The following is a 288,358-nucleotide window of genomic DNA, read 5'->3' as shown; positions in this document are numbered from 1 at the left end:
AATGAAGAAGGAGATGTTGCGACAGTGCCTAAGAGAATTCACAAAGAGCCAAACAATTTAGAATTGGGTTCACAAGAGAAGCCATTGGAATTCAAGTAAGTTCTTCTCCTTTAGAAACCTGTAATTAAAATGAAGTCATCATCTTCGAAAGCCAGTAAGGTTAGGAAAGCAAAAGAAACCCAATGTATAGATGATAAACCTAAGAAACAAAAGAGGGAAGGGCATTCACTGGCCCAAGATTTGATTGATCAGTGTCCCTTGTGAAGCCTCGGGTCTAAAAAGGTTAAGACTGATGAGAAGGGTTTAGAAGATAGATTTGAGTATTTTGGAGATATATGGATGGAGATAAGAGGCCATGAGTTGTTTATTTTGGGGTATATCAGAAGGAATGCAGTTGAACCCGTAAGCAATTTATGGGGACTTAATTTGGGAAAACTAGAAGTAGCTAATGTCTTTGTTAATGTTGAACTTATGAAATCCCTAGCCAACAAATATGACCCCAAGACTAAAACTATATATGACTACATGGGGGAACCAATACTATCGATTACTAGGGAGATTGTTGATAGTGTGTTTAATCTAGATTGGGGGTTCGAAGAGCAAATTGATACCAAGAAATTGGCACAAGATTAATTCAACATGGAGGAAATATATAAGAGGTGGAGACTCCCCATCCATAGACCCAAGGTTGTAGGATTGACAGTACCATTGGGCAAAGATGAAAAATCTCCCTATGATGTCAGTTCATTCCATCCTTACTTCAAGTATACATACTAATGCACTACTCAGGTTCTAGGAATAGAGGCTCATCCCTTGATGGATATAGCGGCTATGGTCATCTATGCAGATTTGCAATCTAAAGATCCCCAGTTATTTGATTTTTCTACTTATCTTGTTGATGCCATCAATCATGGACTAGAAAAATTGAAAGGATATGTGATTAATGTGCATTTCAAGTACTATTTTGTTCTTATGCACATGTTGTTGTACGTTGGGCAAGACAAAGGGCTAAGGCTAGATTAGTTGTGTATTAGGGCATATGATAAGGTTGGGAAAGGAAGCTTGTGCAACTATAGATATCTTCATGGGACCAAAGATACAACAACAACCAGTACTGGCATTTCGAGGAGTGCTTTGTTAAGACACTACACAAATTATTCGGATACCCATGTGATCATGCTTTGTCTCTTGAAATTCAGAGATTCTTAAGGCCAAAGGATTATGGCGAAGACACTGCAATTGAGCACAACTGGGGAGATTTTTACTGCTTTTTGGATTGCACTCAAATAAGAGTGTGTGGGTTTGAGGGAAAACCATATGTATTGCCTATCACCGTGCCTAATAGAGTGGCATGCCTAGAGATTGTCAGGTAGTTGTGAATAGTAAGTGCCCAACACTTAACTGATCATGGAAAACTATCCATTGTGCCTGGATTACTGGTGTTTTCAGATTTTATTGTCAAAAGTTCAAAGAGTTATGGTTTTCTGCAAAATAAATTGGATTATTATAAGATAGTGGAAGGTGACCCTAGGCCAAACTTTGATCCGAAGGGATACATAGGGGCAGAAAGGTCATCCCAGAAACTTAAGGCTGGAGAGCATGTATCATTCATACCTGATGATTTAATAGGAAACATGGGAAGGGAAGAAGCTAATGAAATAAGGGCTAAGTATGATCAAGTGTTACAAGCCTACAAATGGAAACTCTTCTGAGGGAGCATAAACGAGGACATGCTTCAAAACATTGAAGATCCCTTAGATGCAACAAACAAAGTTATGGAGCATGAGCTAGAGTTGCTTGAGGGAGTGTTTTCCTATGTCTATGGGAAGCACATCAAAATTGTCAAGGATATAGAGCCCAAGAATATAGAGCTCAAGGATGTAAGGATATTTGAACATGAAGATTTCATTGCTGACAATGATTTCATTTCCTCTAGAGATTTCAATACATTTTTATGCCAGCATAAACGAATACCAGTTAGGAATGTTATGAAAGAGGAAAAAAAGGAAGAACAAGTCCAAAGGTTACAAGAAGAGGTGGACCTTGCTATGAGGGAATGACACCTAAGAAAGGGAGGTGGATACTCAAGGATGTTAGTGTGCTAATCTACTCAGGGTGGGACATAAGGTGTGCATTACTGATTGACAATTTCCTTAATAAGAAAGACCCCAACAAGCAGATCAAGCCAAATGAGATTGACAAGATCTTTATGGGCTTAGGCTATGATCCAGATCAAAAGGCTCTCATGATGTAGGCCTTGCATTCAAAGGAGAAGAGACCCATACTTGTTGATACAGAGCAATATTTTGGCCACCTGATGATCCAGCAACTTGGGAAAAATGATCCCAGAATCATAGCCAAGTTAAACTTGGATGTAGCAGAACTGAATCAGGAATAGATAGAGTTTTTGGACAAGGAGAATAGCACTTACAAAGGCTTATATCAGAAGGCTATTGAAGAAATCTAGAGGCTACAAGGACAATTGTCATAAAGGACTCCTATTATGGGGGGATATGAACCAAATATGGGTTTTCAACCTGACCTAAGGGTCTTAGATGCTATATTCGATGCTACCTACTATAGGATAAAGGCTAAAAAGTTATCAAAGCAATTGACCAATACCCAAAAGAATATTGGATGAGGACTGTGTTGCAACAATACCGGATGTCTACAAGGAAGGTTAACCAACTCCATTAGAGGAATGGCAAAAAGAATTTACACGAATTAAGGAGAAAGTCATGGCTAGATTTAACCAAGATGAAGATGTAGCCCCACATGTCGGTAGTGTTTGATCTCTTTTCATTGGAGACAGATATGAAGAGGAAGAGTGTAGCCGCTAGATGCTATAAGAATGACAATTATATTAATCATCTTGGCATGCTTAATCTTTTTATTTTTCACTTTGTTAAGAAATTGTAATCAGATTGTAATGATGAAGGGACATAACTTCTCATAGAATAGGTGTTTCTCACATACTTATATGAGCAAATTTGGTAAAATGAAGACATTATAAAATATAAGATATTGGATAGATACTATAGCCTCTGGCATACTATTGTACCATTTTGAAGTTTTAATAGAACTAGTCATTTTTCTTCTGCATATGTGCAGTGGATTATCTCATTTTCTATAAGCAGTTATTTGTGATATTATCTAAAGGAGATAAGGTTATTTGTATTCTTATAGTTAAGTCTATGTTCCTATGTTATAAATTTTGATTAAAAGGATCTACTTGTGGATTGTAATTGTTCCTTGTAGTTCTTCCTTGAATGGTCCCTTAAGGTTAAGGTTAAATTCATTCAAGTTGTTTATGATATAAACATTTAGCAGATCTAATAAGAAATAATAACTGACAGATTTACCAAAGGGGTGGCTTTCAAAATTGTCTCACAAATCATACATTAAGTCCTAAAGAAATATAAGACTTTGTAGCCCAAATAACAGATAAGACATTGGTCATTCACAAATCACAACCGTTACCATATTAATTACCTTTGCATTAAAATTATAGGATAAGTCAGTAGGATTCATAGAACCAATTTGCAATAGTATACATACATATAAATTTCAAGTACAAATAGCATAGCTTCCACAACAACAATCTTGAACTCATCTAAAATCGCCTCTCCCGGGAAACCATGCCATTCTGAGGCGAGGAAGAATTTAGACCAAGATACTCAATCTGCTATAAAAAGCATTAGTCATCGAAAGCTACTAGTGAATATGTATACCCGCCTAGGTCTTCCAGAGCCTAAAGTGAGGGAGTTAGTAACCAAATAGGTTCACTCTATAAGTTGGCCAAGTCAATTGGAGGGTTTGATCATAGGAGTTGACATTTCCTTAGAACCTATCCAATTTGCTGATTTGAGATCCAACAGGGTGTCAACTTCCTTAAAATGAATCATGTTGATGTGATCATCAGCTTAAGAAATATATCCTATGGTGGGACCATAATCAAATGATACATTGTTAATGTAGTCACACAAATCTGTCCAGCTTAATTAAATAAATATTCGCTATTTATTTGATTAAAAATCCACTAGCCACTAGTTAATTAAATTAATATTTAATTAATTCATCCCCAAACATTCTTCTATTAATTAAATAAATTATTCAATTTATTTTAATTAATTCATTAAATCAAATTCCAATCAATTAAATAAATAAAATCTATTTATTTAATTAAATGCCTTTTTCCTCTTTTAAATAAATTAAATAAAACATTTATTTAAATCATTATCCCCCCCCCCCCACTTGCATTTTCCTACAAATGCAACTTGCACACATTTATTGAAATAAATGAATTTTTATTTTAATAAAATCCTATTTTCCCTCACCCACCAAATCCACTTGCAAAATCTAATCCCCTTCTAGATTCTTCTCACCCCTTCCTAATTAGCCTAATCCATCCCCTAATTATTGTCACATTCCTAAGCAAAATGGAGTCACTTCTCGAAGACTCCAAAGTCTTTGAAAAGCATTTAATGCTTTGTGTGTTCAACAAATTAACCCCCAAAGTCTTCCAAAACCACTAATGGCTCTTACATGACCATTTATGGCTCTTACATAACCATTTATGGTTATTTCAAACTTGTCTCCCCAAACATTTATTGTTTTGACCATATTCCTCCATTTCACATTTGCACAAGAGTTTATCAATTGGATAAAAGTTTTATTCTTTGAATAAAGAGTTGATTCATTCAACTAACCTTGACTTTAAATCCCAAGGTTATATCAAGCATTTAATGCTTATTCCCTCTCCTCTCAACCTATCTCACATTGACACTTGTCATCCTAGGATTGGGTTGAAAGCCCTCACATGGATTTGAAATCATTCAATCCTGACCCTTGTTGAGATTGCTCAATCTCAACCATCCATTGCTCCATTTTTCCTATAAATAGAGCCCATTTCTTCATAATCCAGATCCTGAAAACTTGTATGCATTTAAGCTATAGGCATTTTAAAAGAGCATTTTAGCATAATTAACTCATATATTGTCATTTTAGATAAAATCAATCATTCTAGTATCAATAGCTTAATATTTGCTTCTTTATTTACATTTAGAGCAACATTTCAATCTCAATCCTCCATAAGCATCCATAGTGCAAAAAGCTGCTGAGAGCTACACTATTTTGGAACTTGGAGAGGAAAGAAACAAGGGAGAAGGAGCTAAGAGCATGCTAAGAGGCATTTGGAGATGCCTCATTATCTTTATTTCATTAGTTAGATATATTAGCATGATTTTAGTGTCTCTCTTGATATGTCTGTTTAGATTAGTTTTTGATTGAATAACACTAATGGTTTCTTGTGTGTTTTGTGTTGTTTCTCTTAGACTAACCTTGTCCATTTTGCAGGGCATCATTTGGTGAACCCGACGTGAATCCAAGCACCTAAAAAATAATTTTTTTAACCCAACTAACATGTTTGAATGTTGAACTTGACACACAGGTCGCGCTTTGGCGCTTTTGTCGCGTTTTAGCACTATTGTTTTTTGTCTTTTAGCACTTTTGTTCTTACAATAGCACTATTGTCAAAGAATTAGCGCTTTTGCCAGTATTTTGGTGCTTTTGTTCATGAATTAGAGCTTTTGTATTTATATTAGCGCTTTTGTATTGTTGTAAAAATCTTTTCTTTTAGCGCTTTTGTAATATTTTAGCGCGTTTGTGTTAAAGTAGCGCTTCTATTTTCACACAAACTAGCGCTATTGTAACATAACGTTGTAAAAAAAGGCCTTGTAATTGATAAAATTATTTTTCTTAGGCTTGTGGGAGGCAGAATATATATGGAATATAACATTTAAGTACAAGTGACATTTCCTCTTCTCTTTTCTCTTTCTTATACTATAAGTTATATTCCATATATATTGTCAGGATGTTTGAGAGGGGTTTCAGACCTCTAGGAGTTGTAATGCAAAATCTAGTTTTTGGAAGATCCTCCAAATTTCAGACTTAGTCAAATTTCAGGGCATTTCAGGATCAGGATTTGTAAAATTTGTAACCAAAATCAGAATTTAGGCTTGTGTAAGCCCACACTAACATTTGATCACTGATTGTGTGCAGGTTCTAATCTGTGTTGTGTAGGGGAAGGAGTTAGTTTAGAGGCTTTAAGTTTCTTTTTTTTTACTTTCTTTCAACAAAAGTTGGTTAAAAAGAATCGATTCCCCTTTCTTGTACAAGTTAAAATAAACCTCACATTTTATTTTGGAGTGCATAAAATGAACCTCAAACTTGTTTTTGGTGCTTAAAAGAAAATTCATGTTTCTTTATTGCAAGGTAAAAAGAACAACAACTTCAAATTTGCTTTCATTGCAAGTTAGGACTCATTTTCTTTTGGTGCTTAAAATCAACAACACAAATTTGATTTCCTTGCATCAATTCGGACCTAGAATTTACAATCCACACTTCAAAATTTTGGTGCAAATAAAATTCACAATCAACTTGTCTCAAATTTTGCACAAGCCATTTACTTTATGCAAAACGTGTTTTTTTTTTGTTAAGTTGACCAGGACTTCCCATTCCTAGTTTACAAAACAATTGCCTTTAAAGCTAAAAAGAACATCATGATTTTTGGAGCAACATCTCCAAATAGTTAGACCACATTGCGATGATGGATTAAAAAGAACAAAGTGTTTTTTTGTGTTTGGCATGCTTGTGCAAAAAGTCGATCGAGTGGTCCTACCTCTAACACACACTATCCTCTCCATTGGCTTTTGTGGTCCTAGGTGCAAGAGAAAAGTGTTAGTAACACTCAAATTTTATCTTTTTAAGAGAGGCCTGCCAAGGGATCGATACTCTTGGGAACGACCTCAAGCGGTAAATCCTTCAAGCCACTATAGAAATTAGGTGAGAGCGAAAGCTGTAGCCTTGGGTATAGTTGTTCCTACAGTGTAACTGGCTAAAAGGACAAATGGGCCCCACCACTAGTTACAAGGCTCTTAAGTGAGTCACTGCAGAATGAACTTATGTCCAAAAACATCGAACATGACTAAACACCTTTAAGTAGTATCCCACCCATTCTATTGATTGAGGATATTTGCGATATAATCTAGTGCAAGAGCATAGATGGTTTTTCTCCCAAGATACTCACCATACATATTTCCTTGAGTAGAAACATAGCTTTTTGAAAAGTCACTTGTGGCTTGATAAAAGTGGTGACTCCCCCATCATAGGGATCATCTATTTGTTATGCTCGTGCAAGACTTAGTATATCACATCCTTACCTGCCACGGCGGGATTCATAAGGTATGTAGTACCAAAGTCGAAGAAATATCAAGATGTGGGCTAAATTTGTCACAACTAGCCATTTGACCTTAGGGATAAAAAAGTGTTTGAAGTGTATTCGTTTTAGTCAAGACCAAGTGCAAATTGAGCCGACTTCAGGCTTTGGAAATACACCTTAAAATACATCTAAAGGAAGGGTCATATACAAGTCCAAGGATTGGGTTGATCTAGACCCATACTCATTTGTGCCTTTGAGGCTACATTCTTGTGTTTGTGTGTTTGCTTTGTTTTCTTGTCAAAGGAAAAATCAAAAAAATCACGTCCCAAAAGAAAAACAAAAGTATTCATCCAACCAAACATTTTTTCAAAACAAACAAACACATCAAAAACAAAGTGCAAACAACAAAGAGACAAATTTTATGACCATTCTTCACATCTTGCAAAAGAAGAAGCATCATCAGAATATCAACTTGAAAAGAAGACCATTAAGCTCAAAGGCTTTGATCAAAAGGAGGAAATTCTTCTATATCAATAGACAAATCTTTTTCTCCCATAGAGTTTTTCTGCGACACATGTGTCTCTACCTTCAAGGCAAAACAAACGAATTTGATTCAGAATCATTGAACCGCAGAGCTTTTATGCAATATAGAGCTCTGAGTTATCACAAAAACCAAGGAGGTAAGATTAATCCCAACTTTTTCCCAAACGTCTATATCACATACAACATAGCTCGAGAAGTGCCACCAACGCTCGAAAGGGAAGAGGTAGAATTTGTTCCATTCGTGACACAAAGCTTTTATTGAAGTTAAAACATTTCATCCATTATCTTATTCATACATCATCAATTCATTCCAAACTCTCAAAACATTAAGAGGTTCTTGTCCCAAAGTTCTCTTTTAGATATTGCTTGAATCAAACACTTCACATCACTTTTTAGATTGTTTCTACATCTAGGATAAGCTCATCCTAAGAGACACATCTACACAGGTTAAAACTAGTTCATGAGTGAATCCTCTAATTACTAGGTAGTTAAATCTGTAACACATCTCAGATTTCTCTACACCTTATCACATCCAACCTTATCAAAACAAACAAGCAATTCAAAGAAGGAATTTTGGTTACATCTACCTTAAAAGTGCTAGAGATCTACATGCAACACAATTCACCAACCATCAATCTTTCATTTTCATCAAAAACTCATCATCATTTTCACACAACTTCAACAAAAGCTTGTAAGCAAAATGGCTCAAACCCGATCACAATCAAGGCAACGAGAAATAGAAATGGAAGAAGAAGAAGAAGAAAATCTCAATGAATTTCAAGAAGCACTTGGAGGAAATGCGAATGACGAAAACCCAAGTACTCCTACTCCTGCAACAATAGAAAGGGCTCAGCATAACCCTCTCTTTAATAGACTGTTTGACAAAATACTCAGGAGCAATGCGGATGCTCACTTTTTAAAGCTCGCTCAAGAAGGAGCAAAACTCCCCTCTGACTTTGATATTGCCCAATTAAGACAAGCATTAGAAAGACAAAGTCGCCATGAAGCGGAAAGAGGTAGAGATCCCATCAGATATAACATTCCTCAAGGTAACCCACCACCTCCTCCTCCAAATGAAATGGAGATGTTACGGCAACAAGTCGAGAATCTCGCCCAACAACTTCATAGTGGTGTCAAGACTAACCAATTCTCACTCAATGACATTTGTCCTTATCCTTTTGATAGGAATCTGTATATGCCACCCTTTCCACAAGGATTCAAAACACCCAAATTTGAAAAATATAGAGGAAAGGGAGATCCCCGTGATCATGTCAGAGAATTTCATTCCGCTTGCCTCGAAGTGGCATATGAAGACACATACCTAATGCGCCTTTTTCCTCAAAGCTTGGGAGGAACAACCACATCATGGTTTTCCCGACTACCAGGTGGCATTAGAACATTTGAGGAACTCATCCAGAAGTTCCTAGCTCATTACTCTCATAACATTGAACGCGACATTACCATGGCTGATCTGTGCAACACCAAACAAAAACCAGGTGAACTATTCTCAGTATTCTTGCAACGATGGCACCAAATGTCTAGCAGATGTTCTCTTCAGTTACCTGAATGAGAACTCATGGAAATGTTCATTTCCAACTTAAACGAAGAAATGGAATTTTACCTGGATGTCAAAGACACAGACTCTTTTAATGATATGATCACGAAGGGTTTGAAATGTGAAAGGGCACTTATCAAGAAAGGACTCATCAAAATCTTTAATGAACCAAAAGATGGTCCTCACCCACGCTTCAATAGCGATAAACCAAACTTCTGGAATAAAAACAAGAATATCGTCAATGATGGGGTTGTGGATGCCCGGACTATCCAAAATGAACAACATGTGGTTCGGTTTGCAGGACAAAATCCTCCACCTCAGAATAACACAAATGTTCCTTCCAATCAAGGTCACATCACATCTCATGATGAACCTAGACCTCGTCAGCAAAAATAGAAACGAACATACACTCCCTTAGGGGAACCCATTGAAAAAGAATTGTGACAACTCATTTCTCAGAATTTGGTCACTCTACCTAAACTATCAAACTATGAGCCTCAGATCAAACTGGCATGGTGGAGAGATACTGAACACTGTGAATTCCATCAAGGAAGAGGACACAAGACAAGTAATTGTCACCGATTAAAAGATCTTATTCAGGATCTTATTGATCGAGGAGAAATTGAAATTGAAGGACATGACCCAAAAACAACAAATAATGATCATCTAATGTTCAAAAATCCACTTCCATCACAAGATCAAAGGGGTCCTTCCACTTCCAGGCGAGGCACTAATACCACAGATTATACGTAGGTTGTGTATAATTACACTGTAAATCATCTGTATGATGCCAGTGAACAAGTTGCAACCATAACCTTCAAAAATCCTAACTCAAATTGCAATGTTGTTACATGTCGCGGTAAGGTTACCATAAAGGCAGCTCCACAAGGCACCACCTCCATCCCAAAGCAGTACAACCTTGTGGAACAATTAGATAAAATGCCTGTGCTTATATCCATTTTAGAGCTACTGCGCCTATCGCCATCTCAAAAAACTATCTTGGATCAAGCACTCCAAGAGGCGTCAGTCCCTGCAAATCTGAATACAGACCAATTTCAAGCCATGGTTGGAAGTCTAAAGTCGTCACCTTGTCTCACTTTTTCCGAAAGTGACAACTCTTCCTTCCAGCAACCTCATAACGCCTCACTCCACATCAAAGGATTTATTAACCAGCATAGGATCAAGCGAGTCTTGATCGATAATGGAGCAGGCCTAAATATTTGTACACTACAATTGGTCACAACATTCGGATATGCGATAGAATCAGTGGATCCTCGTAAGAAGATCACAATCAAAGCCTATGATGATGCAGAGCGTTCATCCAAAGGAGCTATGGTACTACCAATCCAAGTAGGCCCCATGGTAAAGCACATCATCTGTCAGGTTCTGGACCTTCCTCTGCCATACAATCTATTGTTAGGAAGACCTTGGATACATGCCATGCAAGCCATTCCATCTACCTACCATCAATGTATCAAGTTCCCACATAATGGTGTAGAGATCACAATTTTGGGAGATGCAAATCCCTTTGCGTACTGTCATAATATCCACCATCAACCAGAGATTACCGTTCCCAATAATAGAGAAGCCATTTCCTCCACATCATATATAAGTCCCGCCTCTCTTGCCAGTTCGAACACCACTATACCAAAGCAAGAAAAGCTTAAGATGAAGATAGCAGAGGAAGGTCCTGGGGAATACAACTTGAGTCAACTCTTTTGTGTGGGACAAATGCCCACTTCTCCTAGAATACATGGTAAACCACAGCAGTTACTCCAACAACCACTGATCACGCCAGCATGTGCTTCGACACCTTTCATCCTTGGAAAGAGTCAAGAAGAAGAAACCCAAGATGAGGATTTAGCAGAATGGATCTATAAAGATCCCATCACCACTGATATACCGAAAGTTAAACTTCCTACAGAGCAGTATGGCAAAGGCCTCCTCATTATGCAAAGAATGGGGTATGATGGTTAGAGTGCTTTGGGATGTTGCAAACAAGGACGACATGAACCTCTGCTGCCGGAATTAAAGCCCAAAGGTAATACAGGCCTAGCTTTTGAAAAAGAGATCTTTCCTAAACTCAAATTCAAAGGAAAACCCAGCAAACCATTATGTCAGCCTACTGCAAAGAGGACACCTTTCATTATCAAAGCAACATCGAGCACCATCACAACTACCCCACCGAGGCTCACAATCCCAACACAACCATCACCAATGCCACTCATCCCACCAATCAAACCTGTAATCCCATCTGCAACAACAACAACATCCATAACACCATTAGCAGCAGCAATTGTATCAGAACCCGCAACAGCATCTATGGCACAAGTAGTTCCAGCAGAAGCCACGGAGTCAATATTACTGATACTCCCTGTACCAAATCCTTTAATCCCCATCAACCTTCCTGCAACACCGATCACTACAAAGGTACATCAACCAATCACACCTGCAGTATTTAACTCCAAAGACATCCTAGTATGGTATAGTAATCAGATGCTGGAAAGTGACTCAGAGACCGACTCACATGAGTGGGAATTTGATTCTGTATAGCTTAACACTTTAGATGAGGAAGACACATCACTAGCTCCACCACGCAAAGACATCCTTGTTTACGGAGAAGCACAGATAAAGACTTCTTGCGTTCCTGAGCTGGAAACATCTTCCACAAACCCTACGTCTCATCCTACGCCTGATTCTGACAAGGAGAGTACCATCAACGACCTTTACCATAATGTCTTAAACCTCACTGATACATCTAGCGCACTTAACCTAATCGATGAAGTAATGCCCATTATCCACCCTGAACTCATCAAATGGAACCAACCAAATCCCCCATGTCTTGATTTCTTCCAAAACGATGAGGCCATCATTGACTTTTTGGAATTAAGGGATAACCTACCAAGCGGGGATCACAAAGCTGGATTCGCCATTGAACTTAAAAGCGCAACATACTTCGGGGCGAATGCCAAACCTTTCAGCTGCAAAAATATAACAATAAAACATGGATCTTCCAGTGAAAACCACACTGTGGCACTGTTTGATCTGACAAAAGCAAAAAGAAAGAGAGTATCCAATGGTGAAAACCTCTATGAGGCGCCTGAGGATGAAGGGTTTAACGTTCTCCTTGCTAATGCACAATAGGAACGATCAACAATTCTCATCAAGGAAACCAAAGAATACAATGTGGGGACTCCTGAAAATCCTCATCTCATACATCTAGCATCTCTTCTCACTCTAAAGGAACAGCCTAAATTTATAGAGTTCTTTCAACAGCATCAGATCAACTTTGCATGGTCATATGCAGACATGCTTGGGCTTGATCCTGATTTAGTCATGCATCACCTCACCGTAGCAGAAGGAGCCAAACCTGTCAAGCAGAAGCTTCGTAAGATGCATCCTCAAATTGCAGTACTAGTCAAAACAGAACTCAAGAAACTCCTAGATGTTGGTTTCATTAGACTAATTGATTATGCAGAATGGATCTCCAATATTGTGCCTATCGGCAAACCAAAAGGGGGCATCCGCATTTGTATTGACTTTAGAGATCTGAATAAAGCCTGTCCTAAGGATGACTTCGCCCTACCAAATATCGACATCATAGTGAATCTGACAGCGGGACATGCCATGCTTTCACTCATGGATGGCTTTTCAGGATACAATCAGATAAAGATCGCACCAGAAGATCAACATAAGATAGCCTTCACCTGTCCATGGGGCACATATTGCTAGAATGTAATGCGTTTCGGTCTCAAGAATGTAGGAGCAACCTATCAAAGAGAAATGACCACCATCTTCCATGACATGATGCATACTATGATGGAAGATTATGTTGATGACTTACTAGAAAAATCACTCACCAGAGAAGGGCATCTCCACATCTTAGATAAAATCTTTGATAGACTGGAACAATACCGTGTTCACCTCAACCCAAAGAAATGTGTCCTTGGAGTAACCTCTGGTAAACTTCTAGGATACATTGTCTAAAGAAAAGGCATTGAGGTCAATCTAGCAAAGGTTAAGGCAATCATGGAGATGCCACCACCAAAGAATATCAGTCAGCTAAGGACATTACAAGGGCGACTTCAATCCATCCAAAGATTCATTGCACAATTGGCTGATAAGTGTCACCCATTTACACACCTGCTACACAAGAACATCCACTTTCAGTGGGATGCCCGATGCCAACAAGCATTTCAGATGCTTAAAGACTATCTCATGAATCCACCATTGCTGATGCCACCAGATCCAAGTAGACCGTTGTTACTCTATATCTCAGCAACAAGTACAGCATTGGGTGTACTACTGGCACAACATAATGTACAAGGAAAAGAGTGTGTTGTTTACTACATCTCTCACACACTGGTGGGCTATGAACTCAATTACACCCCTATTGAGCGAGCTTGCCTAGCAGTAATCTTAGCAGCCACTAAACTGAGGCACTATCTGTTAACCCACAAAGTACAACTCATTGTAAAAATTGATCCACTCAAGTATTTACTCAGCAAAGCAGCATTGACAGGCTGCTTGGCCAAATGGGTGATGATTTTAAGTGAATTTGACATCGAGTATGTAGACCGTAAAGCTATCAAAGGGTAGGTTATTGCAAATCAGTTGGTTGATGCACCTCTCATAGGTGATCATCCTCTCATTTCCAATTTTCCAGACGAAGAGATATTCATGATCGCAACAACACAACCATGGAAACTTTACTTTGTTGGTTCATACACTAGGCATGGCTCAGGGGCAGGTGTTCTGTTTATCACACCCTAAGGTGACAGCATCCCGAAGTCTTATAGGCTCACATTTCCATGCACCAACAACATCACAGAGTATGAGGCCTTGATCACAGGACTTAGGTTAGTCGTACAATGGAAATTACAAGAACTACAAGTATATGGCGACTCCCAATTGGTCATTCGACAAGCAATCGATGAATATCAAGCCAAAGATGATAAACTCATGCCATATAAGCAAATGGTGGACACTCTAAAGACATCATTTACTACTCTCACTTTTGAGCAGATACCAAGAGATCAAAATCAAGCTACTGACACCATGGCTACCATCGCATCTCTACTAGATCTTCCACAAAATTCAACACACTATGAGTTCTTGGTCGAACAGCTTTGGATTCCCGCTTATGATATCCCCGAATCCGAAATGATATGTCACCTTGATGGTTCTAAATCCCCATGGTATGGTGAATTCTACACCTATCTCCACGATCACACCCTTCCTCCCAACCAATCCAATAACCAACATAAAACCTTCATTTGCCAAACTGCTCGATATACCATTATTGCTGAAACCTTATACTGCCGCAGTCTTGATCGTACTCTCCTTCGATGTCTGGAACAAGATGAGATAACAAAGGCTTTATAAGAAGTCCATGAAGGCATTTGTGGGACTCATTCAAGTGGTCCATCACTCGCCAAGAAACTCCTATGCAATGGATACTATTGGCCATCTATGGAAAAGGATTCCTACTACTTTGTCAAAAAATGCAAGAAATGTCAAGTTCATGGCAACCTGTTACATGCACCAACACAGGAACTACAACCAATCATGACACCATGGCCTTTTTGTCAATGGGGTCTTGACCTTGTGGGTAAGATCATCCATCTTCATCCAATGGCCATAAATTCATTATTACCGCCATCGAATATTTCACAAAGTGGATCGAAGTTGTTCCACTTACCCAAGTCACCGGCAAGCAGATTGCCTCATTCATCCTCAACTACCTCATCTACCAGTATGGTGTACCCATGTCCATCATCACAGATAACGGTCTTCCTTTCAAAAATCAGGATGTCCGTAAACTTTGTGAAAAATTTCATATCCAACACCGCTTTTCCACTCCCTATTACCCACAAGGCAATGGTCAAGCTGAAGCATCCAATAAAAACATATTGAGGATCCTAAAGAAGACAGTCAATGATGCTGGTCGTGATTGGCATGTTCAACTAAATCCAGCGCTATGGGCATATCGAACTAGCATTCGAACCCCTACATGTGCAACTCCTTATTCGTTGGTCTATGGTGCAGAAGCTATCTTGCCTATTGAGGTCGAGATACCATCATTACGGGTTTCCTTGCACAATCTCATTGATGATGAAGCATACAGAGTCTCATGCCTCCAAGACTTAGAATTACTTGATGAGAAGCAACAAGTTGCATACAATCATCTCAAAGCCTATCAACAGCGCATGAGTAGAAGCTACAATCACCGAGTTAGACCTCATACATTTGAGGTAGGTGATCTTGTTCTATGAGAGAATCCTCACAACCAAGCAAACAGAGAACATCAGGGCAAGTTTGAATCAAACTGGTTGGGCCCATATGTTGTCATTGCTGTGTTCTTGTCTGGGGCATATCAGTTGGCTACATCAGAAGGAGAACCACTTGTAGATCCAATCAATAGCATGCACCTAAAACGATTTTATACCTAAGGTGTACAGAGCATCAGGCTCCCCTACATACCAGAAAATACCAAAAACATTCAGAAAAATGTCCTGAAGAAAATACAAAAACATTCAAAAAAAGTAAAGAAAAATCATGCATCCAAATGGTGAACAACCACTCCGGTGGCACCTTGGGTAAGTACAATGGTGAAAACTTGGCAAACAGATGCCACTCGTAAAGGTTATGGCTCCATTGTCTTTCAGACTTGTTGCGATCACATCTACTTCATACATACATCCATCCATCCAAAACCATGGCTTGTTATTCCTCTGCAATTATTATAGTACTCCATACATCTTGCATCCCACTTTTTCATAGTCATGTCTAAAACTGGGGGCAATGCCTTTAACCTATTGATGGAAGTGGATTCTACATTGTCTTATGATTCATTAAGTTCTTCATTCAAGCAATCATCAAAATACCAAAAACATTCAAAACAATTCAAAATCCAAAAACATCGACAAACCATTGAAAAATCCAACAAAAACATGGCAACACTTTGTACATACTCATCCATGCAGATACCAAAACAAGCATAGACAAAATACTCACACGATGACCATTTACCAATCGACCACACAATCCACATCAACACTCAAAAACTATCTTCAACAAGGATGCATCCTTCCTTACCAAAACAAAGACAAAAGTGACGTTTTCTTTGACAAGAAAATTATGTTAAGCTATCAAATACTTGGTTGATTTGTGAGTACAATCATTCGTTTATCTGTATTGGGATCTTTCAGCATTGTTTTGTATTGTTTGCGCATTATTTTTGATGAAGTTCTAGGGCATGTACTAATGGTGTCTATGTGGGAAATTCACCAAGCTACGTGATCTTATGCCAAATACAATCATAGATCACTACGGCTTGCTGACTACAGCGTATACCTTGACCATATGAGCATGAACCATTACCAAGGATCCTTATTCTTTATTCTTTATGTATATACTATTTGTTTGCAGGTACAATGCTCATTCTTTGGTTCCTCCTCCTCCAAATTGGATAAAGGTTTTATCTCTTAGTACGGTATGCACTTGTCTTAGGATATGATCAGCCTAAGATCAAGGAGGACGATCCAAGTCATGCATGAATGGCGATAATCCTTGTCTGTTTCGCAAGCAATACTCTGGTTGACTTGACCCTTATATCAAGTCGTTTGTATTAACTTGCTATATAAAATCCATGAAAGGAATACTCAGGTCATCTTGAATCATTATGTCAAGATGCTTGTATTCTCTTCCAACATTTTAAAGCTCAATGATGAAAATAGAGCACTATGGATCGTCATTTCATCTCATCTATTTATACCTTGCATTCCATTGCATATCACCCATTCATTCATTCATATGTAGGTTTTATATTCAAAAGTGACCATTAAAACGGGTCTTGGATACAATCACGACCGAGTACTATGATACATCATCAATGCATCATGCAAAGTCTCAAAAACCTTGCATTCCTCATGCTCATCTCATCATCGCATTTAGTTGCATCTTGCATTAAGAACATTCATGTCATTTTTTAAAAAAAACTTAACATTGCATATAGTTCATTTTGGACATTAGTTTTCATTAAAACATTGGCATCATTGCATCAATCATAAATAATTAGATCCATTCATGGGATTAAATTGTCTTTGATTATATTAAGCCATTTACTATGCATTCCTTTAGTGTTAGTTATCCATTATTATTTTATTATCCTTTATCATTTATTATTGTATACATTCATTTCTCCATTTAGTGAAAAAGTGCATTCATTCATCCATTAACTAAGTATCTTATTATGCTCATTTTAGGATTCATTCACATTGCATTCATTATCCTCTTTTTAATTGCATTAAGGTGCAATTATTAAATCATTAGTTATAGTATCATCACATTATCATTTGTACTTAAATCATATTTACGCATTTAGAATCATCAATCCACTTGTTTATAAAACATTGGTTCATAACATTTTATATCCATTATATATATGCATTCATTTAAACATTATCATATAAACATTTGTACTTTACATTTTGTTTATCCATATTACATTCCTCTAAAAACATCTAGATGCATATCCATACATAACATCATTCATTCGACCATTGCATTAACATCATCACATAAATCATCTCATCATTATATCAAAATAGGAAACACCAAAATCCTGTTCATAAATTATCATAAGCATACATCATCATCATGGCATTACATACATAAAAGTATTACATCAAAAATAAAAACAAATCATACATATATAAACCTATATTCATATGTCAGTATCGTCATAAAAACATGCATATAAGAAACATCTCATCAAATGCATACATGTACACATATCCATCTAAGCCATAAGTCATCATCCTGCATAAACATCCATACATAATCAATTGCATATCATCAAAATATGGGATCTCCATATATATCTCATCTCATTTATCAGAGTGCAATGAAGTCTACAAAATCGGCTACCAAGAGCCATCCAAGATACAGTCCAAAAAATAGACAATGATACAATACATAAATGCAAAAAATGCTCTCTCAAATGCCACTTTGGCCAAATACTATACCACCACCACCATCTCCACCTACTCTCCCACTGGTGCCTGCACCACCTGATCCATCTCTCCGTGGAGGCCTCATCGAACCACCACTCACTCCTACATCCCCTGATCTCTCCCTCCGCAGCGGACCCATCACACCCCCAATGCTCTACACCCTCTACGATCGCTCTGATCTGGCCTGCAACATCTGTGAATAGCTAAGAGCTCGCTGACTAACTGGCACCACCTGCTCATATAAACCCTGCCAGTAGTCTATCTCCGCCTGTGCTCATCGCATCTCCCTCATCACCTCCCCCGTAGGCCCCTGTGCTCCTACTCCAACCTGCACTCTCTCTTGCAGCTCTGCCAATCTCTCCACTGCACTATCCCTCTCCCACAGCACCACCGCTAGCTCTGACTCCCGTACAAATAGCTACACATCTCTAGCTGCCACCTCCACCTCCAAATCCTCTATTCGAGTCTACAAACGTACTACCATATGATCTCACAGATCTCCAGTGGCTCTCTCCCCGGTATCCATAGCCGCCTCACCTGCACCACCCTCTCCAATAGTCCCCTCCCCTCTATCCATCAGGATCTCCCTCTCCATCCCCCTCCCACTTAGTTGAACTCCTCCCTGTATCAATGGTCCCTGTGATATCTGTAGCGGCAGTCCACCTCTCCCTCTCCGCTAACTCTGCATCAACAATCTCCACCCTCCACCTCCACCTCCACCTCCTCCTCCTCCTCCACCTCCTCCATCTCCACCTCCTCCATCTCCTCCACCTACCCTCGGTCCTCGACCTCCTGCCCTCCTCCATCTCCATCCCTTCTCATCCTCAAAATCTGGGATCGGCTCTGCTGGATCAGATATCCGTAAGATCGGGTGCGTTGCCTGGTACTGCGTGTACTCGTCTATAACACCTGCATCCACAACCCTCGGTTGTCTGTCCAATGGTCTCGCCTGCAGTGTCCGGAACTCTGCCAGTGCCTGATCATATGGTAGCACTGGCCCCCATGCGTACCTCTCCCGAATAACTTAAGCATACTCTCCTAATCCACTGGGCAGTCCCTGCTGCCGCCCAAACTGTCTCAGCACTCTCCCAGGCACCTGTCTCTCCACATGGTATGTGGTCCTCCCAATGAGGAATCGGGTCATAAAAACGTAAGGCAATGCCTCTGCATCATCATCCCATGGCTCACACTCCAAGTATGGCCGCCATATAACTGCATCCAGATCATCTAATGCCCACCGCCACCACTCTAACTTCCCCAGGTGGGGCTGACTCATCATGCCGCTATACATAAACATGTACGGCTGATCTACTGCCTGGAATCTCAGACTTACTAGTCGAGTCACTGGTAGGTGCTCCCAAACCCAAATATGCAGTAGTGTCATGCCCACTGCTAAGGAACCCCTCCCCCGGTAAACCACCTCATGGAGCTCCTAGTACAGGTGCGCTAGCACGCACGGCCCCCATGCAAATCAGGTCCCCTCAGTCATCATCATCTCGATAACCTATCCCCATTCGATGGCCAAACCATGTGATCGCCTGTCTAGACAAAGAAGACCTCCCACGATACCTAATAAAACTGCTGGAAGAGGCTCATATAACGCTGCTATCTCCTCCCAGGCAATAGAACCATCATCAATAAAAATGTCCTCATCAAAAATCCTCTGCACTGCAAGAGTCCCCCAGGATCTGTCATATGTGACCAGCTCCCCTCGAATCAGAATCTCTAGGATGCGCCACACATCCTCTAGGGTCACTGTCATCTCCCCCTGTGCCAGATAGAAGGTGCACGTCTCGTTGTGCCACCGCTCTGCTAATGCTATGATCAATCTATGATTCATACGAATCACGAGCATGTGCATCACCTCATATAGTCCCGTCGCAGCAATACAGTCTATCTCCACCTATGTCAATCGATCCTGCAACCCCTATGTCGCAGGATGTCGCTCATGTAACTGCAACACGCGCAGCTCCTCCTGCACATGGACATTCATCAATCACCATCAGTTGTTTTGTTTTCAAACTTTCTTATGTTTAAACCTAGACTATCAACAAATACTTTGATCAAGTATCTTCGGGTCTCAACAAGTAAGCAATCATGGCTACCTAGACTTCAACGGGCATTTGTCCTAACAAATGACCTAATTCTCATCAGGCTGCTATGGTTCAAAACAACTCCCACTTCACCTCGCCATCCATCAATCATTGGCATCGGGAGATTTTTTTCATCCAAACTAGAGCATCTCTTTATCCTAAAGCAAAAGCGCTATTTTACCATCACAAGCGCTAGTTTCCCACCAATAGCGCTACAACCCTAACAAAAGCGATCAATTAGCTATCCCATGGCAGTCAAACTACAAATGCTCTCAAACAACTACACAGTAGTGCTAATAAAGTTTCATAGCGCTCACACATGCCCTCAATAGTGCTTATTAATCAACAGCGCTTAAACTTGCATACAATAGTGCTACAACAAAACAAACACGCTCAAACAATGGGGCAATAGCGCCATTACGACGCAGTAGTGCTAGTTCATAAAGCAAAAGCACCAAAATCATAGTTCCAGCGCTCTTGCTCCGACTTGACTTGGCTTCAGCTAAAAACCTATCAAAAATGCATAAAAATTAACTTTTTGAATTTGCGTACCACTGGTCCATAGTTGTCTGGGCACTGGAACCATCAAACTCGCTCAAATCTATGCTCGGTAATCGGTATCGGCATCCTAACTGCTGCTTGCTCCTCCAAAATGTCACTCTTAGAGCTCTGGTTTCACACTGGTCGCGGTCATAAATGATCCTGTTTTCATCCCTTTCACCCCATTTATACCCTTCGCCGTCACCGTAACTTCTCCCTGCTCACTGCCGTGGTCCCCGTGAACTTCCCGAGCCCCCCATTTCTCCATTTTTTTCCCTCGTTTTCTTCTATTTTTCACCCGTATGGCTAACTTCTTCCCTTCTACCACCTCGCCAATTTTCATTCTTTTTTGAGAGATCGCCTGATTTTTTGAAATTTTTCGGCCCATCTCTCAAGGGGGCATACCACCCATTAAATTTACATTTTATGGGGCATTTTCTTCACATCAGTTTTTCTTTCTTTGAAACAACGCGATAAACCGCACCGTCTCAAAGAGGGGCAAATGTAGTCACACAAATCTGTCCAGATTAATTAAATAAATATTCGCTATTTATTTGATTAAAAATCCACTAGCCACTAGTTAATTAAATTAATATTTAATTAATTCATCCCCAAACATTCTTCTATTAATTAAATAAATTATTCAATTTATTTTAATTAATTCATTAAATCAAATTCCAATCAATTAAATAAATAAAATCTATTTATTTAATTAAATCCCTTTTTCCTCTTTTAAATAAATTTAATAAAACATTTATTTAAATCATTATCCCCCCCAACTTGCATTTTCCTACAAATGCAACTTGCACACATTTATTGAAATAAATGAATTTTTATTTTAATAAAATCCTATTTTCCCTCACCCACCAAATCCACTTGCAAAATCTAATCCCCTTCTAGATTCTTCTCACCCCTCCCTAATTAGCCTAATCCATCCCCTAATTATTGTCACATTCCTAAGCAAAATGGAGTCACTTCTCGAAAAACTCCAAAGTCTTTGAAAAGCATTTAATGTTTTGTGTGTTCAACAAATTAACCCCCAAAGTCTTCCAAAACCACTAATGGCTCTTACATGACCATTTATGGCTCTTACATAACCATTTATGGTTATTTCAAACTTGTCTCCCCAAACATTTATTGTTTTGACCATATTCCTCCATTTCACATTTGCACAAGAGTTTATCCACTGGATAAAAGTTTTATTCTTTGAATAAAGAGTTGATTCATTCAACTAACCTTGACTTTAAATCCCAAGGTCATATCAAGCATTTAATGCTTATTCCCTCTCCTCTCAACCTATCTCACATTGACACTTGTCATCCTAGGATTGGGTTGAAATCCCTCACATGGATTTGAAATCATTCAATCCTGACCCTTGTTGAGATTGCTCAATCTCAACCATCCATTGCTCCATTTTTCCTATAAATAGAGCCCATTTCTTCATAATCCAGATCCTGAAAACTTGTATGCATTTAAGCTATATGCATTTTAAGAGAGCATTTTAGCATAATTAACTCATATATTGTCATTTTGGATAAAATCAATCATTCTAGTATCAATAGCTTAATATTTGCTTTTTTATTTACATTTGGAGCAACATTTCAATCTCAATCCTCCATAAGCATCCATAGTGCAAAAAGCTGTTGAGAGCTACACTATTTTGGAACTTGGAGAGGAGAGGAACAAGGGAGAAGGAGCTAAGAGCATGCTAAGAGGCATTTGGAGATGTCTCATTATCTTTATTTCATTAGTTAGATATATTAGCATGATTTTAGTGTCTCTCTTGATATGCCTGTTTAGATTAGTTTTTGATTGAATAACACTAACGGTTTCTTGTGTGTTTTGTGTTGTTTCTCTTAGACTAACCTTGTCCATTTTGTAGGGCATCAGTTATAGTTGATGTTATTGGTTGTAGGACTCTCATTCATGTTAGACGTACTCGCTTCCCCCTGATGCTTGGGAAGATGATTTTTATACATGCCTAGATTAGCATTGGGTGACTTTCTCGTGGTAGGGTCGAGAACAATCTTACCCTGGTCAATGAGGTCCTAAACTAGGTGTTTTAATTTCATGCATTTGTTTTTATTGTAACCCTTGATACAGTGGTATGCACAATACTCATTTTCCTTGTACCAATCAAGTTTAGGCTTGGATTCATCAAATGGTTTGTATGAGGATATACAATCATATTATGTTATTCTATACGTTTAAAGATGACATGTAATGGTTCAACCATGGTAATGCACTGGCATTGAGGACCATTAGCACTTGTTTGGCGCAAAGGAGCTCGAGATACCATGATTGTATTAGTCCTATTGGCCTACACATTTGGCGTTTGCACTGGTGGAGGATTGACATATGCCAATGGTGATGGGTTATTATATATTGGCGAGGGTGGTGGTTTTGCTGCCACGGTCATTTTTATTGTCTTGGAATAAGTGACCCCATTGTAACAAATTTTGTGTCCTTGTTCCAATACCATTGTCTATCATTACCATGCTTTTTAGGATACTCTTTATAGTTTGATGATTCCTTCATCAATCAGAGCTTGCTTGATAGATAGTCCTTTGGACATGATATCTTTAAATGTACTTGCACAATTCAGTCAAATATGATATGTAAGCTTTGGTGGAGATTGCTGATGAAAATTGAGACCAATTGAGTATCTAGCATGGTACATGGGAGATGACCGGTAAGGTCTCTCCATCTTTGGACATAATCAAGCAAGCTCTTGCCACCTTAATTCTTAGCCTAACATAGGTCGAGCATAGATATGTCATTCTATATGTTATAACAATATTGGGCTATAAAACACTCATATAAGTTGGCAAAGGTTGTGATGACATCAAATGGCAATTTGGAGAACCATTCCAACACGGAACCACTAAGACTCTTGGGGAACAACCATAGGAGATAATTATTACACCATGATACCTCATCATAAGCCATCAAAAAATATTGAGCATGATGATGTGGATCTCCTTTCCCTTTATATTTTTTGAATTTTGGCATTTCAAACTGTTTTGGGAAAGGTGCAGCTATGTTGGACTTGTTGAACGGCTAAGGACAAAGTTCTTAAAACTTCAAGACCCATTCAGAGCTACTTTCTTGAAATGTTTTAAGAGTGGCTTTCATTTCTTCCCACTCAGTATTGACTGGGAAATAATGTGGAGATGGTGTAACTAATTAATATCATGGTACCTGATATGACATTTATTGAGAATGTAGATACCCCTATTGATGTGGTGTGTCCTGATAATTCACTATATTCTGATAGCTAGGAATTTGTTATTGACCAAACAATTGTTGTTGGTATTGGGGTTGTAGACACCTAAAAGTTGCACAATAGATTAAGTGAATTTATTCATTTAATTATCTGTAATTCTTCCAATTAATTAAATTAAGATTTAATTAATATCCCTATTCTTCTAATTATCCTATTAATCAAATTAAATATTTGATTAAACCTCTTTCTTCTAAAACCTAATCCATTAATTAAACTAAGGTTTGATTAAATGCCCTAAGCCATCTAATTAAATAAATCTTTTTTATTTAATTAAAATTCCCCCTTTAGCCATTTTAATTAGATCTACATTTAATTAAAACCCCTTTTACATTTAAAAAAATCTAAATTTATTTAAAAATCCCCCCTTGCAAAATCCTACAAATACAAGTTGCAACCAAAATTAAAATAAATTAATTTTATTTAAATTAAATTATTTTTCCCTCACCCACTTGCAAAATCCTACATCTCCCACTTGCCTCCTAAACCTCTTTTAGAGCCTTATAGATTCTTCTAAACCCTTTTAATTAGCCTAATCCTCCTAATCATGTCCTTTCCCTAAATTTGAGGAGGTCACTTCTCAAATTTGGAGGAAAGTCTTCTAAAAGAAATAAAGGCTTTATCCATTCAACAAGCTAACTTGTTGAGTTCCCCCAAATTTGGAAAGACTCTTACAAATTTGTCCCCAAAGTCTTCTTAACCATTAATGGTTAACTCAACCTTCCCCTCATGGTTAGAGAATTTCTCTCTAACTTAACCCTCAGTTAACCCAAGGGTCTCATCAAGCACTTATGGCTTTGACCATAGTTATCCTATTAACCCTTGTACAAGAGTTTACCCCTTGGGTAAAGGCTTAATCCATTGTTTATCCACTGACCTAACCTTAACCCTTACCTCCTAAGGTAGCCTTCATGTCTTCTCGGGCATTTAATGCTTATTACATCTCCTCTCCAGCCCTCTCAAGGTGACATTTGTCAACTTGAGATTGGATTTAATCCCTCACATGGATTGAGTAACTTTCAATCCTAGCCCTTGTTGATATTATTCAATCTCAACCCTTAATTTATCTATTTTCCCTATAAATAGAGGTATCATTCTTCAATCTTGATATCCAAGTCTTTTGTGAATCAAACTTATAGTCTCATTTCATCAATCATTGTTAAAATCTCTTTAATAATAGTAATTAGATCATTTAGTTTTACATATCATGTTATCAATATCATGTTAGCTTCATCTATATGCTAGTTTAATGTCATTTTAATACCATTTTCATGCTAGTTTTAGCTTCATATCAATATCTTGCATCATATAATTATCTAGATTATTCACTAGGTTCATAGTTGTATCCATTTTGATCTTAGAATCATCACATATCCCTCGTTCTTTCGGTTGTCATCCTATAGGTCAATTGCCCTTCCAAGCTGAGAGCCACCTTGATTTGAAGGATCCTTGGATATAGAGAACAATGAGACGCTCTTAATATCTTTACTTCATTTGTCATCCTAATGATTTTTATCTCTAACATAATGTCTCATTTGTGTGTTTGATTTGTTTGCCTCTCTCATGCGGGTACCACAATTTGAGCATACAGGGGTACCTGCGAGTAAGTCACTAAGTTTTGTTGTGGGGCACTAAGTGGTTGTTGATATTGTAGATTTTGAAATCATTGAATCTATGGTATGCTACCCTCTGGATAACTACCCCTTGTGTATTTAGGATATACATTAGATTGGGTGTTACTTGCTGGGGGATTTTGACCCATGCCACTATGTACTTGATGAACATTTGTGACTATGTAGGATGTAGGTGGCACTTGCAAGTAACTGAATCGCGATTGTGGTATAATAGGTTGGGATGTAACTTGGGGTTGATATTGGGGAGCACTGACAACTTGTGGTATTGATTGAATAGGAGGAGGCACAAATGGAAATGACATTGATTGGAATAGTGGGGGCAGCAATGATAATGACATTGTGTAGGTCATGCCCCCATCTATAGCCTATGTACTAGATGGTGGTGGATAATCAGGCATTCTGGTAGTCCAATTTTGTGCTTGTGTAGAAAACATATTGATTGGTCGAGATACCAGATTAGTGAAACATGTGACCTGCATCACATTGGATTTCATGGGCATATGAACCATCAGTAGTAGTGAGGTGGGGAGTTGTGTGGACAACACATTAACTGGAGCATTGTAAACACAACCTCTTGAAGATGAGGGACCTTGCCACCTGTCATAAAATTGTTGATAATGTCATGCGAGGGCATCCATACGTACTTGTCGAACTAGTGTGGAAATGTCAATTTGTGACGACATTGGCATGGGTAATTGGGCTTGTTGTTGAGGTAATTCTTGTTGACTTGTAGTTACAGATGCATCAGGTGATGCGATAGTCATGCCACTGGCGACCATATTGGAAAAATTAATATTTTTGCGAGCTTCAATGATTTCATCAACCATTTGGGCATTATATGTGTTAGCTAAGAATCGATCAAACGGGTTGATTTGGGAATCTGTTTCATCTGGTTGATTGACCATGATGTCATCCGAGACAATAGAAGGAAAAGTACCGTAAGTGTCAAGAACATTTCCTATCATGATGGGATTGACACCAAACTTAGGGTTTTGTTGCGGATATGAAAATCCTAATCCTAACTAAGATGATTTTTCCATTGCCTATCTAGATCTACATCAATTAGTAATGGGCATAAACCACACAAGACAAATATATCATGAATGATGAGATCAAGAGACTAGATTGAGTGAATGATTTGATCAGGTGGAGAAAAAATGACGACCTAGAAAATGACCGAATATTGTCTGATGAGGAACAATGTGACACTAGGATAGTTTAGGAGGTGTAGTGTCATAAAATTGTGCCCCTACAATTTGTGACCATATTAGGTTCTTCACGTTGGCGATTTGAATCCTCAAGCTTAATCGAAGACCCGAGACTTTCTCATCCCCAGAAACTGCACTTTTTCTTCCCTCTGCACTGCCTAAACCTACTTCATGTCCTGAGATAAGGGCAGGAAAGGGGCATGGAACCCCTTTCCTCCTAGGATAGGGGTGTGGCACCCCTATCCTTGCCCTATTTTGGGGCCCCCTCTGTCATATCTTTGCATTGGACTTTGCACTTAAAGCGGTAAAATTTTCCATGTGTCGGTCTATGATAAACAAAACAGTCAATTAACCCTAATTGATGAAAATATAAGTCGCATTTGTCCTTCTCATTTGCATAAGTTCAATAGGTCGAAAGTGGGAATACATGAGATCACACATTCAAGAGCATTCAAGCATTAAAACATCCCTTTCTAGCATTGAGCATTCTCAAGTCTCCCTTCAAGGCTAGGTGTTGCATTCAAGTCACAGATTCAACCATTGAAGAGGAGATCCCTTTCAACATTCAATTTCATACAAGAAAATCTACCTACATTTCTATCTACAACCTCTCTTGAGGTGAATTGCATTTCAGTCTTTCATTTACATTTACTTGCAAGTACTTTCTTTCATCATTTGGTTAATTCCAAAACTGGGGTTTCACCTGGAGGCAAACCCCCAATCCCAACCCCTTTTCCTCTCTTTTTTGTGTGTAGGTTGCAGGTGCACAAGTATGTTTGCATATTCGGACTCCATTTGCAGAGGCAGAAAAACCCTTTTCGTTTCGTAGATTTTTCGGAGGACCATGTGCACTTTCAGCACAACCCCGACAACTTTTTCTCAAATTCATAGGGCAACTTTGTCTCGACATATCATAGTCAAATCCAAGTGCACAACTTCATCCCATACTTCTATTTCAAGTTATTATCAATTCTTTGCTACTTTTACATTTAGTCTCAAAACACATAATTCAACCATTTTCCATTCTAAAAGAGGGGTTATCTTGTCATTTTAACACCACTATCAATTCATTTAGTATTCAATCTCTTTCCTAAGAGATTGGATCTAGTGAATTTCCCCCCTTTTTTAAATGTAATGTGGATAAAGTGTTTGAAAGGAAATCCATAGTGAAACTTCCATCTCTCCTGGGAGGGAAGAAAAGATTTCCTCTTGATCTCTCCATCGTTCACTTTTCCCCACATCACATTTTGGTGAACCTGACATCTTGCATGCTTTATCCTGAAAATCATTGCATATTTCTCATTTACAAGTTTAATTTTTCTGCAAAATTAGTGGTTAATTCATTCAAAATCCTATTTTTTTAAATTGAAATTGAACTTGTGTCTTGTAAAAATTTCTTGGTATTGTCTTAGATCTGAAAATTGCTTTGTTTGTCAAATTCAATTTCTTCATTATCCAAATCAAATTCACAAAATTAAGAGGTTAATTTTCAAAACCTTAATTTTCAAAAATCATCTTGAAATTGTGCAAAAATTGAATTTCCATTTAATTTTTCAGATTTATGACTGTTTTCAAACGTATCCTCTTTCCTAAAATTCAAAATTTCAATTTCCCTCCTTTTTCAAAATTCAAAATTTCAAAAATTAAGTGGTTAGGTCCTAAAATCCTAATTTTCAAATTTAATTGGATTTTGTACAAATTTCAATCAATTTCAGTCAATTTCAGTTTTCTAAACATTTTTCAAGGTGTCCCTATCCATTAGGTTTGACCCTTTTCAAATTTGCAATTCAATTATTTTTCTCTCAAAACCCTAATAGGGTCTTATTTTCACATTCAACCTTCATTTTGCCTACCTAGAGATTGTAAAATACACCAATTTTGGGGGATTAGCTTTAAAATCATCGTAACTTTCATCCCCGAAAATTTTGAAAAAAGTTGGTCAGATCGTGTGCACTTTCAACAAGGTCCCCGTCTTTTTCGCGAAATTTCGGGAGACTGTTATGACCGTATTTAATAGCTTAAATCCAGAAAATTGGCTAATGTTGTTGATTTTTTATCCCTCTTAAATTAAAAATACCTTCAAAATTCAACATTTCAAATTTCAAGAAAAAATTTAAAGTTAAGTGGTTAATTATAATCTACCCTAATTTTAAAAATTTTGATTTTAAAGTTAAGAGGTATCCCATTGGCCCTAATTTTAAATTCCAATTTCCTTTCATTTATCATAAAATTATTTTTGGAAATCATCATTTTCTTCTTTCAACAAAGTTCAAATTTTTTAATCATTATTTTCCCAAATTTTGCATTATTCAATTTTTGTGCACTTTGTTCCTATAATTCAAAATTCACATTCAAATTTTCAAATTTTCCCTTAGTGCATGAGTTTCACCACTATTAGTCCTACCTACACTATCCTCGTTAGACGAAGCATTACAATTAAGGATTCCCAAGGTTTAATTACTGAGGAGATGGAGCCTAATTTGGGTGCTTTCTTTAATGAGGATAATGTTAATTCTTCCCATCCTAATCATGTCCCTATCTATCCAATTGATGAATCCCATGATGAACACGAAGAAGGTTTTGACTAGAGTTTCCATAGATCAACTTTTAAATTAGACAATCAGTTTGATAACTTTCAACAATGGATGTCCCAAGAGTACCCTAATAGTGAAACTCTTCCATTAATTGAAGGTCTTAAACACATAATTCAAAATGATAAGAATGGAATTGATATATTGCATGTAATTGCTCATATTGTTGATTCCAATGTCGTTCCTATAAAGAGTTGTGTTGAGAACTTAGGTTATCCACAACCTTCTACACAAATCAATCGTTCTATTCTTTTGACCACTCCAATGGCTAGTATTCCTACTTTTACCTCAAACATCATGGCTACATCAACTCAAAATGTCATTCCCACAACAATTAGTCATGGGTCCAATCCCTCTTCTTCATTTAATCCTCCATCTTTACCTATGTCTTCAATAAGTATTCCTATTATCCCTCAACCAATCAATGTGACACAAGGGGGAAATTCATTCATCAATTTTATTCCTCCTTTAAGTGTCCCATTTCCTACTCAATCATCACCTATGCCTACTTATAATAATCTCCCACCACCTTATTCTCAATCAATTCCTTCCTTCAATAACATCACACCACCTTATCAAGCAACCATGTCTAACATCAATTCTTCTACCAAAGAGACCATTAACAATCTTGATCAAACTGTGTCTTCCTTACAACAACAAATTGCTTCCATTAGTCAATCCAAGTTTAGTGTGCCCACATTTGATGTTGCAAGCCCACTGTCCCTTTATATTGTTAAAGTCGTGCCACCTAAGCATGTTGAGGTCCCTCAATTGGAACTCTATATGGAAAAGGTGATCCTCTCATGCATGTTAAAACATTTCAAACCTTGTGTACTAATTTTGTTTATGATCAAGATTTCTTACAAAACTGTTTACAAGAACACTAAGAGATAAGGTTGTACAATGGTATTTCTCTTTGCCTTCTTATTCTATCATTTCTTTTCAACAATTAGCAAATGCTTTCATTCAACAATTTCAAAACAACATTGTTCCTACAGTCACTTTGACTAATTTAATGCATTGTAAATAAGGTGTTAAAGAAAAAGTGGTTGATTTCATTGGTAGATACAAGCATTTGTGTGCTCAAATTTCTTTTCCTGTACCTGATAATGATATTCAAAGAATTTTCATTTCTAATTTACAAAATGATATTAGGGAAAAGCTTCTTTTGTCTGAGTTTACTTACTTTCCACAATTGTGCACAACACTCAACAATCATCAACTAGTTGTGAGTCAAATGGAGTAATCTACCCTTATGGCTCTGAGTGATAAGGGGGAGAGTGTTCAACAACCATTTACAAAGTTTAAACTAATAAAAATATTCATCAAGTTCAATGATACAATCAACAAACACAATATTAATTCTACAATAGGCGTACCTCCTATTTCTAAATTCTTTAAAAGAGAAAGACAATTTACTCCTTTCAATGAATCTTTGCATAGTATCATGTCTCAGTTGTTACAAAGAAATGTTATCAAACATCCTCCTATCAAACCAGCTGACCCATCTAATCTTATGTCCCCTTATTTTGATAGCAATTCCTTTTGTCAATTTTATCATCTGCCTGGTCATGATACTGAGAAATGTTTTGCATTGAAAATTAAGAATCAAGATTTGATTGATAATAATACTATATCCATGGCAGGTGTGAATGATAAGGGAAACAAATTAGTAGCTCCTCCTAATCAAAATCTTAAGACTTTTACTGATCCTTTGCCTTCTCATACCTCTAACGTGATTGACACTGAACATACCTCTTTCTCTCCCTCTGATCTTACTACCACAGCTCTAAATTTAGTGAATATGGTAGAGAAACAAGCGATACCTAAGGACCCTTGTATTACATTTGACCCTAGTCAGACCATCAAAGCACCTGATGGCCCTTTATACATAGTTGCAAAGGTTAAGGACATACCTTGTCATGGTGCTCGTGTTGATAACTCTTGCATGGTTAATGTCATCACTGAGCAGTTTCTTTTCACTTTACTGTTGCACAAACCAATCTATGATGACATTATGTGGTTGTGAAGTTATTTGATGGATTCTCTTGTCCTACCATTGGTTCTATCACCCTTCCTATTAAAGTTCACACTAAATCTATGGATGTCAACTTTGTTATCGATCCTTCTTCTGAGCAATTATGTGTGAAGTTGGGCTACCCTTGGATATCTTCCATGAAGGATATTGCTTCTCTAATTCATAAGTGTTTGAAATTTCCCCACAAAAAAGAAAGTCGCAACTGTTAATCATAGCTTATTTTGACCATCTGAAAGAAGCCCAAGTGTTCCTATTGATCTCTTTTGGTCTAAGTAATTTCAATCTCTTCCACAAAGGAGCGATGTTATTTTCCAATCTTATCAAAAATGGAAGAAAGATATAATCTTATCCTTAAGTCAACCTAGATCCCCAAAAATTGATATCCCCATCCTTCTTGAAGATGAAATCCTTCCCCTAACGGATAGGACTAATCTTCCTCCTAAGGAAGATCCTCAACCTATTCCTATGAATGTGATTATGACTTCTCCTAAGAAGAACAACAATATTCCCCCTAATTTTAGACCTGTACCTCCTCCTCATGATGGACCCGGTCTCCTTCCTACACCTAATATTCCTCCTTTATATGGCACAATTTCACCTCCTTGTTCTTATAGAGAGAAGAGGCCCACCTCTCCTCTTGTCCAACCTAAAAGACCTCAACCTCAACCTTCAACTATCAAAGAGGATACTATTGCTCCTCCAACAAATGTTCCTCCTTCTTCTCAGTCTTCCGCTAAGACTCAACAAAATCATTGTGCAAGAGACCGCTGACAAAGGCGTTGTGCTTGAGCTAGTGAAGATGTTCCTCAAACTATTCAATCTACCAAGACTCCAACAGTTGGCATGATTCCATTTTCTCCTAAGCAAGATGTTGAACCTACATCTCCAAATCATAAATTGCAAAAAACATGTGATGGTTTTACTCCTATTCGTGTTCGCACTCATCTATCTATAAATCTAGATGAAGAAATGAGTGAAAATTTTATTCATGATTTCAATACAACTCCTAATGCTTCTGATAGTGACTATAAATATGTTGATGTGGACAAGCATTTATCAACTGAATTTTCAAAAACCCTAATCCTAGCTCCTAGAATTGAACAAAGTCACTTAGCCCATGAGCATAGTCCTTATTTGGATCTAGTGTTAGCTCCATCTGTTGTGTTCGATGTCGCTCCCCTGGCATGTTGCTCGCCTTCCCGAAATAGTGATCAGCAAGATTGGGAGGTGGATGTCGTGCTATATTAGCAACATTAGCACTGTAGATCTTCTCCTTCTCTCCTCTCTTGCTCTTTGTGACTATTCTTCTATGTGTATCCCTATTCTTCTATTTTCCCTTAATGTCTACTTGAGGATGATGCAAGGCATTAAGATCTCTTTTGGTCTCTTTCATGTTGACTCAAAAGACACTTGTATTCCCCTTCTTCTAAGGTAGTGTCCTTTCTTTGGGGAATGATTATTATTATAAGCACATATACATATATGATATACATGAGTTATCAAACAGCATACTGACCTCAAGGAAAGCGAAACCGCCTCGTGTTTTGTGTTCATTATCCTTTGGTTTATTCCTTGAATGGGGGCTAAATCCTTGCAATAACATGCTCCCTTTCTTTTCTCTCTCTTGGGTGTATCCTATCTTAAATAAATTGTTCCTGATAAGGTGTGTGCGATCGCTTTAACATGGGGTCATACGCTCTGCTCATATTTTCCTTCTTGATACTTAAAGTTACTTAGTGAATTGGGCTTTGCTTTGTAATTTTTTGTATCCTTCTTGTCATGACGCATAGTGAGGGGAACCTTACTACTTGCAGTCATGGTTTCCCCTCCTTGATCTTCCCCTTTACTTTGTCAATTGATGTCGTAAGATCCACTAGGGGCTTGGTGCATCTTGCCTCCTTGACATGGTAGAAGTCTTTTAATCTTGTTTCCTTGTACTTTACCAACAGTATTGGCGTACGCTTATACTCTCGCTAAGGTCTAGGCTAAATGTAGTGTCATAAAATTGCGACCCCTGCAATTTGCGACCACATTAGGGTCTTCACATTGGCGATTTGAATCCCCAAGATTGATCATAGACCCAAGACTTGCTCATCCCCAAAAACTGCAACTTTTCTGCCCTCCGCACTACTTGAACCAGCTTCATGTCCTTAGATAAGGGCAGGATAGGGGCGTGGCACCCCTATTCCTGCCCTATTTTGGGGCCCCCTCTTTCCTATCTTTGCATTGGACTTTGCACTTAAAGCAGGAAAACTTTCCCTGTGTCGGCTTATGACAAAAAATCAGTCAATTAACCCTAATTGATGAATATATAAGTCGCATTTGTCCTTCTCATTTGCATAAATTTAATAGGTCAAAATTGGGAATACATGAGATCACACATTCAAGCATTCAAGAGCATTCAATCATTCAAGTATCCCTTTCCAGCATTGAGCATTCTCGAGTCTCCCTTAAAGGCTAGGTTTTGCATTCAAGTCAAGGATTCAACCATTGAAGAGGAGATCCCTTTAAACATTCAATTTCATACAAGCAAATCTACCTCTACAACCTCTCTTGAGGTGAATTACATTTCAATCTTTCATTTAAATTTAATTGCAAGTACTTTCTTTCATCATTTGGTTAATTCCAAAATTGGGGTTTTACCTAAAGGAAAACCCCCAATCCCAACCCATTTTCCTCTCTTTTATATGTATAGGTTGTAGGTGCGTAGTTGTGTTTGCAGATTTAGACTCCAGTTGCAAAGGCGAAAAAACCCTTTTTCTTTCGTAGATTTTTCGGAGGACCGTGTGCACTTTCAACATGGTCCCAACAATATTTTCTCAAATTCGCAGGGTGGCTTCATCTCAACATATCATAGCCAGATCCAAGTGCACAGTTTCATCCCATACTTCTATTTCAAGTTATTATTAGTTCTTTTCTACTTTTACACTTAGTCTCAAAACACATAATTCAACCTTTTTCCATTCTCAAAGAGGGGTTAGCTTGTCATTTTAACACCATTATCAATTCATTTAGTATTCAATCTCTTCCCTAAGAGATTGGATCTAGTGAATTTCCCCCTCTTTTAAATGTAATGTGGATAACATGTTTGAAGGAAAATCTGCAGTGAAACTTTCATCTCTCCTTAGAGGGAAGAAAAGATTTCCTCTTGATCTATCCATCGTTCACTTTTCCCCACATCATAGGAGGATACACAAAAAAAAAGACCCTGTAAGGTAAGGAACTGTGGATCAAACCTCTAGCTCGAGGTGATAAAATCACAACGAATTATGAGATGACAACCTTGGGACATGATATAGTCCAAAAAAAGATGATAACTGTCATGAAAGGGATGGAGACTATCTGATCAGGACCAAGTTTGACAAAAACCCCAAGGGGATGGAAAGACCTAGATCAATGAATGGAAGATGAATGAAACAAAAGAACGATATGATGCAAGATCAGTTCAAATGGGACAACTAAGAACTTGATGATGCAAGTCAACAAACAAAATGAATCAAACGTGCTAACGAGAGGACTATCTTGACAACCAAACAATCCTGTGATAAGCCAAGTAGAGTTTTGACAACGTGACAACACTTGAGAGACCAAACTCATTGAAATAAGTACAAAAATCCAAAAGGTCTAACAAATTTTGACGTGATGCTAACACAATTTTGGTAGCGAGACAACACTCGAAAATCAATAAATCACTAGGAACGAGTACGTAACACTAAAAGGTCTAACAAATTCTAACATGATGCTGATAAAATTTTGGCGATGTGAAAACACTCAAAAACTAAAATATCACTATCCAAAGCTAGAGATCTAATAATTCTAATTTGATGTGGACAGAATTTCGACAGCGCGACAATACGCAAAAGCCAAAATATCACTAGGACTAGTAACCAATGTTGAAGATCTAAGAATTCTAACACGATGTGGACAGAATTTCAACAACATGAAAACACTCAAAAATCAAAAAACTGCTAGCCAAAGGTGTCAAACATAAAATATTAAGAAATGCAATGAGGTGCGACGCAATTTTGATAGCGTAACTAGACTAAAACAACAAACCTGCCATACCAGAACATGAACCTGCTAGAATAGACTAGAAGATTAACTTGACTGAAGTTTTTGATAGCATAATAGTGGTAAAAAGAAAAGTCATTGAAATAAGAAAGGAACCCGCTATACTAGACTACGAACCTACTAGACTAAATGACAAACTTGCTAAAACTGACCTGCAAAGATAGGAGTAAAACTGACAATGCAAACCCACCACAATGGAGCGAAAACCCACGAGTCTGAGATGCAAACCTATGATATTATAGAATGACAGTGATTGTGCTAAGTATGTCACTCCTTGCTCACATTTGGCATCATTCCCACTATAAAAGACTACAAACCCAATAAACTAGACTGCAAACTCGCTAGACTGATGTTTTGACAAAAGTCTTTGACACCAAACACAACAAGCATGTAAGAATGACTCAAAATGCAATAAACAGTCAAGTATTTCCTAGGATAGTCAAATGACAGTATCTATCAAATCCTCTAGCTCAGAATACCACATTCAACTGGATACATAGAAGCTTGGTAGCATTGGCTCCACCCTTAGCACACACTTCTCGACCACACCAAGCTTTGAATTTAAAGGGTAATGACCTCCCAAGGAATCTATGTCTCAAGTTGTGGAGTACATGAGGGGTGTCTTCGGCATGCATGTTGTTGGTATTATGGATGACTTTGTCATGTGTTGCATTGGTTTTGTCATTGATGTCAACACTTATCTTCTTGGAGGTCTACATTGTTGATTTGGCACTATGGTTATATTGGTTTATTATTGAACCGGAATATTGTGTTCATTGGCATGGTTAGTGACTTATGCACAGTCACTAGTATATGTTCACCAGTAGGTTATATGGTTCACCGGCAGCGATGATGACTTGTTATCATCTGGAGATCATTTGGTTATGTCGAAGACATGGATTAGATGTTTGGATTTGGTGTTTTTCTTATTGGTCTAATCGAGTTGACAGATTTGCCTTTACCGACGGATAGGTCTGGCTTATGGACCGCTACATGATATCTATTCTACATCAGCATGGCACGTTACGAAGATGTTTTCTTGATTGGATAATATGGTAAATTTATTGAGCCGACATGTTGTATCATATCAAGACTTATTTGTAATTGATTTAATTGTAATATCTTTATTGAGCCGACCTCATGTATAGGTCTTAGGTTTTGTATATATGATTGTAAGATCTTATTGAAGATCATCATATGAGTGTGTGTGAATATTGAAGAGCGAAAATAAGTAGATCCTTGTGTGAAACACGCAGACATTATCCAAAGGTTGAAGGAAGGTTATGGAGATGTTTGGCACTCATGTTCATAGCTTAAATCGGTACTGAATCCAGCATTGCAAATGCTATTTTGAGTAGTACATTGTTATTGAATTTAACCATCCAATTATAGTCAGTTTGACTCCTATTTTGTGATTGAGCAATGAGCTCTAGGCAGTTGGCCTTTCTACATGTGCAGACCCCATTTGTATACACTTACTATCTATACTACTATCATATGATTGTGGATAAGGTTTCCCACCATGGTTTTTCCCCTTACCGAGTTCCCATGTCAAAATCTTTGTGTCATGTGTTGAGGATGTTGTTTCTCTTTATGTTTCATGTATTGAGTTAAACCAGTACTGCTATAACTGTTAATCTGTTTTACCAGCATTTAAGTTTGGTTTACCGGCACTAAGTTTAAGTTGGAATAATTTGCATTTGGATTATAATTTATTCACAACTGGCTGACAATTGATTCACCCCCCCCCTCTCAGTTGCCCTTCTCGGGTCCTAACACATGTATCACAATGCCTGAGTCAACAAATAGAAGGATTTAGGCTGCTAAAACAATTTGTTTCATAATGGGGGAAAATTTGGGGTATTCATGTGGTCATACATGCGGTAGCTAGCTCATTTAAGAGATATCCCAGCCTGTAGAACAGAAGTTTTTACGCATCTATCACACAAGCACCAGGGGATTTGACTTTCATCAAGACCATGAAGGTATTCGCATATCGATACTGAGGGAAACCATTGGTATAACACAACGTCACCGGTTGATTTATAGCTTTCACTAAAATCATGAATATTTATATAGCAGACTGAAAGAAACTACCGCTAGGGTCGTTCTCCCCTCACCCAACCTTATGGACTACTCAAGGGGATAGGGCCTCTTACTTATAGAAGAAAATCGAGAGTCGTTAACACTTTTCTCTTGCACCTAGGACCACGAGAGCCAAGGGAGAGGATGGTGTGTGTTAGTAGTAGGACCGCTCTAAACATGCACAAGAATACCAATCACAAAAATGCATGGGGTTCATTGCATTTATGAAATTGAAGTGTGCATAATTAACATAAGACATACATTTCATTTCCTTTATGAAATTGAAGTGTACCTAATTACCATAAGACACACATATGCAAATATAAAAGCAAAAAAGATAAGAAAACTTGTTTCAATGAAACCCCTCTTTGGTGATCCTGCAAAGAAAGTGTTAATTGTTTGCAAATTTTGGGGTCTTCTACTCACTCTATTGGTTGCACAATGTTAGCGAAATCACATCAAAACACAAAATGTTAGCACATTAGTCCAAATCAGATTAAATAATATTCTAGAATTTAACAGTAAAATTTTTCAGACTGCGAACCTGCTAATACATAGTACAAACTCGCTAGAACATGATTATAAAATGCAAACCTACCACTTCAAACATCAAACCCGCTACTTCAGATAGCGAACATGATTTTTTATACAACAAACACGCTATTTTTATGACTATTCAAATGCAAATTTAAAATGCAGAACTTTGACAGTATGTTATGATAGAGAACCCGCTATTTCACAGTACAAAGCCGCTAGAATAGGAATATGCAGAACTTTGACAACAAGAAACAAAGCACCTAAAAATATTTGAAAAAGGTATCAGTTCATTCTTGTCATTTTAAAAATGAATCCCATCGTTTCATGTGACAAACCTGCTATACTAGTTGAAAATTTTCAAAAAGCATTTACAGCAATCTTGAAAGTAAAATTCTAGAATTTTACCTTCCATACAATGTGAGGAATGTCAACCCTCTGTTTTTGAATACGAACTTGTCATTTTTGAGAGTGAATCCACCGTTTTAAAAAATGTCGAGATCGATGAAATAGACCCCCACTAAGGCGGAAATTTGTGTGTATTCCTACGTTTTTGCCTGCAAGTACTCAAAATATGTAAAAAAGACAAATAACAAAAACGTGATAAATGACCCGTGAAGTGGATCCCACCGAGCGTGCCAAAAAATGTGTGATGAAAAATGTGCGTGAAATACAAAGGGATTAAAAGCTATCTATAACACCCCACCAAGAACTCCTAAAGGATTAAATGAAAACACTTGAAAAAGAATGGAAATAATTTTTATTTTAAACATTAATAAACTAAAAGATGCATTAAGATAAACATTGCATTAAAATTGTACAAATGGAATACTTAACTTAAACTCCTAAAGGGTTTCCCAACATAGATTACTTAATTAAACTAAACATTACTTAAGGTCAATTAATCCACTTAAGATAAATTTAACCATTAGGAACTTAATTGCACTAAACAATGATAGATTCATACTAAGCATGTGATAACATTACATTTCTATGCTTTGTTCATTATAATATATTTATTTACATTACATCAATGTTTCTAAATTAAAGATATAAATCCTATCATTTGATTCTCATCATAATACATTGCATTTAACATTACAAGATCTTCGTAATATTAAATTGCACTTTAAACACCAAGTCTCAAAGAGTACATAATGATTACATCAAAATACAACTTGCCATGAAGGCATACATAACCAATTGATACAAATGACCATATAAGGTCCAAGAACTCCAAGAATGATCCAAGAAAAACAAATAGGATCCAACTGGAAAATACGAGATGCTCAAATCTAAAAGAGAAACTGGAACACCTATGAAGCCAATTCTCGCAAGAAGGAACAAACACCCGATGGAAATTGGCTCAAAAAGAACCACCCCACTGTACTAGGAGATAGCAATAAGACCCTCTAGCAAACTACAAGAATGCACACATGGTCTAAACATGACATCGGGTAACCTCATAAAGCATACACACACAAAGATGATTCTACAAGGAAACTCCAAATGACATCAACAAGTCTACACATCAGTGAACATAAGGGAAGAGTGTCATCGCATAGCTTGGAATGGTTATCCCAACAAGCCTCCATAGGCCCTGAACCCAACAAACCTTCGTGAGGACAAGTTTGTTCTTTCTTTCATTCCAGGGCTTCCGACTACATCCTGAGTCTGTACAAGCACTCAACCATGAGTGGGGTACAATTAATCTCAATTAATGTTTAAGCTACCCAAACCCCCTAATACATTATTAGGTTATCACTTAATTATCCAACTTTCGAGGGGTTATCCTGCTAGCCTCTTTGGGCCTGACCCCCACTCAAAAGTCACTCTTCCTTATGACACTACGCAAAATTCCCAAAAGAACTCCAAGGAAAAACACAAAATTCAATCAAACATAGGGAGTTCAAATACAAATGAAGATAAGCATTTGGTCATTCAAACCCTTTCATCTAGGTATAGCCAACTGGACAATACGGTCTACCCATGAGACATAGCCACAAAGGGGTAAAGCATGAAAAGGTCTAAATCAACATACACCAATTAATTTGCATGATGACTTAACTAGGAAGCCAAACAAACAAACACCATCAATTATTTCAAAATAATCAAAATAAAGATTTGTTCTTCATCAAGTTTGTTGGCCTAAGCAATTAGAACAATAACTAGGCTAAAAGTCCTAACTCAAGGATTGGTCATCCATTTTGAGTAGCTATAATTTTGATGACTGAGGTTCATTTAATTTTCAACCCAGGGACGTATTACTTAAAATGGGTCTGCATTGTATATGCACTAAGTTCCGGTAAGAGTCATTCTACACTACCTGCGGCAACTAAGTCTATATGAAATAACAAGATAAAATATAATAACTAAATGGCTATAGGAAATCTTAACATTAACAAAGGATTATAGCTAAACAACTGCTAACTAAGTTCAAAGATAACACACAGGAATTACTTTGTCTGCCTTGGTTGTAGGAATAGTCATAAGATCTAGTTCCAGTGGCTATAGGAGCAGTTAGTTGCTAGAACATCTACTACAGCAAAAGAAAACTTAAACTAATAATCACAAGGGAATACTCACCAAGTGGGCCCCCTTGGATGAGTGTATCCAAAATTCAAAGATGATTCTATATACTCGTAATAACATAGCTTTTATTTATTATTTCCAAAAGTCAATACAACACATGAAATGAGAGAAATGCTTCACGTTCAGGAAAAATGTTGTCTAACCCCTACAAAAAGGTGCAAGTCTTTATTTAGAAGAAAAATATAACAAACTTCCTACTATCTAGATCATGCCCATGAAATGAGGTGGAAAATATTTATTACAGTGAAGAGAAGAAGTTAATCCACAGAAAACGTGGAACTCAACTAAACTGCAGCCAAGAATATAGCATGACGGTGTTTACTAGATTGATGTTTGCTGGAGATGAACATAAATGAATCTAGTATCACCTCGCTATTCCTTTTTCGATTCTTATGCACACCATCTTCTTTGTTGTTTTGAATGTTTAACCACCCTTAAATGTCTCCAACTTCTTTCATGACATGATTCTCCATCTGGCCTAGCACAATCGCTTCTGCAACAACTTATTTACTCCTGCAATAATGGTTAGAACATACAAGCATGCATATATCCATTTCCATTAATTACAACATTTATACATCCATGCATGACATCACCATAAAAATTCGCATAACTATAGGAATACTAAGTCAAAACAATACAGAGTTCAGTGGGTTTGGCTAACATTCAGAATGCACATAATAAAAAATCTAATACATCACATGACCTAAACATTGTCCCAATATGCAACTTAAAACATAGGAAAAATTTATCAGTCGTAGAAATAAAAGAGCTATTATTTTAGCTCATCAAAGTTTATGTTGACCAAGGTTTTCTCTCATTTCTAAGTTTTGATTTAAAATAGTATCTCAATAGTTTTCAAAAATAATATATTTCTCCAATTTCATATTCACAAACTTCATTTAATAATTCCAATATATCAACAGTAGAAATTTTAGACTTAATTATGCATAAGTGACTTGGGAATGACAACTCCAAGAATGAGGGATGTTTGATTAATTTAGCATAAATGCATTCCTACATGTGTATGATATTGAAACTAGAATGATTTAAACTAGCATTAATATGATGTTATGATAAAGATTAGTAACCCTATCTTAACAATATATACTAGTCTAACATGGATATGCTTATGATATTTAAATTTACTTCTAGAAATCTTATTAAGATGATTTTACCAAAGAGAGGCTAAATGCTTAGTAAAATGACTATAGATTAGATGCATGAAACTTGGATATATGAAAATGAGAGAATGAGAGCTCTATTTATAGGAAAAATAGAGCAATGGATGGTCAGGATTGGATAATCTTAACAAGGGTCAGGATTGAAAGTTATCAATTCATGTTTATAATTCTAATCAATGAAATGGTGACAATTTTCAACAAGATACTGCTTGAGAGGAGACGAAAGACACATTAAATTCTTCAGAAGACATGAAGGTTACCCTAGGAGGTAAGGGTTAAGGTTAGGTTAGGGTCATCCATTGGATAAAGATTTTACCCAAAGGATAAACTCTTGTGCAAGGGTTAAAGAAATGATCAAGGTTAAAGCCATGAATGCTTGATGAGACCCTTGGGTTAGATGAGGGTTCAGTTAGAGAGAAAGTCTCTAATCATGCAAGAAGGTTGAGTTAACCATTAATGGTTAGGAAGACTTTGAGGGTTAAATTGTTGAAGACATGAAGCCTTTAATGGTTATTGAAGATTTTGAGGGTTTGAGAAGTTAATTTCCCTTGCTTAGGGATGTGACAATAATTAGGAGATGGATTAGGCTAAATTAGAAGTGATTAGAAGAATCTAGAAGGGGTTTAGAGAGGCAAGTGGGAGATGTAAGATTTTGCAAGTGGATGGAGAGGAATTTTAATTAAAATAAATTACTTTATTTCAACAAAAATAGATGCAACTTGCATAAGTACAAGTGGGGGATTAAAATAAATAAATTAGATTTATTTAATTGCAAGGATAAATTTAATTAAATGTAAATTTAATTAAAAGGGGAGAAAGGGAGTTTAATTAAATAAAGTGATTTATTTAATTAAAGGTTATGAAAGGCTTAGGTGAACTTAATTAAATAAATTAAATAACTTATTTAATCAAATAGATGATATAAAGAATTTAATTAAATGGAATTTAATTAAATAGAGGAATGAGGTTAAAATTAATATTAAATATTGACTTAGGAAAGTGGTCATTTTTTGTACATCTACATTTTGCCCCTCTTTGAAGTGACGTGTGTGCACATGCTGATTCAAAGAAAATTTGCCAGATATGCTGTGAAAATTTGTCGATATGATGTTGTGTGTCAAGATGTCGATATGATGCCCCAGACTTGATGAATGATATTGATGATGCCCCCTCGGGAGATGAATCAACAATTTTGAAAATTTTGTTGATTTGATGAGCGTTTTTGAATTAATTGCATTTTGATTATTTTGACTGTGTTGAATGCGTTTGAATTGATTCATCTCCCGAAAATGATGTTGGCAAGGTTAAAAGTGAGAAAAATAAGGAAAATACATGCCCCACTTACTAACCTTATTGACTTTTACCCTATAAAAAGGTAAAAAGTGGTTTTATTCTTATCATTTGCACATTTGTCTCCTTGTGATTGCGATACTTGAGCTCTGACCAAAATGTCGGTTCCCTATGCTTCGCATCGATTTGAGCGCATTCATTGATACCGGAGGCCCGCTGCGTGTGGCCCACCTATAAGTCATCTATTTTTTGCCACTTTTTTTTTTATTTTCCTTTTTTAGATCATGTTTTTCATTTTTTAGTTGAAAATTTGTCATTTTAGCACGTAGGGGTCTATGTTTAGTGCATACGATAAGAACAATAGTGCGTAGGGTTAACCTAGCTAGGTTAGCATTTAGGTTGCATTTTGCAGTGCGTGAGCAGGTTAGGGTAGCACATAGGATTTTTTAGCACATAGGACAGACAGGTCAGTGCACAGGGTAGATAGAGTAGCGCATCATCTAGATTAGCGCTTTGGGTGAACAGGGTAGTGCAATGGCAAAATCAGTTGGCGCATAGAGGATTTTAGCGTGTAGAGTAAACCTTCTAGTGCATTGGTGAAGAAATATAGTGCATAGTTAGCAGCTTAGCGCATGGGAGGTCTATTTTGGCGTGCGGGGTCAAAAATGGGTAGAAAAGACTTGGAAGAATGTGTCGCGAGGGGGAATAGATGAGGTAGATGGGTTAGAGGTGGATAGGTTCCTATTGAGTGTTTCAATATGGGTTATGAGCCAATGTTTTGCCTGCTATGATGATGTCCAATTTTTGACATGATGATTTGGAGTCTGTTGTTGAAATTGCTTTCGTTATGGAATGCCAAGATGATTGATTGTTTTGATGAGGATCCTGATTTGCTTTTGATGTAGATCTATGATTTTTGCCTTGCAATATGAATTTGATGTCTGATATGAGTTTCAATTCTTGATTTTTGATATGATTCCTGATGTAATGCTTGCGTTATGGATTTTGAATTGCTTGCAGTATGGATCTTTGATATGATTTCTCAATATGAGTCTGATTGTCGATATGGGTCTTTGATTGTCGATATGGATCTTTGATTTTTGATATGGGTCTTTGATTGTTGATATGGATCTTTGATTTTCGATATGGATCTTTGATTTTTCATATGGGTCTTGATTTGATGCTTCGTTGTTTCAAGTTGATGTTGTTTTGATTGGATATATCAGATAGATGTGGGAATTGATGATGGACACTTGTTGTTTTGTAGGCACAACTTGGTGTACTTTAGTCACGAGAACAATTTCCACGACCATGGTCATTGATTCCATGATTGTCACAGGTCGATAGGGATGTGATTGAGATATGTGGTTTATCATCCTTACTAGACATGCCTCGGTATATCATTAACCAGGGTTTGTTGATGGCGTTGCCGGAGAGGTGGCACAGTGACACGAACACCTTCCATTTGGCTACTAGCGAGATAACAGTCACACCTAAGGACTGTTATCATATTTTGCGGATTATGATCGTGGGGCCCTTATTACCATATGAGAAAACTAAGGAGGGTGGGACAGAGGCTCTCTGTTGCATCTTCTAGGATAATTAGATTTGTGAATATGAGATCCCATGGCAGGAGTTTGTGGATCTGGATTATGCTTTGTTGCCCTCTATTCTAGCAGATTTCATAGGTGGATTTTTGTGTCCCTACCGCAGGTTGAAGGGACTGGCTGTGGAATGGGGATTGGTTTTGGAGGATATGGTTACACAAGGATGAAGGTTTGCATGGGGGTCATGTATGTTATCCCACCTTTACAGAGAGCTTCACCGGGTGGTATATCTAGGATACAACAGTTTGTTAGCGGGGGTGACATTACTACAAGTGTGGGCCTAGGAGCACATTCCTATGTCAGAGACCACTTGCAGATAGGGATAGACCAGTGGGTTGAGCATATGCTTATGGGTATATAGGTATAGTTGTCCAGCCTAAGTTGGGAAAACTAGAGCATTGGCGGAGAGCATTGGATGATATTGATACAGTCATTTGGAGACAGTATATGGATTGTGAGGTGTGGGATGAGGACAGGCTAGGGACGCCCTATGTGTATATGTTGAGATATTTGATCGGGCAGATGCCCTTTATTATTGAGTGATTTTTGCATAGCCGTGTGCAACGACAGTATGGGAGACAGCAAGGGATACCACAGGGAGCATGCTTATATGATCGCCAGAGACAAGATGTGCCCGTGTAGGGACCCATGGTGGATAGCGTAGCAGCAGTAGAGGAGTATATGACATTGGTAAGCTAGATCTAGGATTATGAAGATGGGGTTGTTGATGCGGGGATGACAGAGGAGTTCTCTACCTACTTTGTGGCACATGCAGTGGCACGGATATCGGATCCAACAGAGATGTTACCATCTTTTGATGATGATGAGGATGAGTAGCCAGAGAGGTGAGGGGGAGTTAGACAAAGAGATGAGGAGGGAGAGGAGGTAGAGATGGAGGTGGGGATGATGGAGGAGGTGATGGAGGAAGAGGTGGAGGAGGTGATAAAGGAGGTAGAGCGAGAGATAGAGGAAGAGGGGGTGATGGTGGGAGAGATTGAGGATGAGGAGGGGATGGAGGGAGAGGAGGAGGACTTCTCCTTGGTGTTGGTGGTGTTGGTAGGGTAAGTGCAGTGTTAGCGGTGGTGGGGGGTATAGAGGATGCTAGGCGACCCGCCTAGAGGAGGAGATCGAATGTTCAACCTCCACTGGCACCTCAGACAGGGACAAGTATGGGCGGGACCATGACATAGGTACCCATTCAAATTAGGGTACCTACACATCAACATGAATCACATATTAGAGCCCTATAGGTCATAGGGAAGAAGCTACAGATACAGGTGCTAGCATAGCAGTGCCAGATTACACATATTATGGCAGAGCAGGATATGGAAAGAGAGCGTCGGGGCTGGGTAGAGGAGCTTGCAAATAGATTCGAGAGAGCGGCAGGCGGTGCCCTGATGCAGGATACACTAAGGGAGATACGGTACATGGCCAAGGAGGCTGATTACTATAGGCGGTTATATGAGGAGCTAGTCCCTAGAGAGCACAGAGCTCCTAGCTATACAGCCAGTCGATCGGCTCGTACTCAGACAAGGATAGAGAGCAGAGGTGTTACGGGGCCTCCCGACGTGATCCACTCGGTGGAGATCCAGAGGCTAGGACATCTGCTGCGAGACCGTCAGCCTTAGGAGATATTCATACCTGAGAGACGTGTCTCTATTGTACTTTGATCCTTTTGTTGTATTTTGATAGACATGATACCCCTTGTACATTTCGACCATTTTTGAGATATATATATATATATATGCACTGATTTCTCTGATTCACATGTGATGTGTTATGGATGATGATTTATGATATTTATTGATATGATGTTTCTATGATGATGATGTAATGCTTAGATAGTAATGCTTTTGATTTTGATTATGATGTATGAGCTATGAGGATGCTTTGTTATCTTGATTTCTTTGATGTATGACAATGATAATGATTTGAGATGTATCTTGAAAATGAGATGTATGATAATGATAATGATGTGAGATGTATCTTGAAAATGAGATGTATGATAATGATAATGATGAAATGATACTTTGATAATGATATGCAACTAAACATGCAAGATTAAAATGATATGCAACTAAATGCAAGATTAGAATGAGATGCAACTAAATGCAAGATTAAAATGAGATGCAACTAAATGCAAGATTAAAATGATATGGAACTCAACATGCAAGATTAAAATGAGATGCAACTAAATGCAAGATTAAAATGATATGCAACTAAATGCAAGATTAAAATGATATGCAACTAAATAATTAACCTCATTCTGTCGTTGTCATTCCTGTTTAGTCACGTGTTTTTGCTTTGTTTTGGTTTGTCATCATTGAGCTATTGATATGTTGGAATTTTATACAAGCATAATGGTATAATTGAACCATAATGACCTGCATAAAACATACATGGATTTTGATATTGCAAGACGGCACAAGCGTCGAGGTATAATTAAACCAAGACGACCTAAGTGTTGCTTGCATAAAATAGACAAGAGTTAACCATTTATATCCGCAAAGTGGAAAAATGTCTTCAATGAAATGCTTTTAATCATGTCATAAGACAAATTTGCATCGTACAAGTGATCGCCTCACAGACAAAAAACCAAGAAAAATATCAGATTCCCCCCGTTTGCGTTTTCTTTAGCTCGATGCATTGATGAGAAATTCAAGAGATCCAATGATTCAAAAATTTAGGATACAAAAATGGTCAAAACTTCATGCTCGATGTAAACAAATTATAATTCACAAAATCATCCATCACGTGTGTGTTGAAGTTGTATTTGGATAATGGTCTTGTTTTCTAGCATGATGAGCTGTTGTTGACAGGATTTCCTTAGCATGTTGTGATCCTTGTTTACTCGTTGTTGGAATGCTTGAATTGAGAGGAATGTTGACCCTACTTATAGATATCTATCGATGTGGATATACATAGTGATCACCAAGCCATGGTGGGATATGATGAACTGATCTTTAGATAATCGGGGACAGTGGCTACGCTAAGTATGTCCAGGATAATGTTGTGTAAAAAGTGTTGGGCGATGGCCATTAGCTTTGACTTTGGATGTAAAATATATGAGTAGTGATAGATAAAGGAGTTGTTCTCTCACAAATAGCTCCTGTTGCCAGGTTTTCACCACTTGTTTTTATTGCACTTTTTTGTTGTTTTTCTTATTTTTTTTGTATTTTTCTGATTTTTAATTTTTTTGTATTTTTTTGATTTTTTATTTTTTTATATTTTTCACTTTTTTTGTGCATTAGACCACTCAAGTATAGAATTTATTGAGATGTATGTTGTTGGTTGGTTCATCGAGCACATCTCCTTCTGAAGTTGTTAGCTGATACGTGCCTGATCCATAGGCTGATATAATGACATGGGGACCTAACCAATTAGGTTCAAACTTCCCCTTCTTTTCTCGATCCTGTTGATTTATAGTATTTTCTTTGAGTAAATGATCACCAATTTTAAAAATCCTAGGGATGACTTTGTGGTTATAGCTTTTGCACATGCATTGTTGGTATTATTTGAGATGATTATAGGCATGTTGTCATTTTTCATCCGGAAGTTCTAGTTCCTGCAATCTGTTTACCTGATACTCCTCATCTGGTATGAGGCCCTTCAAAGATACTCTGAGTGATGGAATTTCTACCTCAAGAGGTAGAATTGCCTCTGATCCGTACACCAATGAATATGGTGTAGCCCCTGTAGGTCTTGTATGCCCAAAGTGTCGGATTGAGTTCTACATTCCAATCCTTACCCGCATCATTGATTGTTTTCTTTAGGATTTTCAAGATTGTTTTATTTGATGCTTTTGCATGACCATTCCCCTATGGGTAGTAAGGTGTAGAGAAACAATGTTGGATTTTGAATTGCTCACATAGTTCTTGCACATCTTGATTTTTTAAGGGACACCCATTGTCTATGATGATGGAACTTGGAATGCCATATCTGCAAATGAGATAATTGAGAATAAATGAGGCAATCTGTTTTCCAGTTATTGTGGTCATTGGGACTACTTCAATCCATTTTGTAAAATACTATGTTGCAATGATAATGAACTTGTGTCTATTTGAAGAGGAAGGATGGATTTTCCCTACTAAATCAAGTCCCCACTGATAGAAAGGCCAAGATGTTGTAAATGGTTGTAACTTCTATGCTGGTGCATGGATAAGATTGCCATGAATTTGGCACTTAGGTCATTTCTTTTCAAATTGATAAGTCTTTCTCCATTGTCAACCAGTAATATCCCACTCTCATTAGCGAGAGTAGGACCAATTGAATGTGTGCCATAGATACCCTCGTGAAGCTCGTGTAAAGAAGAGTCAAGTTCATTATGATCAAGGCAAGGAAGAAGAGTACCATCTAGACCTCGATGGTAAAGTGTGTCAGCGGTTAAGGTATAACGGGCGACTGGTCGGATAAAGTTGCATTTTTGGTTATGAGATAGGTCGAGTGGCAGGGTATTGGTTTTAAGATATTCATAGATTGTCTCGTATAAAGGGGAGTCTGATCCAGTTAAGGCATAGATGACATGGGATGCAGAATTGTCATAGGTCGGGGAAAATAGTTGCTCTACCAAGAACTCATAATGACTTTGTTGCTCTAGAATTTGTAGCAGTGAAGCGATAGTGGCCATTGCATCAGCCACTCTATTCTCCAACCTTGGTATTTGCTCGAAGGTGATGTGTACAAAGTATTGTTTGAAGTCATCCACCATTATTTTATACGGCAACAGCTTGTCATCCTTTGTCTGATATTCATTGTTGATCTTATTTATAACCAGTTGGGAATCTCCATAAACTTTCAATTCTGTGATTCTCCATTCCACAGCCATTTTGATTCCTATGACCAGGGCTTCATACTCAATGATGTTATTGGTGCATGGAAACATGAGCCTATATGATCTTGGAATGGTGTGTCCTTCGGGGGTGATGAACAAGATGTCGGCACCTGATCCATGTTGGGTGTAGGAACCGTCAAAGTATAGGGTCCATTGCTTGAGTGTAATAGTAAGGACATCCTTGTCTTGAAATTCCACCTGCATTGGTTTTTTATATGGTAGTGGCACTTCAACTAATTGATCTACAATTACTTGTCCTTTGACAGCCTGACGCTTTGTGTATTGGATATCAAACTCACTGAGAATCATAACCCATTTAGCCAATCGGCCTATAAGAGCTACATTACTAAGTAAATACTTGAGAGGATCAATTTTTGCTACTAGCTTAATTGTGTGAGCTAGCATGTAATAGCAGAACTTTCGAGAGGCCAATACCACAACTAAATAGGCCTTCTCAATGAATGTATAATTTAGTTCATATCAGTTTCATATTTTGTTGATGTAATATATAGCTCGTTCTTTGCCTTCTTGATCTTCTTATGTTAATAATGCCCCTAATGATACTTTTGTTGTTGATATGTAGAGAATGAGCGGCTTCCCTTCTATTGGTGGTACCAGAACTGGTGGATTCATTAGATATTGCTTGAGTTGATAGAATGATTCTGCACACTTGGCTTCCCAACAAAATGATATGTTCTTATGTAGTAGATGATTGAATGGTAGACTTTTATCGGCTAGTTGGGCTATGAATCGCTTGATAGACTATAGTCGTCCTTATATAGATCCGATTTGACTAATGTTCTTGGGAGGTGGCATCTCATGATGGCTTGTACCTTTGTTGGATCTACTTCAATGCCTTTCGTAGACACAATGTAGCCTAATAGTTTACTTGATGTCACCCCGAAGACACACTTATTAGGGTTTATCCTGACTTGGAATTGCTCCAATCTTTGAAAGATTTTATCTAATATGTCCAGATGTTATGCTCCGGTGAATGACTTAGCTAGTAAATCATCCACATAGTCCTCTGTGAAGGTATGCATCATATCATGAAAGATTGTCATCAATGCTCTTTGATAAGTTGCCCCACCATTCTTCAAGCCAAAAGGCATGATGTTCCAACAATACGTTCCCCAAGGACAAGTGAATGCACTTTTATCTTGATCCTCTAGAGCTATCTTGATTTTATTATAGCCAGAGAAACCATCCATTAATGATAGCATTGCATGGCCTGTTGTTAGGTCCACAATTATGTCGATGTTGGGCAAAGGAAAGTCATCCTTTGGATAGGCTTTGTTGACATCTCTAAAATATGTGCATATTCTGATGCTTCCATCTAGTTTTGAAACTGGTACAATGTTTGAAAACCATTTAGCATAGTCTATAGGTTGAATGAATCTGACGTCTAATAACTTCTTTAGTTCAGCTTTGACCATTTATGCCACATGTGGATTCATCTTTCTTAACTACTGTTTGACTGGCTTAGCTCCTTGAGCAATAGATAAATGATGCACGATTAGGTTTGGATCTACCCCAAGCACATCAGCATAGAACCAAGAAAAAATGATTTGCTTTTTTTTTAAGAATCTGATAAACTCTAGTTGTTCCTAATCTATCAATGATTCTGGTAGCTGTATGTTTTTAGCTATATGGGTGATCTCTCTTGATAGTGTTTAGGAAGAGAGTCAAGTCTCCCATCTTTAGGTGCCTTACAAAGGTTTTCACCCTCAAATGCGTCCTTTGTTTTGACTTTTTTGTGATCTAGTGTTGTCATTGACTGGTTTTTAGCATTAGATCTTTTGTTTCTTTCATTTTTGCAACTGAGATACTTGGTACTTTCCCGATTGCAGATATTGTTATTTTGTTTCGCTAGTAGAGCATGTTTCCGGGTTGACTGTACATAGGTAATGGACAATGGATTCATCATCTAGGAAAATAGGTATATCAAGGTGGTCAGGTTCTTCTCAGTCTCTTAAATCAGGAAATACGAGCGGTAGAGAGTCATTTGGTGGGTCGAGATCGGTTGCAGTAAGTGTCATGATAGAGGTAGCGTTAAAGTTGTATGGGTTGTTGGTTAGGTTAATGATATTGTCAAGGTCTTCGATGGTATCATCTTTGGTGTAGACTTGTTCGTAGTGTCGCTGCTCATTTTCCTTAGCCTTGTAGCTAGTACCTTCTTCAACATCCTCAGGAATATCAATTTTAGAAGTACTATCCCAGAGTCTTGCAATGCTGCTAGCAGGTATGTTGTAGGGTGAGAAAAGATCTCTGATATTTGATACCAGTCTTGTAGTTTTTTCTAATTCAGAATCAGAGCCTTCTTGTACCCTTTGCATTTTTTCATATATTTTTTCTCCTTGGGGAGTAATGATCTCTTCAGGTGGTGACTCTACCTTGTTTTGAATAGGTTCTTGTACATGATGTACCTTTTCATAAGATTTTTCTTCCCTTTGAATGGCTAGTTCCTCTTGCTGTTTCTCTTTTTCCTGGTGTTCCCACTCTTTCCTTGTTGTTTTTGTTGCTTGGTGTAGTGCCTCTTGCCATGAGTTCTCATTGTATTTCTTCTTTTCTTTCCACTGAGGTTTTTGATATTTATTTTGTTTGTGCCTTGGTGGTATGTTGTGTCCATATCCCAATCATGTTTTGTCTCGAGAAAATTGTGAAGGAGGGTCTAGTGGTTCTGTAATGCCTCCTTGACGCTTGCCAATAGGTGCTTTGTTGTTGTATCCCATATGTTGCATGATCATGAATCATTTTCCATATTGTTGTGTTGGAATGGCCACTTCTAGAGTAGCAGCTCTGACTTCTTCCTCATCCTTGTATAGCCAACTAAGGATGTCTTTTTCTTCTGATTCATTTGCTAGTGTGCCCAATTATATAAATTTGCCATCAAACTTGGTGATGGGTTGTGTTGCTTGATGTGTTGATGCAGAAGGTTGTCCATGATATTTTGGTGATGTTTTGGTAATTTGGATAGACACATGGGTTCGAAAGAGTATTCGCCCATGTCTTTCTCTTTGATTTTCATCTTTTGTTTGAAATCCATGGATAAAGACTTGAGCTTTTCTTGATGATGATGCAATGCTAAGGAAGTTGGAGCTTCCCTGTTGTGTGGAACCAAGTTGTCTTGAGCTACCCCCATAGCATTGCAATATTGAAAAGGATTATTATCAACAGATATGGAAATTTACTATCCATTATATGGGAATTTGACACATTGATGGTATTTTGAAGGTATTGCTTGCATTTCATGTATCCAAGTACGACCCAATAAAATATTGTATGTTAAGTCTATGTCTCAGACTTGGCACATAGTGTCCCTTTGTATCGGTCCTACCTGAATAGGTAGTATTAGTGTTCATTTGGATGATCTTTCTTCATCATCGTACACCTTGATGGTGATCTTTTTGTGTGGATCAATAGATTGTTTAGAGAAGCCTAATGCACGGATAAATTTTTAAAGTACAGATATTGAGACCAACTCCTCCATCTATTAATACTCTTTTAACTTGATGTTTGTAGACTAAGACTTCAATATGAAGGGGAGTGTTATGCGGATGACTCAAAGAGATATTATTGTGTTCAAAAAAGGTGAGATTACGAGGCCCTGTCATATGAGCCACCATGGCTTTGAATTTATCAATGTCCAGATCTTGAGGAACATTTGTTTCAACTAGTGCTTGTTCTAAGATGTCCTTATGTTTCAGCGAGAGTTGGAGTAACTCGAGTATGGATATTTGAGCAGGAGTTCTTTGTAGTTGATTAACCAAACCATATTGAGTCTTGGGGATAGTGGTCGATGTTGATGTATGCCCTTTTAAGACATATTTTTGAGCTCTGGTTGTCACATTGATTGATGCATGGTCTTGTTTTTCCTTGATTTTTATGACATTTATTTGGTTGTCATCTGTCGATATGTGATTAATGGTGTTGTTGTGCATGTGATTTATATGAGCTCCCCTTGTATCATTTGATGATGAAGCTCCTTCCTTGTTATAATTAGACAGAGGATTTTTAAAGGCATCATGATCACCATTTGTTTTGAGACCATCAGCCATTAAATCACCTCTATCGATCATATCATGAACAATATTCTTAAGCCTCATGCAATCATTTATGTGATGTCCTTTGTTTCGATGAAAATCACAAAAATGCGAGTCATTCCACCAAGGTGGTTTGATCTGGGGTTCAAAGTTGTTTATGACCGACAATGTGATAATATTGTTTGCCAGGAGTTCTTGAAATTCTGATTCTAAGGTTTTCCCCAATGGTGTGTAGATGTGTCGATTTGGGAAAGTGTTGGTGTTGCCTCTTTGGTTTGTATTATTCCCTCGATTAGTATTGTTGCCTTGGTTATTGTTGTTGCCTTGGGTATTGTTATTGCCTTGGGTGTTGTTGTTGACGTTTGAAACTGAAGGTCATTGATTGGTATTTTGTGGATAAGTGTTAGGGCCTCGATTAACACCCTTTTGATTTTTGTTAGATTGTGGATTACCTGATAAAGTTGATACTGGTTGTTTGGACTTTATATCATTAGCATCGGCTTCTCCCTCATTAACAACGTTTTTTGTTTCTTGTCCAAAATCTAGATTTTTCTAAGGTGTTGTTGTTTTGGTTGTTAAAGGAGTGAGTGTTGGATGAGTTAGTTCCTTCTTTAAATAATTTTAATGTTCCTTTCTTGATGCAGGCTTCCTCTACTTGGATTCCATTTTCGATTAACTAGGCAAAAGATGGTATGCATTGGAGTTTGAGTTGATAACTCATCTCACTATTTATATTGTCAATAAAGATCTCCATCTTTTCTTTTGTAGGCACGTCTCAAGGATATCTCGAGACCATACGTCTCCAACGCTGAAGAAATACCATAAACATTTCATTGTTTTTTTGTTTGGTGTTGCATACATCCAACATGGTGATCGCATGTTGAATATTATAGGAGTAATGTGTGATAAATTTATTTACCAACTCATCAAATGATCTGATGGGAGGTGTAAGTTTAGACAACCCACTGTTTTCCCTCCCAAACTTCTTGGGAATAGTCTCATTAAGTAAGTGTCATCGTGAGCAAGCTCTAGGCTTATGGTACAAAATTCCCGAACATGATCACGAGGAACACATTTACCATCGTATTTGTCATATTTTGGTATATCTAAATTCGGGGGAAAAGGTATCATGTTTAATCTCCTGTCAAAGGGGTAAGGACAAATTTCATCCAAGGAGTATCGCATTGTGGTCCCTTGTTGCATGTAATGCATTTACCTTTGTAGCATTTAAATTTGTTGTGTAAGAGCGACCATGGGTGCATTTGTACGTCGAGGGAAAGCTTCTTCCCTTTCATTAAGATTATCTCGAGTTTGGGCATGGTTGTGTTCAGGTATGTTATGTTGTTCAGGTATGATTTTTGGGTCATGTGTTTCTTCTTCTCTTTTTTGGTCTTGATAGGCATAATTTTGAGTCCTTCTCCTAAAAATTTGTTCGTCTACATTCCTTAAGTTTTTGGTATCAAAATATTCAAGAAGTCTAACTCCTTTACTAGTTAGCATGAGCATATATTTTTCCTTGTCAGCCTCAATGAGTCTTTCCATGAGCCTTTGGAATGAGGGGTTTTCTTGACATTCTTGGAGAAGTTCCTCAATTATATTTGTATCTCCCAGATTAGTGTACTCCAAAGGGTTGGATAATCTACGACCTATACTTGACTCTAGTTGTGGTTCCCTTTGCTTGTTTCTTTGAGAGCGAGTGACAGTGGCCATTTATTTCTATCAGAGTTTTTGGTGGTGTTTGGTGGATAGAATATGTTCCTCAATAAAACAAATTGGTTACAAAGGGAGTTTCATCTTCTTCTTCTCTCTCAAGGGTTGGTGGTTCAAGTCGAGCTTCGTTATAAGTGATACAGAACTATGGGATAAAGCGGGGTTGATCCTTCCTCCACAATTTAAGCGTTGGTTGAATGTCGCTTTTTGAATATAAGATTTGCTTCTTAAAGGTTCTTTTTCAAACTCGTTTGATTTGCCTTGAATATACAATTGCATGTGACACAAGAATGTGTGATGTGATTTAAAAAGTTGGCGATTGATATAGAGAAACTTATTCCTTTTTGCAAGCTTTTTAGAACTTAGTTGTCTCTTCTTTAACTCAGTTTTGTGATGAAGACTTGTTCTTCTCAAAATATGAGGAGTGGTTATACACGAACGATCAAGGGTTTCCTTTGATGTTGGATTGTGATACTTTGTTTGAAAAACTCAAGCTTACTTCATCAAGTAGAGGTTTAGATTCGCCCCCACAACAAAGTGTGTCAAATGATATGGATAAGGGTCTCCTGATATGGAAACTCGATTTGACAGCTTAAGGTTTAAACTCGGTATTTTGTTTGTGATAGGATTTGTTAGATGGTAAAACTTTGATCAATGTGATGATACTGCTTGATTTTGGTTGGATGAAGTCTTATTGCGAGCTAGTTTAAGATTCGAAAAACTTGTTCTAAAGATGCTTGCTTGATTTTGGAATTGTTTTCTCAGATAATCTAGTTCGGATTTTGATTGGTGAGTTTGATAAAAGGCCCAAAAGGGTATTCAGGACTAGTGATAAAAAATTTCTGAAATGCCTGGTTTACTCTCTGTTTTTCTAGGTTTTTACCATGTGCTAAAATAGAGACTAAATGCGCTAACTAATGTCCTAGATGTGCCATAGAAAGTTCTCAATGTGCTAAGATACCTCTTTTATGCGTTGACTAAGATTTGTTTGAAACTATTTTGACTGGAATATTACGCGCTAATATGTTTATGAAAAAGCGCTACTATTTGGGCTAAAAGCGCTAGGAGATTCTTCTTACGTGCTAAACTAGTATCACAAACTGCTACTAAAAATTTTCTTAATCTGAAACTATTTATGTGCTAAAGTGAAAGTTGAAAGCCCTAAGTTTTGGTGCAGACGTTCTATAGAATGATTGATACGCGCTAGGAAGTTGCTCCTATGCATTAAGCTGCCCTGATTTCTTTGTTTTCTGCCATTTTATAATTTTAACTTGTGTTTTTGATGGATGATTTTCTGAAACATAAATTGCAAAACACAGCACACAAATGAGATAATAAATTTGCCTATGCTAGACAAATAGTGTATGTTCTGTGAGGATGTGTTCAAATCCCTGATATTTTCACAGGTTTAGATAACAAGTAAGACAAATCAGATAGACTCTTTATTCAAGGGTCATCAACAATATCATAGCCCACTAGTCTCGATACTCCGTCACCTCAAACAACCTTATCACCCCCTAGGGGGTGCTTATTTTTTTGCCTTTTGCCAGAAATTAACTCAAAGTGAATTGCTTCACAATTGAGTAGTTGTCTTGGGAGATATATGGTGAGTGATCTTGGGGGCAAATTCTTCCCCACCCTTGCACTATGATATTGAAGATGTCTGGATACTGACTCGGCTCAAAAAATTTAGTTCTAAGGTTCTTAATCAAGCTTTCGTTCAGTCTTCAATGATAAACTCTCTCGGGAGGCTTCCCAACCTTTAGAACAAAGGCTTTACGTATCTTAAAGATACTAGGGGAAGGCTAATCATTGAGAAAAACCATTGAAGGGACTTTTGTCATCCTTCACTTTTCATTATAGTGGGTTGGAACACTTGGCGATAAAGCAATTTCCCACTTAGATCGTTCCCCTCTCACCGACCATTTAAATGGTGCTCTAAGAGCAACTCAGGAGGGCAGGCCTGCTAAAGGATTTAAATGCTTGAAATGAAGAAAGAATAAGATTTGTTTGGCTTTTTGGTCACCCAATTAAAGGGAGAGCATATACCTTCCACTTTCAAGACAAGGTGAACAATATTATTTTTAGCCTTCAAGGCAATGATTTGCTAAAGTCTATTTGGAGATTTTGCTCTAAAAAAGCATGGTGTTCTTTTTAGATCCTCATAGCAATAATTTTCTATCTAAGAAAATGGAAATCCTGGTCAACAAAATGAATCACGATGTTTGGTCAACAAAATAAAAAATCATGAATTTAAAACTCCTTTGCTTTGCACAAAATAGAAAGTGAGGTTCTTTTTTACACTTTGCAAAATAAAGATGGATCCTTTTATGCACCAAAGGAAGGTGAAGTTCTTTTGCAAAAAGGAAACTTGTTCTTTTTAAACCCAAATTGAAAAGTTCTTCCTAACTTGCAAAGAAATAAAGAGTTTGGTTTTGTTGTTCTTTTTAGCTTGCAATGAAATTCTTTTTAGAACCCAAATGACAATGTACTAAATTTTAAGCCCAAAATGAAAACATGAGATTCTTTCCAAATTTATAGAAAAGTGAATTCTTTTTACTAGAAATTTGGAAAGAATCTCATGTTTTCATTTTGGGCTTAAAATTTTTAAAAGAATTAAAATTCCTATTTAACTTAATCTAAACCTGTACGAAATGGGTTAGCTACCTGCAAGAAGAAAGTCAGTAAAATCAAAATCTAATGGGGGCTTACACAAGCCTAAATTTTTTTTCCTTCGCTTACAAAATTTTGTCTTTTCTCTATCAGATCAATGTGCTATATTGTTGTACCTATGTGCTACAAAAAAATATAGATGCACTACAGAATGCTTCCTATGCGCTAAGTTGTTTACTGTATGTGCTACTCTATTTTTTGAAGGCGCTATGAATATACAAAAGGTAGTCAGACTGTTATGCACTAACTAAAATGCTAAACGCGCTAATGAAGAGGTCTAATGCGCTAAACAGTAAACCAGAAGCGCTAACTAAAGGTTTCTATGTGCTAAATAAAGGGTCCAACGCGCTAACTCATCTTTTCCGTGTGCTTGCAATGTTGCTCTTGCATTAAAAATGATAAGATTAATGGGGTTGATCCCCACGGTGGGTGCCAGAAATGTGTGCGGGAAAAGTGGTTAGTTGAAACGTAAAATTCGATTTCAAAAAGGTCCACACACCAATGGGATTCTTGGTGCAAGTTATGGAGCTATATTTAAATAGCTCAACTTCCCAAGGGATGATCGATTTTTCTCTATCTCACAGGATCCCTCAAGTCAATGCCTTTGCTCTCATATCACTGAGCAAAGTGACTTGGGAATGACAACTCCAAGAATGAGGGATGTTTGATTAATTTAACATGAATGCATTCCTAGATGTGTATGATATTGAAGCTAGAATGATTTAAACTAGCATGAATATGATGTTATGATAAATATTAGTAACCCTATCCTAACAATATATACTAGTTTAACATGGATATGCTTGTGATATTTAAATTTACTTCTAGAATGCTTATTAAGATGACTTTACCAAAGAGAGGCTAAATGCTTAGTAAAATGACTATAGATTAGATGCATGAAACTTGGATATATGAAAATGAGAGAATGAGAGCTCTATTTATAGGAAAAATAGGGCAATGGATGGTCAAGATTGGATAATCTTAACAAGGGCCAGGATTGAAAGTTATAAATCCATGTTTACAATTCTCACCAATGAAATGGTGATAATTGTCAACAAGAGACTGCTTGAGAGGAGATGAAAGAGGCATTAAATGCTTGAGAAGATATGAAGGTCACCTTAGGAGGTAAGGGTTAAGGTTAGGTTAGGGTCATCCATTGGATAAAGCTTTTACCCAAAGAGTAAACTCTTGTGCAAGGGTTAAATAAATAACCAAGGTTAAAGCCATGAATGATTGATGAGACCCTTGGGTTAGATGAGGGTTGAGTTAGAGAGAAAGCCTCTAATCATGCAAGAAGGTTGAGTTAACCATTAATGGTTAGGAAGACTTTGAGGGTTAAATTGTTGAAGACATGAAGCCTTTAATGGTTATTGAAGACTTTGAGGGTTTGAGAAGTGACTTTCATTTGCTTAGGGATGTGACAATATTTAGGAGATAAGGATAAATTAGAAGTGATTAGAAGAATCTAGAAGGGGTTTAGAGAGGCAAGTGGGAGATGTAGGATTTTGCAAGTGGATGGAGAGAAATTTTAATTAAAATATAATACTTTATTTCAACAAAAATAGATGCAACTTGCATAAGTACAAGTGGGGGATTGAAATAAATAAATTAGATTTATTTACTTGCAAGGATCAATTTAATTAAATGTAAATTTAATTAAAATTGGAGAAAGAGAATTTAATTAATTAAAGTGATTTATTTAATTAAAGGTTATGAAAGGCTTGTGTGAAGTTAATTAAATAAATTAGATAACTTATTTAATCAAATAGATGAATATAAAGAATTTAATTAAATAGAGGAATGAGGTTAAAATGAATATTAAATATTCACTTAGGAAAGTGGTCATTTTTATACGTCTACGATATATATATACGTGTGTGTGTGTGTACATATGTATATATACATATATATACATATATACATTTGTATATATACAAATGTATATACATATATATATACATATGTATATATGTATATATATATACATATATATGTATATATACATATATATGTATATATACATATATGTATATATATATACATCTATACATATATATAGATGTATATATACATACATATAGATATAGATATACATATACATGCATATATACATATGCATATACATACATATATACATATATATATACATATATATATGTATAACCCTGCAGGAAAGTTGCAAGTTGGTTGGTTCTTGTTATAGGTTGGCTCGTTGGAGTAGTTGATGTATGTATATATGTATATGTATATATTTATATCTATATGTATGTATATATACATATATACATACATCTATGCATTAATATATACATACATATATACATGCATATATACATATATGTATACATATATGTATACATATATGTATACATATATGTATATATGTATGTATATGCACGTATATATGTATATATACATACATATATGTATAGACATATATATATGTCTATATGTGTATATATGTATATATACATACATATATACACATATACATATACATATACATATATGTATACATATATGTATATATGTGTATATATGTATATACATATATATACATATATGTATATATACATATATGTATATATATATGTGTGTATACACATATATACATATATAAGTATACATATACATATATAAATATACATATACATATATATACATATACATATACATATATACATATATGTATACATACATATATATACACACATATACATGTATATATATAAATATATACATATATATACATGTGTATATATATACATATATATATATATATATATGTATGTATCATATATATACACACGTATATATATGATATATATACATATATATGTATATATATGATATATATACATACATATCTATACATGAGATATATATACACATGTATATATGATATATATACATATATATGTATATATATGATATATATACATACATATCTATACATGTATGCATATACATATATATATACATATATATATGTGTGTGTGTGTGTGTGTGTGTGTGTGTGTGTGTGTGTACATATATATATATACATACATATATATATGTGTGTACATATATATATATACATACATATATATATATGTGTACATATATATATATATATACATACATATATATATATGTATGTATATATATGTATATGTACATGCATACATGTATATATGTGTATATATATGTATATGTATATATATGTATACATGTATATATGTGTATATATATATATGTATACATGTATATATGTGTATATATGTATGTATATACATACATGTATATATATATATATATACATATACATGTATACATGTATATATATATATATATATCCTTGTATATATATATATATATATATAATCAAGCATGTATTTAATCTAATAATTAATAAAGCATAATTTATCTATTTCATTTTCCAAATATTCAAATATATTAATATATTTTAAAAATTTGAATCTAATTATTTAAAGCATAATTAACCAATAATTATATTTAAAACATATAATAAAAAAACATACTAATATATATGTATGTGTGTGTGAAAAAAAAAATTAAAACTAATTTAATTTTCTATGGGGCCCACAAAGTGGGAAGAGGAGGTAGTGAGGGGTGTGGGGCCCACGTTGTGGGGATGCCATGGCACCCACAACCGTGGGTTCCCACATGAGCACCCACAGTTGTGGGTTCCCACATGAGCCCCCATGCTGTGGAGTGCCCACAGCCCATGGGTTCCCCTTTGGGTGGCCATGTTGTGGCAATGTCATGGGTTCTCGCAGGGCGCCCACACTGTGGGGTGCCCACGGCACCCACAGTGTGGGTTCTTGTGGGGTTACCCACAGGGCAATAAAAATGCCCAAAAAATAAAATAATTGTTTTTTTTAAATAATTTAATTAAAAAAAAATTAAAAAATTAAAAACATAGCCCCCAACAGAATTTAATAAATCAATAAAATTTTATTTTCCCTTTTCTCTTTAATGCCAAAACAAAGAAATAACAAATTTTACCAGACAAAACACAGTTGCTTAAAAACAACAACAAACAAGAATTTTCAGGTAAATGAGTTTTTTTTCCATATTCCAGCCTTAGAATGGGCACCAAAATGTTGAAATTTAAAAATTCCCCAACCCAGATTTAACAAAAAAATTTACCCACCACGTGGATCGCAACTGGTCTATGTGAATAATAAATGGGTGGATATGGTGGACACAAGGAAGGAGAATGTAAGGGGTTTTAGGCCGGTTTCCAAGTATTTTGCGGTTTTTTTAGAGGCATGGATAAGGGAAATTGGAGGAGGTTGGATAAAAATGGAGCGGGTCAGAGAGCAATTTTTTATCATAGGCATCTCGGGTAGGGTCCAAATCAAGGGTTTTTCCGCAATCGGTCCTGGAAGTTTTAGGGACAATGATCTACAGATATGGGAGGCAAGGGTTCATTTGTTAAAGTTGTGAAAGCTTCAAGTGTGATGGAGACAGAGGGGGTTAAGGAGTCAGTACCTATGCAGCACGTCGGAGACAAATCGACGGAGCAATCAAAGAAGGGTATCTTGGCGGAGCCACCTTTGTCACAACAAAAGGGGGATAAGGTAAGTGAAAATACCATTGGTTCTATTTCGGCAGGTGGTTCTTCATCTTAGGTATGGGCTCCTATTCCCTGTATTGATATACTTGGCTCCTCTATGGATATGAAGGCACGCTACTTAAATGCAAATGCCATTGTTGGGGAAATATGGGGGGAGTACACTAGCTTGTCTAAATTTCATCATAAACTGCAGAAAACATGGTCGGATATGCGTTATTTTCAATTGCTTTCTGTGAATGTGTTTATTATTCTTTGATTCTTCTTCTGTTAGGGATGAAGTTTTAAAATCTTTGCATCACTGGTTTGGTAAAAATTTGGTGTCTATTTCGGCATGGAAGCCATTTTTTGTTCCTTCTTGGTCAAAGACAGAATTGGTTCCTTTCTGGTTCGGTTTGCCTAAATTACCGTTTGAATTTATGGATCCAAAGGTTTTAGAACAAATTGGTAATACTTGTGGGTCTTACTTAACATCTACATTTGATTTTGTGGAGGGGGAGGTTCTGGTAAAAATATGTGTTTTGATTAACCCTAATAAAGTTTGTCCACGTTCTTGTAATATCAAATCCCATGAGGGTATTTGGAGGCAACCAATTGATAAGTTACAAAACGGCCTTGTCAAAACTTCTTTGCTTTTGGATGCTCCTTTTCTTATGGATTTTTCTAAACATCCTGTTTTAGATGGGTCAAAACCTCATTTAGGTAGCAAGGATAATCCCTTATCTGCTAGAACGGTGCCTATGATAGTACCTGGGTCCACAGTAAAAGCTCCCACTATTTCTGAGGTTAACCAGGTTAAGAGGGTCGATGGGAGGCGAGAGGATCATGTTGTGTCTCATAATATGAAACCACGTTTTGATGGTAATAATCCTAAAATGTCTAATGGATATAATGTGGTTGAAAAAATAAACACTATTGTTTCAGAGGATAACATTGTGAACAATTGTCATCTGATTCCTTCTGCCTCAGAGGGTAATAGAGGGGTTTCTTATAATAATTTGGGTAGTCTTTCGGTAGAGGATTCTCTAATTTGGCAAGTTAGCGGCCTACTGTATAACAACATGGATGGCAAATATTTTTCTTTAAAGAGGAGTGTCTTTAATCATGAGTTTCCTGTCATCATACCTGAGGTCAATGTGGTCCAACAAGTTAATAATTTACTTAATGATAAATCCTGTCAGCTAGATGAGGGGATTACTGAAAGAGTCATGTGTTCAATTGAGAATGATCTGAGTGGTATTCAGAAAACCCTTCCAATCTCTGCCTCTAAGAATCCTTTTGAAATCCTGGCTACAGAGGAACTTGGATCAGATAAGATGACAAGAGTTTTGGCTTCTCCTAAGTCAATTATAGACTCTATCAAAGCCCAATCTAAGTCATTTGTGTCACCTTTTGTGAGTACCCCGAAATCTACCAGTGGGTTGCAAATTTTCCAAGTTAAGTCTACCTTGATCCCATCAGTTATTTTGCCTAAGAGGAGGGGAAGACCGCCTAGTAGTGTGAAGACCCAACAAGAGATTGATATGGAGATTCAGGGGATGATGTTACCCAGTTGTAAAAAGGGGACTCCTATATCTTCTCAAGGGAAGGCTCGGGGGAAGTTTCAAGCTGCTTCAAGCTCAATGAAGAAAAAAAATCCCTACTGACTAGTCTGCGGGTTACAAGGTCAGTAACAGTTAAGAGAAATTTGCAACAGTCTTTTGGAGAAAAGAAAGTTTCTCCATCCCAAGAGAAGAGGGGAGCTTCGATCTCCCCTCGAGGACAATGAGGGTTATATCTTGGAATGTTAGGGGTTTAAATGCCCCTAAAAAGCAATGCTTGATTAGATCCCAAATGGATTTAATCAAGGGTGATATCTTTAAGCTTCAGGAAACAAAGTTGTCTTTGGATGCAGCGTGTTCAATTTTTAATTCTTGGAAAAGGTGGAAGTTTGTGTCTTCTCCTGTTGTAGGTGCTTCAGGTGGTCTTGCGATTTTATGGAATGAATATAATATTGATTTGCAGCCTTTTGCCTCCTCGCTGAATTGGATGTTGGTTTTGATACATAGTAGGTCCTCTAGGGTTAAGTTTTGGCTTTTCAATATTTATGGGCCCTCAGGTATTCAGGATAAGTGTGTGTTGTGGAGTGAGCTCGTGAGGATTTCGGCTCCCTTAAGAAAGGATTCCTTCTTAATCTTTGGAGGTGATTTTAATGCCATAAGGGATATGGATGAAAAGAGTGGGGGTATATGCCCTAATAAAAGAATTATGGAGGATTTTGGAGCTTTTGTTGATAATATGAACCTTTATGACTGTCAAACTCAAAATGGACCTTCTACCTGGATCAATATGAGAAGGGATTTCTCTCAGATTGCAGAGAGACTTGATCAATTCTTGCTTTCTAAAAATTGGGTTTAATCGGATATTGATTTCTTTTCTATGGTGTTTCCCAATCTGGGGTCGGATAATTTTCCAATTTCATTGACTATTCTGGAAGACAAAGCCCCATAGATGACTTCTTTTAAATTTGAACCCATGTGGTTTAGGGACCCTTCTTTTTTGCCTCTTCTAAGAAAATGATGGTGTTCTTCCCCCTTCTATCCTGGTTCCCGCATGTTTCGGATTGTTAAAAAATTGCGGTTTCTCAAACAAAATATCAGAGTTTGGAATGCTTCACATTTTAAGAATATCTTCCTTGAAAAGGCAAGAATCCAGGGTTTGATTGAAGGTTTGAACAATCAGGTGCTTCACTGTGGTATGTTTCCTTTAGTATTTGATGAGCTTATGGATTTGAAATCACAACTTGAAGAGGTTCTTGCTAGGGAAGAGGTCTATTGGCGACATAAATCTAGAGAACTTTGGCTCTCTGATGGGGATAGGAACACAAAAAATTTCATACCTCTACCAAGATAAAAAGGCAGTGTAATAGGATTTCTTGTATTTATAAATCTAATGGGGATCTTCTTACAGAGGTAGAAGAGATATCTTCAGAAGCTGTGGGTTTTTTTAAATCATTGCTATCTTCAGAAAAAGAGGATTTTGAGGATGACTTTATTCCCCATATTCCTCCTTTAGTTTCTAAGATAGATAATAAGATGCTCATGTCTTTGTTTTCACTTGAGGAGTCAAGGTTGTCATTTTTTCTATGGATCCGGATAAGGCTCCCGGGTCAGATGGATTTACTACATTGTTTTTTTCAGAAATGTTGGAGTTTGTTGGTATGGATGTTCTATTGGCCCTGGAAGAAGCGAGAAGGAATAGAACAATTCTCAAAGAGTTAAATAATACTATGATTGCCATTATTCCTAAAATAGAGGTTACTAAGACTTTTGCAAATTTTCGTCCTATCTCCCTTTGTAATACTCTATACAAAAATTTTACCAAAGCAATTTCTATGAGATTGGCCAAACTTTGACCTAAAATAATTTCATTAGAACAAGGAGGTTTTGTCCCCAGGAAGGAGACTGTTGAGGGAGAAATTGTGGCCCATGAGGTTTTGCACTCGATTTCCTCCCAAGTGATACCTACTATGGTACTTAAGCTAGATATGATGAAAGTGTATGATAGAGTAGAATGGGGTGCATTAAAGAGTGTTTTAATCAAACTGGGTTTCTCTAGTGCATGGGTTAAGTGGATTTATGCATGTGTTTCCTCTGCATGTTTCTCTATCTTAATAAATGTTTCTACTTGCGGTTTCTTCTCTTCTTCTAGGAGTTTAAGGCAAGGGGACCCCTTGTCTCCTTTTCTTTTCATCCTGCTGGCTGAAGCATTTAGTTGGGCCATAAGGGCTGCTACTTTAAATGGGTCTTGGAGAGGGGTTAGGATTCCCAATGTGCCTCACCCTATCTCCCATTGTCTTTTTGCGGATGACACTTTGCTCTTTGGTCATGCTTCGTTGGCAGAAGCTAAGGTAATTAAGAAAATTATCGATAATTATTCAACCTTTTCTGGTCAGAAAGTGAATGGGGCTAAGTCTAAAATTTTATTTTTGAATACCTCCCTCTTGGTTCAATAAAGGTTACAGATTTTTTGGGGCTTTCAAGTGGGGGCTCTTGTAGTTATCTCAGGGTTCCCTTTTTTGTGGACCAGGCAAAATCGGGTTTTTGGGACAAAGTTGTATCTACAGTTTCTATAAGAATTATGTCTTGGAACCATAATTGGTTGACTTTGGTAGGGAAAATCCTTCTCATTAAATCAGTATTGAATGTTGTTCTTGTTGGGTCTCAAATCAACAGATTGGATAGGTTCTAAGGAAATGCCAACTCCTATGATCAAACCCTCCAATTGACTTGGCCAACTTATAGAGTGAACCTATTTGGTTACTAACTCTCTCACTTTAGGCTCTGCAAGACCTAGGTGGGTATACCTACTCACTAGTTCCTTCAACTAATGCTTTTTATAGCAGATTTAGTGTCTTAATCTGATATCTCCTAGTCTCAGAATGGCATAAGTTTCTTAAACAGACTGATTTCAGATGTGTGTATTGATCTATGTATCTTACAAAAGTATATATGTTACACTTTGGCTAAATTACCTACTATACCTACTCTACTAATCCTAATGCTTAAAGGTAAAGGGTAACTGGTATGGTTAAAGGGTTTGTTTACAAATGATCAGTGCCTTTCCTCCTATTTGGGCTACAGAGTCTTTTATTTCTTCAGGACTTATTGTGTAAACTTATGAGACAGTTTTTAATCCCACCACCTCTTGATGAGTCTGTCAGTTACTGTTTCTTATGAGCTCTACTTCAATGTCTATATTGTAAACTGCTTGAATGAATTTAACCCTAACTTTTAAGAGACCATCCAAGGAAGAAATACAAGGAACAATTACAATTCGCGAGTAAATCTTTTTGATCCAAATCTACAATATAAAACACAAAATTTTACTGGAAGAACACGAATAACCTTATCCACTTTTAGATAATATCATAAGCAACTGCCTTCTAAAAATATGCTAACTCTCAACACATATGAGAAAGAAAATGCAACTGGTTATTTTTGATAAAAAGTTTAAAAGTACAAAATTGCCTCCACCTCTTGTATCTCTCTATTCTCTCCTTCTTTACATTTTACATCACACATATATATGAGGTTGAATGGTTTTCATACCCCTTTGGGTGAAAAGACACTCCCCTTTTAAATAAAAATAATTCCAAATCCCGAAATTGCCTTAGTTTATGTAATTAATTGTCACTTTGCAAGTTGTTTAGGCATATTAGAGGTATTTTAAGGCTATTTTATGGGTATATAATGGATAAATGGTCTTTAAATGATGTAAATACCCCCTTTGGTGCTTCACAATCCATTTTTTATGCCCATTATTGTGTTTATGTTATGGTTTCATATTGTGCAACAAATATAAAACATATTACTTGTACCTATTCAATATATATATACATATTTAGAATTTTTCTCATTTCTTGTTTTGGAATTTGGAATTCTAAAAATTGCAAAATTTAGGGTTCCAACAGTTCCTATATATCTTATGTCGGTCCTAAAAACTCCTAGGGCAGCAATTGTTGATCTCCAATCCACCCTTAGAGATTTTCTCTGGGATGGTAACAAGGATGGGAAAAAGAAGATTCCTCTCTTGGCATGGGAGAATGTGTGTCAACCTAAAGAACTTAGTGGGGTAGGGATTCAAAATCTTGAGCATCAGAATTTAGCTCTAGGGGCTAAGCTAGTTTGGAAGCTATATGACAAGTAAATTTCTCTATGGGCCAGAATTATGTTTGCAAAATATTTGAATAATGGGCCTAGGGAAAGTACTTTTACTATTTCAAATTTGCCCTCGGGCTCCTCTATTTGGAATTTTCTTTTTAAATGTAGGAGTGTCATTTTGCCTCACCTTTCTTGGGTGGTTCATAATGGCAAGAAAGTGAGATTCTGGGAGGAGATGTGGAATGGTTATAGCCCTATGATTGATATAAGGGATTGGTCACCTCTGAGACCTCTCCTTATTTCTCTCTGGGGTGTGCATGTAGCTGATTATTTTGAAATTGTGTCAAATGGGCCCCTCAAGACTGCTAAATGGAAGTCTATTGATTTTTTGGATATTGACCAAGCTATTAAGAGGGAGTATGAGCTTTCTTTAAAAGATAGGGTTGTAATTTTCTCAAATCTGGAGGATGAGCTAATTTGGACTAAGAATTCCTCTGGGCAGTATATGGCTAAGGATGGGTATAATTCATTTAGGTCTGCTATTTTTGTCCCCTCTTGGCCATATAAACTATTTTGGCATGTTGCTTGTCTTCCCAAAGCTGGGACTTTTGCTTGGCTAGTTGTACAAGATAGGGTTCCCACAGGGTTAAGGCTAGATAGATTGGGGATTACTATGGCTTTTCCTTGTATCTTTTGCAACAATCACCTTGAGTCATCATCCCACCTTTTTTTGCATTGTGATTTTGCATCAGATTGTTGGTATTGGTTATTTGGTAAGTTGGGCATATCCTCGGTTATATGTAAAGACTTGAGTTCTCAGTTCAGCTCCTGGCCTCTCCTTTTCTCTTCATCCTTCTTTGTGTGCCTCTGGGTTATTGCCTAATCGATTGTTATTTGGAACATATGGTTATAAAGAAATAGGCAAATTTTTCAGAAGGAGAGTTGTTCTTGGTTGCAAATCGTGGAGAGGATTGAGTGTTCTATGGCTGAGGTAGCCTTGTCGTATATTTTTAAGAATTTGGATAATCTTAATTCCTTCTCTAACTAGGATAGTAAAATCTCTAAGTTTTGGAAGGGTTTGTTAGTAATACATTCTCAGGGTTGTGTCTCTCAGAAATATTCTACTGCAAACAAGAGAAGGGCGATTGTTTGGAAACCCCCTCCTTGTGGCCTTTTTAAACTTAATTATGATGGTGCTTCGAGAGGAAATCCTGGTCCAGCTAGAACTGGCATGGCAATTTTTTATCATGATGCTAATCTAGTCCTTGCACAAAGTCATGCTTTGGGTTTGAAAACTAACAATTATGCTGCGTTGCATGCATTATCCTTTGGCTTGGATATGGCTATTAGCCTGGGCATCAAGCGTTTAATCATTGAGGGGGATTCGATGGTTAGTTTCCAATGTGTCTCGAAGCAAAAATCACATTGTTGGCATTTACAATATGTTCTAGATCATATTTTAAAACAGTTAGAGTTCTTTGATTATTATCTGCTTTCTCATTGTTTTAGAGAAATCAATAAGGTGGCGGATTTTTTGGCTAATCTTGCTATTGATGTTAATGCTAATCATTTAAATGTTAATAAGGAGGAGTTGCCTTCTTTTGATAGTATGCTTAGATGAGTAATCTCTTCACTGGGGTGTGTGCTTATTCATTCTTTGGGCGAGTACCTTATATCTCTTGCATAAGAGGAAGAGATTTGTTTTGGCGATTTTCCTTGTGTTTGAAGTATACACTATAGGGTAAACATTTATTTCATCTCATTTCTTGGTGTACGTGGTGTCGTGATATTACATATCTATTGTGATCTATCTTAAGTTATCTGTCAAGGTACTTGTGTTTCAATCATGATTGGTTAAGCATTTTTTCTTTGCATCTGATGAGGTGTTTCATGCAATGTTCTTCTACCACCAGTACCGTGGAAGGTATTATTCTATTATTGTCTTAATTATGAAGATATCTCTTATGAGATTTAAAACTAATGTTGGCTTTGATTGTAATCATAAATTGTGTTGGCACTTTTTACTCACGTTTTTTTCTGAAGATGTCTTTAAAAGGTGACAACAATATTGTATTTTGCATAAGGTTTTTATTGGTTCTTTCTCGAGTGCACAAATGTCAAATGTTTCTAGTCTACTACGATACAGGGTTATAGTAGATTTTCGAGCCGTAGTCTCAAATAAGGATATGGGCGATAATTCTGAGATGCTTGGTAAAGTTTTAATTTGTTTTCTCCTCAAGTGGATTATGAGGTACATAGGTTGGTGGGAAGTCTCTGGTTGCAGACTGGTTCTAATTTTTCTAGCTTTGAGATTTGTCCCGATTTCTTACTACTTGTTATGACATTTTGTATGACGAGGATTTGCTCCAATTCTTGGTTTCCATGTTCATACTTCCTTCGGTATGCACTTGGGAGCTTGTTAGGCCTGCACTAGATAACTATCATTTTGAGTTGGGGTCTTTTTACTATGATGGCTTTCTTCCTCGTTCTAACCTACTAGGTAATGGGTGGTGTGGGGATTTATTGTTTGAAATGAGAATGGGTTTAATCTGTGATAGAATGGGAGATACTTTGCAATCATTCCAAATCTTGCTAGATTGGGTTTCACCTCAGATTATGGATAAGGCTTTGGATTCGTTTATGGCTTTACATTCGTTGCTCTCACTTTGTTTTTTGGTTTCAGCGCCTCCAAGATTGGAATTCCCCTTACAGATTGTCCCTCCTTTAAGAGAGGACAGGGAACCTCCAGATGAGAGCTCAAGCTCTTGGTTTTTTACTTGATTATATAATGCAGGTATTTTTTGGTTTCATCTCTCTTTTTGATGCAGATTACATCTCATGAACTGTTCAAATTTTTTGGGATCTTGAGAAGAATTGGTGTGGCCTGGTTATTCGTTATGAGGTGGCTCATCTGCAGTTTCAAATTCTATGGTATCTTTCCCTATGGGGTTGTTTGTATATCTCCAATTTTTGGAAGGAATCCGAACACATGATATGTACATCTCTAAAGCTATGTAACGGGTGGGTTTAGACTGATCTTGTATATGGGGTATTCAGGTTATTTTTGTTTCTGCTTTTTAGGGCTGCGATCAGAGGTTTTCTTGCAGGTTCTTTCTTGTCGGTATGCCCTTTGAACCCTTTATAAATCAAAATTTGATTATGTTAATAAAAATTAGTTTAGTGGCATGTCCACTTTTATTGAAAAAGAAAATTATTTTTTTTTGCTCTACAAATCTAAAATTCACATGAAGAATTAAAAAAAAATAACAAGGAATTCCAATTACCATAATAAAATTCAAACCCTTTCTTCTTTCTACAAAACTTTACAATAAATTTCCTCTACTAAACATAGCAGACAGAAAACACGGAGATTTCGTCAAATACACTAAAATTCTAAAACAAGGGTTTAAAATCCAACCTTAAAAGCTTTCCTAGATGAACAATTAGAGAAGGATCCAAATATTTCCACCAAACTGAAATCCCTTCAAAATTTCTTAACACCTCCAATAAATCCAATTTCAACCCCAGAGAGGAAAATTTTCCCAAAAAGCCAGAACTCCATAATCTAGAGAAATCTCCAAATATAAAGGATTTTCCACAAAATATCTTTTAGGGCAAAATTATTTTCCTCCAAAATTAAAACATATAAATTTTAATTTTAATTTTAATTCCTCACAAAAAATTCAACAAGTTATTTTAATTTTTAAAAGTAAAAAATGATTTTTTTTACAAATAAACAAGACACAAAATTAAATCTTCTAGATGATAATTTTTAAACAATTAATTTATTCAATCAACCAAGAATGCTTGATTTATCTATTTAACAATAAAAAGGTTCCTATAATTCTTTATTCTTAATTTAATTTATAAAAGCAATACACATTAATTATTAATAACCATACCTGTCCAAGGGGTTGAGCTTAACTGGTTAAACACTGGGATCTCACTATGGAGACCCAAGTTCAATTCCCAATAGGGACATCTGAAGTGGAATTCTAAGTTGTGACTCTTGGCCTTCCATAGGATGGGGAAGGTCTTGGGGTCAATCTAATCAAACAGAATAATAATAATAATTCAAAGATATGTAATGGGGATGGGGCCCCCTACTATGTCCCCACTGGTTCATAGCTCCAGTCAAAAGCTATTCAGGCTTCGGCCAATTACCGATCAAAATAAATAAATAAATAACCATACCATATTAATAATTAATTCCACATTAAATAATACTAGAAGAGAATTAATAAAGTCACAAGTGACAAAACGCGTAACACACAAACTCAACTGAACAAAGAAAAGACACGACCTGCATACCAACATAGGCAAGGTTGACAGACGACTGACAATGCTCACTATCGAGCAAGGCTAGGTATGATATCTAGGGCCTTAAGACTATCTCCTCCACTTTCATTAGATTAATTAGGTACGCTCAGACCTGTGGAACCACGTGAAGTCAGTACCTTGTACCTACAATTCATATATCACCGAACCACAAATACATACATATATATATATATATATATATATATATATATATATATATATATATATATATATATATATATATATATAAACATGGTAAACATACCAGTGAAGGAGAATCATGACTTTCTGTGTCTCACCGAAGTGAGTGACGGGAAATCATCTCCTCGCACCCCATACAAATTCCACACATACATGATGACATATACATAAAGCATCTCATACATAAGGTAAATGTGTTAGTCCATGGTCAATAACACATAAATAAAATTAACATCTAATCATCCATAAGGAAATAAAGCATAAACAACATTCACTAAATCTCAAATCAAAGCATAATCCAACATAGCATAATGTCTGAATAAAAACATCGTCATATAGTGTATCCACAATAACCACTGAAAAGTCAACCATGGTCAAAATAAGTATCAAAAAAGTTTGATTTAGGGAGGGGTACTACACTAGCTACTTAACCAAAATACACAAAACAACATACACCTCGATATTAGAATGATAAAATTAAAATGCAACTAAAATAACCATGCAATACAAACTAGAATGCCCTCTTTGATTTGATTATTCCTTGATTTTATGTGTGCTCGATGTCATCTTTGGATGCTCGATATTGCTCCATTATTATGGTTGCAAGTGATAATGGATGGTGATGAAATGGGAGTGAGTAATGATTTCTGTAGAGTAACAGTGCAATTGGATGAAGGTGGATGAAAAGCATAGAAAAGGGGAGGATTAAATAGGAGATGAGAGGAGAGGAAGAGGGTGGGAGGAGACAACATTTGTCCTCAAGGAGGACAACTGGCACTCCAAAGGGAGCCATGTGGAAGAAGGTTCCACACTTGTCCTCAAAGTGCTCAATGGGAAGAGACAAGTGTCCCAAGGGATGCACACATGTCTTGGGAACAGATGGTGTGTCCTCAAGGACACATGTCCTTTTGGGGAATAACCACACAAATAGGATATTTTCCAATATTTGGAAAATAAGGAGGAATATGCATACATGGAGGTTAGGAAGAGGGTTGGTTAGGAACTCAAGGGTAAGGATAGGGGGTAGGTTAGATAAGGGTTAGGGTAGGTTAGGTTAGGTAGTTAAGAGTTAGGAGCCATGTGCCCTGAATTTAATTAATTCAAATAAAGGGATTGAAAAGGGGGGAATTAACTAATTTATGGGAATGGGGAGGTGACTTTAATTAATTAGGAATTAATTGATGAGATAGGATAAAAGGCTAATGAATTAAATAAAATAAAGTAAATTTATTTATTTAATAGAAGAAGGGATAAAGGGGATTTAATTAATTAGATGGCCTTAGATTATCCGTTAATTAATCAAATAAGGAAATAGTGTAATAAACAAAATTAATTAGCTAGAAGGGGAAGAACATTTGATAATTATTTAATTTAAAAGCATTCGGGATAATAAAAATTAAATTAGTTTAGTGGCATGTCCACTTTTATTGAAAAATAATAATATTTTTTTTTTGCTCTACAAATCTGAAATTCACATTAAGAATTAAAAAAAACTAACAGGGAATTCCGATTACCACAATAAAATTCAAACCCTTTCTTCTTTCTACAAAACTTTACAATAAATTTCCTCCACTAAACATAGCAGACAGAAAACACAGAGATTTCTTCAATTACACTAAAATTCTAAAACAAGGGTTTAAAATCCAACCTTAAAAGCTTTCCTAGATGAACAATTAGAGAAGGATCCAAATATTTCCACCAAACTGAAACCCCTTCAGAATTTCTTAACACCTCCAATAAATCCACTTTCAACCCAAGAGAGGAAAATTTTCCCAAAAGCCAGAACTCCATAATCTAGAGAAATCCCCAAATATAAAGGATTCTCCCCAAAATATCTTTTAGAGCAAAATTATTTTCCTCCAAAATTAAAACATATAAATTTTAATTTTAATTTAAATTCCTCACAAAAAATTCAACAAGTTATTTTAATTTTTAAAAGTAAAAAATAACTTTTTTTACAAATAAACAAGACACAAAATTAAATATTCTAGATGATAATTTTTAAACAATTAATTTATTCAATCAACCAAGAATGCTTGATTTATCTATTTAACTATAAAAAGGTGCCTATAATACTTTATTCTTAATTTAATTTATAAAAGAAATACACACTAATTATTAATAACCATACCGTATTAATAATTAATTCCACATTAAATAACACTAGAAGAGAATTAATAAAGTCACAAAATGCATAACACACAAACTCAACTGAACAAAGAAAAGACACGACCCGCATACCAACATAGGAAAGGTTGACAGACGACTGACAATGCTCACTATCGAGCAAGGCTAGGGATGATATCTAGGGCCTTAAGGCTATCTCCTCCACTTCCATTAGATTAATTAGGTACGCTCAGACCTATGGAACCACGTGAAGCCAGTACCTTATACCTGCAATTCATGTATCACCGAACCACACACACACACACACACACACACACACACACACACACACACATATATACATATATATACATATATACATATACATACATATATACATATACATACATACATATATATATATACATACATATATACATATATATATATATGTATATATATATATATATGTATATATGTATGTATATATATATATGTATGTATGTATATGTATATATGTATGTATATATATATATATACAAACATGGTAAACATACCGGTGAAGGAGAATCCTAACTTTCTATGTCTCACCGAACTGAGTGACGAGAAATCATCTCCTCACACCCCATACAAATTCCACACATACATGATGACATATACATAAAGCATCTCATACATAAGGTAAATGTGTTAGTCCATGGTCAATAACACATAAATAAAATTAACATCTAATCATCCATAAGGAAATAAAGCATAAACAATATTCACTAAATCTCAAATCAAAGCATAATCCAACATAGCATAATGTCTGAATAAAAACATCATCACATAGTGTATCCACAATAACCACTGAAAAGTCAACCATGGTCAAAATAAGTATCACAAAAGTCTAATTCTGGGAGGGGTACTACACTAGCTACTTAACCAAAATACACAAAACATCATACACCTCGATATTAGAATGATAAAATTAAAATGCAATTAAAATAACCATGCAACACAAACTAGAATGTCCTCTTTGATTTGATTATTCCTTGATTTTATGTGTGCTCGATGATGTCTTCGGATGCTCGATATTGCTCCATTATTATGGTTGCAAGTGATAATGGATGGTGATGAAATGGGAGTGAGTAATGATTTCTGTAGAGTAACAGTGCAATTGGATGAAGGTGGATGAAAAGCATAGAAAAAGTGGGGATTAATTAGGAGAGGAGAGGAGAGGAAGAGGGTGGGAGGAGACAACATTTGTCCTCGAGGAGGACAACTGGCACTCCAAAGGGATCCATGTGGAAGAAGGTTCCACACTTGTCCTCAAAGTGCTCAATGGGAAGAGACAAGTGTCCCAAGGGATGCACACATGTCTTGGGAAGAGATGGTGTGTCCTCAAAGACACGTGTCCTTTTGGGGAATAACCACACAAATAGGATATTTTCCAATATTTGGAAAATAAGGAGGAATATGCACACATTGAGGTTAGGAAGGAGGGTTGGTTAGGAACTCAAGCGTAAGGATAGGAGGTAGGTTAGATAAGGGTTAGGCTAGGTTAGGTTAGGTGGTTAAGAGTTAGAAGCCATGTGCCCTAAATAGGAATAGTTGAATTTAATTAATTCAAATAAAGGGATTGAAAAGGGGGGAATTAATTAATTTATGGGAATGGGGAGGTGAATTTAATTAATTATGAATTAATTGATGAGATAGGATAAAAGGCTAATGAATTAAATAAAATAAAGTAAATTTATTTTATTTTATTTAATAGAAGAAGGGATAAAGGGGATTTAATTAATTAAATGGTCTTAGATTATCCGTTAATTAATCAAATAAGGAAATAGCGTAATAAACAAAATTAATTAGCTAGAAGGGGAAGAACATTTGATAATTATTTAATTTAAAAGCATTCAGGATAATAAAAATTAATTAATTAGATTAATCTAATTTTAGGTGTCTACAGAATCTATGCATCCACACACTTAGACTAATATAGGTAAGTTGCATGTACAAATAAAATTAAGAACTTCGAGTTTGAATATTAAATAATTATATTAATATATGAATGGTGCCTATATACAATTGTATAAGAAAACAACTTCTTTATGTAAATCTAGGCTAATTAATAATTGAGAGAGCCAAACTTTGCACAACAAGGTGTTGCTTGGTTGTTATGTAGTAGTATTTTGATATTCCATCAAATAGGCCCGAACTAATGGGAAACACCATGAGAGTGCAAATCACTTTTTTTCTTATTTTAATTTATTGCTAAATAAATAACATTAAATTCTAATATTAATACTAGTATAACAAATTAAAGATTAATACTAAAATTTATTATTACCTTTACATAATGGTATTGTAAATATGATTACTTTCTTTAGAAGTAAGAAAGAAATAAAAAATTAATAATCTAAAGTTGTTGTGCATAGCAATTTTTAAGTGATGTATTTATATTAAAATCACAAGGGATAAAATTTCAGAAAAGTTAAAACTCAAGTTATTTCCCCTCCATGTGCCTTGCTAACGCTTTCTCAATTTGAATGCTTGTCTTCATGGATAGAAGCTAGAAGGGTTGGGGGGAAATGGCTTTACACCTACTAGAGGCATTTGTTTAAAGGTGCAGGAAAAGAAGAATTTTGGTGGAGGTTGGGGGGTTGTTGTTGGAGGTACATTTTTTAGGAAGGAAAAGAGGTCATATTCCCTTACTCTCTTGGTCTATTCTTGGCTTATAAATGTATGACTCATTTGTTGGGAAAAATGGTGTCTCAACCTTGTATTTATGTTGACGAGGCTACTATTTATCGTAAGTTTTTATCTGAGCACGAAATGGTGCGAAATTCTCCTTGAAGTTTTTGGTTCACTATATAAGCATTCTGATAAAGTTATGTTGCAAGATCGCAACTAGTTTTGAAGATATTAAATTTTTCATTTTGGAGGGGCTCAATGAAAGGTTTAAATTTAATTTTGAGGAATTTAGAGGCCCCGAAATGCCTTGAAAAGTGGTCGTAAGCGGTGTAGTTGGCTATGAGACAATAGATCACTTTGCGAGCTTTCTTGGTGCTTCAAACAGTTCGTCAATAGGACATAGGTTCACAAGTTATGGCCTCCGGATGTTTGTACTCCTGAAATAGGAAATATATACATCGGACACGTAAATGAGTTTTAAAAGAGAGGGACACATGTTGATGTGTGTTTTAACACGTCATAGGGAATCTAGAAGGGAGATAAGGTCAACTCTACTTTATTGGGTGGTTTTAGCCCATGGTTTTGTAATACCATTTGACAGTTTCTTGTATTGTATCTCCTATATATGAGGTGTGTGAGATAGAGGTTGTGTGTAATAATCTTATGACTATTGACTTACCTCTGAGTCTTTGATTAGTAGTACTCCTGTAAAGATCTTGCTCTGCAAGTATATTGTAATTTGTTATTGACTGTTGAATAATATATTGAACTGCTTTTGGAGTGTAGGGTTTTTCTCCCGAAAGGGTTTTTCCCATGTAAATCATTGTGTTTTTGTGTTGTGGTATGCATGATATTTTGATTATTTATGTTAAGTTTCTATAACTGTTGTAATGATCTATAAATTTTTTTGCATTACCCACCTCTCAAGGTTAGTGGAGGAATTTGTTCTACTACTTAACTTTCTTACATCATTCACTCATTGTTGGGTGCTTCTGAAATGACAATGTTGGCTTGATGATGATTGTAATGAAATTGCACCTAGGAAATTGTGATATGATTTCTAGAGGCCGACATGAAATCTAAATGTCTATATATTGACATCACAATGTATTATTCTGTATGAGCGATGGAGATATGTTATGAGATGATTTGATGCAAAGGCAGAAGTGTTAAGTTGTAGAGTGTGTTGGTAATGAAGTGTTGAGTGCACAGAAGAGGATCTATTCAAGTAAGTTGTGCTACTACTAGATCACACCACCTATTATTTTCTAATCACTACAACAGTCAAATCCCCTAACTGGGTAAGCTCTAACAATCTTAATTGTACAAATCCTCTAATCAGGTGATCCATTAGTTTGGATTCATAAATCCTCCGCCAAGGTTACTCCTTACAGGGTACTACCTTTAACAGGGTATAGCTTTTAACTAAGCTTTGGGAGCTTTAACAGGATTTGCTCCTAGCAGAGCAACTTTTTGTAGACCTTAACCGGCCAGTTATCTATTACTACAGATAGTTAACTTGTGAGTCCCATCTCACCGTGGTTTTTCCCATTTGGGTTTTCCACGTATAAACACTTGTGTTATGGTGGATGTTTTACTTATCATGGATATTGTTATATCATTTTGGATTCCATGCATAGTGTTTAACAAACTTGTTAAGTATATCTATCGGTCAGTGTTTAAAGTAGTATTGTTTTTGGTGTCACTGATTCACCCCCCCCCCCTCTCTCAGTGCTTCACAAGTCCATAAATTGGTATCAGAGCCTAACTTATTTAAAGCCTAATCATTTGGAGGGAAACCCTAAAGTAACCATGGGGGATATGAGCTACTTTGAGATGGCTAGAGAGCTCGAAGCTAGTATAAATGAGCTTGAAGCTAGTAGAAATGAGCTTGAAACCCTAAGGGTCAAACTAAAAGCTTCTCAAGTCAAAAGGAGAGAGCTAATTGAACAATTTTTAGAAATATCTGATAATAGTTCTTCGGATGAGGATAATATTGATGCTTTAGCTGAGGAAGTTGAAAAACTAAACAGTGAAAACCTAAATTTGAGGAGAGAGCTAGAAGGCCTAACTATTCACATGAGTCGGGAACTAGAAGCCAGGAGGACTGCTGAAGATCTCATCAAAGAAAGAGATCATGAAATTTCCAAGATCAAGAGAGAGAATTCTACTTTGCATGAGCATTGGAATGCAAAGAAAGAAGAAAAAGAGAACTTACAACTAGATCTTGAATTGGCATCATCTTTAAGAGAGACTTTGTCAAAACATAATGAAGATCTTACCAGACAGCTCATTGAAGTGAATGGGAAACTGGAAAAGTTTAACAAAAGTTCTACCTTGCTAGATGAGCAAATTCAATCACAAAGGATGAAAGGTGATACCTCTGGACTTGGTTTTCACACATCTGAGAAAGGAGAATCTTCTGGTACCAAGAGCAACACTCATAAGGACAAAACTACTCCTAAGGCTAAAAATCCTATCGGTAAGAAGGTCTTTAAACCTATTTTTTTTGTTTGCCATAAACTTGGTCATACTACAAATGTGTGTAAAATTAACCCAATGGAAATACAAGCTACAATACAATTACTAGGTATATGTCCAAGAAATTCGAAGGTCATTGTTTCACATGCAAAATGTATGGACATAGATCAGTTGAATGTAGATATGGAGCAAATAATCTAGTATCGCATATGAATCCAAGACCAAATGGCAAGTGGATGAGAAACTATGATAACTGGGGTAACATGAACTGGCAAAGACCCTATGTCAACCGGTTTAGTCCATTTGAGATGGAAAAGGTAACAAATGTTATTTGTACTATCTGTAACAATTTTGGTCATGTGGCTATGAATTGCAAAAGGAGAATTGGAAGAGGCAATGCATGACCTTGGAGATCATCTGGAATGGCCTTCTATCATTTTCATAAACTGGGACACATGGAAAAGTTTTGTAGATCAAGAAAGAACAAACCAGTTAATCATTCTAAATATCAGAAAGGCAAGCAGAAGGTAAATATTGAAGAAACCGGAGAAGAAATGAATCGAATATGGAAAAAGAAGAGTGATGGTATACCTGGAGAAGAAACTAATCCTTCACCCAGTGTGGAGAATCGTGCACCGGTGAACTGAGCTTTTCAATATGGCTAAGGGTAGCTTAGCAGTAAATCTACTTCCAGACCCCTTGAAAAGAATTGGTGGTAAGAGAATGTGAATGTATGAAATTTTGATAACTTTTTTTTAATCGGTTATCAACTGGTTTTACATCTATCAATATTGTATGCATCATTAAGTGGTGCAATTAGGGTTTATAACCATAATGAGCGAGCATTTAATGCAGTAGGTAAAAAGGATAAAAGCGAGTTTTACTTTGTTATTTTTACCCTAATGCATTCGAGAGAGAATACTTGAGAACTTGCAGAGCTAAGAAAGGATTGCTAGCTGATTTTAGTTGAAGTTGTATCGTGATTTGCATGATCAAGCTGGCTTGAAGATTAGTGAAGACTCAACTGGTGTGCACTTGAGTAATCAACCGGTAAACAAGGAAGCACGTGTAAACTAAGGTATTTCTTTGTAAAATTATGCTTCGAATCTAGTCTATCTGAAATGGCATCATCTTCTAAACCAGTAGAGAAATTGATGATCACATCTAAACCTATGGAGGTTGTGAAGTCAGAATAAATTGTGTCTTATAATGTTTTATCTCAAGTTCCTAACGGCGTTGTAGTGAAAAGAGATTTGTCTAGCTACATTGATTGAAAAATTGAGGATTTAGGATCATTGTCGATATATTCTTAGTTGAAATCCCTTTGCGATGACAATGAAAAGATTCAACCTGAGTATATTAGGGTTTATGAGAAAGGTTTTCATAATGCAACTTATTTTTCTTGAAAATTTTGAAGAGGAATATATCCAAATTATTTTGATTCATGTTCATGGGGAAAACATGTATTTGGAAAGGACTCTCACTATAACCAAGGAGGCTATTCAAGCAGTAATTGGTTTTTGCTCAACCAGTGAAGTACCTAAGCTGAGGCGAATTTCAAAAGAGACAGTAAACACTTTAACCTCATCAACCTCTGATGGGCGTGCTTTTTCTATCAATAACATCAAGGACCCAACGGTTAAACTAGAAACTATCCTTATAGGCTACCAGATATTCTATTCCAGTAGAATGAATAGTGTACCATCTACAGTAGTGCATACTGCTTATAAAATGGTAGCTGAAAATGCTAATTATGACCTATTTGAGGCCATAAGGAGCCAATTAATGTTGAATATTCAGTCTATCAATAAGGACAACAGTCAAAATTTTAAAACTGGTCAATTATTGATTGGTTTATTCTTTTATTTCCAGAATTTCCTACCAGGAATTGGTGATCTTGAATGGTCTAAGGATCTACCGGTAACTGCCCAAATTAAGAACAACATTAAGGTTGTGAGGAACACCTTCTCTGTTGCAATGAATAAATATTTCAATGAGTTTCAGAAGAAAATGAGTATGTGGGTAAGGCTACCTAAGGATGTGGTGAAAAACTTTGCTAAGGACATCATTTTACAGTCACCATTGATTTCTGTCTGATGGAGTCTATTGAGCCTAGAGAGAAGAAATGGAAGACATGAGTTATGAAGTCAATTATGACTTATTGATCGGTTATGCCAATAACCTGTTGGCATCTCCAGTGGACAAAAAGAAGACAAGATTGGATACAATTGAAGTTCAAACTACAAAAGCTGAAACCAGTAGTGTTCCAACCATAAGTGGTAAAGGTAAGAGGAAGAAGGTTGAGCAAGAACCTCCAGTAATAAAAAGTACTACAGTGACATGAAGTGTCCAAACTAAAAAGGAACCGGAACCTAAAGTATATGTAAAGAAGGAGACTACATCAAAGAAAAGAGGTCGGAAACTAATTCTCCAAGCAGAATCTAAAAGTACTGATACTGAGGAGGAACCCAATAAAATGAAAGCAACTAGTAAAGCAACCAAACTAGTGAAAGAAGTGCCAAATGCAATTGTGCCTATCAATGTCTTAACTTACAAGCCTAAGACTAATTTTGAGAGAACGGTGAAGACATTAGGAAGAAACAGATTTGATAATGTCAAAGATCATTTTGATTCATTCAATGAAGATCGAAAGGAACAAATTGTTCAACATGTAATCAGTTATTTGTGCCATTACAATAGAATGCCTCATGATATTCAAAAGGATATTTCTAATTCCTTATATACTATTCTTTTGAATAAATGGGAGGAAGTTGTGAAGAAAGAAAAAGAAATTATAGATGATGTATTTGTGCAATATTTTTCTAATTTGTCAAAGGATGAGTTATTAGAATTGCTTGATAAGTACAAAGTCCAATTTGCTTTCAAGGCAAGAAGATTGAAGCTACTTAGTGGAAAGGTGCAACATGTTGAAACTGAGACTCGTTAGATTGCTCATAATATCCAATGAATGCAAGAGCTTATACATTCTTCTAAGGATGAGAAAGATAATGTTGATGTACCTGAAATGGATAAGGAAGAAATTATGCAAGCTGATGTTGTCTATCATGTCAAGAAGAAGGGTGGCATTATTTCCCAACGAGACATACTTGATGATATTCAGGAAGCAATAGATCTATCTAGAAACATTATTGCACCAGATATGCAGCCACCGACAATTTCAGACTCACAGGTTATTACAGTTGAGATACCGACAACTCAACCAGGAGTGGATATTCCATAGCCAAGGAACAACCAATGAAACCTCAACTCCCACCGGTTTCACAAGCCACTCAGAAGGAATCTGGTGAAAAAGTTGATAAACATATTTCTGAACAGGAAACGAAGAAAGAAAAAGAGAAAGAAAAGATTAATAAGGTAACATATGTTGAACCGGTAAAATCATTAGTCATACAACAAACTGATGAAGATGACGATGACTCATTAGGCATCTCGGGGCCTATAATTGTTGATAACATGAGTGCATCATAAATGTTGAAGATTGCAACTATCATGCAATCTAGGGCACATAAGAAGTGACTTAAAGAACAGAGAATGGAAGCAGAAACCATTCAGAATGTTGTGGATATTCTGACAAGTCTACTACCAGAAACTGCTACAAAGTGTTTGACAACTCCTATTTGCAAACTTCATCAATTGGTTGTTGATGCATCTAACCAACTCAAGTCCCTAGAAGAAGCGGCACAAACTTATGCTGAGAAGAGCTACAGGAAGAAGTGTGGAGAGTAGCTTATGAAAGAGATTGATACAGGAAAAATTGTTCTCTCTTAATTAAGATTTATTAAGAAAAGCTATTGAAACAGGAGGTAGATACTTCTAAAGGGTTGCTTGCTGATATTTTGCTCAATACTTCTAAGGGTTGTTGGGTTCAACCCTTAGACTATAAGGGGATCCCCTTCAGATGCAGGAGATGCTTCAAAACTGGTCATGTGACTTCTCACTATGGTTCTGAGAAGAAATATTTGGCGGCGGCATCGTGGAAAGGGTTTTCAGTTTAGCATTACATTGTCCATAAAAAAATTGAGCATCATTTGGTTTCTCAGGAGGCTTCACTGGATTCCCAACGTGATTCTCTGATTTTGCAGGAGCTTTATGCTGGGGTTGTTGGTGCTAATGGGATTTAGACAAAGACTTTGTCTGAGTCCCCTATTGATCAAGGGGAATGGGCCCCAGGCATCCACTCCCTATGTCAATGTCTTGGCTGATATTGGCTCGTCTGCAGGGAGAGATTATGTCAATGTGTTGGTGGGTGTTTCTCTTGCTGGTTTTTCCTCTTAGGTGGGGGTGGTTTTGTTGATTGGCATAGTAAGGTTGCACAAGTGGAGGAGGTTTGGGTCACTGTTCAAGGAAAGAAAGATAAGCATTCTTCACCCACTTTTGATATGACTCTTTGTTCCCACAAGAGAAAAGTTAAAGGTAATTCTTGATGGGCTAGCTTTTGGCTAGCTGTTGGTTCTTGTTTCTGGCTATGGGAGCCTCTTGTTTTTTGGTTGTCTATTTATCTAATGCTTCTTCTTTAAGACAACTTCTCTTTTGAGTTTTGCTGATTCTAATTCTTGTAGAATCTCCTTTGTAAAGGGTTTCAGCATCCCCTTCAAAACCTGTTTTTTCTCTTAATAAAAAACAAACCTAATGACTCAACTAATATTTCTTGATGTTGACCGTGATGATTATCAACCACCATGAAAACCTTGTGGAATCTCCCTATGTCCCCCATTGTAGGCTCTAAAGTGTCTTATCTCTGACTACCTCCCATAGTCAATCTCTAATGTTAATATACAAATAAGTGACAATGCTAATCACAATTATAACAACCTCCTCTACCAAATCCACATCCCGATAAAGGTGCATGATGCTAATGGAAATTGCCTCTACTCAAACTATGGTGACCACTCTGCAAAGGACAAATGTAATTGGGATATGACGATCATCCCTTCCTATAATGCTTGGGAAGATTGTTAGGGGTCCCACAGATACTGAGAGGGGGGGGTGAATCAGTATCTGATCGGTGATAGGATTTTCTTAACTTAAAACATGCAGAACATAATATAACAGTGTACCAGTATGCAAGAAATAATGCAATAAACAGAATCAAGAACATCCACAAGAAAAACACACCATAACACAAAGATGTTAACGAGGAAACCCGGTGTGGGAAAAACCTCGGTGGGATTTGTGACCTACAATATTCACTTACTGGCCAATAAGAGAATATTACTTACAATAGGGGCTTGCACATGCAGGAAGGCCAACTGCCTAGAGCTCACTGCTCAATGGGAAGTCACACTGACTTACAAATAAGGATTATACAAATCCAATAACTTGTACTGCTTTACAATAGCATCTTCAATGCCAGATTCAGTACCGGTTCCTGCTTTGTTCTTTACATATACCCCTTGACCTATATTTCGCACATTAGGTCTGCCTAATAATTTTCTTTTATGCTTCTATATCACTCCTACAAATGTCTATAACGATCTCCTTTATATATAAGAGTCATTTTACAATTTTGCCAAGTCAGCTTACAATAATAAACAAAATATTGTATAACAAAATCTTGTCGGCCTCTGTGCCGGTATACCTCTTTTCTTTTGTCCCGGTGTCGGTGTCTTGATGTTGGTGTAGAATGTGTTTTGCTGATGCCGGTAAAATGTCTTTGTCGGTGCCATAGGATTGCAAGGTTGCCATCAATGACAAAACCTTCAATCACATATAATGTCTCATTGGAGTGTGCATATGCCAACAATCTCCCCCTTTGGCATTGATGGCAACACTCATGAGAAATTTCAAAAAGTGTTCAAAAGTGTGCAGTTCGAAAATGTTACCAAAAATGTGAGAGCTCCCCCTGAGCATATGATTCCTGTGTTTTGAACTTTCTCACCCTACTACTCCCCCTTTGGCATCAATGAAAAAGGTTGTCAAGATGTCAGTAGAGTTTGTAGTTTCAGTTATCCATAAACTCAACCTTGTAGCTGGGTAGTTATAATCTAAAAAAGATCTCCCAAAATCAATTTTATACTATCCATAAACTTCTTACTATCTTGTATTGTTGTCTCAGTTCTCTTCACTGTACCAATGAGATGTTGCAAATGCTCTGCCGGTGTTTTGCTTCCCTGTATTAATGCCTTAGAAATTTCCTTCCACAGAGATGCTAAATAGTCCAATCTTGGACTTAGTTTAGATCTCAAATGTTTTGCCTTACTTATTATCCTTTCTTTTTCCCTTTCCAATTTGAGTAGTTCTTCATCAAAATTTGTTATCTTTTCCTCAAAAGCTAATAGTGTATCAGGTGAGTTGACAAAACTGTCTGCAAGTTTATTTATCTCATCCTGTACCTTGCTTATTTTCTTGTCAATATCTACAGTCAAAAAGGTTGTTTTACAGGTATCTTTGTACAAATTTTTGTATTCTTTCAACAAATTACATAGTTCCGGTAGAAGTGTGTCAAAATCTCTATTACACTTCTTTATTTCCTCATCAAAGAATTTCTGCTTCTCAATTTCTACCTTATCCTTTACTGAATCTTCCTTTATTTTCTCAATGTTCTCAGAGATATATTTACACAATATATTCAATTGTCCTAAAGAATCTTTGTTATCTATATTACAGTTGGGAGCCGTTACCTTCAAAATTGGTATGGTATCATCAATTGCTTTGTAAGCCTGTGAGCTGCAGTCAATTATTTTCTTGATAGAATCAAGTAATACCTCAGTCACATTTGTTGATTTGTATGTTGATGATGATCTAATAATCTGAGTACCGGTTGAAGTTACCAAGCTTGTATTGACCTCTGGTAGGTCAATTTGTGTCTGCATTTCTTTAAGCACTGGTTTTCCTACTTCATTGGTTGTCGGTGGCACTGTTTCCTTATGTACCTATTCCAGTGATTGTTGTGCTGGAGCCTTTTGCTCTGTTTGTTTCTCTGTAGGTTTCATTTCCTCAGTCTATGAATCAGTCTCTGCCTTTTTCTCTTTATCTTCTGCCAATTTCTCAGTTTCCCCTGCTACCAGAGGCTCACTAGCCATCTCTGACTTATCAGTTGAATCTTTGTCTACTACTATGTTGATCTTCTAGGTATCAACATTCACAGTATATAGGACTTCAAAATTAGGATTAGTATCCTCTGCATCCATACTCTCGGTTGCCGGTTGATCTTCAGTGGTTGTTGTTTTCACCGGTGGAGTATTTAAAGAAGGTGGGGGTAAGTTGTCTCTAACTTTGATGCTTGGTGGTCCACCAACTTTACCTTTATCTTTATCTCCATCTTTCTGATAGACTAAGATAGGCTTGGGATTCCTGTACTCTTCTTGTTTTTCTTTCTCAACCAGGAATATATCCCATCCATCTTTTGTTTCCTCTGTTACCTCATTAACTCTTCCTACCATTAGTGAAATATGTCGGTGTGCAGTAGAGAATACTGACCGGTTTGCTTGAGCAATCAAATCATCAATTTCTTTTGGAGAGTTTATTGGATATACAGCAAGTAGCTTCTCAATTTTTATTTTCTTATCCAGTTCTATCACTTCTTATCCAATTCTATCACTGCCCGTCTTCTTGCCTCAAGTCTTTTGAATAATTCATTAGGAATTTCATTTATTACTTCCATCAAAAAATTCTTGTACATGTCCATATGTAATATAACACTGTTCTCAACTTGCTCTTTCTCATCGGCTGTTAGAGTGTCATATATTTTCTCTATATTCTTGAGTTTACCTTCCTCTGTGATTTCATTTAATAGTATATCAAGAGGGGCTAAATCTTTGTTTGTCCTTTTCTTCTTCTTAGGTGTCAGTTTCTTCTTTGGTGTGGCCTTTCTAATTGAAGATCTCACAGCTTGTTGCTTTTGCCTTATCCTCCTAAATGAAGGTGTGGTTGCCAGTGAGGGATCTCTTTTCCTTACAACTCTTTTAAAAGTTGTAGGCATGTCACTTCCTGAAGAAGTACCTACCGGTGATAGGTGAGTTTCAGGTTGTGGAGTTGCCAACTCATCCTCTATTATGCCAGTTTTCTTCAATACATCTTCCTTAATGGCTTTTGCTTGTCTGGACCCTTTCCTTACAAATGCCTCAACCTTCTTTACTCTTTTCTTTGATTGAATTTGTCTTTCAATATTCTCTGCACTACCAAAAACTTCTTCCTTTATGTCTTTGGGGGCTTCTAGAAGTGCTTTGGCATATGTTTCAACTATGTGATCATCTGTTTCATATCCCATCTCAGTTACCCAGACTGTCCTTGGGATGACAACTTCCATCCAAATTTCATCTTTCTTGATGACAAAGCATATATCATCTTTGTATTTGTCTACAATTTTCTGAGATAACCTTACTCTTTTCTTCATTTTGGTTTTTAATGCTTGAAAGAAGTCATTAATATTGTTTTCCTTGTTCTCACCCATGTTATTGAATAGTTCAGTCAATTATTTTCCTACCGGTATGTCATATCCAAGTTCTTTGCAACCTATACCGGGAACCTGTTTTGTTATGTGTAGCATTAGGCATACTAACACATTTTCAAATCTGAAAGTTCCTTTCTTGTCCTTTTTGATCTTTCCAAGATTATCAATTAGTTCATCCTTTACAATCACATACAATGTCTCATTGGAGTGTGCATATGCCAACAAAGATGACATTCCCTAGACCCTTTCCCACTTAAAGGGGCCTATGAAGATCTTTGTCCCTCTTGTTGTTGACCTAATCTTGGAGGTGTTGTATGTGCCCTAGAAGATACTATGGGATAAGACTAAGTGCCTTGAGCACCTAATCCTTATGGAGGTGCATTCTCAATCTAAACTTATATCTGACCTCCATGCCCTTGGCCAAGTTTTTATCAATCAATCTCAACTTCTCTATGGCAACCTTAAAATTCTCGGGCTCAAACACTCATACGACACCATTTATATAGGCATTTAGGCCCCATACAAAATGACTAAATAAGATAGGCTTATTATCTATGATGATCACATATTTCTTGAACTCAAATAAGTGGTGCTCATATTGATCTATCATCATGGCCATTTGATGCGACTCATGAAACTCATCTGTACACCTCTAGCAATAATGCTCTAAAAGGAAACATGCTTAAAAAATATCTAAGAAGATATTTTAGTCCTATGAGGATCTGATTAATACTGAGAGGGGGGTGAATCGATATTAATAGCAATTGAAATTTTAAACCAAAAAAAAACTTATATCAGATCAAAAAAAAATCTCAGCTTCTTTTATCATATCTAAGAACCTCTTTATCAGATTTGCTAACACATTAATCAAATCATTTACCACATCTATCAAGTCTTTCACCACTTAAGAAGTCATATAAATTTGATCATTTACCAACTTATTATCCTTATCTATCAAATCAAACACTTTCTCTAGAAACTCTTATCAGTACCGGTAACCTTTGATAAACCTCTAATAAAACATCATAATCGGTGTACTCAGAAACAGTGCATGAAATGTAACATAAACAAGAACATCACATGAAAAGCATTCCACACATGAACACCATAATTTTTGACGTGGAAACCCAAATAGGGAAAAACCATGGTGGGATTTGGCACCCACAAATATTTGTACTCTTTTGAAGTACGCCCTGTTAGGAGCTTATAATACGCCTTGTTAGGAGTAGATCCTAGTAAGAGTCACCCGGTTAAGGGATTTACCTAGCAGCCCAGTTAGGAGCATGATGATCTGTTAGGATCAACCTCGTGAGATGATTTAATAATATTTTGAGAGTTTCCTATTAGGGGACTTAAATGTTTAAGGCCTGTTAGGACCTACCCGGTTAAGGGATTTAACCTGTTGCAACTATTAGGGAACAACAGTGAAAAAGTGGTATGTTACTTGCACTTCTTAGCTTGCTAAATTAGATCCAGTTATGCTCTACACTCTACAACTCTCAGGCAGATCTCACACTTCTCTTGGATGGCTCAAAGCATTCTATTAAGACCACCGACCCAATAAACATCAACTATGCCATCCTAAATAGCTATCTCAACTAGGTTGACCACTAAACCCTAATTACATCATAATTTAGAATACAAATCATAAGAGCACATCTCAAATCAATATACAGTTCATTACATCAAATTACAATGCAATATCAACCATTGGTTGATTGTAACCCATCATGAAAATTTGATTTGTACCAAAGTCAAAGCCTCAGAACACTCTAATAAGCATTTTGTTGCTTCCCAATAAATTCTTCCTTGAATCATGCCAAAACAGTAATTAAATCATTCACGTGGGTTATGTTGTGTTACCACCTTCATCTAGACTCGTCGTCAATCATCGTCATAACAAAAATCATTACCGGTTTGATGATATCTTCACCGGCCTTAAACCCTACTAAAACCTTAGCAAAACTTCATCAAAAGTTAGAAACAATCCTTCCGGTAGTATTCACAAGTTCTGGTTCCAGTCAGATACTCCTTTCCATGATACAAGCTCAAATTCCAAACTGCAAATTACCAATCATCACCGATCATCAGATTCAACCAAAACATATTTGCTTTATCGGTTAAAGTCTTATTTCACAGACTTCAGTTCTTTGTTGGTAAACTCTATCTTTTGGTAAACCAAATCACTTAGATGACAAAACAAAACATTAGGAACATCAATAATCATCATTTGACATCAATTGCCATCAATGACAACATAAATAACTGATCAAGTCATCTAATCACAAAATATCAATCTCTTCATCACAAATAGTCTTCTATCCTCTACCGGTGCAGCCATCAGACTTTAATTGCATCACCTCATCTTTATCAGTTATGCCAAATGCCAACATTCTCCCCCTTTAGCATTGATGGCAACACCAGTCAGATATACAATCGGAGTAACATCATCATCTACAACTTGCTTATTGATATCACATCATCTGTCGGTTCTCCTCCTTTTGTCTTCTCCCCCTTAACCAATGCTTCTCTCAATCTGATCTTTAGATCTTCAACTTCTCCCATATCTGATTTATTTTCTTCTCCCATATCTAATTTCTTTTCTTCTCCCCCTTTGATAGCAATGCCAAAGGTATAAATGCATCACTTTTCTTTAATTTTGTTGCTGCCTCTTCCATCATCTTTGCTAATCAAATCGGAAAAATTATATCAAAGCATTAAATCAAAGCTCTACATCAGACTTGCTCCCCCAAAGGAATGGCATGCACTTTCATCAATCATTAGTGAAAGATAAACATGAAATCCACAGGATTGATGGATCCTCATCATTCTAGTTCTTCCGGTGTAGGGGTTTAACCCCTAGTTTACCTCTAAGAAACTCAAAGGTAGCCTTCGATAAGGGCTTAATAAAGATATCGGCTAACTGATCTTTACTCTTCACATATTCCATCTTGATCTATTTTTCTTGAACTCATTCTCTTAGGAAATGATACTTCAATTCAATATGCTTGGTTCTAGCATGAAGTACTGGATTCTTAGAAATATTTATTGCACTTGTATTATCATAATAGATTGTCACCGGTTCAAACATATCTATCTTGAATCCTTATAGCACATGTCTCATCCATATTGCTTGCATGCAATTCATGGATGCAACTACATACTCTGCTAGATCTATAGATTGAGCAACATAGGTTTGTTTCTTGCTCATCCATGCCACTGATCTTCCACCAAGTAGAAAATCCCCACCAGTTGTGCTTTTCTGATCATCCACATTACCTGCCCAATCAACATTAATAAAGACATCCAAAGTAAAATCTCCTTTATAGGGATACCATAAACCATAGTCTACTATGCCTTTGAGATACCAAAAAATTCTCTTCACAGCCACCATGTGACTCTCCTTAGGCTCTTTTTGAAATCTAGCCACTAATCCAACAACATGAGCAATGTCCGGTCTTCTATGAACAACATAGTGTAGCTTTCCAGTCATAGATATGTGCCCTTTTTCACTAATAGCAGGGGAATCATCTTTCTTTGATAACTTGCAACCTGTCACCATCGATGTTCCTACCGATTTGCAGTCTTCCATACTGAATGTCTTCAACACCTCTTTGATATGCTTGGTCTGACAAATAAAAATACCACCATCTAGTTGTTGGACTTGTAATCCAATTAAGAACTTTATTTCACCGATTAGAGACATCTCAAATTCCTTTTTCATTATATCAGCAAAATCCATACACATATCATCATTTCCACCAAAAAGTATGTCATCTACAAACACTTATGCTATCAACATCTTGTCTCCATTGGTCTTCAAATAAATGTTGTTGTCCTTGCTGGTATGTTCAAATTCAATTTTGATCAAATGTGCATGCAATCTCTCATACCATTATCTTGGTGCCTGCTTAAGACCATATATTGCTTTATGCAATTTACACAACATGTCTTTATCATCAGTCGAGGAAAATCCACCTGGTTGTTCAATGTAGACTTCTTCTTCTAGAATTCCATTCAAAATGGCTAATTTGACATCCATTTGATAAAATTTGAATCCCTTATATGCAACAAATGCTAACAACATCCTTACTCCTTCTAATATAGCAGCCAGTGCAAATCTTTCACCATAATCCTCACCTTCTTCTTGAGTGTACCCTTTGCAAACTAACCTTGCCTTGTTTCTTACAATTTTTCCTTCTTAATCCAATTTATTCCTAAAGAACCATTTTGTTCCAATTGCATTCTTATCCTTCAGTCTAGGAACAAGTGACCATGTCTGATTCTTCTCAATTTGATCTAATTCTTCATTCATTGCATTCACCCAATCATCATCCTTTACTGTCTTGGGTTCAATTGTAGAAATCAAATATGAGTTTTCTCAGATCTTTCTCCTGGTTTACACACCTACATTCTTATCACCAATTATCTACTCTTGTGGGGTTCAATCTAACATATCTAGGTATTACCTATGTCGGTTCTATATCTTCTGCATCAGGTGCTTCATTTTCTTCCTCACTGTCATTGCTTATCAGTTGAACATCTAGTTCTGCATTTGCCGGTTATTCATTATTCTTTGCCTCTAGTTCAATGATCACAAATTTTTCCTCATTATCATCCTTTTCAGGTTCTAATCTTCTTGTACCTTCAGACTTATCAGATAGATCAAAAACTTTTACAGTAGCACTTTCAACAATTTTCTTAGTTCTCTTATTGTAACATTTATATGCCTTACTCTTAGAAGAGTAACCAAGAAAAATTCCTTCATCTGATTTTGCATCAAACTTATCAGTGTATTTATCTCTCTTAATAAAACATTGACTCCCAAAAAATTTAAAATAACTTACACAAGGTGGTTTTTCATACCATAGCTCATAGGTTGTCTTATTGTTACCTCTCTTCACTAGTACTCGGTTTAAAGTGTATACAATAGTACTGACCACTTCTCTCCAAAATATTTTGGATACATCACCCTATAATAACATGGTTCTTGCAGCTTCAACTATTGTTATGTTCATCCTTTCTGCTATGCCATTCTATTGTGGTGTCCTCAGAGCAGACATTTGTCTCTTGATACCCTGTTCATCACAATACTTAACAAATTCATCAGATGTGAATTCACCTCCTCAGTCTGATCTTAAACACTTCAAGTTCTTATTGGTTTCATTCTCAACTAGAGCTTTAAATGATTTAAATTTACTAAATGCTTCTGATTTCTCCTTCAAAAATGTCACCCACATCATTTTAGAATAATCATCAGTGAAAATCATGAAATACCTATCATCGTAATAACTCTTTGCTCTCATAGGGCCACAAAGATTAGTATGTACCAATTCTAAAATATTCTCAGAAATACAATTCTTGCTCTTGAGATTCCATCTTACCAATTTGAAAATCTTTGCATATCACACTATCCAGTTTGACAAGTTGGGGTAATCCTCTTACACCACTTGACTTGCTTATATTAACCAAATTATCAAAATTGACATGACAAAATATTTTATGCCATAACCAACTATCTTCCATTCTAGCAAGCAGCTAATTATTAACATTACTATTCAAATGGTATAAGTTACCTCTAGTTTGCTTCCTGGTAGCAATCAATTCACCATTACCTCCAAGAATTCTGCAGACTCCACTTTTAAACTCAAGCAAATAACCTTTATCATTGAGCTGACCAACACTTAAAAGATTATGCTTAAGACCATCAACCCAAAACATATCATCAACATTACTCTTCCCATTTAGAGAAACCGAACCTTTACCTTTCACCATGCAGGGAGAGTTATTTTCAAATCTAACAACACCTCCATCAAATTCATCAAGGGTTATGAACTTACTTTTGTCTCTGGTCATGTGGTGTGAGAAACCATTATCTATAGTCCATTCATCACTATTCTCCATATGAGATACCAGTGCCTTTTTATCTATCAGTTCCTCCTTCACGACTTCAAACACAATTTCCTCATTGTCATCTTCTTCTTCAGATTCCTCATCGGTCACACCTTCATCTACTACAACATCACAATGTTTCTTGCCATTTCCTTTGAATCTTCTAAACTTCTCATTCTTATCGGTGCTAGGGCAATTAGCAACAATATGACCAATTTTACTATAAGAGAAACACTTCAAAGGTAGTTCCTTTATACTTACCGGTGCCTCTTGGAAATATTTTTGCTAATAGTGCCTCAAGTTCCATCACTTGATCTTTATTTTCTTCATTTCCCCGATTACTTCCATGACTTGACCTGCACTCATGGATTTGACATATATCTTTTCCTTTTCTAGCAGATGAACCGGTAACATAATTTTTAAAGGAAGATTTAGTAGTTTTTGTCACACTACTATCAAAACTATTTAACTCAAAAGTTGTAAGCTTACCAATCAATGAATCAATAATTACCTTATCCTTTGAAATAGATCTAAGTTCTTGGATTGTAGATACTGTTATAGCACACTGAGGTTGAAGAGTTCTTAGCATTTTACTTACTATTGCATCATCTTCCATTTTACCTCCAACACTCTTTATGCTGCCAACAACTTCTTTGATTCTCTGACCATACTATGCAATATTTTCTCCTTCAAGCATTCTCATGTCATCAAACTTTCCTCTCAAGCTTTCCTCTTTGGCTCTTTGAACATGCTCATCTCCTCCATAGATTAAATCTAACTTTTCCCAAACCTCACCTGCAGTTTCCAATCCTTGAACATCAATATATTATGAATCAGATAAAGTACTTACAATAGCTTCTAGGGCTTGCATGGTATCTTGCTGCTCTTCGAGTTCATCCGGTGTCAAGGGAGTAGTAGTAGGAGCAACATATGTTATTTCAACTTGCTTCCAATACTGTGCACCAAGACCTTTGATGTAGATCTTCATTATGTCTTTCCAAATATTGTAGTTATCCTTGTTGAACTTAGGACCCTCTTTCTTCATCATCTTGACTTCCTCAAAATCTTTTCCTCAAGCGGTTAGGCTTTCTACACACAAAGGACCAAAGCTCTAATACCAATTGTTAATCCTATGAGGATCCAGTTAATACTAAGAGGGGGGATGAATCAGTATTAATAGCAATTGAAACTTTAAACCAAAAATAAATTTATATCAGATCTGAAAATATCTTAGCTTCTTTTATCAGATCTAACAACCTCTTTATCAAATTTGTTAACACATTAATCAAATCATTTACCACATCTATCAATTCTTTCACCACTTAAGCAGTCATATAAATTTGATCATTTACTAACTTATTATCCTTATCTATCAGATCAAACACTTTCTCTAACAATTCTTATTAGTACTAATAACCTTTGATAAACCTCTAATAAAATATCATAGCCGGTGTACTCAGAAATAGTGCACGAAATGTAACATAAACAAGAACATCACATGAAAAGCATTCCACACATGAACGCCATAATTTTTGCAATGGAAACCCAAATAGGGAAAAACCATAGTGGGAGTTGACATCCACAAATATTTGTACTCTTTTGAAGTATGCCCTGTTAGGAGATTACAATACGCCTTGTTGGGAGCAGACCCTGTTAGGAGTCACCCGATTAAGGGATTTGCCTAGCAACCCAGTTAGGAGCTTGATGATATGTTAGGATCAAACTTGTGAGAGGATTTAACACTCTTTTAAGAGCTTCCCTATTAGGGGACTTAAATGTTTAAGGCATGTTATGACCTACCTGGTTAAGGGATTTAACCTGCTGCAACTGTTAGGGAATAACAGTAAAAAAGTGATCTGTTACTTGCACTTCTCAGCTTGCTAAATCAGATCCAGTTATGTTCAACACTCTGCAACTCTTAGGCAGATCTCACACTTCTCTTAGATGACTCAACACATTCTCTTAAGACCACTGATCCAATAAACATCAATGGTGCCATCCTAAATAGCCATCTCAACTAGGTCGGCCACTAAACCCTAATTACATCATGAATTTACAATACAAATCATAAGAGATCATCTCAAATCAATATATAGATCATTACATTAAATTAAAATGCAATATCAACCGTTGGTTGATCGTAACCCATCACAAAAATTTGATCTGTACCAAAGTCAAAGCCTCAAAATGCTCTACTAAGCGTTTCGCTATTTCCCAAGAAGTTCTTCCTTGAATCATGCCAGAACAGTAATTAAATCATTCACGCAGGTTGTGTCATGTTACCACCTTCATGTAGACTCGTCGTTGATCACCGTCATAACAAAAATCATTACCGGTTTGATGATATCTTCACCGGTCTTAAACCCTACTAGAACCTTAGCAAAACTTCATCAAAAGTTAGAAACAATCCTACTGGTAATCTTCACAAGTTTCAATTCTGGTTAGATACTCCTTTCCATGGTACAAGCTCACATTCCAAACTGCAAATCACCAATCATCACCGATCGTTGGATTCAACCAAAACATCTCTACTTTATCGGTTAAAGTCTTATTTCATAGAGTTCAATTCTTTGCTAGTAAACCCTGTCTTCCGGTAAACCAAATCACTTAGATGACAAAAAAAAATATCAAGAGCATCAATAATCATCATTTGATATCAGTTGCCATGAATGACAACACAAATAACTGATCAAGTCATTTAATCACAAAATCTCAATCTCTTCATCACAAATAGTCTTCTATCCTCTACCGGTGGAGTCATCAGACTTCCTCATCTTTATCAGTTATGCCAAATTCCAACAAGATCTCCCATGACATCAAAGTAATCTCATGATAGAGATTTTTCTCCTCCAAATGCCACCATGTAGAAGCAAAGACCTTATCATGTATAGTAACATGATGGGCACTAGTATAACTATCATAAAGATGCATAGAAAAACACTGATCTAAGTCTATCAATTATGTCTCTACCTTAGTACCTCTAGATGTGCCCTCAAAGGTGGGTTGATGGGCTCAAAAAAGGTTTGTCATATGTCCTACAAGAATGTTATCCCCATCCACCACTAGTCGATTTATCCTATGAGGGGACTCTTGATCTCTCCCATGGTCAACCCTTGAATGACTTAGGCTCTGAGAATGCTCTTTCTTTCCTCCACCACCCTGGTTACCTTGACCAAATGACCAAGACTCCTCCTTGTCAAATACCTCTTATCAAGGCCCCAATTGGGATATTATCTCTTGAAGGATATTGATAACTTGAGGACCCCCAAATTCACTATCCTAATCTCCTCTTTGATTCTCTACATGATGTTCTTGATGATGGTCATTCTATTGCTCCTTCTAATTAGCTCTTCGATTACTTTTGAATCAAACACTCTATTGGGTATCACGAGCTTTATCTCTACCCTTAGGAGACATCCTTCATCACACAAGCACTGCATAGGTTAGAACAACATGATCATATCTATAAGCCATACTAAGGCATGATTTCACAATGATATACGTCACAAAATATAATGTAATGAGAACATGTCACTCACATCGAGCACAATAAGAACATATACACTAGATCTCCCAATGTATTAATATGGGCTTTGATACTAGATGTAATTCCCTGCTAAGGAACCCTCATGGATATGAACTATGCAAACATAGAATTTTTTTTGAAACATTTAAGTTTAACATGTGCAACACAAAAGCTCAATAGTCCAAACCTCTAAGTTACGACATCTTATCAACATGTGACAATGTACAAGTGGAAGAATTAGATCACAAAGTTTCTACCAAGCATAAGGGAGGACTTATTATACCTTAAGAAATGTCTAAAATATTTTTTGACTCACACAAGACCTCTTAAAAAGTTACAAGAATACACTTGAAAAACCAAGCCTTCTCCTAGGCCCTAGGTGCGATGATCGACCTCTTACGGACACCAACATGTAAAATGATGCAATTGACACAATAGTTAAAACTTACACAATATTGTTTGGGTCACCTTAGAGCTTCCCTTGAATTACCAAGCCCTAACAACAACTTCAATGCATTCAAATTGCCCCTCCAAGGCTCCAAAAACCCTATCATACACTTTCCTTGGACTAGGGTGCTCAAAGTGGACCTAGGTGCCAAGCTAGCACACAGGTGCACTAGAAGGACACTAGAACATCATTCCTTAGTCCTTTGGGAATTTTGGCATCCTTTGGGTGTGTAAGTGTCCATTATAGGTGCTAGTGTCCACGATAGCCCTATGTTGCACTCATACTCCACTTGCACATCTTTCTTGGGCAGTGAGTGAATAAAAGGTTTGGTATGCTCGCCTAGATGCCATATATGTGTTAGAGTAGAAAAAAAGACCCTAATAACACTTGAAGAACATACAAATGGCAAAAAGGACTAAGGGACAAAATATGCAAACTACTCCCCCAAACATTAAGCACCATCGACACATGAAAGGAGAGGATGAGGATGGAGAAAAAAACCTCCATGACAACCTAAACTCATAGCCTAAGCTAAAATACACAATAATTCAATAAATATAATAATTTAAAACTTTTACATGACTACAGATACTCCAAATTACCCTAAACAAACCTGAACTGACTTGACACTACTCAAATCACTATAAGATTACATGTTAACATTATGAGGGAAATATGACACCTTCTAAGATGACACAAGACACCATTAAGTTGATTTTAAACCAAAAGGAAATATTCCTACTTACATAACCATGATAGAACATTGAAAAGCAAGGAAATAATGCATGAGGCTCGTGCCTGGTATCAACACCAACAAATGGAAAACTACTCTAATCTATTCCAATATGGTTTTATTACATCATACTTCATGAGAAATATTCAATATACAATTTGCATTATTACATTGCTTTATTTCCAATATACATTAGTTTATATTTACATGAATTGAATGGAATTGAAAGTATAAGAGAGAGAGGGATGGAGTGAACTTGATGCGATACTTGAAGCCAAAATATTTGGTCTCCAATGGTGGTTATCCATGCCACCCAACCACGTGGAACCTGAAGGTCCACCCTACCATGCTCATGGAGATAGTCAAACAACCTATACACTAAAATAATGTATACACATGAGAATAGGTAGGCTTATATAAATGCCATAAATGAAGTATTCACATCATACATAATCATTAAATACCATTAAGATGGACACAAATACCATGTCTTTTGGGAACTACTCAATCTACGTTAGGACTTAGATGCTAGAGTGCAAGTATAGGGAGTGTCTTCACTTGTGCATGAAGGGATTGCACCATGCAAAAATATACATCCTCTCATACATATGGGAATGTGTGGTCTTACAATTCCAATGCTCCATAAGTAGGCAAGTCTTCTTAAGTCATCTTTAGCCTATATGAGTGATCAAGACATGCAAGGGGAATCCAATTATCTTTTTTAATGTTTTACCCAATGTTTTAAATTAGTTGTCACCTGGTTAAGGGAATCCCCACATTACAATCAACCCTACAAGCCACTTTGGGATGAGACACATTTAGAGCCACTTCGTAGACCCCCTCTAGTACCTAATCCTAGGGCTCATCATGTTCTATAAAAAAAGGAATCAAGCCAATACCTCATTTAAATATTACACAATCACCACTATTCACATTGTATACACAAAAGATCAATCATCCATAACATTTAATAATAGATATGAATTGATCCAATTTCAAAATTTTATATATGTTTTCTATCATTCCACATCATAATTTAACATCAAATATTCAAAATTCCACTTATTTCTCATTTTCAAACTTTTCCCAAGAATCGGGGAATATGTTTTCACCATTAAAATAGCTTGAAGAACACTAAAAATTCAAAGTGCAAATCTCAAATTTTCAAGGGCATCCTTTGGATTTCTAACCACCCAACACTATGTTTTCACATTTCATTTCACATCTTGCTCATTCAATTGAAATTTTGATTGGTAACAATGTTAAGATATGCAATTTTAACAAATTCTACTGATATATAAAGATTCAATCAACAAAATGAATTATTTTGAATAGAGGAAATATTCCTAATTGCAATCTAAATAATTTACAATCATTCATTTACCAAAAAAAAAGTAAAAAAGAAATAATGGAGTTCCTACCTCTCATATGCACTAAATTTGAAAAGTGAATATTATAAAACTTAAGACGAAGCTTCAAATCTAAAGAGTAGCATGATCATGAGCACATTCCTATTCCAATGCAAGATTTCCTACAAAAATTCCCCCATAATTTTCTCCTCAAATCTTCAATTGAAAATCTAGTGTAGTAGTGTTTTGAGCTCTCCACATTAAAATTATGTGTTGAAAATGAAGTATATCTCATATAAAAGCCCATTATATTTTTGCCTTTTAAAAATAATAATTAAAAATAATGAAATAAATCTTATTTATAATTTCCCCAATTACAAATTGCCCTAATTATGCAATTTTCATTAAAATGAATACACATAAGGCACATTTTTATTCTAGATCATTAAATTACAATAAAAAACATTAAATTCACTGCCATATTTAAAATTGACAACAATATGCAATTAAGCCAAATTACACAAATACTCTTTATTGGTCAATGGCAAGGGGATAATAAGATTTTTCAAACATTACCAACTATGGTAGTCAAGTTATAAATTGGTAAAGACGTGGTAAATTTCACTCAATAAGGGATGATGGGTAAGGTTTAGTGATAATTTGGACAATGTGCTATCTCCTATTAACCATTGTTAGGGAGGGTATGCTTAAACCTATGGAGTTAGGTGGAGTCGATACCTGGTACCTGCATCACTCAACAAACATCAAGGATACCTATGCATATATATCATAGCTAAAACAAATATAAATTTTCCTATTAGGGTCAACATCATAACCATAATCATAACATTGTAAACATAATCGGTCACATATTCATACATGTATAATGAGTTGAAATGATGAGCACATAATATCTATACAATCAAAATTCTATACCTGTAACAAAGGATGCATCACGTGGGTGCCAATACAAAATAATGGTGGTACGTGCAATCCAATATAACATATATAATATTGACAATGAATTAAAATAATGATGATAGAATACAAAAGTGAGAGGCATTACATTTGATATATATTATAATAGAAGGGGGCCCTAATCCCTCACTTGAATGATAAGAAAACATAAGGATTAAGGTAAAGATGCCTTTCATAACACATGTTGGGTAATGACCCAAGACTATATAGAACATATAAAATGGGCACATATAACTCGTAAACTTAGGAACATGACAATACTTATGTCGAGTAAACAATGAGTTGGGCGAATAAGTTACAAATTTAGGATGTATAATAGGCCAAACAACTCATGACATATCATTACACATATATTAGGGAAGAAAAGGTTAAAATGGTTGATTAGTAATGTACAGGAAATAAGCAATAACATAAGTAGAATCCATGTACTAAATGACTATTATAATTTTAAAACACAAAAGCAAGTAAATAAATGACTGGTTGATTTAGTAGCAATGCATTAAAGACATGCAATGTGGTTGAATATCTAATAATAAACAAAAGATAAAGGGCACAAATTAAAGCACTATAACTAGCAATAATAGGTCAACATAAGCACATAAGAAAATGGGAGAATGATAATATAAAACATTGTGAAAATGTATTTTAAGGGTTTTTATAGGTTGTAAAGGGATTTACATTTGAATTCTTTCGCAACATGTATTCACAATATTTTTTTTAGTGTAACCCCATAGGATGCTAATGTGATGAACATGGGAAGTATACATACAACATTGTGGAAAAAGAAGTAGGGACACGAGAAATCGATGGAACACTGGTAGTAGGTATAATATGTGAAGTAAGCACAAGAAGATGATAAATGTGAAGGGATCTTATGAAGGAACATGAGTATTCCCAAAGTAGAAGTGGAAGAACTAGGAGTAACACTAGAAGTAGAGGATTAAGAGGGAATCAAGGGAGACCACCACTCAAAATATTGGATGAGATTATCTTTTACTTATAACCTTAAGTATTTGTAAATTACATGGCTTGTTAATCAATAAATTTTTTGGGGCATTAACCAAAATGGAAGGATTAACACCACTAGCCAAATTATAGATTTGAAGAAAGTATTTGTGCAATTAAAGCTACGCCTTACTTATTTTTTTGCTTCGCATGGACATAATGATCAAAATTCTCATCCCCATTAAGTTAATTAAAAGTGTTTAGATCTTTAATGTGGACATATTTATTTTGAGTTGCAACCATAGTGGGATTCAATCTAAGACACACCTTGGTGGGAAATGAGGAGGATGGTGCAATCTTAATATATAAATAAAAGAAAAAACCTATAAGACAATGAATGTTTGATTCTATATAAAAAAATAAAATAATAAAACACTCAATTCTAAAAAGAAAATTAGAAAATCAATAGTCTAAAGCAAAAACGTAAGAGGTGTAAGATCAAATAGGTTCATCGAAATGAAATGAAACAATAATACTCTTTTTCTAACAATATTGTATCTTTTGAAATTAATCGTGTTTGTTATTTTTACATCAATAGAGTGTGATTTGAAGCATTGAGATAAAATATAAACACAACTGGATCAAGAAGCTAGAATATAGAACTATCTTCATGAACTATAGAAAATTCATGCATGCTAATCATTTTCTAATTATCTAGGTTAATCAATTGATGAAGAAACTAACACACAATCAACCTAGATAAAGTAGCTAAATGTGAAAATGCTACATATTTACATGGAATAGAAAACAACAAAGAGGATAAGGGTACTTAGCTTGGACACAATAAGAGGATGTTTTGTTGTAACTTACGCTTAATGATCTAATTCAATTTATTCTACTAGACTTGAGAATATGAAACTCAAACAAAATGTGAAATGATCCCACACTCAATTAAATTCTATATTTGCAAGTACAATTTTGATCCATTTTGTATAGTTTGCAACCTAAATTATGACCTTGATCTTACACTTGAAACTTTAGAAATATGTTTGACTTTACTATCTAAAGACATTGGTGCCTACTAACACTGTTATAACTTAATGTTCTAGGAAAGAAAAATAATTCTCTTCCAAAATTTTGTCTTAATCAATTCGTTGGATCAATTTAATGATTTGAAACAAATCTAAAAGATGACAAACAAAAATATAAATACATAATAAATGCATTAATGTTATGTAGATGATACACACAACCTAAATCACACATGAATACAAACAAAAAATCAATTATTATATCCTCGTGAAAAAATCAAAACTTATAAATAAATTAAAAAGTTCTTACAACAATAAAACCATAAAAAATAAAATAATACAAGTTAAAAAATAAAAAATCTCTAACTCTACATTGCAAATATTTTTTCAAATAAAAAAATGATGTAACCAATGCATCATACACCTTTAAATGACTGGTTAAAATTGAGGAGGGCTCAAACTTATCTCATAAGATTTTTCAAATTTGAATTGAAAGGCTGCCTAGGAAATAGTTGATACATATATATATATATATTTTGTGTGTGAAGATAAATGTCATGTGAATACGTTTCTTACAACCACCTAAAACCCTGGAAGACGAAAACGATGTTGATAGTACGAGGACAGCGACCAGACATGGCAAATGGACCTCAAAACTTTTGAGTGATTATTCTGTGATCGTACGAGGTCGCCTAGATCATGGATTATCTTGTATTTAAACTCGTATTAGGTTCTATGGCTTACCATGGAAGTAAGCGCCACCTTCAAATCAGCAATACACATTGTGTGAATTGTGAAGCTAGGAAATGGAAAGTACTGATTTTGAGAGCACATTAAATACGCCACTGCTTGAGAACAGCCCCAGCAGCCGCCGCCGCAGGAGCTTTATATTCCTTCTGCAATGGATTCTCTATATTCTGATGTGGGTATCGTTCGTATTGTGGATTGGTTTCATAGTTCTCATGCCTTCGCACTTGGTGAGCCAATTGCTGGAGAAGGCCAACTCTACAGCCCTTGGAATAACAGGTACTCTGCAATTTCAAGCAATCATGTCACATGATGTTTCGTGGGTCAAAATACTCATTTTCCCATTTTCAAAATTCTCTGCATTATGGCCGGTTCTGGTTAATTCTGGAGTTTTGTATGAAGGCTTTTATTTATATCAGCAATTCTGTCGAAGTTCGACTGATGTCTCTAGTTGTTTGTTCTGTTTCTTCCCGTTTAACAGTTTTTTCATGTATGTAAATCGATTACAATGGGGGAAGACGAGAACAAGTCGCAATAATTGTATATGGATTACAATTGGGGACGGCGAGAACAAGTTGCAATTATATTTCTATGCTTTGACCCTGCATATATCTCTTGTTTACAATACTGTATTTTTTTTCTATAATTGTATTTTAACATGAGTTTGAAAAATCTGAAATGAACATTTGTTCTTCCGCAGTCCCTACCGGTAGAGAATATTCGTTTGGTAATTGAATTGTCTTTTTAAAAATTTCACAAGTTTTCTCAGGTGGGCTTTCAGGTTCCACAATTATACAGGAAGTACACTTTATATCAGGCAAAACGGGCAAAGGGCTCCTTAAATAAGTAATCTTATTATTTTTTAAATTTTTTTTTTATTTAGCTGGGGGTATTGCGTTAGCGACAAGAGCGCAGAGGAATGGAGTATGTTCTAGAGTACGCAAAATCTGCTTTTAAAATTATAGAAATGTGTAGTGCTACATAAAACCAATAATCTCACAGACACCCTTATTTATAGTTCAATTGATGGATAAAACGTCAAACATAAGAGCAGAGAGTAGACTATATTTTAGCGTAATCAAGTCCTCTAATCAAATCGGAACCAGGAGTTTGTGACTTCCCAGATTTAAATTCCAAATAAAATTTAATATCTATGTGCACATTCCATAATATCCTTGACTGAGATCTCAATTCTAACATCTATAGTTGAACAGCCCCAAAGTAAGATATTCGTTTATATTAACATTTCTCGAGTTTAGTGAGTAGATATTATCTCATAATATATACATTATTTTAGAATGCAAGATGATCATAAGGGATGATTCTGCATGTAGACTAGCACTGATGTGACAGTTTTTGTTCTATTAGGTTAACATTTAAGTACATTTTTTATTTTAAAAACAATTGCTCCATGTTGTTGCAGGTGGCGTATTACTTCTATTTGGTCTTCCTCTGGTTATTATTGCGTCACTGGGAACTATTTACATTGAGATATCCTCCAATGAGTGGAACAAGTTTGCCCTCTATTCTTTCTCTTCAATGTTTGATGTAAAGGCATTTGTTTCCGGGCCTTATGACATCTTTAAAGTGTTTAGATGAGTTCTAATAATAGTCTATAGAGAGATCTATATTTAGTACATTCAGTTGACATTTTATTTGGCTACTTGTCTGTGGAAAGCAGATCTTAAGTAGAGATAGTGCAAGCTTTTCAGCTAAAGTTTAGTTGCAATACACCAGTTATCTTTATCTAAGATTCTAAACTGAAATTCTATGTAGCACATCAATAAATGGGATTATTGTTTTGATCTTTTTTGAATTTGAATGGTTGCTTGTTGTAACATTTTCAGGAAGAAGAAATTTAGGTCTCTTCGACCTCGTTTATGGACATTTCCAGCTCTCATAGATGGACCCTTTGGTGTTGTCTCTGCTGCTGAACTGGCTGTGATAGTATTGTTTGTGGTATACATATTGGGGACTATGGCTGCATATATCATAAGTGACAGCAAAATTATTGGAGAGTTACCGTGGGCTTCAACAGAAAAAAGGTATGTAGTATGGGGTTTTCCCTTTTAGCAGAATTGGAAATTCAGGTTAAGAAAAACATATTACTGATGAAGTTTTTCTTATTATAACCATTTTTTATTGAAAAGAGGTTGGAACATGGTGGCGAATGGGAGCCTATGCCTGTAACATCCATAAATATCTTTCTGAAAAATTCAAATGGAATGAAAAGAAAGTTCCCACTTTGTTCAAACTTAAAATGTATCCATTGACAAAATAAGGTATTTATTGCAATAGATTTAGATAAAAGAATCGACCCTTGAATGAAATTGCTTCATTTATTTTTCTATTTTGAAATTGTCCTAGTTATTTAACTTTTCTTAACGGAGCCTTTTTTCAAGGTTTAGGAACCATGGTGTACCCACACAGAAATTTCAATGAAAACAAATGCTTAGACTACAGATTTACTTAGCAGATCTTATTTAATAGCTAGGCTTTTGATGCCAATAGCTAACGCAGGGTCAAAGTCTGGGGTTTTGAAGAAAGTGCCATCTATAATTTTGGCATGTGCATTGCAAGTCACTGTCAAAGGTGTATAAGCAGAAATGGCAGTAAGATCACAGGTGTGCTTCAATGAAGAAGACCAAAATATTTTGATCACAAAGTGATCGCCAAAAAGACAGGGATTAGCTGAGTTTGAGGAAATCAAAAAACAAAAATGGACATCTGATGCAGAAGTACAAGTGATAACAATCTCTAGCTAGAAGTTGAAAAATCCAAAACTGTCCAGCTTGTTGTGACGTATTCACACATTGCCCCATTGCAAATCGGGACCCCCACTTTTTCGCTTTTTAGGTTAGTTGTCTTAGCTTAGCTGTTGTTAGTAGTAAGGTCTTTTGCTATTAGCCTTTCGTTTGAAGAAGTGCACTTTCTCGGGTGGCTAGGCAATGGTAGAGTCATTTCTCCCTCCTTAGGTTGGAAAGAGGTCGAGTGATGTCAATTTGAGCATAGTAGGTAAGGAAGGTTAGTTGCAGGTTGAAAGGGCAAAATTTGGCTAAGTACATGAAGATTTCCTTTGCTCCCTCTCAAGAGCAAATAAGTCTTCCATTGCTCCCTCTCAGAAGCGAATACGTCTTCCTTTGCTCCTTCATAGGAGCAAATACGTCTTCCTTTGCTCATTCATAGGAGTGAATACATCTTCCTTTTCTCATTCACAAGAGTGAATACATCTTCCTTTGCTCATTCACTATTGGTCATCGCTAATTGCAATTTGGAGCTTTTATCGAGCAACGAGTTTGATCTTTTAGCCTAGCCTAATGCAAAATTTGGCTAAGTACATGAAGATATCCTTTGCTCCCTCTCAAGGGCGAATACGTCTTCCTTTTCTCATTCACAGGAGTGAATACGTCTTCCTTTGCTCATTCACAGGAGCAAAATCATCTTCAAGACATTAGGTGAAGGTGATTTAATGACTTTTGCACATAAGGATAAAACCTTAAGGAATGAATTGATGAAATGGAGAGAGTTGATGAAAATTTGGAATGAATTGATGAAATGGAGAGAGTCAATGAAAATTTGGTTAAGTATGAAAAACATTTCCATATCTCCCTCTGTAATGGACACCCTAGAATGCCCCATAACTAAACAAACTGCTGATAGGAATTTAGTCAAACAGTTTGCATCCAACTCCTTATTTCTCTGTTTAATGTTTAAACCGCCTTATGGCTTTGTAAATGAAATGTTTGTTTGTTTTTAAGTCTTTGCATAGATTTGAAATCACATAACATGAACTAGAAGGAAATTACAATAATATGCAACATGAAGATTGAACTACTGCTGATATGATATTATTTCCAGAATTAATAAATTCAAATACATAGCAGATTTTTTCAACTCACTAAATACTCCAGCATTTTTGACATAATGTTCCAACAATGACTTCCCATCTTGCTGCTACAGTAACATGAATAGTGCCGTACTACAGTACCGTGAACAGTGTCGCACTACAGTGGCGTGAATAGTGTCATGCTACAGTAACGTGAATAGTGCTGCTACAGTATTAATTAGTCTTCAATCAGTCCAATATCTTCATAAAATCATCCCTTCAGAATGGCATAAGCATTGGACAAGAAGTGAAGAAGGTATGAGCAAAAACACCAAATCTGCCTGTAGCTGGAGATGCACCCAATTTGCCTGCTAATGAAGCTAATAGCAATGGATTCCAAAGGGCAAACCCCAAAGGAATGACGTCTAGAATGTCACAAGAGAGGATAGATGTCCCCTAATGCCAAGAACGGATGTGCAACTCACACATCAATTTCTTCTCATATTCAACATGTCGAGTGAAGCCACAAAAGCTTCCTTTTATTCTTTCTCCAAGGGTCGACCCAGCTCACTTGAGCAATGTGGGATAAAAGATGTGCAATATAAAACATATTAAAATATTCACTTATGTCTCCCTTGGATGCCCCTTTGATTTGCACACATCCCCATCAAATAAATATTGAAGTAACACTTTAATATTTTACAATTAAATTAAATGTTACTTTAATAACACTTCAGGCATTAAAATATATTAGCAATCGGACTTCGAATAGCGCGAGTGATAGCTCGTCGGAAAGCTCTTGCCGAGGAGTATCGAATCCAATCACCAAAGCTAGCCTCCGTTGTGTCCTGGTGACTAACTAAAAATAGTAAGTATGCCTGAAACTAAGTAAATCAACTCCGTTTTGGCCCAAACTGGAAATGACTAGTCCAAAACACTCCAGGATCCCCTTAAACCCTTCGTTAGCCCTCGGGACCATGTAGAGCTAGGCTAATGCACATACCCTTGGTCAACTGCTAAAGTGGGGACATTATAGTCCGCCCCCCTTGAAATTGCTTGTCCTCAAGCAATCTTAGTCCAGCCTGTTGTATCACCTGCTTATTCTCCCATGTAGCATCTTCCTCCGGTAGGTCTCTCCATCTGACCAAATACTCCTTCACTATCCTGTTTCTGAGTTTCCTCTTTGTGGTGTCCAGAATAGCCTCAGGTACTAACACGAGCTTCCCCTCCTCATCCAAAGGGGGTAAATCTGCAGAAGGTACTACACTCTGACCAATGGCTTTCTTAAGCCTAGACACATGAAATACATTGTGTACCCGACTGCCCTCTGGAAGCTCAAGCTCATAGGCGACTTCGCCCACCCTGCGAATCACCCTGTAGGGACCATAAAATCTAGGCTTCAGCTTCTCTGCTCTGCTCCTCTTGAGCGATGACTACCTATATGGCTGTAGCCTCAAATACACCATGTCCCCCACCTCGAAACTGCTCTCTACCCTATGTTGATCAGCATACAACTTCTGCTGATTTTGAGCCTGCTGTATATTCTCCTTGAGTGCTCTTAGGATATCCTGACTATCCTGCAACAGATCCTTGGCTTTGGGCACTCTGCTGTCCCCCAAAGCCAAATCCATGTAGCTTGGTGCTTCATACCCATACAATGCCATAAATGGAGTCATCCTGATGGTCATGTGATATGTGGTATTGTAACAATACTCCCCCATGTGTAACCACTTGACCCAAGCTCTCTGCTGCGCTGCTGCGTAGTCACATAGTTTCGTAACTAACCTTCCACCCATTTATTTACTATCTCCATCTGCCCATCTGTTTGAGGATGGTAGCTTGTACTAGGTATAAAATCTGTACTGCACAGCCTGAACAACTCTTGCAAAAAGCCGCTCATGAACTTGCTATCCCTGTCACTAACAATAAATCTCGGTAGCCCATGCAACCTAAAAATCTCTCTGAAGAACAAATCTGCCACCTGAGTTGCTATGTAAGTAGAATGAATAGCAAAGAAGTGAGCAAACTTTGTCAATCTGTCTACCACCACATAAATGCCATCTCTAGCTTGCACTCCTAGTAAACCAGTGATGAAGTCCATAGAAATGCTTTCCCATTTCCTGTCCGGAATGGGCAAGGGTTGTAGTAAACCTGCAGGAAACGTATGCTCTCCCTTATTCTGCTGACAAACTGCACACTCCCTGACATACCTTTGAACATCATCCTTGAGCCCTCTCCATGAGAACTGCTCTCGGATCTGCCTGTAGGTCTTGAAGACCCCCGGATGCCCAGCTGTAGGCGCATCATGAAATGCCCTCAGTATCGCCTCTCTCAACTGTGACGACGGAATCAAATAAACCCTGTCCTGAAATCTGATCAATCCATCCATCACCTCATAGCGATCATCCTGTATAGTACCTGAAATCAAACCAGAAGCCCAAGTATCTCCAACATATTCTGCTATAATCTTATCCCTCCAATCTCCTGCAATCTCTGCAAGAGAACAAATGTGAGGTCTTCTGGATAAGGCATCAGCTACTACATTCTTCTTCCCTTTGACAAACTCAATGTCAAAGTCATAAGCCTGCAATTTAGTGACCCACTTCTGCTGCCTGTCATTCAAGTCTCGCTACCTCATGAAATACTTTATGCTGTTGTGATCCGTCTTGATCACAAACTTCCCTCCAACCAAGTAGGATCGGAATTTGGCCAAGGCATGCACGATGGCCAACATCTCACGATCATAAATAGAATAGCTCCTCTCCACACCTCGAAGATTCCTACTCTCAAAAGCGATGGGGTGCTTCTCCTGCATCAATACTGCTCCAACCCCATCACCCGATGCATCACAATGAAGCTCAAAAGGCTTCATGAAGTCTGGTAGAGCTAGGACTGGACATGAAGACATCACCTGCTTGAAATGCTGAAAACACCTCTGTGCTGCCCCTGTCCACATGAAGGCCCCCTTCTTAGTAAGATTTGTCAAGGGAGCAGCTGTCTAAGAAAACCCCTTAACAAACCTCCTATAAAAACCACATAAGCCAAAGAACCCCTTAAGCTGAGTAAGGTTCGTAGGCGTGGGCCAATCAACAATAGCTCTAATATTTTCAGGATCCACCCGAACTCCCTTTGCACTGATAATATGACCAAGGTACAAAAGCTCTGTCATCTCGAACTCACACTTAGACTCCTTGGCATACAATGACTCTCTCTATAAAATAGATAGCACCTCCTCAAGATGCTGCAAATGCTCCTCCCATGTCTTCCTAAAGACCAAAATATCGTCATAGAAAATCAAAACGAATCTCCTCAATTGCCCCCTGAACACCTGGTTCATGCAACTTTGAAAAGTAGCAGGAGCATTGGTTAACCCAAATGGCATAACCAGAAACTCGAAATGACCATAGTGACACCGAAAAGCTATCTTCTCAATGTCCTCTGCCCTCATACTGATCTGATGATACCCTGATCTCAAATCTATCTTTGTGAAGAAGCATGCCCCATGTAGCTCATCTATTAGCTCATCTATCCTCAGAATGGGGTACCTGTTCTTAATGGTTTTCTTGTTCCAGGCCCTGTAGTCAATGCACATGCACATCGTTCCATATTTCTTCTTAACCAAAACAACTGCTGAAGCAAAAGGGCTTTTGCTTGGCCAATTGTGCCCCATCTCCAACAACTCCTTGATGGCTGTCTCTATCTCATCCTTGTGTTTCTTTGGATGACGCTAGGTCGTGATCGTAATGGGCTTAGCCCCCTCTTCTAACTCAATGACGTGCTCTATCCCCCTATCTGGAGGAACGCCATGTGGAATACTGCCAAATACCTTGGCGTGTCTATCAAGGATGTCCTGCATATCAGGCGGATGACTCTTAACCTGTGGCTCTGGTGATGCTGGCATAATCAAGCACTCCGTTGCCCACTCAACATCATCATGTCTGAACAACCTCTCCGTCCTCCTCAAAGAAACTACCCTACAACTGCCATCTGACAATCCTCTGAGTACCACGGTTCTGCCCTCATTCTGGAACCTCATCTCTACTCACTCCATGTTGAGAGTAAACTCTCTGAACGATGCCATCAAAGTCATCCCTAAGATAACGTCATAATCACCCATGTCCACAACATAGAACTCATCCTGGAGCTCATAACCATCTCCCAATCTGATGCGAAGATTTGTAATATTCTGTGTGCATAGTAACTTGTGACCACTAGCTACCATGACTCGGAATCCTGAATGTTCTTCAGTTTGCCACCCTCTCCTAGCCACTAACTGTGAATCTATGAAATTATGTGTGGCCCCAGTGTCGAACAAAGCAACCACCTTTTGTCCCTGTATGGTGCCATGCACCGTAAAAGTAATTGCCTTTTGAGCACCTGTCAATCTGGCTAGGGAGTTCTCATTCCTTGAACCCTCCTCAGTGGCACTGCTCTCACCATCAGACTCTGACTGCTGCTCCTCATCCTCTGACTGTGACTCGTCAGCTGAGAAGTACTCCATTTGGTTGGCCTTAGCCTTCAGAGGACACTTATGAGATAAATCCCATAGTTCCCTACACTGAAAACATAGTTTTTTCCGCCTCAACTTGTTTAGTGTCTCATCGTCTAACCTCTTTGATTCTTTTTTCTGAGGCTGAGAATCCTTATGTAGAGGTTTCTTATCCTTATCCTTCTTGAAGTGTGGATCCTTAGGAGTGAACTTACTCCTAGAAGCGGAAGGTGCAAGATCTCTTGCCTTCCGAATAGCATCCTGCAATGTGAGGGGATCATGTCCCTTCACCCAACCAGGAAGAGGCTTTGACAATCCATCCACAAACAGTACAATCAACCTCCTCTCCGAAATGTCTGTAACCAACATTGATAGACTCTGGAAATCTGAGATGTAACTGTCGATAGGACCGCACTGTCTGAATTGGGCTAACTCCTTGAAATGGAGTTCTGGATCCTTCGTATCAAACCTGTCAATCAACCTCTCAGTGAACTCTGCGTATGTGTCTATCTGGTTATGGCTCAATGTGACCATACCATGGTGCCACCACTCGTGTGCACTCCCATCCAAGTGCAATGCAACATATTTAATCGCATCCTCCTCAAGCATGGGATTAAGTTGGAAATAAGTATCTAATTTCTGGACCCATGTCCGTGCTCAAGCCTTCCCTGTAGCATCATAGTATGGAATAGACAACTTTCCCAACTTCTTCCTCATCTCATAATTCTGTTGTCGGTTTCCTCTCATGGGCATATTCTTGAGTCTAACATCCATATATTCCCTGAATGTCATCTCAACCTGTAACTCAGGGCTAGAGTTCCTCCAATCATCCATAATCATATCTTGAATCTCTTGCTGTGTAGGACCGACATTATTATGGTCATTCTGTCTCGGAGGAAACTGTGGCATGAGTGGTCTCGTAGTAGAAGAACCTGCTCTAGCATATGTCCTGGTTCCCCTATTAACCGATGCGTCTCCATTACCTCCATTACCCTGTCCACCTCACTGGTTAGCATTATTACCCTGATTGATATTATTACCTTGGTTGGCATTATTGCCTTGATCTGCTCTCGTCAAATGTTGTGTAATGGCTATAGCCATCTGTTGCAATGTAGCCTGGAGCTCCCTCTGACCCCTAGCAAGATCACTGAGCATCTCCCTAGTGCTAGGTTCTCCCCTTTCCCCATCTCTGTCACCCATGGCTGGTGCTGAAAAAGGGTCACCCTCCTCTTCAATCTCTGGTGAATTCTGTAAGTTTGGGTTTGACTTGTTTCTCCTCAAGTAATACTGATGTGCTGGACGCATGAAACCCTCACAGGATGGCAGGAAAAACAAGCTCTGATACCGCTATAATGGACACCCTAGAATGCCCAAAAACTAAACCAACTGCTGATAGGAATTTAGTCAAACAGTTTGCATCCAACTCCTTATTTCTCCGTTCAATGTTTAAACCCCCTTATGGCTTCGGAAATGAAGTGTTTGTTTGTTTTTAAGTCTTTGCATAGATTTGAAATCACATAACATGAACTAGAAGGAAATTACAATAATATGCAACATGAAGATTGAACTACTGCTGATATGATATTATTTCCAGAATTAATAAAATCAAATACATAGCAGATTTTTTCAACTCACTAAATACTCCAACATTTTTGACATAATGTTCGAACAATGACTTCCCATCTTGCTGCTACAGTAACATGAACAGTGCCGCGCTACAGTGGCATGAATAGTGTCGTGCTACAGTACGTGAATAGTGTTCCGCTACAGTGCTGCTACAGTATTAATTAGTCTTCAATCAGTCCAATATCTTCATAAAATCATCCCTTCAGAATGGCATAAGCATTGGACAAGAAGTGAAGAAGGTATGAGCAAAAACACCAAATCTGCTTGTAGCTGGAGATGCACTGAATCTGCCTACTAATGAAGCTGATAGCAATGGATTCCAAATGCCAAACCCCAAAGGAATGATGTCTAGAATGTCACAAGAGGGGATAGACGTCTCCTAATGCCAAGAACGGATGTGCAACTCACACATCAATTTCTTCTCATATTCAACATGCCTAGTGAAGCCACAAAAGCTTCCTTTTATTCTTTCTCCAAGGGTCGACCCAACTCACTTGAGCAATGTGGGATAAAAGATGTGCAATATAAAACATATTAAAAGATTCACTTATGTCTCCCTTTGGTGCCCCTTTGATTTGCACACATCCCCATAAAATAAATATTAAAGTAACACTTTAGTATTTTCCAATTAAATTAAATGTTACTTTAATAACACTTCAGGCATTAAAATATATTAGCAATCGGACTTTGAATAGCACGAGTGATAGCTCGTCGGAAAGCTCTTGCCGAGGAGTATCGAATCCAATCACCAAAGCTAGCCTCCGTTGTGTCCTGGTGACTAACTAAAAATAGTATGCCTGAAACTAAGTAAATCAACTCCGTTTTGGCCCAAACTGGAAATGACTAGTCCAAAACACTCCAGGATCCCCTTAAACCCTTCGTTAGCCCTCGGGACCATGTAGAGCTAGGCTAACGCACATACACTTGGTCAACTGCTAAAGTGGGGACATTACACCCTCCCAGGAGCGAAATACGTCTTCGTTTGCCTCCTCCTAGGAGCGGAATACATCTTACTTTGCTTCCTTCTGGGAGCGAAATACGTCTTCCTTTGCTCCCTCTTAGTAGCGAAATCCTCTTCCGTTGCCCTCATCTTGGAGCAATTTGAACTTCTTGAACATATTTGAGGGTAAGGAGCAAGTTTAAGTACCTTCAACATCATTTTGATCATTGAAAGAAGCAAATGCATGATAATTTTGACTAAGGAATGGAAAGAATATGTCAAATTTGAGACTACGTCCATTGCTCCTCTTCTAGGAGCGAATACGTCTTCCATTGCTCTCTTCTAGGAGCGAATACGTCTTCCTTTGCTCTCTCATGAGAGCGAATTTGCTTCCAAAGCCTACCTTAATGATAATTTGACATATCTACACACTAGGAGAGCGAAACTACAAGATTTAAGCTGATGAAAATAGGAGAATTGATGAAACCTAGCCGAGCGGTGAATTTGAGGTCACTTCCATTGCCTGAGTCTCAGAGCGAAAAACACTTCCTTTGCTCCCTCCCAGGGAGTGAAATACGTCTTCCTTTGCTCTTTCATGAGAGCGAATTTGCTCCTAAGGCCTCACATGAAGGTAATTTGATGCATTTGAGTGGATGGAATGGAGGGCAGATAGAGGAAATCAAGCTAAGTGTCTAAATTGTAATGATTTCCATTGCTCATCATTTGAAGCAAATGTCACTTCCTTTACATTTATGTTGGAGCGATTTCCATTGCCATCACATTGGAGTGAATTTCTCTTCCATTGCTCCCTTCTAGGAGCGAAAGTTACTTCCATTGCTTCCCTACATGAGCAAATTTCCTCCATTTGCACTCAAAAAGTCCGAAATTCTTCTTTTAGTGTGATAGGGAGTGTATTGATTCAGTTGATTTTGTTATTTCACGAATATGATTCAAAATGTCTTCTTTTCCAAGTCTGATTGAAGAATCAAAGCTGGAGTGAGGATGCACATTCAAGGTTACATCAAGATGGGACACAACACAAGGCAAGCATGACATTCAAGAGGAAGCATTTCACCGGCAAGCACAATGACTGCGCAAGAAGGATTGTAAATCTCTTTCTCAGAATTTTCAGAATAATGGCGAAAACTAGACTTACACAAACCAATATATATTCAGTATGCATTGGTCACTATCCTTGCAAAGGTGGTGACTCCTCATATCATGTCTTTATCTTAACTAATTAATCTGCTGCTGACTGTTGCACCTAGTCAAGGATTATTAATAATACTTGTTAATATAAACACAATTCTTATTGTTTCTTTAATTCAGTTGCTAACATGCTAATGCTGCATTGACGTATAATAAGCTCTCTGCCTAGATTGGTATCGCTGCTCTGCAATAATTAAATACGTCTTTTTTATAGTGCTTGTTGTTTTCAGATCATCCTATGTATTGGCCTTATATATGCCATTGTTTGAGTATGGAGACGGCCTGTAACTTCATAACAGTTCTGATCTGATCTGATCAATGGTGTTCTCACTGGATGCTTTGATTCATTTCCTTCATATTTCTCAATGAGAGGGAGGAGTCACACCTCTTCATCATGTATGCCCTTTGGCAAGAGACACACCCTTTCATCATTAGCACCCTTTGGAAGAGTGCAACGCTTAATTATTTCTGCCCTTTGAAAGGGACACAACTTTCCACAATCAGATCTGCACTTTATTTAAATCCGATCTGCACCTCTGATTCCCCAAATTCTCTCCCTCAAATGAGGTTCCCTTCTCCCTTTTATATCTCATGTTTGAGGGAGTCACAACTTTTCATTGTCATGTCTTTTGACCATTCATTAACTTAATTAAAATTTAATTATATTATTTTATATTTTAATTTTAATCTTATAATTAGTATTTACCATTAAATTCTATTTCAAAGTGGGGACATTACAGAAGACATACTAATCCTTTTTAGGCTGCTGATATAAATCAGATCAACACCAATCAAACTTGAAATCGTACCTATGATGGTGCAAAAGGTACTCCCAATGTCATATGATGATAGGATCTCATCATCATGCCAACCTCCAGCACTGAAGTAGTGATCCCAACCTCTCCAATCCATCCAGACAGCTGCTGTTGTCAGAGGATACCCTGAAAACTCCATGACCAACAAGGTAGGACAGCCATCTACCATCAAGGTATGGGGTAGAAACCAATGGATTAGGGCTAGAATACCTTTGCCCTCATGCTTGTCTCCGTACTAGAAACCATATTCCATCAAAACTCAAGCATATGCCACTCAAAATCGAGTACCTTTATGACAACATCTTCATACCTAGGATCATAGACCAGCTGCGACTCCACACTTCCACATACATACCAATCACCATGAAATGCCTCTATGACATGTGTCACAAGATCTGAAATTGGGGCAGCCTCATACTTCACCAAGGAATCTTCGTTATGACAGGGTTGTGTCTTACTCTTAACACAAGTCAATTCCTCGAGCTCCTCAAGGATGGCTAAATGCCCAACCAAATCTGAGTCACATATGTCTCTATCTTTGCATGCATGCATAGCTCTGTTAGCTGGTCGACCAGGTGTGTGCTCAACTATTTCACCCGTAACCATGACTTGAGCCTTCAAGGGGCTCTCCAAAAGAGGTGACTCATGATTCCCATGATGTGGACATAGATCAACATCAAGCTGGAACTCACACTCCAACTCAAGTCTAGGGTCCCATACCTCACTATTTCCAACAAGTGAAATGCTACAACCAGGAGTCCATCTCCCAACTTTAAAAGTGGATTGCCAATTAGCTGCTCAACACCCATCTCAAAAAATGGGTTATTAACAGAAACCACAAACTGATTTTGCAAAGAAAGTGGACTGCTGCTATGATGAATACCTGAATCAGAACTATCATACCTGTCATCAATAATTCCATACCTGTCCCAAACCTTCTGTGCATCCTCATTATCATTTTCAGCAGTATACTCTGGATCCAAATCATCGAAGTCCCTAAACTTCTGCTCAAACTCGGCCCCATGCGAAGATAAAAATTAGATTTTGTTTCAATATCATCATCAAATGGGGATTCATCCCATACAGGAAACTCATCATGCTTAGACGCTAAGACACTCGGATCCCAAGTATCAAGGAGCTTATCACTTTGTTCAGAAGAAATGTATTCACCGAATTCCTCATGAGTGGTAGACTCTATGAAAGAGTCACTCCCAAACTCACTAGCACTCATGTTATCATAAACACTCCTCTCCAAAGGCTGTGTATAACTATAACCATCCAACTTGTATCCAACTAGACAACATCATTGGAAATATCTAGATTCTAAACTCAAATGCAAGGCTATTGTTTTGTTCTTTTCTTCATGCAAAACCTCAAACATGGTAGCTGCATGCATGACCAAGGAGTTATTATGAAGCTCTGTCACAAAGTTATGTGTCAAAGCATCATCTTCATCATTTGTCTTGGGTTCTAACGTCTTATCTTCAGACTCTTCCTTATATTTGGATTTTATCACTTATTTTAGGTACTCTTTGATGTCCGAGTCTTCCATTAGATTAGAGAGTTCTCGCATCAACTCAAATATTGATTTATCACTTGTAGTCATCTTGTGAACTTTGTTATGCAACTGATGAAAAGCAACAAGTGATCACTACCCAACATGATGGCAAGAAAACTCTGCTTTGATACCATTAAAATATCCCACCCCTCTGCATATGTAATCTCCTGATTTTTTGTGATTTGATATATAAATACTGAAGTATAAATGCATGGAACTAAATGCTATAAATTAAAATAAGATTTCCGGACAATGTAACAACAATTACTTCAAACCCTTGCTTAAAATTGCATTATAATATTTTAATAAACATGCCCATATCAGCTACAGGCCAGAATATCAATTCTGAAAATGTTGATTAAATACCAAGTATGGCCTGAATAGAAGCTATAAATTGGTAAAGACATGGGAAATTTCACTCAATAAGATTTCCGGACAATTTAACACCAATTACTTCAAAGTTTCAAACCCTTGCTTAAAGTTGCATTATGATATTTTAATAAACATGCCCATATCAGCTACAGGCCAGAATATCAATTCTAAATTTTTTGATTAAATACCAAGTATGGCCTGAATAGAAGCTATAAATTGGTAAAGACGTGGGAAATTTCACTCAATAAGATTTCCGGACAATTTAACAACAATTACTTCAAACCCTTGCTTAAAATTGCATTATAATATTTTAATAAACATGCCCATATCAGCTACAGGCCAGAATATCAATTCTGAAAATGTTGATTAAATACCAAGTATGGCCTGAATAGATCGCATGTTGATCCATAGGCTGATTGCACCATTTTTTATTAGAGAAATCTATATGAGAAAACAGCCTTAAAATATTTTTTGCGTTGTCAGTAAATATGGAAAAGTTGCAGGCTAGATCCCATATTTCCAAGGGGAGGCATATAAATTTGCTTGTTAAGGCTTGGTTTTTACTTTAGCCATTACTTTCATCATCTATTGTCATGGCTTATATTGTTTAGGAGGAGTCTTTTGAATGCTTCCTTTATGCGATTTGTAGGATGCTCTAAAAGCTTCTTCAGAATTGGTTGCTATGGGACCTAGTGCTCTCCTATGTGTATTAGTCAAAGTTTCCACAAATGCTTCAATTGCAAGGGGAGATAATAGAGGATCAATTGAGTTAAATCCTTTTGACTAAGGTTTATGCTTGGTTGTTTTCTCTTTAGCAGAATCAAGTGGAACTTTTGATGGTTTGATTTACACATTTTAATAGATTGAATTCAAGTGATCTTTTTACCATTGTTTGTAAGGGTTCCTATGTAGATGAAATAGCTTTCACAAATGATTTAATTTTCATATTATGCCGAACAATCGGTTGCGTTAAAAAAGTTGATCTTTTTCATCTCTAACACGACTCGTACATTTGCTCAATTGGAGATTACTATCTTTAATTGACCATAGAGTCATTAGTTCTCAACATTGTCCTTAACAATGACACAAAAAATGTTTGGTCCCCTTTCTGTCTTTTCAAGATAATCCTAAGGCTTAATTGAACCTATGTCAACACCTGGTATGTAAACTTGTGACTTGTGTCCAAGCATGATATATGCCTACAACTTGTGAGGAGTGGTTTGAATATAGGAATGGGGGTGTTTTTTAATGAATAAAGAAAATACCCTTTTGCTGATATGAAACACATTAGCATAAAAGGAATACACTTCACTAAAAATGAAAGACACTTGCACGAAAGAAGCACATGTGCTGAAATGAAATGCACTTTTCTGAAAGGAGAAACTCTTGCATAAAGGAAACACAGTTTGCTTAGTAAATTGTAAGAAGAAAAGTAAAAGTGTTTTAGTTTCCCCTAAATCAATGATTTGCACATACTAATGATCACATAACTGAGTAAACTTCACAAAATGGTAAAACAACTGAAAAGATGAACACACAAAAGCAGGATGAAATATTACTAACAAATTTCTTGAGAACGACAGCAGAAAGATAACTATTGTTATGCTATTATCACCATCAACATGTCTTTTTGAAACTTACACACCCTTATATACTAGGTTACGTTACTAATTCTACATTGACATGGTCTAGAGTACTAGAAACTAAATATTTGTCCTTTTCTGCTATTGAAGCAGTTAAAACAAATAATTTGTCTTTTACAAGTATATAGGCGTATGCTATGTTGTTTCAAATAGTGCCAATTGGGTCAAGCAAGACATGCCTCTAGATTGTATTGACCTAACAACTCCATTTTATTCTCATGGAACTCTAGCTACTACGGTTGTGAAGCATTGATAAGTCTATCACAAGTTGCTGCATGTTTTCTGATTTTCTTCATATCCATGTTTCTAGCCTTTTTTAATCAAAATTAGACATCTACAACAGATTGGATGGCTCATCAGTACTTTTAATAACGTCATATGCTTAGTTTTCTGACATTTTTATGTGATTTTACATATTCTTTCTCTACCTATTTCAAATAGTTACAATACAATAGGAAATTATGATAAAAATATGGATAATGAAGGTAAAAATCGGTATAAAAGATTTGAGGAGATATGCTCAATTGTGTACCAGTTTGGCCTCATCAATCATGCAAATACAATAGCTAGTTGATAAAATATTATGAATTTATGATGATTGCCTTTGAAAATCATTATCATAAATTGCATTTAGGCAAGTTATGAATTACAAGATTTTTTTTATGATTTCTTTTCCCGAACTTAGTGAAAATTTGGGTAGAGGGTCTATAGCTTCTCACTCGGCCTAGAAAGTTGCATTTATGGATCTACCTTGCTACTTGATAGTAGTGACTCCTATTTTGCCTCATGTTCAACATCATCTACATTGATGCTATCCAATCCAATATCTCTTTTTTTTGCCGCATTTATATCTTTTATAGCCTACCTTTCAAAATCAACAATCTCATCTATTGTAAATAAGGAGGCTTCTCATCTTATGTATTCCAACCTCTACAGGGATTAGTCTTATCCAAATCAATAGGATCTTATGATTTGTTCTTCAACTTTCTTGAGCAAATTTGAAGCTTGTATTACACAAAAATTATCTCATTGAGGTGTTGAGTCAAACTGTTGTGCTTCTTCACATAAATGGCATCAAACAAGCTCTTTTTTTTTTGTCACAGCTAGAAATGCTAAGGCTGAGACAAAATTCAAAGGGTTACCTTTTGAAGATTTGGGATATCTCCACCCCAATCTCTTCACCAAGACCCCTGTAAATATGATATTTAAATTTTTTTATCCAAGGAATGTGTTGTGACCTAATCACACATCACCCAATTCCAAATGGGGACCCCCCTACTTTTTAGGTCCTCTTGGTCTTTTGGTTTTGGTTCTTTTGGTCTTTTCGCAACCGTCTCTTCGGTTTACAAGTGTTTTGGGTGAATATGATTGAGTCTACAAGTCGTTTGAGTAAATTTGGTCAAGTCTGGAGCTCGTTTGGTTTATTTTAGGGTTTTGCCCTTCAGACTTAGATTTAAGGTCTTTTCCTTAGGGTTTTGGAAAAACTGAGTGTTGCAATGAAATCAGAACCCTTCAAGGAAGCTACCAGTGAAATTTGAGCGAATTCTGAGCAACTTTTTATTTTTAGAAAGTTTCTTTTTTTAGAAAATTTCACTGCCTTCTAGATTGTCTTTATTTTGCCAAAAAACAAACTTACTGTTTTTAACAGTTTCTATTTTTAGTAAGTGTTATCTTGTCTCGGTTTGCCCTAATTTTGACGTTTTGAAGTACTTACTATTTTTAGTAAGTCTATTTTTGGTAGGTCCATCACAGGCAAAAGTCTCAACACTGAAGATAGAGCCTTCTTGAAAATCCATAGCTAAATCCAGAAAGTTGAAAAAGCAGACAAGTGGTCAAAGAAGTGGCTAAATGTGGATTTATTTTCTGAAGTGGAAAGGCATGAGAAATCTTCTAAGGCAAAAGAAATCCGCTTCAAAATCAAAAAATGGCATCCCAATCAAGAAAAGTGAAAAATGGCTGTCTGGAGGAAAATCAAGCAAGAATACTTCACCCCATGGAAAAGGCATTCTAGGAATAGGTTGGGTGCTAAAATGAGCTCATGAAGGAATTCCAAGAAATGTGAAAAATCCTCCACTACATGAAATCAACGCTCAAGTCCTGCTGGGAGCGCTAGAAAGGGGGTATGGAGGAATTTCTATCCATGGCCTATATTCCTCCTCAAGGTGATTTTGGCGCTCAAGGTGAGTGTTAGAGCGCTAAAACTGGGTGATGGAGGAATTATCCTCCAAATGTGTTTATCCTGCAAGGGGTGGATTCAACGCCCAAGTGGAAGGTAGAGCACTAGAAAGGGGTAAGGAAGGAATTTTCCTTCCAAGGTCTAAATCCTGCATCATATGATTCTAGTGCCAAAGTGGCCTTGTGGAGGAATTTTCCTCCAAAGGTCAAATTCCTACTCAAGGTGAAATTGGTGCCCAGTTTAGGAGAAGAGCGCTAGATTGGGGTGATGGAGGAATTCCATCCCTCAAGCAAAATTCTTGAAGCTTATGGTTTTAGCACCCAAGACTGGGAAGGAGCACTAGACAAGGGTCAAGAAGGAATTCCTTGATGTGTTAAAATCCTCCATAACATGTAATTAGAGCCCAAGTATGAAATTGAGAAAGGAATTCTTGGCTAAGGGAAAAAAACTTCAAGGATTCAAAACTCCTCTCTCAAGGATGGAAATATCGCCTAGGATGAAGAAATTTCAAGCCATAGGTAAAATTGACCAAGAGTTTTCTCTCCTGAATTTCAGAGCTCAAAATGGAAATAATTCCTCAAAAATAGGAAAAGTGACAAATTGATAAAAAATCTCCGTCCAAACAAGACGAATTCAAAAATCACAAAAATTCTTCACGGATAAATTTTTTTCTCCAAGAATTTTCTCTCTCCAAAATCTAGATGAACATGATTGCTTTGCAGATGGATAAAATCGTCAAAATTCTAAGTGGAAACGAAAATCTTTCAATATATCCTTCGAAATTCAAAATAGAAAGATTTTCACAATCAACGAGTTGGCAACATGCAAAATGGAATATTTTGAATTTATGATGCATGACTTGATGAATTATGGCCATTTCCATTTTTGAACTCAACGATAATGGCAAAACCCGTTTGCATGGCGATTTCTCAAGGAAAGCATGACACATTTTAAAATGCAGCTACTAAGTTTAATCTCTCGCCAACATAGCAATGTGGTAGAGAAATTCTATTTAAACGATGAATCACAATTCATTTCTCACACAAGTTTTGGAGAAATTTGAAGTTAGAGAGGTGGAGAAAGATCAGATTCGAAGAATTTATTTATTTTCCAGAAGTTCTTGTTCATGGAGGTTCTATTTTATTCCACATTGGGAATTTACGTTCTGGAATTTCTTCTCCATTATTTTATTTAAACGCCTACCATGATTTAAATGCCTATCATGATTTAAATGTTAATTTATTTTGTTTTGTAGAAATGGTAGAATCCAGCAAGGCTGCAGCTATTTCTCGATAGGCGCAGAGTAAGAACGAGATGAAAGGACTCCTTCCAAAATTGAAGATTATTTCAAGTGGAAGGAAATCAGCGATACCAACTTGGGAACTTTCCAATTGGGAGCTTTTAGGATTAGGATTTTTGGAACAATTGGACGTGCTCCATCACCCACTGCTGTCAAATTTGTTAAGAGCAGAATCATCTTAGTCAACGGTTTCCCTCCAACCGTCCAATGTCCAAAGCTGATCTTAGAATGTGCAAAGCATTATAATCTTGAAAGAAGGGCAATTTTAGCATCAAATGGCAAACTTCTAGCCAACTTGACCGTGGAGGCAATTGGTGAAATGTTTGGAATTCCGACATTCCATTCCACGACATATAAAACCAAAGATAGGGCGGTAACAATATATGAAGCGAGTGTTGAAAGATGTGTCGGGATTATTAACAAAACTTGGATGGTGAAGTTAAGGCCTCATATAACAAAAATGCCCGAGCACATCACCAGATTTGACTTCAAGCAAGAATATGCCGACCTCGTGATGATGCTGAGTAGGATTATGGGATGTCCGCATGTCTTCACATTTGAAACCTGGATGTTCTTCTTCATTGGCAAAGTTATGAATGCGAATGGGATAGTGGATTGGGCAAGATTGATCAGCTATTACTTGCACGAGCAATTGAAGAATTTAAAGTAGAAACAAACCCAATCCTTTTACATGAGCTTGTATGTGATTTATTCTCTAGCAAGGATGGGTAACTTTGATGGCTTGCCAGGAAAAGGGCCCATGGGATGTGGACAAGGACAGTTGAAGGTCCACGAATGCTCTCCCTAGTTGCACCTGTACAACATTGATTCTTTCAAGTTGGTGAATGATACTTTCTTGATGTACTTAACCAGATTATTGTAAGGTGAACTCCACATGAGGTTGTCGCCAGAAGCCAGAGCGTTAATACAAAAATTTGGAGCATGGTAACATTCAGTTTCCAAAGTTTACTTACACCTGGATCCAAGGGTAGTCCTTTCAGCCACACAAGCTACCAAGGTATCCACCGGACAAAATGGTGTTGCTGGAGCTCACCAGGCAGTTGATCGCCTATGACAAGATTCAAAAGAGAAAGGGGAAGCTGTCCATTGAATTCCCTGTTGTCCTAGGCAACTATGTGGAAATGTGTTCGACATTGGTGGCGGTTGAAAAGTCCATTGAAGAGTTGGCATTTTATCACTTGACATTCCATACGACCAAATCATACTTTGATCCATATAATAAAATTAGGATGGTCGCCGAAATGAAGTTCAAACACAAATTTCACCTGGAGGACTTTTGGGCTAATGCCAGGGATGACCTTGAAATCAGGAAAAGAATGTTTTCCAGATTGCCCGTTGACATGATCAGAATTGGTGAAATTATTAAAGTGCTAGATCAAGTTAAAGACGATTAGGATGTGATTTAGGTGGAATTTAAAAAGTTGAAGGATAGGCCTATGCAGGCTTTGGATTGGTCGGAACCAGAAATTGATGATCTGGATGTCTTGGCTAGACCAGTTTTAAAATTCACCAGGCATTGGATTGATCGACACATCAGGACGCTTGAGGAAGGAAATGTTCGCTTGAGCTACCAACTGATGGGAAACTTGGATTCCCATAGTGAAGCCACAGAGGGACATCACAAGCCCATGCCGAGCAAGGTGAAATCCAATAGGAAGGAGCTAAGCATAGTAAAGAAAAGAATGTTCCCAAGAAATCAAGAACAAGGAAGAGGAAAGAAGTTCAGCCGAAAGAGCCTCAACAGAAAAGGCCAAGAGTGGGAGAAGCACAATTGCCAGCCAGTTCATCCAGTGTACATGAAGTTGAGATGTTTGCACAAGAAGTTTCAAGAAGTCAGCCTCAGGATAATATTTTTGAATAAGGCACCAACACAAGATATGCTCAACGCCAGTGCTTCTCACAGACCAGTTTAGCCGACAGTTCAAAGGCAAGAACTCCCTCCTAGCCCTCCCAGCCCAAAAGAACAAGTCCAAGATGGTTTCATTAATACAATTCTCGAAGACATGTAGGAAGTTTCACAGGAGTAAGTGCACATATGGAATTTCAGGATCAATCAACGGTCACTCTTGATTGGCTTAGGGAAATAATGAGTAGAGAGCCAAAAGAGGAAATGGATCCCACACAAGAATTGGAAAGACTTCTGGGCAGAATTGACAAATCAGATGAGAAGAAGGCAGCTAGGAAGTTTTCCAAAGATTACAAGGAATGAGTTTGGATCTAGAATATTGCACTTGGCTGAGCCTATAGTAGACAAAGACAAAAGTGAGATCACGCCCGATGAATATGTGATCAGGGAAGTCAATTTGGGGCGTGCATCCACGACACAGGTAGTGGAAGATTTTGAAGAATCTTCCTTGGCCATGAAGTAGAAAATGAAGAAGATGAAAGAAAAGATTAATAGGCTGAAGGGTGAAAATGAGGTCTTATGTGAGTATGTGTGAAGTTTTAAACATCTACTTAGAGAGGAAGACCCATTTTTTGTCTTTCCCTCCGCTCTTCCTAAGGAATTTGTTGATGGTGCTGAAGAAGTAAGGAAAATAGCTCAATGCTCTAAGGAGTGGGTAGAAGATGTTTTCACTTCAGCTGGAAAGTTTATAGATGACTTGGCTCGTTCTCATTCTAGAATCCTTTCTATCTTGAACAAGTTAGAAGCTACAGATAATTCATGGGAGGATGTGCACATTTACTAGGTTTTAACTATTCTGCGACTCAGAGCATTAATGAGAATTCCTAGGAAGACGTTGATTGACGGGAAAGTTGTCAAAGAGATTGATGTTTATGACTTCCTGGGGTGGTTTTATGCCGATTGTAGTGGAAAGGGATCTTTTGAGAGATTTAGCAACGAGTCTGCTTCTTTGAAGGACTCAGTCAGGAAAGTACAAGGAGAAGTTCTTAATGTAGTTGAGGCGTTATTTGCTAGAAGATTGGTTGAGGGGGAATTGACGGTTGACTTCTCGAGGGACTAGTTACATGAATATTTCTTTGTGGAATCATTTTCCAAGGCACATTTGGAAAATGTTTCCTTGTTCTCCCGCATGATGCAGAGGATTCAGCAAGCGGCGGCAGATTGGGAGAAGGTTTTCTCCAAGTGCATAGAGGAAATTTCCTTGTTGGAATTTCAGATGGAGAATGTGCCAAGTGTCTTCGTAGGAGAATTGGAGGCCATCATCGCCAGATTCGTCGCATTTTCCATTAATGAGCGAGATAATGGTCGTCTATTTTTGGACGATAATCTTTTGACTACGTGACATGGTGGCGCATTCATGGCAGGGATATTTGACCAGGTGGTGGCTGAGTCAATGCATGCTGAAGTAGTGGAGCATCTTTTGCATGTAATTGTTGTATTTAGGAGATGATGGAGCATTTATGGCATTATGGGTGATTCTTGCATGGTGGAGCATTTATGACATCATGGGCGAACTTGATAGATAATGCTGCATTTAATGCATAGTGGACTCCATTTTTAGCAAGCAGGAATTTATTGTAAGTGGGCATGATGGGAATTTAATATTTATTCCCACCTTGTTGCATCATGTGTGTGGAATCATTTGGGTCAAACCCTAATTAGGGTTTGTATGTAATCAAGGTTGGAGCCCTATATAAAGGGGTGATCCCCTCATTTGTAAGGGGGAGGAGAGATTGTTTTGAGATTGTTGCGACAAGCTATTGGAGTGGTAAACTTAATACATTGTTCTTTGATGGTGTATACTTGTCCTATTTCATAGCTTGCATGGTCTTGCTTTCCTCACTTAGAGTAGATTTATTTCAAGCATTTAGATGTACAGGATTGGTGATATTGTTTAGAGTGAAATATTTTGCTCATACCTTTTGTTGCTAGCTGGTTGTTATCAATAGTGTACGGTTCGTCTAAGCCATTTTATGTGAAAATTGAACTTCGATCATCAGATGAACATTGTTCTTTGATGGTGTTCATTGGTGTTATGAAAATTTCTTGCACAACCTTTGAAGATTGCACTGCCTTTGCATAGTTGTACGAAGTTGGTGAAGCAAAGTCTGGTTGATTTCACTTAAGCAATCATTGTCTCCTTTGTTCTTAGATTTTAGCTTAGCTTTCCTAAATCCTTCCTCATTTACTTTTAGCACTATTCAACCGAAAATCCTAAAAAAAGATCCTTTCATAGCCAAACCATTCGAGAATATCCTTGAAAATTCAAAATCGCAAAATCTTCTTTAAGTGTGCGTAAGTCCCCTTGGATTACTGGCATATCACATCAAGCCAACCGAGTCACACCCATTGCATAATTGAAACCTTTGAGTCAATTGTTTGAACTTGTCCCAATCTTAGCATATAATTGAACTTTGATCAAGAGAGGGTATAGTGACCATTGGAAATCTTTATTTTGTGTTGCGCGTGGTCACAAAACGCACGTCGATAGAATGTTTAATTAATAATTGCAATTTATAGTGAGCAAAATATAAGTGAAGACTATAATTTTTGTTACTTGGTGTTTGGGTGGATCTCCCTCAAATACCTAGTGATGAAGAAAAGAGCATTTACTCAGCTTGCTTGTAATTCTACTATGAAATAATGAGGTCTCTCACCTTGACCTTGGATGTCATCCTCTCAATGCATGCCGAGAGGCCCTTCATAACCTCTGCATTAGCATATGTGAAGTTATTGGAGAATAAAAACTTGGGGTTGTGGTAGTACCTTTTTGTATGAATGAGTTGGTGAAGTTGATTTTTCCACCTATGATCAATGATCTCCTAGATGAGATCAAATCCACCTTTATACCCCTTGTAATAGTTTTGAATGGCTTCTTTGGTCCCATTTATGGCCTCAAAGATGTGTCCCACTGGGATTTGGTTCTCATCCACCAAGAATAAAACCTTTAGCAAAAGGTCTAACACCTACAAAGTACACAAATTAAAGTTACAAACTTACAAGTTACAATTAAATTAAACATTTTTAATAACTGAAAATGAAGAAATTTATTTGAAATTTAAATTGAAGTTTGATGTTATGCAACTCTCTTTACAAAAGCATCATATAATTTGTCTGTGGCCTTCTTTGTGTTAGCTTTCTTTGGATATGTTTATTCTAACCATATTTGAGTCACAAACATCTAGTTCAATGATGCCAATGAACTACAAATGCTTTGCAACATTAGAAAGTTAGTTGCTCCTTGCATATCTAACAACTAGTCTCACTCGATCAATTTTTGCTGTCCTCTAAAAGAAGGTCAAGGCAATGGATTTTGCAAGGAGTTCAAAAGTGACAAAAGATTCTCTAGAATTGTTCTCCTAATTGCCATCTATGCCATTGCATTGTTAGTGGATACTTGCACCACATTCAATGCCCACATCTAAGACAAACTTCTCTAACATTAGGCTTAAAGTTTTTACATTCTCTATTTTGTTAGAGGCATCAGCTAAATTCAAGAACTATTACAAGGGGTATAAGGTGGATTTGATCTCGAACTTTTGATCTCACAACTAAATTTTGTTAGAGGCATCAACTAAATTCAAGAACCATGAATCAAATTTTGATCTCGAACTTGCATGAGTACACGAATTTTGAACTTGGTCTTGTTGCATACTTGCAAGAACTCGCTTGAGTTTGAGTGCAAAACTTGCCATAAATACCACACTATCTAATGATTCAACTGTACAAAATTAACAACTCAAAAAATTGTGAGTACTTGATGAGTAGTTTAAACCTATGGTATCAGCTATAGGACTCTTATAACCTCATCCATTGTACATACCTTTGTTTCTACAAGGTCTTTAGATCTCTTTGTTTTTGTTTCCCCTGTTTCATATATCTTTGCATCATATCTAGTATTGGTGGGGTCATGTAGTACTTCGTGCGGTATATCATTTAAAGCTTATTTTGGCTTATCATTTGTAGTAGGATCTTGTAAGCATTTTGTAGTAGATGCTTGAGGAATGTCTTCTTGATAGAGAGGCATTCCATCGTCAATAAGGATGTCTGTAGGTTCTTGAAAGACTTGTTTTATGTGATGTATATCCTTTTCAAGTTTTTGAACATGCATTCAACATTTCTTTGGTTTTCTTTAATGCCTTTGGCCACTATTTTTACCAAAATTTCTACTTTAAAATTTGAATCATCTTTTGCCTTTTGTCCTTTAGCCAATACTTGCTATGGTAGCCAAGGTTTACAATCTTATTGAAGATTGAGGGGTTTGAGAGGAAGGAGAAGGGGATAGGTTGCTCCTCATCCGAAATAGCTTATTCTTCTAGCAGGATTGATTTCCTTCTAATTATCTTAGTGGCTGAAGGTCGATCTTCGTCAATTGCAGATGTTGTAGACCTCAAAACATTCTCTTATGAAGATCTTGCAAATGCAATAAGATGTGCTAGGGCTTTTACCTCAGTAGAAGATACATGTATCTACGTTTACATCGATTTCTACCTTTTCCTCCCTTGTAGCTTCTACATTTTCCTCTCCCTTATATACAATTTCAACTAAAACCTCCTATGTTATCTTGGGTTCTACTATTTTCAAAATCTTCATGGCAATTAATTTTATAGGCTTGTGATGGGCTAGTGAATTTGACTTGCCAATTGAAATTGACAATTTTCTTGGATTGAACAAGGAATTAAGGAATATTTGCAAGTTTTTGATGCCTCAAATGTACCAATAGTATGAAATGGTGAGTGTACACACACATACATATTTTCACATGTCAAATGTTGGATGACTACTAATGCAACAGTGGCCCATGGTTTTGGTAAAAGTTTCGTGATAGTATCATGCTTGGCTTCCATCAAAGCATGCTCGCCACACCTCAGAAATTTCTTCCTAATGATGTCTAGCTTTGTGAAAAAGTCTATGGGAAAATACAACTCACTAGTTTTTGGTAGACTTGCGGTTATAGCAACCAAATGAACATTTACGGGAATGAGAGGTTTGGCATTGAGGCTTGGTATTCTTGGCAGCCTTGGACAAAGTGTATGGCTATCATAAAATTTTCTTTTAGCTTTCAATGTCAAAATATCCATTGGATCTTTTTGGTTATGGGTTCCACCCTTTACTCAATTTAACTCAAAATGCTTGAAATAGCTTAGCACAACGATTTTAATTAGCTTTGCAAGGTTGCTTATCAAAACATGAAGTTGATGGGAAGTGAATGACAAGTTAAAAAAACAGTGGTAGGATCATTGAAAATTGATAGGCAACAAGGTAGTGTTAGTGATAAAGTAATAATGTTCAAGGCGGGTGAAATTTGAAATCTCGGCATTTGGGATGATTGTTAGTGAATATGGTATACTTCCCCCAACTTAAAGAGATTAATTGTCATCGGTTTATAGGGAAATGGGAATAAATTGTTTAATGATTGAAATATAAATAAAAAAGAATAATAAAGTTTGAAAGATAGAATAAGAAAATCATACCAACTGGTTTACCAATATCAAATGCGAAATGAGATGAACAATTCCCAAGATATATTAACTGTTTTAGCTTGGACAAGGTACACGTCAAAGGAATAAAGCTCTAGAAGTTGGGTAGAATGGATCAGTGTTATAGAAAGTATGAAAGGAACCCAGAGAGAAATATATAGTTACAACGGATAGGTGTAGGCACCGTGCAGCTTTGTGTATTGATCTTGCAACAAAACTGTTAGCTCATAGAGACAAAGGATTAGTATGTAATTGTAAATTTATTTTTCTTCTATTCTTCTTTTTCTTTCAATAATGACAAGTTGGTGTAGGAGAACCCCAACAATGAAGCCCCTTTTTCATGTTTGTTGTAATAAAGATCCATTTTTGTAAGACCAATTGTCAAGTTGGTACTCCTGTAAACCACTTGGTCAAACTTGGTCAACGGATCTAGGGTAGACTACCCCAACAATGAAGCTCCTTTTTCGTGTTTGTTGTAATAAAGATCCATTTTTGTAAGACCAATTGTCAAGTTGGTACTCCTATAAACCACTTGGTCAAACTTGGTCAACGGATCTAGGGTAGACTAGGAAGAGTCAATTTTTGTGTCTTGTGTGCTTAGGGTTCATTTGGAAACCTTTGGAGTGCAGGAAAATGCATAAATGGTCGATAGACCAAAAGTTGCAAAAGTTGCACTATCGGCGTAACTTATCCCGATAGAGTCGCCTTCTTGAAGAATTGTCATCGGGTATCAGTGTAACCCATTTTGAGTACGACTCGATAACCCGGTGGAGGGGCGACATTCTGAAGGAGTTTTCATCGGGTATCAGTGTAGCTGTTTTGCTCCACTCACGATGACCCGATAGAGTAGCAAACTGAAAAAGTCAGCATCGGGGATTAGAAGTCGAGGATCCCGACTTACCCTGACGGCCCGATAAGTCGGCACACTTGGAGTTTTGGCATCGACAATCGGAGAAGTTGTTTTGAAGTCATCCCGATGACCCGATGGAAAAGCGCACCACCTTGAGAACATTTCATCGGACATCGGATCGAGAGTTTTGAGCTACTCCGAAGACCCGATAGGAACGCACCACTGGCAGAGTTTGTGATCGGACATCGGGAGCCTTGTTTTTGAGTTAACCCAATGACCCGAGAGAACCGCGTGATTGTAAAACTGGCCATCGGGCATCGGAGGTCATGTTTTCGACCTATGCCGATGACCCGATGGAAGTTGCCAACTGCCAGAAAATGTAACCAAATAGGAATTCGATCTCCCAACTCCTCCCAACGGCTAGGTCGGTTTGGATTTCGGTTGAGGACGTTGGTGGAGACCTATTTGAACAAGTTTGAATCACTTCCAAGGGGAGCGGATTGATTCAACGAATGTAAATTGATCTTTTGGTGCAGACAGAAATATAGTTGCAGGTTTCATAGAACATCTTTTGTGTTGAAAAATCAATAAGTTGCATTGGTAGGACTTGGCATGGGCATGAAGGTTTAGAATTGTGTAATTCCATTTGTTTTCAATCGGCTTAGGGTTTGGGTGGACACATCTGAATCAGAAACTCTTCTGTTCTAGTCTGACAACCAGGGTGAAGTGCAATCAGGGTTTCATCCAACAATGGCTCTAACTTGAGATTCCTGCATTGGACCACAACGGCCATTAGAGGAGTTCAAGTTAGAGCAATGTACGTTAGGACTCTGGTAGTTGCAGCCTGGGAAGTGTCAGCACTTAGGTTCCACACCATACCCTAGGCCAAGCACGCCCATGTGCTTGGTCTCAGAATTTAGGAAGGAGGAGTGCAGAAGAACTCCGGGAGTGGACTGAACCAATCCAAGGTTGGGCTGTGTGTGCAGGGGCATCCTTAGACCTGAACCTAATGTTTATTTAGCCCTGTGAACTCATTTGCAGTTTGCTGCTTCAGAACCAGACCTAGTTACCCCTATTAGGCCTGTCTGGCCTAGAGGAATTCAGAGGTGTACAAAAGGAGTTGGAGCTTGTCCTTTTGGAATCTGAAAGTACTCAATAAAGGGTACTCAGATCTGAAGTTTGTTTTCTTCATCCATTGGAGAAGTTGAGGCTGTTTTGCAAAAAACAGTGTTTGGAGGGCTACAAGCTGAAATCAGTCTGGTATGACAGTACAGTAGCACTTGGGTGTTGTGGGTCTAGGAGCTGTTGGGGATCAACTTGGTTGATCAAAACAAGTCTGAAACAAGATAGGGGAACCCTGTCCACTCCCTAAACCGAAGGGTTCAAGGATTTTCATGTTTTGCTAAGTAGGCTAGTCAGTCATTAGCCTTAGCATGCTAAGTAAGGTGACATTGTTCACTGGGTCAGAGTGAACAAAAGGGATTGATCATCTCCAAAAGGTCGAAGTTAGGGCTTAATTGAGCTTCCCCTGCCGACCTTTGCATCACAAGTGAGTATTGACAAGATAACTTTTAGACACTTGCTGCTTTGTGATGTTGAAAAATGGTTTTATGAATAAGACTTATTCAGCTATAACTGCCAAAAATTGATTTTTAAATTGTAACTATCTAACAACACCCAAACATTTCATTGCTAGAATTTATTGCATTTTTCAAATATATATTTTTGTTTTTTAAAATATATATGCATAAAAAATTTAGAGAATAGGAGGTTCTCTCGTGCACATTGAATTGATGCCATATAAAAGTGTGGAGTTTCTTTCATAACCCTTCAATAAAGTTGTCTTTTGAAATTGGTTTCTAGTACAATTTGAAGTGGTGACCATTAACAAGCAAAGCCATTCAATTAAAGTCATTTGCAAATTTTACAACACTATTGTCATAGATAGTCTCGATTTCATATGTTCTTAACCAATGAGTATGAAATTTGCCTTTGAAATCCTGTAAAATGGAATCATACAAAAGTGCCCAATCACCTTGTTGAAATGATTTCTTATGGATGAGTGATCATGCCATTAAATATTTTGCTACTAAAGAACTTTTGTTTGAAATAGAGTCTACTAACACATTTCATCTGAGTGAAGTTGTTCATTCTGTGAGTTTTAGAAATTAGTGAGGTCATTTCAATTTCCACAAGTAAGACAACTTTCTTATTGTAGACAAGTCCTTATGGTGTAATTGAGATGTCCCTTCTCAGGTTTTTCAATTAAAACAACAATTCAGAACACAAACAACAATGCTCACTAAATAACATAAATACAATCTTCACCAAACTATATTCAAACAGCAATGGTTAGTTAGACAACACAAAGAAACTTGCACAAATGATTCAAACTCCAGTAGTAACTTATATTATTTATGATTTGATCTCTACAACAAGGGATTGTTATGATAGTCATTACACATCAACATACTACATTGACCAACAATGCACACATTGACTTGTTGGACTTTTTTTGCAAATTCTTGAAGCTCCAATGCAATCCCTGACTGAGAATGCTCTCAAAAAACCAAAAAGTTTTTGTCCTATGATTCCAGCAACCAATGGGATTTTGCCCACTGATCATAGTGTCCTATGAGGTCTTGTCCATAGAAGATAGCTTGAACATAGTGCCCAAGAAATATAATAACATACCTCGATGCCTACAAATGAAATGTTTTCCTATTTTAATATGCTACCGACCCAAAAGATCAAACGAGTCAACCTCTACTTGGAATGGCACCAAGGCCCATACATGCCACATCATAGGTTTGCCTTATATGCCTTAAAAAATATTCCATAGAAAGTTTGGAGTCTCTCTTGCCTTTCAACTTGGCATGAGTTAGGCAATAGATTTGACCCCCGATCCCCACTGTGTCGCTGAAATTGTGCTATACTTCCACTCTGGCACAAGTTAGGCGATATCCCCGAACTTTAATCCCTGCCAACACTTTGACATGTGTTGGTAGCAAGTCCGATCCCGACCTCAGATGATTCTTTGGCATGCAATTGGTAGAAGGTCCCATCCTCGATCTTTGACAACTCTTTGGCATGGGTCAAGTGGAAGCCCCAATTCTTGATCTCCATAAGGGGACATGATAGTAAGACCAATGGAGGTATTCCATGTTGTTTGATAAGCCTCAACAAATTCAAGAAAGCAATTGACAAATCCTTGTGATAAAGTTTTATAGTCATGGTGAAGATATTCTAGAGCTTCTTGTTTATTATATCAATTTGTCTATTAGCTTTTGGGTGATTAAGGGAAGATTCCTTATGTCGAATCTCATACACTTGAACCAAAGCAACAATAACATCAAAGGAGAATTGTGGCCCTTGATCTTTCACTCCATTGTTACACCAAAGCTTTTAAAATTTGTTGTATACAAGAATTCAGCTACCTTTGTATCATGAGCGTGCTTTAAAGTTGTTCCCTTGACCCACTATTGCAATAGTTTGTTCACACTAAGATGCATTCTTTGTTTTTAGATGGAGGATTAATAAGTCTGACAAAGTCCAACCTCCATTTCTCGAAGTGTTCAATTCATAATTGTGGATTAAGTGACATCTCTTTTAAATGCATGAGTTAGCCTATGCATTGACACTTGTCACAATGTTGAATAAAATTTTTGGATGGTAGTATTTCATAATGAGAATCTAATTGTTTTATATCGAGTTGCAAAATGTCCTCCACATGGTTGGACATTACTTGTTTGAAGTATGTCAAAGACATTGTGTTTGGCCACTTAACAATGTATGGCATTGTTGATGCTAGTGTGAAAGAACAATCCAGCTATCTAGGAAAATTGACCATTGAGCCTGAAAATGCGGAGGAAACTTGCATAACATCAATTAATTGAAAATATCGGCAAACCATAGAATTTTAGTGGAAATAGTAACTAAATGTTCATCTAGAAAAATATTATCAATTGATATTTGTCATCATTTTTACTAACCTCAATCAAAAGTTTATAACCACATTCTTATGACTAGGCTTATGAAGTATAGTAATGACACATTCTTGTAATAATAATAGCCATCCGATAATCCTACCAATCAAAATTGGTTTACTCGTAAATACTTGATATCATGTTATATAATGGTAGAGTTCATTAGTAGCATATACAGAAGCTAATAATTATTTCTTTGGGACAGCTCCCAATTTGGTACATGTGTAAAACATGTGTGGTTTTGAGCCTTCTCCTTTGTTGTATCAGTTTCTTGTTGACACTCATCAGTTCATCAGAATTTGACACGAAGTGTGAGGCTATCGTATTGAAATTTTGAATAAATGTTTGATTAATAACTTGCATGTCCTAAGAAACTTTGGACATCTTTTTGTTGTTTTTGAGTAAGAAGATTCTCAATATCTTGCACTTTCTTCCTTGATACTTTTTGGAGAAATATTGTCCTAATATAATTTCTTTAGTCATTAAAAAATGACACTTTTCATGATGAAGAGAAAGATCAATTTCTTCGGACCATTGAAGTAGCTTATGAAGATTGTCTTTTGCTTCTTCATAAATTTTCTTATGTAGATTTCAACACAATTATGAATTAAATCAACAAAAATACTGAAAACAACTCTTTGAAAGGTTGCAGGAACATTACACAGATTAAAAGGAAAAATATTATAAGAAATACTTACCGAGGGCAAGTAAATTTGTCTTGTCTTAATCTTCAAGAGTGATTTGAATCTAGTTGTATACACTGAATCCATCCAAGAAAGAGAATTATTACTGGCAAGAGTATCAAGAATCTGGTCAATAAAAGACAAAGGGAAACAATCTCGTCATATATCATTATTGAGAGCCCTTTAATCTACACAAATATGCTGCTTTCCTCCTTTCTTATGAACAACCATAACTGGTGCAACCCATTGACTATTCAAATGGGGTGAATTAAACTCATATTAAATATAACTTATGCAGCTTAATTTTCAACATTTTATTTAAGAATTAGATTCATTCTTTGTTGTGGTTGTCTTACTACTATACATCCGTCCTCCATATAAATATAGTGAGTACAAGTATTGAGATGGATGCCACAATATCTTGGTACTCCCATAAAAAATAACTTTATGCTTTAGCAATTGGGATAACAAATCTGCCAGTTGGGTCAAATCAAGTCGTGGGTTCACATTAAGGGTTTTACCCACTAAATTCTCCATTGCTTGAGATTTAGGTGGTATTGGTTAATTCTACAAACAATGTTTGAGATGTGAAGACCATTGATGATATAGACATTGTTTGTGATGTTGATGTGAGGGATGACTCTAGAAAAATTGGGCTATATAAACATTCATGTGGTGGTAATTGGTGAAAAGTTATTAAAATTTTGTAAGGAACCTGTTGTGACCTATTTCACACATTGCCTCATTGCAGATGGGGACCCCCTGTTTTTGCTTTTAGGGTTTTGTCCTAGCTTTGCAATTTCATAAATTCATTTTCTTTGAGAGTTTTGAGTCGGAGTTTCTGAAGTCATCCCAAGACAAATAGATAATTCATGCTCAGAATAATGTTTCAACGTTATCAAAGTGCTTAGAAGGTCTGAAGGACGAGGATCACAATTGCTTTGAGTCATTTATGATAACTTTCTATTTTTAGGAATTTCTGCTTTTCTGTTTTTTTTCGAAATTTAGAAAGTTTTGTTTTTGGCACTTTGGGCCCAATCCGGGAAGCAACTTTTTTGGCTTGCTTTTTGCTTTTTTGCTTTTTTTCTGCTTTTTCGAAAGTAGGATTAGGGTTTTGTTCCTCAAGCCATATGATCAGTGCCCATGTCTTCAGAATTGAAAAACTGTCTCCAAGTACAAAAAGCAAGGTAGAAACCCTAATTAGGGTTTTGTTCCAGATAAACATGGCATGGACATGGCTGATCAATCATAATGGTGATTATGGAAGTATGCACATGGCTGTCCAGAGCCAAAGTTCACCCAAATTGGAAGATATGAAGCAAGCATGGCAAGAAGAGGATGGATGTCCAAGCTTCCTTGAACTCCGCCCAACACTTGGAAGGTATGGCAAGAAGCAAAGATGGCAAGACTTCATCCAAGTCTGCCCAAGCAAGGATGACATGGCCAAGCATTTGCCAAGTCCGCCTTTGGTTGATGGCCTTTAAAGTCCGCCCATGTCCTAACATCATCCAAATTCGCCCAAGCAAAGATGGCATGGTATTCTTCAAGTCTGCCCAAGCACATGTAAAGTTGGGAAGCACATTATAAACTCCTATCTGCAGTTAAATAAGGGTGGCAAGAGTTAAGTTAACTCCTACTTGTGGTCAAAACATGGCTAGACTTCATCAAAGTCCGCCTAGAACATGTTGGCAAAGATAGGGATTAAAGCAAGGTGGCAAGACTTCAGCCAAGTCCGCGTTGGCACAAGGTTGTCTAAGTCTGCCAAGCATAAGCATGAAAGCATGCCATGAAGCAAGGATGGAATAAAGCAATCCAAGTTCACCAAAAAAGAAAGCAAGGAGTTTGGAATGGCAAGAAACATATCAAAGTCTGCCTTGATAAAGCAAGATGACTGTCCAACACATTCCAACTCCGCCCAGCCCTAGTAAGCAATGTCCAAACGCATGTGAACTCTGCCCAAAGAAGGAATAAAGCAAAGCATCCGCCTAGCATGAAGAAGTTGTGGCTAAGACCATCTAAACTCCACCCTAGGCATAAGGAGATAAAGATGAAAGCATTAAAGCATGGCAAAGAGCTTTCAAAGTCCGCCCAAGGTGAAATACTAAGTCATCTTGATCAACTTGAAATCCGTCATGTAGATGAAGGTAGACAAAGTTGCAAAATAAAAGCAAAACAAAGGATTAAAGCTATAACAAAGTCGGCAAACAAGACTTCAAGTCCGCCATAAAGACAAAGTTGGCAAGGTTACAAGAGATGAAGCAACATAAAACATTGTCCAATGCACTTCAAAGTATGCCCATGATGAGATAGGGTTGTGTTGTGACCATTTCACACATCGCCCCATTGCAAATGGGGACCCCCTCTTTTTGCTCGTTTTTTCGCTCGCTTTTCGCTTCGCTTTTAGGATTTTGTTAGTCAGTCAGTTGTTTGGATTTAGGGTCAACCCTTAGGGTTTTAATTAACGTCTTTTCAAGCCAGAATCCAGTCAGTTTTGAGAGCTTTTGAGCTTTCTTTCGTTGAATGCAAATTTTGAATGCAATGATTTCGCCAAAATGGTCTATTTTCAATTGGAATTTTGAATGCAGAGCTTAAATTTGTCTAAGTGTTGAAGGTGAAATGTGAATTTTTGTCCAATTGACTAATTTTGACCAAATTTTGACTTTTTTGATTTTTGATCCCGGATATTGAGAATGGTTTGTTTTTGCCTCGGGAATTGATTAAACTTGTAAAATCATGATATTTTGGCCTGTAGGAGCAAAATCGCTCCTGTCCCTCAGTGAAGGACCGGAGCTTGTTTTCGAATATCTTACTATCCTTGCAGGGTCAAGGTGAATTTCGAGTTGGAAATGATAGAGAAAGGCGTGATCTTTCCATTGAATATAAATTGAATATTTTCACAAACACAGAGGTGCCTCCAGGAATCAAAATCGCTCCTGTCCCTCAGTGAAGGACCGGAGCTACAAATCGAATACCTGCTTTGTCCTTGCAGGATTTTAATGACCTAACAATTTGAAGATGTCCAAGGGAATATGTTTTATCAAATGAATATAACTTGAAGTGCAAATATGAAGGAGAATGACCCAGAATGCTAAAATCGCTCCTGTCCCTCTCCAAGGGACCAGGGCGAAATATATTGTAGCTCCCGTCCCTCTCCCAGGGACTAGAGCGATGTTCTTCATAAGGCGAGATTCAGGCGAAGATCAAGTCAAGTTTGTGTTTGAAGGCAAGGACAGAGGTGAAATGAACTCATTGAAGATAAATTGAAGATTTTGAAACGTCAGCAAGGACCCTAAATGCTTAAGTTCGCTCCTGTCCCTCAGGAAGGGACCAGAGCGATTTTTGTTATAGATGATTTTCTTGCCAAGTTACAATCGATCTCAAGGCATGGATGAATGGAATGGAACATTGCGAATCCGTTGAATATAAACTTTGAAGGTGATAAAGTGAAGTGAAGCCCACAAGAGCAAGATCGCTCTTGTCCCTCTCCAAGGGACCAGGGCGATATAATGGTTATATTGTCGTCCCTTCAAAATTCAAGACACTCCAAGACAAGGAACGAGGTGGCGAGGGCATTTCAAGGCATTTCGATCAAGCACAAGGTTACAAAGGTCGCCACGTTGAGGGAATTTGCACTAAGACTCCTAGTTCGCTCCTGTCCCTCTCCAAGGGACCAGAGCGAAAGTTGCATAAAGGCATAGATTTCAAAAGTTAAGCAAGTTTCAAGCGACCAAGGAGGATCAAAGGACTTTATTCCACGCGTTGAAGATAATTGCAAGTTGATCAAAACAAGAACAAGCTCAAAATGTTGAACTTCGCTCCTGTCCCTCAGGAAGGGACTAGAGCGATATTGAATGTATTGACTAATTCATGCAAAAATCACGTTAAGGCTAGGTTTCACAAGGTCATACAAGGTTCAAGGCGTCTTTTGAAAGTGATATATCAAAGTTTGGAACGTCCAAATGTTATCAATCAAGCTAAGGAGTCTATATCGCTCCTGTCCTTTGGACAAGGACCAAAGCGATTTCATTAAAAACATTCATGCTCCTTCAAAATCAAGACAATGCAAGGATTGGTGAAGTTAAAGACGACCTTTGGAAGACAATGAACGAAGAACGAAGATCAAATATTTACGAATTTGAGCCAGGACATGGAGATCGCTCCTGTCCCTCTCCAAGGGACCAGGGCGATATTTGCCAAAACACATGATATCCTTTGAAGATCACGTTAAGATAAAGTCGCACATGGTTTTAAACATCATTTGGAAGGCGATGCAAAGGGAAATGGACGTTAAATATCACCGATTTGAGCTTAAAATGGAGAAAAGACAAGGATCGCTCCTGTCCCTCTCCAAGGGACAAGGGCGATGATCCTTTAAACATCGAAATGTCTTGTGAAAAGCAAGTGGGACGAGCATGGAATGAACAAGCAAAGTTATTATTCACCATACAAGGAAAAGTTGATGTCAAAATGGAGAATTTCAAGCGAAAACATTAGGATCGCTCCTGTCCCTCTCCAAGGGACAAGGGCGATATTACATCCAAGGGCATCCCTTCACACATGCAAGTCAATCAAGCTCGAAGGACCCGACAAAAATGATGATTTGAACGTCAAAAATGCAAAAATCGAGACCAACATGATGGATCGCTCCTGTCCCTCTCCAAGGGACCAGGGCGATGAGGTACGTATACTTCATTTTCAAAATATTTTGGCGCTCAAATAAACATTTTTGAATTTATTTAAATGCTAGCAAAATCGATATTTTAATTAAAAATGGCATTTAAATATTGCGCTTGGTATTAATTAATTATTTTTTTGCCTTGTAAAAAAATCGAAGTTTATTAATTAAAAACGATGGCATTTAATAATTGATTATTAAATTAATTAAAAAATTAAAAAGAGCGCTTGGTTTGGAGAGTCGGCCTTGTTATTTTATTAAAAAAATCGTTTTTAATTGCTATATTTTTTATAAAAGTCGGCCTTGGGGGTGAATGGTGAGGTGAGCACTATAAAGGGAGAGGTGAAAATCATTATTTTCACATTATCATTTTTCATCTCATATGCGATCAAAGGGAGAAGTGCGAATTTCATTCCAAGAGAGGTGGTGCGAACTATCATCCAAGGTGACGCTAACATCATCCAAAGGTGGTGCGAGACTTGGAGATTTATTTGTGCGAACTTGAAGATCACGTTAAAAGGGGAATTTGAAGATCACGTCAAGGACACAAAAGGTGGCGAAATTACTATCTTGAGGAGATCACGTTGAAGACCATCTATACCTCAATTTTGCCTAGGCAAATTTTGTTCTTTTGCATTCTAGAGTTAGCTCTCTATTGAGGTATGGCGATTTGATTTTATTGTTTTATTTATTCATCGTCATATTTTAAATTTTGATTTTGAATTTTGAATTTTGAATTCCTAGCTCAATCGTTTCATTTTAGGAAATGATAACTCAAAGACTTATCATGAAGTTTCCTAAAATTTATCCTCTAATCTATGTTATTTATTGCAAAATCTAGTTCTCATTATGAAATGTTGTGTAGGTATGGCGACCCCGAAGGCGGGAGCATCCACCAGTCGCTCAGCTCTCATGAAAGAAGATCAGAAGACCGAAGAAGTGGAGACCAAGATCGTGTCGAAGTGGAGCAACATTGGAGATACAAACTTGGGGAACTTCAGCACGAAGAAGTTTCGAGAGGTCCCTTACATTGGCAAGCCATCACCTGTCGCCCGGAGAATAATAGAGAGTGGCATCATTAAGGCGGACGGCTTTCCTCCAGCTGTTCAGTGCCACGAGTTGATGATCGAGTGTGCCCGACATTATGATCCACAGTCCAGGACGATCGTGTCCAATGAGGGAAACACTTTGGCGTACCTTTCGGAGGAAGCTATAAGTGAAGCTTTCCATCTTCCAGAGCACAGGGACATGATATACAAGAGCATAGAAGGAGCCAGATCAGTGTACGAAGATGATCCAGATGCTTGTCTAAGCATTATCAATAAGAACTGGCTACTTAAGAGCCGTCCCCGTCTGAGCAAGGTCCCGAACACACCGCACAGGATTGATTTCCAGGAGGAGTACAGAGATTTGATTACCATGCTCAACCGAGTTACAGGAGCCCCTCATGCCTTCTATTTTGAGAAGTGGATGTTTTACTTCATCCAGGTGATTGTTCAAGGGAAAGGTACGATACATTGGGCTAGGATAATTAGCCATTGTTTGGACGTACAGTTGGGGAAACTCAAGGCTACTAAGTCCTTCCACATGAGTTCATATGTCATTTATGCCTTGATCAGGAGTGTTGAATACGCAGGACTACCTCACCGAGGAGTGATTGGAAGAGGACCCGGCGAGGTCAGAGCTTGTGATTCCTATGCCTACTTGCATCATCCGCCAGGGAGCAACTATAAGTTGGTTAATGATACTTTCACGATGAACATCACAAGGACGTTGCAAGGTGGAATTCACAACAGGTTATCTCAGGATGCCCAGGAATTCATAAAGAGGTACGGTGCTTGGTTCATTCAGTTCCCAAGTTCACTTATATTAGAGTGCATGGATGTCCTTTACCACCATACATGTTGCCGAGATATCCGACAGACAGAATTGTGTTACTTGAAGTAACAAGACAGTTGGCAGCATATGTGAAGGCATTCAGACACAGACATCAGAATGGAGTTCCAGTACCTATCATTTTGGGTAATTCAGTTGAGGTATGTCCTAATGCTTTAGCTATGGATGACGCAGAGAAGGAGTTAGCCTTGTATTCTTTCTCATCTTTTGCTTTGAGAGAAAGCTTTGATCCACATGGACATTTAGAGGAGACAGTTGGCAGGAAGTTTAGACATGAGTATCAGATTGAAGATTTTATGATGAATCTCTTAGATGATCTTGAAGTGAAACGAAAAATGCATTCTAGATTGCCTTTGGATTTCATCAGGAAATGCAGGATATACAGAGTGGCCGACCAAGCTCAGGACAGTGGCAGACATATCCAGTCTTCCTATGATCGAGAAAGTAAAACAATAAGGTTAGATTGGAATGAGCCAGAGGTCGTGGATTTAGATACTTTGATGCAACCAGTCTTGTCTTGTACTCGTAGATGGGTTGACATACAACATCAGAAGTTGAGAGAACAAGGCATAGCCATGACTTTCACTTTGGAAGAGAAACCTGCTGAAGGTGGAGCTAGTGTGAGTGAAGGCAATCCCAATCCTAGAAATTCAGGTGAAGGAAACCTTCGATGTGCCAGTGAGGGCAATCTCCATTCAAGAGGTTTGAAGAGGAAAGAGAGACCTGGAAAGAGAGAATCTTCCAAGAAGAAACAAGAGGCTAACAAAGATCGATCATCCGGTACTTCTTCTAGACCTGAGAAAAGAACAATTCAAGTGGAAGAATCCATGGAGTCTATGGTACAGAACGATAGGCAGGAGGAAGGACAGGCACAACATGGGTCACCAGATGGATCTCTCCAAGACTATGAGTTAGATGAAGACAAAGCAGACAATGAAATAACATCTCCTCCCAGACAGGAAGAAATAGTGCATAAAGAGATTCAAGTTCAAGAAACAAGATCGATTATCCCAGATTGGTTGAAGGAAAGATTAACCAAGGTGATCGTAGTAGAGGACGAGGACAATGCAATTGATTTAGAGAGCCTTGTTGGACGTTCACATGAAGTAACAGAAAAGAAGAAGGCTACCAAGATGTCCAAGATGATTTGAGATGAGACTGGATCCAGGAAACTGCAGATAGCTACACCGGCGGCAGACAAATATGAAGGTGAGATCCTAGCAGAAGAATATGATATACATTAGGACCATCCACAGCAGAGCAGACTTTAGATGATGCTACCGATTCATTTGAAGCATTGAAGGACAAGCTTAGAGAAGAAATGGAGAAGAATAGAAAGCTTGAGAGAGAGGTCGGTGCATGGAGGACATATTTTAGTCACATCAATGAACCTTTGGGACGTCAGGATCCAGTTAGATCACCAGTACAAGCATTGTCGCTTCAATCAATCAATGAAGCAGAAAGATTCAGGAACATGGTCCAACGTACAAGTAATTGGATGGATAGATCTCATACAGTGGCTATAGAGTTTGTAACAAGGATGATGAAGATTATTCATCAAGCTATCCAGGTTCTTGAGATGATCCACAATTTGATGATAACAGTAGCTGCATTCGCCCATACCAAGGATGTTATCATTCCTGTCTTGAAAGTTATTAGACACACATCAAGGAAGATTTTAGCGCAAGAGAAGATCTTGGATGGAGAATCTCACAGTTTGTTTCATTGGTCAACCTTACTCCATATGAAGAGTGTTTTCTTTGAAGACATCAGTACTAGATGTGGCCAAGTTGAGGAGGTGATCAATCCGATCCAGGACAGAGTATTTGAGGTACTTCGTACCATTCTTGGCAGAAGGATCGAGGTCGAGACAGATGTGGATATGCAGGAACTAGAGGATAGAATCAAGATCATCTTTTGCAAGGACGCTAATGTTACAGATGAGCAGTATGATCAGATGTTTGCCACCATGCTCCTGATTGAAAGGACGAAGGAACTTGAACCTTCATGGGATGCAGCTCTTCTAGATGCATTCGATCAGGTCATCCACTTAGAAGAGAGTATGAAGAATCTTCCCGAGATTCCAATTGCAGAAATCGAAGGAATCGTGACAAGATTCATTGCATATGCCAAAAAAGAACATTGGAAAGGGAATAAGATTCTAGATGAAAGGTTGTTATAGATGACATGGCATCTTATTTGTCATTGGTTTATGTCTCCTAGGTTTTTGTGCCAAATTTAATATTTGGCTATGTATTTAATATTGTTCAGTAAAAAGGAGGCCATTTGTAACAAACCCTAATTAGGGTTTAGGTGTCATGATCTTGACCGTTGATCTACTTTCGATCTGGACCTTTCATTGTAATTGGGGATGCTATTTATACCCCCATTTTTCATTTCATTTAATAATAGTTAAGAGTGTAATAGTCAATAGTTGATGTAACAGAGAAAAGAGATTAGAGCTAGAAGCAATTTTATTTTGTAGCAAGATTGAGTTTTGAAGAGAGAAATTCAAGCAATTGTTGTACATGATGATTTGGAAATCAATGAAATATTGAAGTTATGGTGTTTTGTTGCAAATTTCTTGAGTTATCTTCATGGTTGTTTGATTTACTTGAATTGTGCTCAATCAAAGTAGCTTGTTAGTTTGAAGGACATTGTGTGAGACTTGATCTTTGGTAGGATTCGTAATCCAAACCACTAGCTTCTTGCTGATTGTAGGAACGCCTTGCGTGGTCGACTGGAGAATACTTTGAGTCCCTTAACCTTCAATCATTATTGTATCTTGGATATGTACCTTCGTGGTAGTGCCCATGACCTTTGATGCATTGAATATCATTTTATTACCTTAGAAGATCGCACTAATTTCAATTGAGTTGTTATCTTATGGCAAAATTGAAGTTGGTTGAATCTTGCCAAGTCTTGTCCACACTAAGTCATCCATAGGGTTAGATTAGATTAGACCTCTTTCAAACCCTACTCTTTTGTTATTTTTGAAAAAGTTTCTTAGTTTAGTAAAATCTTGAGCTTTCGGAATACGTAAGGCCCCTTGGAGGAAACAGCAAATCACATCATACCGCTGGAATCTTGTCCACATGTAGAGACCCTACTAAAAGAACCTTGGAGTCTACCTAACTGATCCTTTACGCGAATCTTCAGCAGTTAGAGACTATTTTCTCAAGAGAGGATAAGATGCCTATTGGTATTTTATTCTGTGTATGATGGTGTACAAAATACACGTCAACAGGTTGGAAAAAAACAAATTTGAAGGAAGATTGTCCAAGCAAAACAAGGTCCGCCAAAAGCAAGAAGACATTGGCAAAGACAAAGGTGTAAGAAATTTGCTTAGGCATTCTTGAAGTCCACCTTGTCCAAAAGACTCCAAGATTGCCTAAATAAAAGCAAAGGTTTTGGACACGTTAAGAAGAAAATAAAATTTGCCAATATAAATTGCACAAAGTTTGCCAAGATGGATAGACACAAACATTCAAAGTTTGCCTAGGCATAAAGGGAATATGTGAAGATGCCTAAGCAAGACATAAAAATTTGCCCATGGATCAAAGATTAGACATGAAGACGATCAACTTGCCATGACCAAGAGAGAAAAATGGCTTGAGGAAAAACAAATTTGACAAAGTAGCACATGAAATTTAGGGTCAATCAACCGAACGGGTTGGAAAAAAATAAATTTTGACACATGAATATTTTCCAACACTTGGAATTATTTTCAAATAGAAAATAATATCAATACTTAGAAAGATTTTCAAAAATCCAAGAATTTTTTGAATTTGAAAGAAAGATCTAGAAGATTCTTTGGCTAAGAAAGAATCCTTGAGAGAAAAATAAAACTTTACATTTTGGAAAGATTTAAACCATTAAAACACAAAAAAATAATAAAAATAAAAAAATAAAAAAAACAAACCAAAAAACATGGAGCTCCTAAAATTAAAATTCTTAACTCTATATATTTTCAACGAGTCACTTTCAAATTTATTATCAGGTTGGAAGATTGGAGTGCAATTGAGAAGAAGTTTTCTCTCTCTCAGATTGTGGAAAATTGTTTTTCAAGGGGGAATTTTGAAGAATTTAATTTTTTTCTAAGTGTTGGAAGGAAGAAAAGAAGTGCTTTTTTTGAGTTTTAGACAGAATTTTCAGAATTTAAAGCAAAATTTTATCAAAATCAGTCAAAGAAAACTCCAGAGGTTCAAGAATATCATATTCTTGACTGATTTCTTTTGTCTAAACCATTTATTTCTCATAATTTACTAAGTACTTGACCATTTTCATCCACTTTCAGTCTGATTTTTCACAGATATTTAGCTTTTTAACAAGCTGAAAGTTAAATTTTTAAGTAAAAGGGTCTAAAATCAGAGTTAAAATCTTCAAGTTTTCTTGAAAATAAAATTAAGTTTTCATGTGTTTTGTAGGTTAAAGACCACCAAAAGAGTTCCTTCCAGGAAAGCTCAAGATGAAGTTCGCTAGCAAAGGATTGCAGCTGGAGTCAAAGGTCAAATCCAAGTGGAAGAATGTCATAGATACTGACCTTGGGCCTGTGGATTTCGAAGACTTTAGAAAGAGAATGCATGGCTATGATTGATACCTGCCAACACCCATTGCTCGCCGGATGATGAGAAATGGCATCGTCCAAGCAACTGGATTTCCACCAACTAAAGAATGTGCTGAGCTGATGGTTGAATGTGCTATGCACTATGATGCACAAGAAAGAGCGATTATTGCACCTAATGGAAGGGTATTAGCTAATCTTTCAGAGTTAGCCATTTAGGAAGTGTTTGGAATACCAAAACTATAATAAAACCTCATATAAAACTAAAGAAGATACCGAAAAGATCTATGATGACCAGTTTGAACTCTATGCGACAAATTTCAACGTCATGGTTGGAAAAGACAAGACCTTCTCAAAAGAAAATGCCAAAGAAGCTGCTACGCCCATACTTCAAAGAGGAATATGGTGACATTATCCTATTGCTGAATAGAATAATGGGCAGCCCTCAGGGTGTGCCATTCGAAACATGGATGTACTACTTCATTGATGAAATCACCTCGAGTGTCAAGATGTTCAATTGGTCCCGCATAATCAGTAACAATCTTCACGAACAATTTACAAATTTAGAAAAGCAAAGTCATTTTACATGAGCTCTTACATTGTCTACCTGTTGGCCAGAAATTATAGATATTCCGAACTGATTTGCAGAGGCATAGTTGGCAACGATGAAAATGAATTCAGATCTTATGACTGTTACCCGCAGCTGCAACTTAGTGAGAAGAGCCAAGAAGAGCCATTTCAAGCGAGTGAATGATGCATTCCTGATGTATATCACAAGGACAGTACAAGGGGGAATTCATCAAAGGCTATCTCCTGAAGCTAAGAGTTTAATCAGCAAGTATGGATCCTGGTTTAACTAGTTTCCAAAATTCACATACATAAGAGTTCAAGGTTTTGCCGGTCGTCCTTACCGACTTCCAATCTATCCCACCAATAGAATGGTCCTACTAGAAGTTCTTAGACAACTAGAGACATATAAGGCTTCAAAAGAATAAGGTAGAAGGCAGCTATTTCCTTCCCATTCTTTATTGGAAATATGCTGGAGTCTTGTCCAACGGCACAGGCAACTGAAAGTGCCAGGCTAGAGATGTAATGGTATCCCTTCACATTCTATCGGTCCAAAGCTAACTATGATCCTCAGAACAATTTTGGGACAATAAATGGTGAGAGATACATGCATAGAGTGGACTTAGGAGATTTTTGGGTAGATGCTGTAGATGAATTTGACATCAGGAAGAGACTATGGTCCAAACTACCAGTAAGCCTGATTAGAATAACTAAACTTTTTTGTGTGCCTTATTAGTTGGAAGATAATATAGAATATACTCAACCACGCTTCGATGAGAATACACCTCTTCCACTTGTCTGATGGTCAGATTCTGAGCATGCAGACTTGGCTACTTTGATGCGACCAGTTGTGAAGTATTCTTGTTGGTGGGTCGATCAGAAAATTCATGGACTAAGATGGAGAAATCTAACCTTGACTTATGACTTGATGGGTGAAGCAAAAGAATGTTCTTAAAATGCAGAAGCATCTCAAAATGCCAGACTGATTGAAAGCACCAAAAAGAAAGGAGAAGTAGGAAGTTCTTCCAGGACAAAAGGGAAGACAGTTGTAAATGAAGGACCCGCTCAAAAGAAACAAAGGCTAGAACCATCTCGTTCTGCCGCATCAAGGAACATAATTGATACATTGGATATTGATGAGTCATTGGCAAAGATGGAGATTCCTTCTCTAGTTCATGGAGAAAATGTAGAGTCAATCCATTAGGAAGATGAAGAGCCTCCGTCTCCTACAGGTACAAAAATATTGGAGTCAGATGATGAAATGAATATTTTGGACAGTGAATTTCAAGAGGGAATGATTTTTGCTCTTTGAGGAGTTTGAAATATCCCATATGAGGAAGGCATTGAGTAGTTTGTTATTCCTGATTGGTTGAAAGAAAGATTGAAAGTAAAGACACAAGTAATGGAAGTTTAAGAAGACAATGATATGGTAGACTTCTTGGCCAGATTAGAACAAGTTGTTGTAAAGAAGCCAGCCAAAAGGTTTTCCACCATCCAGAGAGATGAGGCCGGCTGTCGCACGGTGCAAATTGTTGTGCCAAAAGTAGACAAGGCAAAAGAAGATATTGCTCCTCATGAATATGCAATCACCACAATCAATTTGGGACCAACTACTACGAGTCAGGAAGTTGAAGACTTGAATAATTCAGTCGCTTCCATGAATGGAAGACTGGACAAAGAAGTGGGAAAGAAAAAGGAATACAAAAGAGAAGTTGAGCGCCTGAGAGAATACATTTAACACTTGACTAAGCCGCTCAATCAAGCCAATCCAGAAGTTCCTTCACTTTTAAATTCACAAGAGAGTCAGATATTCTGAGGAAGAAGCAGTTACGGCGAGAGAAACTAAAGAATGGATGGAGAGCATAATTAAAGAAGCAACCACATTTGTGGAAGGGTTAGCATTGACATATGGGAAAACCTCCTCTTTACTCTCCAAGATTGCAAGTATGGCAGAAGCATGGGCTGACCTCCAGGACATCCAAGACAGAATTATTCCGTGCCTTAGAGATTTGAAAGGAGTTCCAAAACAAGAGTTAATTGATGGAAATATGATGGAAGCAGGAGTTGCATATGGCTTCAACAATTGGCACTGGACATTGGTTGCACAGAGTGAAGTCTTGGAGAAAGTGAAGGTTGATTCTGTCAAGCTGAAGAACAAATAAAAGAAATTCAGGATAAGATTTTCCTTGTAGCTGCAGAAGTGCTTGAGAAAGAAACTATTTGAGAGAAGGATATGCAGTTGGAGAATCTAAAGATCAAAACACATGAGATCTTCTTCACCATCATTGGACCAGTCTTGAAGCAAAATTTAGCTAAGGCATCAAACCTCTTGTCTATCCGAGATGCTTTCCAGAGACAGGAGCTGGAATGGGAGATTGCTTTTGCTGTATTTGCTGACGATCTGGATGGACTGGAATTTAGGGTCAATATGTTGCCACATGTCATGATAGAGGAAGTCAAAAAGATTGTCTCAAAGTTCATTGAACACTCTACTTCTCAACAGGAAGGGGGGCACAATCCTAAAAAATAGCACCTTGTGCCACTTGTCTTGCATGCATTGGATATTGATTTTAGTTTGGGAAACCCTAATTAGGGTTGTGATGTTTTAATCTTGACAGTTGATCTTAGATTGATCTCAGCCATTCATTTATTTTTCAGAACTCTATATAAACTCTCATTCTCTCATTTCATTGTTGTGGAGAGATTTATGAAATTGTTGCTTAGAGCTACTTGAATAATAAAAGTCCATTTGCAAGTATTTGCCTTGAAATCTTGTTGTTATTAAGTGGTTGCATGGTTGCGTATCTTTCTTCAACAGTATAATATAATAGAATAGATTTGCTTAAAGTAATTTGCTTTGAAGTTGTTAGATGAATGAAGGATTCATAGTTTAGATTGGTGAAACTTTTGCTCATACTTTCTTTGGATGGATGATTTTTGTTCAATGGGTAAAGTTAGCCTGAGTTTTTGCTGTGGATGGTTAACTTCTACTTTGAGTAATATTGTTCAATTGTTGGTATTATTCATAAGTATGAAAATCTTGAGCACAACCTTAGAAGATTGCACCCACTTTGTGTAGTTGTCCAAGAGTGGCGAAACAAAGTGTTGTTATTGGTTTCACCTAGTCTTTACCGTCTCTTGAGTTCATAGGAATAGCTTAGAAGTAGCATAGAACTCCTGAACTCTTATCCTTCTTTTTTTTTGTAGAAGTCTAAAATCAGAAAATCCAAGAGAAAAAAGAGAGTAGTTATTGTTAAATTCCTCTAAGTCTTAGCTTGTGAATGATCTTATTAAGCATAAGTCCCCCTTGTATTTCAGCACACATTACCAAGGAAGCTATCCACATAAACTTGCCTGTTCGCACATATAGACCTTGGAGTCGCCTTGTGGTCTTTCTTGCAATCTTGGCACAAGTAGTGATTTTTTTCAGAGAGGATAGAGTATCCTTGGATATTTTATTCTAATCTTCGGTATGTGATAAACACCTACAGAACCCAAATAACCAATCATGTATGTTTGTCTGGTCTACCATGATTGTTGCCATGGTTGAAATTGGGGCTACCATGGGTATTGGTTTTGTTAGTGTTGATGGTATGTGGGTTGTCACCATCTGCAATACCACCCAAGTGGAAAAGCATATTGTAGATGAGGATAGTGTCTACCAAGTCCCATGGAATTATAAGATGTATTAAAATCACTAGGCATGTTTCGGGGCGTTGTTTTAAGGTTTCCAAAGTCTATTTTAAGCCATGAAATATATTGGTTCTTCAGTGTACTCCATATCCATGGGTAGTGGTTGTAAAGTGTTGTTCTTGTTGACATATTTCAAAGATGAAATCACAAAACCTTTGTTCTGTGAAAAGTACATTCTTTATTAGGGCATCGTTTGCAACAAGTAGGATATAAAAGGACAAGCATTTTGTTATCTTCTTCCTGTTTTTTGTACGTGTATAAAATTTCTCTGTGTTCGGTCATATGACTCAAGATTTAAGCAAATTACCTTACACTTTGTAATACATGTAGCACCACCATGCAAAACATCCTCCAAATGTAAGATTTGCTACTGCGGATTGATGAGATCTTGAGTTGTTCTTGCAAATATCACAAACTTCTTCAAGTGAATAATATTGAAAGCTTGAATTCATTCATTGTGGATTCCTCATAGAAAGAGCATCTTAATGGTTTTTGGTACTATTCTTGTTTGCCTTGATCATTGGAGACTAAATACAAAATTCTTGAGAAAGTCTTCCAATGCTTCTTCCTTTCGTTGCAACATTTGAAAAATATCCTCCCAAACATCTTCTGTTTTGCAGGAGTCTTGACACATTGTAAATAAAATTCCTTCACATGTGAATGGTTTGCCATTGAAGTTCCATGAACCATTGTAATGCTGCATCTTTAAATGTGGCTGAGAACAACTTCAACTTTTGACTATCTCTTTGATAATCATAGCTGTGACACAAACCATCAAACTCAAATAAATAATATAAAGTTCTTCAATAGAAAAACCATGAAAAAGTGGTAAAATAGATTGAGGGATATGTTTTTGTAATGGACACCCTAGAATGCCCAAAAACTAAACCAACTGTTGATAGGAATTTAGTCAGACAGTTTGCATCCAACTCATTATTTCCCCGTTTAATGTTTGAACCCCCTTATGGCTTCGGAAATGAAATGTTTGTTTGTTTTTAAGTCTTTGCATAGATTTGAAATCATATAACATGAACTAGAAGAAAATTACAATAATATGCAACATGAAGATTGAACTACTAGTGATATGATATTATTTCCAGAATTAATAAAATCAAATACATAGCAGATTTTTTCAACTCACTAAATACTCCAGCATTTTTGACATAATGTTCCAACGATGACTTCCCATCTTGCTGCTACTGTAACATGAATAGTGCCGTGCTACAGTAACGTGAATAGTGCCACGCTACAGTGGTGTGAATAGTGTCATGCTACAGTAACGTGAATAGTGCTTCGCTATAGTGCCGCTACAGTATTAATTAGTCTTCAATTAGTCCAATATCTTCATAAAATCATCCCTTCAAAATGGCATAAGCATTGGACAAGAAGTGAAGAAGGTATGAGCAAAAACACCAAATCTGCCTGTAGCTGGAGATGCACCCAATTTGCTTGCTAATGAAGCTGATAGCAATGGATTCCAAATGCCAAACCCCAAAGGAATGATATCTAGAATGTCACAAGAGGGGATAGACGTCTCCTAATGCCAAGAACGGATGTGCAACTCATACATCAATTTCTTCTCATATTCAACATGCCTAGTGAAGCCACAAAAGCTTCCTTTTATTCTTTCTCCAAGGGTCGACCCAACTCACTTGAGCAATGTGGGATAAAAGATGTGCAATATAAAACATATTAAAAGATTCACTTATGTCTCCCTTTGGTGCCCCTTTGATTTGCACACATCCCCATAAAATAAATATTAAAGTAACACTTTAATATTTTACAATTAAATTAAATGTTACCTTAATAACACTTTAGGCATTAAAATATATTAGCAATCGGACTCCGAATAGCGCGAGTGATGGCTCGTCGGAAAGCTCTCGCCGAGGAGTATCGAATCCAATCACCAAAACTAACCTCTGTTGTGTCCTGGTGACTAACTAAAAATAGTAAGTATGCCTGAAACTAAGTAAATCAACTCCGTTTTGGCCCAAACTGGAAATGACTAGGCCAAAACACTTCAGGATCCCCTTAAACCCTTCGTTAGCCCTCGGGACCATGTAGAGCTAGGCTAACGCACATACACTTGGTCAATTGCTAAAGTGTGGACATTACAATCCGCCCCCCTTGAAATTGCTTGTCCTCAAGCAATCTCAGTGCACCCTGCTGTATCACCTGCTCATTCTCCGATGTAGCATCTTCCTCTGCCAGGTCTCTCCATCTGACCAATACTCCTTCACTATCCTGTTTCTGAGTTTCCTCTCTCTCGTGTCCAGAATAGCCTCAGGTACTAACACGAGCTTCCCCTCCTCATCCAAAGGGGGTAAATTTGCAGAAGGTACTACACTCTGACCAATGGCTTTCTTAAGCCTAGACACATGAAATACATTGTGTACCGGACTGCCCTCTGGAAGCTCAAGCTCATAGGCGACTTCGCCCACCCTGCGAATCACCCTATAGGGACCATAAAATCTAGGCTTCAGCTTCTCTGCTTTGCTCCTCTTGAGCGATGACTGCCTATATGGCTGTAGCCTCAAATACATCATGTCCCCCACCTCGAAACTGCGCTCTACCCTATGTTGGTCAGCATACAACTTCTGCTGATTTTGAGCCTGCTGTATATTCTCCTTGAGCGCTCTCAGGATATCCTGGCTATCCTGCAACAGATCCTTGGCTTTGGGCACTCTGCTGTCCCCCAAAGCCAAATCCATGAAGCTTGGTGCTTCATACCCATACAATGCCATAAATGGAGTCATCTTGATGGTCATGTGATATGTGGTATTGTAACAATACTCCCCCATGTGTAACCACCTGAACCAAGCTCTCTGCTGCGCAGTCACATAGTTTCGTAAATAACCTTCCACCCCTTTATTTACTATCTCCGTATGCCCATCTGTCTGAGGATGGTAGCTCGTACTAGGTGTAAGATCTTTACTGCACAGCCTAAAGAACTCCTGCCAAAAGGTGCTCATGAACTTGCTATCCCTGTCACTAACAATAAATCTCGGTAGCCCATGCAACCTAAAAATCTCTCTCAAGAACAAATCTGCCACCTGAGCTGTTGTGTAAGTAGAAGGAATAGCAAAGAAGTGAGCAAACTTCGTCAATCTGTCTACCACCACATAAATGTGTGTGGGGGAAAAGTGACACTAAGCAAACATGCCCTAATCTCACTTTCAATCACACACTTGTGGAATACGAAAGAGCTTAGAGGTATCACACAATTGGCTACTTCTTTTTGTGGAAGAGAGAGCCACGGGCTACCTATTAGGATTTCTATTCCTTTGTTGCAAATGATAGATAGAATGATGCAAGTTCAACTATTAACCCTAAAGTGTAAGTATGAACTAGTAACTTTGAGCACAAGATTGTAGAATTGAGATTTAATGATGAACAATTGTGAGGATAAGAGGAGAAATGCAAATGTGTACCTTGAATGGATTTGATTCTACAAGATTTGTCGTTGAAGCCAAAAGCCCGAAATACTGAAGCTGCTACCTCTGAAACTGCTAAAATTCACTAAAACGGAAAGGGACTAGGGCGCCCAGCACCCCTGTCCCAGGGACCAGGGCGCCCAGTGCCCCTGTCCTGGCAGGACCAGGGCACCCCACGCCCCTGTCCTAGCTTTCTGGGTTGGAATTTGGTGTGAAGTTCTGTCTCGGTCCGCTTCCATCGGATCTGTAGCTTGCGGCGTCCTTCGAATTCGGAAATCTGCACTTATATCTGAAAAGGGTTGTAGGTGGCTATATAGGGTTTTGCCTTAGTCAAACCCTCGCTTTCGTGATTTCCACCTCCACGAATAGCCAAGTTGTATAGTAAAAGTTGTGTGTGTGCAGACCTTGTGTGTGTGCAAGATCCTAAAATGAAAGTAAGCAAACTAGAGCAACCTAGAAAGTAAACCCTAATTGCTTGTAAATGATAATGTAAATGCTCCAAATCAAGATGCAAAGTGATCTAAAGCATGAATACAAATGATATAATGAGGCTTATGCAAAGACATGAAAACAACATGAAATCATACCCAACCCCAAGGGAGGGGTACAAGCCAATCTTCAGTCGGTGATCCCCTATTGCTCTTCAATGTCTTCAAAGCCCTAAACGGATGAATGAAATTGATAAATGCTTGATGGATAGATGTTGAATGTTGTTGAAGTCTTTAAAGATCTGCTCTTTCGCTGCATAGAAGGCCCCTGAAACCAAAATTCGGATCCTTTCAAATGAAGAAAGAGAGCTCTTATATATGAAACCCTAGGTCTTAATTTCAACTTTAGGCCAACTTAGAGATTGAATCTCCCGCCAATTTCTTGGGGTTAAGCTTTATTTTATGAATGGATCGCGCTCCTAAAATTTCGGGAAAAATGTCCGGGACCGTGTGCACTTCGGGCGCCATGGTCCCGACAACTTTTCACCAAATTTTCAGGGCCGTCGGATATGATGATTTTAGAGAAAATCTCGAAGTTACAGCTGATTTCAAGATGTTTTGACCCCCGAAATCAAGCTCCCAAGTTCAAAATAGGACCTAATTAGGGTTTTAGATTAAATGATGTATTGGAAGAATAAAATGAAAGGGGCACACTTTAATGAAAAGGGCCCAACTTTATGATATGGGAGATGATAAAATAGAACCTTAGACCTAATTAATTTAATTAATTAAGTGCTAAAGGGGAAATGCAATGCAAAATGCAAAATGCGCCAAGGTGGGTGCTAAACTAGGTGTGAAATTGTACCACTTTAGCAAGTGCGTACAATTTACGACGCTACAAAATGCCATCTCTTCCCTACACTCGTGGTAAACCAGTGATGAAGTCCATAGAAATGCTTTCTCATTTCCTGTCCGGAATGGGCAAGGGTTGTAGTAAACCTACAGCAAACGTGTGCTCTCCCTTATTTTGCTGACAAACTGCACACTCCCTGACATACCTCTGAACATCACCCTTGAGCCCTCTCCATGAGAACCGCTCTCGGATCTGCTTGTAGGTCTTGAAGACCCCCAGATGCCCAACTGTAGGCGCATCATGAAATGCCCTTACTATTGCCTCTATCAACTGTGATGACGGAATCAAATAAACCCCGTCTTGAAATTTGATCAATCCATCTATCACCTCATAGCGATCATCATGTATAGTACCTGAAATGAAACTAGAAGCCCAAGTATCTCCGCCATATTCTGCTATAATCTTATCCCTCCAATCTCCTGCAATCTCTGCAAGAGCACAAATGTGAGGTCTTCTGGATAAGGCATCAGCTACTACATTCTTCTTTCCTTTGACAAACTCAATGTCAAAGTCATAAGCCTGCAATTTAGTGACCCACTTCTGCTGCCTGTCATTCAAGTCTCGCTGGCTCATGAAATACGTTATGCTGTTGTGATTCGTCTTGATCGCAAACTTCCCTCCAACCAAGTAGGATCGGAATTTGGCCAAGGCATGCATGATGGCCAACATCTCACGATCATAAATAGAATAGCTCCTCTCCACACCTCGGAGATTCCTACTCTCAAAAGCGATGGGGTGCTTCTCCTGCATCAATACTTCTCCAACCCCATCACCCGATGCATCACAATGAAGCTCAAAAGGCTTCGTGAAGTCTGGTAGAGTGTAATGTCCCCATCTTGGTTCAAGACAGTTTTAACCATAATTAATTGATTTCCAATATATGTATAACTTAACTAAATGTATTTGGAGACAATTCCACCTTAACGTGCATCGAATCAATGATATTCCGCAGCTGGATCAATTAACTATTAATAGATAAATTGTTAATCTCTCATACATCCATAATAAATTTATAGATCCAAGCCCTTACCTATCTCGGGACCATGCCCTCAAGGTTTATGGGTTGTTGATCCCTACTTTGTCTTGGGATCCATCCTATTAATTGGATTTAGACCGCCCCTCTTTGGAACATCTCAATTCCCAACCTTGTGAATATTGACAACAGTAGCAAGGATTATATCCAAACAATATTCTTCTTAATGTTTTTTATCTTATGAGTTCTTTTTTATTTACATTCTAATATTTTTATGTCTAATTACGGCATTATATTACAAATATATGTATATGTTTATTTATATCTATATGCATATTTATTGATATTACATCATTCATGTAGTATTATTACATCATATATATAAACAAATAAATACATTATATTGTATTATTAATCATTTATATATTTATTAATTACCAATTATTAATACATTTACTAATTACCTTTTTGTATAAATCACTAATACCACCACTGCCTAAAACATAAATTGTTAGAATAAAGGTGGCTGTAAAACAGACAGATCTGACATGCGTCAGATCTGGTCTACCACTAAATATCTAATATGAGTGTCATACTTATTGCACTCTATATTAATATTACTATAAATCATTAATACCACCACTGCCTAAAACATAAATTGTTAGTATAAGGGTGGTTGTAAAAACAGACAGATCTTACATGCGTCAGATCTGGTCTGCCACTAAATATCTAATATGAGTGTCATGCTTATTGCACTCTACTTTCTCACAATTACCACTCCCTCCATATATTTTCACACTGTATAATTCCATGCTTCAAAAGTATGAGAACTTCTTTATTTTCTGAGTTATAATCTCAGAATTATTCACTCACCGCCCCCACACCTCTAAGCTTCATTTCTATTATATATTCTTTACGCAGCCATCTAGGAAGTTGTGTCTTTTAGTGATCATACCTTTTCAAATCAACAATTAATAGTTTAAGAAATACTTAATAGTTCCAAAGTCCATCGGATATATTTATACCGATTAACAGATATCGGTTGTGTTTTAATTTGACTAGTTGTGATTTTGGTTTGACCATGATTTCCATGAGACATGTATCAAGAGACGAACAAATCGTGTTTTTATTTGAAGAATCGTATTTTTGAAACATACAATATCTAGTCTTTTATTATTAATGTTCTTTATTAATAAAAATAGATATCCCATGATGATTTGAAATATGTATCTATCTTCATTAAATATATTTATTTCCTAAAGGTCGTGCCCCTGTGGAATAATTACTCCTTGAAGATTCACGTCTTGTCCTTCCATGACAGCTGTTTGTTAAAATGGAGAGTTGTCTTTATAATCATTAATAGGCATCGCGCCCCTTTGGATACTCGCTGCCCTTTGTAAATGTTGTTGGCGGCAATATTTGTACACGGGAATAACATTAGTGAATAACATCAGTTAATTATGTGTAATTGTTTTGGTTAGTTGGCAACCGAGGGGTGGAAGTTGCGGTGCGACGGTTGGCGCTCGCACCCCCTCGGTACCCTTTTATACTTCGGAATGTAACTTGTAAAACACTTATTATGAATGGAACATCTGTTACACTTGTCTGATTTGACGGCATTATTCTGCGTTATGTCCTTTATGTTTTAAGTTATTCACCCGAGAGGGCAAACATTTGGCGCCGTTGCCGGGGAACGAACCCGAGTCACCCGCGTGACAGGCGGGAATACTCACCACTATACTACAACGACGCGTCTACAACGACGCCATCTCACAGTCATGATCGAAATCGCGTAATGATTAAGATAATCATCAATTTTCTGCTGCTCCTACCGTGAGGATAATATGTGGTTTTCGCATCGTCGGGTATGATGATATTGATAGGAATTGTCTTCATATATAAAAGAGTTCTCCTTACTTTGTGGAGTTATGAACATCTTGCTATTATATGCATATCTCAGCATGGCATTAATTATTATGATCTGCATGCATTGCTAGATCAATATCACATCTTTAGTCTACATCATAGTTTTCTTGATGATGACCGGAAGTGGTATTAATGGTTCCTTGATATCATGCTTGTTTTCTTATTAATTAGTTTAAATCTTTAATTTAAACTTATTTAATTGTTTATCGATTTTAATTGTCTCCATGTCCGGCTAATGTAGAAACAATTCTGAAATGGCCAACCCATCAATAGCGTAAAACGGCTATTGTTTTGGTATATCGTTCATGTATCATAGTTATCTTTACTCGTATGCACTCACCGGATATTTATTTTATTATTATTATTTATTTATATTACTTATATTATTATTATTTGATAAATATGAATTTAATATTAAGCAATGTAAATTTTATATAAAATCTTATTTGTTATTAATAAATAATGATCATATATAACATAAATAATAATCATAACAAATAATAATAAACATTAATAATTATATATTAGAGGAAAATCGTGAAGTCTCATAAATGAGACGATTTTCCAATATTATTAATGTTAATTAATAATTGTTTTAATTATCGTCTTTATTTAATCCCATGTCCAAAGAGGGGTTATGACATAGAGCTAGGACTGGACATGAAGACATCACCTGCTTGAAATGCTCAAAACACCTCTGTGCTGCCCCTGTCCACATGAAGGCCCCCTTCTTAGTAAGATTTGTCAAGGGAGCAGCTGTCTGAGAAAACCCCTTAACAAACCTCCTATAAAAACCACATAAGCCAAAGAACCCCTTAAGCTGAGTAAGGTTCGTAGGCGTGGGCAAATCAACAATAGCTCTAATATTTTCAGGATCCACCCGAACTCCCTTTGCACTGATAATATGACCAAGGTACAAAAGCTCTGTCATCCCGAACTCACACTTAGACTCCTTGGCATACAATGACTCTCTCTATAAAATAGATAGCACCTCCTCAAGATGCTGCAAATGCTCCTCCCATGTCTTCCTAAAGACCAAAATATCGTCAAAGAAAATCAAAACGAATCTCCTCAATTGCCCCCTGAACACCTGGTTCATGCAACTTTGAAAAGTAGCAGGAGCATTGGTTAACCCAAATGGCATAACCAGAAACTCGAAATGACCATAGTGACACCGAAAAGCTATCTTCTCAATGTCCTCTGCCCTCATACTGATCTGATGATACCCTGATCTCAAATCTATCTTTGTGAAGAAGCATGCCCCATGTAGCTCATCTATTAGCTCATCTATCCTCAGAATGGGGTACCTGTTCTTAATGGTTTTCTTGTTCCAGGCCATGTAGTTTTTGCACATGCACATCGTTCCATATTTCTTCTTAACCAAAACAACTGCTGAAGCAAAAGGGCTTTTGCTTGGCCTATTGTGCCCCATCTCCAACAACTCCTTGATGGCTGTCTCTATCTCATCCTTGTGTTTCTTTGGATGACGCTAGGTCGTGATCGTAATGGGCTTAGCCCCCTCTTCTAACTCAATGACGTGCTCTATCCCTCTATCTGGAGGAACGCCATGTGGAATACTGCCAAATACCTTGGCGTGTCTATCAAGGATGTCCTGCATATCAGGCGGATGACTCTTAACCTGTGGCTCTGGTGATGCTGGCATAATCAAGCACTCCGTTGCCCACTCAACATCATCATGTCTGAACAACCTCTCCATCCTCCTCAAAGAAACTACCCTACAACTGCCATCTGATAATCCTCTGAGTACCACGGTTCTGCCCTCATTCTGGAACCTCATCTCTACTCACTCCATGTTGAGAGTAAACTCTCTGAACGATGCCATCCAAGTCATCCCTAAGATAACGTCATAATCACCCATGTCCACAACATAGAACTCATCCTGGAGCTCATAACCATCTCCCAATTTGATGCGAAGATTTGTAATCTTCTGTGTGCATAGTAACTTGTGACCACTAGCTACCATGACTCGGAATCCTGAATGTTCTTCAGTTTGCCACCCTCTCCTAGCCACTAACTGTGAATCTATGAAATTATGTGTGGCCCCAGTGTCGAACAAAGCAACCACCTTCTGTCCCTGTATGGTGCCACGCACCGTAAAAGTAATTGCCTTTTGAGCACCTGTCAATCTGGCTAGGGAGTTCTCATTCCTTGAACCCTCCTCAGTGGCACTGCTCTCACCATCAGACTCTGACTGCTGCTCCTCATCCTCTGACTGTGACTCGTCAGCTGAGAAGTACTCCATTTGGTTGGCCTTAGCCTTCAGAGGACACTTGTGATTTAAATCCCTCGGTTCCCTACATTGAAAACATAGTTTTTTCCGCCTCAACTTGTTTAGTGTCTCATCGTCTAACCTCTTTGATTCTTTTTTCTGAGGCTGAGAATCCTTATGTAGAGGTTTCTTATCCTTATCCTTCTTGAAGTGTGGATCCTTAGGAGTGAACTTACTCCTAGAAGCGGAAGGTGCAAGATCTCTCGCCTTCCGAATAGCATCCTGCAATGTGAGGGGATCATGTCCCTTCACCCAACCAGGAAGAGGCTTTAACAATCCATCCACAAACAGTACAATCAACCTCCTCTCCGAAATGTCTGTAACCAACACTGATAGACTCTGGAAATCTGAGATGTAACTGTCGATAGGACCGCACTGTCTCAACTGGGCTAACTCCTTGAAATGGAGTTCTGGATCCTTCGTATCAAACCTGTCAATCAACCTCTCAGTGAACTCTGCGTATGTGTCTATCTGGTTATGGCCCAATGTGACCATACCATGGTGCCACCACTCGTGTGCACTCCCATCCAAGTGCAATGCAGCATATTTAAACGCATCCTCCTCAAGCATGGGATTAAACTGGAAATAAGTATGTAATTTCTGGACCCATGTCCGTGGTCAAGCCTTCCCTGTAGCATCATAGTATGGAATAGACAACTTTCCCAACTTCTTCCTCATCTCATAATTCTGTTGTTGGTTTCCTCTCATGGGCATATTCTTGAGTCTAACATGCATATATTCCCTAAATGTCATCTCAACCTGTAACTCAAGGCTAGAGTTCCTCCAATCATCCATAATCATATCTTGAATCTCTTGCTGTGTAGGACCGACATTATTATGGTCATTCTGTCTCGGAGGAAACTGTGGCATGAGTGGTCTCGTAGTAGAAGAACCTTCTCTAGCATATGCCCTGGTTACCGTGTTAACCGATGCGTCTCCATTACCTCCATTACCCTGTCCACCTCCCTGGTTAGCATTATTACCCTGAGTGGTATTATTACCTTGGTTGCCATTATTACCTTAGTTGCCATTATTACCTTGGTTCGCATTATTGCCTTGATCTGCTCTCATCAAATTTTGTGTAATGGCTATAGCCATCTGCTGCAATGTAGCCTGGAGCTCCCTCTGACCCCTAGCAAGATCACTGAGCATCTCCCTAGTGCTAGGTTCTCCCCTTTCCCCATCTCTGTCACCCATGAATGGTGCTTAAAAAGGGTCACCCTCCTCTTCAATCTCTGGTGAATTCTGTAAGTTTGGGTTTGATCTGTTTCTCGTCAATTAATACTGATGTGTTGGACGCATGAAACCCTCACAGGATGGTAGGAAAAACAAGCTCTGATACCACTGGAATGGACAGCCAAGACTGCCCAAAAACTAAACCAACTGCTGATAGGAATTTAGTCAAACAGTTTGCATCCAACTCCTTATTTCTCCGTTGAATGTTTAAACCCCCTTATGGCTTCGGAAATGAAATGTTTGTTTGTTTTTAAGTCTTTGCATAGATTTGAAATCACATAACATGAACTAGAAGGAAATTACAATAATATGCAACATGAAGATTGAACTACTGCTGATATGATATTATTTCTAGAATTAATAAAATCAAATACCTAGCAGAATTTTTCAACTCACTAAATACTCCAGTATTTTTGACATAATGTTCCAACAATGACTTCCCATCTTGCTGCTACAGTAACATGAATACTGCCATGCTACAGTAACGAGAATAGTGCCGCGCTACAGTGGTGTGAATAGTGTCATTCTACAGTAACGTGAATAGTGCTTCGCTACAGTGCTGCTACAGTATTAATTAGTCTTCAATCAGTCCAATATCTTCATAAAATCATCCTTTCAGAATGGCATAAGCATTGGACAAGAAGTGAAGAAGGTATGAGCAAAAACACCAAATCTGTTTGTAGCTGGAGATGCACCCAATCTGCCTGCTAATGAAGCTGATAGCAATGGATTCCAAAGGCCAAACCCCAAAGGAATGATGTCTAGAATGCCACAAGAGAGGATAGATGTCCCCTAATGCCAAGAACGGATGTGCAACTCGCACATCACTTTCTTCTGATATTCAACATGCTGAATGAAACCACAAAAGCTTCCTTTTATTCTTTCTCCAAGGGTCGACCCAACTCACTTGAGCAATGTGGGATAAAAGATGTGCAATATAAAACATATTAAAATATTCACTTATGTCTCGCTTGGGTGCCCCTTTGATTTGCACACATCCCCATAAAATAAATATTAAAGTAACACTTTAATATTTTACAATTAAATTAAATGTTACTTTAATAACACTTCAAGCATTAAAATATATTAGCAATCGGACTCCGAATAGCGTGAGTGATGGCTCGTCGGAAAGCTGTTGCCAAGGAATATCGAATCCAATCACCAAAACTAGCCTCTGTTGTGTCCTGGTGACTAACTAAAAATAGTAAGTATGCCTGAAACTAAGTAAATCAACTCCGTTTTGGCCCAAACTGGAAATGACTAGGCCAAAACACTCCAGGATCCCCTTAAACGCTTCGTTAGCCCTCGAGACCATGTAGAGCTAGGCTAACGCACATACACTTGGTCAACTGCTAAAGTGGGGACATTACAGTTTCAGACAAGGTTCACCATAAAAAAGTTTCATGGGAGTTTTAAAATTATTGGTTCAGTATTAGCTAAGGCTCTTTTACTTCATTGTGAATCTTAGCTGCTAGTTCTTCCGCCGTATTTTCTTCAAATGCACAAGGTGTCCAATGTGAAGGGAATAAAGATCTTGGCTCTTATTGCCGTGGTGGTGTTTTCTGAGTACTACCTCATAGTGATGTGTACAATGCTATAAATGCTTCTCGGTAATGAACTATAGGACTGTACGGCTTCTATAATAGATCAAGCAATGGCTTAGGCTCCTTCAGTTCACATATAAGTGGTAGATGTTGCTGATCGAAAATTGTCCGATTTTGGCTTTTACTCAGTTGTCTATTTTTCTACTAATTCTCTGATGGTTAGAATCAATTCAAGCACCTTGTGAATGAGTTGGACTTTTGACAACACATTTGCTAGATTATTGCTAAGAGGTGCCTATTAAGTCATTCCTCTTGTGACAAAAGCTAGATTAGTGGGGGTTGGGTTGAGGGTTTCATTTCACGTGAAAGTAGAATGTCATTGATAGAAGTGGGGTTGTTGTTGTGGTCCATCAGTTTTTCTTGATGGGTTTAAATGGTATGATTGTAGATGGCTTGGTTGTTGTTTTAATGCTTATTTGACATAACTGAGTGGTTTAACTCTCATAATATGTTAAGGTTGGTATTTTTGGTTTCATGGATGTTTATTTTGTGTCTAGCTTCTATGTGGCAACAGTTTATGAGTTGGCCTCGTGCTGGAAAGATCGTAGTTATGCCCCTTGGGATCCTATTTTATTCATTTTCTTGTTGAATCATCCTCAAGATTTCAGTTTGTTGTTGGACTTGCTCTTTTGGACTTACCTGAATAGGAAAATCCTTCTTGATATCATTTGGGATTGCTTCTATCAAATTGTGTTTTGCTCTAGTACACATTGGGTGCAAGAGCCAAGTGAGGATGAAGAGATTTAAGAGAGAGGCATGATGTTCTATTTGCAAGTTCATTGAGTGCCTTGTGGAAGAATCAAGGGCCATGCTTGTTTTTGTTTTTTATTTTATAAATTTTTAATGAATCTAAATTCATACAAAAATAAACAATCGTATCTTTTCTTGAAAATGAACTACTCTCTTTGCAATTTTCAAAATAAACGAAATGAGCTAATGCAATTTTGAGAGTTTTGAATTTTTGTGAGAGTGTAGATATCTTTCGTTTTCTAATTTTGAATTTGAGAGCAAATGATTGTTCAAAGTACCTTGTGTTGGGATCAAGAATTTAATTCATGTGCCTTGTTTTGTGATTGAGTATTAAAATTCACGTTCCTTGTGCTGTGATCAAAGGCATTTGCAAGAATATTAACAAAGCAAATCAACTCTATCCAAAAGAATTAATTATAAAATATTCCTATTCTAACCAAGAAATGTGAATACAAAGTTATTGTTCTCAAGGAAGTTTGAATTTTTTAATTACTAAATGACACATTTTAAAAATAAATAAATAACTTGTAATATCAAGAAGCTTCACAAAAGATTTTGGTGTTAGTAGTGGTGACTTGTGTCCTCAGAGAACTTGAATTTTTTTGGATACTCCTTTGAAACAATTGGAACCTCCTCTTGATGAAAATGGGAATAGGGAAACCAGGGATCTAGGAATTGGAGATTACTTGGAAGATATAGGAAGTTTTGAAGCTTGAATGCATAAGGGATCAGGCTTGTGGAGTCCTATGTTGACCATTATAATTTTGTAAGAGGAGGTTGTAATACAACAGGCTTGATTCTATAAGGTGACTCAATATCCTTGTGTTGGAATTAAAGGAATTGGTGTTGATGTGTTTTTTATGCACCTCATACATAATAAAATACCAAAGTATCTTATCCTCTCTTGAAAAAAATCTCCTCTTATGTTAAGCAATGTGATCGTACGAGGTGACTCCAAGGTTCCAAATGTCAGTTCTGATGTGATATTGCTGGAATCACAAAGGGGGACTTACATTGCTACTTGAAGTCTTGCTTGAATGCGGCTGGAACTTCAAAACCAGTTGACTTGAAAGAAAGATAAAAAGATGAGGGTTTAGAGAAATCTAATCTTAAATACTATGAATGATTCAGTGAACTTCTACTAGACTTTGCTTTGCCATGCAAAGAACAACTCCACAAAGCTAGTGTGATCTTCTAAGGTAATCTTATGATGTTGAAATCACCACCAACAATATAGACACCATTAATGTGATGCATATCAATGGGCGAGTAGCAGTCGAAGTTGAGCTTGAATAAAGAGTTCAGTTGACCATGCAAAGTATTTGGCAATCAGCAAAATGCAAGTAGTATGAACATGCGAATTTCACCATTAATCATCCACAATAACTTCAATCCATCTAATCAACATGCTAGTAAATGAGAAGTAGAGACCATGCAAATGTAGAATCAACACATGAAATTCACCATATCTTCAATGAAAATAATATGCTTCTTGCAACAAAGTCTTGGCAACAATCTCCTTCTCTCCTACTCTACTCTATCTATCTGCTATTAACTATTAACCTTTACAAATGAAAGAGTGGAGCCTTATATAGTGCTCTCAAGAGTCAATACAATTGCATGGCTAGGATCAAATCCACATCGGTGGCCCAAATTGAAAGATAGAAACCCTAATTAGGGCTTGTTACACCCATTACATAACCTTTAATGCTTTACCAGTGATATAATTACAATAAATAGGTCACATCTTTCCTTAAATGTTCAACCAATGAATGATAAGGTTAGGTATATCAAACTTTGTGCCCACATGTGGTAGTTATCCTTCTCGTTGGATGAGTCAAGTGCATTGAATCTAAACACCTTGAGTTGGAATGGTGTGATTGGGTTGAAGATGACTAGGCGCCACCTCAGCTACTCCTTGTAAACTCATCACGAGTGTTTGTGATTCGGGCAAGCCTTCTAACTTTGATTAACTCTTTTGGAACTATCTGCTTGATCATACTTGCACAATTTCATCCTCCTTGATGATGCTTTACACCTTGATAATGTTTGATGTTAATGTTCCTTTTTTCACAACGTATCACTACCTTGTAGTTTTGACTTGAATTTCTTATTTAGATGCCATTGCCTCTTCAATCAGGATCATCTTCCTATGTTAGACTACCTCCTTATCTAGACAAGTATTCTTGGATTTCCAAAGGAAATTCAAGATAGTCATATGTTCCTTCCTTGATGTTGATCTCTACAATTGCCTTGTAGCACCTTTCTTTTGATGCCTCCTCCCTGTCATGATTCCTTCATGCTATCAATATGATGCTGAAGTTGTAAAGTGAAGATGCTGATATCCTCATTTGATTGTGAAGTCCTTTTGTTTGATTCCTCGAGCCTTGAATATCTTGATCTCGTCAAGTTGTAATGCTTTCTCTCCATTCCATGTGCTTGCTTCTTGCATCATACCTTGATGTTGCTTGCAGCCAGCTCCTTCTTTTGATCACCTGCAAGAACAAACAAGATAGCATCAACCACACATGATATAAACAGCTTTTACATATTTTCCAAGCTTTCTAATCAGATATGCCTTCTTAATGGAGTGAAATAATGTTCTGATTTCTGATTTTATGTCTGATTTGCTGATTTTAGGTCTGATTGGGGGGTTTTCTACCAAATGATTTCACCTTGATCTATCTTTGGCTGTGGATTTTAACATGAAGTGGAATTTCGCTAGGAAGGCCAGACTTTTGGGGTGCAACTAGAAGTCTTTGTAATGTCCCCAAAGTTGGACGTTTTTTTTTGGTTGGTGATGGGCTGAAGCCGAATCGCTTTTGATTGGAGCTATGAACCAGTGAGACCACATTTTTGAGGGGCCTCATCCTTCTATTTGTTCGGCATTAACACCCTTATATCTTTTTGTGTCGTCTTGTCTTCCACACCTAGGCATTACCTTATCTCTCCATTGCTAGTGTGTGGGACACATGGGGCTCAAGCAGACTTGAACCCAAGACCTCCCATGTAGGAGGCTTGCAGCTAACCGCTGCATTGTGGGGTCATCCCCAATCCCCAAAGTTGACATTACATTGCTAGTATTCCTCAATTTTGTGAAGTCTCTATGAGAGACAAAATTGTAAAAATGATAATCAAACAAAGAATATTATATACCTTTGTTGACCATATCAGCAAACTTGATGAAAGAGAGGAATGCCAAAGACAAAGAAAGATTAGTGATTACTCATTCATTGATCCTACTCGTGGAGAGCATAGACAATGATAATAAAAGACGAAGCTTAAGGAAGGGAAGCATGTACAGAATAGAGTCACTAATCTGCATTGCTTGCCATTATGAGGAATGAATCAAGAAGTCATAAGGACATTGGAACACAAGTATTATTGATACCATGAAAGGAAGTAATGAACCGATTATTATGAAAGCGTGATAGGCATGATAGGAATGAGGAAAATACAATATGGAATAAGAACAAACAATGACTACCGTATGACTAGCAAAATATCAAAGTATTGAAGAGCGATAAATAAGTAGGACCCCAGTCTTCATTTGTGGCAGTTCTACTAAAGTTGGTATTAAAGATTAGTATATTTCATTAAGATACCCATCAGGCCTTTGCCATGAGTATTTGAGGCTGCTGTGATTTAATTAAGCAAATCTTTTATTTTTCGAGTGATTTGAGAAGTTGTCGAGTTACTTAGATAATTCCCATGGGTATCATGGACAATTAATATGAGGGACATTACATCTTGACAAGCCCGATTAGTGATGAAGACCCTTATTAGTTAAAGAATAGCAATCTGTATCAAGACAATGCTAATCATGTTGTTAGTGAGCAATGATTAAGAAAGCAAAGAATCGTTAAGGCATAGCACATTGAGCATTACGGAGTATGTTTTTGAAAAGACACCTATTATAGGGGAGTAATTACAAGAATTATTGATAACAACGATTATGATTCTTTGGTCAAGCAAGTTGATAGTTATGAAAGAAGTCGGTTATGAATAGGATGACTCATCAAATCCAAAGGATGCCACCTTTCAGTTTGAAGGGGTATAAGATGCAAGTTCAACACATTCTACAATTATCGAATATTGTTTATTTTACTTATATCTATACTTGGATCTGCCCCAGTGGTGCATCTGCTTTTGGCACGTTTAGGATGACACGGATTAGAGGTAACAATCAGGCTCAACACCATTATTTGCACACTTCAAAGAACGATCAGACACAACAATGAATTATCATCACTATACGTGACCAGGAGAAGACCAAAAGAATAAGTATACAGTGATATGAGAAACAGCAGAAATAATATATATTGTTTCAGATATTATTTGCATCAAGTTAGAGAGATAAATATATACATATAGCACATTGTAACTTATAATTCTCATTATAACTGGTATTTACTATTATCTATCCCAAGGCTGGTGTTAATCACTTAGAAGTCCCTTGTGATTAAAGTATAAGCTAATAATCTCTTATTACGAAAAATTTCCAAAATGGGACATTATAGTCATCCAAGGATCGCCAAATTTTTGGAGGGCAATTGGAAGTCTTCCAAGGATGGCCAGACTTTTGGAGGGCAACTGGACGTGCTCAATGATGGCTGGAATTTTGAGGGTTAAGTGTAAGTGGTGGGAGGAAGGCCGGGCTTTTGGAGGCCAAGTGGAAGTGAAGTGGAGATGGCCGAGCTTTTGGAGGCCAAGTGGAAATGGTCTAGGAAGGCCGAGCTTTTGGCCAGCAAGTGGAAATGCTCTAGGAAGGTCGTTCTTTTAGGCATGAAGTGGAAGTCCGTGGATTTGAGCATGAGGTGGAAGTTGTGAAGGATGGAACTTCTCACTCAATTTAATTTCAAAACAACTTCATGCTTATTCATCAAGGCAACTTCATCAACATTACTCATCATTTCCTTTTAAAACTCTTCAATCATTTAGCTTCCACAATATAGCAAGTGAGGGAACTTTTCCATTATGGCCGGGGATTTGAGGGCCAAGTAGAAATGAGTTGGAGATGGTTGGGGATTTTGGTGTGATCCATTGCCATTCTCCTTCAACATTAATACCTCCTTGCTACCTTCAAACATTCAAATCATTTTTATCTTCCTTCACTAAGTTAACTTCATTGCTCAATAAGGAATTAGGATATCATCATCGCCTTGAAATCCCTCAAACATTCAATCTCCACAAGGCGTGGACCTTAGCAAGTGGCGGGCGGGCGGGGGGGGGGGTTGTGGAAGACTGTCTCTTAGGCCGGGCTTTTGAGGATGAAGTGGAAGTCCTCCAAGGATGGCCGTGGATTATAGGGGTAAGTGGAAGTCCTCCAAGGATGGCCGTGGATTATAGGGGTAAGTGGAAGTCTCCAAGGATAGGGGTAAGTGGAAGTCTCCAAGGATGGCCGAGCTTTTGAAGGGTAAGTGGAAGTGAAGAAGGATGGTTGGGCTTTTGGATGGGAAGTGGAAGTGAAGAAGGATGGCTGAGCTTTTTGATGGGAAGTGGAAGTTTTTCTCCTTGGTTCAATTTCGCCAACTCCAAGTTGATGGTTGCATCAATAAACTTCAGTCCTCTTTCCTTAACCATTTGCTTGATAAGCTGATTTTGGCCTTTGGTGAAAACTTTATCCTTGAAATTCCTAAGGAAATCCAAGGAAAACAATTGATACACCTGATTTCCTTCTTTCACACATCCCTTAGATCTTGATTGATCTTCATCAAGAACTTCGTCTCATTTGTTTGACCATTGCTCCCTAATCTTTCTTTGGTTCCATGCCCTATCCTGAGGATGCTTGCTTGTCTTTTCATCTCATTTGAGGCTCATACCTTTGACTTAATCTAGAAGTTGCATTATGAAGCATCACTCAAAGATTACCTTGACTCTCACCTATCACCTGAGCACCTAGAGCGAAGAAGACCTCAAACTAGTCTAGAGGAAGACCCGACCGCTGCTAGATTGCTTGACTTGATCACTTCCTGACAATCAAAGGCACTGTATCTCTCACAAGCAAAAGGTTAAAGGCTAAATTATTGCCAAGCTAAATGACTAAGATAAGACAACTACGCTACCAAGCAAAAGTGGTGGTCCACATTTGCAATGGGGCAATGTGTGAAAACGTCACAACAATAGGGAATTTAGAGCTTCTAGCAAGAATCTTGGAAAATTGTAGAAATCAACCTCCTAGAAGCCAAAGGCAAGGGGAGCATTTAGAGGCTTGAAGATTCTCAATCATAGGGAAGTGATTGGGAGAAGACTAGAGAGTTGATGGATATATGACGAAAGCGGCGATTGAGAGTCAAGGGTAGAGATGGCTTAGTCAAGATTGGAATGAACTCACAATTATGAGGAAAAATGGTGGCAAAATGGCCAAAACTGAAGTAATTATTATGTACCAGATATGAGAGGTTTGCCACCCTTGGGATTCAAGGTCACCTCTTTTGCTTTGGCAAGTTGCATGGGGATCGTATAGTCTCTCAAGAAACCCTTCAATTGAAGGTCTACAAGATGTTTAGGTGTTTTGCAAGTACTTGGAACTTTGTTTGAAGGCTAATTGAGATGGATAAAGGGCTAAAAAGGACAAGGAAACTGTTATCAAGTTGGAAAATGTTGAGAGAATGTGTAATTCATGCCATGTGGATCATGAGCTAGATTGCCAAATCATCTTTGGGCCACCATGTCACCTTGTGCAATTTTAGGTTTTTACATATTTGCCCCTCGAGTATGATAGTTTATAGAGAAGGTACGATTCTCAAAGATTGGCATTGTGGGGTCTTGAATTTCCTATACCCACCTTTTTTGTTGGCCCACATCTAAACCAAAAAGATGAATTGGTTTGTCATACTTGATATAGTTATTTGGAAAGTGAAAATGAAGGATGACAAGGGAACTTACCTAGTGTATAGGTTTAAAAGATACCACCTTTTTCATGTTGCTCCCATCAGTTGCTTGTAATTTGCGAAATAGAGATAGGTAAAGCAATTCTAGTGCATACAAATGCGAAGCTCAAAACTAGGAAATAAGGATGAGAGTACATGCCATTGGTGACATTTTACCTATTTTGTGTTGCTCCTTTTCAATGGTTTGCTAGAATGATGAAAGAGATGCAAAATGAGGACAAAAAGTTAAAAACCTACCCAATGAAAAGTTAAACAAAATGGTGGTCATTTTCACTTGTGATAGCGGAGTCAACCTTGAGGTCTTTGAGTGACTTGACTTTATTGCTTTGAAACTTTCTATTTTCTCCCTTGCATGGGGAGATTCACACGCTTGTGTACTTTTTTCTCGAAAAACCCAAAAAACCCTCCAATTCAATGTTTGCCAAAGTTTTTGGGTTTTTTACAATTACTTGGAACTCAATTCGAAGGCTAAATGAGATGGATTAGGGGCTAAGAAGGACAAGGACACTACCATCAAGATGGAAAATGCTTAGAGGATGCATAATTCATGTCGTGTGTGTCATGAGATGGATTGCCGAACCATCATCAAACTACAATTTATGCCTGTGAAATTTTAGGCACCTAAAGACTCTACTAGAATTGCAAAAAGTTCAATTACACACTTTTGTAGATTTGGCTCTATTATCTCAATTTTGGGCATGGCATTTTAAAACTTTGACCACTTGTTAGTCGAACAGGGGATAAGCTTGATTAAGTGATATTTTGGTACTTAAAAACAAAATAATTGATCGTCAAGTTTTGTTGTAAATAATCAAAGTTAGTTATCTCAAATAGTCAAGTTTTTTTTTTGATTCGTATAAGTTAGTGGTTGCTATGTCATATTAGAATGTCCATAACAGTTGCCAATTAGCTATCATTCAAAGGATGCCTAGAGTTGTGCTAGGTGTTCTATTCTTTTGAAAAGTTGTGGTATGAATCTCAAATGTAAGTGTGCACATAATATACATTGATATTTTCCATCTTGGTGCCTTGGTGATAACAAATACATGTGAACCCAACTTGTATGTTTGCAAGATGCTAACTTATACCTCATTCATGCAGTTCTACATGAATAAACTATATTGAGGTAGTGAGTTCAACTTGCAATATTGCAATGGTTGTGAATTGTCTATTCCTCTAGACTCTGGGCTCCATGACTTTTGTGCTCACTAGAGTAGTGGACCTCTTGAACATATTTGCAATCATAGTTCGTAGACTCGGACTCGGATAGTACTCAGCAAGCCCAAAATTTTTGACTTGGCAAATATTCGGCAAAAACTTGGCAACTTAGAAAGTACTAAAAGTTAAAATTTCTTAAAAAACACATATTTTTTCAAAATTCAGTTACAAAATGTATTAAATTAAAAATTGACGTCCCAAAAGATAAATTGCATGGTTTTATAGCCAAAAATACATGTGAAAAACACATTTTAACCAGCATTTTACCCACTTTGGCATTTTTACCCATGTTCTCCTTGTGTCTATAAAAACTCGTAGAGCAAAAGAATCAGAGAGTACTTAGCAACTCAGACAGTTGTCGCAGAGTTTGCAATACTTGTTGATTGCTGCCTTATTTCCTGTGACCATATCCCCATATACAAAGACAAATACTATTCAGGGCTCATCATATTCTAAATATAAGGGCAAAAAACTTATAGCACACAGAAACACAAAATAACGAATTTCATTGTCACCTCCACTCCTCACAGTCTGATCTCTTTAGAGATTTTCGACTAGCATGGAATCATGTAAACTTTTTTTAATTGCATTCCAACTCCTCTTTCTGTCTACTTTATACAGAGAAACATAAAAGTCAAATGCCTTTGTTAATTGTGATGGGAATGCAGAATCATGATGTGATCACACAATTTGCATAGTGGAACTTGGTCCCCACCATCTTACCAAACCAACATATATGATGGAAAGGTATACAATCCAAATGGCCCTTTATGGGCTGACTATTTGCAGAGGCAAGGCACAAGACGGTAAATATCTCCATTCTAAGTAAGTTTTTTTAACACCCTATAAGTATGTGAAGGTGGTAAAAAGAAAAGAATATGTGAGTGTACTTTGGATGTGCACATATTTTCAAAGACGTACAGATTCCTCCCCTGTTCCTGCAGCTAATATGCCTGCCAATGCTGCAAATTGCAAATTGAATTCATATTCCCACATTAACGAGAAAAAGCATGATGGAATGTGCACTCTCTGTGCAAATGTGCAAATATGTAAATTGCTTCACCACTTTCGTATCCTGCAAGGCATGGATACTCCTCAAAGGCCATGGAAAATGTTGTTATCATGCACTGTAGCTGCAAAAGTCACCATGGTAGACATGAATACAGGTTTGGCTAATCTAAATTAAAACACATGCACACATATATTTGATGTGAACAATCTGTTTTGCTAGTATTTGTATTTTTCATATCTAGTAGTAAAATATCAAGAACTGCCAATGCTGCAAATTGCAAAATGAACTCCCATTCTCACATATAATGAGAAAAATGTATTATGGAAATGTGCATTCTTTGTGCAAATGTGCAAATATGTAAGTGGCTTCATCACTTCCGTATCCTGCAAGGCATGGACAGCCCCCAAAGGCCATGGAAAATGTTGTTAACATGCACTATAGCTGCAAAAGTCACCATGGTAGACATGAATACAGGTTTGCCTAATCTATATTAACACACACACACACACACACACACACATTTGATGTGAACATTCTGTCTTTGTAGTATTTGTATTTTTCATATCTAGTAGCAAAATATCGAGAACTATGACTTTTCTAAAATAATTCTGTTGAGTAATAAACATTTCTTAGCTTTGCAGGTTGATGATGGTGGAATTTGTAGGGCTTCACCTTGGTTCAGTTGGGCTCTTTTGTATGGGGTTCCTTTTCCTTCCAGTGGCAAGGGGGTCAATCCTTCTACGCCTCATAGATATCCCCTTTGAACATGCAGCAAAATACCATGTGTGGTTGGGTCATGTTACGATGGCACTTTTCACAGGTCATGGCCTTTGTTATCTCATTTCATGGAGCCTAGAAGGTCGCCTACTACAGGAGGTGGGTTGTGTCAAAAGATATGCTAATCAGTTTCCCCTTTGTTTTTGTATATGATTGTTCTCAACTTCTAATTGTTGATTATTGAGTATGTTTAGTAAGTCTTTTATATAAAAGCTGTTATCTGCATAGAAAAGGTGAGCTAACTTGTAAAATACAACTACATGGATTCAAAGTATGTAAAGGCTTGTGTATTTTGAGATTATGACTTTTAATATTCGCTAGTTTTCATTTTTTCTTTGATAAATTTTGTATCATTTTATATGTATCCAATTTCCAACTTTTCTGCTACTTTATTACGCCAGGGTGTATTACACTCACATATGGATGCAAAAAAGTCTGTCAGTAAAAACCAGTAGCATTTAATTTGATGTGTTTGTGACACTTAAAATGCATGAAAATAAATAAAATATAATTTAATATTATTTTTCAATATAATATTATTTTTTCAATCAATTTTATCATCTTGATCATGCAATCAATTAACTTTGTAATTTTCTCAATCAATTCATCTAAAGATATAATAATGATGATGATGATGATGTAATCTTAAATTTTAATAGATTTTTTGCTTCAGTCAATAGTTTAATAGAAATATATTAATTTTGTAAGTGGAATAATGAAGAAATATGGTATCTTCGGTGTACTTTACCTATATTCCTCTAAAGATAGGTATGCTAGTCTACCTTTGAACATGACATACACTTTGGTAAGTTAAAAATAATAGCTACTAAGAATAGATTAAAAAAATATTAATGTTCATTAGTGACTAAAGAATTCTAGAAGTTGAAAAACTAATTAAAGCTAGAGTTAAACCAATAAATCAATACGAAGTACCACATATATCCAATAATAGGCAAGGTGGACAGTGACATACGAATAAAAAGTGAATTGACCATTCAATATTGTTTGACCAGAACTTACTGCTGTTTGATTGGGATCTGATGTTTCTGCTAGGCAAATGCCATGTTTACAAGGAGGCTAGTGGCCATTTTTTCTAAAGTAGGATATGTATATATATATTTAAATTTTGAATTTTTAAAAATAAATAAAAGTACTAAATTTTAACTTTTAAATGCACAAACTTAAATTAAAAAAATAGAATTTAAAATATAAAGTTGTTGTCCATATTTTTGTATTCACAAAAATAGACAACCCCTATAAAATTTTTGTTGAAAAATGAAATTTTTTACTCTAAGGCATGCTTCCTGAAGCAAAATTTTCACTTTTGGTTAAACTGGATTGATCTTTGGTCCATCCTAGATCCGCGTTTAAAATTTCATTACGTTTCGAGTTCGTTTGCTATGTCTTTCCTTCAATTTCGGGTTTTTTCTTCCTAATTGCAAGTGGGAAATTTTCTCTTTATTGTAGGTTAGGAGTTTTCTTCTATTTTTGTGTTGCAAGAAAATTTTAAGAGAATTACAAGGGCACTTTATTTTAAACTTGTAACTTTTAACTTACTTTTTATTTCCCCTTTGCTTTTTATGTCTTTTAAGTCATTATAGGAACTTTTTGGACAAATTACAAGTGAATTTAAAATTATAAGTTTAATAAGAACTTGTAATTTTTTATAAAAGTTCCTACTTAAGTGATTTTAAGTTGTAATAGAGATTTTTTTCCCTATTACAAGTTTTTATGTGTTGCTTTTAGTTGTAATAGGGAAAGGATTTTATTTCCCTATTACAAGTCTTTTTGAGTTTTTAAAGTCTTTTTATGTTTTATGTTTACTTGTAATGGGAATTTTATTTCCCTATTACAAGTTTTTAAGTTTTTATTTCTTTTAAGTTGTTTTAGGGGTTTTATTTCCCCATTGCAAGTCGAATTGCTTTTTTATTTTTATGCTCTCTCTAAAACCCCGAATTTGTCTAAGTGTGAGAAAAGTGAAGTTTTTAAAAACTTGTAAATGGGATTTGAAAACCCGATTACATCTCTTGGAGGGCATTTTTGACTTGCCTTTGCAGACCAAGAACTCGACATGCATTCTTGCTCCTAAGAATCCGTTTTTCATGGCTTTGAATCCGATTTTCATGGAGAAATGCATTAAATGGAGGAGGCGTGTCATTCTTGTTCCATTTTCACTGGTTTATGGGCCACGTTTTTTCCTAGTTGGGAGGCGTTTTTGCTATTTTGGAGCCATGTTTTCCCCTTCATCGCCATTTTTGGAACACGTGTTTGGGCAGTTTGATCTCCATTACAAGGCGTTTTGTCTTCTTTCCAAACATGGATTTGCAAAAACATTCTAAGGCGTTTTTGTTCCTCCTTTCATGCCATTTTTTGTGCATGAAGTTTCAATCCGAGTTTGCTTTGATTCACACAAGGGTTCCAACATATTGATTTTGCCTTCTGTTTAAGGAGCTGATTGTTTCTTTCAAAGTTATTTCATCTCTTTGAAGGGCATCTTGATCAAGCAAGGTATGTTTTATTTTCAGTTTTGTCTTTATTTTATTTTTGTTGGTTTGAAATTCCTTGATTGATCATGATAGGTTTGTGTTTTGTTCTTGTTTCAATTTGGGTTTGAGAGAGTTCTTCCCATTTTACCCAAATCTTGAATGCGATTTGGAGATTGCATTGTTTTTTCCCTTTGTATTATATCCATCTACTTGCATTTGTGTTTTAAAAATCCAATTGCTTGTAAGATGGAAATGTTAGCTTTTCCCTTTGGTTGAAAAGACTTAATCCTCTTTTGCCAAAATTTCAAAGTTCAAAGTTGTTATGGAGCCTATCCACTCAATTTCGGGTTTAAAAAACTTGATTAAAAGTGAAAGTTTTTGCTATTTTTCATGTGGTCAAAATGGAAAAAGTTCTTCAAAATCCATTCATAACCATCCATACTTGTCTTTGTCATAAGCTTCATTTCTCTTATGCCAAAATTCCATTTTTACCACTTGTCATACATTCATTCTCCTTTCCCATTACAAGTTTACTTGCAATCAGGATTTAAAAACTCGACTGCAAGTACGTCTTTCTCCCATTTGAATACTTGTAATGTGTCTCCCAAGATCCGAAATTAGTCAAAAGCTCAGTCTTTAAAACCTCTTGTCTATCCATCCTTCCATTTTCAAAAGCCTTAGGGTTAGAGTTGAGTTTTTCCCCTTCCAAGAAGATCATATGGCTCTTTCAACGGATCGTGATGTGGCATTAACACTTCTGGATTTTCATCGCATTGTTCCAAGTTAATGTTCAATGACTGATTTGCCGACATCTTCTTCCCAAAAGAAGATGAAGTATAAATACGACAATTATCAAAATGAGATCTCTCCTTCCCAAGTCTCCTCTTCATTGGATGAGATAAAAGATACAGAGATTGGGCACGTGGATATGTCAGACTTTCTCAAAAGAGTTAAAAATCCCATGGATCATAGCATGTAGCGTTTTCTGGATAGTCATCTTTATCTTGCATCCTCGTTTCCAGTGGCTGCCCTAGAGCCATAATTCGTTCTTGCTTGTGCCGCCCACTTTGATCAAGAAACCAGAACTATTAGAGATGATGAGGGTGAGGTAGTTATCCGTCTTGATGCTGAAAGTATTGAAAAGATTTTCAAAATTCCATGGCTCCTATTTATGTAGAGATTTCAAAGGAAAGTGCAACATAATACTACACGAAGAGGGAGAAGGAATCTAAGCGTCATATCAACAAGTGGATCCAAGAACCTCGGACATGTCTTACCCGGTGGGCTAAGTTGTTTCGCTATGATTTCAAAGAGGAAATTGGTGATACGATTACCCTTTTGAGTAGAATCATGGGTTTAGAGCATTCAAATGTCTTTGAAACCATGGATGTACCAATTCATTGTACTCATCAGACAATCTCAGCACATCTTTTGGGGTGAAATCATTAGCAACACTTTGTGTGAGCAGGTTGCCAGAGTTCCCACCACTTTGACGTTCTACATGAACTCATACTTGGTGTATATAGCAACATCACTCAAACACTTTCCCAGTCTTTCTACCAAGGGTGATCGCTCGCTTGTGCTTGTGTGGGATTACTATGATCAGCTGCCTTTGAGACCTAGCAAAGTGCATTACAGGAGAGTCTAGGATGCTTTCTATGGCCACTACATGTGCTTATTTAACTAACATTGAAGAACAAAAGAGCGTCAGATGCTGCATGGGAGAAAGTAAATGAGTATGGGTGTCTTTTCCTTCAATTCCCAACATTTACTTATCTGAGAGTTGGATGCTACAGTGGGCAGCCATACATGCTTCCAAGATATCCAACTGACAAAATCATTCTTATGGAATTGGGAAGACAACTCATGGCAGTTCATGCACAACAATCAGTTCGACATAAGGCTGGGATGGGAATATCTTCTAACAATCCATTGCAGATTGGTCGATACTCTCTCACGACATCTACAAAGGCTAGAGCAATGGAGACTGAGATGCAGGAGATCAAACTCAAAAGGTTCAAACCGAGAGAAGATTTTGATTACAGGGGCATGAAGGAAAGGATTAAGAGATCCTTCATCCATGTGCATCGCATAGAAGACATCTGGATTGATCTTTGTACAGAAGTGGAGATCCGTAGGATGGACTATTGCAGGCTCACACTTGAGCAGATTGTTGATTTGAACCTTGCTAGTATTCCTAAAGGAATGGTTGATGATGGGAATGTACTTGATATTGAGTATGTTGAGAGGTGAAGCCCCACTTCCATTGATTCAATGGTCATAGAAGGAATGCACTTCCATTCTTGATAGATTTCAGCCTGTCCTAGCTAACACCAACGCTTGGCTCAAAAGCAATGGTGTTAGACTCATCAAAATCAAGATTCGAAAACAAGATGATTCTACAGGACCTGTCGAACACAAGGCTGAAGTTAGAGTTGATAACAAAGAATGTGCTTCCTCTTCTATTACAAGGATCAAGTTGAGAGTCAGCAAAGAAATGGCAATTCCTCCTGAAGAGGTGATGGTGAAAGGGGAGGAGAAGCCACAACTTCATATTCATGTCATTGATCTTGAAAATCCAGAAGAAGAATAGTAAGAAGATGATGCTCCTAGGTCCACAGCCTCGGAGTCTCCTCATGAAGTTCCTCCTCAAATCCCTTTGGATTTACCTTTGTTTCCTTTCGATGGAGATGTGGATTCTTTTTCCACCATTCAAATCGATCCTGTTCCATTAAGTATGAATGCAGAGAGGGTGGGTCATTCCAATTTCAGCAGTAGAACCATCTCTTGATCACACACAGGAGGATCTGCTGAATATCTTTAAGGATAATCCTACCCATGTCTCTATGCCTGGCTTGACATTATTGGAGATTGATACTTCTACTTCTGGTTTTGACATTCATGTTGCAAGCATGACATCCTCCAGTGACTGAATGGGCCATGGTTGCTGTCCAGACATAAACCTCTCCCATAATGACTACTATAGTTCAAACAAAAACTGCAAACTAAACCCAAGGTTGCTAAAAGAGATAAGACAGTTTCTAGAGTGACAGTTGACAACAATAGGATGAATGTTGCAGAGATTGTTGAACCAATGGTAGATAAGCCACAAGAAGAGATGCAAGCTTTTGACTACAAAATCATGAGGGTGGAGCTTGGTAAACAAACGCATGCAGTTATCATGCATAATGCTCAACATTTAGTGTCCTCACTGGTGCAGCGATATGAGGAACTTCTGGCGAAGAAAGATAAGATGGAGAGGGAAAATTTGCAGCTTGTCTCAGTTATTCAGAGAATTACCAAGTCTTCCGAAGGGGAGAATAATCCTTTAACTTCTTTCAATGCGAAAGAATCAGTCCAAGAAGTTGAAGGAGCTGCTCAGAAAGTACAAGCATTGGGTTCTTGGGTAGATCAAATTTTTGATCTATGTGCTCAAGTGTTGAAGGAAGTGTTTCAAGTAATGGTCAAGTTGGAGACCATTAAAGAAAATTTGAACCAAACTTCTGAAGCCTTCAAACAAAATTTGGAAAGGATCGAGAGCAACTTGTAAGTTTGGCACAGGATGCCACAAGAAAAGTTGAGTATTCTTCAAGAGAATGGCATCATTTCTTCTAGAATCATGTATCTAGAATTTCGAGAAATTCTAGAGAATAAAGCCCTTTTTCTAAAGGCACTCATTGAAGAAATTGATGAGGCCTTAGGATTGCATGCCGAAGCATTGCAAGATGTTGTTTCTCATTGCGAGCAAGGTTCTTGTAATATTACGAATCAAAATGGAGAGTTGCTGCCAGATTGTGAGGTCCTCACAGATTTGAAGAGGAAGATTCATCAAGAATGGAGGAATGAACAATTTTCAGCTGCATCGATTCAAGCTTTGGTGAAATACCAAATCTTTTTGCAGGAAATCCAGTCCACTCTTGAGAAGCACAACTCTACAATTCTTGGTTGCTGCAATTTTATTGTCAAAAGAGTGATTGTTGCTAAGAATACCCATGAGCCGAATCCTGATGAGCTACATGGAATTATCTAGAAGTTCGAAGAATACATGGCCAAACATGCTACCTTATAAGTGTTTTTAACACTTAGTTGATATTTCAGCATTGTAATTTCAGAATTGTAGTTTTTCTTTTGACAAGTTTACTTGTAGAAACACTTTTGTAATTGCAAGTTGATCACTTGCACTTTTGTAAATACAAGTAAGCTGATTACAAGTCAATTTAGAATAGGACTTGTAATCTTGAATAAGTCTTAGTTAGTAGTTGGAATAAGTCATGGTGGTTTAGAGAATTTCTCTAGTTAGTTGGAATCCTCCCACCTTTTTCTCAAGCCCTCTCTCCTATAAATACTTGAGGGGGTCTATTGTATCTTGGGGGAATCTTTTGGAAAGAAAGAAAACTCCACAGGATTTTCTACGCATAAAGACTTTGAGCTTTATAGTTGTAAATTTGCTATCTTTGAGTAATACAAGAGAAGTGAGAAATTTCAGACTTTGTGTTGAAGTCTTTGTGTTGAAGTCTTGCTTTATCCCTTTGTGTTCTTATGTCATCTTGGGATAAATCTTTATGTTTATTTTGAAGATCGTGGAAGGCTGTTAGAAAGAGCTTCACTTCATTTAATTGCAAACTTTGTGTTGCAGCTATTAGAAGTGGAATTAGTTTAGAAATTACAATTAGAGTTGAGAAGAATATCAAGACTTTGTGTTTGTGATAGATTCTCAAATAGATTAGCTTTAGAATTGCATTCTATTTAAAAACTTTGTGCTGCTATATATTGCATTTGGTTTTGAAAATTATCATTACAAAGGGTTGATAGGATCGCAGATATTCAAGACTTTGAGCTTGATATTGTTTTCCCGTCTCAAAGGAAGTGACAGAAATCTTTGGGTTTTCAGGAAACTTCATTTCCTCTTTCGTATTTCATGGTACAAGTTGTTACTGATATTTGCTTTTAATTGCTATTCTTTCCTGTGAAGAGGAAAGAATATAGTTTTTCTTGAAAGAAGGAAAACTATTGTCCCATCTGTTTTGATTAATTTAGATAGGGGGAGCCTTCCCTTAGAATTAGGAGAGTATTTACTCACACATTGTGGCTGAATCCACAATTTTGTACAACTGTTGAGGTGTACAAAATTTTCAACCAACAAAAATAATAGAACTAAAATGGATTTATTGAATCAAAACGTAAAAAGAAAAAATTAAAAGCATTGAAGTGGAAGTGATGGCTAGAATTTATATTTTCATATTTTAAAATTAATAATGAAAAAGATGAAAAAATAGAAAAGCAAAACAAAAGTCATATAAAGTTTAAACAATAATATAAATTATTAAAATTAAAACTTAAATGCCAAACCAAGGCATCCATGGGTGGGAGTCATATAAACCAAGGTGTTCACAAAAGTTTCTCAAATTTCCAAATGTGCAAAGTACAGATGCATTTTACATATATTGAGTGCAAATATACCATCTTGTGAGTGTAAATACACCATCTCGTAAAACATGTTTTGAATTTGAGCAATCCAAGCCAAAACCTAAAGCATAATCAACTATAGTGTTTTGTGTTTATTATCATTTTGCACCAAAATCTACAAACATATTTTTTAATAGTTATAATGTTTTGGGTCTTTGGGCTTATAGACGAAGCAACTACAAGCATGCAAAGTAAGTTTTTAAAATTAAAACTTCAACACTAAACCTAATAATAATAACATAAGATGATGGGAGGCATATCCTATGGTTTAGGTCACGGGAGGGTTTCTCGTGCGAGGACTTCTTTAAGCGGATGCATTTAATTTTGAATCGAAGTTAAGTTTCCAGCACAGTTCATGGTTTGGGAGAGTGTTTGCTAATTGTGTAAGTCTTCCCTTTTTGCATTTGTTAGGGCATGCATGATAGTCAGAGGGGTTGCATTTTTCTATGTGGGGCTTTATAGGACAAATATGTGGCTAGCTCTTCAAATAACTAGTCATGACTTAGTAAATTTCAAGGGTTTTCAATTATACGAGGTTTGTAGTCATGACTTGGTAAATTTCAAGGGTTTTCAATCACATGGGATCTTTGGTGTTGAAGGTAGCTAGAGAACGCATTAGTCATCTCGGCTAGGACATTGTTTTTGGGTGTTGAATCTCATCTTGGGCACATTTCAGCATCAATAATACTGCCGTGTAGAATGTAGCTCTCCCTTATGCAGGAGTGTTGTAATGTCCCCAACTCAGATCATGAGGATTAGTAGCACATTGGCTGTCCTTTCCTTGGGTTGCTTGAGAGGAAGAGGACTTAGAGCATCATTGGGTAAGATATGGAGTCCTTGGCTTGCTCTAAATTCTATTCATCAGTTGTGTGCACGTCTTTTAATGCAACTTAAGTGAACTTAAGTTATCTTAACAGAGCTGAAGTTATGGGTACGTCTTTTTAGGCAACTAAAGAAGACTTTAGTCAAAGGACTTAAGTTGACCCGTTCTCATGTACTTAAGGTGACTTTAAATTGCCAAAAGGGGGCATACATCTTCTATGAGCTGATAAGAGCATATTTTAGGGTTTTATTTTGGGCCATTGCATTAAGATGTGGAATTTTGAAGGTGGAGATTAATTCATCTCTTTAGGAGTTATTATATAAGTCACTAGGGCTCATTTTGAGCTCATTATGTGATGAAGGTTTTTGTTTATTGCTGTTGCATCTTGGCTCGAGGATTGAAACCCTTAAGTATCCCTGATTTCGGTGAGACATATGGCCTCTCTCTAGTTCTAAGAGTGTGTTTTTGTGGAAGAACTCTGGTTTATGAAATCCTAGTGCATTATTATTTCTGGGCTGTAAGCATTCATCAGGTTTGGAGACCGAATTGGAGGAGAATCTTAGTGCTGAAGACTCCGATTTGGAATCATCTACAACTGCAAACCATCAATTTCTGAGGACTTTGTGGACGGCTATTGAGGAGCACATAAAATAGACCTAGTGTTGGTTGAAAATTTTGTACACTTGGGAGATTTGCAAAATTGTGGTTTCAGCCACAGTGTGTGAGTATGATACTCTCCTAATTTAGGGAAGGCTCCCCTTATTTACAAACTAAACTAAACTAATCTAATATGGGTGAGACAACAGTCTTTCTTCTTCTTTCAAGAAAAACTATACTCTTTTCTCTTCACATAAAAGTAATAGCAATTGGAAATAAATAACAGCAAATACAGAAATGAGACTTTTTTGTACGATTTTTGGAACATAAAGGAAAGTAAAGTTTCCATGAAAGCACAAAGACCTCCGTCACTTTCCTGGGACGGGAAAACAAAAAGAAAGCTCAAAGTCTTCAACTATCTATTTTCCTATCAACCTTTTTAAATGATTTTCTACTAACCAGGCACAATATGTAGCAACTCAAAGTCTAACTACATGATGCATCTCTTATGCACAAACATAGAAAATAAAAGCAGCACAAAGTCTGCAAGTTACTCCCTTTGCTTGAGCTTTCTACACTAGCTTCAAATGTGATAAACAGCTCAAAGTCGCCAAGACCAAGTTTGAAAACCAAACCTATATCTCCAAATGCAATTAGCAGCTCAAAGTCTGCAAGATTGAATTTGAATCCCTCTTGAACAATAGAACAAAAATCACAATCAACTCTAGAAAATGTCGTCACATAACAACTTGAATTGGCACAGTCTCAACACAACTTGCCTCTTTTATTGAAAGCAATCTGATTTACATCTAAGCTCAAAGTCTTAGAGTGCACATTTGGCAGAATTTTGTTGCAATCTCAAAAGATCCAAATTACAATAGACCCCCTCAAGTATTTATAGGAGAGGAACCTTGAGAAAAAGGTGGGAGGATCCTAACTAACTTGAGAAATTCTCTCAACCACCATGACTTATTCGAACTACAGTCCTAATTGAACTCAACTTGTAGTTGCTTTACATGTAATTACAAAAGTGCAAGTGATGAGTTAACTTGCAATTACAAAGTTTTTTTTTTACAAGTAAACTTGTCGAAAGGAAAACTACAATTCTGAAACTATTTTATGTGTTCGAAGACGCGACCTAATTACATCATCCTCTGTTTTGAAAATCTTCATGCTGCTACAAGATACTCTGTGATTGAGGTAAATGAAATCTTGAGCTGGAACAAGAACTTGCACCTTTGATAGTCTTTGTGTCTTTAACCAACAAACTCGTACCTTTCACATGCTTGGGGTAGTACTGACTTCTTAGGAGGGAAGTTCTTTGCAAGGCTGAAGTAAGAAGCCTATTTTTGTCTTGAAAGCATTCTATGCTCTCAACCATTCATATCATTTATTCATCTCCTTGTGTGGCTTCGTCATGTTGTTCTTTCTCCAATCTTGGAATTTGCTTGCAAAATAAGGCCCATGCCTTAATTTATTGATTTGGTAGGCTGTGTGCAAATAGGACTGACATGGGTGAAACAAAGGGACTGTAAAAGTGGGGTCAAAGCTCAATTTTGGGTTCTGGAAACTGCATTACATGTGTGGAAAAACAAAAGCTTTAACTTGCAATTGTGGAGAACAAACATGCAAATTCATATGTGTAATGGGTAACCACAAGTTTGCACTTGTAATTGGACTTTTAAGACTCATTTTCAAGTGTTTTTTGAGTGCATTTTGGACCAATTTCGGGTTTTGGAACGTTAACTGCAAGTGAAGACACAACTGCAATCGGTTTTTAAAGTTCCGACTACAAGTAGATTTTAAATAGGAAAATGAATGAAGGTGTGAAATGAATGGATGAAATGGGGTTTTGACATGAGGGGAAAATTGAAAGAAAGATACCAACCGGTAATGGCAAACTTGAAAAGTGGGAAAAACTCTTGTTTGCAATCAGACTTATAAAATCCGAAATCAAATGAATGAGTTGAACACTCGACATTTATTACTCCGTAAAAAGAATGATTTACTCCTACCAAAGGGGAAGAACAATGATACCACCACGTTGCATTCCTTGTTGCAGCTAAAAATGGATTTCCATTCATCCCACTCCACAAAAAACGGCTTGGAAGGAGAGATACGTTTGATGTCAAACACTCTTCAATGAATAAAGGATACAAAACGTGTTGCAAATGTGGCAACAATGGTGGAATATGGGCACCCAAAACTTGGAGCTTACACAGCAAAAAACAGAGCTGAAAACTTCACATTATTGCGCAAAACGTGTTTGCCAAAACCATTGAATCTCAAAAACATGCAACCAACCATTGATCTCCAATAGCATGGTAAGAATGTGGGATGGATTCAAGGGAATAATGCTACAAAAATTCAGATTTGTGAGAGCAAGAATGCAGATCAGGTTTTTCCTCTCCAACTACAAGCAAATGTGCCCTCCAAAGATGCAATATGGTTTTTGAAACCCTTTTACAAGTTTTAAATTGCATTACTTTTCCTTCACTTGGGCAAATTCGGGTTTTGGGGAAGAAAAAAAGACACAACAAAACAACTTGTAATAGGGAAATATATTTCCCATTACAAGTTTTAAAAACACAACTTAAAAGAAATAAAAACTTAAAAACTTGTAATAGGGAAATAAAATTCCCATTACAAGTAAAAATAAAACATAAAAGATTAAAAAACTCAAAAAGACTTGTAATAGGGAAATAAAATTCCTAATACAACTAAAAGCAACACATAAAAACTTGCAATAGGGAAATAAAATCCCTATTACAACTTAAAATCACTTAAGTAGGAACTTTAAAAAGAAATTACAAGTTCTTTTTAAACTTATAATTTTAAATTCATCTACAATTTGTCCAAAAAGTTCCTACAATGACTTAAAAGACATAAAAAGCAAGGGGGGAAATAAAAAGTAAGTTACAAGTGACAAGTTTTCAATAAAGTGCACTTGTAATTGTTTTAAAATTTCCCTACAACACTAAAACAAGAGAAAATTAAAACATGCAATCAAAGGAAATTTTCCCACGTGCAGACAGGAAGAAAAAAATCCAAAATTGAAGAAAAAACATAGCAAACGAACTCGAAACGCGATGAAATTTGAAACGTGGATCGAGGATAGACTGAGGATTAATTCTGTCAAGAGGCAAAGAAAAATTTTGCATCAGGAAGCGTGCCTTAGAGTAAAATCTCAACCTGCAGTGACTGCTCTAAAACTCGAAATTGCACAAAAAGCTAGGAAAATGAAGGCCAAAACTTACCAAAATTTGGACAATGATGGCAAAGACACCTCCCAATGATTTGACACTAACAAATGTGAGTTTTGCACCTCGTAAAATGTGCCTTGGAGACAAAAATGACACATTTAAACCAAAATTTTGTAAGGGTTGTCACATTTTTGAAAATCCAAAAATGAGGACAACACCTAGCATTGACCATTTTGGGAGCCAAGAACCACTTTGAGGGTCAGCTAGGGTTTGGAAATCTTTCTGAACCACTCTCAAGTAATTCTGGTATTAAAATCTGCATATTTATCTCTATTTTTTTCTCGGAAGTTTAAGGGAAAACATTGTATTTTGGTTCTGAAAATTCTGGGCAGTAATGAGGGTTTTTGTTGTATTTTCCTAAGCTTAGAAATAATCTGATATCTATATCTTTCAGTTGTATAAATCAGATATGAATCTGATTAGAATTCTGGGTTTGAAATGGAAATATTTATATGCAAATAAATTTCCAGATTTTGTGCCCTAGTTTGCATTTTTTTTTGTTTTTATAGCATCCCTATTTGGGGGTATTCCAAGTGTTCAACTCCTCACCATCACAAGTCTTTTACTCTCAAATTGAAATATTTCAACATGTCTAGCTGGGTCAGAAATATTTTAATTCTAATTTAACATTACTTCCTTTTTGGAAAGTGTTGACGTGGCTAAAGTCGGATAACCAACTGCATCCGGTCGACACAGAATAGAATGTTGCTGAGTATCCTATCCTCTCTTGTGTAAGGAATCCGTAATGCTGTTTTAGTTGATCAAAGGGGACAACCTCAAGGTTCCAAATGTCAGGTCATGACTGTGGGATAACTCAGTGGTTGATGTGTTTTGCTGGAAACACAAGGGGCCTTACGTTTGCAACAAATTAGTCCGCATCTAACGATGCTACGATTCTTAGACTGTGAAATAAAATCAAAAGGGAAGGGTTTAGGAATCCTAAGGACAATGATGATAATAGTTGATGCAGCGGGTAAACAGATTTCGATAAACCAGTTCTTGTTTCGCCAGAGACACCCTCACAACTAGACAAGAACGGTGCAAGATCCAAAGGATAAATGGATTTTCAAACTGTGGGGATTCATCTAGGCACCCAATTCTGGTGCAACCTAAAACGAGTACCTACAGTTGAACTAAGCACAGTTTTGGGTTCAGACTAACTATGCACAGTGACCTACAATCAACAGGTCCCCAATGGTATGAACCTGAAATGCATCAAATGCCCCCCATAATTCGCGATTAAAACCATTGAATTCTACTTCTAACAAGCGGGAAGAAAACCATGCAAAGATTAAAACCAAAATAACAAACACCGAATCAATGTTCATATATGGATTTTAGCTGCTATTACAACAATTTCTTAAACAGTTCTATGCTACTCCTAAAATCCAACTAACTCTAACCTCTTAGGGTCTTAAAATCTAACCTGTTCTAACCCTTTACAATGAGAGGCATCCTGCCTTTTATAGATTTTACAAATTGAACTAGAGGCCAGGATTGACTGCATCCAAGGGTCCTGATCTGCCTTCTAGAACTTGGCAGCTTTAACCCATGCCTAATTAATCCTTAGCTACCCCCCAACCATATTCTCGACTACCAACAACTGTTTGGCATCAATTTAGGTCAATCTGGTAGTTGGAAACAACCGACCTGTGTCCCCCTTTACTTTAAATTCATTAGACGGGGCCCACAGGTAGTCATGTACATTAAACAATTTCAGTTTTTACAAACTGTCTTTCTAGAATTACTTTCGACTGTGTAATTCCGAGTTTGCATATTTTGAGTGTTCTTTCATCTTCAGTCTTGCTGGACTTCAATTTGTCGCTCAGCGGTGGCGTGCTTCCCCTTGCTTGTCGTTTTATGCTCTACAACGTGTTCTTCATTGGTAGTGATCTGGGATTGTCGTTTTAATCTTGTGTGCTGCATCCTCGCTTCCTAACGTCGATTGTGATCTGCAAACAATCAATTTCAACATGAATTAATCACGTCGCAAAATTAAATAAATTTAAATCTCTGGGGCAATGTGGGAAAGATGAAAGATGTTTTCTTTTTAAAAGAATATAAATTCCTCCTTTGCAAAATTAGGGTTCTAAAATTAAAATGTGCGAGTTTTAAATGCCTTGTTACTTAGTTGGCAAAATCGGCCATTTTACTCTAAATGAGCGAACTTCAGTGACCCCTTTTGGCTTGAGATGAAACTCTGTCATTCCATAAAAAAGTGCGACTTTCAGTTGATATGTGGCATTTCACTTTAAGCTCTCCTTTTAAGTTCGGCTATTTGAGGCTAATTGTGCGATTTCATCCTTTAGTTTTAAATGCCTAACCAGCGTATTATAAAACTCGTGAACTTTCTAAGTTTTGTGCGATTTTATTGTTTTGATTTTGAAGCGCCCTTATTTCATTTCTTGCAAATTGATGAAAATTGCTGAACTTTGAGAATTTCAGTTCTTTTAATGAAAATGCGTGATTTTGTTGAGCTTGAAACGCCCCGTTACTTAGTGAAATTCGACCATTTACCTTAAAAGGAGCGAATCTTTTGCATCTTGCAAAACTTTGCCAAATGCCGAATTTGTTGAATGATTCGCCCTTTGCCTTTGGTTATAAAATTTGACTTGCTTTGCGCAGAAGTGAGGCCTTATGCGACTTTGCACTAAAACTCGACAATTTTTTTTAGAATGAGAGAAACCTCATTTAACTCAGCACTTTGAATTGAAATGTGTGACTTTGGTTGCCTCGACTAGTTGTGACTAAATGCGAACCTTTTATTTCATTATAAAATCACCAAACTTTATTTGAACGCCCCTTTGTAGGAAGGAACTCGGGCTTTTGGTCGAAATTTGTGATTTCCTTTCTGCAAAATTCGCAATTTTCACTGCAAATCGCACGACTTTATTTCTGTTCTCGATTTCGTTTTTTTTTTCTTAACTCGCGATTTTCTATTGCATGAATTCAGGCGACTTTGTTTCAGTTTGCAAACTTGAGATTTTAATGAAATCGTGCGATTTAGCTTATGCCTCCTAATTCGGCATTCTAGCTCAAAATTTTTAGTGGAATGTGGGATTTTGATTCACATTTCACCCTCCTTTCATTTTGATGCTTTCTGAAAAAGATGCACGATTTTTACTTCTCTTATTTGCCCGACTTGACCTTCGATTCACCCTCTTTCAATTGACTTCGGGCCTGCAATTGAGAATGCATGACTTTTGGTTTTGGAATGAACTCGGGAGATTTGTTAAACTTGGTATGACTAGATTATAATTGAGATTATGGAGATAATTATTTGGATTTTTATGAATTATTTAAAGCGAGAATTTAAAAGGTTTTCAAGAATGTTCCTTGGGATGTTATAAAAGAGCATTGTGCAGCTCATTTTCAGTATGCTTGGATTATTTCTTCTATAGTAAAATTTGGAGAACTTCTTTTGGGAGCAAAAACCATAGGATGGAAACCCTAAGGGATATTGGTTTCAATAGTGCTAGATTCTACCCTAGCTGGTTGCAGGAGAGATCATTCAGATTTCTCACTTGGAATTCATTGTTGGAAATTTATGGAAATTTGTGGAGTCTTTTGCAAAGACAAATTTCAGTATTTTAGGAGGAACATAGCCTTACAGAAAATTTTGATGCCATGGAATATGAGGTAATTGAATATAGGTGATTTTTTCATTAAGTCAGGCGATTCCTTCATTGTGGGCAATTAAAGTGTTGATATTGAGGAGTATTTCTATGAATTCTTTGTTAAGATATAGCCCCCGTGAATCTAACTGATGGTAAATCGGTTATTATATATATATGATCGATGCTTGAAAGTCATTCTGGAGAGTGCTATTAACACACAGTCTTGATATGCAGATGGACATAAACCTTGTATACACTGCGATGATTATCACAGTGAGCACGATATTTATCGTGCCACTGTGATTACATTACAATACGCACTGTAATGCAATCACAGTGGGCACGATAGTTATCGTGCTCATGTGATTCTCGATCGCATTATATTAACAGAGCATGCAGTTCGGAAATTAAACATAAACAAACTAATTGTTATGAATGGTTGCCTCCGTAGGGGCATGTCCATACGTGGCAACTGCCACGTATGGACATGTCCCTATGTAGGCAACCTTTCCTCTTGTATTTAAACCGGATTCAATGATGGAGACGATCAATAACTAACGACAATCAGTCATCCAAAATCGCCGTCATTATTCTTCGATCCATATTTCACAACATGGTATCAGAGCCAAGTTATTAAGAGAATAAATTAGACAGCCATATTACTCATAAGCTTTGATCGGAAGTAAATAACAAATTGACGCAGAGGCTATATACACAGAGGATATATCCGACTAAGAAAATATTCAAAATGTCAAGTAATATGAGAGTGGAAGATAGACTCGAAGGAGCCTCCAACATCGTTTCTTGGAAGATACGAATCATTGCCATTCTTGAAGAACTAGAATTAGAGTCTTACATAGAAGAAAATCTAGACATGCCAAATGATGATCTAGAGAAATCTACCTGGAAAAGGCGTAATAATAAAGCAAAGAAAATAATTATTGACTCAGTCAAAGATCATATTCTTCCATCTATAGCCAGACTGCCTAAAGCATATGAAGTATTTAAAACCATTAAAAATACATATGAAGTTAACAATGTGAGCAGAATGTTAACCTTGAAACAACAACTTTTAAACATAAAGATGAATAAAGATGATACAATATCTACATACTTTTCAAGGATATTTGAAGTAAAAGACCAATTACAAACTATTGGAAATGAGGTAGATGATCAAGAAGTCTCTCTCATAGCCCTAAGAGGATTACCAATTTCATGGGAATCCTACATTCAATGTATTAGCAGAACACCCCCCTTACCCAAATTTGAACAACTTAAGAATGAGTGCATTCAAGAGGAATCTCGACTAATCTCAAGAGGATTAGGGCCAAATAAAGAAGGAGAAATCCAAGCACTTAATACAAATACCTTCAACAAAAAGAAAAAGTTCTCCAAACGGAAGAGAGGAAATAAAAACCATCAGAAAAGAGATATGTCTAAAATTCAGTGTTACAAATGCGACAAATATGGGCACATTCACAGGAATTGTCCAGAAAGGAAGAAAACACAAGCTACTTTAGCCGAAGTCAAAGGAGAAAACTCACTTTTCTTCTTAGCCCTATCAAGCGAAATAAATACAAATAAAAACACTTGGATCGTAGATAGTGGAGCATCAAGGCATACAACTGGATTCAGAAATCAGTTTGAAACACTTAACGGGCACTCAAGTGAAGAGGTTACTATTGGAGATAACTCCACATATCCTGTGAAAGGAATTGGGATTTGTACTATCAAACTAAGAAATGGAGTATCTCTACAATTAAAGGATGTTCTGTTTGTACCTGGAATAAAAAGAAATCTAGGTTCAATCTTAGGCCTAGCTGATCAAGGATATCGGGTTACCTTCAATGAAGATAAAGTTCTACTCTGGCCTAAAAATACAAATATCAAAAATGCCATAATAATAGGTTCAAGAGATGGTAGCCTATACAAACTATGCAGTGATCAAAAGGAAGCACTAAATCTTGAAGTTTCAAATAATAATGAATTATGGCACAAAAGATTAGGACACCTAAGATATAGTGCTCTATCCAACATAAAGAAGATTACTTCAGGACTGCCCCAACTATAATCTGAACACACAGGCATTTGCAAAGGATGTGCCTTGGGAAAGAATGTGAAAGTTTCTTTTCCCTCAAGCGAGCACAAATCAAAATCTATTTTAGAACTAATTCACTCAGACCTATGCGGTCCCATGTCAACACCATCCCTAACTGGATCCTTATACTACATAATCTTTGTTGACGACTACTCTCGAAAAACATGGATATATTTTCTGAAGTGCAAAGACTCAAATGAAGTACTATCTAAGTTCAAAGAATTCAAGGCACTAGTAGAAAACCAGTGAGGGAAGAAAATTAAGGTGTTAAGATCCGACAATGGGGGAGAATATACATCTGACAACTTCAAAGACTTTTGTAATTCTGTTGGGATTAGGAGGGAGTATACTGTACCATATAATCCACAACAGAATGGAGTAGCAGAAAGAAAGAACATAACCATAATTGAAGCAGAAAAAGCCATGATGCATGACCAAAACTTACACACTTCATTCTGGGCAGAAGCTTCAAATACAACAGTCTACATTCAAAACAGATGTCCGCACTCAGTTCTAGAAAACATAACTCCTGAAGAAGCTTTTACAGGGAACAAACCAGACTTAAGTCATTTAAGGATATTTGGCTGTCCCGTATATATACATGTTCCTAAAGAAAAGAGGACAAAACTAGAACCATCCGGAAAAAGAGGTATCTTCATTGGCTATAGTGAAAATACCAAAGGATGTCGCATTTACATTCCAGGGAAAAAATCTGTTGAGATAAGTAGAGATGTAAAGTTTGAAGAAAACACTACACTTAAAGAACCTGAGGATGATAACATTACTAAAGAAGAAGAAGATCACATAATTGAGATTGAGAGGGAGAATATCATAGAAAATTCTGAACCTTCAGACACTGAGAGGGAGGACATCATAAGAGCTTCTGAACCTCTTGTTGATGAAAATATTGAAACACTCAATAACAAGAAAAGACCTCTGTGGGCAAGGAAAATGATTAAAGAGAATAATGTAGAACCAAATGAAATTTCCAAAGAAAATAAGAGAACAAGAACTCTAAAATGTTATGCTGCACTTCTAACCGAACTTACAAATTCTGAACCAACAAATGTCAGAGAAGCTTTATCAAAACAGGCTTGGAAAGATGCTATGGTTGAAGAATATCAATCTATACTAAAGAATGATGTTTGGGATATAGTGCCTAGACCAAAAGACAAATCGGTTGTCTCATCCAAGTGGTTATTCAAGATCAAATATGCATTTGATGGCAGCATTGAAAAACATAAAGCTCGCTTTGTGGCCAGGGGATTCTCTCAGAAAGCAGGAATTGATTATGAAGAGACATTTGCCCCAGTTGCTCGGTATACGTTAGTAAGAACAATCATTGCAATTGCAGCATCCAAAGGATGGAAAATTCACCAAATGGACGTAAAGACTGCCTTCCTAAATGGTTCAATTGAAGAAGAAGTATATATAGAACAACCAGAAGGATTCACCATACATGATAAAAATTGCTATGTTTGTAAACTAAAGAAAGCTCTCTATGGGCTAAAACAAGCACCTAGGGCCTGGTATGCAAGGATAGACAACTATCTCTCCAAACTAGGGTACTCCAAGAACCTAGCAGATCCCAACATCTACTTCAACGCTTCAAATGGCAATATGATTATATTGGTCCTTTATGTGGATGATCTTTTGATAACAGGAAAGGATAATCTCATTGTGAAATGTAAGCAAGATCTGGCAGCAGAATTCGATATGAAGGATCTAGGGCTTCTACATTATTTTCTGGGATTAGAAGTATGGTAGAAGAAAAACTACATCTTCCTAAATCAAGGAAAGTACACCACAGATATTCTAACTAGATTTGGGATGATGGAGTGTAAGCCATTAGCTACACCAATGGAAACTAATTTGCACAAGCTAAAAATTGAGGCAGAAGATTCAGAACCTACAGATCCCACACTCTACAGACAAATCGTCGGTTCACTCATGTATTTGGTAAATACTCGTCCTGATATCTGCTAAGCTACAAATGTATTAAGTCACTTCATGTGTGAACCTAAGAAGATACATCTAATGGCTACTAAACACATTCTAAGATATTTACGAGGCACAATCGGACTTGGCTTAAAGTATGAAAATGTTGAGATTAAACTTGAAGGATATTCTGATTCTCATTGGGCTGGAAGTACCACTGACCGTAAAAGTACTACAGGGTGTTGCTTCAGTCTTTGTTCTGCTATGATATCTTGGTTCAGCAGAAAACAGTCAGCAGTTGTGTTGATATTAATTAGGGAAAGGGCGGATTCAAATTGCCGTAGGCAACATTGGAATCCGCATGGCCCCTCTTCCCCCTAACGTGGCCCTATCCCCTACGCTATAACAAACAAACACTCAGTGCACTATCCAATAGGGCCGACCCTATTAAAAGGCAGATAAAGGAAATAATTAAAAGTTTAATTATTTAAAAAGGCCGACCTAGTTGAGGAGTTCGCTCCATATAAATAAGAGATCAAGATTCATTTGTAAATCAATCAATCTGATCTGCTTCTTCATGCGAAACCTATATGCCTAAAGCGAACTCCAAGAAGTCATAAGAAATCTGCACTTAAAGCAATCTGCATGGTGAAGGTGGTGCGAAATACATGATAGCTACAACAACCTACATAGAAGAAGGTGCGAAATCATGACAGAAACAACAACATACCTCTGTCATTAGAAGGAGATGCGAAATCCATCACAAGGAATTAGTGAACTTCTTAAAAGTCTGCAATTTAGGTTAAGACAACCTCAGCATCCATCAAGTAAATGTTGAAGGCAGCCACCGTGATCTACCATACCTTTAGTGACAGCAAAATCTGAACCTACAAAATCACATGAGATAAGTGTTGTATTGTTTGCATAACTATAATCCATAATCAGATCTGAGGATCTTTTCTGGCTGGGTTTTTCCTCCTAGGAGATTTTCCCAGCGTAATTGTGTTTTGTCTCTATTTCTTTATTTTCCTTGTTGTGTTAAATCTGAAACTATAAATCTCTAAATTTAAATGAATCTAATTAGTAAGTAAATTCTGATTTTCTGAGTCTTAGTTAATCTGAAAGTGCTAAAATTAACATGGTATCAGAGCTATAGGCTAGATCAACTTTCAGATTCAGAATTCAGTACTCCTTTATTTCCAGATTGTTGTCTCCTTTCAGGTTAGGTCAATGGGGCTGAAAGTTGAAGATAGGCTTGATGGGAATCTAAACTTTACTGCCTGGAAAGTTCGAATCAAGTTGGTTCTAGAGGAAGAAGATCTTCTCCAATTCATAGAAGCAAAAGAGCTAACTGAACCTACGGATGCAGCCGAGCTAAAACAATTCAAAAAGGATGCTGTCAAGGCCAGGAAGATTCTCATTGATTCAGTCAAAGACCACCTAGTCACCTCTATTGCCTCATTTACCACTGCAAGGGAAATGTTCAGCCATTTACAAGGTACATATGAAATTAACAATCTCAGTAGGGCAATTACTTTAAGACAACAACTACTTAATATCAAAATGGCAAAAGAAGATTCTATTATTTTCTACTTTATGAGAATTTCAGAACTGAAGAATCAACTAGGTTTAATTGGCCATAACATGGAAGATAAAGACCTTGTCATGATTGCCCTAAATGGTCTACCTCACTCATGGGAGTCATTTATCCAAACCATAGATGAAAAACTCGGATTTTGCAATAACTCGGCAAGGCCAAAAAATTTTAAAAACTCGGGACTCGCCAAAACTCGGCAAAAAACTCGGCAAAACTCGGCAACTTTATCGAACATTTGAAAATACATTTTTTTTTTATATATAATTCAAAAACACACATTTACACCAAATTTGTATAACATATATGATTTCCATGATATATAAATCAAATTTTTTTGGTAATACATAGCAACAAATGCAAGTATCATAGCATAAACCAAAAACCAAGTGCAACATATGTATAAGAGTTCAATACATATCAACGTATCATAGTGACAGTCTCATAGAGTTATAGAGTCATAGACCACAAAACAAGAACCTCTGAAATTCTGATTACATATCAAGTTCAAAGTTTGGTATCAATGAAATTATGAAAATAAGAAATCATAAATTGCGTCTACGACTAAAGCTCAAAATAGATTGTGGCCGCTGGGTGGGTGGTGCTGAAGTAGTGGCAACATCCTCAACACTAACAGGTGCCTCTTCTGCATGATCAACCTCCTGCTCCTCCTCACGTGCTGCCACTTCCGCATCCCATTCCTCTCCTGCCCTCTCCAACTCACTCAGCTGCTCATTAGTAAGGAATGGATCCAAATCATTATCAACATCATCAGGAGAAGCAACCCATTCTGCTGCATATGGATCAATGTCATCCAAGTCAAGTGCTTCATGTGAATCTTGCCCTAGCACCTTCTTCTCATGTAATCGAATGTTGTACCGCACATAGACAAGATCATTCAAGCGTTGTTGAGTCAACCTATTGCGCTTTTTTGTGTGGATGTTCTCAAAAACACTCCAGTTGCGCTCACAACCAGAAGCACTACAAGGCTGTGATAATATGCGGATGGCAAGCTTTTGAAGATTAGGCGTTGTGGCACCATAATCTTCCCACCACAAATCTGCAAGGATACAAAATGTGATTTATAACTTGTAAAGATTTCAATAATCTTAAAGAGAGAAATAAATGGTAAAAATTAAACATATGTTTTTTTTTACCTGGTCGTAAGGTGGCTCTCCTACGTTTGCAATCAGGTGAAGAAAACAATTCCCCTAAGGCCTTCTTATAACTCTGCAACTCATCAAGTATCAGGTCTCGAAGGATCTCATCATCAACTAATCTCCGAATGCATGTGTCAAGGCCAATTCTAACCTCTGCATCTGCTTTGAAACTCGGAGAGTAAAAAAACTTGGGATTCAAGAAGTAGGCAGCAGCATGAATATGTTGGTGGAGTTGATGGTTCCACCTCCGATCAATTATGCGCCATATGGGTTCATACTTGGTCTTGTTTGACCCATACAAGTGTTGAATCGCCTCTTTGGCCTTATCCATGGCCTCATATAGATACCCCATGGAGTTATGATCCCCATCCACCATTCGTAGCACCCTCACCAACGGTTCCGACACCTAGATATAAAAAATCTAACAAAATCAGCAGATTGAAATATTAGAAAATTAAATAATAAATCATCAATTAAAGTTTCAAAACTTACATTGATGATCTCCTCCACCATCTTGGCAAAATTAGTATCAAAAATGGCAATCACAACCTTCTCTGCTTCAGGCTTTGTAGCATAAGGACTCCCCAACCATCTTTCACTCACGAACATCCGCTTCAGGTTGGGCAATGTAGCAAGTATGCTCTGCAAGGTGAGGAAATTGGTAGCAAAGCGTGTGACCCCCGACCGCACAAGATCCTTACCTTCAGTGTGTTCTCTCATAAGATTCAGGACCCATGTGTGATTGTAGATGTATTTGGTGATATTCCTTCCATCTTCAACCACTTTCTTTACCCAACTTAGTTTCCCTATGTCCTCAAGGAGCAAGTCAAGACAATGGGCAGCACAAGGGCTCCAAAATAATGTCGGATGTCTAGCCATTAGAAGTTTGCCGGCTGCCACATATGCAGCTGCATTATCAGTCACAACTTGGATGACATTCTGCACTCCCACATCCATCACCACTTCATCCAACATGTTGCACAAGGTCTCCGCATTCTTCACTTCATTGGAGGCATCAATTGATTTTAAAAATACTAACTGTCCTCCTGAAGCAACTAGAAAGTTGATGAGTGTCCTGTTCCTACCATCTGTCCATCCATCAGAAAGAATGGTGCAGCCATTCTTTTCCCAAATAGTCCTTTGCTCTTCCACTAATGCATGAGTGTTTTGGACCTCATCCTGCAATAACGGTCCACTTACCTCGTAACGGCTTGGGGATTTGAACCCCTTACCTGCCACAGTCAACGCGGTGACCAATTGGTCCCAAGATGGACTAGAAATAGCATTGAACGGAACATCGTTGTAGATAAAAAATCTAGCACACGCCACCTTGGCTTGTTGGTGAGCCTCTTTATTCCATGCAGTGCCAAGCAATCCAGGTTGTGCACCAGGAGTGTTACGTGGAATAAAGAAGTTTTCCATGTTGCTGTCCAAAGTTCCCTTTGCTCGTATCCGTGGCCCAAGGGAAGAACCAGATGTCCCCACATCTGTATGTGACCCCATGGAACTCAAATCTGCCCTTGGGGCTGCCATTGCCTCTGCTGTTCTCTTTTTTGTTGCCTTCCTTTGATCATATGCTTCAAGCGTTGCTATTGCATCTCTCGTAGCCTCTTCAGTACATTCCGTACAGCTTGTGGTATCTCGGCATTGAATTTTTGCAAGGTGATATTTGAACCTATTAATGCCACCTTTTACAATTTTTTTGCAATGGTTGCAAAAAACATCTCCTCGTTTTGGACCTGGTCTCCCATGTTTCCAACAAGGGTCTCTCTTTTTGCCACCAACTTTAACTGTAGAAGCTGAATCCATTTTCTTTCAAAAAGATGTGGAAAAGAACCTAGCAAAAGAGAGGCAACATTTAGAGATAAATAACATTGTTACCAAAAAAAATCACAAACATCCAAAAATTACAATGACTGTATAACTGTATTTTATTTAGTTTTACAGTCAAAATAGATGACTCTCTAAAATTAAAATTTTTAATTGGTTGTGTATTTTTTTAAGTTTTTAACTTCAAATTTAAATTTAAATGAAATACTTTAATACACATTGACATTACACAGTTGACAGTCATTTCAAATGACTATGAGTATTTCACAATTGACTGTGTAATACACAGTCATTAATTACAATGTACATTAATGATTAATGTATTACACAGTCATCAGTCATTTGAAAATGACTATGTATTACACAGTCATTTCAAAATTTCAAATGACTGTGTATTACACAGTCATCAGTCATTTGAAAATGACTGTGTATTACACAGTCATCAGTCATTTGAAATTTTGAAATGACTGTAATGACTGTGTATTACACAGTCATTTGAAAATGACTGTGTAATACACAGTCATTTCTCATTTGAAATGACTGTAATGACTGTGTATTACACAGTCATTTGAAAATGACTGTGTAATACACAGTCATTTGGAAATGACTGTGTATTACACAGTCATTTCAAATGACTGATGACTGTGTAATACACAGTCATTTGAAAATGAATGTGTATTACACAGTCATTTGAAATGACTGTGACTGTGTAATGATGACTGTGTAATACACAGTCATTTGAAATGACTGTGACTGTGTAATGATGACTGTGTAATACACAGTCATTTGAAAATTTGAAATGACTGTGTATTACACAGTCATTTGAAAATTGAAATGACTGTGACTGTGTAATACACAGTCATTTGAAATGACTGTGACTGTGTAATGATGACTGTGTAATACACAGTCATTTGAAAATTTGAAATGACTGTGTATTACACAGTCATTTGAAAATTGAAATGACTGTGATTGTGTAATGATGACTGTGTAATACACAGTCATTTGAAAATTTGAAATGACTGTGTATTACACAGTCATTTGAAATGACTGTGACTGTGTAATACACAGTCATTTTCAAATGACTGTGTATTACACAGTCATTTCAAATGACTGATGACTGTGTAATACACAGTCATTTGAAATGACTGTAAATTGTAATTACTAATTACTAATGATTGTGTATTACACAGTCATTTGAAATGACTGTGACTGTGTAATACACAGTCATTTGAAATGACTAAGACTGTGTAATACACAGTCATTTTCAAATGACTGTGTATTACACAGTCTTAGTCATTCGAAATAAAACAATACAAAAAGATACCTGGTTGTGCGTGCAAATGCAAACAATACAGTCATTTTGACTGTGTAATACACAGTCATTTCAAATGACTGTGTATTACACAGTCAAAACGACTGTGTATTCGAAATAAAACAATACAAAAAGATGCCTGGTCGTGCGTGCAAATGCAAACAATACAGTCATTTTGACTGTGTAATACACAGTCATTTCAAATGACTGTGTATTACACAGTCAAAATGACTGTGTATTCGAAATAAAACAATACAAAAAGATACCTGGTCGTGCGTGCAAATGCAAACAATACAGTCATTTTGACTGTGTAATACACAGTCATTTCAAATGACTGTGTATTACACAGTCAAAATGACTGTGTATTTGAAATGAAACAATACAAAAAGATACCTGGTCGTGCGTGCAAATGCAAACCCTATGCAAATCGCGTGGCGTTTTTTTGCCTTCCGGAGTCGCGCGAGCCGCGAAATGGAATAAAGACTTCGGTTTTTTTTTTGCCTGCGACTTAAGTCGCGTTTTTCTCGCATTTTGTGCCGCGTTTCGGGCGGGTTTTGGCCATTAACGGCGATTATTTGCCAAAAAAATCGCGGCGAGTATATTAAAAAATCGCCCCGAGTATTTCCGCGATTAACTCGCGCGGGATTATGGATCGCGATTACTCGCGAGTTTTTGAATTGCTCGCCGAGTTTTTCATCTATGATCCAAACCATAAGTGGTAGGACTGAGTTACCCACCCTTGATCACCTTAAAAATGACTGTATCCAAGAAGAGTCTCGCCTCATCACAAGAGGACAAACCAAAAGTCCCCATATAGATGATCATCACATGCTTGCAGCACAATGCAAGAAAGGGGGAAATTGGAAGAAACCTTATCCTAAAAGAAATAGGGAATTCAGACAATTTAGTTCCCAGCACCCTTGGAAGAAACCAAGAGATCCCTCGCGTGTCCGTTGCTTTAGATGTGACAAATTTGGTCACTATGCTAAAGAATGTCAGCATAACCCTAACCAAAGTGAAGCCAACCTAAATGAAGTATCAGAACAAAATGATGATTTTTTATTCATCTCCGCTTTGTCTAGCAGTGTTCCTTCAGATAAAAATACTTGGTTGATTGACAGTGGTGCCTCCAGACACATCACAGGCTTCTGTGATCACCTTTCAGACTTAGTAGAAAAGGACACCAGCCTTCATGTAGTAATTGGTGATGACGCCTGTTATTCGGTAAGAGGTTCTGGCTCTACCTCTCTAAATTTAGTTTCTGGTATTTCCTTGCACCTCAGTGATATCTTGTTTGTTCCTGGAATTAAAAGAAACCTAATTTCCATTTCTGCTCTAGAAGATAAAGGTTATCAAATTGCATTTTCTGATGGAAAAGTTCTTGCGTGGCCTAAGAAATCTAGTTTTAAATCTGCTCGCATAATTGGTCATAGATATGATAGTCTTTATAAACTCTCTACTAACCCTATTCAAGCACTCGTTAATGAGGTTCCTGAATCCTGCGAGTTATGGCATAGAAGGCTTGGACACTTGCATTATCAAGCTCTTCCATCCCTTGAAAAGTTAGTCAAAGGTATGCCTAAACTTAGTCAAATCCATGATAACACTTGTAAAGGTTGTGCTATAGGTAAAAATGTCAAAAGTCCATTTCATAAAAGTGAAAATAGAGCTAAAGACAAACTAGAACTTGTTCACTCTGATTTATGTGGTCCTATGTCTATAGCTTCTCCTAGTGGATTTCTTTATTATGTGATCTTCATAGATGATTTCTCTAGGAAAACTTGGATCTACTTCTTGAAATCTAAAGAATCCGATGAAGTCCTAAGTAAATTCAAAGAGTTCAAAGCATTAACTGAAAACTCCTCTGGTAAAAGAATTAAATGTTTAAGACCTGACAATGGAGGTGAGTACACCTCTGGTAGCTTTTATGATTTTTGTGTTGAGTCAGGAATTAAGAGGGAGTTTTGTGTTCCATACAATCCTCAACAAAATGGTGTTGCCGAAAGAAAGAATAGGACTATTGTGGAGGCTGCAAAGGCTATGATTCACGATCAAGACTTGCAGACCTCCCTATGGGCAGAGGCCTCCAGAACAGCTGTATATATCCAGAATAGATGCCTTCATCGTGTTCTAAAGAACATGACCCTTGGAGAAGCCTTCACAGGATCCAAACCAGACATCAGTCACTTCAGAATCTTTGGAAGTCTTGTTTATGTTCATGTTGCCAAAGAAAAACGAACCGAACTGGAACCCTCCAGAAAGAAAGGCATTCTAGTCGGTTACAACGAATCCTCCAAAGCATTCAGAATATACATTCTAGGTCAAAGGTATGTTGAGGTAAGTAGGGATGTTACATTTGAAGAAGATATTGCTTTTAAGAAATCAAAAGGTTCTTGTGTTATTGATGAAACTAATGACAATCAAGATATAAATGTTGACTCTAACCTTGAGATTCAGAGGGAGCAAGTAGAACCTCCACCTCAAGATGATCATGATGATCCACCAGAGCCCATGAATCCCACTGATATTCCTAGTGACATTGTTGTTACCAAAAAGAGGCCTCTTTGGGTAAGGAACACCATTCAAGAAGCTGGAAGATTTGCTGCTCCTAGTGGCACCTTCCGTCAAACTAAGAGACCTCAGGTATTCTCCAACTATGTTGATTTGATTTGCAATCTCATTGAAACTGAACCTTGCAATGTTGAAGAAGCTTTGATTCATCATGCCTGGAAACTTGCTATGGATGAAGAATATCAGTCAATCATCAAGAATGATGTGTGGGACATTGTGCCTAGACCCAAAGGTAAATCTGTTGTTTCCTCTAAATGGTTATTTAAAATTAAACATAATGCTGATGGTAGTATTGAAAAATATAAGGCTAGATTTGTAGCTCGTGGTTTTTCTCAAAAGGAAGGCATAGACTATGAAGAAACATTTGCTCCTGTTGCTAGATATACCTCTATTAGAACTATAATAGCTATTGTTGCTGCTAGGGGTTGGAAACTACATCAGATGGATGTTAAGACTGCCTTCCTCAATGGTGTCATTGAGGAAGAAGTCTATATTGAGCAACCTGAGGGTTATGAGATTCAGGATAGATTAACTCATGTGTGCAGGTTAAAGAAAGCCCTGTATGGTCTTAAACAAGCTCCTCGTGCTTGGTATGAAAGATTTGATAAATACTTGCTAAGTCTAGGTTTTTGTAAAAATGATGCTGACTCTAACATATACTTTAAGGTAGCCAATGATGAAATGCTAATTCTAGTTCTTTATGTGGATGACTTATTCCTTACTGGTAAAGATGAACTTATTATTAGATGCAAGAAAGAATTAGCTTCAGAATTTGAAATGAAAGACTTAGGTCTAATGCATTATTTTCTAGGTCTAAAAGTATGGCAAAGATCTAACGAAATTTTTCTAAGTCAAGGAAAGTATACTATTGACATTTTGAAAAGATTTAGAATGATGGATTGTAAACCCATGTCTACCCCTATGGAATCTAACTTAAAAAAGTTCAGTGTTTTTGCAGCTAACTCTGAATTTACAGATCCATCCGAGTACCGACAGTTGATTGGATCACTGATGTATCTAGTTAACACTAGACCAGACATGTGTTTTGCTGTAAATGCTCTCAACCAGTTCATGAGCATGCCCAAACATGTTCATCTTGTTGCAGCCAAGCATATCCTAAGATACTTGCGAGGCACAATTGGTTTTGGGCTGAAGTATCCACTTAACACTCCAATAACCTTGGAAGGTTATTTAGATGCAGACTGGGCTGGAAGCGTCAAAGACAGGAAAAGCACCTCTGGTATCTGTTTTAGCTTAGGATCTGCAGTAATCTCTTGGGCTTGCAAGAAACAATCTTAAGTGGCATTGAGTACTGCTGAAGCTGAGTATATAGCAGCAAGTTTAGCCTCCAGAGAAGCAGTGTGGCTTCGTAAGCTTCTTGCTGGGCTGTTTGGTCAGCCATGGGATCCTGCAGTTATTCATTGTGATAACCAGAGTTGTATTAAAATGTCTATCAATCCAGTGTTTCATGACAGGGCAAAACATGTGGAAACCCATTATCACTTCATTCAAGATATGGTGCAAAGAGGTGCTATTCAGCTAAAGTATGTCAGCACTGATGAGCAGGTTGCAGATATTCTTACCAAGCCTCTATCCAAAGTGAAGTTTGTGTACTTCAGGGATAGACTTGGTATTCTGGAAAATGAAACCCTAATTGAGAGGGAGTCTCAATCTCAGTGATACTTTGTATTTTATTAAACCACCCTCTACGGGCAATGTAAGGTGGTGTAAGGTGGTATTGTAAACTTCTCAGGGAGAAGTGTAATTATTAACCATCCTCTGCGGGCAATGTAAGATGGTATTGTAAAACTTCTCAGGGAGAAGTGTAATTGTTAAACCATCCTCTGCGGGCAATGTAAGATGGTATTGTAAAACTTCTCAGGGAGAAGTGTAATTGTTAAACCATCCTCTGCGGGCAATGTACGATGGTATTAGTGTAATTGATTGACCATCCTCTGCGGGCAATGTACGATGGTATTAGTGTAATTGATTGACCATCCTCTGTGGGCAATATAAGATGGTCAAAAAGATCCTCTCCACCCTCTGTGGGCAATGTAAGGTGGATCCAGTCTATGCTTGTGTGCAAGCTGGAAGATTGTGTTATGTAAATCCATTCCTTGCTTGTGTATGCAAGATGGAAGATTATAGTTATGTTCTTCTCCCTAATTAAGAGGGAGTGTTGATATTAATTAGGGAAAGGGCGGATTCAAATTGACGTAGGCAACATTGGAATCCGCCTGGCCCCTCTTCCCCCTAACGTGGCCCTATCCCCCACGCTATAACAAACAAACACTCATTGCACTATCCAATAGGGCTGACCCTATTAAAAGGCAGATAAAGGAAATAATTAAAAGTTTAATTATTTAAAAAGGCCGACCTAGTTGAGGAGTTCGCTCCATATAAATAAGAGATCAAGATTCATTTGTAAATCAATCAATCTGATCTGCTTCTTCATGCGAAACCTATATGCCTAAAGAGAACTCCAAGAAGTCATAAGAAATCTGCACTTAAAGCAATCTGCATGGTGAAGGTGGTGCGAAATACATGATAGTGAAGGTGGTGCAAAATACATGATAGCTACAACAACCTACATAGAAGAAGGTGCGAAATCATGACAGCAACAACAACATACCTCTGTCATTAGAAGGAGATGCGAAATCCATCACAAGGAATCAGTGAACTTCTTAAAAGTCTGCAATTTAGGTTAAGACAACCTCAGCATCCATCAAGTAAATGTTGAAGGCAGCCACCGTGATGTGACAGCAAAATCTGAACCTACAAAATCACATGAGATAAGTGTTGTATTGTTTGCATAACTATAATCCATAATCAGATCTGAGGATCTTTTCTGGCTGAGTTTTTCCTCCTAGGAGGTTTTCCCAGGGTAATTGTGTTTTGTCTCTATTTCTTTATTTTCCTTGCTGTGTTAAATCTGAAACTATAAATCTCTAAATTTAAATGAATCTAATTAGTAAGTAAATTCTGATTTTCTGAGTCTTAGTTAATCTGAAAGTGCTAAAATTAACAAGTTGCACAAAGCTCCACCAAAGCAGAATATATGGCAGCCTCCATGGGAGCTCGTGAAGCGGTATGGCTGAGAAAGTTATTATTTGGATTATTTGGAAAAACTCTGAATTCAACAATAATTCACTGTGATAATCAGAGCTGTATCAAGTTCTCAGTAAATCCAGTTTTTCACAATCGATCCGAACATATTGAGATCCCTTATCACTACATAAGAGATATGGTAGATCGAAACGTCATAAAACTAGTGTACATCAGTACTGAAGAACAAAATGCTGATATCTTCACCAAGCCACTTGCAAGATTGAAGATAGAATACTTCAGAAGTAAACTTGGTATGACTAGATTATAATTGAGATTATTAGGATGAAATTCCTACCATGTGTAATTTGTTTATGAATAAATAAATAAAATGTATACTGCAATATTCTAACTGTGTTCAAGAAGATGACGATCTTCTTATGTTTAAGGTTACTATTTCAAGGTGACGATCTTGACAATAGTTGACCAAGTGTCAAGATTGACTACATTAAGTTGTTGTCTTGGACTGTGCCGAATATCTTGATCCTAAAGTATGTGATCATTTCATGATTGACTTTTTAGGTGATTGTCTCGGACTGAGCCGGATATCATGATAGTGAGTCTATTGTCATGACAAGACTATATTAAATGTTGTCCCGAATTGTGTCGGAAGTCATGACAGAATATGCGCCCAAGAAAATTACTTAGATCCACTCCTACTAAGAGGGAGTGTTAAGATATAGCCCTCATGAATCTAAGAGCGGCGCTGGAATAGTCACCTGGGCCAACCTCCTTATTTTATTTGCTATTCTTAAGAGGGGTGCTGGAATAGTCACCCGGGCACAATATGTTTACAACACATGTAGAACACAAGAGTATACTGCTGGTCGTGGTTTATATTGGTTGCTGAATGATTTTGGGAGGGCTTTGTATCCAATGGTGGCATTCTCCAACCTCCACACTCAGACACTCATACCTGTCAGTTCAAGTCCTTGAAAAGGGACGTTTCAGTTGCTGTCTTCATCCAGTCTTGAGATGCAGCAGTTAAAAGTGTATTGGGAGTTGTGTCTGCCCAAATCGTGGGTATTTGTGAGCAGAAAACACTTAATGCATGATCAGTTGGAAGTCATCTATTCAATAATCAGCAAAGAAGCATTGTATTGGTGTTCTGCAGGTCAGAATTAAACTATTTATGTCTCTGTATTTACTGACTCATTTCCATTAAAATAATCTTGTAAACTGAACATTATAAGTGTATTTTTATATGAAGTTAGTTTCACTTGAAATTTATGTATGTCATGCTTTTCATCCTAGCCTGAATCTACTACAAATTCTGAAACACATAAACCTATCATGCATGCCAACCATTTGTCTAAATATTGATGAGGGGAAGTGCAAATATTTGGGAAAAAATCAGTAATGAATTTTGCACATGAGTAATAAAGAAGATATATTCATGTTGATGGCACAATTAGTATTAATAATTCTTTGTTTCCTGAACGTTTCTTATTTTCTGTTATTTGTATTGTCTTCGAATATTTTCTAACAGTTGAAATACATTGTTCATTGCTTGTTTGTGAGATGATGGTCTGCCAGCTAATGAAAGAGGGGATGTAATAGGACCTTATATTAACAGTAACTAGGATCTGATTGAAAGGCCTCAAAAGAAAACATTGAAACTCAGAAGAATATAAAAAAGAGGCTTTGAAAAATTGTGTAAGGAAGTTGAGACTCTTAAGGTGTTGGGATGGCTGGTAGGCATCAAGGTTTGGCTTTTAAGGCATGATTGAATAGTGAGGTACTGTGGATGTTTTTCTGTTATGTAGGAGTGAGGAGACAATTGACAATATCTTGTTTACCATAATGGTTTCCTTTTTACTTACTCTTCTCTTGGTGGAGGATCACTTTCAAGGAATTCTTTGATAGTCGAGGACAGATGCAATAGTCTCTGCCATACAATTCAGTCAGCAACATTCAGTTTCCATTGGAGAGAAAGATGCATATCTACTTTTCATTAAGTTACTACTACACTCAGTTTTGGGGAAGTGAAGTTTTAGAAAAGATATGGCTTTGATTGAGCATATCTAAATTTGAATGATTTTAAAAGGATGTTGATTCTTTGCCCGTTTGCCCACTAGGTTGTAGGCGTACCCAGGTGATTTCTTTCCTTGCGTATATGGGTATTGAATACCTAAAGCTCAGATGATCTAATCTAAGATGAATTTCTTCAAAAAAAAAGAAAAACCTTGAAATTGTGGAGAAAAGGTGGAGTATTATGAGGCTATTTTAGCAATCTGGAATTAAGGTACTATAGTGATACTCCTTGATAATGCATGATTAATACAAATTCTAATTTCTCTCTTCTTTGTTTTCAGAATCAGAAGTTTACTTCTTATTTGTCTGAGATCTTTATCTGATGATATTTTCTAGGTCTGATGTTACTTGAAAGATTGAGTTCTTTATATAGGGTTTATGCCATATTTCAGGCTCTCCAATTTGTACTCAATAAAGGAGCAATTTACTTTGGAACCCTGTAAGGAGTGCTAGACCTCAGGACCTAGCCAAAACTTATAGAATTCAAACATGGCTTCTAGATCTAATTGTCATTTTTGCATTGAAAATTGACTTGCACTTTTAGTTGTTAGCTGACATGTTGTTATGGGATTTCTCTCTTTTCTTGCAAACTAATATTTACCTTAATTGATTAATGTGATTTCTTTTGCAATATTTGGGCTTCATATGGTCCAAGAAAGGGTGTTTTTGTTGCTCTTTCTCAACTCATTTTGGTTTTCAGACTTCATTGGGTTATTTAAAGGGAATAAGTCATACACAATTAGATTTAAATAGTAATAATGTAAAAAAAATTGAAGTTAGAATTTGTATTCAATATATATACTTGCTTGGGGTAAGTTTGAAGTGCATCATAGTTCATAGGATGAAAGTGTTATTTTTGAAGACTGATAATTTTAATCAATACTAAAAAAATTAAATTAAGGCTCTTATATAAATGTCATGGTTTACAGTGGACATCATCAAAACTTCATATTATCACTTTCTTTCGGTCATCTCAAGTTTCCTCAATGTTGAACATTTGTAAGGAAAATTTTATGCAGGTAGGGTTAGAAATATAACTATCCATAGCAATGATCAGATTCATAATGTATCACAGAAGAATTGTCTGGTTTATAGTAGTCATTTTTGATGTACAATGACATGCTTTGACAATGGTATCAGTAATAAGCTGCTGATATTTTATAGATGACAATGGAAAAAAACAAAATAAGGTTGATATCAAATGGGGAACTGATTGTCTGAGTACTCATGTTTAGTAGGTTAATAATATTCAAATGTTTTTAGTGTTCACATCTAATATGTATCCAATGCTGACCTTACAGGTGGTTCAATGGAGTAGTATTGGTATTGCAAATGTCCCAGGGGAGATAAGTCTTTGTGCTGGCTTGGCCATGTGGGCAACTTCACTGCCATTTGTTCGCAAACACTATTTCGAAGTCTTTTTCTACACACATCAGCTATACATTGTTTTTGTGGTATTTCTAGCATTACACGTGGGCGACTTTATATTTTGCATGGCAGCAGCACCAGTCTTCTTTTTTCTACTTGATCGATTTCTTAGATTCTGTCAATCTCGGAAAGATGTTGGTATACTGTCAGCAATGTGCCTTCCATGTGGAACAGTAGAATTAGTTATATCAAAGCCACCAAGTATGAAGTCACCCTTATTCTATGTTTTTGGATGTCTTATTTCTCTGTAAATGACTTATATTATTGGAGTGACTTACGAAAATCTATGCATGCCACAAATTTGGATTGGATTCTGACTGCATTAACATAGTAGTGATTATGTTATTGCACATGCTTATAGAAGATCATGGTTCATTCCAAGTTCCTTGTAAAAAATATATTGGGATTAATACTTCTTTTTAATGCTGTGTCTTTATTATGCACCTATTTTGTAGCAAGTAGACTTTAATATATTCTAAACATAAGGTGATCATTTCTTAAACTTTCTCGCTATTATATTTATATTTAATGAAATGATTGCTTTTCTCTTTCAGGTTTGTCCTACAACGCTCTGAGCTTTGTCTTCCTTCAGATACGGAATTTATCTTGGTTGCAGTGGCATCCATTTAGTGTGTCTTCTAGCCCATATGATGGTAGACATCATTTATCAATACTTATCAAACCTCTTGGAAAATGGACAAATGAACTGAAAAATATGGTTTCGAAAACCAAAGAACAAACTCCCACAGATTTATCCACAGCCCTTCCTTGTAATTTGAATGTTTCAGTGGAGGGCCCCTATGGGAATGAAATTCCTTATCACTTAAGGTAAGTTCTCTCCTTATATGCCATATTTTCACCCTCGTTATTGTTTATTCTTTGTATATAATTTAATCATTTGTTGATTAACAAAAGTAAGTACTCAATCAGAGAATGATCTTATATGATATGAAGATAACAAGGCAATAATGAAACTCAATGAGGGAGAATCAAACCCAACTCCTTCAAGAATTTTTTCTTCAGGAAACAGTTATCTGATTAGAAGCTTCTACCTGTATAAAAAATGTTTATCATGTAATGCTTCAAGAATAAAAAAGCTCAAGTTGACATAATGAAATTCTCTTCTTAGATGAAGTTAACATTATGGTTTGCAAGTTTACTTGTGCCCATTAATGGACTGATACGTACAGAATAATGGAAATACTCCAAGTTTCTAAGATGGAGAAAGAACAAAAGTTACTTTTATTATTCTTCAAGTTCTATATACTTCCACAGATTCTATAAGGTGACTGCTTATATGTTCTTGTCAGTGAAATTTGAGTTTCTATAAAATTAGGCATATCCTTTGGAGTGCTTTTTTTGCATTTCATTTGAAATTATATTACATTTACATGACCTTTCCTTGCAAAATCGTCCTTCTCATAATGAAATTTTTTATTGTATTTTTTTAATGCCTATCCATAATATCCAAACAATAAAGTCCCAACAGAAGTAAATCTTTAAAACAGAGTTAATTAATGTTTTATTTAATTCATACAAACATTAACAACATGGCACTGAAACTACAATATAGCTGTCATCTTGTGGAACCACATGGGTTCTGCTCATGCTGAATCACATTCCCATTCAAGGTCCTTAAGGAGCCCATTTAAGTAGCTAATTTAATAATTAACCCAATTATTTCACTCATAAATTGTTCTGATAATACCCTAGGTTTGACAAGGTGACTCACTCCATGCAAACATCACACCCCAAAATCAGATTTGCACCACTAATTCTGCACAGGCGAATTGAGTTCCATTAAATATAAATAAATTCAACCTCCATAATAATAGTCGCTAAGGTGCCGGCAAAGATTTATAATGAACACCTAAGAAGTGTGCAATGCAAGGTTTACATAGGAATATAGGAATAATTAAACACTATAAAATAATTTCACACATCCTCACCCACAATCTAGTCTAGTTCAACCTCAAGCCAAGGTACCCTTCTTTTACTTATAAGAGATTTTACATTTAAAGCTAAATAAAAGAACTGAGTCAAGGGAGAGAATCGCTAAAGCATCACCAGCCTTTCTTTGATTGAATCACAAATTTCTGTTCTCCCAACATGGTTTCTCCCTAACGACCCCCAACATATTCTTGAAGAGAAGAGGAAGAGTTTCATTTTCTTTGCTTGAAGTTGGATACAGAGGGTAGGAGGAAAGAGAGGACAAAGGAATGATGAAGCCATTAAATGCCTCCTCCATTCTTGTATAGACCTCTTCCCAAGAGAGCTTCAATTTTTCCTTCTCTGTTGTTCATATTTCCGAAAGTTTAAGTTTCCAATGTTGCTCTTTAATGGTTTCCAGATTTACCAGTTTATTTACTTTTCTCGTTTGATGTGAAGACCATGAAGTATTTATATAGTGCAATTTAAGCAAGAAGAGCAACAAATGTATGAATACACCCAATTGAAAATCAAACAGATAAAATGCAAGCCCTATAACTAGGGCACAGCAATACAAGAACATTTTGCAGCCAATACAAGATATCGCATGAATGGAAAATGGTAACAGACATCTGCAGCATTAAGATTTTGCTTCCCCTTTGGAGTGGGAGCGAAGGTGAATATTGAATTGTACCTCATTCTTCTTCCCTTTTCTCTGCACCACTGTCCAGTTTTCCTCTGATACACCAACTCTCTCATCTAATTTCTCTGGAGTATTTTCCTTTTCTTCTAGAGACATGAATTTTGGATTCATTGTCTGATCTGCCTTCTCCTTACTAGGCTTGAGATCCTTCGTTGCCTTAATGCTGTCTCTTGCAGTTTCAAGAGTACCATCCATCTTTTTCCAGGAGGTTCGTGTTGATTTTGTTGCGTCTAGCTTTTCAACCTCTTCTCTGAAGAGCACACAGTTATACTGAGAGGGGGGGTGAATCAGTATAACAACAAATTTTACCAATTTAAACTCTTTCAACTTCAATCACAAGTATATAGCTTATCTCATTAACATATTCATTGCATACCAACATTCATATGTGATCTATCTACTATGGACACAAATAGAACACAAGATATATACGTGGAAACCCTTTGGGAGAAAACCATGGCAATTTAATGCTTTTATAAATTTCTTCTTTTGCAATATTCGTAGGCACCAACCTACTAGAGGCACCAACCCCTTAAGTTTGTTTGTGAGCACCAACCCACTGGAAGCACAAACTTCCACTTCAGAATTCGTGAGCACCAACCCACTTCACATAAATCTGATTTTCCGCCTTGACAATTTTGCTTTTACAACAGATGATGGATTCTGTTCTCCTCAAATTCCCTTCTTCAAACTGTTATAATGCTGATCATAAATCAGTCTCATATGTCTGAAATCTGCCTCATATATTTCCTTGATATTTGTCCTTCATTTACTGATGTATAGGATTAAATATATCCTCTTTTCTTCTCTCACATTTTAACCAGCACCACCTAAATGATGCACCAACCTCAATAAAATATCCTGATCTAAATTACTTCTCTAATCAGCTATAATATTCAGAATTAATTTGTCACAGTATATTCACAATCCTTCTTTTTAACTCTTCTATTTTTGCTAAAATCTGATCATAACATTCTTTTTATAACCTGCTACATGTCCTTTATGATTGATGCAAGACAGGGAGGGAGGATTGTCGAATTGTTGTTAAAACCCTAGTTACCCTGCTAACCAGGTCACCGTGTGAAAACGTCTAAACTTCTTCCTTACAACGAATCAGAAATTCAAAATCACCGGCAAAATGGAAGGTAATTCAATGTTCTAATTATACATATGACTATCCAATCAATTTGAATTCATACCACACCATATATGTGCAGGAAATATAGTAATTTGCAGAAAAATGAACTTCCAATTGGTTGCCAATGATTTCAAATCAGGTTTCAGAAATTCAAAATTTCGAAATTCATATAGCTTCCAAAAAATTGTTTCCAACCGTTGGCTTATACAATTTATACCAAATTTTTGCACTTTCCCGTGGTCACAACAGACCGTTGGGCTACATGACTGTTCGACTCCCACACTTTGAAAAATCAAAATTGGACACTGACATCGGAATAACAATTCCGACCGGACAACTCAATGCTGGACACCGATGTCGGAATAGCAATCCCGAACCGAGGTCTTGACCACCCATCAGAATAACTAGAAGAGGCGGAGTAACCATTTTATGCAATTCCGATAGAGTAACTTACCCCAATGTCCCTATTTCGGCATAGCTATATTGAACAAGGCATCTAGACGTCTATCGGCATAGCCATTAACAGTTTGCTAAGCAGTATTCTCCAATACCGATAGAGTAAACTATCCCAATGACACTTTATCGGGATAACTATCCCGATGGCAATATTGATGACTTTTTACAAACTTGCAATTTATGACTCCAAATTTGACATACAGACCTAAAGACATGAAATGACATTACAAATGGTCTCAATAGACCTTATTGAATCAAAATGACATGACCCCTAACTCCTAAGACTCAAACACTTAACTGACATGATGACAAAACTCTAGGTGCTCCTGCACCATACACCCAAACATGAAAAATTTCATGCCTTTGATGAAATGATATCTGCAATTGAGACCCCACACTGTGCTATATCCTCGTCGGACATCCAGGTGGCATCTTCATTTGGTAGTCCTAGCCACTTGACTAGGTGCTCCTTATAAACTTTCCTCCTTGTCCTCTTCACTTGTCTTCATTTGGCTGAGCAGGTGGAAGGTCCTTGACCCATTCCATATCAGCAGCCCCCCCATCTTGCGCATATCTTGCTCATATCAGCATCTTCAGCTCTTTCTCCTTGACCTGCAAAATCAGATTCCTTATAGGGATACAAATCTGCTACATTGAATATAGGTGAGACAGCAACCTCCGGTGGCAGTTCAATCTCATAAGCATTATTGCCATACTTGTGAACCACTTTACATGTCCTTATCTTCTTCATCATCAACTTTGTATACTTGCCCTTTGGCAATCTCTCCTTCCTCAAATGTGCCAACACTAGATCACCCACCTTGAATTGTACATTTCTCTTCTTCAAGTCTACATTTCTCTTATACTTGTCCACATTCTTCTCAAGTGTCTCCTTGACCTGTTTGTGGATGTCATGCATGGCTACTGCAAAATCTTCACCTTGGGCACTCCTATCCATTCTACTCAAATCTCTCAATTCATAGATACCTCTAGGATGCACTCCATAGACAACTTCAAATGGACTCTTCCCTATGCTCCGGTTGATTGAATCATTGTATGCATACTCTGCATGCGGTAGGATTAGATCCCATGACTGATTGTGCTCCCTAGTCTGACGTCTTAGCAGGTTGCCTAATGTGATGAACCCTTGCTGGTTCAACTCTTCAACCTGCTGTAATTTGTAAATCTTCTTTGTAATTTTTTTAATTATTAAGATGGTTTTTCAGAAATAGACAGAAGTTGCAGAAGAGGGTTTCTTTATTTTGCAACACATATTGAATAATACATGAATTTAATCAACTGAAACAATGAATTGGAGAATTTAGAAGCATACCCGTAGGTCCTTAGCCAATTTATTGAAAAGAAAGAATAAATCAACAACTTACAAAGTTCTGATTTTTATTCTGGAACAATTCAGATCTGCTCTTATTTAAATACTAAGACACCCAAACAGTGCAAGATGGTGCCAATAAATGAGAAAGCTGTGTGTTTGGGAAAAGAAGCCTCCAAACCACATAAGAATCAACAACAAAACAATAAATAGGAAAACCCTAGAACAAATCTGCCTTGTAAGAAGCCAAATCTGCCCCAATTCAATTCAATTTGACTTCTGATTGAAGCCAACCAAGCTGCAACAATTCGATTGATCTTTCACAATCTCAAAGCTACTGAATTCTGAAGAATGCACACTCTCCAAAACAGGTCCAAACCCTAGCTGCCATAGCCAAGTGCTCAGAAGAAAATGTCAAATGCTCAATATCAAGAATGAGGTTTAATTTCCATCTTGGCTGCCTAAATACCCAAAAGGTGCGATTTTGGGCAATTAGGGATTAAAAAATAATAACTTGCTTTTAGGGTTCCCAACTTAACCCTAAAAGCAACGCCTAGCTTAGGAGATAATAAATTTTCACTTCAATAAATTTAAGTGATGCACTTTATGATTTTATATTAATATTTCATTAAAATATTAATTGCCTGTGGTACCACTTAAAAATTCATATCTCTCTCATTATTGCTCTGAAATTGAATCTGTCAGAGGCTAGGGCCACAGTTCGCCATGCCAATGAAAATAGGACCATGTCTATTTTTAACAATTTTTCCCTAAAAAATAGGAAATCCTCATAAAGTGTCAAAAACTGATAAAACGAAGACCAGAACTAAACTCAACACTGAATGAGAACAAATAGATAGACCACTCCTCAAGATACTGCATTACTGACCCCTTTATCCATACTCTGTTAGCCTACAAGGGTCCAAAAATAGGCTAACTCCTCAATCCCAAGTCCCTGACTAGGATGGGGACATTACACCTAATGACCTGTTGACAACTTCAGTCTGCCCATCCGTTTGAGGATGATAGGCAGAACTAAAAGTCAGATCAGTTCCCAGTTTTCTCCACAATGTTCTCCAAAAATGTCCAATAAACTTTGTATCTCTGTCAAACACAATGGATAATGGCAATCCATGGATCCTTACAATCTCCTTAAAGAATTAGTTTGCAATGTGGGAGGCATCATTGGTTGTTTTGCATGCATTGAAGTGAGCCATCTTGTTGAACCTGTCCACAACTACATACACACTGTCATATCCCATTGTGGTCCTTGGTAGACTCAAAACAAAATCCATACTGATGGCTTCCCATGACCTATTAGGTATGGGCAGAGGTTGATACAACCTTTCATTAGAACTTGACCCCTTTGCTCTCTGACATATACCAGAGCCTTCCACAAACTTCTTCACATCCAAGTGCATCTTAGGCCAGTAGTAAAACCTTTTGACTTGATCCGATTTCTTATCACATTCAAAATGTCCTCCTAGATTACCACTATGCTTTTCTTTGATTAAGTTCTCTCTCATGGAACACTTTGGGAAACACAACTAAACTCCTTTAAACAAAAGACCACCTTGTAATACATAATCTGCATACTCATTGTGAAAAGAACCCTGTGACTGCTGACAAACACCATACACTTCATGAAAGTCTTCTCATCCTGATACATACCTCTTAAGGAATCAATTCCCACGCTTTGGAGCTGCACCTCTTGTATCATTATTGTCCTCCTGCTCAAAGCATCAACTACCTTGTTAGCTTGCCCTTTCTTGTGCTTTATGTTGAAAGTATAGGACTGCAATTGCTCCACCCACTTCATGTGCCGATGACTCAACTTCTCGACTGTTTAGAAAACTTAAGCACAATTATCTTTGTACACCACAAACTCCTGAGGCAGTAGGTAGTGTCTCCATTTTTTAAGTGTTTGCACCATGGCATATAGCTCCAAATCATAGGATGAATACTTTTTTTTGGCTTCGTTCAATTTCTCACTAAAGAAAGCTATTGTCTTCCACTCTTGACTTAACACTGCCCCTATGGCATAGCCACTAGCATCACACTCTATTGTAAATACCTCATCGAAAGCAGGTAAAGTAAGGATAGGTTGGTGTGCTACCCTTATCTTGAGGTACTCAAAACTCTGATCAGCTTCTTTGGTCCATTGGAATCGGCTCCTCTTCTCTCCTTTGATGGTGTCTATCATGGGTGCCACAATCTGACTGAAATTGTTGATGAACTTGCAGTAGAAGCTTGCTAAACCATGGAAACTTCTGACATCCCCAATTGATTTAGGTGTTGGCTAGCTGAGTACGGCCTGTACTTTTTGTGGGTCCATTTTTAAGGTTCCTTGTAAAATCACAAGCCCCAAATATACCAACTCTTCCTTCATCCATTCGCACTTCTTGAGATTGATCATCAATTTCTCTTCATCCAACCTTCTTAACACCTTATCCAAGTGTTCCAAATGGTCCTGCTTTGTCTTGCTGACTACCAAAATGTCATCTAAGTATACTACCACAAATTTGTTTACAAATTCTCTCAGGACTTCATTCATGAGTCTCATGAATGTACTAGGGGCATTAGATAGCCCAAAAGGCATGACAAGCCATTCATACAGGCCTTCATTAGTCTTGAAAGCCCTCTTCCACTCATCCCCCTCTCTGATCCTTATTTGGTGATAGCCACTTTTTAAATCAATTTTAGAAAAATACCTTGCTCCGGCTAGACTGTCCAGAAGATCTTCCATCCGGGGAATGGGGAATCTATATCTAATGGTTATCTTGTTGATAGCCCTCGAATATGTACAAAGCCTCCAATCTCCATCTTTTTTGGGTGCCAAAACAGTCGGCATAACACATGGGCTCAAACGTTTTTTCACCAAGCCCTTATCAAGCAATTCTTGGACCTGCTTTTTGATCTCCTCATTTTGTATGCTGCCTTAGTGGGAAGACTTGCTCCAGTGATTAGGTCAATATGATGACTCACATCACGGATGGGAGGCAAGGAATTAGGCAACTCCTTCACTACTATACTGTCATACTTGCCAAGTAGGGTCTGCACCTCTTTAGGGAGTTCCTTGCTGTCATTATTTGCTGCTTCTGAGATTGGTTTCCCCACAGTGGCATATCCACACTCCTCTTCTTCCAGGTTCTTCAAAAAATCCTTCTCCTTCACCACCATTACACTAGGTCCTTCATGGACTACACTCTCATCTTCCTTCAATGGGGTAACTGTAAATGATACTCCCCCTTTCTTGATGACATAGACATTCTTCTGTCCATCATGTTGGGCTTCCCTATCATACTGCCAAGGCCTGCCAAGTAGGATGTGGCACACATCCATGGAAATGATATCACACAAAATTTTATCCTCATAAGGACCAAAGCTGAGCTCTACCCAAGACTGCTCATTGACAAGTACTTGCTGACCCTTATTTAGCCAAGGCAACTTATATGGTGTGGGGTGAGGGATCCTCTTTAGTTTTAAATTTTCTACCATCTCTACTGCAACTAAATTATCAGTGGAACTGGAATCAACTACCACTTTACATACCTGTCCTTGTGCCTTACATGTGGTTCTAAACAAAGCCTTCCTTTGTGGTGGTTCCTTGATGATTGGGACTTTCATCAATGTCCTCATAAGAAAAGCTTCTCTAGTCTCAGGTGCTGCCTGCAATGAAGGTGAATTCACACTTTCTGCCTCTTCCTTATGAACAATTTCTATCGTCCTTTCTCCTCCATATGAGCTTGCACTTACTTTGTCCGGACATCTCCAAGCAGGGTGACCAATTTGGCCACATTGAAAACACTTTCCTGATAATGTATTTGATCCTCTTTCTTGCTTTCCAAATCTGCCTCTTGTTTTAGATCTCCTACCCCTGAAACCACCTCTTTGCTCATTGGTTTGTTCTTGCCGACCACTTGATGCAGGAGCATCCCCAGTTCATAGCAATCTTGCATCAACCAAAAATATTTCCTTTTTGTTTTTCTTTTTGTGTTTCCCAGATTTGGCTCACCGGAACCTGTGGAGTTGGATTTTGCTTGAAAACTTGATCATCTTCCTTATTCCCAAACCATGTAGCATTTGGATCATTTTCCGGCAAGTTATCGCTACCGGTATCTGAGACAATTTTCTGTTATCGGTTGCCTGGACCTATTTGCATTGGTGATCTACCGGATCCTTTCTATAGCTTGCGGAGGCCTGAGTGTTGATTCCGTTGTTCCTTGGCGTGTGGCCAACCTTTCCCTGTGATCTACACGTCATCCTTTGGCTTTTCCGGAGGAATTTCTTTGGTAGAGGCCGACCTTGTTGGTTTTACACATTAGGTCTTGTTCTTCAGGTTTTGATCCCTTTCTGGGCTAACCAGATCCCCTTGGATCGTATAAATCATTGTAATAGAGCATTAGAATGTAACGGAAGAAGTTAGATAGAGCATAGAAGATAGATCTTAATATTTGAGGTCCCGGTTGTGACCTGTTCTGTATTTTGAGCATGTTTTAGCAGGCCTGCGAGCTGGTTACTGTAATCCGGTTGTTATCGGTTGGTTGTAATAAGTTTTCATGATATAATTCAATCTGTACTGCATTGCTTCCATCATTTCTTTTTGTTTCCATTGTGTTTACTCTTGTTGACCGGTCTAGACTGATCTCTTTGAGGTCCCTCCTAGCCGGTGACTGCACCAAGTGGTATCAGAGCGAGCTTTCGTTCTGGAGATTGCGTTGTCCTGAGAAATTTTTGTTGTAGGGTGGCGGACTGTGGATCCGACCTACAGTTGAAGAGGACTGGCATAAAGATGGTGCGAGGAGGAAATAGGAATGGTGGAGCGCGAGGGAATGCAGACCCTGCTGTGATAAAAATGTTGAGAGGAATTGCAGGCCGGTTGGAAGCCGTGGAGACAATCCAGAGAAGAGGCCGACATATTGAAGATGTAACTGAAAATTAAGGAGAAAAAGCCCCGGAAGAACAAGTAAACGCACCGACGGTTGATCCGGATGAGGAAAGGTTTTTGAGGGTATTGAGTAGGGCGAAAACTAAACCTCATTTTACCCCATTGGAATATGATGAAAAGTTGAATTCAGATGAATTGATGGATTGGATCTCGAAGATGGAGAAATATTTTGATTTTGAAAACACTGCAGAAGAAAGGAAGGTGAAATATGCCTGTAACCGGTTGAAAGGTCGTGCATCTCTTTGGTGGGAGCATTTGTAGGTTGGTAGACAGAGAAGAGGTAAAGAGAAGATCAAGACATGGGATCGGATGGTTGCTAAGTTGAAATGAGAATTTATGCCAGCTGATTATCAAGTAAATCTGTTTCGGAAGTTGCAGAATTTGAGATAGAAGGAATCTTGTGTGAAGGAATACACCAAAGCATTTTACAAGTTGAATATCAGATCCGGACATGTTGATGTTGAAGTTGAACAAGTTGCAAGATATTTGAATGGATTGCGGGTGTCTATACAAGATACTCAGTTTGATCAAATTGCAGAGTGTTGAAGAAGGTTACCAGTATGCCCTGAAAGCAGAAGAGAAGCTAAAGAAAAGACACGAGCAGAGGCAGAGAGGCAGAGGTGGAAGATTTTCTGGAGGAAGATTTCAAGGAGGAAGAGGATATACCAGAGGTAGAGAAACCTGTACGGATCAAAACAAGGATAAGGAAGTGAGCAAAGAAGTTAATTCATACTGGAAAGATGATAGAAATTTTTACTGAAGGAGAGAACCAGATGGCTACTGAAATGAGAATTTTGGAAGAGATGACAGAAGACAAGACAAGAGAGTGTTTAGAGGAACTTGCTATAAGTGTGGACGAGAAGGACATCGTGCTTTCGAGTGTAAGAAGACAAAGAATACCGTAAGAACAGCAGTGGCGGAAGAAAACCTCAGCGGATCAGCTAACAAATCGGAAGATGGAGAATTATTGATGATGAGGAGAGCTTTGTGTTATATCGGGAGGGATGAAGAGGCCTTGCATAGGAAGAATTTGTTCAAGACCAGAAGTAAGGTATTCGGTAAGTGCTGTAAAGTTATTGATAGTGGTAGTTCAGATAATCTTGTTTCAGAAGAGATGGTGAATAAGTTGAATTTGGAAAGATTGAAACACCCTAAGCCTTATCAGATAGCATGGATTCAGGATGATCATAAGTTGTTAGTAAGTGAGCAATGTTTGGTAAAATTGAAAATTGGGAATTATAATGATGTAGTCTTGTGTGATATTATGCCTATGGATATTTGTCACCTTTTGTTGGGTAGACCTTGGCAGTTTGATAGACAGGCAATACATGATGGGAGGAAAAATACATACACTATTGTGGCCAATGGGATGAAGCAAACCTTGTTGCCCTTGGAGGAGCCTTTGAAGAGTGAAGTCTGTACGAATGCTAGCATCTGTTTGGTGGATGGAAGGAATTTCCTGGATGGATTGAGACATGAGAATGTGTGTTTTGCCTTAGTTCCTAAGAAGACTGAGAATCCAGATTATGAAGAAGAACAACCGGAAGAGATAAAAGATTTGTTGACAGAATATGAAAACATCATTTCAGATTATGTACCTGATGGATTACCACATGTGAGAAGCATCGGTCATTGCATGGACCTGGTTCCCGGAGCTAGTTTTCCTAACAAAGCTGCACACCAAATGACACCGACAACGAATGAAGAGTTGAATAAACAAGTGCAGGAGCTGTTGAAGAAAGATTTGATCAGGGAAAGTTTGAGCCCTTGTGCAGTACCGACAGTATTAGCACCTAAGAAGAATGGAGAATGGAGGATGTGTACCAATTCCAGAGCAATAAACATGATCACAATGAAATACCGGTTTCCTTTGCCTAGGATGGATGACATAATGGACTGTTTGAGCAAAGCCAAATACTTTACAAAGATAGACTTGAAGAGTGGATATCATCAGATCAGGATTAGAGGAGACGAGTGGAAGACAACATTCAAGACAAATGAAGGACTGTATGAATGGTTGGTGATGCCTTTTGGGTTAACTAATGCACCGAGTAGTTTCATGAGGCTGATGAATGAGGTATTGGAGAAATTCTTGGGTAAGTTTGTTATTGTATATTTGGATGACATTTTGATTTTCAGTAAGACAAAAGAGGAGCATTTGTTGCATTTGAGACAAGTTTTGCAGAGGTTGAGAGAAGAAAAGTTGCTGATAAATCTTAAGAAGTGTACTTTCATGAAGGATGAATTAGTCTATTTGGGATTTGTGATATCTGAGGATGGTTTGAAGATGGACCCTGAGAAAGTAAAAGCAATTGTTGAGTGGCCTACACCAGAAACCATTGGAGAGGTAAGATCATTTGATGGATTGGCTAGTTTCTACCGGAAGTTCATCAGAAATTTCAGTTTAGTTTGTAACCCTATGACTGAGAAAATGAGGGGAGATCGGAAGGAATTCAAGTGGACCACCGGAGCAAACAAAAATTTTGAACTGTTGAAGCGGAAAGTGACTGAGCAACCTATGTTAGCTTTACCGGATTTCAATAAAGTATTTCAAGTGGATTGTGATGCAAGTGGAACAGCAATAGGAGAAGTCTTGAGTCAGGAAGGGAGAGCAGTAGCTTATTTCAGTGAGAAATTGAATGATGTTCGGAGGAGATATTCAGTGTATGATCAAGAATTTTATGCTGTAGTTCAAGCCTTGAAGAAGTGGAGACATTATCTGTTGCCTAAGGAGTTTGTGTTGTATATGGATCATCAAGCTTTGCAGTATTTGAACAGTCAGAGTAAGTTGAATTAGAGACATATGAGATGGGTAGAATTTTTGCAGCGCTACACCTTTGTGTTGAAGCATAGAAGTGGGAAATCTAACAAAGTTGCTGATGCATTGAGTAGGAGAAGGAATTTGCTGACAGAGATGAGAATAACAGTATTAGGATTTGAGGAATTGAAGACCTTGTATGATGATGACCCGAATTATGCAGAACCTTGGAAAGCACATGTAGAGAATTTGTTACGGTAGATAGAAGCAAGTGGTTGGATTACTTCATTCAGGATGGGATGTTATTTAGAGGAATACAGTTGTGCATACCTAAGAGTTCTATGAGGGAGAATCTGATAAAGGAGAAACATAGTGGAGGATTAGCCAGACACTTTGGTGTTGACAAAACAGTAGTAGTGGTGAGTGAGCATTACTTTTGGCCCCAGATTCATAAGGATGTTAGGAAATCTGTGCAAAGTTGTAGAGTTTATCAAGTTGCAAAGGGTAGTAGTTAGAATGTGGGATTGTATAAACCTTCGACAATACCGGTAAGACCTTGGGAGGATATAAGCATGGATTTCATACTTGGATTGCCTAAAACGCATAAAGGGAATGATTCTATATTTGTGGTAGTGGATAGTTTCTCGAAGATGGTTCATTTCATACCTTGTAACAAAACATCAGATGCATCACATATATCAGACGTATTTTTCAAGGAAGTAGTGAGATTGCATGGACTACCTTAGAGCATAGTTTCAGATAGAGACACTGAGTTTGTTGGCTTTTTTTGGAGAACACTTTGGAAGAGGATGAAGACATATTTGAAGTTCAGTTCTACTTTTCACCCACAGACTAATGGATAGACAAAAGTAGTTAACTGGAGCTTGGGAAATTTGTTGAGATGTTTAGTTGGAGACAAAACCGAAAGTTGGGATTTGATTCTTGCACAAGCAGAGTTTGCCTACAATAATTCAGTAAACAGGAGTACTGGAAGGACACCTTTTGAGATTGCTACCGGAGCACACCCTAGAGGTATATTAGAATTAAGAGATATTAGCAGTGAAGACCGGAGAAGTTCAGAAGCAGAAGAATTTGCAGATCACATGAAGGACTTACATATTCAAGTTAAGCAACATTTGGAGGACATGAACAACAAGTATAAAGAGAAAGCAGATGAGAAGAGGAGACATAAGGAATTTGAAGTTGGCGATGAAGTGATCGTGTATCTGAGAAAAGAAAGATTCCTGATTGGAACTTATAACAAGTTGCAGATGAGAAAGTTTGGACCTTGCAAAATTTTGAGAAAGTTCAGTTTTGGAAATGCATATGAAGTGGAGTTACTGGATAGTCTGAGTATTTCGCCTGTGTTTAACATTGCAGATCTTCATCAGTATCATGAACCAGAATTCAGTGAGGACAGTATTTCAGACTTGGAGAAACAGTTGCCCCGAAAGGAACCGGATCAGATTGAAGACATTTTGGACAGTAGGATTGGGCGTAGTACCCGGTGCAGTCAGTATTAGGAGTATCTTGTGAAGTGGAAGGACAGACCAGTTGAAGATTCATCTTGGATTTCTCAGGCAGAGGTAGACCGCCTTGGTTTTCCTCCGACCCCAGCAAAGTGAGAGACTCACTTTTTCAAAAGGAGCATCCCCGGTTCATAGCAGTCTTGCATCAACCAAAAATATTTCCTTTCTGTTTTGCTTTCTGTTTGCAGTTTCTGCATTTCTTTCTATGTTTCCCAGATTTGGCTCACCGGAACTTGTGGTGTTGGATTTTGCTTGAAGACTTGATCATCTTCCTTATTCCCAAACCGTGGAGCATTTGGATCATTTTCCGGCAAGTTATCGCTATCGGTTTATGAGACAGTTTTCTGTTATTGGTTGCCTGAACCTATTTGCATTGGTGATCTATCGGATCCTTTTCGTAGCTTGCGGAGCCCTAAGAGTTGATTCCGTTGTTCCTTGGCGTGTGGCCGACCTTTCCCCGTGATCTACACTTCATCCTTTGGATTTTCCGGAGGAATTTCTTTGGCGGAGGCTGACCTTGTTGGTTTTACATGTTAGGTCTTGTTCTTCGGGTTTTGATCCCTTTCTGGGCCGACCGGATCCCCTTGGATCATATAAATCATTGTAATAGAGCATTAGAATGTAAGGGAAGAAGTTAGACATAGCATAGAAGATAGATCTTAATATTTGAGGTCCCGGTTGTGACCTGTTCTGTATTTTGAGCATGTTTTAGTAGGCCTGTGAGCCGGTTACTGTAACCCGGTTGTTACCGGTTGGTTGTAATTAGTTTTCATGATATAATTCAATCTGTTCTACATTGCCTCCATCATGACCTTGTGTTGCTGTCGTGTTTACTCTTGCTGACCGGTTTGGATTGATCTCTTTGAGGTCCCTCCTAGCCGGTGACTGCACCACCACTAGTCTCCCCTTGATGCTTTTGGAATTGTGTTCTACCTCCTCCAAAGTTTCCTCTTCCTCTTTTGTTCTTTCCTCTACCTCTGGCCTGCTGCTCTTGCCTCCTTTTAACCTTCTCTTCTACTCTCGTGGCTAACTGAAAACATTCTTCTACACTCCTAGGGGTAGTTAGACTCAATTCGTCTTGTATGCTATGTCTCAACCCATTCATATACCTTGCTATTTTTTCCACTTCATCTCCATGGTGCCCTTCCCTCATGATCAATTTTTATGTACCATGCCCAAGGAGCTTGTTTGAGGCCATAGAGTTCTTTCACTAGTCTGCATACCTGGTGTTCTTTTCTGGCAACCTTGAAACCCTGAGGCTGTGTCATATCTCCAATTTACCATTGAGGATGACACTCTTGACGTCCATTTGATGGACTTTGCAACCAAACTGTGTTGCAATGGCTAAAACAAGCTGAATCGTGCTCATCTTGGTTGTGGGAGCAAAGGTATCCTCATAGTTGATGCCCTCATTCTGTGAGAACCCTTTAGTTACCAACCAAGCCTTGTACTTATCAAGAATTCCATCAGCTTTGTACTTCACTTTATTAGACCCATTTGCAGTCTTCCATGGTGGAAGATCTGTCAGAACCCAAGTGTTGTTCTTTTGAATACTATGATACTCAACTTCCATAGCCTTTTCCCATTGATGTATTCCTTTTGCTTCGGAATACGTCCGAGGCTCATAAATAGTCTAAAGATTTGCCATAAAAGTAAAATTCAGTGTGTTCTTTTTGCTCTTACCTCTAGAAGATCTCCCCTCAACAAGTTCATCATTACGAACAACACCAATGGTCTTTTCCCACCATTTAGTTTCAGAAAGGAGAAGCACCTGTATTTAGCACTGGAGGATTAGCATGAGCAGGAGTGTCTAGAAGAAATTCATCAAGATGTTGATCGAGGCTTTCTTGAAGAAAATCTAGTGGAACAAGATTTTGCCTAAGAGCTTCAACATTCTCTAGTTCAGAATTATTAGAATCCCTCCCTTCAGGTGGAGCTAAGGGAAGTTGAACACCCAAATTCTTAGCCTTTAGAAGTTGATCGTTAGGACTCGAAACAAGAGAAGTGAGTTGAAAAGGCCCTCCTTCATCAAACACATCTCGATTGAATATGAGACGATCAATGTCTACATCAATTGAACATTAAATTTTGGCTCTTGGAATCCAGTTTTGATCTCTTTGCATCTAGAATCCAAACATAAGCAGTAAAGCCAAAAAATTTTAAATGGCTGATTTTGGGCTTCCTCCCAGACCAAGCTTCCTTTGGGGTTATCTTCTTAATGACATGTGTGGGAGACCGGTTTAGAAGGTATACAATAGTGTAGACTGCTTCAGCCCAAAATTTCTTTGGAACATTTCTATGCTCCAACATAGAACGAGTCATTTTGGTGATTGTCGGTTCCTCCGCTCAACAAGACCATTATATTGAGGGTTGTAGGGTGTGGTAAGCTGACGCTTAATGCCATGGTGTGCACAAAAGTTGGAGAAATGAATAGAACAAAATTCCCCCCCATTATTTGACCTAAGAGTTTTGATGGAACACCTTGATTGTTTTCTTTTATAATTCAGGAAACAATTCTGACTTATTTTTAAGGAAAAACACCCACATTTTTCTACTAAAGTCATCGACAAATAATAAAAAATGCCTGGTGCTAGTGACATCTTTGCAACTCTTTTCCCAGACGACACTTGAGGCAACTGATCATCAGTGACTGATAATTTGATGAGCATTACTATTTCATGGTTGCGCTCATCATACTTGTCTTGGGCTTTTCCCGTCATCATGGGTCGAGACAAAGAACCCAGAACAACCTGATCAAGGCATCAATACTCATATATTGTAAGCATGCATTGTTTCCACGTGTTGTAATTATGACTGTTGAACTTCTGATTGCTTTCCAACATAATGCTGGTCAAAGATGCCATCATGAACACAGAGGGCAAAACTGTTCAACCTTGTGTAGGCACAAAAAACGAGGTAGAAGGTTTTGAGTTAAAATAAGGTGAGCATAGAGTGGAGAAAAGATGGCACCAATTCCAAGATACAAACATGTCTATTGGTACGAATCCCGAAGCACAAACTTCGAGGATTAAACCAAAAATAAAAACCTAGGTCGAGTTGCAGAAACCATATGTCACAGGCGATATTTATAAAACAATTGCAGAAAAACCTTGATTTAAAGTAAAACCCTAATTCACAGATTATCAAAAAAAATTCCATACGTTGCCAGTAGAAAACACCAGTCATAGTTTTGGAAAATACCAAATAAATCCGTCGCAGCAAAAGTGAACTCGAATAAATCTGTTGTAGGGAGAGAAAAAAAAAACATACACATCGTGCGCTTTTTGCAGTAATAAATAGAGAAAAAAAATGGCTGTGTTTTCTTCAGCATAGACCCCTACGCGACGAAGAAACCCACGGATTTGCGTTGAAAAAGTACACGATTTGCAAAAATGCATCGTGGAAATACCCACATGAAAACAGAAAAAAACGACTGGCAGCTTTCAGAAACCTTTCAAAAATGACATGAAAATAATCTACGATTGTTTTAGATGCAGCTCACTATTTTCTACGTGTTTGTGAAAAACCCTTTGTTTTAGAGAAAAAACAAGCCAAGGAAAAACCACGGCAGAAAATTCTCCATGAACAATAAAAACTCGCGATTTTAAGATCAAATAACCCACATTTTTATAAAGAATTGGTCACCCTATCTAACACCATGAAATTGTAATTGGATTGATATCAAAAAATGGAGACAAAAGCTCCATTTAAAGGAATCACAACAACGATGTTTCTAATCGAAACTATCGTTAATTGAAGCAAAAAATAGAAACTATCTAATCTAACTAAAATACATTAAGCGACCATTAAATAAGAAAATGCTAATATTACTCTAATAGTGGGTAAATACAAACAAAGAAAGAAATAAGAAAAGACCAAAACTGAATTCTGAGGCTAGAAGCCTATGCTCTCATGTTTCTGTATTAATGTTCAAAGCAGAAGAAGAACCAACACTGTTATTATCTACCACCATCATGTGACTTGGCATATATCATTCTCCAGCATTCTATAAAATTATCCAGTTTGGTGAATTGCTAAATAAAGAAATCAAGTTTAACTAGATTAATTCTCTTAGATGGATCATGTATGAATAAGAATTGGGAACCCGAATATCTAAGATTTGAACTTTTCATTCTTTTAACAGCGTGGTGGTTGATTTGTCATTTAAATGTCTTCTGAGAAATCCTTTTGCAATAATTTCCTCCATAGATTTATTGTTTGTTATTTAAATGATTTGAAACATGTTGGGTACTCGTGGATGCCAATCGTTAGATGAGAAGCTGATTCAATTGAGCATTGATCTGATCTCATCATTTTAGTTTTCTCTTTTTCTTTTTCTAGCCAATTTTGTTTGCATTTCTCCAGTGCATTGAAATCAATTACTGAAATTTCCTTGCATGCTAATGTAGCTACAACAATCTGATTCTGGTTGCTGGTGGCATTGGAATTTCACCTTTTGTTGCTATATTGCGGGACCTTCTTCATCGTATCAAACAGTGCCAGTTTGGTTTACCAAGGAACGTGCTACTAATTTGGGCAGTGAAAAAATCAAAAGAGCTTTACATTCTTGATATAGTTGATGCAGAACGCATTTGTCCGGGTTTCACAAACAAGATATGCCTCAAGCTCCAAGTATATGTGACACAAGAATTACAACCTGAATTGGTAAGCTTACTTTACAGGAAATTCATAATCCATTTGATCTTTAATTTTCTGTAGTTTTTTCTGACTACAAAATCTCTCCTTTACAATATTTTGGATTGATGAATATGTACATAACTTATTGTTTTCCATGCAGGAAAATGGCAACAATGCAAATATTGTACAATTTGTCTCTAATGCTGATATGGAAACAAAATCGATGTCAAATTTAGTTGGCACTGGCAGTGTCAATAATATATGGGCCGGCATCTATATGATTTCATCCATAATTGGTTTTGTCGTAACAATTGTGCTAACAAAATTATATTACATTGACCGTAGTGAGAGTACTTCTTGGTGGTCAAGAGGACTCTCTGTCATTTTATGCATGCTTCTGGGCACCACAATTTTCGGTTCTCTGGCAGTTATGCTGTGGAACTTGAGGGAGAATAAAATTTCAAAGTGCCAGAGGAAAATTGATCATACGGAAGAGTCAAGAGAATCCTTTCAAATTTATACTCATCAAAAGCTAGTTGCTGCTGCTGAAGGATTGGAGAAATTGGTGAATCCCAGTAACACACATTATGGCCATAGACCCAACTTCAAAGGTATTTTGAACTATCTCTTTTATGTTAGGATTATATTTTAGGGATCAATTTGTGTTCAAATGCAATCTGTCATTGGCTCAAGTATACATATATGCATTAGAGAAAGTCTATGTTCCTAAGATTTGTTTTCAGAGCTTTTTCTAAAGCTTATGTAAACCATAAAATCCTTATGAACATTTATATCTAAATATACTTTGATAGTTTAAGGGCATTCATTTATACATTTCGATTAAGGTTCTTTCAATAGAAAAAACAGCCTCCCTTTCTGTCTGTTAAATGTGTGAGTTTTGTTGTGGATGTGTGTTGAATTGAATATAATATGCAAACCTGATTCATGCAAACATGTCTCTCACTAATTTCTTTATTCTAAAAAATGAGAAGTGGACAAAAGATTGAAAGGAGACAAAATCATAAATCAGTCCCATAGAGTTGTAGAACTCAAATTGGGTAAGTTGACCATTCCCTCTTGTGGTGGATCAAACAACTTATGCTTGGGTTCAAAAGTTAAATACTTACTTTTCACTTAACCCTATGCATGAAGAAGCTATAAAATTAGCTACCCTTCATCTAGAAGACATAGCTCATAGGTGCTGGTAATATGGATTGGCTATCCAAGGGCACAATTTGATTAATTCATTTGTTACATTCAACCAAAGGATTATTGACAGGTTTGGCAAGAAGGAACCTAAGATTTAATCTAAAGAGTTGGCTTCTTTGAGACAATACAACATAGTGGACAACTTTGTGGTAACATTTCAAAAATTATAAATGATGGTTCTTGATGTCTCTAAAAGTAGACTTATTGTTCTTTTCATAGAGGGTTCGAATGAACCTATTAAAGGTTGGGTGAAGGATTTTGATTGAGCATTCTTGCATGAAGCCATTAAGAGGGATTTAACCTTGGAAACATCAATACCTAAAAGTAAGGTCTGCACTAAGACACCACTAGTGGGATAGTAGAGGAAACCCTTTCAAATTAAAACATTTCATCAGAAAGAAATGCCTCAAAGAACAAACAAAGAGAAAGAAACAAAGAATGAACTTAGAAGAAAGAAATTGTGCTTCTCCTACAAGGAGCCATGGGTGTCAGGACATAAATGTCTTGGAAAAGGACAAGTGCATTACATAGAGGTAATTTCAAATGAATAAATATAAAGGAATTTGAACTAAAATGAAAGTGAATGAACGAGAACCTGAAAGTAAAGAAGAAAAAGAATCTTCAAGAGGTACTCTTGCCACCCTTTCTAGGGTCCTAGATATCATCGTTTCAAAGTTTACAAAGTTTTGCAAGGACAAAAAGTTACATTATTAATTGATAGTGGGGTAACCCGTAACTATATAGATGAGGGGTTGGTAGTAAAAGGGGGTTGGAAATATAGGAATTTAAAGGTTTCAATTTTATAGAAGCAGATGGTTTCAACATCCCATGTACAAAGAGAATACAAGTTGACATCACTCTACAAAGACAAGGCACATGCTGATTTTTGTTTAGTGGGCTTGGAGAGATCAACATGGTCTTAGAAGTGCAATGATTACATTTCTTGGGGAATTCACTCAGAATTACCAAATCATGGAGCTTTGAAATTCAAGTTAGAAATAAAGGAAGTAATTCTTTTTGGTATTGCGAATAGAGCCCCAAGAGTTGTTTTAGCAAAAATGATGGAACAATCTTTTAGGAGAGTGCATCTTTCTTGGGCATTCCATTGCTTTGTGACAACTGGAGCTTCATTTATAGATAAGAATTCCTAGCATGTTGACATTCAATCTATTTCGGATGGGTATAGTGCGTTTTTGAATGATTTACCTCCTGAACTAGCACTTGATAGAAGATTTCAGAATAAATAGAGTTAGAATTTGGTTCTAAGACTATGATGGCTACACTTTATCACCATCTAAGGAGGTACAAGGAAGAGATAAAAAAGACCATAAATGAACTTTTGGAGATGGGCCACATCAAGCCTAGTTCTAGCCTCTTTGCTTTATAATGACTCTTGTTAAGAAAAAGGATGGTACCATGTAGTGTATTGACTACATCCAATGTTCCGTGGAGTTCCTTGAATGGGGGACGCGAGGACATGTTTCAAGGACGGGGCGGCCAAGGGCCTAAATTTTTGGACAGCAAGGGGATGTCAGGGGGATGGTAGCAGAGCAATGGTGGTGGGGCGGTGCTGATATAAAAAAAGAGGTGAATTGAAATCTTCGAGGCAAAATCTGCAATATAACATCTCTGTGAGTGCCTTATGAAAGACCAACTAGTTTTCACAAAGTTAAATGGTGAAATCGGTATGAATGGCATATGACATATAGCAAGCAACCCAGTGGCATCCTTGGCAGAGGTGGTGGAAGTGTTGGTGCTATGGGGGGATGTTTCTCCCAAGTCCTTAAGTCTCAGAATGCCCCCCTTGCAGGGGATGTGGGATTCTTTTTTTGGGGGACGCATCTCCATGGAACACTGACTATAGGTTTTTGAATAAGAAGACTTTAAAAAATAGGTATTTGTTTCCTAGGTTTGATGAGGTAAATGATGATTTACATGGCATATATTTCTTGAGGATTGATTTGAGATCAGGTTATCATGATTCATGTTAGGGATGAGGATGTGCACAAAACAACATTTTGGATGCTTTGAGTTCATTGTCATGCCTTTTAGTTTGACATAATCATTCATGAACCAAATATTCAGTAGGCAATTGAGGAAACTTGTTTTGGTCTTCTATGATGACATCTTGATTTCAAACAAAACTTGGGAGGATCATTTGAAGCATTTGGATACAGTTTTGGGAATATTGGAGCAATAGGCTCATTTCACAAGGGAATTTAATTACAGGTTTGGGATGATAGTTATTTTAGATTTGGGCCATGTGTCAAGGTGGGTCAACAAGAGATCCAAGGCATCTTGGTTTAGACTCCTAGCACATTGACATAGTTGGGAGAATACAATGGCCTTTGTAGTAAATATAGGAAATTCATTAAGGGAATTTCATAACTTGACACTCTTAATTGGTTAGACTAAGAAAGGAGCTTTTGAATAGTTAGAATTAGCAAAAGAAGTATTGGATAAGCTTAAGGAGGTAATGAGCTCATGTCTTGTATTTGTTGCCCTCTTCTATTTGTTGTAAAATATGATACATCACGAGAAGGAATTAGAATTGTGTTGACATAGGATGGGCATCCCATATGTTCTGAAAGTTAAAAAGTTGATAGAACCAAAAACTGATTTTCTATTTATGACAAAGCGATGTTGGCCGCCATGCATGCTTTGGAAAAGTTTTAGCAATTGTCATGCCCCACAAATAAATATAGTCAACTTCTTTCAAAACATAGTGGTTGACCTCCTATAAAGGAATTGAAATAAATCTAATTATATCTGGGCCGACATCACTTCATATTTGTGACTTTGTCATATAACACTAATATATATACTGGCCGACTCCCTTGGTAGTATGTCACGACCATACCACAAACAAAAGACAGCAAGCCATGGGAAATTGTCTTAATTTTAAGACTTCATGATTTCATGTTCAAGGCATAGAGGATTAAACAACAAGCTCAGCAATGAGCAAGAGAAGTCATGTAGAGGCCCATATCAACGAGTGATAAGCAACAACCAATACTCTTGTTTCATTATACGTCAAAGATTGGAGGATCATTAAGAAGAACCATTAAGGAATAACCTATGTTAAGCATTCAGTGATGAAGGGCCATCTGTCAAATCTGAAAAGGCATGATCATTCCCCAAAGGAAAACAACCTTCCAAAGGATGCCTACCTCCTTGAAAATTATCAACTATAAAATGAGGGAAGCTAGATGGGATAAGGGGATCGGCAAGTATCATCATGGAAGGAAAGAGGAAAATAAGGAAAGACGTCAGAAGCCACTGCCTGGGAAATATGTATGGGGGCTTAATTAAGACAAGGTACCCTTTTAACGTGATTTACTATTTGGAATTAAGATTTTTGATAGCTTTAGTACATCTCTAATTTGGGTACATCACAGCAATACCTAGTTTGTTGGAGACTTGTGGTAAAAGATAGATTATAAAAGTTTGAAATTCTTCTTGTGCCAACAAGACTTGAATGATAGATGGCAAGAGTGTAAGCAAGCTCCAAACCTATGATTTTGACATAGAATACATTAAAGAAAAAATCAATGTAGTGGCTGATGCACTTTCCAAGCAACCTACGTAGTGTTCCATTTCTATTACAATTGCTGATCAGAAGGCTGCCAGTATGGGAGAATATGCTAAGAATGCATTTGCTACTAATCTCATTGCTGGTAAAGTGGAGAATGACAAATGATCTTATCCTCCATAAAAACATAAATTTTCTAAATCCAGAATCCAAATGAAGGAAAAAATGGTAAGAGATTTCCTTGATACAACATTAGCAAGTCATTTCAAATTTTACAACACATAAAGATAGATTAGGAAGATATTCTCTTGGAAGGGACTTGAGAAAGATGTTCTCGAGTATATCAAATAATGAATTGTACGTTGGTAGAATAGAGAAGAGCACACTTCTCGTGCAAGATAATTACATTATTTTCCTATTCCTATTGAGATTGGGGAAAGCATATTCATGGGCAGAACTATAACCCTACCCAAGGTACAAAGAAATTATTGCATTTATGTTGTTGTGTAGAAACTAAGTATGTGCAATTTTTTTCTATTTCTTCAAATTTCAAGGCTCCCCAAGCAGCCAATTTATTTTTAAGTGTTTAGGCTACATGGATTGCTAATATTGTAGTTGGTAGAGATAGTAGGTTTCTAAGAACTGTTCGGCAGTATCTATTTCATTTGATAGGCATATAACTCACTCAAAATACAAGCCATCATCCTCAAACAAATTTACAAATGGAAATAGTGAATAAATGTGTTGAGTGGTAGTTGAGACACTATTTTTTTGATCAGTAGTAAACTTGGGTTAAATGGTTGTATTCCCGCAGATACAAAAACATTTCTCAAACTTTAATCTTCCACTAAAATATCAATCTTCATCAAACAAACTTAATAGATATAAAATAGCAAATGCAGAATAAACATGAAGAACACAACACGAGAGACATTGGCTTTTAAAGGTGGAAAACCCAAATGGGGAAAACCACGAAGAGTGTTAACTCTCATGCTAATATAACTAGTTATATGGTGTTTACAATAGGGGTGGCTCACTGCCAGATTACAAAAGTGGCTCACTGCCGGACTGCTCACTGGAAAGATACAAAGAAACGACTTACTGTCAGAATGCTCACTGCAAAGATACAAAGAAACGACTTACTGTCAGAATGCTCACTGCAATAGAAAGGGTTGAATTGAAAAGGATTGCATCTTCAAATGCATGGGATCAGTTATAAGATTAAGCTTAGATTACAATTCACAAACTTTATAGCAGATCCGGCTAGAGATCTCTATACAATTGTTCTGCAGCAGATCCAGTGAAGGACTATTGCACTATAGCAACACTATCTGTCTTCACTATCCTCAACTCACACTTCACACACTGCTACCTTCGCTGCTAACTCTCTTTTGCATATCTCATGTACTTCCTCAATCTCTTTCTCACACACACACCTTCTACATATGCATATGAATATATATATCAGAGGACGCAAATACAAAATAGTGTGTCGGCCAAGCCCAACACGTTATCAAGACACTCATGTCGGCCTCTGCAAGATATCTACACGCTTCCCTTTTCTATATTGCATTTGCCAAATCATATCATCGGAATGGGGCAGGGTCATCTGGATCCAAGAATATTGACCCATTATTACAAGATTAAGCACAATATCTCCAAACTATAGACTCCACACATACCAAGAACACCGCAACATGAAATCGAAGAGATAATACTAACATTGACCAAAGCAGCTAATACTAGGATGCATAACTGATACTGGAATCAATGAGAACTCAAAATTTTGAAACAAAAATCTTCCATAAATTTCCTCATCACATTACCTCCATCATACTGCATCATAATGTATGTCCATAACAACAACATCTGTCCATAACAAGAGAACTGCACATACTAACTGCATGCAACATCCAAACCGATATATGGACGAATCCGGGCTACATATACTGTCCGGTCCAAACCGGATAACTAGTTTGACATCAATGACAACAATATTCACAAAAGTCTAACAATCTCCCCCTTTGTCATTGATGGCACAACATATCCAAAACATAACTGCATACAATTCCCCCTTACTCATGCAACTCCTCACATCCAAGAAACCACATTCTTTTCTCCCCCTTTTGACATCAAGGACAAAGGATGCCTTTGATGAAAAAAGAAAGAAAAGGAAAGAAAAATAATATTATATATACAACTACAAAAATATAATCTAGAGTGCTTTCGGATTAGATTGTGTATGATTTTTTTTGCATCAATGTTTCGGATTACACTCCGTGATCCATCATCAGGATGAAAAGAGAGCATGCAGAATGATGATGGATCACAAAGTGTGATCCGTTGTTGATGCAAAAAAATCATACACAATCTAATCCGGAAGCACTCTAGATTATATCTAATGGATTGTGGAAACTTGATGTCTGTTATTGTTAATTGCAAAATTGTCAAAACTTGAATTCCACACAAGAACCTTTAGCTGCTCTTCTTCGGAAAGATAAACTTGTATTTCTCCTTCAGATCTGGAAGAAGAACTTCCCAAGAATTTATGGCCAGTTTAATGCTAACTGAAAGGCTTGGACACCCTACCAATGGATCAACTGCATGTGAAAAACTATCAGGAGCAAATGGGTTCTACTCATACTCAACTGCACTCCCAAGTGTTGTGACCTTTTCGCACATTGCCCCGTTGCGAATGGGGACCTGTTGATGTGTATTTTGTACACAGCCAAACACAGAATAAAATATCCAAATGGTACCTTATCCTCTCTTGATTAAAGCCTCTGAATGCTGAAGATATCGTGAAAAGGATCAATCAGGATGACTTCAAGGTTCTTCGTTGTAGGATCTCTACGTGTGGATGAGCACCAGTGGTCGTTGTATATGCTGTTTCTTCAAGGGGCCTTACGTACTTTCTGAGAAAGCTTGTCCGTATTACTCTCTTTTTGACTGCAGGAACAGGATCTTCCTAACACTAATGGATTCTCAAAAAAATAGCAAAAGATAAGGGTCTCAAGGAATGAATACTAATCTAATCCTAAGAATGACTCAATGAAGGCTAGACTTGGTAAGATTCTACCAATTACAGTATTGCCAAGAAATTACAACTCTATTGGAATTGATGCAATCTTCTAAGGTGATTCAGTAACTTTCAAATCATCAAGGATATAGATACTATCATAGAGATACATATCAATACTTCCAAAATGATTGAAATTTTAAGCAATCTCAATATTTCCAGTTGACCACACAAGGCGTCCTCACAATCAGTAAGAAGCTAGTGGTTTGGAACGTGAATCTCACCAAAGATCAAACACAACACTTAGTCCTTCCAACTTAAACTTAAATACTACTTCGACTGAGAGCGATTCAAGAAAATAAACAATCATGAAGATAGCCACAAGTATTGCAATAAAACACCATAACGTCAATATTTTATTGATCTCAAAGCCAAATGGACAACAATTGTTCAAAATTCTTTCTTCACTACTCAATCTTGCTACACAATAACTTTCTTCTCTCTAAGCTCTCTCTCTTCTCTAACTTCTAAAAAACCAACCCAAAATGAAAATGAGTGAGGGTATATATAGCATCCCCAAATACAATGAATGGCCCAGATCGAAAGAAGATCAACGACTGAGATTTTGACACCTAAACCCTAATTAGGGTTTGTTACAAAAAAGGTCCCCATTTAGATAAACATTATTAAATGCATAGCCAATATTTAATTGGCACAAATATCGAGGAAACATAGACCAATAGGAATTAAGCTGCCACATCATCCTATAACAACTTTTCATCTAGAATTTTGTTCCCTTTCCTAAGCTCCTTTTTAGCATATCCAACGAATCTGGACACAATTCCCTCAATCTCAGCAATGGGAATCTCAGGATGATTCTTCATTCGTTCTTCCAAGTGAAGGACTTGATCAAAAGCAGTGAGAAGAGCTGTCTCCCATCCAGGTTCAAGTTCTTTGATCTTCTCAATCAGGAACATGGTAGTGAACATCTGATCTCGTTGCTCATCTGTGATGACGTTCCCCTCTTTGCAAAAGATGACGTTGATTCTCTCCTCCAACTCTTGGATGTCCACATCTGTCTCAATCTCGATCCGCCTGCCAAGAATGGTACACAACACTTCAAACACCCTATCTTGAATTGGATGGATGATACCTTCAACTTGACTGCATTTGGTGTTGATGTCTTCAAAAAGGACCTCTTTCATCTGGAGCAGAGCTGACCATTGTAGGAGGTTCTGGGTTCCTCCATCCATTATCTTTTCTTGTGCCAGGATCCATCTTGGTGTTTGCCTTATTACTTGTAGGATAGGAATGATAACATTTCTAGTGTGAGTGAAAGCGGCTACAGTTATCATTAGATTATGGATAACCTCAAGGACCTGGATAGCTCGATGAACTGTCTTCATCATTCTTGTTGCAAATTCAACGACTACCGTGTGGGATTTATCAATCCAAGAGCTCATAAGATGAACCAAGCTCTTGAGCCTTTCTGCCTCGCCAACCGATTCAAGAGGGAGTGCTTGTAAAGGAGATACTGCTGGATCCTGACGTCTCAAGGGCTGATTGAGATGACTAAAATAGCCTCTCCAAGCACCGACCTCTCTCTCAAGCTTCTTATTCTTTTCCATTTCTTCTTTAAGTTTGTCTTTAAGTGTTTCAAATGAATCGGTTGCCTCTTCCATCGCTTGTTCAGTGGTAAGTGGACCAAGCTCAAATGTTTCTAAGTCATACTCATCTGCAAGAATCTCATCCTCATATTTGTCCACTACTGGCATAGCTACTTGCAATTTCCTGGATCTTGTCTCATCTCGAATTACCTTGGACATTTTTGTGGCCTTCCTCTTTTCCATCACCTCTTGAGAACTCCCTATAAGGTTTTCTAAATCAAATACATCTTCTTCCTCTTCAACCACAACTACCCTTGTCAGTCTCTCTTTTAACCAATCCGGAATGGCGGATCTTGTTTCTCTTGTATTTCTTTAAGTAGTGGTCCATCCTCTTGGAGAGGAGATGTCGCTTCATCATCATTCTTCTCTTCATGTAGCTCATTAGCATCAACTTGGGGAGATTGACTTGATGAATGTTGAGGCGTCTGTCCCCTTTCTGGCTTGTCATTTTGTACCATGGATTCCATAGATTCATCAATTTCATGTACCATCCTCTCCTGATCCTCTCCTTGACCTGCCTTCCTTTCATGTCGAGAAGATGTACTTGGTGGGCGATTCGGGTTTGTTTTTTGCTTCTTCTTGGGGGGTTCCCTTTTCTCAGGTCTTTCTTTCCTCTTTGAGCCTTTGGAATGAGAAGCATTCTCACTCATGTTTGCTTCTCCTTCTTCTGGTCTTGCCTCCAAAGTGAATGTCATCGATACATTCTGCTCTTTCAACTTCTGATGCTGCACATCCACCCATCTGCGAGTGCATGATAAAACAGGAGCCATCAAAGCTCTCAGGTCTAAAACCTTGGGCTCATTCCAATCTATTTTCACTTCCTTGTCCTCTTTTTCATAAGATGATTGGAGGTATCTACCATTATCTTGGGCCTGATCAGCTACTCTATAAACTTTGCATTTCCTGATGAGATCTAAGGGTACCCGGGAATGCATCTTTCTCTTAATCTCTAAATCACTTGGGAGATTCATCCAAAAGTCTTCTACCTGAAATTCATGCTTGTATTTCTTGCCGATTGTCTCCTCCATATAACCATGAGGATCAAAATTCTCCTGCGAGGCAAAGAATGAGAATGAGTATAAAGATAATTCCTTCTTTGCATCTTCTGAGGCTTGAGTGTTAGGACATACTTCAAGTGAATTCCCTAGTATGATGGGCATGGGAATCCCATTTCCATGCTTGTGTCTGGATGCCTTTGCATAAGCTGCCAACTGTCTAGTTACCTCAAGTAGCACTATCCTGTTTGTCGGATACCTCGGCAACATGTAGGGAGGTGAAGGACACCCCTAAATTCTGATGTATGTGAACTTTTGAAATTGGATGAACCAGGCGCCATACTTCTTCACAAGGTCTTGTGCATCCAGAGACAAACGATTGTGAATCCCACCTTGCAATATCCTGGTAATGTTCATCGTGAAGGTGTCATTGACTAACTTGTAGTCACTTCTAGGCGGATGATGCAGATGAACATAAGAATCACAAACCCTTATTTCTCCGGGTCCTCTTCCGATCACTCCTTTGTGAGGTAGCCCTGCATACTCAAAACTTCTGATTAAAGCATATATAACATATGAGCTCATGTGGAATGATTTGGTGGGTCTTAGCCTTCTTAACTGCACGTCCAAACAATTGCTAATGATTCTGGCCCAATGAAGCATTCCTTTTCCTTGGACTATCACTTGAATGAAGAAGAACATCAACTTTTCGAAGAAGAAGGCTTGAGGGGCCCCTGTAACCCGATTGAGCAAAGTTATCAAATCTCTGTATTCCTCCTGGAAGTTGATCCTATGCGGTGTATTGGGAATCTTGTTCAGGCGAGGCCGACTTTTGAGCAACCAACTCTTATTGATGAGATTCAGACACGTATCGGGATCATCTTCATAGATTGACCTGGCTCCTTCTAAGCTTTTGTAAATCATATCTTTATGGTCTGGAAGATGAAGAGCTTCGCTTATGGCTTCCTCTGAAAGGTAAGCTAAGATGTTCCCGTCCTTAGATACGATCGTCCTTGATTGTGAGTCATAGTGGCGGGCACACTCGATCATCAGCTCATCACACTTGACTGCGGGAGGGAAACCTGCCGCCTTGATGATGCCACTTTCAATTATCTTCTTCACAACAGGTGATGGCTTGCCAATGTAGGGGACCTCTTGAAACTTCTTCACGTTGAAGTTGCCTAAGTTGGTGTCTCCGATATTACTCCATTTGGACATGATCCTAGTCTCCAATTCGTCATTCTTCTGATCTTCTTTGATGAGAGCCGAGCGACTAGCAGATACTCTGGCCTTTGGAGTCGCCATCTTGACACCTACACAACATTTCAAAATTAGTCCTTGAGCATTAAAGGGTAGAAAATAAGACTCAAAAGGAGGATTTAAGATATTAATTAGGAAATTTCATGATAAATCTAGAATTATTCATTTCCTAATTAATTAATCAACACTTTGACTTTTCTAGAAAAAATGCCTAAAAAATTAAGTCTTGAATAAGGATATTAAGATAATTTTGCCATACCTCCTCTTGAGTACTCAAAAAAAACTTGACAATGATGAAAGAAAACTAGACTTTGATGGACAAGGCCTAGATTATAGTCCTCCCTTGGATGGATTGCGCCTCCTTTAGCTTCAAAAGAATAAATTCCACCCTCCTTAGTATCCACACTTAGTATAAATTTGCCTCAAACATGCTATATTTTGCTCCTCAAATTCGCACTTCAACTTCGCATTTAAGAAGGGATGAATGAATGATTAAAACTTGAACAAAGCATCCCCATTATATAGAGCGCTCACCTCTTGTTTCCCCAAGGCCGAATTGCTAATAAAGAGGTAAAAAAAATAAATAAAACCTTTAAAAATGTGGGCCGACTTGCCAAATAAAGGCAAAATAATGCCTTGAGCGCTTTTTGATAAATTTTAATTTAAAAATTAATTTTAGATGTCTCTAAGATGCCCCTTTTGATTATTTCAAGGTCAAAAATTAATTTATTAAATTAAAATGCTTCTAAGTTAATGCGAATTTGATTTAATCTTTCCAAAGGCCTCGAAGTTAGCAATTTTGGGGGATTTGAGGAATATCAATGCTTGACTAAGGTTTTAATGAAGAATGCCAATAACTTCGCCCTGGACCCTTAGCAAGGGTCAGGAGCGATTTTTCAAATTAGGCCTTGAATACCTCATTGTTACACGTCCAAAACTTCACCTAGGCATCTTAAATGGCATCTTTTATTGGAGTTTGGGTTTGATTTCACTTGAATTTTGGAAGAAAAGTGCATTTAGGGTTTTTTCGCCCTGGACCCTCAGCAAGGGTCAAGAGCGATTTTTCAAATTTGCTCTTACTCCTCCATCATTTAGCCCCAATCTATTTCACAAGGTTAAGCAATGATCCTCTTCATTCATTCCATGCATGCTTGGTTTGTTATTGCAAGGCAAAATAGGTGTTTGAAAGATTTTCGCCCTGGACCCTTAGCAAGGGTCAGGAGCGAATTTGCCTTTCCTGGGCAAAACTCCTTCATCTTTTGATCTTCAAACAAGCTAGGGGGTTCTATTAAGTTCACTTCACCATTCATCACGCCTTTGACATCTCAATTTGACCAAACAAGGCCAGAGATGACTCCAATAGAGATTTTCGCCCTGGACCTTCAGCAAGGGTCAGGAGCGAATTTCTCAATTCGTGCTTGTTCCATCATCACTTCAAGTTGATTTCTCCTCTGCAAGGAAGAAGACACTATTCCTCTCTCATCCATACCCAAGCTTGACTTGATTTTGCCAGGAAAACAGGTGATTGAAGGAATTTCGCCCTGGACCCTCAGCAAGGGTCAAGAGCGAAATTTAGGTTTTCAACAAAGTCCTTTATCTTTTCAAGTTGAAACTTTCTTAGGCAGGTAAAGAGAGATGTCTTTATTTCACTCATGTTCAAAACTTGATCTTTTTTCACTGCAAAATAAGGAAAATTCAAAATTTCGCCCTAGACCCTTAGCAAGGGTCAGGAGCGAATTTGCCTTTGTTGCCCAAAATTCATCAATTTTCATGCTTTCAAACCCTCAATTGCATCAAGTGACGTCCAATCTTCCTTCTAGGAGACCCTGCACAAAACAAGTTAGCCAAAATTAGTGACAAATAGACTTAAACAAAATTTTCGCCCTGGACCCTCAGCAAGGGTCAGGAGCGAAATCTTCATTTCAGGCTAAACTGCTCAAATTTTAAGTTTCAAACCACTTCACAAGGCAAAGTTAGGTCATTTTCAAGGCTAGGAACCAGTTAGCAAGTCCACTCAAAACAAGAAATTGTGTTTAGAATGAAGTTCACCCTGGACCCTCAACAAGGGTCAGGAGCGAATACCCTATTTCAGGCATCATCTTGCTCTCCAAAAATCTATCAAAAACCTCTGCAGGCGAGAACACACAAATTCATCTCCAAACACGTTAAAACTTAGTCAAAATTATGAAGGAAATCCAGTCTACAAAGAATCTCGCCGTGGGCCTCTTGAGAGGGTCAGGAGCGAATTTGACATTTTCAGGCTCTTGATCCATTTCATTCCCTATTTAACTTAGCCCACTAGACTCACTTTCTTCAATGACCATGCTCAATTGACTCAAACCTGGAAACAAACAGGACTTTACCCCAAAAACCTTCTTTCAATCTGTCCTATCCCTGACCTAACCAATTTGACTCTCCTGAAGGGTATACCTCATTCTGACAATCCTGAATCTTCAGGAAGACCAACAATTTTCCAAAATTTGATTAGACTTAACTTGGATGAAACCCTAATACTAAGCTTCCAAGGTTCAACCCTAATCCAGCTAGCTCAGACAGACCACTCACTCACTCAAAATCCTAAAAGCAGAGAGAAAAACAAGCAAAGAGAAGGCAAAACCAAAAAACAAAAGAGGGGGTCCCCATTCTAATGGGGTGATGTGTGAAATGGTCACAACAAGACCCCCTACTTTTTAGGCCCTCTTGATCTTTTGGTTTTCGTTTTTGGGTCTATTTGTAGCAGTCTCGCCGGTCTCTCTGCTTTGCAAGTGTTTGGGGGTCATATTGATTAAGTCTACTTTTCGTTTGAGCAAATTTGGTGAAGTCTAGGGCTTGTTTTGTTAATTTTAAGGTTTCTGCATTCAGTCCTAGATTTTAGGGGTTTCTGTTAGGGTTTTGGAAAAACTGAACTTAGAATTGGAATTGAGACCCTTCAAGGAACCTCGTAGTAAAATTTGAGCCAAAACGGAGCAACTTTGTATTTTTAGAAAGTTCCTATTTTTAGGGATTTTATTGCCTCCCGGATTGGTCTAATTTTGCAAAAATCAAATTTACTATTTTTAGTAAGTGCTTTCCTGACTTATTTTGTCCAAACCCTAACATTTTGAAACACTTACTATTTGGGAAAATCTATTTTTGGTAGAATTTTCACAAGAAAACACTAAAAACTGAACATCTCTGAAGACACTGAAGATCATTTCTAAATCCGGAAGATTCAGAAGGCAGACAAGTTGGATCAAAAAATGGTGAAGTATGGAACTCCTATTCCAAAAGAGGAAAGCATGCAAAATCATACAGGTCTGGAAATTCACATCAATCCACCAATGTCATCTTGATCCGAAAATGGCCTGAAATTTCACTAAGTCTGAAAATTTGAAAGATCTTCCAAAATCCAGAATTTGCATTATAATTCTTGGGGATCTGAAACCACTCTCAAACATCCTGACAATATATATGAAATATAACTTAAAGTATAAGAAAGGAAAAAGACATATTGAGGATCTGAAACCACTCTCAAACATCCGCCCTAGGAAGATGGAGGGCGCTAAATTAAACATTCCATGGAGAATGATGAATAGTGATGAATTCCTTCACCCATGCAAAATTCCGCCCTAGCCTTACATAGGGCGCTAAAAGAGGGTATGCATGGAGAGATGGAAAAAGTGTGAATTCCATGCCCAGTAGAGAATAGCGCCCAAAGGTGAGGAAGGGTGCCAAAGTTGGGTTGCCAAGGATAATGGAGAAAAGTATGAATTCCTTGCCTTGGTGGAAATGGCGCCTAGTGATGGGGTAGGGCGCCAAATGGAGGTAATGAAGGAAGATTGAAACATGATAAAATTCCTCCCTCATGAAGAAATAGTGCCCAAAGGTGATGATTGGTGCCAAAGGTAAGGAGTCTTGGAAAACATGAAAAAACATTGAATTCCATCACTTGGTCAAAATTCCGCCCTATTCCTCAGAAGGGCGCCAAAGGGAGGTATCCATCGAGAGAAAAGAAAATACCAAAATCCATGGTAGTAGGAAAATAGTGCCCAAGGAATTCATAGGGTGCTAAAATGAAGTGCTCCTGAAAAAGTTGAAAAATGCAAGAATCCATGCCCAGGTGAATTTGTGCCCTATTCTTCAAGGGGGTGCCAAAACATGATGACCAAGGAAGATTGCAAAATGAAGAAGTTCCTTGCCTTGTGAAGAATTGCGCCCTAAACCAAGGAAGAGCATTAAATAGAGGTAAGGATGGAAATAGGGAGGAAGGACGAATTCCTTACCTTGAAGGAAATTCCGCCCAAGAAATTGACAAGGGCACCAAATAAAGGAAGACAAGAAATAGTGAATTCTTTCCTTGCATAGCACCCAAAGTGAAACAAAGACACCAAAACACACAAGGCATGGAAAATCTTAAAAGGCCAAAATTCTATGACAGGAAAGGAATCAATGCCTTGGAAAGGTATTGAAATGGCGAAGGCAAGGATGAAAGGATGAATTCCACCATGCAAAATGAATTCCACACCCAAGCCGAAAAACTGAGGAAATTGTGTAAGGCATGAAAATCCAAGGGTCAAGGAGGAACGGAAAAGCATAAATCCCCTCAGGAAAAAATTTGAAATTTCCATTTTTGGACACCAAATCTTATCAGAATCCGAAAATTCTTGTAGATTTGGAATCATGAGAGAATTCTCTCACTCTTGGACCCGGGTCCTATATTTTAGGAAAAGTTCCTAAAAAATAGATGGTGGAAAAACATTGAAAACCTTCTCCAAGCAAGGAAAGTTGAAGAGACTTCTAGAAAATTCTTCCTGAATCAAATTTTCTCTCTCCAACAATTCTAAATGTGCAAGAGCGGATATACAACGGTGGGGTCCACTTGCATGGTGAGGATCTATTGAATGCATGGTAGTATGGTGGCGCATTCATTGCTGAAATATTTGACCAAATGGTGACCTGATCATTGTATGTCGAATTTATGGCCGATTCCTTTTGCATGTAGTTGTCGCATGTGGAGGTGATGGTGCATTTATGATATAATGTGGTGATTTTTGCATGGATGGATATTCAACGCATGTTGGGCGAGTTTGAAAGAGGTGGTGCATTTAATGCGCAATGGATGCTATTTTGGGTGCCATTTTTGGTAGGATTGTAATTAATTGTATATGGGCTTTATGGGGTATTTAATGTTGATTCCCACCTTGTTGCATCTTGAGTGGAGAATCTTTTAGGGAAAACCCTAATTAGGGTTTGCATGTAGCCAAGGCCAGAAGCCTATATAAAGGGGTGACCCCCCTCATTTGTATCAGGAGGGAGCCTTGTATGAAATTGTTGCGATGAGTTTTTTGAAAAAATAACAGTGAAACATTGTTCTTTGATGGTGTCCACTTAAGTTGTTTTTTCAAAACTTGCATGGTTTCACCTTCCTTCCTTAGAGTAGAATTTTATTTTCTCAGCTGTTAGATAAAGTGCTTTGATTTCAATGGAGAGTGTAATGGTGTCTGATGAATTTCCATGGTTCATACTTTTTGCATCTTGCTGATTGTAAGTTACAGTGTAAAGTTAACCTGAGCCACTAAACTTGTGCTAAGTTTGGTTGTGGACAATCATTTGGATTGCGTTGTTTTGGGTATTCAAAGCACTTTCTCGATTTGAAAATCCTTCAACATCCTCAGAAGATTGCACCGGTTCTTGCAGAGTTGTAGTTAAACTTGGCGAAGCAGAGCTTGGTTTATTTGGAATTTGTCCACCGAAGCATTAACTGTTGATATCACTGGCCTTAGGAGTAGATTTAGATCCTTCTAAACCCTTTTCCCCTTTATTTTCAGTTCATTTCAGTTCGTTCAAAGCAGAAACATCACCAAATTGTTGTATCCGATGACGGAGTTCCAGCCACAGTAAAGAAGTGAAAGAATGATCAAGCATAAGGCCCCTTGGATTACCAGCAATCACATTAGCCAACTGAGTCACGTCCGTAGCATAAAGGAACCTTGGAGTCGATTGTTTGAACTTTCTGCAATCTTAGCATGCAATTGTACTTTGATCAAGAGAGAGTGAAGTGACCATTAGGCAACTTTATTTTGTGTTCAACGTAGTCATAAAAAACACGTCAACACCAAGCAACGCTGAAAAATGCTCCAACTTAGCCTCAACAATCTCCTTAATCTTCCAAAACATGTTTACAAGTCTTCTCTCTACCTTTGCAACAATAGGAGTTCAGCTTGAAGAGAATTGATTCTTTTCCTTTGCTCGCCATCCTTAATGGTGAGAGCTAATTGTGTTTGATTTTATATCATATTTTAGCCTTTACATATGCTTTCGTATTCATTTCCATCTTCCATTTCCATACCCTTTTACCATTTTATATTGCATATGACCTAATATATATATATAAGTAATATTTAATTTTGTTTTTAGATAAAATATGTGAATAAATAATATCAAATTGTGTTTACTAATATATCTTTCATTATGTCAAGAAAATATATCATTCAGCATGCAGATTTAAGAATGTGAATCTTCCTTCCTGTCACTTTTTGGTTACGAATTGTTGTGTGACCAACAATTTATTCCTGTCATCTTTGTAATAGATTGCATCCTCTTCCAAGTCAAATTTTGAAGGATGCACTATTAGTTCGTGATGGAGGATACATTGCTAGCTGTTTGAAGAAATCTGTAGAGATTTTCATTCTATTGTTGTCAGCTTTCAATTTGTTGCCACATGAGGAGTGAACCAAAAGTCTGCTTGTTTCCCATTTTTATTTATTGTTTATAACAGATTAATTTGTTGGCGTAGAGCTTGGCCACCTCAACATTATCATCAATGCTAGTTGTTGAAGAGGAAACCACTCGGAAAGAAACTTGTGGTGTACACAAATTCATGGTGGAGATGCATTTCAAAGACTGCATGGAGAAACTCGCCAATCTGTCGTTTCCTATTTTAATTATTGTTGCAAACAATAACATTACGTGGCCCTTAATCAAGGTCTTACGAAGACCATTATGTTATGTAGTTTGTTGGCCACAGGCCAACAAACTAACTATTTTATACCATATTGTTATTATTTGATGTACACACGACCTCTATATATATGGTCGACTGTAACAACAATAGGGGATATAATATGTATTGATATATACGCAGGTTTCTATACGTGGATTTTTTGTAGCAGAATATTTTGCAAACTTGTATTATTTCTGGATGGATAAAATAACATTATTCTAATCAAAGTAGAGTAGGATGTTGTTCGTGTTCCATCACCAGCATACTAAGGAGGCAGGATCCACTTCTCGGGATGTCTAGTGATTTCTTTTAGATTAGATGTGTGTTTATTTACTGTGTGTTATGATTTTAATTGATTACACGCTTAGCATTGTTCATATTGGTTTAGATATTGTAATTTATGTAATTGTACATAATTCTAATTGATTCTAATGTGCTTCAGATTTAATTACGAGTTTAGTAATTGGTGTTAAGTTTTAGTTTCAGAGCTGCTTGTGTGTGTAGATCCAGTTGCCAGGAAGTGACAATTCTTGTCATTGCCAGTTGTATTTTGGTTTGTTGTAGGTTTATTTCCGTGTGTTCTAGCTTCATTCATCCCCACTCAGCTCATGACTTTCACCCCTTGATGGCATATTGCCTAGACACCTTTCACAAGCTTATGCCCTAGATTGACATGTATAGACCAAACTGAATTTCATTATTAAACATCAAATTTCATTCCATTTCTGACCCTAGTGTTGGCCTATCACTTATCAATCAGAAAATCAAAAGATCTGCCTAGATTTATTAACTCATCCTCAATAGCATCAATCTTGCTTTTGTGATTCATTGCAGCTGTCAGCCAAGAGATGCAATACCCATAGATTCTACTAGCACTGCAGATACAGTTCCTCAATTCCTCAATACATGTTGATAAGAAGTTTTGCGTATCAACACATTCATTCAGCAAATTCTGCATATCCAAACCTTTTTCCTCAATTGACTGCTCAGAGAACCTTTCCTTTAGAACTTCATTCAAGGACTCCAGAAGCAAATTACTGATATTCTCAAGGGTCATGTTGTTCCAGGTCAAATGATTCAATAGAATGCTTTCAATTCTATCTGACTCGACTAAAGTCAGCCACATCACACCAATCTTCTTGATTCCATCCGCACTGTCAACTAATTTAGCAAAGTAGATTCATCATCTGATTCTCCAACTTCTTGCTCTGCAACATATGAATCTCCTCCAGCTATAGGAGATTCCAGATCTTTAATCACAACATCTTTTGTCTTGATTCTCTTTGGCTTCCAAATACTAACAGGAACAAACTGTCTCCTTTTCTTCTTTCTGGAGGAAAAACCTCCAGAACCGGAAATGAAAGATACAGATACCAGGCCAACACTCCACATGTCCAGAAACAATTTAAAATAGGCATCACAAACTTCCTCTTTATTATTTAGACTGTTCAAATATCCAAATATTTGTCCTACAATCGGAACACCAGACTCCCATATGACATTATCTTTTGCCAGAAGGGATCCCAAACATTACATAACCAAACTTACAAGGAAAGAACCAAACCGGAAAGGATAATTCTTCTCTTTTGTCATCTTAACATTCTCTAACAACAATTCTTTCAACAATTCACACAAGTCGAATGGTTTGTTCTCCATCACAAGCATATATGCCATATATACTACAATTGCCGAGGTGGCACCTTCCCTATTCTTGAAATAGATTTTATAAGAGATGCCGTAGGCAACATACCTTACCACAGGGTTGATGATAGTGTTAATGATTAATGCTCGTTGATCACCCTTCACACCGGTTGGGGCTTCCACTTCTCTATTCAAGATTGACTTCTTTGCTGGAACTTCTCCACTGTCACACAAGTCGGTGATCACAGAAATAAATTTCTTCGTGATTGGATAGGGTTTATCCAACACGATGTTGTCATCTCGCATACGGCTAAGGGTCATCTTGATAACCTTCGCATTATCAAACCAAGGGCATTCTGTCCAAAGATTCAAACCTTTGCTTTCCAATCCTTTGACCCTTTGCAACTCAACATCACCCAGACCAGCTTCAACATCTCTGATTTACTTCAGGTTAAATTCATCCAGGAGCACCTTGTCCAAAATCTAAAATTACTTGCTACTGGATTCTCCAACGATCAATTTTCCTTTCATGATTACTCACACTGCTCACTTTGCTGCTCCTCTACTATTCACAATATTCTCAAGCACAAATAGTTGATATGAAAGAAAGAATTCAAAAAGCCGATACTTATCTTGCCAAAAATACTTCTCTAGGGTTTTGCTGCCAAGAACTGCCTTATTGATGATGTCAGGAAGATTCCTTTGATTACCGAATAGCACTTAGAGCACTTAAAGCACAGTCATGCCAGATCAACGACATGATCCACTCAGACGGGGAGGATAGAAGATTTTTCTTTCAAACCAAACTACCTCTGACCCAAAGCTCTATACTTAGTTACCAGAGGAAGAGGTGCCTACATCGGATTCTGGTACATCAGGCTTGCCTCCTCTGTTTTCACTCTTCTTTCTCAAAACCAAAATTTATTTCTTCTTTGATTCACCATTCTTCATCACATCAAATCTCTCCTCATTTCCACTTCTGCATTGATTGGCATAATGTCTGGATTGTTTTCATTTGAAACAACTGATAATCTTCCTTTCAGGTCTTATCGTATGTGATTTGTGTCTGCATTGATTAGCCTTATGTCTATAGTTATTGCAAATATAGCAGTATCCATGAAAGTTGTAACCCTTCTTATTTGCTTCAACTGGATTATAACTTTGATTCACAACCTGATTTCTACAAAGACTTGCTTTATGTCCAAACCTTTTGCAACTATATCACTGAATGCTTCTACAGTTTACTGCCTTATGTCCAAACTTATTGCATTAAAAAAAATAGCCATTAAAAGATGGGTACCTTTGTGCTTTAGGTTGCTAAACTGGTGGTCTTCTTGCATTAGTATTCTGATTCCGGGATTTTCTCTCATCTTTTGAATTCTTCTCCACTCTAGCTTTTACTTCTTTGTTTTCCCCTTTATCATTCTGATCTGAACACATACCGGGCTAAAAACCAAGTCCATTTTTGTCTGAATTAACTTGCTACATGCTGATCAAATCTTCTAGGAGCTTGCTATTGTTAAGTATCTTATTTTCTGCCTTTAGATTCTTCACCTCTTGCTCCAGCTTTTCACATTCTTCAGATTTTTGCTTTACAGTTTCTTTCACGGATTGCTTTGTCTTGTCCTTTTCTTCAATCTTTTGCATCAAATCTTTAATAGTTTCATTCGCCTGCTTCAACTGATTGTTAACCTCCTTATGCCTCAATTTGAATTTCTGGATTTGTTCTCTCAGCTTCTGCACACATTCATTTGCTATCTTCACATTTTCTTTCAATTCTTCATTCTTTGTTTCAACATTTTGCAAATCTTCAAGAGCTGTCTTTAAATCTTCAAGAGAGGGACCAAATCTCTGATACCAATTGTTGATTAGGTTGAAAGGACCGGAATACTGAGTGGAGGGGGGGGGGGATAAATCAATATACCCGCAGATACAAATTTTTTTCTCAAACTTTAATCTTCCATTGAATATCAATCTTCATCAAACAAACTTAACAGATATAAAACAACAAATGTAGAATAAACATGAAGAACACAACCACGAGAGACATCGGATTCTATACATAGAAAACTCAAATGGGAAAAACCACAGAGAATGTTAACTCTCAGGAAAGTATAACTAGTTATATAGTGTTTACAACAAGGGTGGCTCACTGCCAGATTATAAAAGTGGCTCACTGTCGGACTGCTCACTGCAAAGATACAAAGAATGACTTACTGCCGGAATGCTCACTCCAATAGAAAAGGTTGAACTGAAAAGGATTGCATCTTCAAATGCATGGGATCAATTCTAAGATTAAGCTTAGATTACAATTCACAAACTTTACAGCAGATCTGGTTAGAGATCTTTGTACAACTGTCCTACAACAGATCTGGTGAAGGACTATTGCACTATAGCAACACTATTTGTCTTTGCTGTCCTCAACTCACACTTCACACATTGCTACTTTCGTTGCTAACTCTCTTTCGCATATCTCATGTACTTCCTCAATCTCTTTCTCACACACACACACCTTCTTATCATCATCCATACATGCTACTACATATGCATATGAATATATATACCGGAGGACACAAATACAAAATAGTGTTGGCCAAGCCCAACACGTTATCAAGACATTCACGTCGGCCTCTGCAAGATCTTTACATGCTTCCCTTTTCCATATTTCATTTGCCAATGCATATACCGAGATTACCAGAATGGGGTAGGGTCATCCAGACCCAAGAATACCGACCCATTATTACAAGATTAAGCACAATATCTCCAAACTATAGATTCCATGCATACCAAGAATACCGCAACACGAAACTCGAAGAGATACTACTAACATTGACCAAAGCAGCTAATACCGGGACACATAACTGATACTGGGATCAATGAGAACTCGAAATTCTGGAATAAAGATCTTCCATAGATTTCCTCATCACATTACCCCCATCATACTGCATCATAACGTTTGTCCATAACAACAACATCTGTCCATAACAAGAGAACTGCACATACTGACTGCATACAACATCCAAACGAATCTGGGCTACATAGACTGTCCGGTCCAAAGCAGCTAGCTGGTTTGACATCAATTACAACAATATTCACACAAGCCTAACAGATTTAATCTTTGTTATTTTAGTCTTTGCTAATAGCTTGGTGGTAGCAACTAGTGATTTGGTTAAGCATAGCCAAGATGCATTGAGAGCACAAAAAGACCATCTTCAACAAGTTCAAAATTAATAGAAATTCTATATAGTTCAAAATTGTATAGAGAAGACATTTGAGGTTGGAGATTTGGTTTTTTTGAGGTTGTGGTCATATAGTCAATCTTCCATCAAGGAAAAACAAGCTAAGAATTTGGAATCAAGTTTTATAGACCCTATAGGATCTTGAGGAGATTTGGAGAAGTTTCTTATGAATTTGAGTTGCCAAAACATAGTAGAATCCACAACATGTTTCATGTTTTGTGCCTCAAATGGACCTTTGGAAAGCACATCACACATTCTAATAATTTCCTCCTTTGGATGATAAAGGAAACTTGATATTGGTTCCAGAAGTTGTCATTGGACACAAAGAGAAGAAATCGATGAACAAGACCATAATATATTATCTAGTGAGAAAAAAACAAAAATCCAACTAAAGTTGTTACATTGGAGGGTGCAGAGTGCAGAGAACTTCAACATCCAAATTTCCAATTGGTAGATTGTCATGTCCCCTTATCAGATTTAAATATTTGGGAGACCTCCTATTTCTTAATTATCGTAGGCTAAAGGATAAAGATAGCTTAATAATAATATTTTAAGTTGCCTCGGTAATTTTATTTTATAACACTGTAAAAGTAGGATGACTTATGTATTATTGTTTTGGGTGTCATGAAACCTTTTATTATAGATGTTTTGGAACACCTTTGAAGGGGTATTAGGTGGGAAAAACTCAAGTTCAAAAAGGTGAATATAAAGCTAAGAGTTTGGCACAAAAAAGGGGATTCATTGTTATTCAAATCCTTTTTACAGAGCTTGAGCATGTTGTGTTCATCCCCATGTCTGAGGACAAAAACCCTTTGGTGTAGAAATTTAGAGGATAAAAATCCTCATGGTTTCCATTTCATATTGGAGGGTGAAAACCCTTTTGTTCATCCGAGGTGCTTCCACTCGGGGATTACATCATTGTTGAAAGATTACTATTATTTGAGTTTCAATTTTGTGGTTAGGATTTTTATTTTGTTGGAGAGTTTAAAAGAAAATCAGATTTGTGGAGGCTTTTTAGAGTATTATATTTTATTTGATATTAATATTGCAGAATTATACTTATATTTATTAATCTCGTACGTTAGTGAAGAAGATGATATTGTTTTCAGTGATTATATTATTTACTTGTGGGCCACCATACATATTTAGAAGACTTAGATTTTTTTACCAGAGGCACTATGTAATAAGCCAAAAGGAGGTGGTGTGACCTTATTGAGGAATAGATTTTGTTGGTTGTTGCAAGCCAAAAAATAGGCTATAACATTTAAAAGGTTTGAGATTTTGTAAAAGCAGTTGTCATACCTTTACTCATCAACTGGCATACCGCATTATCCTATAGAAGACTTAAGATTTCAGCAATTCTATGAGTGTATATGGCCAAACTTAAGACTAATCGTATATCACTAGACTTGTAAGTTTGTAGCTTTGGTGTGATTTAAAATTATTTAAAACATTTTAAAAACTAAGGGACATTTGTAGTTTTTGTATCAATTATCGAAGTACAATAACATCTTGCATTTCATATTTATTTCAGTATTGCATAATTGAAACATACAAATGTAGTGCTCCTTTTAAGTCTAATTGCTTGTGAACAATTAGTCTATTTTCTGAAATTTTGTATAGGCTAATTGGTGGGTAAGGGAGAACTCCAAGTTTCTTTAAGAGCTCATGAGTGGTCAAGCAACAGTTTTTTTCATGCCAGTGAGCTTAGATTGCCTTGGTGAGCCTCATGATGCTTTCAGAATGCAATTTCAGCCTTTTGGGAGCTCTCCAAACTTTTTGGAGAAGAATGTTATTTTCAGGCAGTCACCAAGTTGCTTCAGTTTATCTTCCTAAGTCCTCAATGACATATTGGTATGGTCGGAATTTCACATATGTTGCATTTTGATGCTTTTTGCAGCTTGGGTGATTTATTAAATTATTAAATAATTATAACTTAAGTTGTCCTAAGGAGGAAATATTAAAAAGGCAACTAAAGTTTAATTATTTATTTTTGAAGCATTTTAAATTGTGCCTACAAGGGGATGACTAGGCACACAGTGGACTTTTCTCTCTCAAAAGGATTATTATTTGTTTTGAAAAAAGAGTTTGTGGAGGAAAAAGATAAATTATTATTTTCCCTTCAGAATGTTATTAAAGAGGATGAGAGCTCTTTTGTGAGGTTAGTGATGTTATGATATTTGTTTCTACTTTAGAGAGAACCCTGTGTTCTTCTCCAGTTGTTTTAGAGGACAAAACCCCCCTAGTTGGTTTGGGTGGCTTCATACAAAGTTCACAACTGCGCCTGCAAGTGAATTTTTATTTTCAGTTGTTTTGGATTATGGCAAAAACAGGTTTTGAAGGGGCCCTGAAACCCTTTACAAAATGGATTCCAAAAGATTTAGAATCGAAGCATTATTTTCAGTTGTTGTTTAAGTTGGAGGTATTTGATTTTTTTGATGGGTTTGGTTTGCAAAGTGTTATTGATGTTGATTGTGTGAGTTATTTAGCCTTCCGGAAATTGTTTGAAGGAGCTCTAAGGGGACCATACCATATGAGCTTGCTAGTCGTACCTCTCATATAGGCCATACTACTTAAGTTCTTGTTTGGTGTGGATTTGATACAGTAAAATCTGTTGTTTATTACCCTTTTATGCTATTGCTTGCTGTCCGTACAAATATTGAGGGAGATCTTGTATCTCATTTATACTAGTCGTACTTGCTTGGAAGGGGCATGTGAAGGATTTGAAGTGAAGTGCTGCCATTTTCATCCTTATTTTTGGTTCTTTGGTGGCATCCAGCCTTGGAAAATGTAAACAATATATCTGTGGTTGAGGTTTTCTCAAGGGGACAAGCAACTTTGTGAATTTACGAGCTCAAAATGGTGTTTAACTTGCTTCTACAAAAGTCTAACAGATCTGCATAAAATTTATCAGTCCGGTAATGTGCATTTTGAGGCGTGCAATCAACATTTAAGGGACATTATACTTCGAGTTATATTTCATGTATAGGGTCCAGGATGTTTGAGATGGGTTTCAAATCTTTAGGAGTTACAATGTGAATTCTAGTTTTTGGAGGATTTCATAATTTTTCAGTTACCCAAATTTCAAGCATCAGCAGTTTTCAGTGTGGTCTTAGTGTGTGTTTACTTTTGATTGATAGTTTATCACTATAATTTAGTTCTGTCAGACCTGCACTAGGTTCCATAGCATTAATATGAGGTATTCTGCTATTGTTTCATTGTTAATCTGATTTATTCTTAGTATTTGGTTCACTTTGGGGTTGTTGTAGCAGATTTTATTCACGATCAGCATGTTATACCAGAACTCAACAGCAGTTAATCTTTCTATATGATGTTTGTAATGCATTTGATCTAATCATGTAATACTCTGAAAGGCAGTATCACCAGCGATCTCAACTTTACATCTTGTTGTAATTGCACTCACCACCAAACAAGTGGAAGTGACTGTTTTGTGATTGCACTCCGTTGAATTTGCATGAAGTGTATGTGCTTTGTAATTGCACTTCATTGAATCAGAGAGGTACGTGTGTTTAAGCGAGAAGTGCCTGTGCTTTGTAAATGCATTTCATTGAATAAGTGAGAAGTGCTTGTGCATTGTAATTGCACTCCGCTAAATAAACATGTAGTTCCTATGCTTATTGTAATTGCACACTTAGTTGAATAAGCACCAAATTGTTTTCCTTTCAGTTCTTTTATAGCACACTCCATTGAAGAAGTGAAATTCTGGCTGGCATTGTCACCAGGTGTGTTTCTTTCAAGTTGTTGCATTGTAGATAGTTGGAAGGTTCCTATACACTATGCTCTTAGCTTGCCCATCGTGGGAACTGGGTGATCAAAAAGTGATAAGGACATTGCATTGTAGCTTCAATTCAATTGATAAATTTCAGAAAAATTAGGTGTGGTTATTACAGATTATTTTTATTGGCTATTCTACAAACCACAAAACAGGTTTTAACATTTCAAAAGGGTTGACATTTTTTAAAAGCATTTGTTGTACCTTTATTCCTTAAGTGCTGTACCACTTTATCCTATAGAAGACTTAAGATTTCTGCTATTTTAGGACTGTCTGTATGACCAAACTTAAAACTAGGCTTGTATCACCAGGCTTGTAAGTCTGTAGCTTTGGTGTGATTTATAATTATTTAAAATATTCTATATACTAAGGGACACTTGCAGTATTTCTAGGATTTCAAATTTTGCCATAATATTTGGCAATTATTGAAGTACAATAGCATCTTGTATTTCATATTTATTTAAGTATTGCATAATCAGAAAATACACACACACATGCATGCGTGCACATGCACACGCGTGCGCACGCACACATAAATACATACACAGAAATGACAAAAATATATCAAAGAGGATCATTACAAAATAAAAGTCTTGAACCCCACTCATTGGTTCACAATGTATATTTACCTCTTTGATTCAAGTATATTAATTCTTTATTCTTAAAAAACTAATTACATTCGTGGAGTCTACAAGAACATAATTATCATGGATGTTTTAAAACTCTAAGGGAGATGACATCGTAGGGGTGCACCCTTTGTTGTCAAGTTGGTTCTGCTCATTTTGAGCCATGCCAATGAACTATTTTTTTAATTGTAGGACTAATAGCATCTGTCAAGCTACATCTTTCATTTCAGGCATTTATATAAAATGGAAGGTCTGTTTTTATAACATCTGAGTAGATTTAGTACAAACAAAAAAAAAGTTGTCAACTTGCACATGAAATCATGTCTATTAAATATGTGAACTATTTTATTATGTGACTTGTTCTAGCCAGTTCATTTTATTTAAATACTTGTGTTGAAAGTTACATCTAATAGTCTTTAATTTCAGAAAATAAAAGGTCCTTTAAATTCCATGTACTCTCACACGTATTGGATCCCACTCAACTATTGGTTCTCTTCTCATATATAGATTAATCAACATATCAACTTTTGTTGTGTACTATGGCATGTAATAGCTGTTCTCTCTACAACAATTTTCTTGTCAAGATTAATTTCAGCAGTTTGATATCATGGTGAAACACACATTTCTTACCTATGGATTTCTATATTATTATGGTAATAATTAATGCTGATCATTTAATAGAGTGAAGAAATGATGCATTCAAGAGAAAATATCTCCCTGTTGATGCTTTATAATTTTTAATACAGGCTCTCTCATTCTTTTGGAAGGGTTTAACTTTACATAGAATGAAAACTGAAAACTAGAACACAAGTACTCGAAACATTCATGCTGTAATAGCCCTACTGCCACTCCACTGCAGGGTTTCCATCCCTTCATTTGATTGAAGAGGGTACTTATTTTCTTGGCTTAAGAGGGATTTCCTCCACTTCTTATTCTTCTTGGATTGTGTGTTTGAAATAAGAAAAGAAATATTTATTTGTATTATTATGCTGTCAACCCTTGCGTTGAGCCTTTGACTAAGGGGCCCTATTTCTCGAGGTTTAAAAAAATACATATTTTGCATTGTCATTATGTTCTCATTTTCTTTCTTGGAGACTATCTTGGACCATAGCACTTTGTATTGCCTGTGATCTTGTACATGAGGGGGACATATCTATTTCAAATTGTAAAATCAAAGGAAAGAGAACTTTAGTTTTGACTTTACTATGAAGTTTTCGTTTTTTTTTTCCGATGAATTCTTTCTCTAACAGAAATTGAGGGCTCTGAATGCAATGATTTCCAGTTTTAGAGTCATAAATCTTGGAGACATGAGTAATGATATATTGATATTTGTTACAATTGTTAATGGAAAATAGCAAGAATCTGTTTCTGAATATGTATTGGGATATAACACGAGGCATCTCCTTCCATGGAAAGTGATTCCACATAGCCCATAGTGAACCATTTTTTCTGTCTATAATAGATTACTTAAATACTTCACTATTGATACCAGATGACACATGAAACCACTCACTGCGGAAAGTTCCTCAAAAACAAAATGACCAAATTTTTAAATTGATACAGTAGAATTATGACATGTAATGCATTGTGGTGCTTTGTTTAATAAAATAAATGTTCTATTTCATATCCAGAGGGTGCATTACTACGACATTTTGCTTTGTGAACAATAAATGTTTATTTCATATGTAATTTTTATTTCTATCACCAAACTAAATGATTTGCTTCATAAAATAAATGTATATTCATTACCAAAATATGCAGTCCAAACAAGCTATTTGGTGTGCAAAAATGTATTAACAGACAGGGCTACGTACAAGGTGTTTGGATCATCTCTTCAAACTAAGGTGGGGTATTTTATAGGCAAAATAATCACCCCACGTTAATTTGAGACAAAATGTCATACAACAATTGCTGGAAACTCTCAAAAGCTTTTCCCCTTCCAATATGTATTTTAGATTGTTGTAGGATTTCTATTCAAATCATTTGATAGATGTTCTATTATATTATACATATATTTTTTCATCCTTCATCTAAGCTCATATGACAACTTGATCCAAATTGTGTTTAATGTTCTAGTACCAAGCAAACCTTTCTGATTGGTAACTTTTTGCCAAAGAGTGTGATTATTGTAATAAGGTGGTGTCGTCAAGTCGCGGAGACCATCTTTCCAATGGAAGGTGTATATGCCCCATGCCCATGCTTTAAGTTTGATCATAGAAAACCCAATAACTTCAGGGTAGGTTCTAACCTTGTGTCCACTCAATAAGTGTAGTGTAAACCCTCAAGCCTCACCAGTTTAAAATAAAAAATGATTTTTTGTTTTCAATTCTCCTTTCAACCTTTTAAGTACAGCCCACAGGGCCGAAATTCAAAAGATTTTCTTGAGACCCTGCTTTGCATTTTTTCCCGTTGGGTGCTTGTGTTTCTCAAGTAGATTGGATCAATGAGTCATTTCTTACTTCTCATATTTTGCCTTTCTTGGCTACTTTTTGTATTACTTGGCTGTTTCAGAACCAATTGATGCTGTTGTAGGGCTGCCTCGGGCTTAAAAATTCGTAGATGTATGTATGCGTGTGGTCATTGCAGGACTGTTTCATATGCACCACCTCTCCTAAGTCTGTTTTTCATCAAGTTTCAGCTGCCATTTTGTTTTCTATTTATACAAACATAGCCATAGGAGGGATTATCTATGTGGAACTAAAAATCAATCAGAGATAATTGTTGCTCTGCCTGCTTTAAACATAACGGATGTTGTATAGCAAATTCAAATTATTCATTATGTCATAAAATCCAGTTGTAGAACAACAAAAAAATTGATAAAAAGCAAAACTGTATCTAAATTTTGCAACAGTTGAGAAAAAACATTTATTTCTGATTAATCATTATTAAGATATAATTTGAAATTGCAAGGAATTACTGATCTCCTGAAAGCTCTAATTATATTTCATGCTCTTTTAATGCAGAAATATTTGGAAAAGTTTCAGAGCAGTGGAAAAATGTAGATGTTGGTGTTATGGTATGTGGACCACAAAGTTTGGAAGCAAGTGTGGCAAAGGAATGCAGATCATATAACTTGAAAAACTCTGAAAATAGAGTTGTGTTTCATTTCAACAGTCATAGCTTTGATCTTTAACTAAGAGCGTTATCATTTCTTGTGTTTTATACCTCTATTATCGTTGTCTAATATCTATATTGTATTTCTACCCATAGACTTATTTCCTAGGGCACTGTTCCAAACTCAATTTCATAGTTCTATTTATGCCAAATAGTTCTATTAGGCATTCAATTCTAAAAAATCAAATTGCTTGGATGTTATCTAAGAACTTCACTCTCTATTGTAAGGATATCAGCGATAATAAAATATGGACATAATAAATGTGCATATTAGAATATATTTCTCATTTTGTTCATCTCAGCAAATTCTCATTACTGGGGCTGTATGTCAAGGAAATACTTAAAAGAAAAAAATATGCATGCTTGAAATCCTCATTGTTGCAATATATTTAATATAAACATAGGAGAGTTGGCAATAGGTGTGGAATAGATGATCTGCTTTAGGAGAAATTGATGTGCACCTTTATTTTAAGTAATTTTTTGTTTGTCTTGAATCTCCACAAGACATGGGAATCAATGATTAAATTTGAAGGCCTCTCCTTTTTCCAAAGGGTAGATTTTTAACATAACCCATCTAGAGTAGTCTTCTAGGCTAGGTTTTCAACAGTGCACGTGGATGGAAAGATGGCTTGTAAATAAAGATGAACATGCTTTAATAGGAGCGAACCTCATGGTTAAAGTGAACATACAAAAGTCTTTCATATTAAGATACAAATTCAGAAAACAAGTTTTTTGTGCAAAGAAAGATTGATTTCCAAGGAGTTGACAAACAGACAGTCAGTTCTAAATTATCATTCTTATTTTTTTTTCATGTATTGGAACTAGTTTATTAAGTTTGTATCTTACAAATGAGTACCAAAAAATACAAATACATGGTTACAGATCAGCTCCAAAGAGCATAGAACCATAAAACATCAAAGCATATCACCTAGGTTTAGTTCCAGCCTCAAAGGAGCACTGGTCACTAAAAGTATTGATAAGAAAAGAAGCATTAAACAGTATTTAGCTATGTAAAATAAATATTTCATTCATGGATGGACAGCATCAAACGTTTAATTTTCGTCTAGGATGAGAAAACCCTCTTGCTCATTATTAGTACCAAGATCAACAAACAAAACAGGACTCCTAGGATTTTGTCGCATCAGAAGCACCAGGACTATCATCACTAGTAACATTTCACTTCATCTCAAAAACTTAAAAGTCCCTAAGGCAGCAATTATAGGTCCCTTAATATCCTTGCCGATTATGTATCTTATTCTACATCCAAAATTTCAATAGATCCACAACAAACATCAGCTCTAAAAAGGCACTTGCAGCTTGTGGACCCTACTTTAGCAACACTAGGAAAGCTATCAACCAACATCTAGATTTCATTGTCTTCTTTTAATCATATCATAAACCTCCTAAACTACTTTGATGGCCTCATCTTGCACATTTCTAGGAATAGGAGTTGCCATTTTATGACATCCGTGGTCCATTAGTGAGAACCGATCAAAGATATGTTCCATGGACTAGCTGCCCTATTTGATCAAGGATGTTAAGTGTTGTCTTGTCGGGAGGTAGGTTCCAAGTCTTTTCCTTCATGACCCCAGAATCTCGGAACCCCCAGGGTCCAAGTCTTTCCTTCATGACCCCAAAATCTCAAAACCCCTAGGTTCCTTACTCCTCTCCCCTTGCGGTAGGACTCGACATCGGATTTCCAACAACTTGCGACACTTTTAGATGATGTGATCAACACTCAAAGTTCTTAATGCTCCATCAACCCTTACGACTTGTTTACTTTCATTCATGGAGCTACAGGGGCACATTTAATGCTTTTTGTAGGATTGCCATAAAGTGGAGTCCAGGACCATGCTTATTTATGGTTACTTGATGGCCCTCATGTTAGGTCTGTGTGCTCTGACTTTAGAATGTCAGACAATCCACCTTCAAGAAATACTTTTCTTCTTGGGATTGCCTTAGTAGGGTATGGCTAAGTTGCTTGCATGCACACCATGTCAGGTTTGTACACTTCCTTGTCTTCCCTGATTGACATTCCTCTGTGCATGCCAAGGTCAAGGCTTATTCTCTTTGACCATTGGTTTCTCTTCTACGACCAATTTGTTATATAGAAGCTATTAAGCCTCATTGTAAAGAATTATCTTCCTATTGGCTTGAACTACTTTTTGCTCTTTCACTTCTCTTGAAGATTTGTATATTTTCTTGCATTTTTGCAATTGTAAGTTTGACCATTGGCCTAAAAATGAATTGAAATCATCATTCTCGTCTCTTCAATTTATGCATGTTGTGTGTGTTTCCTTACCTTCATTATAAGTGTATGTTTTGTGGCTTTCTCTTACGTATATGTTGTGCTAACTTGTTTCTGAGTGTGACTTGTGAGAAACCTTTTAACTTGTTTTTGAGTGTGACTTGTGAGAAACCTTTTCCCTTTTAACATTCAACAAATTCTAACCTCCATACATGTGTTTGGGGTCATTCATGCAACTGGAATTTGTGCATCTCCAGGGTATTTCGATTGATTCTTTGTGTCATTTCGGGGTGGGAGAGGAACATCTCTTATCTTGGTGCATCACCCCCTTTCATTTTAGCATATACTCCAAGTTCCTTTTTCCTCTGCAAGTTTTTAGGATAGGTTTAGAAGTAGATTTGGAGTGTTGAGTTGGTTCAACACCTGCACTAGGATTAAGAAGGAAGTCGATCTTCTTCGGAGATTGAACCCCTTTGTGCAAGATCTCACACTTCGGGGTTGTTTCCATGTTTCTCGAGGTTGTTGAGTTGATAGCTCAACAAGGGTGCAAACTTTTGTGACAACAAGATCTACAAAGATTTGTTGTTAAAAATGCTCATTACACATCACATTCCAATCGTGCTCAACTTTCTTAAGTAGGTCATCATCCTTGTAAAGTTGATTCTACTATACAATAAAGGACGCTTTGGGAAAACTACTTATATTGACCTAATAGTAATGTCACATAGAAGGATCCTATATTAAGGAACTTAGCATCTTCTCGAGGAACTTCAACTAGATTTCCAGCTAAAAAAACAATTTAAATGGTGACCTCACTAAAGAATCTAGTTAAGTAACCTATTCTTCTCTTGAAAATTTCCATAAATCCTTCCCTTTCATAAAATCCAAATGATAGGCCAAAATCCTCAATTTTTTGTAGACATGCTTATCATAGCTTAACATGTAAGACAAGGTATCAAACCGAGAAGTTTTAATTTTCTATAAAAACTTAACACGGGCAAATAAGATACTTTTCAAGCGATCTTAGTAAATGGACACCCAAATACCATTTGAATATATTCAACATGAACACGCGCAAAGCAAAGGTAAACCAATATTAGTTCAAGTAGACCTCACAAGAAGATTTTTGATGCAAAACAAGACTCGTTGGTTCAAAGCAAACACAACAAATAATTTCTATTTTATTAACTTGCCTCTTTAAATAATCAAGTGTAAATCTTGTATTATAAATAGAAATACTAATAAAAGAAAATAAAAAAATATGCGAGAGAAAGCAATTGATTACAATTTATTTGGATGTAGTTTCAAGGTATTTAGCCTTCTAACTTTAACCCAAGTTTCAATGTCCAAGTTCAACATAATGTATGAGGGTAGCCACTCAAAAGAAACTTGCAAAATTAAGCATGTTTACCTTTTAAGTAGAACGAAAAAAAAGTATGCTTAGATCCCTCCAAAGCATTATATATTCATCAGAGAAGACATCACAAGAAATTTTAAGCCCTTTGACAAAACATACTCAAAACAAAGTAGCTAGGGGTTTATTATTATAAACAAGATTCCTCTTTCAACAACAATAAACGCAAGGATATGCATCATGTCCCACAAAAACATATTAAATTGATTTGTGTCCTTAAAACTTAACAATAAAATGCTATAACTTATAAGCATAGCAAAAAAATGTGTCAAACAAGAGATAAGTTGGATATAATTTTGTCCAAACCTTCTTACACTTGGGGGTACTATTTATGATACTGTTTAATAAGCACTTTTCAAGGTTCACTACCATAAAAAGATCTCATGATTAAATTATTTACAGGGGGAATGCCATTGATCTATAAACTAGAATGGAGATTTCACTTCATAGTTCAAAAAGTCATTGCTCACTAAAGCTCAATAGGACCAATAATGATTCAAACTTGACAACTTATTAAAGAGATAGAATATGCAAAAGCATTGATAACCCACATTTAGTGTGAGATGGATGTAGAAATCCGTATTAAAAAAATTTTAAAAAATCAAACTAGAAAAATAAGGACAACTTTAATAATGAGAGAAACAAACAAAGATTGCAACATAAGAACTTCTCTACATAAATGCATTAATTAAAAGTGCATAATCACATGAATGGGATGCAAGGTGAGTTAAGACATAAATAAAATAGGGGGAAGACAAATACAACTTATGAAAATCAAACTTCAACTATCTAAAAATAGACAAGAGTTGCATTATTGGAAGATGTAATCTACTTCATAATGATCTGCTTGTAACAATCTAAGAAAACTAAACAACCATGTAGGAAATTACATAATGTAATCTTCAAGGAAAAAATAACCTACACTAAAACCCTCTTTTAAGTGTAGCTTAAGTAGGAAAAAATGTGGATCTTGTCAAACAAACCTTAAAGAGGTACATGTGTACGTAGAAATCTCCCTAAAGGAAAAAAGGCCCTTGTTTGTTACCTCCCCACAGGATAAGATAAGCTACATTGTTGCACCTCCTCTACCACCTTTGTCCTATATGCCCCCTCTTTCTTGCCCCCCCACACCTCTTTCTAAGTAAAGAGAGATAAGCTACATTGTACCTCACCCTCTTCCCTCAAACTCCATCGTGCACTCCTGCTTCCCCTTCCATTCCCCAAAATTAAAGAAGAGAAAAACCTCCCAACATTGAAAAAGATAAAAAGGACTAGCTAGTTGCCTTCCTTTCCTTGCCCCAAAGAAGTAGCCTTGCACACCCCTAGCAAATCTCATAAATGAAGAAATTTACTTTATATATAAAGTGTGTGGAGAAGATGTTGACAATATGGTTAGAAGTTAGGCAATATTTGATGTCAGTGACCAATATGTGGATAGGCTCCTAGAATAGTGCATGTGAACCTCTATATGCTTGGCCTATTAATGGTGGGCCAATTTTTTTCAAATCTAAATAGCACTCTAACTAATATAGAAAATGATAGATGACCATTTGAATTGGATACTAGAATTGGTGAGAATATGTTAATTTTCTTAGTAGTTGTATTTGTAACCCCTTGATACTTGGCCTTAGTGGAAGATAAAACAATACCAAGTTGCTTCTTTCTCAATCAACATATAGGATCCAAACCAAGTAAGAATCTATATACTAAAATGAATTTGTGATCTTAAGAACCATTTTCTCAATTTGAATTAACATATGCAACCAATACATTATTAATACATGTTACATAATGCATCTCACAGTTGTGAGTTCCATGTGTGTAATGAAGAATATGTGTGGCTACCTTATAGTGTAGCTCAAGGGTTTCTTGCATAAACTAAGAGACCACACAAACAAATTATGAAATGTTAGGCCATGTATGAATTAGGTAAATGAGGTTGCAAATAAATTGGTGGTACAAAATAAATTCAATTAATGGTGAAGAACATTGTGTCTCAAGTATGATTATAGAAAGGAGAGATGGAGTAGACTTGTAATTAGTCATGTATAACTTCAAGAGAAAAACAAGTACAAACTTAGATTGTAATAGTAATCCCAAAATAAGACTAAGATATCTCATTCCCAAGAAAATAATGTCACAAACCTAAGTTGGTCATAGAAAACCTTCATTAAAAGAATTTATTGTACAAATTAATGCAACTCTCACAAATGAAGAAAATTTACCAATAATCAACAATCCAATATTATCATGCCTTAAAATTAATTTATTAAACTAGATAGCTATGTTTATTCATAATACAATTGATAGTGGTTATTTTCAAGCCCCGATTCTTACTTCCTTTCTAATGCTCAATCTTGGATGGGGATATACTTGTCTAGGGCACGATGACACCACCTCCATAACTGGGCCCAAGATTTAGGAACATCTGTCCAGACAACCCTTGGGGAACACCTAATTTGGGATGGATTTACTCAACCTCTCCCTAACAACACCACACCCCTCCTTATGGGGGGTAATAGAAAGGATTAAGTAATTGGGATGTGAGTACACTAACTTCTAATTGGGATGTGAGTACACTAACTTCTAATGTATTATGAATAAATATGTAATTAAGTATGACTGTCAAACATATTGCAGTCTATATTAATATTACTATTAAATTTTTCATATGAACATTATCGAGCTTCATATATTAAGCACATCCCCATCCATACCACCAAGAACAAGGATGTTACTACCTGTAACTTAATAACAATTCTGATTTGATTTGATTTGATCGATGGTGACATCATTGGATGCTTTTGATTCATTTCCTTTATATCTCTCAATGTGAGCTAGAGGTCGCATTTCATCATATATGCCCTTTGGCAAGAGACACACCCTTTCACCATTAGCATCCTTTGAAAGAGTGCAACTCTTCATTATTCTTGTCCTTTGAAAGGGACAAAACCTTTCACAATTAGATCTACACTTCTTATTTAAATCAAATTTGCACTTTTGATTTCAAAATTATCCCCCCTTAAAGCAGTTCCCATCTCCCCTTTATACCTCATATTTGGGGGAGTCACAACTTATCATTTCATGCCTTTTCACCATTCATTAACTTCAATCAAATTTTAATTATATTTAGTTATATTCTTGTATATTTTAATTTAATTTTAATTTCTCTTTTGTATTTTGATTTTGTTATTATTATTTATTAAATTATATTTCAAAGTGAAGACATTACAATCCGTCCCACCTAAGATTGCTTGTCCTCAAGCCATGACCATAAAGTGTTCAAAATGTTCTCCATCACCTTATTCTTCTCTTGAAATACCTTTTATAAAAACTTTAGTTTACTTTATATTTCCTTGAATCTTTTTTCTTTAATGTTTTCACAGTAATTACATTTCATATACTCTTGATGATTCTTCTTTTATATCAATATTACACTACGTCAATAAAGTTGTAGTCTTTTGCTTATCAAAGGCTTTTGGTATATAAGACTTTTATCTTTTAACTCACATCATACTAATTATTTATTTCTTCACAAGTTTGCAATGATCTTCATAGAATCCCCCCTTTGAGACTGATGTATGAGTTGTATCTGACTTCTTTTCATTTACATGCTCCCACACCTTTCTTCTTCATTTTCAATCCATATGTGTGTGTGTGTGTGTCCACACACACACACACACACACACACACATATATGTATATGTATGTATATACATGTATACATGTACAAATGTACATATATATATATATGTATCTATGTATATGTATATATACATATATATGTATGCATATATGTATATGTATCTATGTATGCATGTATATATGTATGTATGTATGTATGTATATATGTATATGTATCTATGTATGTATGTATACATACATACATGGATACATACATACGTGGATACATACATACATATGTATATATACATATATACATACATACACACACACACATATATATACATACATACATAGATATATATGTATATATATGTATATGTATATGTATACATGTATACATGATGTGATGTGTATGTATATGTACACATACATATATATACATGTATATATGTATACATGTTACACATCATGTATACACATATATATATGTGTGTATACACACACACACATATACATATATATATGTGTATATGTATACATGTATACATGTATATATATACACATACATATTTATACATATACATGTATATATGTGTGTGTGTGTGTATATATATATATACACATGTATGTATGTATATGTATACATATATACATGTATATGTGTATATATATGTGTGTGTATATATATTAATGTGTGTGTATATATGTGTGTGTGTGTGTATGTATGTATGTATGTATACATACATACATACATATACATACATACATATATATACATACATATATATACATATACATATATATACATACACACACATACATATATATATATACATATACATACATACATATACATATACATACATATACATATACATATATATACATATACATATATATACATATATATATATATGTTTATGTATATGTATGTATATATATGTATGTATATATGTATGTGTATGTATGTATATATATGTGGATGCATATATATGTATGTGTGTATATATATATACATATACATATATACACACATGTATACACATACATACATACATACATATACAAACACACACACACATACATATACATATACATATATTCCAAGATAAGCATTTTTCTTCTATAAAAAGATACGTCTTTTCACATCTAATAGATATGTCCAAACTGGCGACACTCCTTCAAGAATAAATTATTTCTTTTTATAATTATCATAAATTGCACCTCTTATACATATTGATGGCACGCCTTGCTGATCACAAAATCAAATAAGCACACACAGGTTATGCCAAGCAAATGACAAGGACAACAATGATATTAATCTTAAGAGTAAAACAAAGAACCAATTAAAATCAATAATTTGCTCCATTTATGACAGAAGAAAGATAGACAAAGCATAATAAACCAATAACTTTTCTCTTACACAATGTGCCTAAACAAATTAAGAGTTATTCAACCCCTCAAAGGTGTCAGTTTGTTTGCAATAAAAACATAAACATTAAACCTTCAACAACCTGCTACAACCTTCTTCCCTAACTGGCCAATTGACCATTCATGCCAATTAGATTACTCTATGCTTTGACTAGTTCTTGTCATCATGACCAACCCCGATGCACTGGAAATCACCCTTCAAATAGGTGGGTAGTTAGTTCTCGACATAGTTGGCGGTTGTTCCACAACGACTAATTACTCCCAATGCCCATTTAAAATAGTCCATTCGCTGCACATTGCCTTCATGTGGTTGACGTGGTAGGTAGTCAGAAAAAACAAAAGAACTCGCAACAAGAACTCAAGAGAGACGAGGCTTATGGTGACAAAACACATAAAAAATCCCTTTATTCCATACTTACATGCGGAAACAACTAGAGAAAAAACAAAAACACCAAAAATTGAAAGAAGAAACACAAAATAAGGAAAGGGGAGAAGATGCCCCTACATCAAACTCCCCATGCAGAGAAAGAATCACGATCTCTTGCTCATGGGATCTACAACAATATGACCCAACTTAGTAATCTCTACCTCAGTGAGCCAAGAAGAGTCCTCCACTTAACCAAATATTTGAAAAATTCTTTGCCCTGGGTCTTCAATAATTGTTTAGAAAGAATGCATTCTAAATCTGATAGAGTGTAAGAATTTCCTTGTTGTTCCAGATTGAACGGTATCTTTTTCTCAACTACATCTTCTTGTCCCTCACCCTTATATGGATAAAAAATTGCCACATTGAAAATAGGAGAGATGCCCAAATCTGAAGGCACAACTATTTCCTATGCAATGACAAAGAATTTTCTGAGAACTTTACAAGGACCCACTTTCTTCATTTGGAGTTTATTATAAACACTAGCAGGAAACCTCTCTTTTCTAAGATGGGCCAAGACAAGGTCACCAGCTAAAAATGAAGTTCCCTCCATTTCTTGTCAGCATGTTGTTTATAGTTGTTGATTACTAGATTCAGTATTCATATTGACCTCTTCATGGAGATCATGTATGAGTTTAGCAAACTCTTTAGCTATTGCACTATGCCTTTCCATACTACCAAGATCTCTCAACTCAAACAACTCCCTTGGATGCATGCCATATACCACGTAGAAGGGACTGAATCTAGTACTTTGATTAGGAGAATCATTAGAGGCAAACTCAGCGTGAGCCAAAGCTAAATCCTAAGTGCTTGGTGTCTTTCCAACAATACATCTCAACATGTTACCAAGACTTCTATTTGACCATCCATTTGGGGGTGGTATGAAGAACTAAAACTTAAAATTTGTGCCCAATTTCTTCTGTAGGGTCCTCCAAAAATGACCCACAAACTTAGTATTCCTGTTAGAGACAATTTACTTTTTGGAATTCCATGTAACCACACTACTTCCTTGAAGAACAAATTTGCAATGTTAGTGGAATCACTAGTTTTCTTACAAGGTATGAAATGCACCATTTTGAAAAATCTATCTACCACAACAAAATTAGAATCATTGCCCCTTTGTGTACGAGGCAAACCCAATACAAATTCCATGCTCGCTAAGTCCCAAGGTCAAGTTGGAGACGGTAGTGGCTGATATAGCCCAACATTTTGGCTTCTCCCTTTGGCATGTTGAAAAATGTTACATCTTTCCACATATCTTCTCACATCCTCTTGCATCTTTGGCCAATAATAATGAGTAGTCAATTGCAAATAAGTCTTTTCCTATCCAAAGTGATCAGCAAGACTACCACAATAATTTTCCTTCAACAAATTATCTCTCATTGATCCTTTAGGAATACATAACTTATTCCCCTTGAACAAAAAACCTTCTTGAATCATGAAGTCCACCCATGGCTCTCTATTCTTGGCAATTAGATCATTGCAAGCTTCAAATGCCTCTTTAAAATCAACATCCTTTGCATACAATTCTTTCAAACTTTCAAAACCCACATTGTTAGCTTGTATTTCACAAAGCAACAAATTCTTCCTACTTAAAGCATCACCAATTTTATTCATTTGACCACTTTTATGTTTCAAAACAGAGTTAAATATTTGGAGATACTCAACCCACTTGGCATGTCTTTGATTCAACTTATGTTGCCTATTTATAAATTGTAGAGCATTATTATTTGTATACACAATTAATTCTTTTGGAAGCAAATAATGTCTCAATTTCTTTAAGGACTGAACCAAAGCATTAAATTCCAAATCATAAGAAGAATACTTCCTTTTGGCCTCGTTTAGTTTCTCACTCAAGTATGCTACTTGTTTACCTTCTTGACTTAGGACTGCCCCAATAGCCAACCCACTAGCATCACACTCCACTTGAAACAATTTGTCAAAATCCTGCAAAGAAAGAATGGTTTGCTCACTTACCTTTTTTTAAGAAATTTAAAACTTTCTTTAGCTTTTTTAGTCTCGTTGGTTCCCAAATGGGTTTACACTACAAGAAAGCAAAAACCAAGTTAATTCTTCAAATTTCTATGGAGAAGACAACTCCAACTATTAAAATCCTAAATAACTTGGACCAACTGAAAAAGATTCTGCAAATCCTTCTACGATTTGCTCTCTACATAACCTGAGAGGGTGATCCCTTTAGTGAATTTTATGATCTCTACAACACACTCAAAGATTCACTAAAACAAGGCAGATGATCTCATATACGAGCTCAACGACGGGGAGAATGCTCAAGGATAACAAATCCTCCAGTGATGCTCGACCTAATCGGAGCATGAGACGGGTAGAACACACAATAACAGACATAAAATGAAAAATATTATGATAATCAACCAATTTATAGCAAGGATAGATGAATAGAGCACACAATTGATTGTAAAGATTCATACAAGCTAATGACAAGTGCCTTATCCATTGGGGAGTCAAATTTATGAAATATAAGGTGAATTACTATAGAAATAATCTGATAGCATTTTGATCTAAGATAATATTGCCTTACAATACATCTCAACTATGACCCAAGCCCAAAACTACTTATCAAAATCCCTGGACAAGCCCTACCACTTTGTAATTTTATTTTAGTATTTAATCGATCCCTTGGATCAAAGAATAAACAAAAACTACATACATCATAACAATGCATTAAAGGAAATAAACCCTTGATTTATTTCATTCAAAAGATAGTAAAATCATACATTGGAGAGAAATAAGCCTGAATTTGATTTTATTTATTTAAATGCTATGTCTGCCATAAAACAGTATACAATCCAGTCCTTCAAAACTTGCATAAAACATGACACCAGACTCATTCTATGTTGCTCTGCAAAAGACTCTACACTTTGCACAGTTGCATCTAAAACCTACTAAAGGAAACAAAATTTTGGAACCCCTTCAAGAACCAGAATTTTTGACATTGTCTCAAGGCCTTGAAATCCCTTTTATATAATCAAGGGATCAAACAACCTATGGGACCAGAGAGACACATGTCATCAAAAGATTTAATCTAAGAAAATAAGCCTAAAAGGCCATATGCAATTCTGTTACAGAAATATTCTTTATGGCTTCCAAAAACTATCCATATGTCGGCACCTGTGATAAAATAGAATCACAATTTGTAACTGAACATTGACATAAACAAAAGTGCTTGAGCCATGCCATTATCACCCTGATACCTTTGGATGGAGTGTGAGATTCTACATTCTTCCTTACAGAGTGTTTCCCTTCTGGGAAGGGAAACTGGATCCCGACAAGAAGTAAAGTCGCATCCAAACATAATATGTTGCGAAGGGGTCACAACTTTCTACTCCATTTTCGACAAGCCTGCACTCTTTCTGTTGTAACTTTCCCGCACAGGTAATAAATAATGCCTTTCGTTAACTTAATAAATTTAGTTTGAAATTTTGTCGTAGATCTCACCTAGCCTGGCAAATCAAACGATCACCAATGGTCAATCTAACATTGACCTTCCATTGTGGCATGTGGACCCATCAAAACATGTGACGCAACAATGCCATGTCATCTTCTAGCCTAACGTTGTCAGCAGTCCCACCATCGGTCTTCTCGGTCAGCCCGAGACACGTGGAATCATCTCGTGATACCACGGTCCATAGCCTTCTTGTAACTTCCTTCATGGGGTTACGAAATCCGTTGGATCTGTTTGCACTTTACTTTGCGGCCATAGTGCCTGCCAACCTTTCCAAATTAAACGTTGAGCACCTTTTTGCCAAGATTATAACATCATCATGCATCAAAACATGTGCAAATTGATGGAACCATTAGTAATCTAGTCTTTACCCACTGGGAACCGATAACATCAAAGGTTTAAAAAATCAAACCATCATCTTATCCTTCTCCGTCGAGGACACGTGGCATCATCTCATGGTGCCGTGGTCCATAATCTCCTTGCACTTTCAACCACAGGGCTGCACAGATCGTAGGATCTGCTTGCACTTTACGTTAAAGTCACTGACAAAAATTATAAAACTTTAGACAATAAAATTTAGGCTCTGGTAGAAAAAAAATTAAACGAGACCCACCTAGGATAACTTCGCGTGAAATCTTAAGAAGAACAAAAGGCCTCGCCAACGGTAATGGACCCTTGGCTTAAGTGGAAAAAGATAATGAAGGAATAAAACAAGCTTAGGGTTTTTTAACAAAAGACTTAAACAAAATGCATAAACCCTAAACTTTGAACCTTGAAAAATGGGCAAAAATTAACCCATAGTGACCAATATTTTGACTAAAGCATGAAGATTTTTGCACAGACATTTTTAGGACTATCAATGGCTCTAGTTGGGGATGATCATTACTTAGGAATGATGCGAGAATCCATAATCTTTGGTGAAGAAGACCAATTTACAAAGCAAACCAAAAAGATGTTACCTGGACAAGGCAACTTCAACAGAAAGGAAACTACACTACTTATGTACAAGACCTAAACTACTTCTTATGGAAAAAGGCTAATTTTAGGAAAGTAGAGTGTCATGAATTGTCCATGAACAGACAATTCAAGAAGAACATGATAACAACTCCATTGGGCATAGAGTTAAAAATGATTACTCTACCCCAAGCTGCTTGTGGCCTGAAGGTTAAACCACATGTGATGGCCCAAGACCATCTGAAAAATCAGTCAATGTTTCCCTCGGTGAAATATGTAATTGTGATCACATTGCATTATGAACAATCTAAGGATATCGTTGCCATATACTTGCTCATAATTAGCAAGCTCTTCATCCTTCAACATGTCATAAAAACCCTTTATCTCAGCACATTCTTCACTTATCTGAACTTTATCACCAGGCATTGCTTGAAACAAACAATACCCATACTCAATATTTGAAATATGAATATGCCAAAAACAACATTCATCAAGTTTCATGATAGCCCCATCAAGCTGAAAAAGGAAGTGAAACATTTCATACTCTATTCTACAACTAGTATCATGAAAATTGGTTTCTTCTTTTGTTTGCACCTCCACAACATATTCATCATTGAAGTATTCTTGCAAACATAATACAAATTTATCATAGATGTCAAAGGAAGTTCTCTCATATGTTGGTCCATCCAACATAGCAAATAGTTTACAAATATCCACGTCTGAACAGTCAACATTTGAAAACCATTCAAATTCACTTATGTTTCCTATTGACATAGTCATTGATTCTTGATCAACATTTTGTACAATCGGACCCCTGTATGGTGAAAAAGCATCATTCACCTTCTCAAAAAAACTATCCTCATGCACAACAAAAGATTCCAAATCTGATTTCAAAGTGTCATGTGGAGCAACAAGGCAACAATCTTCTTCATACCCCTCATAGCCTTGGCCAATATTAATGAACTCCACACTCTCATATTCAATGTCGGCATTTGTAACATTAACAGAAAAATCACCCTCATATTCACTAGTTACAAATGTTTCTAAATCAGAATTAAAGAAATCCTCAAAATTATTAGGACAACAGGTTTCATCACACCCCATGTCATCTTTTTCACCTTTTAATTCTTCACATAAAGCAGACTTACTACATGGTTGATCCATAAATTTATTTGACATAATCAGTTCATTATTCATGAACTTTTGGGTCTCTTCATGCATAGTTGTTTGTAATGGAACAACTTCTTCATTATTTGCAACCCTCTTTGTCTTTTCTCCAATTAATGCTTGTGTATGAATTATAGAATCAACGAGGGCTACTAACTACTGATTCAAAACTTGAGACTCAATCTGATCCACTGCATGAAATTTTTTTTATAATGGGATAGTTGTCACACAACTATTTGTAATACTATTTTTAGGCACACATACTTCATTCAACTCTTCATGTATATTATTTTGAATACATTCATGTGGCATAAATACAAACTGAAACATATTTTATTCATTTAAACATACTGTGCAACTTTCTAGCTCAAAAGTATTATCAACAAAAAATGGTGGCACCTCATATATCAGATTCTTATCATCACACATAACTGATTTTTGAGAGATTGAATCTATGTCATTGAAATCTTGCATACTAGCATTCTCTTCATCAGATGTACAACTTTCCAATTCTTCATACACACTGTTGGATTCATCTGAAACACAAGACTGCGGATGAACCTCTTGTGGGATCTCCCTGTTGGAAAAACTATTGTTGTTGTCATATGGTGTAGTAACTAAAATTATTTCCATCTCTATATCAGTTGTGTCACAAAATTTTTCAACAACCTTCTCTTCACTAACATGAGGAATAAGCACTGTCCGAGACAAGTTTTCTTCACTCATATTTTTGTTTGAATCATAATTCATAACATGGTTAGTGTGATCAACGTGGGTGTAAATACTTTGATATTGGTCTTTACTTCTTGATTCACACCTTACTTCTACATCTAACATCTTAGGACAACACATTCTTGTAGATAGATAACCCTTAGGGATTCCATATTTCAGGTTATTCTCAATATCCATTGCTATCCTATAAGCCTAATGCATGGTTTTAGGGTCCTTATCTCTCAGCAAATAGCCCATTTTCTCATCAAATGAAGCTAGGTAAACAACTAAACACACTGCATCATTGGACCTATAGCTACTAGGGATGTCATCCAATGTTCTTCCAAATCTGAGATTGAAAACAGGGACTAATTCATCTTCTTTCTTTTGAATATCCACAAATCTTTTTATAACTGAACCTAGATCAACCCTTTTCACCAAATTGTTCCATGAAGGTTGCTTTTAGTTCATCCCATGAAGAGATAGAACATGCTAGCAGATAAGAGAACCAATCTCTGGCATCCTATTTCAAATATTGAACAAAAAACTTCATGAGAATATCTTCTTGACTTATCTCAAAATCTCCCATCAAATCAAAAAACTCTTGCAAATGTTGACGTGCTGTTTTTGATCCTTTCTTAGTGAACTCGGGTAAATATTCCCTAACCTTAGTAGGAACAGGGTTTGGGAAACTTTGAATACCATTAAAACTAAATGGCTTATATCTTTCCATAGATAACATTTTGTTGTGACTTGACAGAGGTCGCACACTTACATTTGATATCTCATATGGATGTATAGGCAAACAATACATCTTATCACTCACTTCCCTACTTCTTTCCTTTATCACAATCTTAAAATATTACAATGCATATCTCAAAACATACTTCATCCAACTTAATACAAAATCTGAAAATTGTATCACAGAAGTATGTAAAATAATCACTACTATTCCCTCCCTTAGTGCTTTTCTCACTTAATAGGGAGACATTTTCTACATATGATTTTCATGAAAACACATTTGACTCATGAAAATCAATATACTTAGAAATGTTGTAATACTTAGAAATTAACCTTCTGGCTTGCAACAATGATAGATCTGAAACTATCTTCACCTCTCCATTAGGTTCTTTTGTAGACTCACCACCTCTTTGCAGAGGTCAAAATTTTGAACAACTGGAATTTCTTCACAGGTCAAATTTGTTCAAAATGAGCACTGCAACACTTCCTTACCATCATATGGCACAATATGGATTTCCTCCTCAACTTGTCAGGGTACTTCATCATAAGAACTCAGATCAACTTCATCTCTACTACAAATTATTTGGTTCTTCTTGCTTCTTCAAATAATGCACATTGGTGTAGAGATCTTAGATTCACCACTCACAACTTGTGGGGTATTGAAATAATCATAAAATAAGGACAAATTTAGGCAAACTTGCATTGAAAGATGAAATACAATAGATTCTCAGACAACATTTATGAGAATTAACTCAACTGACAATGGATGGATTTAACAAGCTCATGACTCTGTAAGGCAAAATATTTGGGTCTTATGATGTGGGAGCATAGATCAACCATCAAATCACAGAAAGACCTAGAAAACTTTATGCAATTTCCCCAATAGAGTTGCCATTTTGTTGGTTCCCAAATGGGTTTACACTGCAACAAAGTAGAAACCAAGTTGATTCTTCAAATTGCTATGGAGAAGCCAACTCCAACTATTAAAATCCTCAAGAACTTGGACCAACTAAAAAGGATTCTGCAAATCCTTCTATGCTTTGGGCTCTGCATAACCCGAGAGGGTGATCCCTTTAGTGAATTTTATGATCTTTGCACCACACTCAAAGATTCACTAAAACAAGGCAGATGATCTCATATACGGGCTCAATGAAAGGGAGAATGCTCAAGGATGACAAATCCTCCAATGATCCTCGCATAATTAGAGCATGAGATGGGTAGAACACAATAACAAACATAAAATGAAAAATATTCTGATAATTAACCAATTTATAGCAAGGACAGATGAACGGAGCACAAAGCTGACTGTAAAGACTCAGACAAGCTAATGACTAGTGCCTTATCCATTGGGGAGTCAAATTCATTAAATATAAGGTGAATTACAACAGAAATAATCTGATAGCATTTTGATCAAAGATAATACTACCTTACAATACATCTCAACTATGACCCAAGCCCAAAACTACTTATCAAAATCCCTACACAAGCCCTACCACTCTGTAATTTTATTTTAGCATTTAATCGACCCCTTGGATCAAAGCATAAACACAAACCACATACATCATAACAATGCACTAAAGGAAATAAACCCTTGATTTATTTCATTCAAAAGATAGTAAAATCATACATTGGAGATAAAATAAACCTGAATTTGATTTTATTTATTTAAATGCTATGTCTGTCATAAAACAGTATACAATTCAGTCCTTCAAAACCTGCATAAAACATGACACCAGACTCATTCTATTTTGCTCTGCAAAAGACTCTACACTTTGCATAGTTGCATCTAAAACTTGCTAAAGGAAACAAAATTTCGGAATCCCTTCAGGAACCAAAATTTTTGACCTTGTCTCAAGGCCTTGAAATCCCTTTTATAGAAACAAGGGAGAAAACAAGCTATAGGCACAAAGAGACACATGTCATCAGAAGATTTAATCTCAACAAATAATCCTAAAAGGCCATATGCAATTCTATTACAAAAATATTCTTTATGGCTTCCATAAACTATCCATACGCTGGCACCCGTGATAAAACAAAATCACAATTTGTAACTAGACATTGGTAGAAACAAAAGTTCTTGAGCTATGCCATTATCACCCTGATACCTTCAGATGGAGTGTGAGATGCTACATTCTTCCCTACAGAGTGTTTCCCTTTTGGGAAGGGAAGCTGGATCCCGGCAAGAAGTAAAGTCACCTCCAAACTAGAGGAAGACCTCCAACCTTTATGCCCAGGATCAAAAAAAGTGGAAGGATGAGCTTACAAGGAAACATAATATGTTGGGAAAGGGTCATAGCTTCCAATCCATCTCAAAGATAATTGGTTGTCGCTCCCCACTCAAACAAATATTTCTTTCATTCCTTTGTGGGCTCCTTCTTCTAACCCCCTACCAACCAGTGGCAGAGTAAAAGCAAAGGATGCATCATGCGTGGCCTTTCTTGAAAAGAAAAGGCTTTCACGTCCCCTCTGGCAACCCTTCACACTTTCATAACCCCTCTGATAATAAGCAAACTCACACATGAGAGAGAACACCAAACCGGTATCCAATAGCACACAACAACTCCATGTAGGATATTTCTCAAACATCATCTTCTTTGTTGATGAAAAAATGCTCTTAGAAAATGAAGGGGTTTATTTTCTCTTCTACCAATTGAACCACCACCCCATTGTATTTATAATAAAAAATTGCTTCACTTGGTGGTACTCATTCATGTGAAAAATCATCATTCTGGTGCTTTCAACTCAACCCGGCCAGCTATGGACTCTATAAGTCATGCCTATCAAATCCACTACCTCTTTCTAAGGCTCATCTTATGTGAATGATTTTGTTTTGATCTTATTCTTCCTTGATTGTACAAATTCTCCTTCAGAATCCCTGACAAAAAGAAACCTTTGATTTCTCAGAGAAGTCCGTGATCTCCCATCTCTAACTCATAAGTTATCCAAATCCCCTTATGCCTCTGAAATCGTTGTCCTTGCTTGTCTTATCTGTGTGTGTGAAAAGTGGAATAAGTATCTGCAAGTTGTAAGACACAAAAATTCAATTAAGTCATTACATGTATGATTAGACAGATATAAGCATGAATAATAAAACCATAACAAATCGACCAATTGCCTTCTAAAAGATGCGAGTATAGACTTGCTCTTAGATTTGTATAAGCAATACCAATGACTAGACTACAACAAGATGAATGATTTAATCTATATGAGCATGATATTAAGCTAAATGGATACAAGATTATGCTAGATGGATGAATAGTAAGCTATATGAATTCAAACAATCATAATTGAACTAAATATGCAAAAAGCTAAACTAAGATGCAATATTCTCAAAAAGCAAGCATAATATCTTCAATGACTCCAGAGCAAAAACTGCATAATAACAATAAATCTCCAGGGTGTTTTGAACGAGAGATGAAGGTTGAATTTATAGAAAATCACAAGAGAGACCAATAGTCAAGATCAATTAGCAATGAGCGGTTGAGATTATTCAAGAAAAAACACAATTTAGGATAATTGAAATAATTGAGAGATCAGATTCAGTTAACCTTGAGATAGATTCCAATTATAGTTTGATTGAAATGCATTCACATTATAAGTTCAAGTTTGCATTGGAGATAAAATTCAATTAAGTCCATGCACTTGAGATAAAAATAGGCGATTCCATGCATATTATTTGATTTATTCAAGAAAAAAGTCTTTTCAATGCAACTGAACTTCTTTTCTCAAAAGCTTCGAGTTCCAATTTTAGAGAATGATTAAATTCATTTAATTGCTTTTTCTGATTTCAAGTTCTCAATTTGGAAGAAGAAATAATATCTCAAGTTTGATTTCTCTCTCAATTCAATTCTTTTATTTTATTTTCAATTTAACTCTTGCTTTGCATATTGATTCCTCTTATATAAAAAATTAATTCCTTTTTTATGATTAAATGGTAAATTTATTAATTAATTAAATATGCTAGGATATTTAATAAATTAAATAGGATAATTGATCAAAATGATTTACTTGGAATGATTTAATTAAATAAATAAATATTTAATTAATATAGAATAATTCACTTGCTATGTGACATTTAATGATTGAAGAATTAATTAATTGTGTGCTCAAAGTTGATTTAATTGCCTTTGGTTAGGACCTTGGTGATGTTGTTGAGATTAGGGGCCCATGGTTTAGGTGACCATTTTTAGGGTATTAAATTTGCCCCTCTTTGAATTAATGTGCGAGCAGTGCGTTGGTTCAAAGAATAGTTGATGTCTAGGAGATACCAGTTCTGAACTTGATTGATCATGAACCAAATAAGGAGCGAGGTGTTTAGCTTATTTGAAGCGATGAAAATGAACAAAGTTGATTAAAGTGATACTGATCCCGAACTTGATTGAACTAGGGCCGATGGAGAGCAAAGACAACGAACTTGAACTTGACTGAACAAGAAGCGGATCTTACTGATCTAGAACTTGATTGAAATAGACACAGTGAGGGAAGATAAAATCAATCTTGAACTTGATGGATCAAGACACGATGAGCGAAGATAAACTGTCCAGCTTGATTTGATGCAATGAAACTGAACACCTGCTTAGATTGAGTGTGTGATCAAAGATATTGTTTAAACTTTTGATTGAGTTTAAACAAATAATTAGCTTGATGAAAAGCGATGAAACTGATTAACGTTACGAGACTGATTCAGAGGAAGACAATATCAGCTTGAATTGAAGTGATGAAACTAATATGCCCCTAGCGATTGATTTGATTCAAATGATCGAGAAATATCAACTTGATATAAAGCGATGAAGCTGAGATGCCCCTAGTGATAAGAATTTGTTTGTTTTTCTTTAGTTGAAAAGGATTTTGCTCAAATTTTGATGAAGATCTTAAAATTTTCTTGACTTTGAAGATATGAGGTCATGAGTATGCCCCTTTGGGAGCGAAATCGAAAGATAGAGAGGGTACATGATGATTATAGGCAATTGTTGGCGATGATAATGACTTGAGCACAAAGATTGAGTCAAAGGAATATTTGAAGATTTAGCAATGATTGATGTGAAATTGAGCGCAAATTGAAGAAAAGAATGAGAATGTGATGAAAGTGGTAAGTGGTCTCAGTTGTGTGAAATTGACTAGAAGAATGATCTCGAATTTCGATTTCAATCCCAAAAAATGGAATTAGGATGGGCAAATTAGCTAAGGGTACAGTTTTCATGTCCATCGGAGCAAGTTGAAAAATTAGGTTTTTGGCTATATAAGGGTTCCAAGTGTCATTTTCAATTCATTTTAACCTCTCCAAGTTTCAAATTTGAAAATCCTTCTGTGAAGAAAAATGGTCATTCTGATCCAGGAGAATCAATTTGAGTGCCAGAGACATCATAATTGACCATGGAACTACGAGCCAACGGTAAGAAACTAATCTTTTGCCTTTTTATTTCATCAATTTTGATTTTTTGTTGAATTTTTTTGCTTTTTCATGTCATTAAAAAGCGGTTATTATCATTTTGTTGTGCGAGACGATATTGTGTCTCGTACGACAAACTGTCTTTTATTGTTTCATCATTTTAGGCCATTAGTTTTGTTGTCTGGGACCTCCTTATGTATTGTACGAGTGTCTTTTATTGTTTCATCATTTTAGGCCATTAGTTTTGTTGTCTGGGACCTCCTTATGTATTGTACGAGTGTCTTTTATTGTTTCATCATTTTAGGCCATTAGTTGGATTGCAGCGACTTTGATAGGACTATTTGGAGGATATTGCAGATGCGGGGGTGTTGCCCTAGTATAGGGATTGGTTTCAGAGTCATCCCTTTCCTAGATTTATGGATCCAACTAAGAATGCGCCTCTCATAGAGGAGGTTGAGGATGAGGCCCCTGCAGAGGCACAGGTACAGGCACAAGGATAGGGATAGGGATGAAGATCAAAGGCTCCTAGGTAGGTAGGTGGTGATCCTAGTGCAAGTAGCAGCAGGGTACCAGCTGAGGGGAGATAGAGGCGGAGAGGAGAGGGTGGATCCCTTAGAACTATTGGTGTGGGGGTTAGTGGTGCTACGGCAGTGGAGGGTGGAGGCAAAGAGAGTAGAGCAGCTCCTAGATAGGTGCGATAAAGGAGGGATGGGAAAGGTGGAGATGGAGGCGGAGATGGAGGTGGAGAGACTATGAGGGAGAAGGGGGTAGCTGATGCAACACGATCTATGAGGGTGAGAGTAGCAGGTCTGCGGTCATAGTTGACAGTGGCTCAGACACAACTTGCAGAGCAAGATTGACAGTTGGCGGAGCTCAGAGTTGAGCGCGATCGTCAACTCACTGAGATGAGAGCAGAGAGAGACGCTCTTCAGTAGGAGGTTTTGCACCAGATGAGCCGAGAATCTTATTACGTTGTATCTTATAGCATAGCAGTTCCTGTAGCACAACAGGTTGTCCCATATTTTTAGTATATAGCTCGATCTGAGGGAGCTCGGGCACCTAGGTAGGATGCTGGTCAGCAGGCTCCACCTCCTCCACCACCTGGCGATGAGGGAGAGATAGAGAGCTAGATTTTTTATAGCTCTTAGATTTTGTTATATACCCAATTTTTTTGTAGCCTATACGATTATTACTCTAATGGGAGATTGTAGATGACAGTTGATATCATTTGTACCTTGAGAATTTTATTTGTACTCTGAGATATTTATGATGATATATACGAGATCTTGATTTGATTTCATTTTACTTGTGTTGATTGATTATGAGATGTTTTTCTATATGCTTTATTCTAAATGTATGCATATTTGTTCAGTGTGGATGTATGTAATGCAGATGAATACGGATGTTTGTTTTTGTTTCTTTTCATATGCAAATAAATGATGAAGATGAGTAACTAGTAATGCAAAAAAAATAAAAAAAATTCTATGCAATAATATGAATGCAAATGAATGTGTATAATGAAATGTATGGATCTGTATAAGATGCTTATGTATGCAGCTAACATCTCAATAAACAAGTACTCAATTGGAGAAATGATGAAAAAGAGACCACTTAGCCGAGAAATGATGATACTTCAAACTCTCATTCAAAAGATAAAGAGATCATTGTTATCATGCATAAATCACTCGAAATGCACAAAATACAGAATGAATGCAGCTAAAAACTAGTCACTGGATTTGAAATGCTTAATTTTCATCACTGAGTGTTTACAAACATAGCAGGCAAAATAATGTTCCTTCCTTTTCATGTGCAATATTAATTATCTTGTCCGCAATGACCCTTTTTTCGTTCATATCCTTGGACAGATTACGCATGCATCCAGATTGCACATTTAAAGAAATTCCCTCAAAATAGACAAAGAAATGATTGCACATTTAAAGAAATTCCCTCAAAATAGACAAAGAAATGATGCCAACCTCCCTGTAGCATACAAATAAGTGGAGTCGAGGTATGTTTGGCGATTTCACCTTAATGTGAAGGCACTTATCACAAACACCCAACTGATTAGATGTTTCCAGATCATCAGAATCATTCCTACAAGCAGAAAACAAAGAAAATATTATGCCCCCAATCCTTGCTCGTCTTAGTCAAGATAGACTTCCTTGAGTTACTCAGAGGGAATAATAATCGAAAATCAATATAAAAGACAACACACAAAGAAGATTTCATGCATATCTCAAACTGTTGAGTGATTGTTTTCAGTAATGTTGTTTTGCTTGTTTATTCAGTGATAAAACTCTTCAGTAGTTAGGAGATAGGTGACTAACTCAGATTGGATGACCAGGTATCACTGACAGAATGATGACTTGGTTGATACTTCTTAGGACACGTAAAATGCTCAATTGATTACCATAAGACTAGGACATTGATCAGTTTCAAGCCATGAGGGTTCTTAAAGAACCAAGATGTCACAAAAGTGACTAAAAGATATGTATAAGTGAAATCAAAGATGCAAGAAAGCAGGAAATGCCAATTTTGCGTTGATAGATGGAGCGGTTGAGTGCAAGAGGCGCCTGTTTGCTAGGTTTTCACCTACTTGACAAAGATTCTCTTCTTTTTTTTTCAAGACATTTTATGATTTTTTTGATTTTTTTAGGACTTTTTATCTGTATAGGTTGCTGGAGCAGAGAATACTAAGTGAAGAATTTTTTCAAGTGGATGGTGTTGATCGGTTCATGGAGCTGTTCTCCTTTTGATGTTGAGAGCTGATAGGCACTAGAGCCAAAGACTGCAGTAACAATGTAGGGACCCAACCAGTTGGGTTCAAACTTCCTTTTGTTGTCTTGAAATTGTTGATTTTTTAGGATTTTCTCTTAGAACAAGATCACCAGCCTGAAATTCTCGTTGTCGAACCTTCTTGTTATATCCTTTAGACATTCTCTTCTTATACACTCTCAGATGATCAAACACCACTTGCTGACGTTCATCCAGCTACTAGAGTTCTTGCAATCTAGATATTGTGTAGTCTTCATCAGTAACAAGACCTTGTAAAGAAACTCTCAAAGATGGTATTTTCACCTCAATAGGCAAGACTACTTCGGATCCATACACCAAAGAAAAAGGTGTAGCCTAGTAGGTGTTCTAATACTTGTTCTATAAGCCCATAACACAAGATTGAGCTATAGATGCCAATCCCTTCTAGATTTATTTACTATTCTATGTAAGATAGTCAGCAAATTTTTGTTAGATGCTTCAGCTTGTCCATTACCTTGAGGGTAATATATGGATGACCAATGCTGTTTGATTTTGAATTTTTCACACAGCTCGTCTAGATCTTTGTTCTTGAATTTTCTTCCATTTTTAGTCACAATGGATGAAGGTATCCCATACCTGCAGATGATATAGTTAAGGATGAACAGAGCTACTTTTTTACCAATTGCTTTGTTGAGTGAAACTACTTCTACCCACTTAGTGAAGTACTCAGTGGCAGTTATGATAAACTTGTGTTCGTTAGATGATGGATGATATATTTGGCCAATGAGATCAATTGTCCATTGCTGAAAAGACCAACGTGTAATGAAGGGTATGAGATCCCTTGCTGCAGCATGTATGAGATTCCCATGTAACTGACACTTCTTACAAGTTTTAGAAAACTTTATAGCATCTTTCTCCACGTCTGGCTAGTAGTAGCCAACCCTTAGTAGTTTCCGAGCTAAAGTTAGACCATTCGAATGAGATCCACAAATAGCTTCATGGACTTCACATAATGCGCGTTGGGACTCTTCAATTTCTAGACACCTAAGAAAAGTACTATCCAAACCTCGCCTAAATAGATCGTTAGCGATGATGACGTACCGTGAAGCGTTTTGGATTAGGTTCCTTTTCTCATTATGGGTAAGATTTTCTGGGACAATTTGGTCTCGTAGATAAGAGTAAATGTGGTTGTAGCGAGACGAGTCATGTCCAATAATAGAATAGACCATCTGGGACTCAGGAGAATCATAGGTAGGGTAATGTAACTCTTCCAACAGGAATTCAAAGCAAAAATTAGATTCTTGTAACTTTGGTATAGATGCCAAGATGGCCATAGCATCTACTGCTCTGTTTGCAAATCTGGGAATCTGTTGGAATGATACAAAAGTAAAATATTTCTTGAGATCATCCACATTCTCTTATAAGGAATCAATTTCTCATCTCGAGTCTGATATGTATCATTGATTTGATTGATGATTAGCTAAGAATCGCCATAGATGTGTAATTCCAGAACCTTCCATTCAATAGCCAACTTGATCCCGTTTATCAAAGCTTCATACTCTGTAATGTTGTTTGTGCAAGGGAAGAGAATCTTGTAAGCCTTCGGGATTGAATATTTTTGAGGAGTAATAAAAATTATTCCAAGACCAGAACCATGTTGAGTGAAAGACCCATCAAAGAACATCTTCCATGATTGTTGAGTAAGGTGCATGATAGATTCATCTGGAAATTCTATATGCAAAGGTTGAGTGTCTTCAAGTGGAGCATCAACAAGTTGATCTGCAATTACTTGTCCTTTGATGGCTTTGCATTCTACATATTCAATATCAAACTCTGTAAGAACCATGACCCATTTAGCCAATCTTCTGGTAAGTGTTGCTTTGCTGAGAAGATATTTGAGCAGATAAATCTTAGCTACTAGCTTGATGGAATGTGCTAACATGTAGTGTCTCAATTTTTGTGATACAAAGACTAATTCCAAACATGCTTTTTCTATTATAGTATAGTTCATTTCATAAGACACCAAGGTTTTAATGATATAATAGATAGCTC

The 288,358-nt window shown here is 37.0% G+C and overlaps 1 protein-coding gene and 1 non-coding gene across 3 annotated transcripts; one reads left to right on the top strand and one right to left on the bottom strand.

Moving 5' to 3' along the window:
- The first annotated feature begins 104,396 nt into the window (after window positions 1-104,396).
- Window positions 104,397-262,261, top strand: LOC131060210 (ferric reduction oxidase 6). 2 transcript variants are annotated; one of them, XM_057993369.2, is made up of 9 exons: window positions 104,397-104,687; window positions 105,832-105,922; window positions 106,256-106,453; window positions 176,002-176,236; window positions 211,333-211,660; window positions 212,014-212,287; window positions 230,660-230,915; window positions 231,049-231,499; window positions 257,705-257,766. In XM_057993369.2, the coding sequence occupies exons 1-9, from the start codon at window positions 104,468-104,470 to the stop codon at window positions 257,749-257,751; spliced, it is 2,100 nt and encodes a 699-aa protein (XP_057849352.2). In that variant the 5' UTR covers window positions 104,397-104,467; the 3' UTR covers window positions 257,752-257,766. The 2 variants fall into 2 exon arrangements, with proteins under 2 accessions (XP_057849352.2, XP_057849351.2); XM_057993368.2 differs by lacking the exon at window positions 257,705-257,766 and adding an exon at window positions 261,815-262,261 and having other exon boundaries at window positions 104,398-104,687.
- TRNAD-GUC (transfer RNA aspartic acid (anticodon GUC)) lies at window positions 160,110-160,181 on the bottom strand. Its single transcript has one exon. It is a non-coding gene; the product is annotated as a tRNA-Asp (tRNA).
- Window positions 262,262-288,358: the final 26,097 nt, after the last annotated feature.

This window comes from Cryptomeria japonica, chromosome 3, assembly GCF_030272615.1.
Source record: "Cryptomeria japonica chromosome 3, Sugi_1.0, whole genome shotgun sequence".
Classification (NCBI taxonomy): Eukaryota; Viridiplantae; Streptophyta; class Pinopsida; order Cupressales; family Cupressaceae; genus Cryptomeria; species Cryptomeria japonica.
Note: the sequence above shows the minus strand (reverse complement) of the source record. Positions and strands in the feature narration are given on the sequence as shown.

What these genes read in the sequence shown, in the direction of transcription:
- LOC131060210 (XM_057993368.2), top strand. Translation starts at nt 104,468, where the DNA reads ATGGAAAGTACTGATTTTGAGAGCACATTAAATACGCCACTGCTTGAG. An exon ending in AAGGTCGCCTACTACAGGAG is followed by an intron (nt 176,237 to 211,332) that starts GTGGGTTGTGTC and finishes CTGACCTTACAG; the next exon opens with GTGGTTCAATGGAGTAGTAT. An exon ending in GAAATTCCTTATCACTTAAG is followed by an intron (nt 212,288 to 230,659) that starts GTAAGTTCTCTC and finishes ATGCTAATGTAG; the next exon opens with CTACAACAATCTGATTCTGG.